This window comes from Gopherus flavomarginatus, chromosome 2 (assembly GCF_025201925.1).
Source record: "Gopherus flavomarginatus isolate rGopFla2 chromosome 2, rGopFla2.mat.asm, whole genome shotgun sequence".
Classification (NCBI taxonomy): domain Eukaryota; kingdom Metazoa; phylum Chordata; order Testudines; family Testudinidae; genus Gopherus; species Gopherus flavomarginatus.
In genome coordinates, this window is record NC_066618.1 from 162,321,773 (window position 1) to 162,609,311 (window position 287,539).

The window sequence follows — 287,539 nt, forward strand, 5'->3', positions numbered from 1 at the left end:
AGCTTAGAAGGGTACATGCAGGTCCCCACTGTTTTGACACTGAAGTTCAAAGTGGGAATAATACCTTGACAGCATCATAGTTCCTTGACTGTGCCAGGACTTCTAGTTCTCCCTGCTTGTTTCCCAGGCTTCTTGCATTTGTGTATAGACACGTAAGATAACTCACTTCTCCCTCCACCCCCTGCACAGGGCTGGCCCCAGGGGACCCCACCATGATGCCGCTCACCCAAGACCCCCCCGAATGTTCTTCCATGTCCCCCTATGGGGGATGCCCAGAACACGGCTTAAAAAGAGGACTGTCCCAGCCAAAAAAGGACATATGGTCATCACTCTGCCTAGGAATAGGGTTTGGTATGGGAATTGCTTGGACAGAACCAGCATAGCTTTGTATAGTGTGATTACAGAGAAAGCATAGGAATTATGACATGATTTTTGTAGGTCCCACAAAAACAATGGCTGTTGGGCAGTGCTTAATTTGTAATGAAAGAGCTGCTGGGGCTCAAGCAAGTTTTTTTTACTTTCATAACTGACGCAGCAAGCCAAGGTCCCGGGGCTCCAAACTGCCAAGCTTTAGAGGTGCCAGGGCTGCGGACTGCCAAGCGTTAGAGGTGCCGGGGCTACGGACTGCCAAAATTTAGCAGGGCGGCCCAGAGGATTCACAGGGCCTGGGGTCTTTGGTGGCTGGGGGCCCCCACTTTGGCGGTAATTCGGCAGGGGGGTCCTTCCGCTCTGGGACCCGCTGCCGAAGTGCCCTGAAGACCCGCAGCGGGGCCCCCCCTGCCGCCGAATTACTGCCGAAGTGGGGTCCCCTGCCACTGAAGTGCCGGGTCTTCGGCCGTAATTTGGCGGTGGGGGGGTCCTTCCGCCCCGGGGCAGGAGGACCCTCTGCCGCCGAAGACCCAGAGCAGAAGATGCTTCGGGGGCCTGGGCCCTGCGAGAGTTTTCCGTGGCTCCTGGAGTGAGTGAAGGACCCCACTCCAGGGATCCCGAAAAACTCTCGTGGGGGCCCCTGCGGGGCTCGGGGCCTGGAGCAAATTGCCCCACTTGCCCCTCCCCCCCGGTGGCCCTGAGCTTTAGAGGTGCCAGGGCTGCGGACTGCCAAGCTTTAGAGGTGCCGGGGCTTGGCATGTCCTGGCACAAATTAAGCACTGTTGTTGGGAGCCTTTGCTATGCTTCCTTTTGGTTAGTTCTCAGCAGCAGAGGGGAACACAAGGGAATATTTTTTGCCCATAAAAATTTGAGAAGATTGTGGAATTTGAGCCTTAATTTTGACAGCATATGGCTCTGTAATTCGCAAAACGCCCAGCCACATTAGGGAAGAAATACTGGCTTTGTAGTTTACCGGTATCTCTGTATGAGAGAGCCCTGCCCGCGGGTGCATGATCTCCTTCTGCAATTCAAAGGAAGTCATTGCAATTAATACAGCTGCAGGTACGGAGAGTCAGATGTAGCCCGCCTGGTACAGGCCAGCATTTGGGGATCAGAAGTATTGGGATAGAAAACAAAGTAGGTTTGAAGAGGTGCTGTGGCTAGTGCACTGGCTTAGGATTTAAGAGAGTCAAGTTCTTGACCAGTCTCTGCGGCTGGGTAACTTTGGGCAAGTCAATTTTCAGCCCTTTGTCTCAGTTTCCCCATCTGTAAAATGGGGATAATGGGACAGCCTCCTTTGTGCTGAGTGCTCTCAGTGTGACTGCTGAAAAATGCTACCCCCAGCTGGGTGCTATTATTCTATTAAGGTGGCAGAGGGACCTTGATGTCCTAGGGACAGCGTGGAGAGGGTCAGGCTGTGATCCTGGGCAGCTGCCGCCAGGGGGCGCCGCCATACTGCGCCGCCATTGGCCCAGCAAGAAGCTCATCAGGCACCTCCCCTCGTGCGCATGCGCCATTTCCCGTAACGGTTCGAGTCCTGCGAGCGCGGCTGTGCGCATGCGCAGTGACCACACTGGCTGGGCAGCTTCCGCTGCGGGCGGAAGGGGAACGGTGGAGGGTTAGAGGTCACAGGCAGCATGGCCGCTGCTGGGGGCGGCCTGGGAGCGCTGGTAAGGAAAAGTGGGTCCTAGAGCTCCGGGTCGGGGGGGGAGGTTTGATGGGGGGGTCGAGCCCCGGGCAGGGGGAGGTTGGGGGGGAGGTTTGATGGGGGGGGTCGAGCCCCGGGCAGGGGGAGGTTGGGGGGGGAGGTTTGATGAGGGGGGGTCGAGCCCCGGGCACGGGGGGAGGTTTGATGGGGAGGGTCGAGCTCCGGGCACGGGGGCGTGTTGGGGGGTAGGTTTCGGGGGGTGTCAGGTTTGGGGGGTTATGTTGGGGGAAGTTTAAAGTGTGTGTGTGTGGGGCGGAGTTAGCAGATGCCAAGTCAGGGAGAAGCCCTGGGGATGGATTTACAGTCCTGGTGATTCTGTAGCCCTTGAAAGGAGGGGGACATAGTCCTGGTTTTGGGGGTGCATGGGGCTGATCTGCAGGGACTGCAGAGCCCTTGGAAGTAGGGATCATGGCGAAACAAAGTATGGGGGGATAGAACCCTTGGAAGGGCAGAACGGAGGGTGTGATGCCTCACAGGAGCACCTAGAGGGGAGTTGTGTCCTAGGACGCTGTCCTTACGTCACATCCCTGTTTGCTGCCTTCCAAAGGCAGAAATTTTCTCTGTAGGTGAATTTTCATTGTGTCTAACTGGGGCTGAGCCCCACAGTGTCCTGTAACCCCTCAGGCACTAGAAGAGAGAGCATAATGTGTACTTCCAGCTGCCCCCCTCCCTCTGTGATGTCAGCCAGCCATAGACTAGCCTTGCATGTATGTGGCGGTCTTGGGGAGCTGCTCTTTGTAGTGAGGAGTAAAAGGGTCTCTGCACATTCAGGAGTGCATGTCCTGTACAATTGCTCTTTGCTGTTACGTTACAACCCTTTGTGAATTATACACTCTTTGGAGTAAGGATTCTGTACAGTCTTCTGCACCCTGATATGCTTGTTTGACTCCTTTGGGGTATAAATTTGACATTTGGTTGTGCCGATTTGTTTCAATACAACTCAAACCCGCCCCACATTCTATTTATTTCTCTGTGTGGTTCCAGTTGTGGCTCTAATAGCAGCCATCTCTCTTTGTTTCATGTGCAGGGAGCCGGTGAAGCCGTGGCAGCAGCCCATGCGTTGTCTCTGCCGGCTGAAGCCTATGGCAATGATGTGAGTATCCCCAGAAGGGCCAGAGAGGGCACTGGTGAGGGACTAATAGGGCCGTCTTTCTGCGGGTCCAAGAAAGGTGTTGAATAGGAGCAGCACTTAGTTGTTACATCATGAAACTGAGACCTCAGGGGTATTTGACCTCAAGAGTTGTTCCGAGCTGTTGCCTGAAAGTGCATACTCCAGGTTTTTTAAACTTCCCAGTCCTTGTTTTGGTACTATCTCAAAAACAAAGAATACAAAGAATCGCAGAGCTTGACAGTGTGTTTGGTGGGTAGTCAGGGGAACTCTTGCACTGTCAATGCCCGTTTGGATATACACAGTATTTCAGTCTCCAAAGCTGTCAAATGGACACTTCTCACCAGTGCTGCATTCATGAGACCCCATCCCCGTCCTATTTGTTAGTTTAGTGTCCCATCTAAATTCCAACATGAATAACTAAAGTCTACCTCTACTACAAATTTAACCATGTTGAAATATGGTTGTGAAACACAGAGGTGGCTAAAACCTAGTATAAAGTAGCTTATTCTTGCCTAGGTGGACAAGAAAAAACTGCTACCCATGTTAGGGAAATATGTTCTAGCCTAGAGGTGTCTGCTTATAACATTGTTCTCTAACCCAGTTATAATGTAGTCCCTGTAGGCAAGGGGGTGGGGGTGGGGGTGGGGAACACATTCAGACATGATTTGGGCTGAAACATGTAAACGTTCCATTTTTGTAATGTAGATGGGGCTTAGGTTTCCCTATGGTTTCATTTGTCTGTATTCTTTTCCCCTTCCTGTCTGACAATACTGTACAACTACCATACTTCCATGTTCCACCCAGAGGTGGTTGCATTTCAGTGGTGAGAAAATGTAAGTAAGTGATGTGTAGTTTGAATTGCACCTTAAATTGATAAGGCACTTTAGCATGAAAGCAGCTCTAGAATGTCAGTGAATTGTATCTTCTCAGACTGATGCTACTCTTGCAGCTTTCTTCATATGCTCACAAGCCTTTTCCTGTTTTAGATCAGAAGTAGAAAAGAACATAGACATGAAAGGGTAGTGGAAACCTAAGCCCTATCAATGTTACAAAAACAGCTACAAATGCTTAGGTAATGGACACAGAGCCAAGTCAGCATTTAAGGTGATGTCACAGCTTTTTCTCTCTTTCTCTGCAGCCCAATATTGAAATGATCTGGGCCATGAAAGCATATCAGCACGCTGAAGTCTATTTTAATGTAAGTCCCTGGAGAATTGCTTCTCAAGCTTTTCATTGTATTTTAATAAAAATAACCCACTGATATTATCCTTGTAATAAGTCACTACCCAACTGGTGTATTTCAGTCTCTCTGGAGAGGCGCCTCAGACTAAAATAGCAGAAGGGGGCTCAAGGTCAGGATTGAGGGGCTTTAGCACAGCTGTGTGTGGGGAGCCCAGGGCTGGAATAGCAAGGAGTGCTGTAGACACCGGAAGCAAGTTGGTTTCTAGTCACTGAGTTCTCATTTCCATGGACACTGGAAATGAAGACTGAGATGTGGTAACTTTGTGAATGTGACTTGGTTGGTGAGGGGAAGGGATTGTGTATTGGCTTGTAAGATTTTTCCCTTATGAATGTATTGGTCTAATGAGGGGGCTGTGGGGAAAGCAACACTATGTATAGATAAGCAATCTCTTAATAAACACTGCGTATGGGGAATTACAGGACTCACTCCAAACTGAAGTTGGGCAGTGCTGAGCACTGAAAAGGGAAGGGCTGTAAATGATTAAAGTGATGGGTTCTTTAAAAAAGGGAGTGATCAAAGGACTGGGTAAGATTAGTGACAGAGCCTAAAGCAGGGGAGAGTGGTCGGTCGCTCTAACATGGACAGGTCCAGGTCAGATGAAACTTGCCTTCCCCAGCATCAGGCTGCACATGCATATAGACTGCTGATTGTTTTAAAATCACTTGAACCATTTGCAGTCCTTCCCATTTTAGCTCCCAGCAGTTTGCTCTGAAATGCTTCTGTGCTAAAAAAAATACTTTGCTTGAAGAAGGCTGCTTGGTTACTGGACATCACTGTTACTGCTCCTGGAGGGTATGGACCTAAATCAGGCCTGCTGAGGTAATCGTGGTTGACATGTGGGGGACTGCAGCCTAGGGCCCACTGAGAAAGTGAACCACTACGAGGTGACAGCATGGGACAGAGAGCTGTAACTGACAGACAGTCGAGGCCAGATTGTCAGGTGAAGGGCTTTTGTTAAGAGCTGATAACACCTGCTTTGAGAGAGGTGTTACTGTCTGGTGGTGGTTCATGATGGGGAGGGAGTGGTAACTCAGTTACCACTGTGTTTAAAAGCCCTATATATTTTTCCTCTCATTCAACATGAATGCTGTGGTGACCTACCCCTCTGCTGCTTGCCTTGTCTCATTTAATCTGATTCTCATGTTTCCTTTATAGCTTATTTCTTCTGTTGACCCCAAGTTCCTGAAACTTACAAAAGTTGATGACCAGATCTATGCTGAGTTTAGGAAAAGCTTTGGTGACCTCAGGATTGATGTGCTTGACCCAGAGGAGCTCAAATCGGAACCAGCCAAAGCGGTCAGTGTTTTGTGTATCATCACCCTTTGGGTCTCAAACTGCCCATGAGATACTGGTGAGCTTCTGGATCTGAGTGGTTGTGAGAGGGAAGGTCCCCCTCTCAGTGGAGAGCATTTGTCTGGCCAGAGGGTGACCGGATAGGGTATTGTGGTATTTAACTCAAGAGTAAAACAAAAGGTAAGGTGCTTTCCATAGCTGCCAAATGTTTCAAGTCCAGTCTCCTATTGGGTGTTGCTTTTTGGCTGCTGTGTAGTGCAAGCAACAAGCTTGCTAATCTCTTGCCCAAGTGCTCTCTGTTACCCATCCTTTTGAGGCCCCTTGGTTAGTCTGCCTGTACGCTACTGTGTCTTAGATTTGTACCTATAGATCTCTTGCTCCCAGCTGGGCTTGCACTATTCAGAGACACTTTCCCAAACTGAAGCCCCCTGCAATCCACCCCTAGTCATTGAGGAAGCATGGAGATCATCCCTTGGGCAGGATGCCTCTGTTCTCTCTAGCTGAGTTGAGTGGCTTTGCCCCTACAGGGGAGCTCCCCAGGCCATTGTAGGGAGACTAGAGGACACAGTTTATCTGCCTCCCAGGAAGAAGGCTGAAAGCTCTTTGCTCTCTCCAGAAATGGCGCCCCTTCTGTATGCAGTTTGATGGGGTAGTTGAAGATTTCAACTATGGCACCTTGCTCCGTCTGGACTGTACTAAGGACTACACGGAAGAGAACACAATATTTGGTGAGTAGGCACCTGCGTACACCCTCTTCTCAGACCTGGGCAGTATAGACATTGAGGTTTGCTTGGTGCTGAAACTGCTCTGTGCCAAGGAGTCTGCCCACCCCCAGAGCTTTTGGCTGGATCAGTATCTCTGGCTGCATCCACAGTCTCTGCTATAGTGCTGGGAAATCCTAGCTTCCAGACTTCTGGGTCAGAAGCCTGGTGTCTTGAATAAAGCTTATATTTGAGTAAGTCTCTGCTTCTTTGTGGATGCTGGGGTCTGTTAGGTAAACATTTTTTCCCCCCCCTTTCAGTCACCAGGATCCAGTTCTTTGCTATTGAAACAGCTCGTAACAGAGAGGGGTATAACAATGCTGTTTACAGCCATGCCATGGAAACAAAGTCTGTTGCTGCAGAGAGAGGAATATCTGCATGAGGACAGGGATGGAAATACTTTGTCACTTTACTAGCCACATATGGAGATGGACAGGAAAGGTGAGGAGGAAGAGTCCCTGGTGCTAGGAGCATTCCTATAACCTTTTTAAAGTGGACTTTTACCCAGGGATGTGTGGTGGAGGGATAAAGAACAAAGGAAGACTCCAGGCCTGCACAACTTGGCGTCAATGTGAGAATTTGTTTGTGGTGCTCTTAACGGCAGCATTTTTGCCATGTTTACTACCAAGCACCCTGTAAATAAATGTGTGTGTGCTGTAATGGCTTGATTTGGCGTGAGTTCATGAAAGCAGTGTGGGAATCTAGCCAAGCGAGACTATCTTCTATAGGTAAGTTCTAGATGAAACTGTAAGCTATTTTACAGGATAAAATACTGACAAGCTTTTATCCAGCTATAATGGCAAAACCAAATGAATGAGCTCTTACCTTCATCTCTATTACATAGCTGTCATTAGCTTTAACAAGTGAGTTTAGGGCACAAAGGGCAGGTTTCACAGATTGAAGACCAGATACTAGCCCACAGTTGACTTGATATGGAACACTCCTCCCCTGGGAGTGGCAGCATGAAGTACAACAGAAGATTGTACAATGGCTACTAGTCTCACCTTGGCTGTGGCAGCCCTGCTCTAACAGGCTAAAAATCATATGTTTTATTTAAAAAGTGGAACTAAACCAATGGCTGCAAAGCTGTTAAAATACCTCAGTCCCTGGCAGGCAGATCAGATTGAGGGACACAATCACTCTCTAATAGCAGCTCCCTTCAGGGGAGAGTAGAGGTGGTGATCTATACACAGCAGTCAAGATCCAAAAAGACACTGCTCAGTAGAAACCATTGAAGTTTATTTGCAGTCACAATGCTTACACTGTATGCAGCAAACACCCTTACAAGTCAACCAGCAATCTGCTCACACAAAAAAGGACCCAACACACAGTCGCCAGAGGAAAGAACAAAAAAAAAAAAATTGAGTGGGTGTCAGGGAAGAGAAATTGAAATAAAACCTAAGGACAGTGTCGGTGGGTTAGAGCTGAGCTAGAGATGCACACAACTAGCAGCAACAATAGTGGAAAAGTACAAGGCAAACAAGTTGTCCCCTCCCCCCCTTAACTTTCTTCGGTAAGTAAATTTTATATCCAAAACATTTAATATGGTGGTTTAGAAAAATGTATTTGTTTTAAGGGGGATGTTAGGTACTTCATGCTATGCAGACCTTGTTATTAAGAACCCCCCATGGTGGTAGATTGAACACAAAAATCCTATGTTCTTGGCTGTGCCATACATTCAGGAGTGCACTACCTCGAGGGAAGACACTGCAGTTCTTTTGCTCAGTGGGAGCGCACTTGTGTCCTTTAACAAAGGGCTGTGATTTTTTACAAGTACTATGGACAAGCTCAACCTTTAGAGGGCTCTTGTTCCACCTGCACTTCCAGCTTTACAGAAGAGGAAACAAAGGGACAATTTACAATTAAAAGGAAAACATGTTATGGGGCTTCTGGGGACAGGCAGGGGGAGAAGCATCCCAACCCCCACATTGAGTGGCAAGGGCCCTAAGCTGAATGACAACCGGACAGCATCTACTGTTACAGGGTAGAGGGGAAGACACCCATGGGCTAGCACAGCTGGATAATCATACAGCATGGCTTAGAGTTCCTAATAACAAGGGGGAAACGGTAACAGGAAGTTGTGATTTAAAGGGGCTTATAAGAAAAAATATACATTTGGAATTTTACATTTTTTTTTGCTTCTCTCTACACTTGTCACTAAATATATCTCTGCACTTTCACACCCCCTTGCCCAGGAAAGCTTCAGGCCAGCATGAGACACACCTTCCTCACTCACATACACAACCCTCACTTCAGCATTGGTGCACTAGACTCTGTAAAAATTTCAATCATACTTTTTTAAACTGAGTCAATATAAACCTTGTTCAAAATGTTATGAAAAAATGTACATGTTTATACAAGGCAGGCTGCAGCAGAGTGCTAGGGTTCCACCCAGACATTCTGGTAGGGAGATGTTGGATTCTCACCCCTGGGCTATGCCCCTCCACCCCCTCCCAAGGAAACAGAAGCACCCTGCCCTGGTGAGTTAACACTGCTCCCGTTCCCTCCTCCCTTGGACATGGAGTGCGGCCAAACAGCACCGCAGTCCAACCCTAGGGAAGAGCAGGGATCAGAAACGCCCTCTTATCTTTCCATCGGAAATGTTAACCCCTCTGGTCCAGGCCAAAGAGGAGATGCTCTGTACAGGCGGAGTCAGGGGAAGGTGTCAGCTCATCATGTCATTGCTGTTCACGCCGTAGGTGGAGTTCTTCATAGAGTCATTAACCTCTCGTCGGAACGCAGACAGGTTCTGAGTGAACCTGCAGGGAACACAGACCAGCATGCTAGAGCAGGAGGCCTTGTGGGCAGCTTGGCAGCACTTACAAGGGCTAGCTGACCCTTGCTCTCCCCTTTAAAACTTTGCTATAGTCTCCAACTCCCAGCCTATAATGCTAATTCTGGGACAAAGATGGAGCAGTGCATGCTGGGATCCGTAGTGTCTGATCATGCATGAAGCAGGAGAGTAGCTACAGGCTACTGCAGAAGGCCTTGGGCTATAGGACTGCATTTTGGCCACTCAGATGCATCAGGCTCAGCATTTCCACTGAAGGGTATCTGGTCAGGGACCTTTCAGGTCAGGCAGTGTTGGCCCTGCAGGTTTCAGTGAATAGTGAGAAGGCAGCAGAGGAGCAGTGGACGCATCAGCCAGTGTGACTACTCAGCCATTCCCTCCACAACAGGGCACACACAGAGGGGCCTGCCAGTTGGAACCACGTACAAGATAAGATGCTACAGAGGTGGTTTTCGGTGAGGGAAAGGGAAGGGTCAGCAGCTCTTTGCCCCTGCTCCATTCCACTGAGCAGCTGCACAGGTTAAGATCCTGCACCCCTGCTTTCTGCATGTGAGATGCAGGGGGACACTGCAGCTTGTAGGAAGCTGTCATGCCTGAGTGCAAGAGTGAAAGGGGAGCCAGGGACAGCTCCATTATTCCTGCACATCAGCACTATGAAGCCAGTTTGCCTTTGGAACAATTCTAACGGATACACAGTGTGTCAGACCCACCTTAGTGCCATATAGCTCCTGGGCAGGTGCTCAGCCTTTTAGGCCCTGGGAGCTGGTGTTACACCAAGGAATTTAAGAGTTACTCCCCAGAGATGCAGCACTTGGCCCCCTGTGCACAAATGCCTGATATGTCCATGGTGCCTAGCCCTTTCCTGTGATGTTGTGGGGGCCTTGCCACATGGAGCAGGTTGACTAACCATGCAATGCCACCCCTTGAGGGGAGCTGTCAGCCGCACTGCTTGGTCATGAACCAGGTTCTTTGGCCAAGGGATTTTTCCATACTGACCTGTCTCTATTCTTGGTTAGCAGGTTGCGTTCAATGCCTTCCATGAGGTTCTCGAAGCAGAGGTGCATTGCCTGTTGCTTCTCAGGGGGCTGGCTGTTCACTATACTGTTCCGTAAGTCAGAGAAATACTGGGAGGAGACAAGAGAAGGAAGATCAGCCTTCAGAGAGTGCTGAATGGCACCAGCTCATCTTGTCTGGGCAGGGCAGAGAGTGCATTGTATATTTTGGATAGATTCTAGGACTTGGGAAAATGAGCAGGCCACAGGACTTCGAATTAATCATGGTGCAGGCAAGTGCCATGCAAGCTTCCTCATGCAATCCACAGCCGTGCCAGGCCTGGGTCCCCACACCCCAGCTCTGCCTGAGTACCCCTTGTTCATTTGTAGGATATGAGACTTGGCTCAAGTTCTTGGGTCACTCCTGATTAAAGTCAGCTTAACCCAGCCAGAGGGGTTGGGCCTGCCTACCTTTTCATTGAGCAATATCAAGCCCAGCAGAGGTCGAGACATGGACCACTGATTCCTGCAGTCCTCAAAGATGATGATATTCAACACAGTTGACAGCATCTGAAAGAAAGATAGAGGGAGGTCCGCAGAGTTAGGCAGTTCCTTCAAACCCACCTCTTGCCCTGGGAGCATGTCAGTATTTACCATCCCATCCCATCCCCCTTCTGTGCCATTAGAGCTGACTGTGTGTTACCAATAGCATACTCTCTTCTCAGGTGACCCTTATTTGAAACTCAGGTTTGCCTGTGTCTTCCACTAGTCCTGGGTGGTCTCACTTTCATTACTTAACTGGAGGTCAGAAGCTGACCCTAGATGTTGAGGCTATAGAGATTAACTCCACTCTGCGCAGAGCTTCCTGGACTATTGACATGTCCCCTATTTGAGCCTCAGCAGGTTGCCTCTTAATCCTGCAGTAGGCAGTAGTATCAGGAGAGACCATGGATGCTCCCAACAGATTACAACAAACACTTATGTAGGCATGTGTGCAGCAGCTAAAAGCCAGTTGGGGCTCCATGGCAGAAACTCCCTCTATTGTCCCAAAGGAATCCCTGTCTAGGAACCACCTCAAACTAGATACATGCAAGACTCGAAGTGGAGTGCATGCAAGTAAGCATGCCCTTCAGTCCATTGGAAAGCCTCTTCTCCACACTCTGTCTTCCCCTCCATGGTCTTCCAGGCCAAGTCAGAACTAGACTCAAAGGTAAGCCCAAGGTCTTAACATTGTTGGTTTACACAAGCACTTTCCAGTCTTTTCCTGTGTCAGACTAAGGCTCCAGTTCATGCTGTAGCAACTTCCTCTAACCAAACACAAACCCTGCTCCTTTTTTCAAACAGATCTGCCAGGAGGGGGCAGCATGAGAGCAGAACAAGTGTTTCACCAAAAGGGGTGAACGAACAGATCCCAGTAATGGAACTTTGGTGAAAAAGGGGCAGCCCCAGCAGATATGCTGCAATACACCTGGCAGATTAACTGAATGACAGAGAGAGGAAGTCAGTCTACAAGTGAGCTGGGATTGATTCAGGCAAGGAAAAGGACTATTGGACTGGTTTTACAACTCCTGTTACAGATCTTACACTCTATATTCACGACCAGCAAAGGAAACTGGCCAGTTCTGTGTTCACCATGGGTTCTGGGAAGAGCGGTAAGAGGAAGACGACAGAAGTGCTAACATGACTGCAGGAACAAAACCAAATTAAATTTATCCTGCAGAGGTGATTATGAACTGCAGCAGAATGGCACCAAGGTATTGTTTGCTGTACAAGGTAATAAACACAGCTTAAGTAGATAAAGCAAAAGGCTCAAGGCAGAGTGTTGATCCCCCCGGGGAGAACCTGGTCATTGTCTCATTAAGCAGCAGGATTGTGCTGTTTCTGTTCTGTTGTGAACAGTTCTATAACCTCCTGATGCTTTCTAGCCTCTTTTGAATTGGCTCTTGCGTTAAAATAGAGTAAGGAGATTACATGCTTGCTGCTGGCAGATATTTTCTGGTTTCAGCTTTACTAGCTACCAGTAAGTCCCACAACATATGCTATACCTATTGGGGTATTTTTAAAATTATATTTAAAAAGTTTAGAAGGTTTTGGCTATTTTTTTTTCAAATTTAAGTTTAAAAAACAGTGCATCCAACGCATGGTGGGAAGGCACAACCTGCTGATTCCTAAGATTACGCCAACCCCAGCTGGCTTCTGGTAAGTCCCGTAGCCCCTCTGGACTTCAGCTATTGAGTCAGGGAAGCAGTGCTGGGGACTGAGAATTAGCGACAGAGAGAAGATGAAAAGCACAGATAAGAGTCCAGCATAATCCTGTCTTTGACCACCAGATGGGACAGCACACTGCAACAAGCAGCATATCTCCCTTACTGATCTCCTTCCCTCTTTACCTGTTGAATCATCTCTGGGTGCTGCTGCATGATGTGCAGGAACCGATCACTCTCTTGGGTCAGGGGAGTGGTCCTCTTCTTGGTACTGCGGGACAGCTGCTTGAAGAGATACGTGACAATGTGGTCCAAACAGGAACAGCAGCCCGTGCAAACCATGGTGTCTATGAGGATAAGGAAAAGGGAAAAAAGAGTGGGACAATACGAGCATTTCCCTCCATGAGAGACAGCTGGGAAAGACTCACCCTAACAAGCCCATCGCCACCTGGCCAGCCCTTCTCCCCTCTGAGGCCTACCAAAATTTATCCTAAACCAGCCAGCAGCAGCCAGGTTGACACTCTAATGATTCTCCAGCGTGCAAGCCCACAGTAACTGGAGGTGAAACAACATAGTACCCTGCATTAGCTCACTGTGCCCTGTTCATGTGTGCAGGATACAGGAAGGCATAAGTGTTCACTTGTGTTTGCATGTAGCTAGGGTAACTCAGTACAGCTTCCCAGTTTGTCATGTAACCAGCAGATGTCAGGCATGTGATGCTCTCAGCTGCCTGCGGTCACAGTTTGGGTTGTGGGAACTGCAGTGCCTTTTTAGGAAGGCTAAGCACATTAAAACTTCCTCTGTGGTATATAAGCAGCTATTTCCCTTTAACACGCTCCTTTGGAGGGAGCAGACACCATTGATGCAGGGGTCATTTTTGTTGGGCCCACAACACAGGAGTTTAAAAATGTTGTTATGAAGGTAAATCTTAGTACCACACATCCATGTGGGTACAGTTACCATTAGCAATATAAAACTAGACACACCAAGACAGGCATCTAACTTCCCAAAGTAACCACATGATCTTACTGATGTCCTCCCTGTCCATCATCACCACATGTCATGTTAGGTGTGACCATAGGGCTGGTAATGGGAAACTCATTGCAGTAAGTGCTATTCCTGCCTAGGTGTGTTGGCTGGGAAGAGTCCTGAGGTCACAAGTTATTTGGGACTATCTTGTGTGTAGAGCACCAAGAATACTCACTGAGCTAAAACAACACTCAGCCTGTTCATCTATAGAGCTCCATTTTCCACAGTTAGATTTTTCTATTACTTTACCCACTGCTCTATTGCAAATTTAAGGGATTAAACAGAATTCCCCTTCCATTAATTTAGGGATGATTGCCATGCACAGTAGAGTTCAGAGTTGTCGTCCTCATTTGGTCCTCCATGGACTCATTTCAGCCATCTTTACAGACCACGGGTCTCTTCTTCCCTGGTCTGGGACACTGGATGCAATTCCTGGCTCTACCTTCTTAGGTAAGTCACTTAACCTCTCTGTGCTTCAGTTCCCCAGCTCTAAAATGGGGACAAAACAAGCTCTATAATCTCGTCTGTTTAAATTGTTAGTTCCTTAGGGGTGTGTGTACATACACGTGTGTATGTACATACAGTGCCAGGCTGGGGGCAGCCATCTCTGGTGGCCTCTAGGTACTACCATAGACAAAAAAAGGTGTGCCATGAAAATTCAACAAACTCCCCCCAATCTACATCCTAAATAGTTCTCAACTCTAGTTTGTTAATGGTTTAAATTTATACTAAATCCTTAATGTTCTCCTCATTCCCAAAAGAGCCCATTGCATGTACCCCCAAAAGAATATAGATGGTTACCTAGTGCAGTCAGACCTTCTGAAATGGAAGAAAGAATATACATGATTACATGGGGCTCTAGACTGGCTATAAAGTTCATGTGGTCCTGCGTAAGAACTTCCAGTAAGGAATAGTATGACTGGCTGAGTTTGGGGTAATCCTGCAGAGAGAGAAAGAGAGAGAGAGAAAGAAGGAAGAGATTTTAGGGTCTAACGGTTAATTTAGAATCAAGCACAGGATTTTCTGCAGAGCAGAGCAAGTCTAGTCACTTCCCTTTCAACCCACTTTTCAACCAATTAGAAGTTGCTCATTGAGAGGGTCTACTTGACTAATGCTTATGAAAACATTCCCCACGGACATCTTATGTGTGCTACATTTACATTTTTTAGCTCATCACTTTTATGTGCTCAGTGTCACAAAACATTATCCAGCCACCTTTCCTTCATTAGTGTAATACTGGAATATCTTTTCCATCCAGAGTTCGGCTTGGTGGCTTAGTCAGCTAACTCCAGTGCTGGACGTGCAGCTTTCTACTTTGATGGGTGAGTGGCAACCTATCAGACAAAGAACCTCGTGTGTGAGCCCTTAGGGCACTAGGGTCAGGTTCTGCCATGGTAGGAAGTCTAGTGAGATAATGATGTAAACTCTCACCAACCCTGCAGAGATTCTGGCCAAGCATGTCAGCACAGGCCGGCAGTGGGCAGAGAATATTGTACTACAGGCTTGTATAGAAGACAGATGTCAGGCTGGCCTCTAACAAGACTGCATTGATTGCTGATGTGCTGAGAGCTCTGCCCACAGCCTCACAAGGTAAGGAAAAGTCTCTATTTGCATGAAGTGTTTTTCAGAGAAGGAAGGGATTATTTGGGTCTATGAGAGAAGGGAAGAGGAGCTGCAGCGTAATGCATAAGCCTTAGGTAAATGGGGTTGTGAGGAGGAATGGGGCTGTTTTCAGACAGGACTCTGGGCACGTGGCAGACTGTGCTGAATATGCAGTAGTTCTGTCTCGCCCAGAATCCCAGGTAGGAAACGCACAAGCTCTTTCATCTGTACGGTTCTCCTATTCCTTGAAAAGCCACTGTTTAATTTCCCACCCTGCACTCTTCACCTTTTTAATAGTGCTTCCCTTCGAGGCAGATCTTACTGCAACTTGGAGTCTGAGCAGCTCTACTATAGAACAGAGACAGATGATGTGCAATAGATACCAGCCCGTCAGAATCCCCTGCGTTTGTCCCAGCTCATACGAGGCTGCACTGCCTGCTTTTCAGGAGCAGAGGGAGATCGTGGTGTGTACTAGGACCTGGCAGGATTGGCTGGAGCTGGGGCAGATGGGAGGGAAATTAGACACATTTGGAAAAGGGGAAGACTCCCTAGAAGGCTGTAGCTGCCCTGTTGTTGAATTAACTCTTTAAAGCTCAGCAACTCGGGCCCAGTATTAGTGCTAATGGCACTTGGCATTAGGAAATCCCTTCAATGAACACCAAAGGCCAACGTCTCCGTTACTACAGTCCAGCTTGGTTTGTAACTCTGGTCTCCAAATACGTTATTGCAAGCAGCAGCATACGGGAAGGGGACAGGACAAGTACAACTCCTGTTTGTCACACTGAGGAGTAGCCTTCTAAGCAGCAAGATATGAAGAATTACTTCATAGGAACACACACACTGGCACTATATCGAAGTCATGGCATTTTCATTGTAGAGTCTGGCATATCTAATTGTGTGGGCCTGTGGGCATGAAGCACCGAACACGACCTGCAATTGCCCTTTGGAGAGAGAAAAGCAGATGTTCCAGCAGAAGTGCATATATCAACGTCCTAGCTAAGTCTGCGACTCAGGTATGGGTGTCAGTCGGAATCAGCCCACAGGGAATGGGTGCTCTGCAGCTGGCACATAGCTTGTGATTAGATGAGAGCTAGTGGTTAATCACAGGTGTTTTGGCTTACCAGAAGATCGCTGTGCGGGATGGAGAGCAAAAGCTTAATAAAGGTTTGCAAGGCATTGTCGAGTGCATCGTCCCCGTACAGACGGAAGACACCGAAGTTGACGTAGCTGCCGCTTAGCGCAGCCTTCAGCATAGAGAAGCAGATGGAAATCCCCTTGAGCTTCAAGGCATAGACTTGATCCTTTGGAACTTCCCCTAGTGTTAGGATACGATTTCCTGCACAAGCACAGAAGGAGACTCAGTATCGCAGCACTGCTTCCAGCCCCCATCTCAGCGTGCTGCTCAGTGTGGGGAAAAAAGCAGCAAAGCTGTCTGAGTGACCATGGAAAAAACGGACACTTGGTGCTGAATCTCTGGGCCGGTTTCATGAACAAAGCTGACAGCAACCACTTGTCCTGTTCTACGATGTGATACATCCCAACAGGAACTGGTTAGTAGCAGGGCTCGTCACCTACACACCACGCTGTTAGAGCCCATGAGAGAATTGGTCTGCCTGGCTGAACGCAAGCATGTGGCTTTGCTGATGGAACAGGGCAGTGTTAATGGCTTCCCTTAGTGGTAGGATCCAGTCCCCAAGTAACCCCCAACTCCATACAGAAAGGCATTTGCTCATGTGGAGCTCAGCACAGCTGCTGCTTGGCCTCCACCAGAACAGCCATGAGCTACCCTGTCCTTTTCTCAATCCCATGCAAAATCCCAAAGCTCTCACTCCGTCTGTCTGGCATCAGGTCTCGGAGAGAATCCTTCCCCTTTATACAAGCAAGGCCAGTAAGAACTTGGCAAGTTACTTCACCTTGCATCCCACCCCAGTCTCCTCCTCAAAACCCCAGGCAGCACTGACCAGGGCACCAGCCCCTGCTCAGCAAGAGACCAGCAGTCAGGAGCTAAGTCAGGGCAGATGCTGTGGACTCACCATATGTAGTTATCATTTTACTAGTTTCTCGGAAGAGCAGGATGCCATTTGGTGAGGACACATCAAACTGCAGCCTTTGGGACCTAGAAGGGAGAACAGAACCAAGTAAATACACAGCTGCTTACACAGGCGTGCGAAGGAGAAAAGAGTGATCATCGGCCTTGCTGATTTACACTGTGGCATCCTTGATCTTAAGAGCCATTTGTGGGAGGTCAGACGCAGTTGCCCCAGTCTGGTGGCAATAATGGCACTATCTAAGCCAGACAGCTCAGAGAAGGACACAAGAGAGCTGCTGTCTCCAAAGACAAGGCCTGTGTTTCACATGGTTTAAGAATATTAAAATTCACATATGCCAGAAATCCCACTTCAGCAATAACTGCTATGTTACTGTCACCGAAACCCAAGAAACATCTTGGTAGGCAGCCTTCCAGCAAGGTCTGGCAGTGCTGAGACTAACGCCTAGCCATACTGCGATGTAGGCACTTGGCAATTAGGTAGTTTGCTTCCCTACAGATGAAAACATTTTCAAGTTTAAGTGTAGTAAGGGAATCTTTTTTCTAGCCTACACCTCAACAAATAAGGGAGAGATTCAGTAGCTTTGAGGACTTCAGTAACTCAGCCAGAGGTTATGGGCCTACTACACGAGTGGGTGGGCCGGGTTCTGTAGCCTGCAATGTGCAGATGATCATGATGGTTCCTTCTGGCTTTAGTCCATGAGGGTTTGTACTTTCACAAATATATCTTGTCTCTTTGGTCAACAGCACAACACTATGGATCCTCAAGAGCAATAAAGCCCCATGTCTGTTCAAGTCTAGTTTCCTTCTTGCATGGCGATAACAACGCTTAGCAGTGCTCTCGCATACAGAGTTCTGTTCACCTGGCAGTACTCCAGAGCTAAAGGTTGGGCAATCTTTCACTCACATGTTAGGCAGCTTCCCAATTATCTGAACAGTGGCAGAGATATATCTATCTGCTAGCAAAAAGAACCACTAGTCATCTGACCACCAGATGGAGCAGCACTCATTTTAACTGCATGTTTTTAAATTAATGTAAATTTCTCAGCTGTTATGGCAATGGGCCCAGAAACAGGTACTCCAATAAACACACACTGGTTTCTGATCTAGTGTCTCCACACATTCTCTCCCATTAAGAGCTTACAGAAGGACAGCACTTTGGTTTAACTGGGTCATGACGCAGGATTAATATGTGAACTATTATATTTGCTTCCCTACTGAAAAAGTGGCTGCTTTTTTCGCTGGCAACTTGCAAAGCATAAACAGAGGCAAATGGAAGAGACATGGCTTGGCAGCAGAGAACATCATCAAGCCCCAAACTAATGGGTGACAGAGTGAAAAGACAGGAATTACCATCTGCTTTTGGATGTTGAGTCTCATACCTGTTATGCACCAACTCTGCCATCAGTTTGAGCACAGGTGTAGTGCAGGCTGGGTCGTGGTACCACAATTCAATCGCCCGCTGTAGAATTGGCATGTAGGATGGATAGCTGCAACTCAGAAGCTAAGGAACTTCGTTGTTTCAATTATGAAGAAAAGGTCAGCAATTTAAACTTAAGTCAAAGGTCTTGCCCTGCCTTTGGAGAGAGCTTCTCTTCCTCCTGGCCTCTCCCTGGGCACTAAACACAATCATTGGTGCTGCCCGGGGCTTACTCTCCTGGAGAAGCGTCATGTGTTTCCATTTAAACCATCATTTGGCTGGTAATATTTATCTACACAGTACAATAACTGCAATCCATGGCTCAAAAATCTCAGGGCAAAGGGAGATAAGGGCAAAGGGGTATCTCTACGCCCGCATCCACTGCTGCCAAAGCCAGCCATGATCGTTTTCCAAGCAGCCTGCCCCATGTTATGGGCATGTGGCCTCCACCAAGCAGAAGACTACAGACAACACCTGAAGACCACAGGTGTTGCTCCTTAATCAGCCTTATTTGGGGGGTGAACAGGCTACTTCCCAACTACTGCCAGCCCTAGGGAGCAAGAGATGTAGGGTGGCATTTTCAGAGGAGCCTAAAGGAGTTGGGTGTCTAACTCCCATTAAAACCCAGGGGAATTTGGGTGCCTAAATCCTTTACGCCCATTTGGAATTCAACCTTAAACCTTAGAACTAATTTCTAGTCTCCTTTGTGGCAGAATGTAATACGAAACCACAAGCAGGGCTCCCAAAAGGAGTTTTTTCTTAAAGCTTCAGAGAGGTGCACCAGGAGCTGCAAATTCTCTTGACTGTAAAGAGGAGAACTACAAAAGAAGAGTTAACTGAATACAAAATTAACTGGGTGCTCACGGGGTTCAAATCCTGCATCTTGGCAGGGGACTAGACTAGATGACCCTTATCGTCCCTTTTTGCCTTATTATTCTGGGAGCAACATCCCTGAACCACAGATCCCTCAATTCTAATGTATAGGCAGCTAATGCCTTTAGTCTTCAGTTGTGTTGTGGCCAGTGGGATTTTAGGGTGAGGATACATCCACTCAAAGAGCATCATAAAGCTGGTCTTGGCATTGAAGGCAAAGGCTATTCCCCTCAGGTCTCTCACAAGGCCGACCAAGGTCCTCTGAAGTGGGAAGGGAGAGACACATTACATGTTGAGTGACATACTTCCTGATATTTCCCTCTCCCGGCCTCACTAGCCCGCCATCCTTTCAACCAAGAGCAATGGAGTGTTTCTTTGGTGGCCTTCAGTCTCAAAAACTGGACACTCCTTCTCCTTAAGCAATAGGAATGCATCTAAGTTAAGCCAAGGCAGAAAGGGTACTGAGAGAGGTCACTGGTTAAAGCCGCGCACTGTGTCTGAGCTACCCTGGGTGAATGAAACACCTCCCTTCCCCAAATGCCTGGACCCCTTCTAGCAATCATTTGCCCTGTCTCTAAGAGATCAGGATCTCCCTGACCTTGGCTACCACTTCCCAAACATTGGGAGTAAAGCACTAAAAAGGAAGTTTTGATTAAGTCATGGACGACAAGGCCCCTGTTGGAATAAGAATGGATGCAAAGTCCCCAGGCACCGATTAACTAGAAAGTTTGTCTTGCACAATTCAGACTTACTTTCGCCTCTTGTTCATTGAAAGTGTTTGTGCTGAACATCTGTGCCACAGCCTCGAATGCAGCAGTGAGGGGCAGCATGAACTGTTCATATTGATCCTCATCTTCCCCTGAAAGAGAAGCAAGGGGAATTGACACCTTCCAGCCAGACTCCACTTCCCACAGCAGTGTGTGCGCAGGTGAGAGACAGGCACTGAGTGTGCTAATTTTAGGGAGCCTGTGTTCCTCTGAATAAAGATGGTGCCTTTATCAATCCTTAACAGGGAGAAAAGACTAGGGATGCAGAGAGAACTTTGTGGAATCAAGACTGCATATGGGTTTGTCTGTAAGATTCAGTTTGTGAAGGAAAACTTAGCCCTAAATATTAGTGGCATGCATCTCTCTTCTGCTAGTACAGACTATCGCAGCAATCCCTCCCCCCTCAAGAGTTCTCTCCCTTCCTGGTGGGGCTTCTGCTGTTTCCAATAGCTTTTACTGGCTAAGCCATCACCTTCCACAGCCAAGGGGACTAGAACATTTAAGAGCCCTGTGTACAAATTAGCAACCCAATTTCCCCATTCCTCTCAGGTCTGTAAGAATGGGTTGCAGTACCTAGGTCCACCATGAGGAGGCGCCCAAGTGCAGTGTAGAAAGTAGTCCGACATCTCATGTCAGTCAGGTTGGACTGATTGTTAATACCCAGGAATGAAAAGTGCTCACTCTGTCAATGAAAAAGCAAAGTTAACAGTGAGTGACAGGTTTAGACAAGGCTTATAATATTAGAGGTTCATGGGCATTTAGGGGCCTCTGACAGTTTTGACTCATACTCTCTTCTTTCAAGGGCCTTGGCAGGACTGAACCACTCTGTTTACTTTGCTAACCACTTTACTTCTGCAGCTAACCTCAAAGAATAAATCATTAGAGGGCCATTCTCCCCAGTGCTGCCTGTATTACAGAGATAACATTAACACATGTTCTTTGGCAAGGATACTTAGCCCTTTACCTTTAGTCTGAGGATTTTTAAGTGCTATATAAACAATTAAGTCTTGCTACACCTCCAATGAGGGCAATGAATTTCCCCATGTGTAAGATAGGGATGGTAAGAGGTTAGGAGAATTGCCCAAGGTCACACAGCAAGTAGGTGACAGACCCAGGAGTTCGGATTTCCAGGCCATTGATCCAATCATTAGATTTGTCTATCATATAGGTATCTCTAGGAGTCATCACCATATCCAAGCACCTGTGGTTGATATTTCCTCCTAGTGAAAGCCAGGAAAACAATTTAATGCAATGTTATTTATTAATTTCTAGTAGCTCTGCAAACAGTAGAAGACCAGATCCAGGGCCTACACAAGTACAGGAAACCTCCAAGGAAAACCCTTGAGTGCTGTTGTAACAGGTGTTGATTCTGAAAATTATCTTTTGAGTCAACACCCCAGAACAGTATGAGAACATACTGCATTGCTGGAGAACTACCTATTGGCAGACCTGTATGTCCGAGGCCCTGGCCTCTGCAGCAGTTAAACATCCTTTGGCCCTTTCCCCCCCAAAGGTAGGACTGTCTATTAGATAGGAATGTGACTAGGATGCTAGAATGCTATTCCATTTCATCTCCCTGAATTCCCGAAGTAGTTCCAACTGGACACAGCATTCTTCACTTTCTGCCTTTAGGCTGTAGCAGTGCATCACAATGCCATACATTCCTCCCCAGAGTTGGCTGCATTTCAGTGAGGGAAGTGACAGAGTGAGAGTCCTGTATTACGTTTGTAAAGAAGCAGGAATCATTTGGATGAGAGGGACTATATAAATCTAAGACGTCAGAATTAAGTGTAGGCTTTGGAAAGAGGCAAAGAGAACAGAGATCATAAAACAGTCTCTCTTATGAAGCAAGTATTCAGGAGACTTGCAGTTACACTGCAGAAGTGTGTCTGTGTGTGAAAACACACAGGACTGGTTCTTGCTTTAGCCTGCATGCAGACACCTGCATGTGAGGGTTTGTTACATGAGAGAGGCTGGAAGGGAATGAAAGACTTACCGTGTGATTGTTCAGCATGAACTGTACTGCGCTCAGTTTCACCAATTTCCTAACACTACTGTATGTAGAAAGGGTGTTAAGGAAACAGCAAGCAGAACCAGTCAGTCACTGGACGGTTCCAAGTGCCTGCAAAGCACATACAAAGGAATACATTCCAGAGTACGTACAAGTTTTACATAATGCTTTCTGGCCTTCTGAATTGTTTCTTTTCTCAGCCACTTTTTTTTGGGACCAAATCCTGTTACCAAAGACTTGTCTATATGAACAGTTGGTGCGCAGCAAGCTGGAGTGTAAAATCTACAGTGCACAAGCTTTCCACGCAATAAGTGTCTGTGTGGACCCTGCTATTGTGCATTATAAGTTCTGAAATGCGCTGGGATCTATTCTGCTTTGAAAGAGGAAGCTGCACATTTTATCCTATTGCAGAATCCATTTTCATCTTATTTTGGAAGGAAGACGTAACTCCAACCTGTACTATGCTCTTCAACACCTCAGCAGCACACAAATGAAGGCTGTGGGCAATAAGCTAGGAAGTAGCCATGACCCCCAGTTACAAAGCCTACAATACTATAGCCATCTACTGGGATTCTTTGCAACCAGGTGAAATGGATACCAAGTGTCTATGCTCTCTTGGCTACTCAGATGTTTGGGAGATATGGGAAATTGCAAATTGGTGGGTGAGTGGTGGGAGGGGTGTTTTTTTCCTTTTAGATAAGCCAAGTTCACATGGAGAGATAGCGAAGAACTGGGAGAGTGGATGATGATAAAATCAGGCTCAATATTATGTGGTTGGAATTTGTGGTTGGAGATGCCTCTCTCCAGCTCTAGGAAGTTCCTGGTGAACTGACAGACCTACCGGAGCATCCATTAAAGATGCATTGAGATGAGCTCAGTGGATGGCAATAACTAATGAACTTGTGCAAAATGCTCCCATTTCATCTGAACACACTGGTGTAGTGCTCCCCAAATTCCACCGTGTAAGTGTGTTCTACACACCCAGGGCTCTCTACAGAAAAGGATATCCAATGGAGAGGTCATTGAGAAGCTGCAGTGTCTTGGAGGTGATAGGTTCGCATCGACCCCAGTACTTCAAGTTGGTGATGCTAGAGGAGAGGAGAATAAGAACAGGTCAGAGGGACAGCTTAGATTTCTTTTGTTACAAGGTGAAATCTTCCATCAAACGTCACCCAATACCATCTCCACCCTCCAAAAAGTCACAGACATCACAAGCCACAAAATATTGGTATAAAATTACTGTACTTACATTTGGTTGACTAGAAAATTATCCTTCAGATAATCTTCACTACTTGGGTCTCAAGCTACACTGGCCCATACCCAGGCCCTTGGAATTCTGTGGCACTCCAGGGCTGATTTCTGCAGCAAGGGTAAGAGAATTCTGCGGCAGTGACAACATGCAGACGTATGCAATTCTGCACCTGCACCATCCACTGTCAGCTGCAGAATTCTAGTAGCCCTTGCTTCTTCCAGGAGAGCCATTTAACCCCTTGTGGATGTGCAGCTCAGGTGCGCAAGAGTGGACAGGCACCATGCACACCAAGGCAAAAATGGTGTGTGGAAAGCCGGTGGCCATGTGCATCCAGGCGCACGGCACTGGGCTTCAGCCTTGGAGCTACTGAAGTGGTTAAAATTCTAATGGTGACTGCCAAAAAGACATGACAAAACCCAATTGATGTGTTCAATCTGGAGGCAGCTGCCAAGCAACTGGCCAAGTAGGGAGCAGCCTACTAAAGTGGAAGAGTTTTAAGAATGGTACTGGCATTACTTTTGTATTGATTTCTGCTATTTGAAAAGAAATCCTTTGAGAGAGCAGTCCTCTCCCCACAGTGCTTTCTTGGCTTGTGATTGGCAATAATGGTGTGGCAGTGCACGATAGCGGAGACTGCTCCTTGTAACAATGATGTCAGACAGTGGATTAAGTGGGCACTAGAATAAGAATCCATCATTCTGGTGTAGCTAGCAGGGGATTACATTGGTGTGTCTCCATGGCGCAAGCTAGATTCCATGGTGGATAAATAATCCTGGATGCTGCACAGGACCTAAACCCCTGGCCACAGCCTATAATTCTCTCAAATAGCCAGAGGTTACTTTCTCAGTCTGAACAACACTGTCTTATATTGAGGTTGTCCCAGTTACACTTTCAAGTGAACCCTGATGACTGCAAGCAGAAATACTTACATTTTCCCTATGAAGACGCTCAGGACCATGGTCTCGTCATTCAATCCCAGGACCTCAGAGAGACGGCGGTACAGCTGGAAGGAAAAGAGAGCAACACAAGTTAAAAAGAAGCCAATGGAATTAGTGATACTTTTGTGGTAAGAGGGTGGGATTCTACTGGGGATGCAGCCTGAGTTTAAAAATAGCTATTTCGTTTCCCTGAGCACTAGGGCTCCAAGCCATTAAACATGGAGAGCGTTTGATCCATGACCCACATTTATGAAGTGGCATGATAGCTCTTTCATTTTCTTCCCCGCTCCATGCAGCACTGACCCAGGGATCTATCTAGTCCATGCTTTTCAAGACCACCAAGAGAAGGTTCCTGCCCTGAGGCACTCACATTCTAACTCAGACTGATACGCTACGTGGGGTAACAGGTCAAACGAAAAGAAATGTTGTTGACCTGTACGATTTTCCCATCCTCCTTTTCATTCTAGCGAAGTTCATCCCCAGCCAGGCTCACAGCAGCTGCAGATGCTGTATACAAAGTGTGGGCATTCACTTTCTTTCTGAGAAGGGGAATTCCCATAACTCAATAGTAATGTGGCTCTTCTACTGACAGCTATGAGTACAACGAAGCAGTGAACTCTGCACTCATATCCCTGTGATCTAGCCCCATTCTCAAACACTCTTAAGCCCTCTGCACCTTCAGAAGCAAGAGTGTCACCCTGGTGCTTCAATCTGTGTCCCTGGGCGATCGTCGGATGCATAATTAACTAAGTGGGTATTCACCCACGAAAGCTCATGCTCCAATACATCTGTTAGTCTATAAGGTGCCGCAGGACTCTTTGTCACTTTTTACAAATCCAGACTAACATGGCTACCCCTCTGATAGTTAATTATGGGTTATCAGAAAGGCTGAGAGTCAGTTTTTGGAATAAAGATGGCATAGTTTCGCTCAGTTCCCTTTTCCTGGGCTACTTTAAGCTCCAAGTACACCAGTGTTAACGTCCAGTGTATCTTGCGAGAGAAAAGTGAGAAAGGCCCGCTTCCACAAACCCTTTCTTGTCTGCACGAACTGCCCTTTTAGGCAGCCAATGTGTCATGTTTCACCTCAGCGCAAAGGCCACGGGGGTTTTCAGAATGTCTGGAAAAATTCCAGTAGGTTTTAACGAAATATCCCAGTGGTCCCCAATGCGGTGCCCATGGGCGCCATGGCGCCCCCCCGGGGCATTTATGTGCGCCCGCCTAGTGCCCAGCAGGAGAGAGAAGCTGCAGCCCCATGCCTGGGGACAGAGAAATCCGGGGCCTGCAGGGTGCGGGTGCTGGTGTTCTCTGTCCCTGGCAGGCACAGGGCTTCGGCTTCTCTCCGGCTTCTCCGGGGCTGCAGGCTGTAGGCACTGGTGTTCTCTGTGCCCAGCAGGCGCCGGGCTGCGGCTTCTCTCCAGCTTCTCTGGGGCTGCAGGCGTTCTTGGTCCCCAGCAGGCGCCGGGCTGCAGCTTCTCTCCAGCTTCGAAGCCTCGGCCCTGGCCCTGCTGGGGACAGAGAACTCCAGGGCTGTGGGTGCCGGTGTTCTCAGTCCCTGGCAGGCAAGGGCCCGTGGCTTAAGCTGGAGAGAAGCCGTGGCCCCGCGCTTGCCGAGGACAAAGAACTCCAGGGCTGTAGGCTTCATTCTATGTTAAAGTAAGAATAATAAATATATTTGGACGAGCAATTCAACAATGTTTTACTTTTGAAAAATACATAAGATGAAAACTGTTTATGATATTTATTTTGTAAAAACTCCTTAATTTTTCTTACAGGTAGATAAAAAAGAGCAAATTCATATGGTAAGGTGAAAGAGTAATTGCCAAATAATTTAATTAATACCTTTTACATGTAAAATCACCCTTATCTTATAGAGTCATATATTATGTAATATTAAATATGATGTTTTCCATATTATTTAATGTACAAAATAAGCCTTGCAAAATTTTTGGCGCCTGCCACGCTCTTCTGAAAACATGAATGTGTTACTGGCCACAAAAAGGTTGGGGACCACTGAAGTATCTGAACTCCACCCCAGACCTAACACCTCTTTTGGGAACTTATATGGCTCCCCATTACCCTAAACACTGAGAGGCACTCAGATCCCAATGCATTTCCCCCCTCACGTCATCCCTCAGAAGTAGGGCAGGGCTATTAACTCCCATTATATAGATGGGGCACTGAGGCACTGAGAAGCTAAGTGACTTGCCCAAGGTCACACAAGAAGCCTGCAGTGGATCAGGGATATGAACCCAGGTTTCCTAAGTTCTAGGTTAGTGCCCTAATCAGACATTATCTTACTGAAAAGCAGTGCCAAAGCTGCACTGCTGAAGCTATAATTGTCAGACTGGGTATGAAGCAGGAAGGATGGGGGCTTCTAATAAGCTTTTTCTTATAAGACAAGCGCAGATTAAGATCGAGCAGCTCATATACCAAAAGATGTGAAGATATTATGGTAGCCAGCAATGCCTCAAGGCTGCACAGTGGAGGGAATTACCTTGGAGGATTTCTGCACCTGGTCTCCAATGTAGATCTTTCGGAACTGCTCAAAGAAGCTCAGCATGGCAAGCTCCAGTTTCTCGTTCCCAGCCTGTGCCAGGCGAGAGTCCGTCAGGTTCATCAACTGCAATACCCTAAAGGGAGGGAAAGAAGCAGCAACAGATCTACCAACCACCCCAGGAGAACAAGAAATACCAGCCTGCCTGAACACTGGCAAGGGTGAGCAGAAAAGTCACTTCAGGCAGTTGGTATCATTTCGAAGCTGTGTACGGCTGAGAACCCTTTTTGCTCTCTAGGAGGTGGCGTGGTGGGCCAAGAGTGATTGAAACACAGGAATGACATTATGTTAAGCTAAAGAAGATGACCAAGAGTCAAGTCCCCCACCCTCCCATGCAGAGGAGCCAGCAGAAGGCCTATGTACCACTTAAGTCCAACTTAAGATATGGGCAGGGGGTGGGAAGGGCAAAGGGAAGGGGAGAGGCCTTGGTGTCTGCCCTCCACACAGAGGGGAATTTTCACCCCCTACAGAGCCTATCAAATGCCAAGGTTCAGTACATTCTCTGAGCTATCCCCTGAGCAGAAGCCTCTAGCTCTCATTACAAGACTGAAGAGGCATTTAAGGGGGCACCTCCCCCACTGATTTTTGTTATGGCCACGTGGGGCTTGTGGAGAATGCCCATGAATGATCTATTGGGGTAAGAAATGGTTTTGCTGACTGAGGTTATAAACACGTGGTGAGGGGCAAAGCAAAGGTCAACTCTTTTTTGCGAGGTGGCCCAAAACTAATAGGGAGAGAAAAGATCAAAGTAAACAGACTAATATGAGAAAGTCTCTTGTGTATAATATAAACGGAGGGCCGCTCAAAATGTTTTAGGTCTTATATCTTCCCTCCAGTAATGCTCCAGCTGCAGGAGGAGCTAGTGCCTGATTTACAGTTCCTCATTAACAACAGTTATCACATGGCCACCTTCCATAAATTCTCAGATTCAGTCCTCTTGATCCCGGAGAAGCAGAATTAGCTTATGTTCTACACAGAATTTTGCTCAGCTTAGGGTTATTTAAGAGCCATAAACTGCGTATTAATTACCTGTACCAAATAAATCAGTAACTGTGCTAATAGAAGGCGTAAACAGTTCTGAAACAAACTATAAAAATGTACCAGTGCCACCCTGTATAAGAATTCCATCCGCTGTAGGGTACTGCGATATTCATGATATTTACTGTCAAAGCCAGTTTGGGTGATATCAGAAAAAACATCTTTTCCCAAAAAGAACCAGCATGCACTGGATTCTACTCTGCAGTGGGCATTAAATATAGGAAAAATTCCACCCATACATACTGTTCCCCGTGTTTATTTAGATCTCTTGCCAAACACCTATGCAGACATCCAGGTTTAGACAAATCCCAACAGAAGTTTGCTCAGTGGGTCTAGCCAGCGCTATCAATGTCTTTGTTCGAGGGCCAATTCCATCCAGTTATTTTTAGCGAGAAGAGAAGAGGGAAGGGAGAACACTTAAAGCCCCAAAGAGAATTACTACCAGGCAGCCACAAGAACGGAACATAGCGCAGCTAGAAAGCATTCAACATTCCTACCGACAAACCAACTCGCCGTCCATCGCATCCTGCTCATCTGTGCTGGCGAACGAAACCCTGCCACCAATCACTGCCCCGATGATATAAACGAGCCATGTCAGGCGCCCTGAAGCCAACAGATGACATCAGAAACAAACACTCACAGGCCCCATGATAGAGAGAAAGGGATTCTTCGGGTTTTTCCTCTGGCAAAGCCAGGGTTCACGAAGAAAGATTTCTTAAGAGCATGTTTTATTCCTCTGGATCAAGAAGCTAATGTTACGCCAGTGTTACTTGTTTTTCCACTTAGTGGAAATTATGTACAATTTCCAGGATCAGAACTGTAGTCTGTTTGCTTCAGAGCATCATTTCAAACTATAGTGTGCTCACAACTTAAGATCACCTTCACCCCAGGAAATTTCTTTAATACAAGACCAGATTCTGTAGACTTTTGGAAACATTATTGCATGTGCAAAGAGGAGCACTCATTTTCTGAAAGCACACAAGGCTGATATGACAGATACTCAAGCCCCAACCATCTGAAGTTGTACTGATTTAATTACAGCAGTATAGTAAAGCAGCCCAGTAAAGCAGCCCAAGGCCCGCCCAGTGTGGATACATTTATATTGGGACGAGGGGTTACACCTGTATAACTATAATAGGTAAAAACCCCACCCCTCTAACTGAAATAGTTATACCTGTACAAAAGCTGCACACAGACCAGGCTGAATGTCCATTTTCCCAAGGGAATACTTGTAGGACTGGATCTCTCCTGATATGATACTATCAGGGCTTCTGGAGCTGTAGTTTTTGGAAGGGGCAAACTGGTCAAGGCTCCCTGGCCACTGTTCTTGGAGTGCACTCACCTTCCTGCACTGCGATGTCCATGGGGCTGGCAGTGGCACTCTGTAGTAGCTCCTGATAAGTCTGGGCTGACTGGTCAAAGAGCTGTACGAGGAGAGCACAGGTCTTTTCATACTCACACCGGCCAATGGTGGACAGCTGATCTAGCTGCTGTTGCACAAGGCCAGTGTCGTCTAGTGGATCTTCCAACCCGTCTCTGCATGGGGAGGAAGCAGCATTATAAAGGAACTTTAATACCAGTGCTAGCCTAACCCATAACACAAGCTTATTTCCAGCATGGAAGACACCTCTCCTAGGCACATGGCTATTCTTTAAATCTGATCATCATCTGATCCTTTGCCTCTAGTAGCCGTCATGGTGGAGTATTGCAGAGACTGATGTAATATAACCAAGCAGTCATCACTAGTGTCCTCTTGTTTTATGGGCACAGAAATAACTAACAGAACTGGCAGGGCCATTACAACCTGCAATGAGTAAGTTCTTATTGCAGGCTTAAGACAATATTTGTCCAGGCCTTTAGATAGAACACAGCACTTTACCTGTTTAAGAAGTGCCAAGTATTAAGGCATCTGGTTGTCGTTGTGCTTTAGTGTTTTCCATCTTTCATATTTTGGTTTTCTTCCATCTAATAAATTAACTTTAATTAAAATATACAAGGATGGCACATCTGATTCTGACATCCCTACCAAGATACTCCATTGACAACCAAAGCAAAAACATCCTGGGGCCAGAGTCAATACTCTATTTGCCTATACATCTAACGCCAAAGACCCTTGCAAGATTTTCCCTTATGTGCTGCAGGCACTGTGGTAGAAGTGTTCATGCATTTCTAGGCTTCCCTTACCTCAGTATGATGTGCACAGACTCCAGCCTGGATGTGATGTAAGCTTTTGTGACCTCTGGAGTGTATGTTTCTAGCATATGAGGCTCTGTGGCTTTAACATATGGCACTGATGCTGCCAGCCGCTGCCACAGGCTTAGCAGATAATGTACGCTGTTCGGTGCAAACTCCCAATGCTACAGGTACCAAGATAGAGAAAGGAAAGGAAGCCAGTGAATTTAGGATCTTGCAGAATGTCACGTTTGTCTTGAATGGTTTGCCGTAGGAGAGCAGACATTCAGAGGCTTTACACAGGATGCCTTGATGCTTCATTTTCCTATATAGCATTGAATTTAAGTCAGCATCCAAATTCCAGGAGTGCCTAAGGAAGAGAACTGTTCAGCAAAAGAGCCAGGGATACTCCAAAATAACTTTCATGAGATGTAGCTGAGCTGAAGCCTTCAGCTCCCAGTGCAGGTCTGAAAATACAAGCTTGCAGGATTAGATAGAGAACCTTGGTGCCCTCCCTCAATCCTAACAGTCTTGCTGCTTTCTCTCCTCATTCATCTTAGTGTTGTAGCATAGTGACGAAAACATGCACTGATATTGCAAGGATACAGGCAGTACAAGAATCATCATCTGCTGAGCTCCATCTCTATCATGACTCACTATGAATAGTTTCTCTAATGCAGCCCCTTCAGTGGTATACACCTTCCACAGCTCAGGGAAAGCCCCAAGAGAAGGACTGTCAAACTCTGCTGCACTAGACTTCCAATTCTGGAGACCTAGGTTAAAACAGGTTTTTCTTGACGTCATTTGGGTGGCCTGGTCCAGCCACTCCTGCTGGACTCCTACATAAGAAAACCAATTCTGTCCTAAAGGGGAGTTACACAGCTGCACAGTAATATGCACAATTACTGACATTTACATTACATAAAGGCAATACAGCAACACACAGTTCTGGTTTGATGAAGCACCAGTAATACAATTTAGTCCCTCACCTGGGGCCATGCACACACAGCTTTCCTGCTTTTTAATATCCTAAACTGTTTTATTCAGAGCTCTTAGAAATCTCTATTGTTCTATTAAACACGCCCAATCCTAACTTAAGCTGTAAAATTCCAATGCTCCTGTTTGCCTCCCACTAAACCCCTGAATTCACAAGTCATCTGAACAACACTTGATATTTCTAAAAGCTACATACACCCCAACTGTCTACAGATCACGCCTGCCAGTTTGCAGTAGCTATCATGGAAGAATTTTTAAAATACCATTTTATTTTGTACAGAGATGTAGTTGTATGCTGCACAGCAGCAGCAAATACAGAGGCAATCTCTGCATGATATTGATGGTATTAGCAGTAGAACCACCCTCTAAAATACATTTTAATAATGGGTTGATGCATTACATAAAAATAATCTTGAATCAGCAGTTGTTACTGATGGGACATGGGAAAAACTTCAGAGCTGTAACTACAATGCTCCCCTCATGTTTTTCAGCCAGAGTTCATAATATGATCAATATTGCACTGTCAGATTCTCCTGTTACAAAGCCTGTGTGGATGCTGCAGTCTTCTTGCCATTGGGCCTCACAAACTGGCATAGCCACTACAAAGTAAATGCAAGGAGGGGAACTGCTCCATTTTCAGAGGCACCAACAAGGCCAAATGCAATGAGTTCCCACCTGTAGGCTGGTCACGGTGAAGTTGGCAATGAGTCGGATGACCTCAGGGTAGTTTTCCACCTTCACCAGCTCTCCCAGTTGATAGTTGCTTTTTAATCGAGCCAGCAATCTGCAGAACTCATGGTAATTGTTTGGGTCTGACAAACTCTGGGGAGGAAGAGAACAAACAGTCTGTCAAATCATGAGACAAGTAGCACTGTCTAGTGTTTTAGAGCATACGAATGGGAGTTGGAGACCTGGTTTTTATTCCCAGCTCTGCCACTGACTTACTGCTTGATTTGGCAAGTTATTTTATCACTCCGTGCCTCAGCTCCCCCATTTCTAAAAAAGAGGTACTGTTTGCCCACCTCTAAATTGCACGGAGATCTTTACATGCAAGTGCAAAGTATGATCTCTCAAAGCCATGTAGTACAGATCACTAGCTAAAATGAAACTCTACCATTTATGGCAGACCTTGGAACACGTTTAGTGTCTGGCATTCAAAACACCAGCCTGCAACACACTTAATTCCCAGTAGCAAATTACACAAGGTTTAAACCACAAGACTCAAGTTTTGTTCTTGATAAAAGGAAAAGTAATCTTCCAACACAGAGAAGTGTTATTTAAGTGACTGGAGCAGGAAACTAGAGGAAAGAAGTTAAAGACGACAGACATTAAAATTATCTAGTCTTTCTTCCTTGGCCAGTGCAAGATTGTTCCCCTAAGCATATTTTCAGCAGTTTTGTCCAGTGAAAGTCTCACCTCTCTGTTCTATAGTGGGGTAAACCCCACCATTAGTCTCCCAAGCCTTATTGATCTCAGTGCTGTTAAGTTTACCATATATTTAGCCTAAATTTCATCCCACTTTGTCTGGTTCTAGTCCTACATACCATACCAAACAATTCTCTTCCATCCCCCTGGGGTTTACACTTTTTAAACCTTCACCTCTGACCGTTCTCTCCTCTACCTTTTAGTCTCCCACTTAAATGAACTATACATATTTAGTTCATTAAACATTTTAGTTGCTCTTCTCTGATCTCCCATCATCTTCTTCTACATTTTTCTTGTAGCAGGGATGAGAGAGGTTCCCCCCGGGGTGCCACCTGGAACTGGGGTACATACAATCCAACGAAATAAATATGTCTAGCAGATCAAGACATTTAGAATGAAAGTTCACAAGGCAGCCTTTGTACAAAACATATTCTAATTACATGACAGTGGTGAATACTGGAGTGCCAGGGTGCGTCAGAGAGTTCCCTAACAGAAGAGTAGTTTATGGAAGCAAATGCAGTAAATTGGACAAGGAGTACTCTAAGAAATACCTGGCTTCCGATATGCTCACCTGGGGGTTTTCCAGTATTCGTTTAACGCCATCAACAAGATGAGACAGGAACTTTGCTCTCTCTGCATTGTTAAAAAGGGATCTGCGGACAGAAGCTATCTGAACTAAGCAGGACAAGACCTAAAGGAAGCAAAAGGAATAAAGTGGAAAGACGTTATTCAAACTGAAGGGAATGGTCTGAGTTGTTTCCCTTTCCCGAGAGAGTAGTTCATTCAAGTGTTCACCATACTCCTTAGCAATCAAACTCAGCTGCTATAGTTCAAAGGATGATTTTAAAACGAAACAACCACCTCCAAACATTCTCTCTATGAAAAAGAGAAAAACAGGAGAAATCCAGTGGAAACATGCAGCCGGGATTGAGAGACTACATTATACAGGGATCATCTCTCCAGCTTCAGGGCTCAATGAACACCCAGCTTTAGGAAGGCCCTTCAAGCCTTAAACTCCATTACTATGTTACAGTCTTCACTGTGTTGTCATGTGGTGACAGAGAAAAAAAGATGTCCCCAAACAGTGAAAGCAAAAATGCAGGTTGTGCCCTCTCATCTGACTCGTGTCATCTGTCATTGTGTGTAACCATGACTTGATTTGACTTGAAAAATACTGGCAGTGGGAGGAAAGCCTGCCAGCCTCTCCATACTAGAGCTTACCATGGTCTAGGGAAAATATGAGAGAAGGCAGAATGGCAAGATGCACATTTGTTTAAGTTAAAGTGCTCCCATCTCAGCCTCTATTACATTTAAGCTGAAGGTAGATTCCAGGGATGCAGTTATGCAAGTGAATCCATTACCACACTGCTGAATGGGATTATGAACATTCTAAGCAAATTAATTATAGACTCTTCGCACTGAGGCGAGCCTCGATTCCCCCAACCAGTCTAAGAGCTACCGACTCTGCTGTTAAAGCCCCTCTGATTCTTGCTAGCTCACACTTTTAATGATCAAAGCTCAGAGCAATTACTGGCTTGTTTTAAATTTCTGCTTAACAGTGTGTTTCTTTTTAAACTCTCTTGAATAACTGAAGCTTAAATCTCAGACTTGGCTAGCACTATATAATGAAGTGACCAGCTCTGTCCTACCTCTCCTAGAAACATCCTTTTGAAGAAAGATCCTCCCTTCTCCAGCCTGAGTTAAGAAGTGTTTCCATTGCAGCATGCATCTACATTAACTAGGAGAAATATTTAGCCCACAATATTTAAGTGCCTATATAAGCAACTGGTCCAGTTCTACCCCATGCTGAAATATTTAGAAATATATTAAGGGAAACAATCTACCAATAGGGCAATTATGTAAGTTTCTCCTCTCCCTTTCCTTTCTTTGCCTGTAGTGACCGGCCTTGTTGATAACTAATTTTTAAGGTTTCTGAAGCAAAGATGTTTAATGCTTTGCTGGGCTTCTTCCTGAACAGCACCTGACGGGCATTTGCAGATTCTGCTTCCTACCATATCACAGACGCACACAGATCAGAGCAACTTCCAACTGAGAAACATCTTAGCGTGTGATTCTTGCTGACTGAGCCAGCGTGAGAGACGTTTCCTGGATTTGAATGCTTTACGCACACAGAGTCCAGCCAGAGTGAACAACTCCATGCACTGACAGAGTTATTGGATCACCTGGTTGCTGGTAGGCAGACACTATTTTAAAAGAAAACATCCAGTCACGTGAATCCTTTCCTTGGGCTGATGCTATTGGCCTTTTCACCATGTGGGAACACAATCTTCTCCAATGGATAGAGATTGGGACTAGGGGTCAGGCTCTTGGATTGTACTCTCAGATTTGCCATGGACTTGCAGTGTGATTTTGGGCAAGTCATTTCAACTCTCTGCTTAGCTTTCCCAGATTACAAAATGGGCATACCATTGCAGAGCTCCCTCACGGGCAGTTGGGAGGCTTCATTCACTTAGAGCACTTTGAGATTCTCAAACGAAAGGGGCAAAAAAAGGGCAGAGTAGCAATATTTCAAACAAACGGGGACTGCTCCGTAATCCATTCCAAAAACACTGGAGGTACCAAAACTATCAACACTAAGGAGCTTGGCACAGCCTCCCTTTGGTCTTTATGGGATAATACTATATTATCAAAATAAGCAACTGTTCGGAACGTATTCTACATCATTTTAATCAAAAGGCCAGTATCTCAGGCCCATATACCAATGAAGTCCTTACATATGGCTCTCCCGGTGCTGTAAATGATTTCTGATATTAGATGTCATAAGAACCATGAACTCTGAACTCACCAGAGGTGAAAACGATGGAGGGATGGAATGATACAGGTCAAAAAACAACTGTAGGGTCGAGGAATCCAAGAATGCTGAAACAGACAGAAAGGAGCACCTTACTGTGGACATCTGCATTATTGCATTCTGTGGAGTACTTTGTTTACAAAAAGACACTTCTATGCTTGTCTGCCCAAAACTACAAGGGCATGCATACTCTTTCTGCTAGAAAAGATTACATGATGCAAATGTTTTCAAAGAATTATAGTGCTATACTCCAGAGCCTCCTCTTCCAGAATACACATATTAAGCTAAAGAAATATAGCAGGGCATTCAGATGAAGCAATCTGTGACTGCAGAATGACTGCTATGGGCCATGAGGATGTCAAGGATGGACGCTGTGCTCCAGGTGTCCCTAATCACCTCCGCCAGAAGCTGGGACTGGATGACAGCGCACGTTATCACCCAAAGTAGCCCTGTTCTTTTAATTCCTTCTGAAGCATCTGGCACTGGCCACTATCAGAGACAGGATGCTAGGCTAGATAGACCATTGGTCTGACACAGTACAACCGTTATATCCTTAAGTGACAAGTGCAGAAGTACTGCCAAATACTGCAATGTTGTCTTAACAATTGCCTAGTTAGGGAATCCCATTCTGAAGGTGAGTAGCATGAGAGAAGCTCTGGATTTCAGAACTGATTGGGCTCCTTTCTGGCTTATTTTCTTCCCTTCTACAAGAAGTGTACTAAAAAAAAAATTGAGCTGTTCACGTAAGCCAAATTTGTGATTTCTGAAGTTCACATAGTGTAGGATTGAAGGGCCAGGAGGAACAGTGCTTGTGTGGTTTCAGGCCAGCGATCACATCTGTAATCAGGTTAGGGGACAACAGGGCTATACACCTGGTTCCCTGACACAAAGGTCTATTTATATACTGTGGACAGAGCCTTGGCCGGCCAGCCAGCGTATTTTCATCTGGTACACTGAAGAAGATAAGCCTGCTTCCCTCTCCCCCCTGGAGCATTACCTGATCTCCAACTGGTTGGAATCTGCACTGTGCAGAGATCATCTGAGGACTCATCTGTTGATGTGCCAATGAAATCAAAGTTCAGGCAGTTGTGTGTGAGCTTGAGTAGCTGCATGAGCAGGCCGTGCTGGCTTTCATCATTCAAGTTCAGGTTCTTCCCCGAAGCCTACAGAACACAGTGGATAACAAGAACAATGCAGTGACTGAGGCAGGAGCAGAATTCCATTTCAACAGGAGGTGACATTTGTAGCTATCACATGCCACCTTCATGTCAAGGCTGAGACAACACCTTTAATATCCCTGGTGCCTCACGCTTTTACAACAAATAACCTGTATTTGGCATTTTAGTCCTTACATAAAGAGGGTGGACAGTGCTTCCTTTTCACTCAGTTCTCCTTGTGCCATAGGACAGCAGCAATGATTTCCACCCAGTAATTATTCTGGAAGATCCATCAGATTAGGAAATTCTCAGTTGGGTAGAACACAGGAAAATACTATCTGCTTGACATGCATTTAGCAGCAGAGTCTCCTGTTACTCCACCATGCCCTCCAGTAGGGAAACAAGTGCATTCACTTTATTGCGCAAACGATCTGGATAAACCCTACTCCAGAGTCAAAGCTCAGGGACTAGACAGAAGGATTCTGATTCTGAAGCAACACAAGGTGATTAGTGGGTTTGTGATGCTAGATCAGCTCATAACTGTGTTATAGCAGCACATGGATCTGCGCTTTGCACAGTCGCTCTATGCTTTTCATAGAGAAACTAAACTTCTTCTACCCTAAATCTGCCACAGACTGATCTGGGCAGTTGCAATGGGACCCTGTATACTGTTTCACTGATTGTTGGAACTGTCTGCCACAACCACTCCAGAATGTCTACCAGACGGCATTGTTCTTAAATGACTGCCTAATTGCACTGTTTTATGACAGTGATATAGACAATCATTAGTTCCTAGCAGCCCAATCCCTTGCTCCCTCCAAGGGAAAACAACTAGAGTCATTGGAGGATCACCTTGGAAACATCTGGTTTTATACACAGAAGCTTGTGCAAGCTGCCAAACTGATAAAGGAATAACTGGGGTAGTGGGCGTTAGTGACAGGAAAATAAGGACACTAAATGGGACAACAGAAAACATCACAAGTTGTCCTTAAAATTGGGGAATCCTGGGAAACAAAAGCAGGATGATGGAGAGATAAAGACACAAAACTGGAGGCTATCCCCCCAATGAGTCACGTCATTTAAGCCTCCAAATTTCATTTCACCTTGAGGGCCAAATCACAAATAAATCACGCAGGCATATGGCACATGCAAGAAAGTTCTAGGAAACATTTTAGTTTTAGTTATGAGTCCATGGTAACAGAGAGGACAACGGCAAGAGAAACAAATCTTGTCAAACCCAAACTCTTTACTTGTATGACTAGCACAACCAGAGATTATACAGTCTGAATGGTTTTTCCAAGTGAAACTTGCTTTTCACTCTTTATGCAATTTGTTTACTTTAATACTTCACTCAATTTGAAGAGTAAAACTAAACTGGTGAATTTCATGCTGTTTCTATTCAGTGTCATTTCTCGATTTTCACACACTGGCATAACACTAGCTGTGATGACAGTCCAATGTGTTGTTGCCACTTTGAGTGGATCTGGGGATCCTGTAGATCCATTTCTTGTTTGGAACAGAAACCAGGTGTGGAGTCAGGATTTTATCAGTGTAATTTCCTTTCTTACAAAAACATACACAATTGCTGTGCTCTTGAACTGAGATGGTAAACTGCATAAGGCAACTTTCTCTTGCAGAAAAACCTTTGGGAAGGCACTGGTGCCCTGTTGCAAAAAGCACTCACCTTGGGCCTCCGCCTCTAGAATTCACACCAAACTGCACACACCTGTGCACCTTTTCTTTCCTCACTTTAAACCTGGGAAATCACTAATTCAAGGCTTCCTTCAGACTGCATGGACTGGGAAAGGTGGCAGGGCCATTAACCTTCCTTTTGTGCAGCTGCTCAGCAGCACCAAGGAATTTTGGCAATACCCAACAATCCAAAGGCCTTGTCTATATTAGAATGTTGTACCTGCTTTAATTATACCGGTATAGTAAAAGTGGTAAAATTCCCCTAGTGGGAACGCAATTAGATCACTATAACACTGCTTTATATAGGAATAGTTCTCCTGATACGGAATGGGTGAAATAAGCTATCCGAGGTGTTTTCATTTGAAATTTTTAAAAAGGTCATGACACTTCTATCTTGAGTTTGTATTAAACAAAGTGAATACACAAAACCTAAATCAGGGCCTGACTTACCTATAGGAAAATCAGGCTGTTCTATAACCTTGCCTGTAAATGAACAACTAAGCACTTTTGCAGTACTGAGCTGTTATGAAGTGAAAGGTAGGAATCTAATCTGAAAATCCCCTTAAAGGCAGATGTGCGGAAAAGCTGCCAAATCTGGAAAGAAAGGACTAGTTTCAATGGAGTTACAGCAGGAAGGAGTTTACGCCTAAGTTTGATAAAGGCATTTGACAAGAACTGCAGTCTCCCTACCTGTTTCAGTAAGTTACACGAAAGCGTGAAGATATCAAATAAAGACGAGTCTCGGAATGAAGAGGCTATTTTCCTGTGCTTGGTCAGGGGATGGGTGGTGTCCGCCTGGATAGAGAAACAAGCAACTTTTAGAACTAGTTTATAGGAAGGAAACAAGGCAAGTAGAATTCACAGGAATGTTGCTAATAAAACATTAGTGGCACGCCAGGGCATTCCTCCCCCATAATTGCATTGCATCAGTTGATTAAACTGAAGGGACGTTCTCCATTGTATTACATTCTATTAACATAAAATAATGGTTCCTGTACTGCCATTAAGTTTTTATTGAGCTGCTGATAAAACTATATTACCTGTCTAGGGTACTACGTAAGAACAATGTTCCTAAACTGCTTAAACACACAGTTTCATCTCAAGCAAAAAAACCAAGTTTACTTGAGCTGGTTTTAAAGCAGGATTAAGGGTAACATTTTCAACAGCACTCAGGTGATTTAGGAGGCTAAAGCCCATTTTCAAAAACAATTTAAGCTGTTAACGTCTAAATCATTTCTGAAAATGGAATGTAGGTAAAATTTTCAAAAGTCCCCAATATCTAGTTTGGGTAACAATTCTTGATTTACTTAAACTAGATCCACTAAATCATTCCTGATAGCTCATTACTCTTTCCACTCCCATATATGAAAGTGCTGGCCAGATACAGAGTCCTCTACCACCAGTGAATCGCAGTCACGGTGAGAGCCAAGTGACAAGATACATGGATGAACAGAAAATTACAAGAAGCCCTAAGCATTGGTGTGCATCACTTTGGATCTGGCCACGTTTGTTTTTAAACTCATGTACGTGACCTGTGGCTGTATGACAATTAAGTATGCCACGTGTGTTAGGAGGAGAAGTAAGTGGATGCTGCTCAATACAGGATACCACAACCACACATTAATTTGAGAAATGTGCAATAAACTCTGAATATAATACAGGTGATGTTGACAGCATGCTATATATCATCTTGTAACCTAGTGTATTGTCACTAGAGATTTTTTAAAATTCTGAATATTGCAAGGCTAGATTAAAATAAATGATTTATTCCCCTGGTGGCGTATGGTGAATTACTTTTTGGTGTGCAAATAAAATGTTCTTACCCCCACCCTCACCATCACTCATGGTACACAGGTAAAGACAGCTTAAATGCCTACCACAGAAACATAATTAACCTGAAACTGCCTCTCCATTCAGAGTTTTATTCCTAGAATGCTGCTTCTTACCCTCGTTTATATACACTACTTAGTACCATCCATCTTATATGGCCCCTGTTACTGTAGGATCCAAGCATCTCACAACCTTTGCTGTATTTATCCTCAACACCCTTGTGAGGCAGGGTAGTGCCATTATCCCCATTGTGCAGATGGGGAACAGAGGCAGAGAGAGAGTCAGTCACCCACCCAAGGGCACAAAGTTTGTGGAAGAGGAGAGACTTGAACCTAGCTCTTCCCTGTCCCAGGGTAGTGTCCTAACCACTAAACGGATATTCCTCTCATCTCTCCCCTATCAGTTACCTATTAGATAAAGTCTGGAAAACAGGCATCCTGTAGTCTCTACATGTCCATTGCTGATCTCATGCATTTTTTGCAAGAGTCAGGATTTGCTTCACTGTTGCTGGAAAGTTTCCCAGCTCTCCAGCATTGTGCCACATGCTACAAGCCAGTTGGCTGCTACTCTCCCCATACTAGAGAAGGCAGTATTTCAGTATGTCTATTGTTTGTACAGCTCTTTGGGACAAAACATGCTACATTAGTATAGATACTTTTATATACAAAAGTGACCAAAAATTCACTTTAAGAAAAAAGACCCATACAAATTACATGGTAATGAATCTGAAATTCACAGAGTTATGAAACCCCCAAGTAAATCACCATCCACTGTATTTGTCACATACCAACACAGTGACTGCTAGCAAGCGAGAGTGCTTTTAGCAATACAAGTGGTGGCAATTTTAGGAGGGGGGCTTTAAACCAAAATGTATTTAGATACACCTCTACCCCAATATAACGCTGTCCTCGGGAGCCAAAAAATCTTACCATGTTATAGGTGAAACCACGTTATATTGAATTTGCTTTGATCCGCGGGGGCGCGCAGCCCCACCTCCTCGGAGCGCTGTTTTACCGCTTTATATCCGAATTTGTGTTATATCAGGTCGCGTTATATCGGGGTAGAGGCGTAATATTTTGTGGTAGAATTATTCTTTCACGTATTTAAACAAGAGATTCATGAATCATGGACAAAATTTTCTAACTTTGTTGCTTACAGCTAGGCACTTAAATATGGATTTAGGAAACAACTGGTGACAGAACTTTTCTGTTTATCTCATCTCCTGTTAGGTATTCAAACCCTGCAGGGAGATGCTGATCAGTACAAACTGATTAACTGTGCCTTGCTGGAATGTTAGTTTTGCCCTTGATATTAGGGAGGTGGGAGTGGTTCTCTGGGCACAGGGAACTAAGGTCTGGGACAGAGAGGTCTCCTGCAGGGAAACTACAGAAGCATCCAAGGCTGAGGAGAAAGTCCAGCCACAGGTTTACAGTTACTTTGTTGTCTGAGTAACCACTGAAGCCAAATCCCAAGAAGTGAGGTAAGTCTGGATTAACACAATGGGTGGGAATAGATTCTCTGTTCAGAGCAAGGTGGGAGCTTGCAGGCTCCTAAACAAAAAGTGTCCCAATTTTTAGAGAAGCTGAACTTCACTTACTTCAGAGTGAGCTGTGGGTGCTTTGCACAGCTTTAGACACCAAAATGGGAAAAAGTGTCCCTGTACCTAACAGACTGCAAGCAATCATTTTTAATTAAGTTATTCACTGCCATGGTAGAGTTTCAAAGCCTGGGTTATTTTCAAGTGTTTGCACATGTATTAGCAAAAGCAAAGTTAGTTTCCATATTAATGAAAACTTAAAAGGCTAAAACAAAACTAATTAGTATTGGTCCTTTCAGCAAAAATCTAGATAATTTATCATCTAAACTAGAAGGGTCCTCAAGGAAAATTGTTCCTTGGGGTGACTGGTGGCAGTCTGAAATACACTATTAAAATCTGTATGAAGGAGTCATAGCTAGAAAATAAATTGGGCTTTAGGAGCATATGATTATTTCCTTCATGCTTAGATGTGACCAGTTAATGTCTCTAGTCTCTGTTTTTCAAAAAACAGAGAGGAAGCAAGAGCTAGCAGAAATCAGATCATGGGACTGAAAGACAAGAAATCCTGAGTCCTAGTCCTGCTTATGCCATTGACTCAAATGTAGGCTTGGTCAAGTTACTTAACCTGTGTCCCTTTTTGCCCTGCCAGCGCCTCCCACAAAACCCAAAACAAAACCAAAAGTGCACAAAATAGGATCAGTCAGTATCTGTAAGGAGTACTGAACATGTAACATGCTATGTATTCGGAAAAGAAATTCAAAATATTTACCAGATTTGCTATGATTATACCTTATGTTTACATCCCCATGAAGAAGTTATTGTAATGACTGACAATGCAAAAAAGTTATGACATTTTTTTAAAAATGAAACTGCATAAAGTTAGAAGTATGTATAGGAATGGAGGACAAAAGATGCTAATGATGCTTTGCTAATTCATGCTGTGGGGCTTTATCTTCACAGGCAAGATAGTACTGGGCATGAACCCATTTGCTATATTAGTGTTGCTTCATTTTTATCATGGAACATTACATCCAGGTACTGGAGAAGATGAAAGATGCTAAAAGAGCAGGAGATGGCAAAGAAATCCTTAGATCAGAGGAAATATCAATATCTTACCGCAAAAGCGCATGATAGCATGAAAAAATAGAAATCAGCGCACAAACACACACAACAGAACAATACAAATGAGAAAATTGGACACTTACTTCACTGAAGAAGGCTGTAGCACTTACTTGATTAATTTCATTCGTTAGCTGAGACAGGATTGTTACTCCTATGATGCAGTGTTCTACGCTATCCTGATGAGAGAGATTGGAGGGGAGAAGAGGAGAAATTACTCGTGTCAAGTTGTCCCTGCCAGTTTTCACTGTAATTCCAAAATCCTTCTGCCATGCAGAAGGAAGTACTTGCACATCGTAAATCAGATATATTTGGCTAGATATACCATGTCCTCGTAGAACAGTGATTGGAAAATGTTTAAGCACAATGTTTTTTAAAAAAACAGAAGTTCTATATTTAGATGCATAAAAAAAACTACACTATTCATATTATTTACTATTTGATACGTTTGCCAGACTTCTCAGCAGCTAACAATTTCTATGGAACGGTCAAACAAAAATACATATGTTATTTAATGGCTCATCTGTCTATTCTAAATCACATTTTTGGTGCCTACTTACCCCATATTCTTCAAAGATTTACATATGTGCTTAATTTTAAGTACTTAGTTCCACTGAAATCAATGGTAAACTTAAGTAAGTGCATAAATCTTTGCAGGACTGGGACCTTAGTGTTCATGAAAGCTGTCAATTGACAGCTCTGAAAATTGAAGTCTTAGAGCCACAGAACTTGTGCAGCATGAGAAGTGGCAGTTAAATTTTCCCCAACTACCACCCAATCAATATCTCACTCCTGACAATGAGGCCCCACCTCTAGCAGTCAAAAAAGTTCATTCTCTGTGGCCCTTACTGTGGCTTCTCTTTTATAGACTGACACATTGTTGACAGTCTTGATACAAAATACCTGCTCACTGGTAATGAGACTTTTCATACCAACTAACTTCACACAGGAGCTACCCTGGTCTCCTCTTTTGCCACAAGGAGTTTCCTTCCTGTAACTTGATGGGATTCCCTTCTCCGGCTCCACTTTGGTTTGCACCCGCCTGCACTGACTGTCCCAATTTCTTCTCTGATCCGAGTCTAAGTTCATCCCCTTTGCAGGAATCAAAACACACTGCAGTCTTAGTGGGGAAGAGGCTATGATCACAGGCCTCTGTTTCAAACCATGGTCTCAAGCATTAACATGATACTATGTGCCTATAGCCAGGATCTTTGCTGAACCTATGACCTAAAACCAAATACAGCCTTCAACAGGTCTCAGGAGACTGAGTTGAGAATTAAGTGAAAAGCAACAGGATTGTCTCAAAAAGCTAGAAATCATTTGAGCTGTTTATGGAAAGGTGTAATCCTCCAGCAGTGTAATATTTTCTAGATACCACTTCTTGAATTTTACTGTTCTGCAGCCGTTTAAGTGCAGAGATCCCCACGCTCATCATACTATTCAACTGCCTATCCAAATAAATAAATCCCACCATCACAATACAAAAGTCCCACTTTAGTTCCTTTCCTCTTCTCCCACTGCAGTCATGGACTCTGGGATTATTCACTACTACTCTTCCATCCTCCTCTAACTTGTGGAAGTTAAGTTGTTAAAAACGTTAAATTAAAAAAAAAAAAAAGGAAGTTGAGTGTTTTGAGAACAGTGCAATTTTATGTCATGCTAGCCTCCTCGGGAAAAGAGTCCCACAATTTGAGGACATCTGCTGAAAAAGTTCAATCTTCTGCCTGTAAAGCTACGCTCTTGTGGGCAGGGACTGTCTTTTGACTGTGTTTATACAGCTTCTAGCCCAACGGGTCTCTGATTCTGACTGCAATAGCACCCTGAGAACCTAGTGTAAATATCTGCTAATAATCATCATGTTATGGGACGAGATGGGATGTTTCTACAGATATGTCTAGCCACGATGTCCCACACAATATCTATGATGATTTTCGACAACCAACCCCCCCTGGTCACATACACACTTTAAAAACCTTCCTCTGGCACACCCCCAACTCAAATCTTGCACTCTGCAGCCAATGAGTTGTAGCCAGTCTTTTTTCACTTTTCCACTGAAGCTATGTTGGCCAGCCAGAGCAATGAGAGGTTCCCCCATGCTTAGTCTCTTTTCTTAGCAGTACTACTCTGATGGCTGCCCAGGCAACCCCCTCTCCCCTCTGGCACTGCATGCTAGAATTTTAAAGGCTCTCGAGGTCGGTACAGCCAAAATTAATGACCTAAAAAAAGATGCACCCAAACTGATTGATAGTTTTCCCTTACTAAAGTGTCCAAATTCAAAATTGAAAGCCCTGATGGTTCTGGCTTAATACTAAAAGATCGGTATTTAAACAAACCAAGCAATTTGTCACAAAGCTGCAAGTGAGGTGAGGTGCATGTCTCCTCAGTTTAATGGGAAGTCATCCTGCTTTTCATTTTGGATGGATCATTTGGATTTGGGGCTTTGAGAAAGGAATTACATACTTGGAATCCTAAAGTTCTGCCATATTGTTAACAACTTATAGCATACCATGAGTTCCAGGCACTCTACAGAAATCAAAATGAGTGTCCTTATCCTGAAGGGCTTACAATCTCATATGGGAGAGTTATCAAGACAGGTCAATTTTTAGATTTATCAACTTTGACAGGCCATAAATACCAGAGCTCTTGAGTAGCAATAGCTAATGCAGTGGAAGTGGAAGAATAGCTGCACACTTCCCCTCAGAACATTATATGGCAACTGTGCGCAACAAGAACACTCCAATCATACCAGGTTTTGGTTCTCCACCCTCCTTCCCGTTTTTTAAAGGTGTCCCTGACCTGTAAAAACCTTGTGACATCTGTGATCACATTTCTGAAGACATATTCATCCTTCTGACAGTCAAACCAGCCCAACTTTGTGATCCTGGCATATAACTGAATTAGTGCTTGCGTTACAAAAGTTGCCAACTTTGGCCTGGTGGCAAGGTAGTTGAGCACATAGTTCCCTGCAAGACAAAAAATAAAAATAAAAATCACGAAATTCCTAGACAAAGAGACCGCTAAGCTGGACATAAGGTTGTGGATCTGCATTAGGAAAAATCTCTTTACAAAGCTTACACCGAAACACAGGGAACAATCACCATGTTGGAAAGTTTGGAAATGCAGTTATGGTATCCAGACAACCATAACTGATCTTTTATTCATGTCTTTTTTGACAGACTAGTCATAATATAATATAATACAACACAATACACCGAGGGTTTGGAGGTTCTAGAGATATGACACTGTGGGTGGGTATTCATGTAGAACTGTTTCTTCCCACACAAAAGTGTGTTATTTTGTATTAGAAGAGGGGTTCAGTCCTTTGAAAGAACATGTCTGGCAAGAACTGCTGAAAGGTTTAAGGACCATTCCTCAGGACAGGCCCCCCCAACATCAGGGCATTCCCTTGTCCAGTGAGAAAGGAGAAGCTGATTAACTCTGGCTTGTTAAAGCACCGATGACATGCTCTCTCAGGGACCCCAGACTGCAAGTCATCTTGCTATCTCCCTCCTACAGCCAGCGTGACAGAGTTTTGTGCATAGTAGCTGGATGTCATCCTTCAGCCACACAAACACTCTTCTCAGGGCTCTGCAAGCCCTTACTCAGCCTTGCAGGTTAACAACAGGTGCAGTCCAGCCCATGAACCACCCTGAAAGCACCCCTCTTTAGTGTCCAGCCCCTGTCACCAGACACATTCAGTAATTACTACTCCCAAGGGAACAGTATATACACACCAGCTTGTTTGATTCAGCTGAGTATCAGCTCTAATATAATACAGCACTGTAATCTATGTATAGTAAAAACAAATGCAAGTTTAGTTACGAAGGGAAAGATTTAAGGCACAGTGAGCACAGATAAGAACAACGGGTTACAAGTAAAACAAAAGTATGAAATGCTTGTACTAGACTAAGACTGAACTTTAACAGGCTAACCTTGTCTAAAGCAATTTCTCACCTACGCCCTTTCTTGCAGCATTTCAACCAAGGTTGGTTGAGATCCTGTTTTCATTGATACAACTGCACTGCAGGGTCACTCGCTCAAGTGCAGGATAAAAGAGTGATCCTTGTACTCTCTTTCTTATTCCCTAGAGTCAGAAAGACTGCCTAGGATTTCCTTCCTGGTGTGCTGGCACCAAAGTGTCTCCCCACACACGTTTATTTCGCATCCTCCCCTTGACCTGTTTTTCCTGTTGATTCTCACATGTAAATGGGGCCTCCTTTGTGCTAGGCTTTACAAAGTTTGATTTACATATAAACAAACGAGATAGGTGATTCCACATCCCTTGTCTGGCAAAACCCACTTGCCACCCCTGCCTGGGACACAGATTCTAAGACATTTTCAGTATGTACACACAACTTCTTAAATATCACCTGTATATACATCACACAACCATTAAGAGGATCCGTCTGATGCAAGCTTCCATTTGACACCTCACACATTATGAAAGCAGTGTGTTAGGATAGAGAGATTTTCAGGCCTGATAAGAGTTGCTGTTATAGAACAGTAAACGCTTTGGCAGTTGGCACTGAAGGGTTCCTAGGGTCACAGCCACACAAAGAAAAGGAAATATCATAGTTACTCTCCCAACAAGACACTAGTCAGAGACAGCCTTCTACTCTATCCCATCAGAATGACTTTCCCACAGGAACTACTGCAAGTGACAAGTGGAGTCCCACAAAGCATTCTCAATTCTGAAACCATATCTGCCATTTGCTGCCTGGTGGGTCTTGCGCACATGCTCAAGGTCCGATTGCTATATTTGGTGTTGGGAATGAATTTTCCCCCAGAACAGATTGGCAGAGACCCTTTGTGTCTTTTGCCTTCTCCAGCATGGAGCACGGGTCACTTGTAGGTTTAAACTACGGTAAATGGTGAATTCTCTCTAATTGGAAGTCTTTAAACCATGATCTGAGGATTTCAGTAACTCAGCCAGAGATTATGGGTCTATTACAGGAGTGGATGGGTGATGTTCTGTGGCCTTCATTGTGCGGGTGGTCAGACTACATCATCACTATAGTCTCTTCTGTCGTTGAATGTTTATGAGTCTATATCCTTGGAAGAGACTGCCCAAGTGTCCTATTCATTCTCCCTTCCTTCCCTAAAAAGTGCATCAGTGCAATCAGACCTGCTCTTACTCTATCACCCTTAAGTGTGTAGATCACTGTTTGGAAACAGAACATACAGTAATCTGCAGTCACAATCAGGGTTTAGTTTCAGTCTTGGATTACTAGAATCCTAGGTTTTTCACCGTGGCCCACTCTTTAGAGGAGGCTTGGATCAGAGCTATGGCTGAGATCCTTTGTGCCTTTGATAGTAGCAGAACTGTGAAACTCAGCAGTCTCAGTTCAAAGCAATTTTGTATAGCCAATAAAACATGAAAAGTTATCCCTGCACTGGGTCACAGGCAAAAAGCAGATTTTAACCAGTATCTGTCTTCAATGACTTGGGAGATAATGAACAGAAAGAAAGCCCTCCTTTCTCTCCCCACCTGGCAAAGTAGAACAAAGAAGGGCAAATACAAAATAATCACCTTTCCTAATAGCTGGATTCATTAAGACATCCCTTGCTATTAAGGAAAAAGTAGGGAAGGGAAAGGAATTAGGGGATGAATAGCCTAATTCATAAAGAATTGAGTTACTATCTTAAAATTTGTCCATTCATAAGGCCACAAATTTGTGATTACTTTGGACCTGGATAACTCCTATCTATCTGGCATTCAAACCCAGTAGTCTCTGGGCTAGGAAAAGATATTGTCCGACAGCAAAATTGCCTTTTCACTATATGTTTTAGGCTACCAACGTCCATACATCTTAGTAGCTTGCAGAAAGACTTCCTGTCACAATGTAGCACTATTAGTCATCATCCATAGTATTTGCTGGCTATGCCAGTGGCTTGGCTAGAGAAAAGAAAGCTTTCTACTTACGAATGTCTATTCGCTGTTCCAATGGCAGAGGGTTGTTTGTGCGTGACACAAGTTTTGTAAGGCATGTAGCTGCCAATAATTGGGAGTAGGATGACTGTAAAGAAAAAACACAACAAGCAGTGGTTTAATCAAGTTTCAGTACAAAAGAGGCCACAGCTGAAGACAAGGTGGTTGTGCACTACGTTAACCCAATAACTTTCAGGTCTCTGGAAACTTAGGCTTCAATATTAGCTTAGTTCACAAGTCTAAATGCTCTGGACCGTCTTAGTTCCTTGTTTCTGTATACACCAAGTTTATCCAAAATATTTTAAAAAGAGCATCTAGATGCAAAAGGTAACAGGATGACAACAGCAGAAGCATAACATACCCTCTACCTGTGTGCCCCCACGTAGGGGCGGAGAGAATTATGACAAGCAGGAAGAAACAAGTGCCAATAGCAATATGCTACATGCTAGTGTTCCTGCACGCTCAGTCCTAGATTTTATACAAACGCTTCTTCCACTTAACTACAAAACAGGTTAGTTTTCCCTCCTCCTTCATATTTTATTTATATATCATACAGAATAGCACTTGGACCAATGGACATTACTAACTAATTTAATCCAGGGAATAGGATACAGATAATGTGAGTGAACCATCAGAAATCCTAGGCAGTATGAGATTCTATGAATTGTAGGCAGTATAACTGCAAGTGTTTCTTGTGTTAAATAATACCCAGTACTATAAAAAGGATTTGCCTCTATAACTTAGCCCAAGAATCCAAGAGACCAGAAACCCATTTATAGTAATATGCCCAAAGAAAGTTTAATGTAAGTGAGTCAGACCATCCAATTTGTGCATCAGCTTTGCAAAATGGCAATCTGACACAGACTACACATACATAATGGGTTATATTCAAAGTAATAAAACTGTGCATTAGAGACTTACCATTAAAACTGACCCATCCCTTTTGCCCTGTGCTAGTTGCTGGTTCCTCCACGGTAGACACAAATGCAATTTGAAACCCAGAGGCTAATTTATTTTTTATTCCAAAGAAATTAAGGAGTACACACACACACACACACACACCAACTTACAACACCAAGAGATCAAAAATTCAGCTCATGTGTTCAGCTGGAACAGCACTGTACAGTGCCCAATCTCAGTCTGGTTCCTTGATCCTTTGAGATGTGGTGGCTAATGTTTCCTGATTTTTGTGAGCAAGGCACTGATCTAATAGACTCAAAGGTCCTGTGACCAAGCAATTTTAAGCATGATTTATCTTGCCACAAAGTGAATCAAGTGACCACTTGGGGAAAAAAAAAGTACTGTAAAGATAAAAAATTTTCTTATTTCCCATGGTTGAAATTGTTGCTAGATTGCTTTGAGGACATTATTGGAGAGGCTAACCTTTGCTTTAAGAGATTCTTAGTAGTAAGCTAAAATGGCCCAAAGCAAACTCCGTTTTAATCCCATCTGAGTCTCAGATCTCACGCTGGGATTTTAATCTTTGATCATGTCTTCCAAGCTATTTTAGAACTCCTAAAAAGCAGTGGAAATAAGAGAATTTGTCTTTCAGAATGAACGTCGTATTCTTAGATCAGGCTGCATAATGGATTGACCCATAAGATTAATCAAGAACCAATCAAAGGACAGGTTCTTTTCATGTGATTCACACTACTGGCATAAACAGACACATGGACAAAACCAGAATGATTGTGCAACAGTAACTCTCCTGCTAGAAGTGTTAGTGACACTTTAGCCCAAATTCACACACGGTTTCCTAGCATGGTTATAGAGCCATACTCTGTGTTCCTAATCACAATAACCCCTTCCACACCTCTTCTCCCCCCACTCCTCCCCAAAACTAACAACTATGCTATATCAAGTCTGGACCACACTTCATAACTGTGTCTAAGTGTACTTATCTTTGTAGATTAGATGTGCTTTATGATCTAAGCAGAATTCCTCAAAAAGGGAAACCTCTTAGTGGGTACACTCCAATTTTTTCTAAACCAACAGAAAATGCAGAACCAACTGCAGGTTTAATTCTGGTATGCAGAAGACATTAATGAATGAGACACATTCCAGCTTACTGGGTATGCAGTACCTAATGTGCTTCCCTCTTTCATTCAGAGCATTCACCCAAAATGCCAAATTTGAATGCCAGTTTGTTTGAATCTATTATTATTGTCTACGTACACTTCCTCTTTCAAGGAGGAGCTGGCACTTGTTCAGACAGTCTGCGCTGTTGGTAAACTCGACCAAGGCTTTTTCTGCCTGGAGCCGTGTCGCGGTGTCTGTAGTTTCATACAGCTGCTTGCACAGGTTCTCTAGCTGGGCTAGGCTCTGTAATGGAATGACCACAGGGGAAAAAAAAAAAAAAAATCAGTTAAAACAATTTTTTACAGTTTTGTCAGGTAGTGACTCAGCCATGCAACCCAGCACATCTTTAAGGAATGAGTATGTTGAAATTATACCTGGCTTTTCAGCCTATGCTACTTTTTTAGATGTTTCATGGCCATCTTCACCTGAATTAGGCACAAAACAATTGCTGCTTGATGGGCACATGAGAAATCCCCCTCACACCACCAGTTTGGCCAAGAGTAACAGACAGCTTGCCAGACCCCGTGTCATGGTATAATTCCCCACTCTGAACCTTAGCATCCAAAAGATGGGGTACCAGCATGAATTCCTCTGAGCTCAATTACCAGCCTAGTACTTGTAGCGCTGCCATCAACCAGGAATTCCAGTGCCTGGTACACTCTGGTCCCCCCAAAACCTTGCCCAGGGACCCCCAAGACTCAGTCCCTCTGGATCTTAACACAAGGAAAGTAAATCCTTTCCCTCACCATTGCCTCTTCCAGGCTTCCCCTCCCTGGGTTACTCTGGAAGATCACTGTGATTCAAACTCCTTGAATCTTAAAACAGAGAGGAAAATTCACCTTCCTCCCTCCTTCTCTCGCCCCCTCCCAGACTCTCCCTGACAGAGAAAGTAATCCTAACACAGAGAAATTAAACTCTCTCCCCCCCTTCTCTCCTTTCTCCCCACCAATTCCCTGGTGGATCCAGACCCAGTCCCCTGGGGTCTCACCAGAATAAAAAAACAATCAGGTTCTTAAACAATAAAAGCTTTTAATTAAAGAAAGAAAAAACAGTTAAAATTATCTTTGTAAATTTAAAATAGAATAGGTACAGGGTCTTTCAGCTGTAGACACTGGGAATACCCTCCAAGCCTAAGTATACAAGTACAAATTAAAATCCTTTCAGCAAAATACAAACTGGAACTCCTTCCAGCCAAATACACCTTTGCAAATAAAGAAAACAAACATAAGCCTAACTCGCCTTATCACCTAGTACTTATTATTTTGAATCTATAAGAACCTGTACCAGGGAGATTGGAGAGAAACCTGGTTGCACATCTGGTCACTCTCAGAACCCAGAGAGAACCACCACCAAAAACTAACAGCACACACAAAAGCTTCCCTCCCTCAAGATTTGCAAGTACCCTGTCCCCTGATTGGTCCTCTGGTCAGGTGACAGCCAGGCTCACTGAACTTGTTAACCCTTTACAGCCAAAAGAGACATGAAGTACTCCTGTTCTATTAACTCTTACTTATCTGTTTATGACACCCCCTACCTAAGAATGTCTCTTGCACTATCTTCCTACCCCTCCCTAGCATATTGAAAGAGAGCAAATGCCACTCACTCCCATGAGTTCAACTTTTACCCAGAGTGTGGCCTTTTTCGTAATGTATTGAGGATGGTCAGGAGCCTGGGTTCTATTTCCAACTCTACCACATGCTTCTTGAGTGAATTTTAATAAGTCACACCTTTGTATCTCTGGCCCCAATCCCGCAATAAGCTCCATGCAGATGAGGTCATATGCCTGCATGGAACCCCTCTGACTTCAATGGGGTCTGCTCACCTAGCAATGACAGGATCAGAGTCGTAGTTTCCTCACCTGTAAAATGGGGATACAACACTTACCTATGATGCAGGGTTACCAGGAGGCTAAAGCCATTAGCTTGTAAGTCATAGATCTTTTTATAGAAGGAGTTATACCGTCACTATGCACACCTATGGTTCTCTGTTATAATAATAAAAGTAGGATACGGATTTGAGGGTGAGGGGAGAAAGAGGGGCAAGTTGAACCAATTCTGCGATATTCTATCTTGAAAAGTAAAGAAGCCTGTATCACCATGGGATGCTAATTGCTCTTCTGTGGCCAACATACCTTTTCCTTTCCACTCCAAAAACCCCACCAATTCCTTCAGTTACTGATATTCCCATCACATCAGCCCTTCAAGATATAACAAGTTACAGAGCTTCCTCCAGGAGAATCACTAACATAGTTCTAAATACCAACTATCCCAGGGGCATTTTCACAATCATTTTTGCTGCTGCTTTTGCTTTCAGACTACACACAACAAGCTTTCCATTATTATACCCAATCCACTACTGGCCAGGGAGCAGGAGTAACCAAGTGTCTGCTTGAACAGCTGGCTACCGTGTAATAGCATCATGTATTGCTGCCAAGACAGCTTGCCAGCCTGAACATAGCCATGAATGTACCTTTTGAGCTGGTGCCCTTCCTATCCCCCAACTCTTTACTGTCATTCTTGCCTCTAAACTTCAGTCTTTGCTCTCAGAATAAACTACTCTCTGCACGCACACTAAAACCTCTACTAAGAAGGTCCTTAGAATTATGCTGAAGTTATTTAAAAGTACAGATTATTAGCACAGCTTCCCCTCCACTATACATGTCGTCCTCCTCAGAGTGGGACTGGAAGTATTCTGTGCTTCGTAAACATTTTAAATTTATTTGCTACCAAAGGATTTCTAATATTAAATTTTCAACTTGTTTTCCTCCCTTAAGTTCCAAGTGTTTGTGCCTGGGACTGAAGGATCAGGAACACAGAACACTGCATTACAAAGACGTTTTATCAGGGGAGGAACTCAATAGGATAGAGGAAGAGAGAAAGAACTTCTTGGAGGGACTAGAGATGAGATGGGATCAGTAAAAAAGGCTGAATGCTTAAGAACGAAAACCCAGTGCATTATTCCAAGTATATTTATATAGCCTTAGGTAGTGTCTCTTAACACCTCTCCATCCCAGATGACTCCTAGTAAGCAATGAATCTCTGAGCTGCATGATTAGTTTAAGGTCTTGATTTTGACCTATGACAGCCCTATTGGGCTTGAGACCTGCTTGCTGGAGAGACCCTCCCTTCTCAATCAGTACAGACAGACTGAGGTTAGCAGAAGCACTTCAACTAGAGTACCCCCTCCTCTGTTTAAGAAACAGTTGCCAGCAAGATAATTCTCTATGAAAGGCCTTCAAATACTCTAATTTCAGAATTTATTCCTCTTCCCTCCATCCCATAATCCAAAATGGATTATATCTGTGCAAGTCCCATCCATTTACTCAGGTTCCTGTGGAACGAAAGACAGCTGACATTTGGGGGTGAAATAGGGTGTTTCGAGTTTGATTTTCTCTCCGGTTCTAGAGGAGATTATTTATCAATTCTTAGACTATTTTAACTGAAGTAAGTGCTATCTAGAGCTGATATGGGATTATATATTTCAATACAGTTTCCTTGTGAAGGTGGCCTCTGACTATTTATATTATTTTTTTCAAATTTCTGGAGAATATAATTTCTCTTCCACCCCAACTATGTTTATCGCTGTTACCCTCCATTGTTATGCAAAGGTGGGGACATACTTGTTTGTTGGAGGATTGTGTCTCAGATCAGCTACATTCTTGAGAATGTAAATCTATCATCTAGTCTACTGTAGAAAAGTTGCACTGGTGTGACTAAATCAATTTTTAAAAATTTTCAATGCATACCCCTAACATTTAAGTACTTAAATGGGTTTAAACCTTACTTAAATTGATTTAGCTTAATTCACTAAATTTACCAATTTATACTGATTTATCTTAAGGAAGGTTTAAACTGGTTTATGTGCATCTAGAGAGGTTTGCATAGGGGAATTACATTAATTTTAAATCCATTTAATTCTCCGGGTGCAACTTGTCTAATATACACATCTACAGTGACTTCAGTTTGTATTTATAAGTAGTGACCTTTTGTTTTTAAAATAAATCTATTACCTGTAGTTGAGCAAAAGATTGTTGTTTCATTTAACAGTCTAAATTAAGGCTACGTCTACACTAGAAACTTCAAACTGCTCCCACGGCAGCACTTCGAAGTGTGACTGTGGTCACGCGTGAGCGCTGGGACTCCTGGTAATCCACCTCCACGAGGTGAAGGTAGTGAAATATGTCAAAGAGGTGCACTGGAGAGGATCTAAAAGGGATCTAAAGTGCAGCTTGCCTCGTGTCTAGACAGCCCCAAAACCTTGCTTCTCCCCAGATTTTGAAGAGATAGCCTTCTGGCCTATTGTATATACACATCAAAGCAACCATTTTTTCCTGCTTTGTAGATCACCTGTAACATATCCATGTATTGGATTAGATATTATACATTAATGTGCACCAAAATAACCAGTGCAGAATAGGCAAGTGAAGGATGAAGGAGATGCTTTTATTCGGCATTTCCTTCCATTTGTTGGTTAGAAGCAATGCCCGAATAGTAGTTTTACTGTTAATAGGCTCAAATACCCAGAAAACATCCACAGAACGCAGTACTCCAATCAGATCATTCTCTTTGATGAAAATCTTATTGATTCTAATTTTAGAAGTATCACTGATGGATATTTATGCCCTCACACTGGTAAAGTAATTACATGAATAAATGGACTCTCTCAACAGCCCTTATGCTGCATTCTAGGTTTGCAGTGGTGAATTGTAAGTGAACCTCAATCTTTGTACCTTAATGTCCTCATTTGGAAAATGAGCATCATATTTCTCTCCAAAACAAGTTAGGTGAGTATAGATTGCAAGACCAAATTAACCCTGTTAGCTAGTTCAGCCATCACAATAGAGTACAGGTGGACATGTTCTCTTGCACAAATAGAGCAATGCCATACAACAGTCATAACAGAAATTTCTGATGCTCTGCTGTTGAAATGGGTGAAACCATTAGGATGTCACTACCAGCAACAAATAAGGAGGAACTTTGTGCAAGTTGTTCTTCCCTGTCCCACATTATGTTCATTGGAACTTTTTGCTGCACTGAAGATTTTGTCTCCTCAATTCAGCTTCTTCAGAAACTGACAAAACAATCATAGCACAAAAGAAACTTTATACAAAAGTAGGAAGACTTCAAAACAAAGCCCTGTGACTCCATCTTTGCGCTAATTCCAAAGGAATGGGAATGTGCAAGTGGCTGAAAGGGACTGAGCTGGCGTACACTTAATCTTCTTGCTCTCATCATAGCAAGGTGCACCTTGCTATATGGAATGCAAAACAAATCAGTTAAGGGCAGCATACAGCTGCTACATTCAGTTGTCGAATGCCCTCATGCCAGCAGATAGAATGCTCGCTAACAGGAGCTTGCCCTCTGATTTCCAAGCATGTATTACACATGTTCTCTGCAGTGGAAGGACTCACCTCTCAAACCAGGCCTCGTACCTTGTTTTGGAAAGCTACAGTCCAGCAGATAAATTTCCATTATAAAATCCACTAGCTCAGCTATAATCCAGGCAAACTGCCTGGAGATCAGGAAAAGGAGCACACAATGCTGGAGTTGGTTGTGAAGTTCTAGCCAGAGCCCTAGCCAGAGCCCTGAATCCAGAGATCTCTTACTCTAGATCCAGTAGCATATTGGATCACTAGTGAGTTTTAGACAATTACCTGTAAACTTTTTGCCAACTAATAGGTTATACAGAAGACTGCTTTATCAGTCCGGGATACATTGATAAAAATAAAACAAACAATCTGAAAACCCCAAGGCTTGAGCTCCTCAAACAAGGCTCAAGTTAGAATGTAAAAAGTTAGCATTTACACTTCAGCTCCATAAACAAATAATTTTAATCCCTCAGATTTGAGGCACTTTTGTGCTGATATCACACTTTCCTCCCTTACTAAGTCTGAAAGCAGAGCAGTTTAAAGATATAACTAAATTAATAACAGGGAAGTCAGAGGACATAATCATGGATTCCTCTTTGGCCTAAAATGCAAGACATCCTTCTCTGAATCCAGTGCCAGAAAGTGGAATCAACAAGACATTCTAAAGAGACAAATTCCTGAAACAACCATGCTATTTAAGGTGCAACAAGTTATCCATACACCCTTCCTTAATACCTCATCCGTCAGTTCCACTAGTTTTTCAAATGAGCTTCTCTGCTAATGTTTAAGGCTATGTTTTAGTCATGAGTATTTTTAGTAAAAGTCACGGACAGTAAACAAAAATTCATGGCCCATGACCTGTCCATGACTTTATTATATACTGTATTCCAGTAACACTGTTCACATGACCAAGATGTTAAACATTTGTATCTGTCATTTTTCCACCACAAGCCTATTTTCAGTCTTTTGTAACTGGCCTGGCAAAACTGACTTTGTAGAGAAGTCTGACCATGTAAGTTCAGTCCAGAAGCAAATATACTGTTTATAAATGATCAAGTTGATTGTAAAATAGCAAGAGGTACTATGAAGTGGTAGTTCTGTTCTGCTGTATTACTCTGTTCCCGAGGAGCCAGTCTTCTGTGCATATCTCTTCTAGCACGCCGCTGAGGCAAGCAAATCCACAATAATTCTGCTTTGCCCTCCCCAGAACATCATATAGCCCATTAGAAATGCCAACACCAGCAACATGGAGCCAAGGGCACACAGGGATGAAAAAGTCTGTAAGTCTTTTCTAAGCAACGGACACACTTCTAGGACAATTTAGAATAGTCATTCTTCTGAACAGCCTTAGTCATTAGGCATCTTTTTCAGTCTAAGCAATACCGTGGTGCGTATTCAATATTCATATTCTTTATTTGCTATGTTTTTAGGTTCTTAATGAATGAATATGCAAGATAAGCACCTACAAAGACTGGAGAAATCACAAAAGCAATTCCATTACCCATTAAGCAAGATCTTAATAATGTAGTTGCCTGTTAAAATCTACCACCTGTACACAGAATCCCAGAAATGTAGACCTGGAAAGGACCTTGAGAAGTCATCCAGTTCAGTCCCCTGTGCTGTGCCAGGATCAAGTAAACCTAGACTATCCCTCACAGTTGTTTGTCCAACCTGTGTTCTAAAAACCTCAACTGATGGGGATTCTACAACTTCCCTTGAAAGCCTATTCCAGAGCTTAAACTATCCTTATAGTTAAGAAAGTTTTTCTTAATATAGAACCTCAAATCTCCCTTGCTGCAGATTAAGCCCATTACTTCTTGTCCTACCTTCAGAAGACACAGAACAATTGATCTCAGTGCTCTTTATAACCGTTCTTAACATATCTGTAGACTGTTACCAGGTCTCTCCTCAGTCTTAGCTTCTCAAGACTACACATGCCCCCTCTGCCCCAATCCTCCTAGGTCAGGTTTTCTAAACCTTCTATCATTTTTTTTATTCTCCTCTAGACTCTCTCCATTTTGTCAACATCTTTCCTGAAGTATGGTGCCCAGAATTGGATACATTAGTCCAGCTGCGGTCTCTCCAGTGCCAAGTAGAGAGGGACAATTACTTGCTGTGTCTTACATACAGCTCTCCTGTTAATACATCCCAGAACGATATTTGCTTTTTTCGCAGCTGCATCATGTAGACAACTCATATTCAATCTGTGATTCACTATAAACCTTGGATCTTTTTCACCAGTACTACCACATAAGCCCATTATTCCCCATTTTGTAGTTGTGTATTTGATTTTTGCTTCCTAAGTGAAGTACTTTGCCCTTGTCTATTGAATTTAATTTTTGGGTATGTCTACACTATGGGATTATTCCAATTTTACATAAACCGGTTTTGTAAAACAGATTGTACAAAGTCGAGTCCACACGGCCACACTCAGCACATTAATTCGGCAGCGTGCGTCAATGTACCAAGGCTAGCGTCGATTTCCAGAGCGTAGCACTGTGGGTAGCTATCCCGTAGCTATCTCATAGTTCCCGCAGTCTCCCCCGCCCATTGGAATTCTGGGTTGAGATCCCAATGCAAAAACAGTGTCGCGGGTGATTCTGGGTAAATGTTGTCACTCAATCCTTCCTCCGTGAAAGCAATGGCAGACAATCATTTTGCGCCCTTTTTCCCTGGATTGCTCTGGCAGATGCCATAGCATGGCAAACATGGAGCCCATTTTGCCTTTTGTCACTGTCACTGTATGTGTACTGGATGCTGCTGACAGATGCGGTACTGCAGTGCTACACAGCAGCATTCATTTGCCTTTGCAAGGTAGCAGAGACGGTTACCATCCCTATTGCACCGTCTGCCATGCCATTGTAAATTGGCGATGAGATGACGGTTATCAGTCGTTCTATATCGTCTGCTGCTGTCATGGATGCTCCTGCTGGCCTCACTGAGGTCGGTCGGGGGCGCATGGACAAAAATGGGAATGACTCCCCAGGTCATTCCCTTCTTTATGTTTTGTCTAAAAATAGAGTCAGTCCTGCCTAGAACATGGGGCAAGTGTACTAGAGAACCAGAGAGCACAGCCGCTCCGTGTCAGAGCCCCAGATATCCCGCAGAAATGATGAGCTGCATGCCATTCTAGGGGGTGCCCCTGCAACAACCCCACGCATTGCTTCCCTCCTCCCCCAACCCTCATGGGCTACCGTGGCAGTGTCCTCCCATGCGTGTGATGAACTAATAAAGAATGCAGGAATAAAAAACACTGACTTTTTAGTGAGATAAAATGAGGGGGAGGAACCCTCCAACTGCCATGATAGTCCAGGCAGGACATTAAAGGGTGGCGAGGGAGAGGAGCCCAGCCTCCCGCTGCTATGATAGTCCAGGCAGTACAGAATCTTCTTTAGACATGAAGCGGGGGTGGGGAGCCTGACAGAGCTCAGCCTCCAGTTGCTATGATGAAGATGGTTACCAGCCGTTCTGTACCATCTGCCGGGGATGACCAGGAGTCATTCCCATTTTTACCCAGGTGACCCCGGCCGACCTCACCGAGGCCAGCCATAAGCACTCACGGGCTGATGAGGACGATGGATAGCAGTCATATTGTACCGTCTGCCATCGGGAAGGGGATGCTGGTGTTCAGTGCTGCAGCACCCCGTCTACCAGCAGCATGCAGTAGACATAGGGTGACAATGAAAAAAGGCGAGAAACGTTTTTTTTCTCTTTTCTTTCGGGGGGGGGAGGGAGGAGGGGTAAATTGACGACATATTCCCTGAACTACTGGCGACAATATTTTTGACCCTTCAGGCATTGGGAGCTCAGCCAAGAATGCAAATGCTTTTCAGAGACTGCAGAGACTGTGGGATAGCTGGAATCCTCAGTACACCCTCCCTCCCTCCATGAGCGTCCATTTGATTCTTTGGCTTTCCGTTACACTTGTCACACAGCACTGTGCTGAGTCCCTGCTGTGGCCTCTGTCTATCATAGCCTGGAGATTTTTTCAAATGCTTTGGCATTTCGTCTTCTGTAACAGAGCTCTGATAGAACAGATTTGTCTCCCCATACAGCCATCAGATCCAGTATCTCCCGAACGGTCCACGCTGGAGCTCTTTTTGGATTTGGGACTGCATCGCCACCTGTGCTGATCAGAGCTCCACGCTGGGCAAACAGGAAACAAAATTCAAAAGTTCGCGGGGCTATTCCTGTTTACCTGGCCAGTGCATCCGAGTTCAGATTGCTTTACAGAGCGTTCACAATGGTGCACTGTGGGATACCGCCCAGAGGCCAATACCGTCGATTTGCGGCCACACTAACCCTAATCCGACATGGCAATACCGATTTCAGCGCTACTCCTCTCGTTGGGGAGGAGTATAGACACCGGTTTAAAGAGCCCTTTATATCCATATAAAGGGCCTTGTTGTGTGGATGGGTGCAGGGTTAAATAGGTTTAACACTGCTAAATTCGGTTTAAACGCGTAGTGTAGACCAGGCCTTTGTGATTTCAGACTAATTCTCCAGTTTCTCAAGGTTGTTTTGAATTTGAATCCAAACCTCCAAAGTGCTTGCCTCTCCCACCTTGGTGTCATCTGCAAATTTTATAAGCATACTCTCTACTCCATTACCGAAGTTATTAATGAAAATATTGACGAGTCCTGGATCCTGGATTGACCCCCACAGGTCCCACTAGATACATCTTCCCTATTTGATAGTGAACCATTAATAACTACTCTGAGTATGGTCTTTCAACCAGTTCTGAACCCATCTTATAATAAATTTCATCTAGACCACATTTCCCTAACTTGCTTATGACACCGTCATGTGGAACTGTGCCAAAAGTCTTACTAAAAATATCAAGATGTGATATATCTACTACTTTCCTGCCAAAGAAGAAAATTAGGTTGGTTTGGCATGATTTGTTCTTAACAAAGCCGTACTAACTGTTCCTTTTAGTCCTAGTATCTGCCAGGTGCTTACAAACTGATTGTTAAGTAATTTTGTTCCAGTATTTTTTCAGGTATCCAAGTTAGGCTGACTGGTCTATAATTCCGAGGTCCTCTTTGTTCCCCTTTTTAAAGTTAAGTAGTATGCTTGCTCTTCTTCAGTTTCTGGGACCTCAACCAACCTCCAGGAGTTCTCAAAGATAATCGCTAACAGTTCTGAGTTAGATTCAGCTAGCTCTCAAGTACCCGAGGATGAATTTCATCAGGCCCGGCTCCTTTGAATACATCTAACTTATATAAGTATTGTTTAACTGGTTCTTTCCCTATTTTGGCTTGTGTTCCTTCCCCCTGAGTTGTTAATATTAACTGTGTTGAGCATCTAATCACCACTCATCTTTTTAGCGAAGACTGAAGCAAAGTAGGCATTAAACACCCCAGTGTTCTTGATATCACCAGTTATTAGATCTTCTTTGCCGCTAAGTAGAGGGCCTACACTTTCCTCCATCTTTCTCTTGCTTCTAATGTATTTAAAGAACATTTTCTTATCGCCTTTTATGTCCCTAGCTAGGTTTAACTCATTTTTGTGCCTTAGCTTTTCTGCAAGATCTTAATAAAATACCAGTTATTTTCACAAATGACAATGGACCAGATTCTCAGCTGCTGTAAGTCAGCATAGCTCCACTGGCTTCAATAGAGCTATGACAATGTACACAATCAGCAGGACAGGCCCTATATATGAATTACTAAACAATGATCTAATATTATACTTCCAAAGTTAAAAACAAAAAGGATACACACACAAAAAAAGATTTACAACCAACTGTACATAGTTTCACACTACTTTCCATTCTTTAATATTTTGTTAGAGGCTTGGCTATAACATTTTCCTCCTAATGAACGGCCTCTCTGCCTTCTGGCAAACACTGATTCTTCTCCACCAGTGTTCTGAACTTTGTTGAAATAAACACAGCTCCTTTTGTTTAACATCATTTTCCACTTGTCATGACAAATCATCCTTGTTTGTACACAAAACATGATCAGTGTCAGCCTAGCACTCAGAATAAGGTTTGTTAGTTAACTGCTTCAGAACCATAACATACATACATGAGAGGATGAGAAAAAAAAATCAGTTATTCCATCTGCTTTCATTCTTTAAAACGTTTCTCAGCAATGAAATAGAAGAAAATGATATAGAATGAGGACCTCCAAGATCTTGAACTTTTAAGGAAAGTTTCACGTTGGACTGCCGATGTCCTTTTAATTTAAGATACACTAAACCACAACAACAGCCTGCCAAGCTATTACTAGCACCAGTGTTGCAAGCAGCAGCACTGAAATGCCTGTTTTTAGTGATTGTTCACTGCTTAGCAGGTAGAAATGTAGGCCAGCTGGAGCTGAGGGGGAAAAGATTTTGGGTAGGTCTACAATGGAGCTGGAAGGTGTGAGCGCCAGCTAAAGCAGACAGGCTTGCTTTTGCTCTGATCCAGCTAGTGCACTAAAAACAGAATGGTTGCTGTATGGCACAAGGGGCTAGCTGCCTGAGTATGATCCCATCTGTGACCCTAGGACTATTCAGGGTAGCTACACTTCAGAGCTACCACACTAACCAGAGATTGAGCTTGTGTGAGTATATCTACTTGAGCTGGAAATTACACCTTCCAGCTTTAGTGGAGACATACACACAATCTACAATTCCTGAGCATATGCTGTGATGTATAACAAATGTACAAGCAGAGGTGAACAGAGCAAAGAAAGATGAAGATTTGATTAATTTAAAACTAAATCAACAGGCAGAAATATTACTGCTATCCAACCCCAGAAGAGTCTGCAAAAAACTGTCCTCTTTGGGGATGAAGGTTAACACACTGTCATGCCATTTAACATACAAGCCTTCCTTTCCACTTTGGAAGCCTAGGTTCCAACTGCAGCATAAGCCACAAGGTGAAGTTGTTTTAGCCTCTGAAGGGCAATAGGTCCATATCTATAAATTCACAGTGCAGTTGGGAACAATGCAGAGGAATTAGCAATCTACTCAGGAGAAACAGGAGGTATATGAGAAAGCGTGCAGAGCCCTGGTAAAGTTGTGGAGAGGATGGGGATCTTGCATAGCCCCTATTCTCAATGGCCCCCATTCAGAAAAGCATACAAGCATGTGCTTGAAGTTCCTATGCCTATGATCTCAGAAGCATCATCAGTTCACTACTTTCACAAGCACCAAATTCAAACACTGGAACTATTCCAGCCCATTCCTCTGGAGAGCTTTATTTTAATTTTGAGTCACAATGATGTTGCTGTTGAGGTTCATCATCATATACAGTATACAACATTAGAAGATACTGCCATTAAGTCTCAGGACTTGTCTAACTTTCCTGAGTGTGTCTGTGCAAAGTGATTTAACTAACTGATAATTTAATCCAATTTAACCAATGTGCATTAAACTAAACCAGACTAAGGCCACTTTACTTCCAAACGACAACCTCCACATGGGGGTTTAGTGCACAGGAGCTTCACATCTTTAGTTAATTCATCTTAACTTTGAGCCTCATGTGAAAATTAGCCTGACATTCCCTTAGCTTGCCCAAAGTATCGAGGCGCAGAAGGGACATCACGTAAAGGAATCTTTTATGGCACATATACAGAAATACCAAAGCACAACAGGGCAAGTGAAGGATGGAGTGGATGGCTGAACTTGGAATGTCCTTGTATTTGTCAGATTCAGTCCATGAATGGCAATATCATGTTTTAATTGAATGTGCTCAACAGCAAGAAAACATTTGCACTACACACTGTAATCCAATCAGATGACAGTCTCTGATGAAAATCTTTTTAGGTGCTATTTTAGGGAGATCTTCACTGATGGATATTTCTCTCCTTGTGTGCCTTAACTAGATCACCTATTCCATTAATAGGCAGAACACTTCAACTGTCCCAATGCTGTAAACCAAATTTGCAATGCTAAGCCTTCAGCATACTCTACCAAAGTTACTGTGGAAGAACACAGGAGTTTCTTCTCCCTCCTCTAGCAGAGAGCAAGAGAAAAATCAGACTAGCTTTCCTCTAGCAATGACTAATTTTCTGAATGTCACATGATCTGCTGTTAGGAGTAACAAATAGGTGGGGATTATTTAACTTCAGAGACTAGGCAATATCTACTGTTTTTACCAAGATTAAAATACCATGAAGTATAGTGATTATGTAGAGCAGGAACCCTGTATATACTAGATAAGGGTTAAAGCATGAGACAGCAAAGTATTCAAATGTTAAAATGCTAGTTGAGTTCTACAATTTAAACACAAACACTACTAAAATGAGTGGAAGGCACCTAAGTAGAAAAGGACCCAAAGGAAAGAGGATGTCAAAAAGTTACAAAAGCACACTTATGTCCATAACAGCTTTCATTCAATAAATGCTCTTTGTAAAACACTAAACCTCACAACACACTTGAGACTGGAAACAATCCATTTAACATGTATGGAAACAGAAACAGAGCAGTTAACTGACAGTGTCAAATGGACGAGCATCCAGCAATCCTGGCTGCGGATGACACTAGGCAACACTTCTACTTAGGCCTTGGCTACACTGGCGCTTTACAGCGCTGCAACTTTTGCGCTCAGGGGTGTGAAGAAACACCCCCCTGAGCACTGCGAGATACAGTGCTGTAAAGCCTCAGTGTAATCAGTGCCGCAGCGCTGGGAGCATGGCTGCAAGCTGCAAGCTACACCCGTAGAGGATGTGGTTTACGTGCAGCGCTGGCGCAGCTCTCCCCCAGCGCTGGCGCTCCGACCATACTCACACTTCAAAGCGCTGCCGCGGCAGCGCTTTGACATTTCAAGTGTAGCCATACCCTTAGTAACACTACTTTGCAACAGTGTCACAGCAACTTAGGTTGCCAATTTGGACACAAGGAAGAAAGAAACTGAGTCACTCAAAGTAGTGAGGAGGTCATCAACTCTCTCCCCTGCCAATGCAGCATTGTTCCCAAAAAGTTATTTTGCACTCCTAGCATGTTAATATTGAAATTCTAATACAGTAGTGTAAAATACTCTGTTGTAAACACTCTACTTAGAGGCCTAAAGTATCCTATGTAAAAGTGGTAAAATGTCAAGTTTCTCTTATATTTCACACTGTGAAAAGTAAGGCCATAAGATAGCCTGAAACTTCAGTCATTTCTCAGATGAAGTATTTGTTATAACCTCATGTTTAAACGTATCTGATCTAGGAATGAATTTTTCATATAGCCACACATAGTGACAACATGGGACACTAGATGAAAAAGCAAACCACTATCACATACACACTTGCTAACAGTTCTGCACGCTTAGTTTCTCTGATTAAATACTTAACTCATTTAGCATTTCCATTTTTCAGTAAATTATGTTTAAGTTTTCCTCCCCTAGCCTTCTTTTTATCTTTGCCGCACACAAATGATCAGGATTACAATTTATTTGTAAACAAACATTTTATAACACACATTGGATGCATGCTGAAGCCTTGCCATGTTACATGGATGATATTTTCTAAATGTGGGGTGAAACTGATTATTCTAAGACTCACAAGTAAAATTTAACAATAGTGTATTGAGTCAGTAGCTATTCACACTCCTCAGGCCTGACCTACATCTAAAGAGGAATAGACTCAGAGCAGAAACAGCTGAAAAGAAAATTGACTATAGCTCCTTCCCCCATTTGACAGTATCTATTCCTTACTAGCTCATCACCTGGATATAAACAGAAGCCATGTGGGATTCTGTACGAGTCATACAATTTTAACAGGTTTGTTTATACACCTAAAAACCTTACAAATATGCAGAGATAAAAGAACAAACATTTTTCTCCTCTACCCTCCTATGCTCCCATTAAGCTAAATAAAATTTAAGTGTTGAATTTTAACTGTCAGGATCCCCCATCATGGCTGCAAAGTGCTTTGAGATCCTCTGATGAAAGGTATTACACAAGTGCAGCACGCTATGCCACTGTTTGAAATCGCAAGTTTCTTGATTCAAAGACAACATACATAAGAACATAAGAACTGCCGTACTGGATGAGACCAAAGGTCCATCTAGCCCAGTATCCTGTCTACCAACAGTGGCCAATGCCAGGTGCCCCAGAGGGAGTGAACCTAACAGGTAATGATCAAGTCATCTTTTTCCTGCTATCCATCTCCAAAACCTGACAAACAGAGGCTAGGGACACCATTCCTTATCCATCGTGGCTAATAGCCATTAATGGACTTAACCTCCATGAATTTATCCAGTTCTCTTTTAAACCTTGTTATAGTCCTCGCCTTTGCAACCTTCTCAGGTAAAGAGTTCCATAAGTTGACTGTGCGCTGTGTGAAGAAGAACTTCCTTTTATTTGTTTTAAACCTGCTGCCTATTAAAAGACATCATTCCATCTGTTGTATAAATCTTCTCATTAAGGAAGAACAACGCATGAAACCAACAAACTTGAGAAACAAATGAGCAGATACATTTCCCTCCCCAAAAATGGGTATAGAAGTTCTCTCTTGGGCCAAGACCATTGTAACATGCTCTTAGTGTTTTGAAACACCTCATCATGTTAGCAGGCCAGGGGAAGGAGGGGGGGCAAATGTCTTGTTGGGTAATAGCTAAGGGGATACTGTTGACTGACTGAGGCAGGTAGTTCATCATCTTAACAAGATTAAGGGAGGAGTTCTACAGGTGATCTAGAGCACGGGTCGGCAACCTTTCAGAAGCGGTGTGCCAAGTCTTCATTTATTCACTGTAGTTTAAGATTTCGCGTGTCAGTAAAAATATTAATGTTTTTAGAAGGTCTCTTTCTATAAGTCTATAATATATAACTAAACTATTGTTATATGTAAAGTAAATAAGGCTTTAAAAATGTTTAAGCAGCTTCATTTAAAATTAAATTAAAATGCGGAGCCCCCCAGACTGGTAGCCAGGACCTAGGCAGTGTGAGTGCCACTGAAAATCAGCTTGCGTGCTGCCTTCAGCACCCGTGCCACAGGTTGCCTACTCCTGATCTAGAGTGTGGGCTGAGCATTCCTCAGCTAGGAAACACCAAACCTTTGAAGGCCTGGGATGAACTTTGTGTGCATCTGAAGAAGTGGGTTTTTCACCAACAAAAGCTTATGCCTGAATAAATTTGTTAGTCTTTAAGGTGCCACCGGACTCCTTATTGTTTTTATGTTCTTTGTTTCCTTCTTTGTTAACACGCCAAACTCCAGGAAAGGAATGAGCTTTTTTATCCTACAGTGTGTGAACTTTGTTTGAGAATGGTTAGGGAAAGGCATCTGCTTACAACCGCATACAGTTTTAGCCCTAAGCAAATTATAGGTAGATATAGTTTCCAGGTTTTTTCCACCCAGGTCATCCATTTCTGAAGAGTATGATGGGGTTTGTGTGTCTTTTTTTTTTTTTGTTTTTAATAGAGCTGCTGACATTCGTGAGAATTGCCTCAGTACTGATGAAAAGCCAAAAGTTTTAGGCCAAGATTTAAAAAAAAAAAAAAAAAAAAAAGCCCAAACAAAACAAAACGAAACGCCCACCATATTATTCAGGGGTCTCACGTTAGGACCCAAATCTGATCTTCAAAAATTCTGAGTATCCAGTAGCCTCTGTTGACTTCAGTGGGAGCTGCTGGTTCTCAGCACTTTTGAAATATCAGCCACTGACTTGGAGGCCTTACTCTGGTACCCGTTCTTTAAAATGTCTCGGCTTTGGTGCTTTCCCAGTGAGAATGAATATCTGTGGAGCTGACAGAGTAATAAAGCATAAACAGGAGACTGAAAAAAAAGTTAAGACAGAAAGCATAAAAGTAAAATTGTCACCAGTGTTTTCCACACATCAAATATAAACAGTGTGTGATCATCTTCAAATGATAAATACCCCCAAAAACACAGCTACTGAAAAAGGAGTCTTCAGGAAATGGCTGTGGAATTGATCTTATATTACACGGTTGCTTAAGAAACACTCTTTGCATACAAGGGTTGCAATAAGCTTTAAGCAGGTTTAGTTCAATAGATTCTGACTTAGCCACGCTGACAGTTCCCGTTTGAGATAATTGAGGAAACGTATGCTGCATTTGGCACTTCTGGAATGGTGGTTGAAGCATGAAGGGGCATATGAATCTTCAGCGCAACTGGTATGTAACTATCTTGTGATGCCAGCTAGAACAGTGCCATGCGAACTCCTGTTCTCAGCTGACATTGTAAACAAGAAGCGGGCAACATTATCGCCTGCAAATTGTAACCAAACTTGTTTGTCTGAGCGATGGCTGAAGGAGGACTGAGTGAACTTGTAGGCGCTAAAGTTTTACATTGTTTTATTTTTTAATGCAGTTTTTTTGGTAAATAATTCTACATTTGTAAGCTCAACTGTCATGATAAAGAGATTGCAGTATAGTACTTTTATTAGATGAGTTGAAAAATACTATTTCTTTTGTTTTTTACTGTGAAAATATTTGTAATAAAAAAATATAAAATGAGCACTGTACACTTTGTATTGTGTTGTAATTTAAATCAATATATTTGAAAATGTAGAAAACATCCAAAAATATTTAAGTAAATGGTATTCTATTATTGTTTAAGCGCGAGATTGTGATTAATTTTTTAAAATCACCTGCCAGCCCTACTATTTATGCACTTCCAGCACATCACAATTATTTATTGCAGTAGTATCCATAGGCATCTCCTTGCATCTGTCAGGGAATCAATAAAAAATTCCCCATTTTCTCCCCTAAAGCAAACATTCTTCTAACCAAGGTGAGCTGGATGGGATTTCTTTTAGAGAGTCTAGCAATGCCACTCCTACTCAGGTACTGTAGAACAACTCGAGGCACCTGTTACAAGGTGATGAACATAATTCCTATACAAAATTCTCAGCACTTGCCGACCCAGAGAAGCAAATACCAGACTTGGGAATCCAACAATGATTTGTGGCATCATTTCTGATTTAGCATGGGATTGTGCTGTGCACAGATTTTCCTGAGATGCAAACTCAGCGGATGAGTTTCCTTATGAGTGGTAAAATGTGTAGTGTTTCCAGGGCAGATCACTCATAAAAACTGACAAAAAGGTACATATATAGTTTTTAACATGCTGCAAGACCGGTCCTCCTTCACCCACACCTACCATAAATGAGCTACCACAGTTTATCACTTCTTTAGGACCAAAAAGGCACTCAACACTCTACACTGCTCATAAACAGAGGCAATCCCTGCACCAGGGAGCTTATAATCTAAGAACAAGAATGAAAGAGTGTGAGTAGGAGGTGAAACTGCTGACATGCAACAGCAGAACTATTTAATAAACTACTCAGAAGGAAACAAACATCGCAGCATAATTTCACTGAGGCTCAGCTCCGTTTCTCCAACAAGGACGACAGTTGGTTACAGGGTATTAAAAGAAGGAATGATAAGCATGTGCCTAGTTTAGTAATATAAAAGTGTGCCTTCAGTGAGTATGTGATGCTTATGCTAGTGGCACTTACATATGTAGCAATTTGCATCCCAATTTGCAAGTGTAAAAAATAATGAAAAATAATTAAAAAAAAGAGGCATTGCAAAGGCCAATTTAGTCCCACAGAATGAAATGGATAAAGAAACCCTCCTATGAAGGAGCAGATCAACTGACTTCCGGTTCTGTCTGATCAGCTGGAAACAACATGTATTTCAACCAGTTGTGTTCTGGGTTTGCAGTTTTGTGACACACTTAGAAATAGCAAGATCCAAATAAACACAGCAGAGACTTTGCAAGCTCGACTCAAATCACAGTGCTTTAATGGAGCAGTAACCTGATCCATTGCATAAGTAGAGCCCTGCTGTCATAAACAGATAGTTAAGGGTTAATGCCTCTTTTGCCTGTAAAGGGTTAAGAAGCTCAGTAAACCTGGCTGACAACTGACCAGAGGACCAATAAGGGGACAAGATACTTTCAAATCTTGGTGGGGGGAAGTCCTTTGTTTGTGCTCTTTGTTTTGGGGGTTGTTCGCTCTTGGGACTAAGAGGGACCAGACCTCAATCCAGGCTCTCCAAATCTTTCTGAACCAGTCTCTCATGTTTCAAACTTGTAAGTAACAGCCAGGCAAGGCATGTTAGTCTTATTTTTGTTTTCTCAACTTGTAAATGTTCCTTTTTGCTGAGAGGATTTTACCTCTGTTTGCTGTAACTTTGCACCTAAGGCTAAAAGGGGTTCCTCTGGGCTATATAAATCTGATTACTTTGTAAAGTATTTTCCATCCTGATTTTACAGAGATGATTTTTACCTCTTTCTTTCTTTAATTAAAAGCCTTTTTTTTCTTAATACCTGATTGATTTTTCTTTGTTTTTAGATCCAAGGGGATTGGATCTGGACTCAACAGGGATTGGTGGGGGGAAAAGAAGGGGGATGGTTAATTTCTCCTTGTTTTAAGATCCAAGGGGTTTGGATCTGTGTTCACCAGGGAATTGGTGAAGTCCCTCAAGGCTACCCAGGGAGGGGAAAGTTTTGGGGGGACAGGGAGTGATCCAGACACTGAAATTCTGGATGGTGGCCACGATACCAGATCTAAGCTAGTAATTAAGCATGGAAGTGTCCATGCAGGTCCCCACATCTGTACCCTAAAGTTCAGAGTGGGGAAGGAACCTTGACACCTGCTTTATATCCACATTTGCAGATCTCTGTGGACCATGTTTGCACATCGCAGACCGTATGCGGATACAAATTTTGTATCCATGAAAGACTCTATGCATAAGTACTGTAAGAACTTATAAGACGAAAAGAAGCCTTTGCAACTTACCCTGTTTTAGAACCTTATGAAGCAAGAACTATGTATAATGAGAACAATTCTTAGTTGCACTTACATAGACTAGGAGCTTAATCTAGCTAAAAGTTTTACATGAAGCAAGTCTGAAAGTCCTGACTCAACTAAAATTTAGATTATCAATCCACATAATTCGTATTAAAAATATACCTCACTGCAAGGCACTTAGATGTTCATACAGTAGTATCAGAGGGGTAGCCATGTTAGTCTGGCTCTGTAAAAAGCAATAAAAGAGTTCTGTGGCACTTTATAGACTAACAGATGTATTGGAGCATAAGCTTTCATGGGTGAATATCCACTTTGTCAGATGCATGTAATAGAAATTTCCAGAGGCAGGTATAAATATGCAGGCCAGAATCAGTCTGGAGAGAACGAGGTTAGTTCAATCAGGGAGGATGAGGCCCTCTTCTTGCAGTTGAGATGTGAACACCAAGGGAGGAGAAACTGCTTTTGTAGTTGGCAAGCCATTCACAGTCTTTGTTTAATCCTGAGCTGATGGTGTCAAACTTGCAAATGAACTGAAAATCAGCAGTTTCTCTTTGAAGTCTGGTCCTGAAGTTTTTTTTTTTGCTGCAGGATGGCTACCTTTAAATCTGCTATTGTGTGGCCAGGAAGGTTGAAGTGTTCTCCTACAGGTTTTTGTATATTGCCATTCCTAATAACTGACTTGTGTCCATTTATCCTTTTACGTAGGGACTGTCCAGTTTGGCCGATGTACATAGCAGAGGGGCACTGCTGGCACATGATAGCATATATAACATTGGTGGACGTGCAGGTGAATGAACCGGTGATAGCGTAGCTGATCTGGTTAGGCCCTGTGATGGTGTTGCTGGCGTAGATATGTGGACAGAGTTGGCATTGAGGTTTGTTGCATGGATTGGTTCCTGAGCTAGAGGTGCTATGGTGCGGTGCGTGGTTGCTGGTGAGAATATGCTTAAGGTTGGCGGGTTGTCTGTGGGTGAGGACTGGCCTGCCTCCCAAGGTCTGTGAAAGCGAGGGATCATTGTCCAGGATGGGTTGTAGATCACTGATGATGCATTGGAGAGGTTTAAGCTGAAGACTGTAGGTGATGGCCAGTGGAGTTCTGTTGGTTTCTTTCTTGTAGTAAGCTCCTTCACAAGAATGATGTTTGTCCAGGGTCTCTAGTTATTTTCCCCACTTTAAGAAACCTTTTGGTGCCTCTCATTACATGAAAGTGAGACACTACCTTATTTAATAAAATTGATTTTAACTAAATTAATTCCTGTAGAAGTTAGCACTTCCCCTGTATTCCTGCCCACTACATTTGATGAAGGTCAACCACCATTTCCAACTGAACTGGAACAAGGCAAGTAGTGAAGCCATTGTGAGCATCACTTGTTTATGCAGGAGTGAAATCACTTTGCCGGATATACAGTATAGGGTGATCAGATGAAAGATGCCATCATCTGGACAAGTCAAGCTCCTTTTTTTAAGTCTCTGGAGTCTTTTTAACCACAGGTTAATAACTCCATAGTATTTTATGAAAACAGGGAATATAATCCTATGTAATCCAAGTAAACGTTCCCCATTTCAGTAAATCAGGTGCTAAGATCCAGGCTACTCATGAGTAGGGCCCTATCAAATTCAGAGTTCAGTTCACAGTCAGAGAATTTTATAAATAGTAAATTTCATGATTTCAGCTACACCTCTACCCCAATATAATGTGACCCGACATAACACAAATTCGAATATAATGCAGTAAAGCACTGCTCCAGGGAAGCGAGGAGAAGCGGCGCAGGGCTGCGCACTCCAGCGGATCAAAGCAAGTTCGATATAGTGTGGTTTCATCTATAACGTGGTAAGATTTTTTGGCTCCCGAGGAAAGCGTTATATCGGGGAAGAGCTGTATTTAAATCTGAAATTTCAAGATGCTGTAATTGTAGGGTCCTGACCCAAAAGGGAGTTGTGTGGAGGGGTGCTGCAAGGTTATTGTAGGGGGGCTGTGGTATTGCTACACTTACTTCTGCGCTGCTACAGGCAACAGTGCTGCCTTCAGAGCTGGGCATCTGGAGTATGGCAGCTGCTGGACGGGATACAAAGCCTCTGCCAGCAGCAGCGTGGAAGTAAGAATGGCATGGCATGGTATTGCCACCCTTATTTCTGCGCTACTGCCTTCAGAGCTGAGCAGCTGGAGAGTGACTGCTGTTGGTTGGGCGCCCAGCTCTGAAGGCAGTGCAGATGTAAAGGTGGCAATATCGCAACTCCCCTAAAATAACCTGGTGACCCCCCCCCGCAACTCCCTTTTGGGTCAGGACCCCCAATTTGAGAAATGCTGGTCTCCCCTGTGAAATCTGTATAGTATAGGGTAAAAACACACAAGAGACCAGATTTTCGGGAAGGGGAGGTGCGGGGAGAGAACACACCTTTCACAGTCCAGGACGTGTTTTTCATGGCTGTGAATCTGGTAGGGCTCTACTCATGAGACATTCCTAAGCACAGAGGCTACTTCTACAGTTACTACCAATATTTAACTACACACATTTGTAAAGTAGTCGGAAATACTTTTCAGATTTTCCTATTACAAAAATCTATTCCTGAGACATCTAGCTGTTAAAAGCATTTTAGAAAAGAAGTTTGATTTTTAGAAAAATCCAAATACATATTGCTTTTTAGACACATTGAGTGGCAGGGCTGGAAGATGTGCAACCTTTGTTTTCATAACTCAAAATTGGACAAATACAGCAAACGCTCATTGTGGTTCTTCACTTCTGGTGAAGAACCACAGAACCATTAACACATCACAGCTTGGACAGAATCATCACCATTCATTTGCAAGCACAAGGAGCAGCTGTGAAACAATGGGTTATCTTGGTTGACATGGATTGAAACCACACACACAGTGCCCTAAACAAATCAAGAGTTAGGGAAGATAATACTCTGATTGGTAAATTGGCAAAATAATCCCTGGAGTGCATCATCTGAGAATACTGCAGTTCCAAAAAACTTAGTTTTTAACTAAATAAGATGTCTTTTGTAAACTTAACAAGTAGTCTTATAAGAGGGGGAGGGATAGCTCAGTGGTTTGAGCATTGGCCTGCTAAACCCAGGGTTGTGAGTTCAATCCTTAAGGGGGCCACTTTGGGATCTGGGGCAAAAATTGGTTCTGCTAGTGAAGGCAGGGGGCTGGACTCAATGACTTTTCAAGGTCCCTTTCAGTTCTAGGAGATAGGTAATAATTGGAGATGTACCAATTACCTTACCTTAAGAGTGAACTGCTTCTAAAGTCACAGATCAATTTTCCCATACAAACTTGCATTTTGTTATAAAGAGGGGGAAAAATATTTTGTAATCTCTTCCACTGTGTTTGGGACACAGACAGGAATGGAAGATAAGGAATTTCATTGGGCTTTGGTATTTGCAATGGGAAAATAAGATGAGTCAACTACAGTACTTGTAAAGCTTGCTGCCATGAAGAAACAAGCTGGCTTTCAAATCCCTGGATCATATTTCCCCCTCAACTAACACGAGCTACAGACAACATTTGGGGCTTTAGCTGTGCAAACAAAAGCCAGCCTTCAGGTGCAACAATCAAAAGCGCAGAGTCTCCCCCTGCTACACATTTCACAGTCACACTGGTGAATGACAGTATGTTCCAGATACCGCAGAAGTAATATTTTACCTAAATAGGAACACATTACAAAGAAGCCAACATTTAAATCAAGCACTCTGCATTGACAAGCCGAAGCCATGCACTATGCAGATTCCTTAGGGGTCCAGAGCTCCTTTCTCATCCAGATTTAAAAAAAACAAAAACAAAAAACAAAAAGAGCCACCCCTGAGATGTGTGCTGAGTTCCATAACCAGTGAACACCCTGGAGGTGAAAAGCCTCTATGAACTGCTGTACCTCTTCATCCATAAAACTGCAGAAGCTCAGCAAAGCTTGCAAACTTATCTTTAACTTACTGATTTAACTAAAGGCACTTTAGAACATTATCCTCTACTGATATTTCTTCTTTAGCAGTGTTCTCAAGTACAACATCCAAGGACTATAACTCCTGCAATCACCAAGTTCACAAACACACCCAGCTATTGATACAAAAGCACAGAGCATTCAAATAGGAAGTTAAGCAAAAACACTTGGATGATATAGAAACAAACACTTCACTTCTACCTAATGTGAACACAGAAAACAATACTATTAATTCAAAGTGACAGGTTACTGGATAGACCAGTAAAGAGATATATTTGAGAACCATGCAGAAAATACCACTGCAGGAGAAAAATTAATCCTTCACATATCTGAAAGCACAGTGTAGAAGGTATACCAATGAAGAGTTCATTTTACTGGCAAGAGATGAATAGGATGGAGGGATTAAGAGATGGCTCTGAAGTGGCTGCATTTCACTAATAGGAAAATGGTGTCTGCTGTTTTTATAGTGACCTTATTAAGAGGTGAAAGTGTGTGGTCCACTGATAACTACAATAAGTTATTAAAAGGATACATTTATCTTCTTGAATAAGATATTTTTATGAACTTATCTACTCATAGGATAGATTTGCTGGGCACTGGTGTACAGTAACTGCTCACTTAAAGTCATCCCAGTTAACATTGTTTCATTGCTGATCAATCAGAGAACATGCTCATTTAAAGTTGTGCAGTGTTCCCTTATAACATCATTTGGCAGCCATCTGCTTTGTTCACTGCTTGCAGAAAGAACAGCCTGGCGCAGCTAGCTGGTAGGGGGTTTGGACAGGGTGGACTGGCAACCCCTGCCATCAGCTCCCTGTTCCCCTAAATTCCCCGTGCGGTAGCTACCCAGCAGGCTATCAATTGCCATCAGTTCAGCTGTCCCTCCCCCCACGGCCATATGCTGCTCCTGTTCTCTGCCTTGGAGCGGCTCTCCACAGCCTCTTGCTTGCTGTGCAAGGGAGTGGAGGGGCTAAAGTCAGGGTGACCCCTTCCCCCCTGCTCCTGCACCCCGCTTACTTCATTTCCATAGAGCAGAGGGGACACACCATAGGGCTCAGGATGGAGGGAGCTTGCTGGCAGGAGCTGCTGTCTCAACTTGCTGATCTATTTAAAAAGGCAGGGTACTTAGAGTGGGGTCAGCATACTTAAAGGGGCAATGCACATCTCTCTCTCATATACATCGTGTGTCTCTCTGTCTCTGCCATGCTGTCTCCACTCCCTCCATTCCTGCTACCTTGTAGAGTGTGAGGCTACATTAACAACATGTTAACCCTTGAGGGCTCGGCAGATTGCTAGTTCCTCATTTAGCAGTAAGTCATTCCCTGGGAAATATCCCACCCTCTGACTTCACCAGCTCAACCAAGCTTCACAATCATCATCACTGTGTACCAGTATTAAATTGTTTAAAACTTATACTGTGTGTGTGTGTGTGTGTGTGTGTGTGTGTGTGTGTGTGTACGTATGTATGGTGAAAAAAAAAATTCCCTGGAACCTACCCTCCCCCCCACACCCATTTATATTAATCCTTATGGGGAAATTGGATTTACTTAACATCCTTTTGCTTAAAGTCGCATTTTTTTTCCAGGAACATAACTACAACATTAAGCAAGGAGTTACTGTAGTTACGACCCCATACATGGGTGGCTTTGGTAGGTTTGGCAATTTCCCAGGAAAAACTAGTTTAGAACAGAGCACTGGTAAATACCTGTTTAAACATGAAAACTGGGGAAAATAATCACATCAGTGTCTAGCAAGTTCAGCAAGCATAAAATGAATCTTTTCAAACTTCAGATACTTCCATTCAAAACTGAGGAATAGGCTTGGTCTCTCTGCTACATCAAAGTTGGTCTTCTCCTACAGAATGCTGCGTGGCCAAATGGACCTGGCCTGGAAGTCTGCAACTCTGCATGATCCCGATTGCTTAGTGCTTCAAAGCCTACAACTCCGTATTATGTTGTTTTCATATAAACAAATGTCAGGTTTTTTTTGGATTATATCAGAGGTTCTCAAACAAGGGGTCGGGACCCCCAGGGGGTCGTGAAGTTATTACATGGGGGGGACGAGCTGTCAGCCTATACCCCAAACCCCACTTTACATCCAGCATTTATAATGGTGTTATAAATTAAAAAAAACTTTATATATTTGGGGTGGGGAAGAGGGTATCACACTCAGAGGCTTGCTATGTGAAAGGTCACCAGTACAAAAGTTTGAGAACCACTGGTTTATATAATACTGAAAGATGAAATGAGTCATGACATGTATAACTTCCTTGAGAAAATAGTGAACCAAAACATAGACATTCTGATGCTCTGTATTTATAGTTACATATATTAGTATAACATCCACTCCAATTTTACTTTTTACTTGTATATTAAATCTGCACATCTACAGCCTTATGTAACCACAATTTGAATACAGTAGCTATAGATAAACGTAAAGTGGAGTGCATTAACAAAGTTTTTAAAACATGGGACTAACTACTTTTTCCTGGGGCAGTAAGAAAGCCCCATGATTTTACCTGGTAAAAATCACCACTGGTAAATACTATCCCATCCTGGGCTTTGGAAAAGGTTTTAAAAAGTTATGGAAAACAATATGGGTCACTTCCTGCTTAATGGAGAGGCTGACCTAGAAAAATTCTAGCCCTCCCTTCCATCCAATGATTTACTGGATAGCAGATAAGGGGAGCATTACAATTTATGCTGAGAAATCATCTTATAAATGGAAAATCAGAGTCAATATTGTATTTTGAAGAAATCTGAAGAATGCATTTTACCTGTTACCCAATATTTACCTCCACCTGGGGAAAATTATTTTGATAAGACTTAAAAATATATAGGAATACAGTTTGAATATAGGAGATTAAAGTTCTCTCCTCTAATAAGTGTTGAGAATTACAAGGTCAATATACATTTTCTGGCATTTGTGAATTAAAAGAGATTTCACATTAGTGAGCACCATAGAAATGATCATAAAATATTTCAAGAGCTTTACATTTTTCATCAATTTTCAAGAATTTAACAAAGAATTGCACAGAAAGCTTTGATTGCAAATGCCTTCCAGTCCAGTCACAATGGATTATTCAGATTTGATTATTATTATTTTTTTTTTTTTGTTAAACAAAGAGGACACCTGGCTGCGAACTGGACTTAATAGTTCAATTTATAAGGCAACCTTGCACCTTTATAAAGCATGTCACAGGCCAGCCAGTGGCTGCTTGAATGATCAGCCAATTAAACCCAAGACTGTACAAGCGATTAAAGATGTTAGCGAGTACATTCTCAACATGCATATACCTGACTTCATAAGGAGGCACAAAAGGAAATGTGGCTCAAAGGACTCAGGAGAGGGGTTGCAGCTCCTTGTTTTCACCCCAGGTTTTACACTAAATCATTGCGGAGTCTTGGACTAGTCCATTGGCCACTCTCAGTTTTTCTCTTCTGTAAGACGGAGATTGTAACATCTCCCTCCCTCTTTGTAAAGAACCTGGAATATGTACAGCACTTTGAGTGCACGAAGTATTACGAGGAGAAAAGAAAAGAGAACAGAGGAATTCCATGATGACACAAGGTGTGATGAAGGGAGCAGGAAGATTTTTAATCTAAGAAAAGCTTTTTTAAAAAAAGGACAACCTTGGGGAATGGGAGTGGCTATAGAAAGTCAATGGCTTACCTTGTGAAAGTGCATGACTATTCCATGTATTTAGAAAAACAAACTGATAATTAGAGATTTGTACTTGGGCAGTTGAAGCATGAAATGGAGTAGGGAATAGTGTCATTGTTACTGACCACGTTGTCATTATCTTCCTGCCTGTCTAGCTAAACACATGTACATTGTCTTATCGATGCCTCGAACTTGACAAGATGGGATTTTCAAAGATACCCAACTCCCATTTGAAAAGTCTCCCCTTATACAGATGTGCTACTAGTGACCGGTTCTCCATCACTAGAAATCAAATGAAGATCAACTTGCATTCAAACAACTTCAGTCTACCTGATTTAGATAGCTAGCCAATTACACATTCTGCCTGTCCTGCTCTTGCATACAACTTCTTGTTTGATTTATGTTGTTCCTGGGTTTTTAATAAAATATATATTAAAAAAAAACTTCTTTAGCAATATGGGGCAGGGAGAGAAGAGGGGCTAGATGCTAATTTTAAGAGGTCTTGGTTTGGAGTAACAATTAATCTTTAAATAAAAAAAGTTAAAAGGGAGACAAGGTAAAATGCTCTACACATGAGCAGCCCAAGTCACCTCAGAAACAAGGGCATGGGAAGGGAGTTCAGAGCCACACTTCTCATCCGCAGAAATTACAGTACTGAAATGCAATTTTATGGCTTTTATTACTACAAGCCGGCTGTTGGTTTAGGTGTATGCCACACACAGGGTAAGTTTTCAGTTCTCTGGAATTCTGCAGCCAGAGTATTATGCGGGCACACAATATAACCCTAATTAAAATGGCACAGTGTCAACAGAAAGCTGTGATGTAAAACAAGTGTTGCATTCCGGATACAAAAAGCGATGTAAAGCAGTGTACTTCATTCCATGCCCAGCTGTAATTAGCCAAGTTTGCAGCTGATGTGATGCAACCCAGACCAGTGACAAATAACAAGATACCCTGTTAGACACAGTGAGTATGCCTACACTGCAACGAAAAACCCACAGCTGGCCCAGATCAGCTGAGCCAGGCTCACAGGGCTTAGGCTGCATGGCCTAAAACTGCAGTACAGATGCTCTGCCCCATGAGGGTTAGAGCTATGGGTCCTTCCCTCCTTGCGGACGTCTCAGCGCCTGGGCTCCAGATCGAGCATCTACACTGCCACTTTATAGCCCCCAGACCAAGTCAGCTGACCTGGGCCAGCCGTGGGTGTTTTATTGCAGTGCAGACATACTTACCCCCAGCTTTGTCACTGACAAGTGCACCCTAAAATGCTGAAACTGTCAATTAGTTGCTAAAGCATATTTTCTGTTTTGTGGTGCCTGTATAATCGATTGGAATCTGTTAGCTCTGCTATGTGAATGACCCTCAAGCCCACTTTTTACTCTGTGACATCAACTCATTTTTCTAAAATGCAATAACTGATTATCTTCTTTCTAAGAAACTGAGCAGGTACAATCGCTATACACATTCACAGCACAGTGAAGGGGCTGAGTGCCTTAAAGAGCAGATGCAGAACCCTACCTTTACTTCCCAAAACGCTTTACCATGGGGGGGAGGGGGAGGGAGGAGAGAAAGGTTCTTGGGCCCAATCCTGAAAGGTACTGAATGCCTCCAGCAAGGTGCTAATGAGCTTCAGTTCCCACTGGGGACAATCAGACTTAAGGATGCCCAACTTAACCCAAAAATCAAGTCCACTGTCAAATCACGTGAAAGATTCATGTTTTGAAACAGACTATTTAAATGTGAGGCTGATGCCCTGGTTCTGATAACGAAGGGACAAACACAGCCCCACAATATTTCACAAAATTACCACATTAGTTATAGGGAGCATGGAACAGACTTCAGATATAATGTTTGCTTCCATATCAAGCTGCAGTCCTGACATTGGCAGAGATGCTTTCTAAGTGAGTGGTTACTAACTACGTTTCACCAAAAGTTCTAGGGACCAGTGTGCACTTGAGGAGGAGGGGCGGGGCAGAGAAAAGCAACAACCAGAAATCTTATCACCTATCTTCATGCAAATCTGAGGATCTCTTACCACATTACTCCTGGGGGAATTCTGCACCAAAAAATTAAAAATTCTGGAAAATTCTGCATATTTTGTCAAAATAAAGCAATATAATCACACTGGTTTCAATTTATTTTGGTAACATATTTGAACTACAATACAATGGATGGAGAATGGGAGTGGGGAGCATTGGAGGACTGCCCCCCCATCTAAAAGTAATGTAGCTAGTATTGACCCTTTACTTCTAGTTTAGTCAACAAATATATGCAGCCATACATTTCGTGTTACATCATACACAACTGAAGAGCAAACGAGGCTTGGGGACTCAAACTCACAATTTATATTGGCTCCTGACCATCTCCAAAAAGGTCAGTAGCAAACAGTTCATGGAGCACATTTTGATAGGAAATTTTCTCAGTTCAAAAATGTAGACCAGTTCTAATCACTAAAGCACCATAAGCATTTATAAGGCCACACTGTCCTTTACAACTATCCACTCGCAATGTAAAGGAGCCTTAACATTTTTACACCCATTTTATACTCCTGGGGGGAATTCTCTAAGAACAATAGGAACAATTCACTAAGCAGGCAGAGTGCTACACACTGCTCTGCCTGAGGGGACAGAGCTTGCCCCGCGCCCTCCTCAGAAACACCCCAAAGTCCTGCCCCTCCATGCCAAATGTGCTGCAATAGTGAGCAAGAGGGACAGCATCTCTCTCTCTCTCTCACACACACACACACAACTACCCAGCTCCCCCTCCATACCCTCTGGTGGTGATTTACGTCTCTACTGGCTGCTCTGGACACCCAAACCAACCTTCCTGCATTGCCGGGGAGGGGCGCATGACCACTCTTGTGGCTTACCTTTGCTTCCCCAACAGAAGTCATTTTTCTGTGGGGAAGCAAAGAAATCTGCGGGGCCCATGAATTCTGCGCATGTGCAGAGATGCAGAGTTCCCCCAGGAGTACCACATGCACTCAGAATAATGCAAGCCAAAAGACACAGGTGGAGTTATCCTTGAACTATATTCCAACTCCCTGAGTAATATTTTCTTCATAACAAGCTTGCTTAAGCCCTGTAGGCAATCATGAACACGGTGAGCATTAACAAATAAAAACATAGCCAGCAAGCACCTGTAACTGCATACTAAATATCCATTCAACACAACCAAACCTCAGAATGTACTACCATAACCATTTATGCGGCACCACTATATGGGTTCACTTTGCATGTTTCAGTGAAGGTCAGTACAGGGAGCACATATGTATGGTTGCACTGTACAGCCACATTTGCTGGATTAACTTAGTACTTTATACAATGGCCCTACTACACTGCCTCTAAAGATCTTATTCAAGTCTGATTGGGGTCACAATTATGCAATTCTTCAAGAATTATTTCCCTCAAAGCACAAAACCACCATTTAATTTAGACAAAAAAAAAAAAAAATCTAACAGTGCCACAGTTAGATGGCATAGGGAAACGCAGAGAGCCTGTTGGAGGTCAAGCATGAGGTACAGTGAGAACTGTATAGATCCTCCAGATCTGTACTGACTAAGCTGTGTTTGGAGAATTGCATAGCCCCTGTCCACAGCATACATGGCTAAATTCAAAGTCTAAGGTTAAGTATTCCCTTCTGTTGACTTGAAAAGGAAATGCAGGCAACTAAGACAAACAAACGATTTAGTCTCAAAGAGCATCACAAATGATTTACAAGTGTCTCCTTGAATTACACAGCTGAATCAAAACAGCAAACAACATTTTACCTCTTAAGTCTGGACTTTTTTGTACTTTGCTATAGTTGGTCTGAGCATCAGACCAACTGCAGTTCATAGCAAGACACTGCCCAAAACCAAGGGCAACAGGACAATATGAACAGTAAAGGAAGTGATTTGCTGTATTACAGAGGGTTCAGCGTTCTCTTAATACTTCTCTAATGGTGTTAGTATTGGAGGGAACACAGTCTGTTAGAACGGGGGCTAGGAGTCCCAGATTCCTGAGTTCTAGGGTATGTTTATACTGCCCACATTACAGCGCAGTCATGCTGTGACATGGGCAGTGTAGACAAGCTTTATCGCTGGGGGAGAGCTCTCCCAGTGATTTAAAAAGAGACCCCTAATGAGCAGTGGTAGCTGTATCGTCGGGAGCCATCGTTGTCTATACTGGCGCTTTTCAGCACTAAAACTTCTGTCACTCAGGGGGGTGTTTTTTCACACCCCTGAACGACTAAAGTTTTAGCACTGAAAATGGCAGCGTAGATGCAGGATTGGCCTTATTAGCCACCTGAGGACCCATAACTCTCATGGAAGATGAGCATACTCGGTAACGAGTGATCGCCCATCACATCACAGACATAGCTAAGGGCTGGTCCACACTATGGGGGGAAATCGATCTTAGATATGCAACTTCAGCTACGTGAATAACGTAGCTGAAGTCGAATATCTAAGATCGGATTACTCACCCGTCCTCACCGCGCGGGATCGATATGCGCAGCTCTCCCTGTCAATTCTGCAACTCCACTGGGGTTGATGGAGTTCCGGAATCGATATAAGCGCACTCGGGGATCGATATATTGCGTCTAGATGAGACGCGATATATCGATCCCCGAGCAATCGATTTTAACCCGCCGATACGGCGGGTAGTCTGGACGTAGCCCTAGTCTCAACTCTGACACTTATTGTATGACCTTGTCATTTCACTACACTGTGCCTTTTTTCTCTGTAATATGGGCCTCAATGTCATGGGGGGGAAGGGAGGCAAGACTTAATCTTGTAAAGTGCTTTGAAATCTTTAGATGAACTACAGAAGGTATTCCTACCTAGAAACTGAGGGCAAGATTCTGAACCCATTGAAATCAGTGGTAAAACCTCCCACTAATTTTGATGGAGGATAGGATTTCACTGAAATCCTTTTTGTCTCAACAAGTTACTAATGAGTGTGAAAAACTTTGAAGATGTCAACACATTTTCCTCCACTCTCCTCTCAGACATAACTGTTTCATGACACAATCATCTCTGAATAGAGGACAGAGGGAGTACATGCCTTTATATGTGGTGCCTCTGAGATCAGCAGTCTCTTACAAAAGGTGTTTTACCTGCTTCCTAGGAGAGTAGCACATTCTATAAGACAAGCCACCGGGACAGGCTAAGAGGAAGAATGGAAACAGCTAACCAACTGCAGTGATTTCGTCCCCCAAGCTGAAAAGGAGCTGGAGCTTGAGCTTCCCCTTGTTTTACTTTCAGACTTTTGACATTGAAATGACGATAATCACAGTACCAAAAATTTATGTATCTAAATCCATGTATTCCTGGGTTCCATTTAAAATGTCATTCTGATCCACTTGCCACAAGTTATTCAGTAATTCTGCTGCTCTGTGGCTGGACAGTAAAATAAAAATCTAGTTTGTGAAAGAAAAGCTGGTAATACTATTTTAAGTTGCACTGTGTATTTTTCCCCTGGTTCTTGAGCAGATAGACTATTCTGGGAAAAGTCCTTCACAAGAGCTGTCAGACAGCCCAATGACATGCCGAAGGTAAAAGCATGGACTAAAAACAAAGACAAACAATGTAGTATTCTACGCAAAATTGTAGTTGGGCAGTGGGCTAAATTGTGATTCTTTTACCAACCAAACATGAGGCTACAGAGATAGCAAATAGGAAATACACATCTAGTCTTCAGGGTTTCCCTTGGGGCAAAATGTGCTACTTGTTCCCAGAGCCAAATGATTTTGTGTTTGATCCAAGACAATGTCCTTTTGGAATACAGAAATAGCTCCTGAATTTTGTTGATGTACTAGGGTTTGGGAGTGGCAGGGCATTGGCCCTGCAGGACATTCATTAAAAAAACCCAAACAAACAGTACCCTAAGAATCACACATAAGAGGCTATTAGCATGCATGCACACAGGTATTTTTTGTTTTTATTTAAACAAATATTTCAATTTCATGCTTCAGGTTATATGCACTACATGCCAATATATTTATGGGAAAAACTGTCATTTCTCTTGATTTCAGTCTCAAGTTTTCCATTCTTAACTCTGCTTCTCCATTCATCCAAGGACAGATGTTATTAGAATGTCTCCAACCACATTTTTCCACTGTTTCCAATACAATAGCTCCGAGGTGAGAGGGCTTTAATTTACAATGAAAGAAAATATTTCATCCTGCCTCTTCATTTGCTTCCCACCAAAGAACTTCAAGGACCTGGCTCCACATCTGAATCGATCTTACGGCACAAATATAGGCTTCTTCTGAGTTGGAAGTTTGCTGATTTGAATTAACTGCTGCCAGTTTAATTAGAAGTTACAATCAAATGGCTAACATCCCTTTACTTTTGCCATATCACTTGAACCTAGGTTTTTCATATGCAAGCAGTCACTTAAGTTCTCTCAGACCACCTACTGTACCTATGAAGTTACCCCTACAGCACCTGACCTGTTACATTTCAAAAGCTCTTGCAGGATAAACCTACAAGTCAGGTTACTCAGAACAGGTAAAAATAACATGATCACCGATAAAAGTGAGGCAACAATTTTTAATTGACGTAATTAGATCTTATATTCAGGTCCAGGGGAATCTTCAGGTATAACTCAGCACACAAAGCCACAGAAGCACGTTGTTACCCTTGCCCTACATCAACAGTTTCCCTAAAAGCATATTCCAACTTGTCAGGTATCTCCCAATAAGTTTACCCATTTTAGGTTACAGTATGACATCAAATCCTAGATCTAAGAAAGAGAAATACTGTATAACAAATCTGTTTCCAAGGAGAAGAAAAAACTTATCACTACTTTCCCCACAAAATTTTTTCTAATGATATCTCCTTCATCTCCTGTTTCCATCGCAGATGTTGGAGTTGGAATGACATTCACAGACTGAAAAAAGCAGGTAGAAACATTAACTTAATCAAAGACAGGAAGGGAAGAGCATCTATACCAGTCGTCTTAAGACCGCACAGCTGTCCAGAGCCACACACAATGATACAGAATTCTCTGTTACAGTCCTTTTCATTCCTAGACCCTGCACAGTAATTCTGAAGAGCTGTCCAGCAGAAAACTATCCCAACTGGCTTTGACTACGCGGATTGCACTCAGAAAAGAAGTGGGATTTTCTACATTCACAGAGTTCCATCTTTTAAAAAGCTACATAACATGATGCTACAGTCCTTCAGCTGTGGTCTCGAAGAACTCAACTCTGCTTCCACTTTCATCAACTTGCATCATATTGTAAACTCCATAACTCATAATAATTATAAATAAATCTACACTTTTGCACTTTGTTAAGTATAACATGCAAGTTCTAATGACAGTAACTCTGTGGAGTCAATATTTAATAACTGGACTGGAAGTTTGACAAAATATGGCCACTCTGCTGCTAGTCTTATATACTATATCATCCAGATATCAGTTATCTGAAACACCCTATTATCCAAAACAGAATCAAGTCTCAAGTTATATGCTCACTCATCCAAACTTATATTCAATGTCTCCCTGTATCAGGGGTGTTCCAGTTTTTTTTAAACAAGCATAGTTTATAACAGAGCCCCAGACAGCCTACTCACAAAATATCCAAACAACTGGATCAGCATTAGAAATAGTGTGTTGGTTTGTTTTGTTTAAAAAACAAAAACAAAAAACCCCACTATAACAAACAGGAATTGAATCCACTCATCTAATCAGTGATTTTCCCCTAGCCATAAAAATCCAGAAATCCTGAGGCAGCTTTGAAGGAAGCTAGAAGAGCCTTTTCAGAGGTAGTGCTATACTTTTTTGTCTCAAAGCAAAATAAAAAGACAAAAATAAAATAAAAAACTCCATTACAGATACGTAACTTGTTCATTAGCACTAGCTGTAAAGATTGCACTGATGCCTTCTGATAAGTCTCCTGTAGCTTAGTAACAGGTTAACAGTACTTGCAATAAATCTCCATTGGAGTGGAACATCTTCAAGCTTCTTATGTTAAAGTTTAACTAGTGCACCCAAAGCTAGCAATATGAATTATGTTCTTGAGGCCCCAAATTCCATTTGCTTGACCCAATATTTAAAAAAGAAAAAGCCTGTTTTAAAAACGACAAGGATAGCAAGAGACACTGTGTCACCGGATTCTGTGAGTCTATCCGTAAAGTCACGTTAAGTTGTGAAGCTGATGTGTCACTAATGACAAAGCAAAGAATACAGCCATTCTCCAGTGTTTTTATGGCACATAAATTGTTTAGTAACACAGCAATCCCCAACAGATTATCTTGGCTGCATTTGATAAGATTATTTCAACCCCACAAGATTATACTCAACCCGAGAATTACACGGGCTATATTCTGAGTTAATAAACTACTCACCCTTGTGGTTCACAGAGGTACCAGATGCAGAATATATTTAACAGTTACCTGAATAATAAGTAACTATAAAAACTTTTTTTTGTATTCTGATATCATACATATAATCACAAATTAAATCATCACTATATTGGGAAAACATTATTTCCTCTATACTATCATTCTGCTGCAATATTTCTAATTCCAGGATGAGTCCTTTACAATGTTCTTCATGAAAGTGTGGCTGTATAAACTGTTAACAGGGACACTATCAACTTAGATTTGGCTCAAGGTTTACATTTAGAGATCTTACAAAATTTATCTCCACAAGCTGTTATTTTGAATCCAACTGAAACAGTTGTTTTTAAATAAATAGTTCCCATTTAGTGTTTCAAATGTAAACACTGCAAAAGTAAGACCCTGAAAAAGAAACTGACTCTTACATAAAAGTGAAACCGACTACATTGATTTTAGATGTCCAAGCAAAGAGAAATAAAAAAACTGAAGGACACACATATCATGTGAAATGGAATTTTGAAGCTTTCATTTTTAATACCTTATGATGTTATTAGTGATAGACAATAGCTTTACATACAATTTTTAATTTGACAATGTCTCTTAATAAAATGTTTAATAATAGCCACTTTAAAGCTTGCTTTTAAAGCCTTCAGAAAAAGATCACCAATACCATCTAGTTCAGGGGTCCCCAATGTGGTGCGCCTGCGTCCTGGCCGGCGGTCGAGCATCCGCCAAAATGCCGCCGAAATTTGGTGGCATTGTCTCTGGATGATGCCTCTTGCAACTGACAAGCAGAATCATCGAGAGGCGTCACTGCCGAAATTTCGCCACCGAATTTCAGCAGCATTTCAGCAGATGCTAGACCTCTGCCATGGTCCTTCATCTGGTGCCTGCCAGACGAAAAAGGTTGAGGACCACTGATCCAGTTAAAAAAACCTTGATGTTAGTTAACACTACCACTACCAACCACTGCTATGCCCTTCAATAAAGTATCACTGAAGTTCAAGATGGAAAGTTAACTATCAGGTCAGCTCCTCCAATCCCTGGCCATTGTTCTCGACTGCTGACACATCTCAGAGACTCGTGCAATCCGTACAACATACAAATAAAGGTATTTTCACTGCTTCCCTTGCAAGACCATACCACCATATGGCATATATCAAAGGCAGAAAGTTTCTTTCTGATATTCTAGCTGCATTTTCCCTTTCTTAATTTCACCCCACGGATCCTGGCAATAGGGCCCAGAATCCGACTGTCTCAAACCATATGAACGTCACATCAGCAGATATTTTATTTACCTGGTTATGGGAGACAAATAATCCAGGCCATGGTGTCAGACCCAAAGCCAAGACTTCTGCCATGTCAATTTTGAAGCTCCCTCAGTTCTTCTCACTTTGGGGTTGGCAGCCCCTTACTATGCTTAACGCGAAAGGGGGTGAACACCAGAAGAGCTTAGCAGAGTACAGGCAAAAGTTTCCAATCGTCTCTGCCTATAAAATAACCCAGGAAGATCTTCAAAGCCCTCTGATACAGAGGCCACGTCCAGACTAGGTATTAAAATCGATTTTAGATACGCAACTTCAGCTACGGGAATAACATAGCTGAAGTCGAATTTCTAAAATCAAGGTACTCACCAGTCTGGACGGCGCGGCATCGATGTCCGCGGCTCTCCGTGTCGATTCCGGAACTCCGTTCGGATTGATGGAGTTCCGGAATCGATGTAAGCGCGCTCGGGGATCGATACACCGCGTCCAGACTAGACGCGATATATCAATCCCCGAGCAATCGATTTTAACCCGCCGATGCCGCGGGTTAGTCTGGACGTGGGCTAAGAGTGACCAGGTACTCTAGGTAACGCTGACTCTGCAGTGCTTTCAGGCATTATTTCCTGGAGTAAAGTGCCCAGCTGTAGTAGCTGATGGCAGATTGAGGGCTCCAATCCTGGACAACTGTGCCTCAAATTCCCCTTCTCGCCACCAGCTTTGCAGTGATAGGCTCCCTCCAATGCTGCTGCCCACCCTAGCCTGTTTCCCACCACTCTTGGGCTGCTGCTAATTGCTGGCACCTGGGAAACTCAAGTGAGCAAAAGCTGCATGCAGGTAACATAATGCAGCCCATGCTCTCCCCACCAGCTGCTGCCTTGTGTGCAGTCTGTGCTCAGGCACCCCTTGCTCCTGAAGGGCCCAGCACCCAGCTGCCCCTTGGTCTGCAAGGCCTCTCCCCTGGTTCCCACCAGTCTGCACAGTGCACATGTGCGTGTGCGTAGGGGGTAGTAATACACAAGCACCACTCAGTCGGAGGGGGGGGTCTATGCCCCCCTTGACTTCCAGGTGGCCCAGACTGGGGGGGGGGAAGCCCCCCCCTTTATCAGAGGAGAGCTGCCCTAGCAGGAGGCGGCCCGGGCCTAGGGGGAGGTGCTCAGCCTCCTGGGCTGCCCGTAACCCGCCCCACACAGAGCGCTGGCACCGCCGCCCCATGCTGGGGGCGCCACGCCTGACGGGGCGCGGGGGGGCTCCGCAACCCCAGATCCGAGCCACACCCCCGGAGGTGCCCGCTGCCCCCCGGAGGGAGCCGGGCCCCTCAGCCCCAGCAGCTCCCGCGGGCCGGTCTCCCCCGCCTCCGGCCCGGAGCCGAGCTGCCCGGCTGTCCCCTCCCCCGCGCGCTCCCTCCTCACCTGCACATGATCCGCCATTTTGCTCCATTCATGCTCCTCTCTCCTCCCCCCGGCCGGGCCGCCGCGCCTGCGCGCTGCACCTTCCAGCTCCCGCACTTTACGTAAAGGGCCCCGCCGCCAGCCCTGGGGCGGCGGGGTTTAGAGAATGGCGCAGTCCGCTACGGCGGCGTAAGCGACGCAGTAACGTCGGCGGCTAAGAGAGGCGCGGGGGGAGGGACGGGGACTAGGCTTTGTTTACATGGCTCTTAAAGGGGCCACGCACTGGAAAGGCAGCGCCGGAGCAACAGGCCGGGACCTGGCTGTGAGCCAAAGGGGCAGCCTGCCCTGCACCCTCCGCTTGCCCTGTGCCGGGAACACTGTCCTAGCACTGCATCGGACCGGGCACTGCATCTGGGGACAATGCCCTGCCGCTGCATCTGGCCTTGTCCACCGCCACCCCAGCTGTGTGCCAGGGTCACTGCTCTGCCACTGCATCTGGACCTGCCCTGCACCCTCCCCCTGCCCCATGCCAGGGGCATTGCTCTGCTACTGCATCTGGTCCTGCACTGTGCTGCCCACCTGCCTCGTGCCAGGAGGACTGCCCTCCCACTGCATCTGGCCTTGTCCTGCACCCCCCCCAGCCATGTGCCAGTGTCACTGCTCTGCTACTGCATCTGACTGTGCACAGCATCCTCAACTGCATCTGACCATGCATTGCATCCCCAGCTAGCTCCGTGCTGGGGGCACTGCCCTGACACTGCATCTGGACCTGCCCTGGACCCTCCCCCTGCCCCGTGCCAGGGGCACTGCCCTGCTACTGCGTCTGGCTCTGTCCTGCACTCCCCACCCGGTGTGTGCCTGGGGTACTGCTGTACCACTGTATCTGAACATGCACTGCACTGCCTACCCCAGCCCAGAGCTGAGACACCCTCCTCACATACATGGCTCTTGAATGTACCTCAGTCCTCACTATGTACTATCCTATTCCCTTGCTTCTTCACTCAGCAACATTGAAAGATTTGCACCCTGATCTGTACCTTCTACACGCACTATTCCAATCCTTCATACCCCAATTTGTTTAATGCACTTTACCAAGCTATACAGTACAATTCCTTTTCCCCCTGCTATTCAGACCTACACTGCTCCTCTGTCCTGACTTGCAGGACCCACCTTAATTGTGACTGGCAATTTCCAGTCCAAACTACATATTCATTTATACAGAAACATCTCTAGTATTATTGTTGTTTTATTGGTTGCTGTTTATTTATATAGTACCATGCATCTACACCCCTAAGAACGGTTCCTCTACCTAAAATCAGATGTGATCAGCGGGCTGTTTTGTTTATGAAGTCATTATAAATCCAAGAGACATTACCTCTGCCATTCTGGTTGTGAGCCTAGCCTGGCTGACATCATCTCTCTGTCTATTCATTTAAGCACATGGCATCACCATGCCAAGCATTTCAGGATCTTTATCAGCACCAGAGACTGCATGTATGGAAGGAAAGGGGATTTTTACTTTTTAATTTGCCTTATTCTCCTCCCCATTTCCCCCTTGCCCAACACACACACATTTGCTAGTTTCAAGCAAATCATGACTCCACAGACAGGGATGATGTAAACTTTGGTGCCCCCTCATGGTTCCAGCTTGAATATCGGCTATGACGCAAGATGTTTGTATTGTTCAGTCAACATTCTCTCTAGGGAAGGAATAGATGGCAGCGGTGGATGGAAATACTTCCCTGATGGATTGTATTTTCTAACGGACAACATATCCTAAATTCTCAATTACTGTGAAACAATCTTCACTCATTCATATATTTGCTTTCCAGAACCAACTCCCTGTATAATATTCCATGAGTGATGTAACCAAATGCTTGGCTGCTAATATCTAAATTGTATTGTTAAATGTATTAATCATATTTGGGTTATTGCTGATTATATACTATATATATTGTATTACTTTTAAACCAACCTTTGTACTTTTGAATAGAGGCACTGTCTCATGCAGTGACCAAGATGCAACAATATGTAGAAAATTATATGGCTCCTGATAAATGAATTAACATCGGGAAATTCCAGGCGACCATGTTCAAGAGTGCAGAAGCCCATGGTGCCAGCACAGGACTCGCTGGGGAAAGTAGCTCAGGGAAGATGTTGGGGAGTGGCTGCTTGCAGCCAAATTTTCACACACAGCCTCTAAGTTTAGGTGACTAATTTTGGGTGCCTAACCTGAGACATCTTGGGCCTGAGCTGCAGAGGGACTGAATCTTTACAACCCACAATCATTTGAGTCAGAGCTGTGGGTACTCATCAAAACTGGAGTCCAGGAGGTATTTCACATCGGCATTCCAGATCAGAGGCCATTGCTGAAAATGTCGGCTTTACCCTATAGTATGTATGGCCCTGTAGCCCCCAACTCTGAGCTGCATGCAGCTTTAGCTAAGTCTTACATTTTTAAAGCAAAAGGCAAACAAAACAAATCCTAGCCTCATGTCCTAGGAACAGATTATCTATCTATCTATCTATCCCATCAACACAATATCCAGATGCCATATACACAACTCAGAGGTACAGCAAAGGATCAGAATTTCACCCCTTCCCCTCTTTCTACTGAGTTGAGAGTCAGTCCTTTTGTTGCTGGGTTGTGGCATGATTTTGCTATATAGCCATGTGCTTTATTTGTCTGGCTGGTTTTTTAGGTTTGAAATGCTTTCTATTTGCTCTTCATTGCATGGCATTTATAGACCCATCACGGCAGGCACCCTGCAAATAGACAGCAGTAGTTGCATCTCTATTTTAACTTCCTTCCTGGTATCTCTTTTCTATCTCATGTCAGTTTACAAGGCATGCGTGGGCAGAATAGGAGCTTGGAAGCAGTGAGTATAGGTATATGATGTATATGGGCAAAGGTGAGATGAAGACTTTGATCATCAGAGTTTGTAGATCTGACATATGGTCTGTGGTACCCCCCCAACAATAAGCTCTGACCTTTTGCATTCTTGCCAGCCCCAGAAATCTTCCTAGCTCTGAACATAGCCCACCAACAATGAAAGATCTCAACACCTTTAACTTCTATACCACCCAGCATGCCTGTGCCTACAATCCTTGCCTCAACTGACACAGAGAGTAGTTCCCTTCCACCAATTTTTTTATTTCCTTTCCCTACACTTTCTTCCTGGAAAATTCTCCAAAGAACAGAACAGCCCCACATCCAGCTGTCTTTCCTTCTTGAAAGAGCTCTATGATCACTCAAACTGCCCAAATGACCTTGATCTGGGGCCAGCAGGAACTTGAAAAGGAATCTGGGAAAGTCAAAGCAAAGTGAAGGGCAAGTAAATTTCCCCTCTGATCTGAGCAGCTCAGCAGGAAGGAGTCTGGCCTCAATTATCAAGTCTCATTCCAAACAAAAGCTAGAATGGAGGCCAGGGGCAGAACACACAGTGCTGCCCCCAGGAAAGGAAGAACAGCTGCTTGCTAGTGTCCATCAAGCAAGCTGTCACAATCACACCTGCTGTCTCTGAGGGTGCCACCTGCACAACTTATCAGCAGAGACAAATATAAGCGGAGGGAGGATTTTTCTCCCTTCCCTGCAGGGACTGTGCTGGGCTGTGTTTGAAGGTGGAAGGTCCAGGATCGCTCTGTGACTGCATGCAGCAATGCATCAACCTTGGGCTTAGCATCTGCAAAGACAAGATGGGCTATGGAGACTCCTGGGGCTTGGGGAGATCTCAGCAAAATAGGGACAGCTGAGAAAGAAAGAATCAGTGAGGAAGGAGATTGGAGAAAAGAAAGGAAACAGGTTGCCTTTATGCACAAGGAATACCTTGAGCCAGGAATAGCCCCTATGGAGCCAGTGACACTGCTTGTGGAGTAAGGTACTAATCAGTGTGGTAGTGAATCACAATCAGGCCATAGGAGTGTGAGGGAGAGGGAAGAGATCAGAAGGAAAGAGAGGAGGGTGAGAGGAGAAACATAAAGGGTGGAGACAGAAAGAGAAAACCCCACTGCTTTTTTAAAATACTCCAGTGTTTCACCAGCAACATTCTGTCACTAATGCAAGAGCTGATGCCTAGTCCTGATCTCCCTTACACCAGTGTAACTCCCTTGATCCCAGTGGCACTGCTCCTGATTTATACTAGAATGAGACAGGTAGGAGACTTACAGGATTTGGGAGCTTACAGGAGAATGCGGCAATACTTTTAGGGTCTGGCCTCACTTGGAGCTGGGAGACACACTTGTGTGAGCTCTCATACGGCTAGAACGCTAAAAACAGAGTGTAGCCATGGCAGCAGGGGTGGCAGGATGGATTAGCTGCCCCGAGTACATCCCCAGCCCAGCCCCTAGGCGCGTACTTGGGGCAGCTAGCCTGTCCAGCCGCTCATCCACGTTGGCTACACTCTCTTTTCAGAGCTAGCGTGAGCATGTCTCCTTAGGGTGGGAATTCCGCCCCCAGCTCCAAGGGTAGGCATACCCTTACAGAGAACCCTTAGGGGAAAGCCCCATAGAACTGAATAGATCACCTTTCTATAGGTGCTGTGAATCCCTCCGCTAGGACTGAATAGCTAATTCTGTCCCTGCTAGAGAAGTCTATAGGATGGCTGAAAAACCCAGACAAAGTCTACAAGGAGCTTTATCTATATATAAGGCTTATTGCCATAAATATAGATAAAGAGGACGACAGGATACGAGTGAGGGTGAAAGAGCAAAAAGCTAAACGGAGAGAACTGGAGAGGAGGAGAGACTGAGAAGAAAGCAGGCCTTTCCATGCGCTTCCTCCTCACAAACCCACCCAGCCAACGACAAAGACAAGGCAAGATCCTTTTGCATTTATCTTCCTTTGCAATGCAACTCTTAATGGGAAGCATCTGTGGGACACAGATGGTTTCTGGAGGAGCCCAGCCAGGGCTGGATTGGATCCCTCCAAAGACATCCTCTTTCCTCTTGCTCTGTCCTGTCTGTTGATCGAAACCAGAGCCTGCCTGCCATGGGGGTGTGAGAAGAGGGTGGGGAGAGGAGGGCAGCTCATGCTGCTGGAGTTATTAGTGTTCGGCTTTGAGTGGAAACTAGAGGATCGGGACATGGGGCTCCATCTGAACCCAGCTCACGCTTCCCAGTGGGTCAGAAGAGACTTGGTGCCCTGTTCCTTGCAGGGAAGAAGAGGCACCCAGAGATAATCTGCAGGATGTTGCTACTGCTGGTGATGGGTCTGGTTTGGTCCTTCCATGGAGCCTCCTGCTTGCCACATCCCACCAGACTCACATGGGCAGAAGAGAGTGCAGAAGGACAGTGTCAGTGTGTGCCACAGCTGTGCCCTAGAGCCACAACCTGCTCAGCAGGCTTGGTGTGTGACCACTGTGGCTGCTGCTTGGAGTGCGGGAATGCTGAGGGGCAGCTCTGCGACCTGGATGGCAGTGGCACCTTCTATGGGCGGTGCGGAGAGAATCTAGAGTGCCAGCTGGACATCCAGGAGCTAGGCTGTGGGGGGATCCCCGAGCCACAATGTGTGTGCAGGTCCCAGGTGGCTGTGTGTGGCTCCGATCACATCACCTACCAGAACATCTGCAAGTTCCAGGAGGCCATGCGTGAGAGAGAGGGGCGGAACCTCAGCATCACCAGCAATAGGCCCTGCCTAGCAGGTAATGGCCCACCTCCTTGTTTGCCCTCTGCTGCTTGGAGAGAGACTGGGAAGGAGAAGTGGCCCAGGTATATAAGAGAGATCCAGCCACTTTTCCAGCATACCTGGGGTGAGGTGAAGAATGGCACAGGAGGTATCTAATCCTCCAAGCCATGGGCAGATTTCATTGGCCAGGCGTCTATCATCGGACAGCTTGGATGGCTGGGAGGGCCCTTCAGGGAAGTGTTTAGCATTCTGGGCCTCTCAGCAAGGCTGTTATTGAGCAGGTGGAGCCTCTCAATCTCTTTCTGCCAGCAAACCCTTTCACTTCCTTCCTTGATCAATCCATACAAGAGATCAGGGGACTTGAATGCCCTAAAGGGCTTTCAGAGCTGTCCTGCAAATCGGGTTTCCTTGTGCACTGGGCTCCCCTGTAAGCTAGCTCCCCAGCCCCCTCCCAGGCGTACCTTAAAAGCCAGAGCCGGATTCCTTCAGGTGCTGATTTATAATGAAAGGAAGTTGGGCAGAGAGAATATTCAGGTGCATGTGTACATTAAAAACAAACACATCCATTCATCATCCCATCCACAGGCAGCTGCATTGCAGTTATGATTTATGTATGTACCGTGCATGTGTACCATATATATGGTCTATATTTATTCTTTGTATATATGCATATTGTATGCAAGTACCATATGGATATATGTACACAGTGTCTTATGTACCATGTTATTGTATATGTGTATGTACCATAGGTATATTGTATTAGTACTATATGTATGTACCATATGTGAATGTATGTATTGGGTATATCTGTATGTACCATAAGTACATAACATACATATGTACTGTACATAAGTATATGGGGCCAGATCCTCATCTGAGATAAGTCAATGCAGCAGTGCTGCTTTACCCCACCTGGAGATATGGCACTTTAAAATGTGGTTATGTATGTGCTACATGTGTATTTGCTCCATATGTATCATATGTGGGGATTAGAGATAGAAGGCCCAATTCTGCAACCCTTACTCACACCAGCAGTAGCCCTTACTCATGCAAGTTTTCCCACTGGCTTCCCTGGGGCTTCTTCTGTGTGTAAGAGTTGCCTATAGCACAGGGCTCCTTTGGGATGAAAGGCTCTAGAGAAATGCAAGCTAATGGTAATGATTATTATTAATGGCTAGAGATGGGCCAAAAGCCAAATCGCAGATCTGATCGCTCCTAGATTTCAGGGAAATTCCAACCTGGATCCGAATCCGAACTCTGTGGCTCAGACCCATCAGTGACACCTAAAATCAACATGAATTCAGTGTATTTCTCACATTGTTTCCTCTGATACGGTGGACTGGGATCAGGCAGAAGGTGTGGTTCATTGCCGCACTAGTTACAATATAAGGTGACTTGTGTTGTCTCCTAGCCGTGTAGGCTGACCAGACAGAGTGGGTGGCTAGACAGGATAGGAGTAGCTGCTGCTTAATAAGATGCTTTGATTGTTTAAATCTCTGCCATGCTTCCTGCAGCGGCCTGTATGATTCTTGTTAAGGGAGGTTCATTTCTGTCTGGTGATGGAGGAGGATTAGGTTCTGACTTCCTGAGCTTCTAAAATCCTTGGCCTTTTGTCTGGATTCTGCGCAGTTCCCCAGATCAAGCACCATCCCCAGGACCACGTGAATGTGTCGGGCCATGATGTGATCTTCATGTGTGAGGTCTTTGCCTACCCCATGGCCCTCGTGGAATGGAGGAAGGATGAAGAAGAATTTGCTCTACCTGGAGATGATCCTCACATCTCCGTCCAGGTGAGTGACACCGTCACAGCCCCGCCTAGGCAAAGGGTCTCCCAGCTCAGCTCCACCCAGGTGAGGATCCTTGAGGCAGCTCCATGCAGGTGAATGACCCTGACTTAGCCCCACTCAGGTGAATGAACCCAACTCAGCTCGGCCCTCATGAGTGACCCTTACATGCACCTCTCTCCAGGTGCATCACACGCTTATTTCCATCTCGGTGAGTCTCCTCCATGCTCAGTGAGATCTTGGAGGCCCTCTGGGTGTGTGCATTTTTCTGACCGGCCCAGTTTGGCGATCGACTGTGGAACTCATTTGCCCTAACTCTCTTCCTGCTCAGTCCAGAGGTGGCCCTTTGAGATATGAGCTGTCCAGCTGGCTGCAGATTGAAGGGGTGAGGAAGGCGGACGGAGGCACCTACTTCTGCATTGCACACAACAAGCTGGGCAATGCCACTGCCAAAGCTACTCTTCTTGTCGCCAGTGCAGGTACCTGTGTCCCTGCCTGCTTTGTGTGCATGCAAGGAAACAAGAGACAAAAGAAACAGTCTCACACTCTCAGTATGAGGCCTCCTGAAGGGCCCAAGCTCCATCCTTGACCCAGAGAATCAAAGGCAGGCCTGGCTGCAATGAAATGTTGGTTATCATGGCTTCGTATGCCAGGGCAGGTTTAAGCTGCCCTCGGTTATACCTGGGCAGCTTTGCTGACTTCAACTGAGTTGCATCCATGTAACCATCAAGTGGGATTCAGTCTGGAGATTTGATGTATTCACTGGAAAACACCGTGTTACGCCAGCAGAGTTGCTGGAGAGGGTAGAGGTAGACACAAGGAGAAAGGAGGAGGGGGGAGGGAGATGAAGGCAATCGGGGATGAAGGGAAGGGGGACAGAAAGAGGGAGAAAGGGAGATTGGGAGGGAGGGAAGGCCTTTTGCAATGAAATCCTTGGCTCTGTCCCCATTTTTAGGGGAAACTGGAGGGGAAATTATAAGATCTGAGGCTGGGCCCCTGTCCCACTCATTCCAGAGGAAGAGAGGTGGGGCGGGGAGAGAGATTCAGGATTTGCCAGCCGATGTGCAGATAGTCTGCAGAGCTCCCCTGTGAGCCAGAGGCAGGGGCCAGTCTCAGGTCTGCTGCATGGCATTCAGTGGGGAAAGGCCTAGGTCAGAAACACCCTCCCAAGATGCTACACTATGAGCAGAGGCAGAAACTGGAACAATTGCTACAGAGCCCACCTGGGCTTCTCTTATCCCTCTCACTGATCCTGCCTCTCCCTTTCCTTTATCCCTCTCTCCTGCCCTCTGTGTTCTGCTACAGAAGCTGCTCCTCCTGCCATGTTTAGCTCCCCAGTGAACCCAGGAGAAGAGGCTCCCACAGCAGTGAGGAAGAGGAGGATTACTCTGATTATTACTAACGTAGTGCCATCCCTGCCCCCGGCTGACTGACTCTGCTGCAGAAATCAGAATGGCCCGTGACAGGACAGGGGAAGCAGATGAGCCTGGAGGGCAGGGCTTTTCCAGCTTCCTCTGGCTGGTGCTGAGATGCCCCAGATCCTGGATGCCAACAGCCATGGGTCAGGTCTCTCATGAAGGACATTAGGATATGGGCAAGAAGCTCTGAAGCTGACTGTCCTGCCACTGGCTTGCCTGGGGAATGGGTAAACGGACTCTTGAGGGTTAGGAAGTGCCCCATCCTAGCATGCCCTAACCCCGTACCCTTCACTGAGGCAGTGGTGTTCAAAGAGATCAAAGGGGCCGTTCAACTGAAGGAGCCAAATGGACATTGACTAGATGCCCTTACTGCTACCGAATGCTGCAGTAACACAGCTGTCCTCTAAAGAGCTCTGGAGAGCTACTGTGCAATGTGGTGCTCTCGCAGTAAGGGAGGATCGGTGTTTGCACTCGTAACCCTTCCACAGAGGAGTGAAATTGCACTCTGTGTAGCGGGGTCAATACAAAACCTGCTCATCGCTTCAGTCCCACTTGGTCCCTGCTGTGCAAAGGTCCAGCATGAGGGCTATGCTTAAGAGAAGCACAGGCTTTCTCTCACCTTCTGTACACAGGTGAATGTCACTCAGGGCCTTCATTTTAATGCTCCACATTCTGCTGGGGAACAGGGGAGTGCTGCTGAGGTTACAGTTGTAAAGGTGTTCCAGGGATGGTAAGGGCTGAGTTGTAGGGGAACAAAAAATGATGTGCGTGCAGTGCTGGGGAGTACAGTTGGCATAATTTCCCTCTAACCTAACCAGGGGGAAACGAGGGAGAAGATTGGAGCTGGATGCATTTCAGGGGAACCTTAGGCAGATGCACAGGTTCTCTGCACCCCCCTGCAGTGCATCGGAAGCAGGACTGTACGCAAGCCTGTCCCAGCAGCTGCAGAATCCTAATGCAGCCTGGGCTCTCCTCTTGCCAGAGGATGCAGAGGGTGGAAGGGATGGGGGTGGGAGTGAGGGAACAGAACAGACTGGAGAGTGGAGCACCTAGTTGAAAGGAGGCTGCATCTGGTTTGCAAGCACTCAAGGAAAGAAAATGATTAGCTGTGAAAGATGCTTCCTATGAGACCTGTAATGGTTTATATGCTATCTGCAGTGAGGGTTTAAATAACAGCCTGTTTCTGGTTAGAGAAGAGCCTGGGTCTCATGTATATTTTAAATGATTCCAAACGATTTCATTCCTAGTTATGTCCAGCTGGTGAGGGAACGTGATCTCCTGTGGTTTCTTGCAGTGATAACACTTTGCCTGGCTCCGGTGCCTTCCATCAGGGCCCATTGCAAACATTTGCTGATTCAGCTTCACAGGAGCATATCATTGTCTTCATTTTACAGATGGGGAAACTGAGTTACAGGGAGGGCAAGTAAGTGACTTGCCCAAGGTCATACAGTCATAAGCAGAGAGACATTAGTCCCTCTCTGTGGGCCAGGTTTCATTGTCAGAAAAACTTGCCCTTTAATTAGGTGCTTAAGCAGGTGCTGAAGCTCTTCTGAAAACTTGGACCCAGCTGTGGATGCTGAGGATGCTGAGGCATGCTGCAAATTCTGGCATCTGATGTCTCTGGGGTAACCACATCTGGAATATCGTGTTCAGTCCTGGGTAGCACATTCCCAGATGCACATCGACAGACTGGAAGGAGTTCAGAGAATAATGACAAGGATGATCAAGGAGATGAGGAAAGATTAAAAGAGCTAAATCCGTCTGGTTTAGCTAAGCAATGACTGAAAGGGGATGTGCTAACAGCCTGACAATATCGGAAGGCTGTGAACTCCCAGAAAGGAGGATCCTTATTTATAGTGACACAGAGGATTAACTAGGAGGAATGGAATTCTAGTTATTTATTTTGCAGTAGCCTGAGACCCCGCAGTCCCATTGTATATAGCAAAGAGAGTCCCTGCCCCAAAGAACTTGGAATGCAAGTAATGGTACTAGGAAAGGGAATATCAGGACAGCCTTCCCGATGGTGAGATCTATAAGGTGGTCTGGGAGCTCCATCGCTTGGGACATTTAGGACTAAACTCTAGAAATCAGGCAATAGGGAAGAATCCTGCATAGGTCTCTTCTATGAACCCAGGAGTCCTGGGTCCCAGTTCCTTGCTCTAACGGCGAGAGTATGTGAATGCTCGCTTGCCAAAGGTCTTTGCAGTAAATCCCCTGTACAATATTAGGATGAGCACAAGGTGCTCCCACACAAGTACTTCTTGGGCAATCACGGCCCCTTCCACGTTCTTGGGGAAGAGGGCGTGATGGTGTGAGTTACAGCCTGGTGCCCCCCGAAAACCCCAGATATGAAATGTCCCTTGCAAAGACCCTTGCACTGGTCTGAACTCATTGGAAACTCTGGATAACACTTCCCTATCTCAGGCACCATCTCCTCTTTCCCCAGCCCTTCATCCCAACTCAGGACCCCCCAGGCAGGACAGGAGCAGGTGTGCTGCCTCTGGTGTGCCTCATGGAGGAAGCTCTGGAAGGATGGCAACAAATCAAGATTATGGCCTTTGTGTGACCCACAACTGGGCTTAAAGGGACAGTGGTCTGGGATGGTCATTCACTTTCCCTCTCCCACTTGTGATTGCTCCCCAAAACCCTTTTCCTCTTGCCCAATGACTACTTCTGTTATTCCAAACACCTAGAACAGAGTAACTAGCCTTTTACAGGACCTTCAAGTGTTAGTGCCCCATTTCAGCAGGGATTATATTTTTCTGTAGACTGAGCACATTGTGGTCTCTACCATCATGCAAAAATTATTGTAATTATTATTAGAAATAAAGTGATTGAAACAATAAAATATGATTGGTTTAATTTTGTTTAGGTTACCTAGAAATGGGCTCAAACAGCTACCCTGGAGTCAAACCTACCCAAACGTTAGAGATGTTTGCCTATGGATCTGGATCTGAAGGCTGCAATGGACCCAACGGGGACACTGGATTCACACATCCTCAAATTTTGGGAAAGCTAAGATTCGGATCTGTAACCAAGCTTTGGGATTCAGGCCTGATGGTGATGGTCTCTCGTCCCTCGGCTCGATCTATGTTTCAAGTTAAAATGAAATATGCCAAAGAAGCATCAGGTCTGTAGTGCAAGTCCTTTCCTTCACCCCAGCAGATAGAAAATTGGAATGTTCAGTATTCAGGCTGCCCTGTGTCCCAGTAAAGGGAGTATAGATCAGATATCCTTGGGATTTAGCAATATACTGATGAAGCGGTTCTGGTCTGATAGTCCCTGGGTAGCCATCCGGATGTTGAGAGAATGTGGACCACATACTTCCCAGTTTCCCATGCTCCCAGAGAATCAGTGTGGCTCAGAAATATTACAGATGCCCCCAGTGTGGTTGAAGCAACAAGGAACCAGATATATTCACCAGATGCCTAATGTGTCAATCCAGTGGCATGGGATGAGTTTACCTCAGCTGCCCAATCTGCCAGCAAAAGCATACAGCTCAGATAGCATCTGGCTGTGCAATCTGCTAACAAAATGGTACAAATCTTTGGTCCCCCAGGTGCCCAGCATGGGGAAGAGATTCCACTCGGATATTCTGAGGATGCTCAATATGCCAGGGAAGGGACGCAGGTTGGATAGTCCACAGACATCTGGAATGTCATGTCTCTGATATCTCTGGCTGAGCCATCTGGTGAAATATGGATCCTATTCACAGGGTGCTCGGTTTACCAGTGAAACCATGGAAAGAGAAACAGCATCTCTGAGCCTCTCTCTAAATAAACCAAAGTGCCTTCAGCGTGCTGTCTCCAAGTGGGGTGATTTCAGTGTCAGTTTTCTTGTCCCTGTAAAATACAGCGCCTCTGGAATTTGTTTGCAGAAACAAAGCTGTGTGTATAGGGGCTGTATGGAATAATCATTGGGGCATCTTCAGATGGAAGTTCTGAGCAGTTAGGGCTGTTAAAGATCCCATGGCACTTTCCCTAAGAGTCATGGAGCCAGACTTTGATCTCAGTTACACCAGGGCAAATACAGAATAGCTCCACTGAACTTGATGGAGCCATTCCAGATTTACACTGATGTAACTGAAATCAGAATAAGGCCTTTTGCATTAACCCTGGTGTCCTGACCAAATCTGTTATTCTATTCTGCTTCTTTAAATCCCCCTGGCTGTTTCAACTGGGTTTGAATTCTTCTTCACTTGCTGTCCTAAAATTTCTGTGTAATGATGCCATATTACATAGCTGCTGCCTCCTGCCTCAGAGGTGGCTGTGTTTCAGTGGGAGGGGAATGGGCGAAGTGATTCTTGGACATCTTGTTTGCAATGTATTATAGGTTTCTTACAGGTGAAAAACGCTATATAACATTATGCAACATTATTGTCAGTCTCGTTAGAGACCTGTCCCCTTGATTGGTGCCATATCCAAAAACTTAACTGCCTGCCACGACACCACCTATGCAGCATAATGGGAATCAAATGACCTGGGAAAATCACCAACAATGAAATACTACGGCTGGCAATAATGCCAGCACGGAGGAAAATGACTTGGGTTGGAACAATCGACTGCCTAAGAGAGTTCTGTACAGTGCATTTCAAAAAGGCAGTAAGAAGATTGGCCATCTCAAACTCTGCTACAAGGGTTGCATCAAGCAGCACATACTTAGTGACCCGGGAGGATACAGGCCATGACAGGTGAGCTTGGTACTCTGCTATGAAGGAAGGAGAACGTGCAACAGAATGTCATCGCTCCATCTTGCCTGACAGTAGGAGGGAATGTAGATACCAACTTGCCTTGACGCATTTCCTGAACCCAACACATGGAAACCGATTTCCAGTCGCAGTTGTATTCAAATACAAGTGACAGTCATTATTATTATTATGATGATTATTGTCAGACACAAAGAGAACACGGGAGGGGTGAATTGGCCACTAGAGGGTGCTCCGACAGATGTAGACCTACACTTGCAGGTAGGAAGGGTGCTTAGTTCATGCAAAGCGCATGCCAGCTGCTTCTGCTCAGATCCTCCCTTACTTCTCCAGAGGGGCCAAGCCAGTCCCACAGGGCCGTCCTTAGCCATAGGCAGAACAGGCAGCCACCTAGGGCACCACTAGGTCTGGGGGCACCACTCTGCCGGGAGCCCCAACGGATGGGAAGCAGTGGAGCATGTAAGAGCAGGGCTGCTGGGTCCTTGAGAGAGCCGAATGCAGCATAGTCTGAGGGAGGGAATTGGCTGCTGGGGTCTCTGGGAAGGGGTGGGGGAAGGAACTCACCTGTAGGGTGACCAGATGTCCCGATTTTATAGGGACAGTCCCGATTTTTGGGTCTTTTTCTTATATAGGCTACTATTCCCCCCCACCCCATCACGATTTTTCACATTTTCTATCTAGTCACCCTAGGTGGGAGTAACTGGTACCTATATAAGACAAAGCCATGGTCTCTTGGGCTGGCGGTGGTGCCCAATGGTGTGTGATTGGACCTGAGGATTTGCTGCTGCTGTTGCCACTCTGCACCTCAAGAGGTGGATTTTGGGGTTCTGCAGTTTTCCACCTATCTCCTCCTCTACTGCAGCTGTTGGACCAGCAGGCTGTGGGTGAGCCAAGCATGAAAGCACTACTGCGTTGCCATTTAGATTGTCATTTAACAAATTTGTTTGCCAAAAATGCTTGCTAACAATCCTGAATTCAATTTCAATATTTTTTTTTAAAAATCAGTATCTTAGCCAAAAAAAAAGAAAATTAAGTTGTTGACAATTATTTGTAACTAGTTTGGTATGGGGAAGGGAGTGGGCCAGTTTTCATCAGAGAAACAAAAAATATTGACTGGCTTTCCTATAGCCCTGTTACTGCTAAATAGAGCCCTCCAACAACTGTAATATGCTCATCTCCTTACTAGTATATAGAGCAGGGGTCAGCAACCCATGGCACATGTGCCAAAGGTGGCGAGCGAGCTGATTTTTGATGGCACACAGTGGTGGGCTGAGCGGCTCAGCCCGCTGCTGCCCTGGGGTTCCGGTTGCTGCCCCATTGCCACCCGGATTCCCGGCCACCAGCCCCACTCAGCACCCGCTGCTGGCCTGGGGACCCCCAAGGAACCCCAGGCTGGCAGCGGGCTGAGCAAGCTGGCGGCTGAGACCCTGACTGAGCCACTCATCCTGCTGTCGGCCTGGAGTTCCATTCACTCAGCTGGTAGCGGGCTGAGCAGGACTAAATTCAATGAAATAGGAAAACAAGAGCAACTAATGACAAAGTGCAAGAACCTAGAGCAGTGGTCCCCAACCTTTTTTGTCTGGCGGGTGCCAGCCGAAGGACTGTGGCAGTGAACGAGCATCCGCCGAAATGTCACCGAAATTCGGTGCCATTTCGGCAGATGCTTGTCTCCTGGCCAGTACGCAGGTGCACTGAGAGCCTCCTGAAGCACAGCGATCATTTTGATTTAAATGAACTTGAACTGTATGGAGAATTGAGGACACTGTCATCAATGCTGCCACATGCAAAGTCGATGATGGACATTGTACAGTTTACTCATACCAGCAAACTTGTTGACATATATTCTAATGTGTACATTGCTACTCGTATTCTGCTGACAATTCCTGTAAGAGTGGCATCAGGAGAACGGAGTTTCTGAAAACTAAAGCTCATTAAAAACTATCTCCGCTCTACAAGGGGTCAGGAACACTTGACTGGTCTTGCTATTCTTGCAATCAAACAAGACATCACTTTGTCTTTGTCATACGATGACATTATTACTGATTTTGCAGCCAAAAAAGCCAGAAAGATTGCTTTTAATTAAAAACAAATCCTTGTTTCAATACCTCTTCACAGAAATTTCCAATAAAATGTTGACAAATTAGAAAAATTATATTATTTGCATCATTCTGTCAAATCAGAATTTTTTCTATAGTGCTACTTCTTCAGTGCTAGTCCATCAGCATTACAATGTGCTTAACTAAGTTAAACTGGTTTTAATAACATGCATGTGGCAAGTTTTCCACTAGTGTAAGCTTATGTTTGTGTTGCTCAGAGCAAGACAGGCACAGGGGCACCAGTTTAATAATCCTGCCTAGGGCACCATAAATCCTAAGGACGGCCCTGCAGCCCCATTTGCCAATAGGGTGCAGGGAAGCCCATGCAGTTAGCTAATGTGTGCACTTTCTCCCCTAGGGTCTCTCTTGTAACTAATGTGTTCCAGCCCCATTCTCTGAGGGTGCAGAATCCCCTCACACACACTGTTTGAGCCCGGGATTCCCAGAGCAGCAGCACACAGCACCAAGTTAAATCTTGTTCCATTGCATCAAATGTAAGTGACTTGTTTCCACTGTCCCTCAATATCAAAGACTGGCTACACTGCCTGCAGGCTCAGGAGCTTAGCCTGCCACTGCTTGACTGGCTCTGCTCTGTGGTTAAAGACAGTCATCTAGCCTCTAGGAAGTGAAGTCAGTGTCTCTCAGCACCAGGACATTTGCTATCTCCTGCTTTGCATGACTGCCTGTTGCCCCATTTCCCTGGAACCACCTCATTTACCTGCTCTGAGGAGCGGGCATCAAGGACAAGATGGCTGTTTCTTTAAAGCTCATAAGTAAAGCATGAGGCAGGTGCAGTGTGTCAGTGTCTGTGTGTCAGTGCATACAGTCTCAGCATGTCAGTGTCTGTGTGCTTCTGTGTGCCAGTGCGTACACCCTCTGTGTGTCTCTGTGCGTCAGTGCATACAACCTCAGTGTGTCAGTGTCTGTGTGTCTCTGTGTGTCAGTGCGTACAGCCTCAGTGTGTCAGTGTCTGTGTGTCTCTGTGTGTCAGTGCGTACAGCCTCAGTGTGTCAGTGTCTGTGTGTCTCTGTGTGTCAGTGCGTACAGCCTCTGTGTGTCAGTGTCTGTGTGTCTCTGTGTGCCAGTGCGTACACCCTCTGTGTGTCTCTGTGCGTCAGTGCGTACAGCCTCAGTGTGTCAGTGTCTGTGTGTCTCTGTGCGTCAGTGCGTACAGCCTCAGTGTGTCAGTGTCTGTGTGTCTCTGTGTGTCAGTGCGTACAGCCTCAGTGTGTCAGTGTCTGTGTGTCTCTGTGTGTCAGTGCGTACACCCTCTGTGTGTCAGTGTCTGTGTGTCTCTGTGTGCCAGTGCGTACACCCTCTGTGTGTCTCTGTGCGTCAGTGCATACAACCTCAGTGTGTCAGTGTCTGTGTGTCTCTGTGTGTCACTGTGTACAGCCTCAGTGTGTGTGTCTGTGTGTCTCTGTGTGTCAGTGCGTACAGCCTCAGTGTGTCAGTGTCTGTGTGTCTCTGTGTGTCAGTGCGTACAGCCTCAGTGTGTCAGTGTCTGTGTGTCTCTGTGTGTCAGTGCGTACACCCTCTGTGTGTCAGTGTCTGTGTGTCTCTGTGTGCCAGTGCGTACACCCTCTGTGTGTCTCTGTGCGTCAGTGCATACAACCTCAGTGTGTCAGTGTCTGTGTGTCTCTGTGTGCCAGTGCGTACAGCCTCAGTGTGTCAGTGTCTGTGTGTCTCTGTGTGTCAGTGCGTACAGCCTCAGTGTGTCAGTGTCTGTGTGTCTCTGTGTGTCAGTGCATACAGCCTCAGTGTGTGTGTCTGTGTGTCTCTGTGTGTCAGTGCGTACAGGCTCAGTGTGTCAGTGTCTGTGTGTATCTGTGTGCCAGTGCGTACAGCCTCAGTGTGCCAGTGTCTGTGTGTCTCTGTGTGTCAGTGCGTACAGCCTCAGTGTGTGTGTCTGTGTGTCTCTGTGTGTCAGTGCGTACAGCCTCAGTGTGTGTGTCTGTGTGTCTCTGTGTGTCAGTGCGTACAGCCTCAGTGTGCCAGTGTCTGTGTGTCTCTGTGTGTCAGTGCGTACAGCCTCAGTGTGTCAGTGTCTGTGTGTCTCTGTGTGCCAGTGCGTACAGCCTCAGTGTGTGTGTCTGTGTGTCTCTGTGTGTCAGTGCGTACAGCCTCAGTGTGTGTGTCTGTGTGTCTCTGTGTGTCAGTGTGTACAGCCTCAGTGTGTGTGTCTGTGTGTCTCTGTGTGTCAGTGCGTACAGGCTCAGTGTGTCAGTGTCTGTGTGTATCTGTGTGCCAGTGCGTACAGCCTCAGTGTGCCAGTGTCTGTGTGTCTCTGTGTGCCAGTGCGTACAGCCTCAGTGTGTGTGTCTGTGTGTCTCTGTGTGTCAGTGCGTACAGGCTCAGTGTGTCAGTGTCTGTGTGTATCTGTGTGCCAGTGCGTACAGCCTCAGTGTGTCAGTGTGTGTCTCTGTGTGTCAGTGCATACAGCCTGAGTGTGTCAGTGTCTGTGTGTCTCTGTGTGTCAGTGCATACAGTCTCAGTGTGTTAGTGTCTGTGTGCCAGTGTGTACAGCCTCAGTGTGTCAGTGTCTATGTGTCTCTGTGTGTCAGTGCGTACAGCCTCAGTGTGTCTGTGTGTCAGTGCATACAGTCTCAGTGTGTCAGTGTCTATGTGTCTCTGTGTGTCAGTGCGTACAGCCTCAGTGTGTCTGTGTGTCAGTGCATACAGTCTCAGTGTGTCAGTGTCTATGTGTCTCTGTGTGTCAGTGCATACAGTCTCAGTGTGTCAGTGTCTGTGTGTCTCTGTGTCAGTGCATACAGTCTCAGTGTGTCAGTGTCTTTGTGTCTCTGTGTGCCAGTGCTTACAGCCTCAGTGTGTCAGTGTCTGTGTTTCTCTGTGTCAGTGCATACAGTCTCAGTGTGTCAGTGTCTGTGTGTCTCTGTGTGTCAGTGCGTACAGCCTCAGTGTGTCAGTGTCTGTGTGTCTCTGTGTGTCAGTGCATACAGCCTCAGTGTGTCTGTGTGTCAGTGCATACAGTCTCAGTGTGTCAGTGTCTGTGTGCTTCTGTGTGCCAGTGCGTACAGCCTCAGTGTGTCAGTGTCTGTGTGTCTCTGTGTTAGTGCATACAGCCTCAGTGTGTCAGTGTCTTGTGTCTCTGTGTATCAGTGCGAAAAGCCTCAGTTTGTCAGTGTCTGTGTGTCTCTGTCAGTGCATACAGTCTCTCTGAGTCAGTGTGTGTATCTCTGTGTTTGCATGTACAATCTGACGGTATGTCAGTGTGTTAGTATGCAGTCTGTCTGTGGACATAGCAGCGCTCAACAACAGCGTCTTTAGCTGCCCTTTTTGGTAAGATCGCAAATACAGGAAGTTGAAGTGTGAAACGTATATGTTTAGGAAAAAAAACAACAACCCGGCCACACGTCACATGCTCATGAAGTGAGATCGGGAACAAACCCAGCCCTGAAGGCAGAAGCAGGAAGGTGTCTGGGGAGGGAATGAGTTAAACTGAAGGGTAGGGAGCCGAAGCTAGAAGTGGGGTGGACTGGGTGAGGAAGAGGTGCTAAGCATGGGTCAGAGGTGGGATGTATGAAAAATCGAGAGAGATAGAGGAGAGGGCTGGGAGAGGAAAGTGCGTGTGACAGAGCAAGAGGATGCTCCTTGATAGAAGATGGATGAGATGGTTGTAAAACAGGGGTTATTGTACCTCCAGCAGCAGCAAACCTTCGGGAAGGTAAGGACCGACTTGGGCATCTCTGCCGGGGCTGGAGGCTGGTTCCTGAAGCCTCTAGCTGCTCTTGAGTGGGGCCTCCCACGCCCTGCCTGGGGCCTGGGCTTCCTCCATCCTGGACTCAGACAGCGCCTGCCTCTGTGCCCCTAGTTCGCCATCTTGCCTTATTGCAAAGCAGGACAGTTTGCGGGGTTGGCCCCTCATTCCTGGCGGGGCCTCGTTGCTATGCTGTACCCGGGCTGGGAATGGCAGTAGGGTTAGAGATCCAGACTGGTTTCCTAGGGGTTTAAATGCCCTATGTATGGGCCTCTCTGGGGAGATGAGTCCCTGCTTCACACTCTCCACCCCGTTAAGAACCCCCTGGATGTTCTGCCTAAACAGTCCCTTGCCCAGTTTCACTCCACTGATCCTACTGCGATGTGCCCCCTCCAGCATCCCCCCTTCTGCTACCCATCTGCTGCCTTGGTGACTCAACTGGGCACAAGCTACAGCTCACCAGATCTTCCTCCCTCTTGTAGAAATCCCTCATTATGCCCGGTGACTCCCAGGAATGAGTCACGCCCCTCCAGATGAGAGCCCTGGGGCAGACAGAAGCTGAGGTCTCTGGCTTTCGTTGTCCTTTGGATCAAGGCATATAGGGCCTGAGACTCACAGTACAGAGACGGGGACAATCTACGCTGGGGAAGGGGAAGAGGAGGGCAGCAAGGATTTGTCTTCATGGTACTGACACAGGCAACTTGTCAGGGACCTGACAGTGATTGGCATTAACATGGGCTGGGCTTTAAAAAAACCAGCACCGCTGTTTTGCAACTGCAGCAGGAGCTCCCCCACCCAGACTCACTGCACTCCCTGCTTGCTCCTACGTTGCAGGAGACCCCTGCTTCCTCAACTCAGTTCTGATCTACGGTGTCACAGGACCTCCCCTGTGCTCAGCATCCCTGCTCACACCCACCTGCTCTGCTGCAGGGGCGCCCCTAGCTCTCCCCCCACTCTGGCTCTGTTCCCCTGCTTCTTTGCAGCATTTTAGGAGCTTTCGTACTTCCTGCCCAATTTCTGGGCAGATCTCAAGATGATCCGGTTGCAAGGATCCGAGCTGGGCTCAGGTTGCAAAGAGCTCCCCTGAAAGCAGAAGTCTGCACAGTTAGTTTTCACCTGCTTGCAGCACATGCTAGTTCTCGGGAAGGTTCCTCTGGAAATGCTGCAGCCAGACCAAAATGGGAGTTCAAACCCCAGAGCACTGCCTGCCATATCCTGTGGGAACTGAGCTGTCAGGGGAAACTCACAATGAGACCCCCAAAGATATGTCCACACTGCCGTAAAACCCCGCACTGCACTGAGTCTCAGAGCTGGGGTCAGCTGACTTGGACATGTGGGGCTAAAAGCAGTGTATATGCTTGGGCTGGAGGTCTCATGGAACATCTATACTGCAATTTTGTAGTTCCGAAGTCTGAGCCCTGCAACCTGAGTCTGCTGACCCGGGCCAGCTGCAGCCGTGCCACAGTCTTTTATTGCAGGGTAGACGTACTCTTAGATACCTGGGCATGAGCCCTGGCATGCAGGAGATGCACTGTTAATAGAGATGGGCCCTAAATGGACTCCTGGGTCCAACATCCCCCTAGACTCTGGGAAGTTCAGAACCAGGTGCAGGTGTTGGCTCCTAGGCCCAGGCCTAGCTTTCAAAGAAAGACTTAGGGCCAGATCATCAGTGGGTGTCAGCTGGCCTAATCTCCCCAGGCTTCACTGATTAACACCAGCTGAGTATTTAGCCTACAATGAACAGTGAGAGGTGATTGTTTCCCCTAGACCTTTTCTTTGGAAATGCTCCTTTGCACCATGGTTAGAAACCTCAGATTCCCCTTTCTCTTGCACTGGTGTAACTGTGGAGTGACCCCTGATTTACTCCAGCATGAAGGAGAAGGGAGTTAGGCCCCTGTACCACATTTAGAGATGGGAGGACTCACGGGGTTGTTCACAGAAACAGGTTCTTTCTCCTGTTGGTCAGCTGATCAACGTAGCCAATGCTGGTGGTAACCGAAAGGCATTTCAGTGTGCTGCCTGCGGGCACCAGAGAGAAAGGATCTCAGTCCAGATCCCTGCCCTCAAGAGTCTGTATTGCACAAAACAATCATGGTACTGACTAGCCCTCTGGGGGTGGGCAGCCTAAAGGGGGGCTGGAGTTCCTCTACTATTTCCAAGTTGCTCCCTAGGGTTGCCAACCCTCCAGGATTGTCTCCAGGAATTAAATATGAATCTTTAATTAAAGATTAGCTCATGTGATGAAACCTTCAGGAATATGTTGAGCCAAAATTGGCAACAGCTCTAGGCCAGGGTCCGGAAGGTTGCCTGGCTTTGACTTCAGTTTCGTGGCTAAGCAGCAGATTCCAATCACCAGTGCTAGATGTACACGTGAAATTGAATAGTAACTCCTCCGTCTGCAAATGTCAGTGCTGCGTGTGTGATCTGTGTGTGAGAGCCTAGCTAACAGGCCACGAACACAGATGGAGCATATCTTCTTAGCAGATAACCAAATGAATGTTTGCAACCCTTGCTATTTCTGTCACTGTCAATAGCTCTCCGCCTACTCAGTGAAACACTCCTCCACCACCAAGGCTGGGCTAGACAGAGCATCCTGGCCTCCTCTCCCCTCCCAAGGAAGATGAGTGTGATGTTGTAACACATTAGAGCAGAGCAGGCAGAATACCAGCTAACCATCGTCTTTGACCTGTGGCAGCTGTCCCCCCATGAAAGTTTAACCCAAGCAAATAGCCTGTGGCAACACTGTGGAGTTGGGGAAGCTGTTTGGTGCACCATATATGCATGTTGCAGATTGTCCTTGGCATCACTCTAGAGCCATGTACACAGAAAGGTCAGGTTCTCCTCAGTTAAAATGAGGGCTTTGATTCAGCTGGTGCACAGTGGGGAGGTAAATTGGACCCTATTTCCTTCTGCCTACTTATTCTCCAGAATCTAAACATTCATTTTGTAACAAAAAGGAAGTCTTCAGCTGTTCTGGTTTTTGAGCTAGCTTCAAAATCGTGACGCAAACGTCCCTGATGCAGTGACGTCTGCCTGTTTTTACAGAATCGGAAACAATCTAGGACCTGATCCAAAGCCCATGATAGTCAATGGCAAGAGTCCATTTCACTTCAGGATCCTTTAGGTCATGCACTTAGGCATCAATTGGGCCCTAAGCAAAGAAGCTGCTTTCCAGAAACCCTCACTTCTAGACCAAGACTAAATATAGGAAATATGAGCCCAAACATCATGTCAAAAATAGAAATTCACTGAAATTTAAACTTTTCAGAAACAGACCTTTTAATACAGCTTTTGTCAAGTTCAGAAGGGAATTTCTGATAAAAAAAAATGAGAGAGAGAGACATCATGGGCACTCTGCCTGATTCAGACTACAGTCACTTTTCTGTTGGGACAGTTTTACTTTGTATAGCTAAATATTCATTGGACCAAACCAAGAGCAAGACTGACACTATAGGCTGGTAGTTAGGAAAGCCTCCTAGGATGTGAAAAATTCAGGTTCAAGTCCCTGCTTAGCATTATTTAGAGTAGTCAGTTGAACCTGGATATCCCACAGCTCAGGTGAGTGCCCTCACTGCTGGCTGTTCTGGGGTGGGTTTCTCTCTAGCTCATACTTTGTCCCAAGAAATTTCAAAAGGTCTAATTTTTATTTCTCTTCAGCATGAAAACAGATTTCAAAACCTAGAAAATTTTTGTAAAACAGAATTTGTTTTCTGGGTAGTTATATTGTCTAGAGAGGATAATCTTTCATAATAAAAACTATGAGATGAGGACACTTCCGAAAGAATAGCAATTTCTTATCAACACTGGATATTTAAATTGCAGAACCTAAAAGTAAGGCAGCTGAGAGGAGGCTGTTTATGAATGAACACACATACCCTATTCCCTTCCTAATATCTCAGAATGGAGGTAATTACTTAAAAACAGTTAATCCATTAACTCTTACAGTTTGGGTCAGAAATCCTGCTGGGGCAAGTTTGTTGCCATTGAACTCAACTACAGCTCTGTCATCATTCACTTCAGTAGACTCAGGTCTTGGCCCTTAGCAAGGACATTGGCAAATGGCAGGGATCTGGGGCAAAAATCTGTCTGGGGATTGGTCCTGCTTTGAGCAGGGGTTGGACTAGATGACCTCCTGAGGTCCCTTCCAGCCCTGATATTCTATGATTCTATGATAGTCTATGATTTGCAGGGCGAAATTGCTGTCTTGGCAGCAGTTCAGCGGGTCAATTTGGCAATAGTATTTCTGACAGAGCCATTTCAGGGCATGTACATATAGCTATCTGTATAGCCATTCTGAGTCCAGGTTAAGAGTATCTATCTATCTATCTATTTATCTATCTCCATACACCCCCTCTATCTAATCTAATCTGTCTATCTATCAAAGGATTTTATCCTGCTGCACATCACTACAGTATCTGAGCTCCTTCCACATAAAATCAAGAGCGCTAGTGAAGTCTCTAGCAGACTTTGTGGAGTCTCTGGCCCTTCAAGCTAATGTAACCTGCACCAACACAACAAAAGGTTTGAATGAAAACCAGTGTTGGTGTTTTTTGTCTAGCATATGTGTGTTTAGACCAGCCCTTTGAGGGTACCGCTACACAGCCAACAACCAACAAAGAAGCGAGCTCCTAAGCCTGGGTCAGCAGACTCAGGCTCACAGGGTTTGTGCTTCAGTGCTAAGAATAGCTGTGAAGACAGGAGACAGTAGTTTGAAGTTGCAGCTGGGGCTGGAGCTTGGGCTCTGCTACCAACCCCCCTCCCTAGGTTTCAGACCTCTGCAGCCTCAACCTAGGTATTTTTAATGTGATAGTGTGAGATGCACAAGCCCAAATCTGTCACCCGGGGCTGGGAGGCTCGCTTCCGCGGGTAGTGTAGATGCACCCTGAGTCTCAGTGTCTTTGTGGGTTGTCTGGGATGTTTACAGGAGCCAATCAAAAGTAAAGACTCAAGGAAAATTTTCAGAAGCCTCTAAGTCACAGAATGGGAGTTAAGAGTCTAAATGCCTTTGAGGATCTGGATCTAAGTGACTTAGGAGCCCAAATCCTGTTGACTTGTTGCAGTGGAACTTGGCCTCCTAAGGCACAGGTGCTTTTGAAATTGTTACCCTCATGGCCCTTTTTAAAACAGCACCCCAGGGCGGAGACACGGACCATGTCATCCCTGCAATAAGAGATGTGTTTGCTTTGATAAACCCTAGTGGAGAGAAGGCACTGCAGTTTTTACTGTGATGGAGCTTAAACCAAGGTATGCTGATATACGGTTAAACTCCACTAGTTACACCAAGGTAAAAACTGCGGGTGGCTTGTCTACCCTAGAGTTTGCATCGAGCTAGCTATCAGCGCAAACACACCTCTGATTGCAGTGAAAATAGTCCATGGCTCTAGGTGTGTCTTGGTGTAAAAACACAACTGTTTTTTTGCCATGAAGACATGGGAATGGCTTTCGTTTTCCATGTAAAACAAACCAGCTGTCCGCGGGAGACCATTTACAGCCCAGACATTGCAGCCTTGGGCTAGTGCATGAGAGTCAGGAAGCAAAACTTCCTAGGAACCCAAAGGCAGAGCTGACTAACACCCGCATGTTTCTGTTCCTTTTGCTTCCTTCCCCCCGGTCAGAAATGGAGGAAGTTCTGGGCAGTGCTGCACCGGGAGAGTGCCTGCTCCTGTGCCCATCTGGAGCTCTTTGAGGGCTCCAGCCCTCCCACTTCTGAGAAGCCCAAGAAGACTGAGAGTGGCAAGAAACTCATCAAGTTGAGTAACTGTGTGCATGTGGCTGAGGCTAATGGGGACACCAGCAGCCCCAAGGAGACTGTCCCCTTCATCCTGGAGACCATGGACAAGCGCTACCTGCTGGCAGCTGAAAGCACCGAGGTGGCCAACTGGGTCCTCACCCTCTGCAATCTGGCCTTCGCGGTGAGAGAGCTGGCATGCTCCCTGTGGTGGTGGAAAGCAATGGGGGCATATGGAGGGGTCCTTAGGAGTGCGGGGATGGAAACGATCTGGAGGGGGCTGTTCAGGGGGTGGGGGACTTGGAAAGATATGGCACCAAGGATCTAGGGGGAAGGGGGCCCTGGAGAGATCAGGGACTCCAAGAGCTGGGGTTTCCATGGAGGTGCGTGTTGGAGGGTACCATGGAGAATGGATGGCCCAGATTTGCCCATTAGTACTGAGGTCTGGCATATGTTGAAGTGTTTCTCAGAGTCCTCAGGGTGCTCTCTCAGGCCAGCTCTGGTATCCCCTGTGTCCTTCACAGGGTCTCCAAACCCCTGTTGGTCTAGGGAGCGAGAGGAGCCTTGGCAGTTCAACAAAGAGCCTCAGGCACTGGGAGATGAGGTTGCAGGAAGGGGGACACCCTCTCTATCAGCTCTGGCATCTGGATCTCAGCACTGGGGAGGAGACACCACATGGGCACAGATCAGCATAGCTGGACTTGGGCTGCCCCACACTCATCCTTTTCTCTTCCCTGCGGGTTCCAGAGGAGCAGGGATGAACGGAAGGCAGCAGTGGGGAAGGACAGCCACTCAGTTTCGCTATCCATGGAGGAGAACTCCCTGTACAGCTCCAGGGCCAAAGGTAGGGTGGGAATGAGAGAGCCTGGCTCTGCTTGTGCATGCGTGCATGTGTGTTTGAAGTGCATCTAGTTCTGGTGGAAGGCGCTGGGTCAGCAGGCACTGGAGACTGGACCTGTCTGTTCACTTCCATAGAACTCATAGGCTAGAAGATGAGATACCTAGAGATATGGATGGAGCCGCTATGAACAGGCAGGTAAATAGATACAGTTTTGTGTGTGTGAGAGAGAGAGAGAGAGAGAGAGAGAGAGAGAGAGAGAGAGAGAGAGAGAGAGAGAGAGAGAGAGAGAGAGAGAGAGAGAGAGAGAGAGAGAGAGAGAGAGAGAGAGAGAGAGAGAGAGAGAGAGAGAGAGAGAGAGAGAGAGAGAGAGAGAGAGAGAGAGAGAGAGAAATCGGATAGACTGATAGTTGAATGTGCATGGTGTGGGTATAAGGATGAATATGTTGTCTGTAGAGAGACAGGTGATGTGTGGCGAAAGCCAACCAGCCAGCCAGATGGGTGGAGTGGGCGCAGCAGGGGCAGAGGCATGGCACAGCAGAGATGAAGCCCCCAGCAAAGTGATTCAAGTGGATTTGCTTGCTTCTTTCTGAGGGGAAGCAAGGAAGAGGGCGGGCGCAGCAGGAGGGTGATGGAGTAATAACTCCTTGCCTTGGTGGAACCCGAAACCACAGTCAAGTGTGACTCAGCCACGATCCCTGAGCCTGCTGGGTGCTTACAGAAGAGCAGAGCTCTCTGATAGCTCTTGCTGGGGCTGCTGGGAAATGTAGGATCATGCTTCCTCTTTCCAAAAAGGGACATGCCCTCTCCTTTGCCTGCCAGCCCCATACTTACTTTGGGGGACAGTCACATGCACAGGTGGGAGCTTAATATCCCAGAGCCCTAGGGCCCTGAGTCAAAACTCATTGAAATCAATAGAAAGATTCTCATTGATTTCTGTGAGCTTTGGATCAGCCCCTTATCTCTCACCACCAGCCCCAGCTTGGCTGCCACATGCCCCTTTGTTCCTTGCTCTCCCCTGCATACTGGCAGACTCAGTGGCATTGCCCCACATTAACCCCACAGTTTCCAGGCTATCAGCAACCAGACCTGCCCCCTAGTGCATATGTTGGCACATTTTGCCTTTTAAACCCACCAGGTCCCATTTCTAAATAGACTCCACTACTGACCAGCTCTCATGGAGTAACAACTTCCTGCTACTTGGGTAGCTGACCTAACTGGGGCTAAAACCAGCAGCCTAGAGATCTAGGGACCATCAGCGTCACCTCATTCACATTACCACCACCATGCCACTGACTCATAACCAAGCAGCAAATTGACATAATGATGAGGCTGAATATAGCAATGCTCCCCAAGTCTCACACCCTGTGACATGTTTGGTCTTTTGGGGGACCCTTATCCTCTGGGGTCTCCTAACCTGTTTCTGCCACCTACTTCACCCCCTTCCCTTGGGCATCAAGCTTTTGCTTGTGACACTCTTCACATGGGGGAACGTGACTTCATTAGACACCAGAAGCCTGCAGCCAGCCTCTGGGTCCAAGTGCCCATCAGCGAACTGGGAGCACACCCGAAACTGTTGCAGAACTAGTTGCAGAGAATCAGGGTTGTGTCCACATTTGAAGCCACAATTACAGCCATGTTCAGAGAATCTGTAGCATGGTTCTCAGAGCACAGTCCTGGGATTTGCCCAGGCCAGGGAGACTGTGTCTGAATTGCTTTAGCAGCAATGGTGCTGGAGACTCATTCACACATGTCGTTCTTCCTGATCACTGTTTCTGAACACAGTTCTTGCAGGCGCGTCTCAGGCCATGGCAACAGAACCTCATATAGTTTAAGTCAGCACAGTCCCCTTGACTTCCTCTTCTCTGCCAGCTGGAGGTCTGGTCCTACCCAGTCATAGTAGCAGATGCTCACACCCACTTTGCACTCGTGTACCAGATTGCATGCAGGGTGGTGGGTCCCAGCCACTCTGAGCCATGAGCCGCCAGGAGTGGGAGAGAAAAGGGAGTTTTCCCAGGCCACAAAATTGCACTAGTTTAACTAAAGGGGTGATGCTGAACTTGTGTGCAAAGCTGCACCCTGACAGATAGAGGGAAGGCAGCTACAGACATCGGGAAGGAGAAATTCCCTGGCCCACCATCCCGGTCTCGCTAGAGCACTGCACTGTACCCAAGTAGGAAGGAAGGGAATATAATGGTGAGCTCAGAGGAGACATTTGTCGGTATCACTTGGCAATTATTATTTGTGTTGCCTAGGAGCCCTAGTCACAGACCAGGAGCCCATTGTGCTAAGTTAAAGATTAAACCTGGAGCCTTAGCCCAAGAGCCAGATAAGCGATGCTGCTAATTTTGAAAAGGAACATGGCTGCAACAATAGCTCAGCCCTGCTCTTTGCAAGAAGTGTAATGGAAAATCAGCTTCATAAATAGCCCTCCTGCGCTTCCTGCTTTGTGGTTTGGTAGAACTGTGCCTCATGCTGATAACCGGCCGTTCGCAACTGTCCAGAGCTCTTAGAACCCTTGTCAGTCTTGCACCATTTCCCATGAGAGCCCCTCAACCCTGTACTCCTGGTCTGAGGAGTGACTGAAGGCACAGAGTCCATGCATCCACTCCCAGGATGCCACTGGAACAGGCTATCAACCCTGCATGCCAAGTAGCGCAGCTGGGCTGGGTGATCTGAGTGAAGGGAGAGGAGCGTGGGGTGGGGGAATGAGACAGCTCGCAGCCACGTGGAAAGGGAAATTGAGGCTCTGGCTATGCTGCTGACTTGCAGGATGACCGCGGATCAGTCACTTCTCTGTGCCTCACTTTCCCCATTTGTGCAATGAGGGTAATGTGACTGAGTCAGCACTGCACAGAGCTTGTGGATCCTCAGAGGAAAGGGCCTGTCTGAGGGCCAAGTGTTCTGATTGGGAATATTTATATAGGGAAAGGGTTGAAATGCAGGGGCCAGAAGGGGCACTTTCTCCCTCTGCCTTCATCTCTGTGTCTCACTGCCTTCTGAGTGCTGCTAGGAAGGCATGTGGGGAGCTAACAAAGCTGGTGTCACACATACTTGGCTTGGGCTTAGTTTACCAACTGACCTGCGGATGTAGGCCTGTTGCAAACATCCTGCTCGATCATCAACATAGCAACCTCTTCAGGTCACAGGCAACCTGAGTAATGGATCTGGGACCTTTTCAGGGAAGTGGAAGGCGCCACGGGCTGCTGGGAAAGGAGCAGAGACTAATCCTCCCAGAGCACAGTCCTTGTCTTACAGGAACCCATAGGGTGGCTGGCAAAGGAAAATCACCCCCACTCCAGGGCATTGCTCCTGTCTGGAGGACAGGCATGCCAAGCACATTGGCTAACTCACATGCTCATGCGTATGCACACAGTTGCACATTTGCACACCTTCCCACCTGGAAATATATACCTGGGGATGCTCACATGCAAACGCACACACAAACTCACTTGCATGGGCACACTCACATGCATATACATACGTGTGAGCAGGCGCAGTCTCTCTCTGTCTCTTTCTCTCTCTCTCTCTCTCTCTCTCTCTCACACACACACACACACACACACACACACACATGGAAGCCTTTTGTCTGCAGTATTAAACAACAGCATTGGCAGAGAATTGAGAGCAAAGGGCCAAATTCATGACTGATGTAAATCCAGGGGTGAGTCTGGCCCAGTGTCTTGATCCAGCCTGCATCTTTCCCTTGGTCCCATCTCCAGCCTGTGTCTGTCTCAGGCTTCTTCAGATGGTGAGTCACTTTTTTTTAATCTATCCTCTAAAGGAGAATGGGATAGCCTGTCCCTGCCGTTGGAGGGTGCTGATCTGCTCTCCTATCAGCCAGTGAGAAGGCAGCACACTCACCTCCCTCTCTCAAAGAGGGCCAAGGGGCGTGTTGCAGGGAGCAGATAAGCCACAGGGAGATTGTGCTGAGCTGCATCGCACTTGGCAAACTACTGCAGGAGACAGGCCTGCCTTGAGCTGAACTTGGGGCAAGTGAGGTGCTAGGGAAGTGGGAATGGTCTTGCTGGTTTGGAAGGGCGGCAGGGGAGATCTGCTGGCTGGACTGTGCCCTGGCTACAGAGGGCTGTTTTACATGGAGTGGGGGTGCAAGTAGTGTCCCAAGACTGCTGGCATTTGGCATGGCCTGGGGAGAGGCTGACCTGCATTCTCAGTGGGGAGCTGGCCTCGTAATAAGAATAAATACCATACCTAGGATTTTCCCTCACAAAGCTCTTTTCAAACCGATCACCTAAGAACCGCTGAAATGCTGCTGCCTCCAGGGTGGAACCTGGCAGCTGGTAAATAGAGGCCCAGGAACCCTACCCGGCAGCTTAGGACAGGAAGAGGAGAAGAAGCAGGATCCAGCTGAAACTGCAGGGAGCATGTAGGGAGATGGATGATGTAATTGGCCAAACTGGAATTTGGACAGGACACTGGGTTAGAATATCCCTGTCCTTGGGGGAAGTGCCCTGGGCTCAGGACCTGGGGTTTGTGCACCTCTGAAAGATGGAGGATAGGTCTGCTTCTCCTCTGTCTTTCACCTGGTGGAGTCATTTATACTTGGGCAAAGTGAGTGCCAAACGTGAGCTCTAGTGTGAGTGGAGAATTCCAGACTGGCACCCACTGTGCCCAGCTGTGAACGATGGCACAAAGCGCCAGGGGGATGCAAGAATCAGCCCTCTCCTCTCTAACAGATCCCATGCTCAGGTGGTGAGTGTGGTCCAGACAGATTGGACAGCTCCCCCACTCCTCCTCCAATCCTTCTGGGGTAATGGAGTCAGCACTGACTCCAAGGGGAGAGTGCCCCCTGCTGAGTCACTGACGTTATTCTCTGCCGCATCACCTCCGTCATCACACGAGAGCATAGGGCACTGACCCCGAGAGAGCATCCTTTCCTGAGTCACCCACACCCCTTATCACAGCACTGCGGGCTTTTTGGAAGTCTGCCATCCATGTGCCTATGTCGCGCAGCTGAAAGCACAGTGTGAATCTCAGGTGCATTTGGATCAGAGTTTGGCTCCCACGGTGGCTGCTGGAAGATCTCGGTGAGTGCAGGGCTGGGCACAGCCCTTGCAGATCCCAGCTCTGTGGACCTTTCAGGAGGCTGAAGTGACATGCTCCATGTTTTGCTTCCGGCAGAGCTGGGGGACACAAGGGCCCCGGTGAGGCCTCGTGGTTGTTACAGCACCTGCGCTGAGCAGGAGGGGGATGCGGCTTGGCAGCGGAAGCTTTTGCATCTCTTGGCCCCACTTGCTAAGCTGAGGGAGCCCTGGCAGGAACAGGAAGGATGTGGTGGGCTCATCTCGAGGAAAGTTCACCTTGCATTGTGCCAGCTGTGTCACACCGTGGGGCTGGGGTGAGGAGGGTGCAGTAGGGGGAAGAGAGGAGAATTTACATCCATGGGCGTGCTGCATGGAGGAGTTCAGAGATAGCAGGCCTGGTTCTCCAACTAGGGGCACATCCCCTCACTGATGCACTGTTGATCTCTTAACAAAGGGCTCTTGGAAAGCCCTTTACCAACATCCCAAGATCCTGGGTGCTACAGGAGATGAGGAATCGAGTCAGCTGATCACCCACTGAAATGCCAGTGCTGTCTCCAATCCACAGCCACGGGACAGAGCTGTGATGCCAAGCAAGCAAACTGCAGGGAGCTGATAGGCGAGCACACTGTAGCGTTCAGCTTGGGCGGTTCGAAATGGGGGAAGTGGGTTTGTGTGTGAAAGAGGCTGTCTGCATATGCATGTCTGTCTGTGCATGACTATGAGTCTGCGTCTGGGACGGGGAGCGCATGTGTGACTCTGCGTGTGAAGATCTTGCAGGGGAATCCAGGGGTTGTGGGGGTTCTCCGCCCCTCCTCCCGGGGAGAGGGGAAGTTTCTGGGACATTTCTGAAAAAAGAACAGGAGTACTTGTGGCACCTTAGAGACTAACAAATTTATTTGAGCATAAGCTTTCGTGTGCTGTGCATCCCAAGGGAAAAGCATTTGCCTTTTAGGAGGGTTTTGAGGAGCCCCAGGGATGAGACAGAGGCAGATAAATTGGTCCCAAAGCCTCCTTGAGTCTGAGGGAAACTCCTGGCAGCACCTCACTAATACCCATCAGCTCTCAAGAAGGCTGGAGATTCCCTGATCTTTAGCCTCTCACCTGTTCCTCACCCCCTGTGGGGTAAGCCACCTACCATGCCACATACCATCATCCCCAGTCTAACCATTGTATGATGGTGCCACTGGCCCATATGGACTTGGGCTGTACTGGATCCCTCTCAGGCTGAGCGCTCAGCTGCATTGTCCGTGGCATGTCCTACTCCACGCTGGTTATGTAAGACACAGCCAGGCCTGATGGTAACTGCACTCCCCCCACCTCTGCGTTGCTACATTAGCAGATGACAGGCTTGCTGGGGTACGTGCTGTTGAGCCGCAGGCTCCCAGCAGCAGGGCTGACAGTGTGAGGGAGACCTGGGGAGCTCATGTATTCATGAAAAATTCACGAGGTGCCATGTGGAAGGGCTGTGAGCTGCAGTGTGGCCAGCAGGATCACCTCTAGCATGTGTTCCTTTGCAGCCGCGGCCACTAAGGAGTTCCAAGTGACTGTGAGGGCCACGGAGGCCACCGAGCGCTGCCGCCTCTGGGGCAGCTTCATCCTCCGAGCTGAGGAGGAGGCCCTGGAGCTTCAGGACTTGCAGACGGGGGGCGTGCTCTATACCTGGCCGTATAAGTTCCTGCGGAGATTTGGACGGGATAAGGTAAATGCAGACCCAGAGGGAGGGAACAGCTCCTCTGATGTGAAGGGTGGAGATGGGGGCTATCAGAGCAGGAAGTCTGTTAAAAGTCAAGCGTCCTCCTGTCAGAAGGACTGGGCCAAGAGTAGCTGTCAGCTGGCACTCACATGCCATTTGCTGCAGCCCCTTCTGCCAGTACCTGGAAGGTGAGTGCTTCCCACAGCCAGCGCTCCTGCCCTGCTCATTAAAGCCTCACCTACTGGGAGCTGGAAGCTCTCCCCACAGCCAGCAACGTGCTAAAACTGGGGTAGTTTATGAGCTTCTCCAAGATAATACATGTGCACTGTCCTGCTGGGGGAGGCAGGGACTGGAGTAGCTGTGACATCCCCCTTGCACAAGCCAGAGCTCCTGCAGGGAGACTGAGCCCCCTTTTGTGTCAGGACATCCTTGTCCCTCTTGCATAGGTCACATCAAGGCAGGCAAGGAGAGTTTTCTTGGGTTAGCTAGATGAGAAAATTATCCATGGGGCACAAATACTGCCATGTGGGGAGTGGGTATAACAGCCCTCAGTATGAGTCATCAGCTGGGTTTGATTCTAGAGCCTTCAATCGCTAGCACAGGCCTTTCGCACTTGAGAGCAAGGAGGGTTAGTTAGCAGCTGTAGTATGTTGTTATCCTCAGTGTGGCAGGGGCTGCTGTACCCACACAGTGCTGGGGATATGACCCTGCTGGGCTTTGCACCCCTGCTAGGTGACCTTCTCCTTTGAAGCTGGTCGAAGATGCACTTCTGGAGAAGGCAACTTTGAGTTTGAGACCACGCAGGGCAACGAGATCTTCCAGGTCATTGAGTCAGCCATCAACGTGCAGAGGGGCCTTGGAGCAGAAGAGCCGCGGTGGGTCGGCCCTGCTGACGATGCCCTCAGGGTTCCCGTTCCTGTGAGGACCGTGAGCCGAGCCAGGGATGGTGAGGAGAGGGTCTCAGCTGGGGGATCCCTGCTGCACCACATGGCCAGCACCAAATGCCTCTCTCTGGAGTCTAGCTTGGAGGGGAAGCCAGCCAAAGGCAAATCAGTGAAGCCCACCAACAGCTTCCCCCTATCTGGGGAGCCCACAAGCAGTTTCATCTCCCCTGCTGACTCCGAGTTGCCCTACGCGGAGCCACGTGACTCCCTAAGGCTGCCCCTGCAGGGCAGAGCCAAGACCCTGCAGCAGGCGAGGAAGGTGGTGGCTCAGGCAAAAGAGGCAAAAGAGGCACCTGAGTCTGAATATGCCGTGCCCTTCGACACCATCACCAAGTCCCTGATGGCCACAGAGTTTGGCAGCTTTCTCTGGGGCTTTGAGGAGCCAGAGGTCCCGTACCCACTGTATGACAGCATAGATGAAGCAGGTGTGAGGAAGCGGAGCCAGCCACCCACTCAGACCAAGCCAGAGCACATTTATGATGACCCTGAGGGTCTGTCTGCCCACACCGTGTACGATGAGCCTGAGGAGGTCAAAGGGGAGGCCTGGAAGCTGCAGGCCACTGCAGAGGACCCAGTGGGTCACGAGTACCCCTACAACCCCCAGCGGGATGACTACTCTGTGCCCAAGATGGCCGTGCCCGCCCTGCACCCGCTTGCCAGGCAAGGGGGAGACTGGATTGGGGAAACTGAATACGACAATGTGGCCCTGAGGTTCATGAACAAGAAGAAGAATGTGCAGTAAAAGGGAGGAGAGGGAAGAGGAGAGAGAACAAGAGAAAGGACTTTCTGTGTTGGCCCCCGGTTGTGCCAGCTCTCTAGCCCTGGAGATGGCTGGAGTGGACATTTCCAAGAGCCTTTGCTCTTCAGCTGTCCCTTAGGGTGAAAGCTGAGTCTGTCAAACTCATATCACTAGTGACTGAAAGCCTGTTCGGGCCTGGCTGTCCAGGATGGGGGGACGATAGAATTCAAGTGCCCTCTCCCTTAGCCTAGGCTGTATAGATTTAGGGTAGGGGTCATGCGTTGCTGTGTATTGTGTGACAGCACTCAGCACTTTGATGGCAGTTAATATAGAGAGTACTAATAATGCTGTCCCAAAGGGTCTGTGTTACTCTCCCGTCCCCAGAAGAGATTCCTGGGCATCTCTATTAAAAACAGCATTTAAATCAGCTGCTGAAGTGACCTGTGGCTTCTTTCCCCATTACATCAGTTTCTCTGGCCCAGCATTATCGGTAGTGGATCCTTTGTTTCTTCATGTCGTCAAATCCAGATGGGATGCCATTCTGGAAGTTATGCTCTAGTCCAACACGAGTTACGGGGATCAATACAGGTATAACTGGGTGAAATGTAACCGCCTGTGGTATCGCAGAGCTCAGAGATGATCTAAGGTGAATCTATGAACCTTCCTTCCCCAGCACACCTGATCCCATCTTCCTGTGACATATGCAGTGTCCTTATGAGCTCAAGGGAGGAGATGAAAGCTTAGGGCCAAGCAGGAGATTCAGGTGTGACATTGGCTGAAGAAGTGGGACATCAAGCTGAGACAATGGTTCAGGCAGGATAGCCCATGGGTGACACTGGCCACGCTGCAGAGGGGCAGGTGTGATATTGGTCTCTGTAGAGCAATTTCAATGGCACATCTCACGCGTGCCATTGACACAGGCATGGCAGCTTGGCTGGGACACTGACTCAGATGGAGCGGGCCATCCGGGCCAACTCTACTTGTTCACTGACAGCTGGGGAGGGGGCAGATGCGGTGGCAGCAATAGGGATGCTCTGGCGAGTCACTGGCCCAGGTGGTGCCAGGCATAATTCATCTATGACATTACAACTGCGGACCGGATTGCCAGCTGCCCCAGGGGGTACATCCCCATTGCTCCACTCCCTGGAGGGTTCATCCCCAAAGTAGACTGTCTCACTGCCTCTGAAAGGGGAGAGCCAGGCAAAGCAAACCTGCCCGGGCTTCGGCACTAATCCCACCGTCTTCAACCCACCTCAGCCCAGGAGCATCTAAGCTGTAGGTTTATTTCTCAGCTGATAGCATATGGGCAGCCAGCCTGCCTCTCTCCCACTGGAGGGCAGTGTTGGCCCGTGGTACGATGCTCAGCCAGGTCTCTAGCGCCATTGGGAAGGGGAACAGAGCAGAAACTGCCTTTGCAGCAGGGTTTCAGATAACATGATTAAACATGAGGTTCTGAAAAAGAACATACAGGAGAAAAGAAAGGAGGGAAGGGGAAAAAAATCCATGAAACCTGATTGGAATGGATATTTCTGTTCCCTTTAAAAGGGCAGCATGGGTCAAAGGTGCTGGGTCCATGGGTGAGGAGCATCAGTGGTTAGCAGCCAGTGCAGCTCAGTACAGGTGTGACACAAGGCCCTGGATGTGGGCCAGCGGGGATGGCCCTCTGCAGACTGGAGCTTTGAGTCTGATCCCGTCTCCATAATGGGCTGATCAGTAGGGGGAAACGGTGATAGAGACAGAGGTAGGATTGAGGGTGAAAACCTCATCTAATGCAGGGCTCTATGGGAGGGGGACCAGAAGAGAGCAAGGGAATGGGAGCTTGCCAGGAAACAAACAGAAAGGGAGCAGGAACATGCCCAGACACTGCTGTTTTCCCCCCCAAATCTCCACCTGAGAAGCAGCATCTCTCCCCAACTCCCCTGGCAATGCCAAGCAGCCAGACAGAGACCTCACGCCCTGGCTAAGGTCAGATGTACCCATTTCCAGGGTTTGGCTTTCTCAAACTGCAATCCAACATAAACCCTGCACAGAGATGTCCCCTCAAGCCCAGCTAGTCTTATGGGTCCCTGCATCTACCTCTGGTTTGCTCTGAGCAGAAGGTCTCACCCACTCTCTTATATACTGGTGGAGGTAAAAAGATGCCCCTGGCACCGTGACCCAGCAGGATTGTGCAGGTTTCTAACACCTGCGAACAGAGTGTGTCAACAGAAAAGCTCCCTAGCCTTATTAGAGCCTTCCACCCACATCTCCCTCACACTGGAGCATGTGGTCTATCTGTACAGTACTCACATGCCCATTTTTATTGGGAGTTGGGTGTGTACCAGCAACCACAGAGTTAAAGAAACATTGCTGATGAGTGATGTTTCATAACTGACTTGGGAGCTCTGACTCCATGATAACACTTTGCTCTCAGAGCTGTGAATGGAACCTAGAAGTTCTAACTCCCAGATACTCCCTGCTCTAACCACTAGACATCAATCTCTCCTCCCCAAAGTGGAAATAGAACCCAGGAGTCCTGACCCCTGGACCCCTCTCCAGCCCACTTCTTTAAGCTCCCATCTGCACCCCTTCTGAGCTAAGCACAGTTGCTGCCTCCACTTCCCCCAAATAAATTAATGACACAATGGTTTTGAAGTCAGCAGTGCTCAGAGCTTATTGCATTGTGTGCTCCCGGGGGACACCTGCCTTCCTATTTACACTCCATTGTTTGTGTTTTTAACTCAGCTTCCTCCACCGCCCCCAGTTTGTTCTCTAATCCTCTGCAATTTTCTTTGTGTTTTTTCCTTCTAAAGTTTTGGTTTCTTTGTCTGTTTTGATCCATTATTCAGCCAAACCTTCTCTTTCCAAGGATCTGTGATGTGCTTTAGCCTGGCTGGCTGCAGGCCAGAGGGAACAGGCATCTGGGGAGCCCAGCTCTTGTGTAGTTTACAGATCCTGTTAGAAAAATGGTATTTGGCATGTGTGTAACACTTTACATTGCATACACCTTAACTAATTCATCCTCAACCATCTGGAGCTAGGTCAGTTTTATGAGCTCCCTTCTACTGATGGGGAAACTGAGGCACAGAGCCGAGCCGTGGCTTGCCGATGATTAGACACTGACTCAGGGGCAGAGCCTTCAAAGGCAGGAGTTACCGCCTCTCAGTCCACAGGGTTACTCTTTCTCTTGGGTTAAAGTGGGGCTTGTGTAACTCCAGTGGTCTATGGGAAGAAACCCAACTATTACCTTAGTGAGGTCAGATCCTCAGCTGGTGTAAACCAGTTCAGCGCCATTGACATCAACAGTGCTCATTGTTTCACTTCAGGGTTAGCAAACGGAGAGACCATTATGACCTGCCTATCCAAGTGGCATTTAGAGGCCTTTAGAAATACCTATAGAAATACCTAGCATAGGCTAGATAGAATGATCACCCAATCCATCTCCCTGTGACCACTACAGTATGTTCTAGCTTTAAGTGCCTTCCTTGGGAAGAAGACCCCACAGCCTGAGAGATCTGTTATCTTAATTTTGGGTGGAATATATGGGCTCAAGGAGCCAAAGGTGTTAATATAACCCAGTCCCTGCCCAACATTAACCAGTTTCAAACAAGGTTCAGAGTTCAGTATAGAGACCTCAGCCTGCTTAGCACCCTGGCAAATACACAGTTAACTATCACATCAATCTTTTATTAAGGATGTAGAAAAGAAGGAAAAAGAGCAAAAGCATTTGAAATGAATCAGGCTTTCATTTTAACAACAGCCCTTGTTCCCTTCACCTGTAGCTGGAGAGAGTTTTTAGAAAGAAACCCCCTCACCCCCATCGTTTGACAATCTTTTAGTTGGTATTGAAGGCGATAATAAGTGTCCAGTCCTCCCAAGTGGTGCTCAGGTTTTAGCTGGAGCTAGTGGAGGGGGAGATGTCATCTGGCTCCCTCTCTCTGGCCTGGTCTGGTCAGGACATCTCAGGATTAAGATGAAGAAGGTGCTGGGTCCCAGGAGACAGTGAGAGCAGCAGCCATGATGGTGAAGCTTGCTCCTTCCTCTTCATCCAGTGTAGCAGTAGCCCCAGTCTGCTGTTCTGTATCCCCCCCAAAGTTTAATAACCCCAGAAGCGAATGGTGAGTGGAACAGCCCATCCACTCATTATTTTGTCCACCACCAATAGGTCTCATTTCCAACACACAGATTTTGGTTAACTGATTTTAGGTCTCCCGCGGGTTTTGTTTACCAGGGACGATCTGAGCAACACTGTTCTTGAATTATATATAGCAAGAGGCCTTTTGGTTTGGATTAATTCACTCTGTCTCACTTTGCAACTTTCCCCACCAACATTTGTCACTCGAGGTTGTTATGACATTCCATGAACTTTCACTCACTTCTCACCCGCTGAGCTCACAATTAGTGCAGTTTTGTAGGATCAAGTATCACAACTGATCTCACGGGCATGAGGTTTTCCCAAATAGTCAGTCTAATTTTTTCCTCTCCCATGGCCCCTAATAACATCCTCCTCCCTCCGTCCCCCGGCCCTAAATAACTCCTTTCCCTCTGAGGTATTTCTACCCTACAGCTCTTCCTCATCTCCTTACCATAGTCAATGTTTAGCCCAGCCCAGAAAGACTTAGAACATAAGAACGGCCATACTGGGTCAGACCAAAGGTCCATCTAGTCCAGTATCCTGTCTTCCGACAGTGGTCAATGCCAGGGGCCCAGAGGGAATGAACAGAACAGGTCATCATAAAGTGATCCATCCGTTGCCACCCATTCCCAACTTCTGGCAAACAGAGGCTAGGGACACCAAAAGCTTGTATGAAAGAGACAAGGTGGGGGAGGTAATATCTTTTATTGGACCAATTTCTGCTGGTGGAAGGGACAAACTTTTGAGCTTACCTAGAGCTCTTCTGCAGGTCTGGAGAAGATATTACTTCACCTACCTTGTCCCTCTCATTTCCTGGGACCAATATGGCTACAACACCACTGCAAACAACATTAGCTTTTTATATTATTTGACTAAGGGCCTGTTTGAGACAAAGTCTATTGAAAGTCTCACACTGTTATTCTTTCTATTCCACTCACACCCAGAGGCCCCAGCTGGGATCAGGGCTCCATTGCGCTAGATGCTGTACATACACATAGCAAGAACCAGTCCATGAAGAGCTTGCAATCTAAACAGACAAAAGAGTAATAAAGGAGGAGGAAATAAAAGGAGAGAGACAGGATGGCCCAGACGCACAGAGGTATTTAGGCAGCTAACTCCCACTGAAACCAGCAGGAGTTAAGTGTCTAAATGCCTTTGAGGATCTTGGTTCAAGTGACTGGCCCAAGGTCATGCAGCAGGTCAGTGACAAAGTGAGGGATATGAGCCAGGCTTTCTGAATTACCAGTCCTAGCCATTGAGCCACACTACCTCTGCATTAGAGGCTCCATCCTCAGTCGGTGTAAATCAGCATTGCTTCATTGACTTTGTCTTTTTTCCCCTTTTGGCTTCAAAGGCTGTTGAGTCAGGCTCCGAGAGATCACAGCAGAGTATTTTTAACATGCTGGTTGGAAATGGGTCTGTTCTCATGAGCAGAGGCCTCTAGCGGGGCCCGTGATGGTGGCTGGGGATAGCTCGTTCTGCTGAAGGTCACACTCGTTACATGGAGACCTCTTGTTGCAAGCGCATTCGCATAAAGAGACACAATTTTTACTGTCTCAGCCAGTTTTTTTTAAACCACTTTCCAGCTGCCTCTGAATTATAAATGAAACCCTCTGCTTTATTGTCATGGTTATTTTAGTGGCTTGCTTCACAGGTGTATGAGCAGCGCAGCAGGAGACCCTGCTTCTGTCCAAGTGCCACAACTTCAAGGGGCTTTAGGGAAAACAATTTTTTTTCTTTAAATTCAAGTTGAAAAACATTTTTTTTGGGGTGGCTTTTGTTTTTAACCAATTAAAGGAGCAGTAATATGCTTGGGTTTGCTTCACAGTCTGTCTCTAATCTCATCTCAGACTAGAGTCGTAGCCAGAAGCCATTCGTGTCAGGGAAAATAATCTGAACAGGGATTGCCCTGGAGCTGGCAAAGGGGATTCAGCCTTCATCACTGGTTGTGTGGCAGCAGCACCTGGAAGCCTCATCTGAGATTCGGGTCCCATTCTGCTGGGGCTGAACATGAAGATCGTAAGAGATAGCCCCTTCCCGGGGAGCTCAGGCCCAGATCCTCAGAGGTATTTAGGTGCCTTGTTCCCACTGAAATCAATGGGAGCTAGACATCTAAATACCTTTGAGGATGTGGCACTTACAGTTTAAGTAGACAAGACAGACAAAGAGAAGAACAAAGGAAAGATTATTATCTCCATTGACAGATGTGGAAGCGAGGCACAGAAAGATTAAGACCTGGTCTACACTTGAAAATTATACCAGTATAACTATGTTAGGTAGAGCTGATATATATATATAGCTCTACTGATATAGCTAATGCAATATAAGCAATGAGAAATCCTTGTGGCACCTTAGAGACTAACAATTTTATTTGGGCATAAGCTTTCGTGGGCTAAAACCCACTTCATCAGATGCAGAGAGTGGAAAATACAGTAGCAGGTATAAATATATGGCACATGAAAATATGGGAGTTGCCTTACTGAGTGGGGGGGGTCAGTGCTAACGAGGCCAATTCAGTTAGGGTGGATGTGGCCTATTCCCAACAGTTGACAAGAAGGTGTGAGTATCAAAAGAGGGAAAATTATTTTTGTAGTGATTAACTTGGTAAGGCAACTCCCATCTTTTCATGTGCTATGTATTTATACCTGCCTACTGTATTTTCCACTCCATGCATCTGATGAAGTGGGTTTTAGCCCATGAAAGCTTATTCCCAAAAACATTTATTAGTCTATATCAGGGGTCGGCAATCTTTCAGAAGTGGTATGCCGAGTCTTAATTTATTCACTCTAATTTAAGGTTTTGTGTGCCAGTAATACCTTCTAAAAATGTTAAAATGTCTTTCTACAAGTCTATAATGTATAACTAAACTATTGTTGTATGTAAAGTAAATAAGATTTTTTAAGTGTTTAAGAGGTTTCATTAAAAATTAAATGAAAATGCAGAGACCCCCGGACCAGTGGTCAGGACCCGGGCAGTGTGAGTGCCACTGAAAATCAGCTCGCGTGCCGCCTTCGGCATACATGCCATAGGTTGCCTATCCCTGGTCTATATGGTGCCACAAGGACTCCTTGTTGTTTTTGCTGATACAGACTAACATGGCTACCCATATGAAACCTTGATGCAGTATGACTCTCTAGTGTAGGCCAGGCCTAAGCAAGGTGCCTGAAGCAACACAGGCAGGGAATTGCAAAGGAGGGAATTGAATCCAAATTTTCTGAGTCCCACTCCAGGGATTTAGCTAGTCACAACCCCCTCTGCCTCTATTTTGATAATGAGAAGCCACCCACCCAGATCCTTCTGGTGGTGTCCATCACTCCAGAATTTAAGCACTTACAATAATTGGGTCTCGCTGCAAATTGAACTCATGACTCTTGGCTTACAAAACCAGAGCGCTAAGTTCCAAGCTATCAAGCACATAAAGCCAGCGCAAGCTAATAGCAGACAGGGAGAAGAACATCAGCTTTCCGATCATTCCCATCAGCTAAAGAGAAGAATAGGCACTGGAGTTCGATGCCCCCCTGGAATGGGCTGCAGGTACACTCAGCAGAAATGCTGTTGTACGATGCTCCATATTTCACTCTTTCAGTGCTCTTGTAAAAATTAAAAGGGGATTATTTCTAACTACCAGGTAACCTGGATTCTGAAAATCTAATACGGTTCCTTCTGCCTCTCACATCCTCACTGGTAATAAAGATTCCAAAGTTTGGCCTGAGTGGACAGTGCTTGCAGTGAGAGAGGCAGGGGAGAGTCTGGCTTGCCCAGCACGCTGCTTGGCTGAGAATGTGCAGGCATCTGAGAAAGATCATCTAAAGAGGCCACTGGTACAGGCTCTTTTCTGGCCATACCCAGACTTTAACCCATGGTGTTCGCAGCAGCCTTGCTGCCGGATTTCATTGCTGTTCCTCCCTCAAGGTCTCCAAAGCTCTGTCCTCAGTCCCTTCCCTCTTTACTCGAGACCTTGGCCCCAGCTCCTTACGCTGCCTGATGCACCTCACAGCAGCACGGCCATTTACCACCACTTACCTCCCTCAAAGGTTCTTTTGTTTATTTGGTAAAATTATAGAAATCAGCAGGTCCCCAACTTTCCATTCTGTTCCTTGGGCTCCGAGAGCTCGCATTCACTCTCCACACCTTTGTTACACATTTTCTTATCTCTCCTCACCAGTTCCAGATTCAATTTCTCATCATAATAGAAACAGGATCCCACATGTAGGGCCTGAAGTTCTTGCTAACGGACTCTAGGGGGCAGTCTCCCCCTTTCAGCCTCTGATGGCCACCTTGGCTTTCTAAAGGGATTCTTGGCCCATGCCTAGCAGGATCGCTCCTGTACAGTGCTATGACTGGATGAAAGAGTGAGAGGCTCAGCTGGCTTGGAGAAGTTCAACTATCAGCTTATAGCAACCAAGACTATTCTCTATAAGGACAGGACATGGAGGAGCCAAGACCTGGCATAGGGCTGGTAGGTGAGTAATAATTCATTACATTCCAACAGCTCCTTCCACCTGAGGATCACAAAGGCTTTCCAGACACTAATGAGTGATTCATCTTGACCCCCACCACACAAGGAAATTCCGGCCTGGTCTACACTACGCGTTTAAACCAATTTTAGCAGCGTTAAACCGATTTAACGCTGTACCCGTCCACACTATGAGGCCCTTTATATCGATATAAAGGGCTCTTTATATCGGTTTCTGTACTCCTCCCCAATGAGAGGAATAGCGCTAAAATCGGTATTACCATATCGGATTAGGGTTAGTGTGGCCGAAAATCGACGGTATTGGCCTCTGGGCGATATCCCACAGTGCACCACTGTGACCACTCTGGACAGCAATCTCAGCTTGGATGCAGTGGCCAGGTAAACAGGAAAAGCCCCGTGAAATTTTGATTTTCATTTCCTGTTTGCCCAGCGTGGAGCTCTGATCAGAACAGGTGGCAATGCAGTCCCAAATCCAAAAAGAGCTCCAGCATGGACCGTACGGGAGATACTGAATCTGATTGCTATATGGGGAAACAAATCTGTTCTATCAGAGCTCCATTACAGAAGACAAAATGCCAAAGCGTTTGAAAAAAAAATCTACAGGCTACACAGTGCTGCATGACAAGCGTAACGGGAAGCCAGAGACTCAAACGGATGCTCATGGATGGAGGGAGGGGGTAGTGAGGACTCCAGCTATCCCACAGTCCACAGCAGTCTCCGAAAAGTATTTGCATTCTTGGCTGAGCTCCCAATGCCTGTAGGGTCAAACACATTGTCCAGCGTGGTTCAGGGAATAGCTCGTCAATTTACTCCCTCCCCCCCCCCACGTGAAAGAAAAGGGAAAGAAATCGTTTCTTGACTTTTTTCAGTGTCACCCTATGTCTACTGAATGCTGCTGGTAGACGCGATGCTGCAGCAGCGAAGAGCAGTATCTGCTCCTCTCCCCTCCCCAGTGGCAGATGGTGCAGTAGGACTGGTAACTGTCCTTATCAACCTGTGAGTGCTCCTGGCTGGTTTCAGGTGAGGCTGGTTGGGAGTGCCTGGGTGAAAATAGGAATGACTCCTGGTTATTCCTAGTAGTTGGTACAGAATGGCTGGTAACTATCTTCATCATAGCAACTGGGGGCTGAGCTTCAATCAGTCCCCTCCCTTTCATGTGAAAAGAAAAGATTCTGTACTGCCTGGACTATCATAGCAGTGGGATGCTGGGCTCCTCTCCCCCACACTGCTTAATGTCCTGCCTGGACTATCATAGCACCAGGAGGCTGCCTCCCCCTCATTTTATGTCACTAAAAACTCAGTGTTTCTTATTCCTGCATTCTTTATTACTTCATGACACAAATAGGGGGGACACTGCCACGGTAGCCCAGGCAGGTTGGGGGAGGAGGGAAGCAACGGGTGGGGTTGTTGCAGGGGCACCCCCCGTGAATGGCATGTAGCTCATCATTTCTGCAGGATCTGACACAGAGCAGCTGTACTCTCTGATACACTGCTTCTCTAGTACATTTGCCCCATATTCTAGGCAGGACTGACTCTATTTTTAGATACCATAAAGGAGGGGTTGACTTGGGGAGTCATTCCCAGTTTTGCTTTTGTGCCCCCAGCCGATCTCAGCCAGGGGCACCTATGATAGCAGCAGACAGCACAGAAGGACAGATAACCATCATCTCATTGCCAAATTACACTGACAGCAGATGGTACAGAACAACTGGTAACCATCTCTGCTATCATGCAAAAGCAAATGAATGCTGCTGTGTAGCGCTGGAGTATTGCCTCTGTCCGCGGCATCCAGTACACATACGGTGACTGTAAAAAAAAAAGCTGAACGGGCTCCATGGTTGCTGTGCTATGGCGTCTGCCAGGGCAATCCAGGGAAAAAGGGCGCGAAATGATTGTCTGCCGTTGCTTTCCCGGAGGAAGGAATGACTGACGACATTTACCCAGAACCACCCGCGACAATGATTTTTGCCCCATCAGCCACTGGGCTCTCAACCTAGAATTCTAAGGGGCGGGGGAGACTACGGGAACTATGGGATAGCTACGGAATAGCTACCCACAGTGCAACGCTCCGGAAATCGACGCTAGCCTCGGACCATGGACGCACATCGCCGAATTAATGTGCTTAGTGTGGCTGCGTGAACTCGACTTAATACAATCTGTTTTATAAAAACGGTTTATATAAAATCGGAATAATCCCGTAGTGTAGACGTACCCTCAGTGTCATCATCCTCAGGTAGAGGCTGCAGCATCTGTGAGCTGTGGTGCTGAATGCTGATAACTCAATGCTTTGTCCAGCCCTAGGGAGTCAATTTCCTTGGCCTACACTGTTTCAGGGACCCAGTGAGTCAGGCTGGCTGAGTTGTAGCATTTTTACTGTTGTGGCCGGTTGGGTTGAAAAACCCAAAGTGGAAAGAGCAGATGAGGAAGGACAGCAGCCATGGAGTTTGGAGGACGGTAGGAACCAGTATCTTCCGAGTCAAGAAGATCTGAAATTGAGCCTCTGAGCAGCTGGTGCCTTGTCCCAGAGGGGAGGGAGTAATTAATCATGCTTGGCACTCAGTGGTGGATCTCAAAATACTTCACAAAGGAGGCTGAGGAATATTATCCCCATTTTACTTGTGGGAAAGCTGAGGCAAGGAGAAGAGAAACATTTTTTTAATTATTTGTTTTCCATTAGCACTTAGAGGCCTCAGTGGAGATCAGGGCCCCATTGTGCTAGGTGCACTACAGATGCAGAGTGAGAGACAGCCCTGCCCCTGAGAGCTCACACTGTAAAGATGACAGAGGGTGGATTATCACCCCTGCTTTACAGATGGGGAAACAGAGGCCCAGTGAGATGCAGTGGCTTGCCCCCGGTGATGCCGGAAGTCTGTAGCAGAATAGGAAATGGAACCCCAGTCTCCTGAATCCTGATCTGGTGACCGCAAGACTAACCTAAGGCACAGAGACAGACAAGGGATGTGCCCATGGCGTGTTGGTGTCAGAGCCTTCAATCGCTTTTGGGGCCCATCATTCCATTCCGACTGCTAGACCATGCGGCCTCATAAGCAAGTAGGCCCCGTCAACAATAATTAAAGGGAGCACAGCCAATGAATCACAGGAATTCGCCAACGTTGATATCAGCCAGTGGGTAGTAATGAAACCGAAATGCATATCCTCCCCCATGCCCTAGCCAGGACTTTAAAAAAGGCTTGAATTATTTATAATCTCTTCCAATCAAATAAACTTTGAGGTGCTCAAGTTAATTTCCTAGATCCTGAGAATCCAGAGTGCAGAGTTTTAATAAGGCAAATTACGTGATTTATATATTACACTGATTAAAGCTTCGTATCAATCTATCCAAAGCTGGATCAAATGGGCTGGAAAACAAATATAGCCCCAACAATCATGGTCTCATGGAGGAGAAACTTGGGTGGTGGCGGGCAGGAAACAACCCAGATCAGAACAGGGAAATGCACCTTTTATTAAGCACCAGAGTTTCAAGGGAGCCTGGCTCCTGTTTAGGTATCTAAACAAAGGCCAGATTTCCCAACCTGCACCCAGCAGCTCCCATTGTGACACTTTGGATCAAATTTTCAAAGAGGTTAGTGCTCAACCTGCATCCAATATCCTGGACTCATGTGAAAATCTGGCCTTCCATTTGGTGCCTAAGTAGGAGCTGAGCTCTTGCAAATCTGGCCTCAAGAATGTGTGCCGGGGGACTGTGGAAGAGTAATAAGTTGCCTGAGGTCAGGCTTTCTCTGCAGGCAACAGGATCCTGTTGTCTGGAAGTCCTCTCCGACCCCTGCAGGTTGACCTGGTTTCCTTCTGCAGAAGAGGGCCCCTTTCTTGGTCTTTTATAGGAATATGGAGAATATCTGTCATAAACAGATAGCTAAGGGTTAATGTCTCGTTCACCTGAAGCACCTGACCAGAGGACCAATCAGGAAACCGGATTTTTTCAACTCTGGGTGGAGGGAAGTGTGTGTCTGAGTCTTTGTTTTCTGCCTGCCTGCTTTCTCTGAGCTTTGGAGAAGTAGTTCTACTTTCTAGTCTTCTGTTTCTAAGTGTAAGGACAAAGAGATCAGATAGTAAGTTATATGGTTTCTTTTCTTTGGTATTTGCATGAATATAAGTGCTGGAGTGCTTTGATTTGTATTCTTTTTGGAATAAGGCTGTTTATTCAATATTCTTTTAAGCAATTGACCCTGTGTTGTATCATCTTAATACAGAGAGAACATTTGTACTTATTTTTCTTTCTTTTTATATAAAGCTTTCTTTTAAGACCTGTTGGAGTTTTTCTTTACTTCAGGGAAATTGAGTCTGTACTCACCAGGGAATTGGTGGGAGGAAGAAATCAAGGGGAGATTTGTGTGTTGGATCGCTAGCCTGATTTTGCATTCCCTCTGGGGAAATAGGAAAGTACTTTTGTTTCCAGGATTGGGAACGGAGAGGGGGAGTCCCTCTGTGTAGTTTCACAGAGCTCGTGTCTGTGTATCTCTCCAGGAGCACCTGGAGGGGGGAAGGGAAAAAGGATTATTTCCCTTGGTTGTGAGACTCAAGGGATTTGGGTCTTGGGGTCCCCAGGGAAGGTTTTTCAGAGGGACCAGAGTGCCCCAAAACACTCTAATTTTTTGGGTGGTGGCAGCAGGTACCAGGTCCAAGCTGGTAGCTAAGCTTGGAGGTTTTCATGCTAACCCCCATATTTTGGACGCTAAGGTCCAAATCTGGGACTAAGGTTATTACATGAGTGGCAGCTGGTGGGAGATAGACAGAATCCAGAAGCCAGTAGAAATATTATATTTTTCTTTTCTCTGCTAAGGGCTTTTTAGCAGAGAGAAGCAGTTGGTTTTAAAAGGGAACCAGAGAGAATTTTTTTTTCTGCTCTCTCTCGCAGTTTGTGGCTTGCATGTTAAGGGTCTTTTGTCATGCAATAGCCCTCCCATTAGGAGGCAAGTACCAGCACTTATAGGCATGCAAATAAAGTGGTTTTTCTGGTTTCCCTTCATTGAACATTAGCTAGAGAGAGAAAAGGAAAATTAGCTAAAGGCACTGTTGCTAGGCAGACTTCAGGAGGCAACAGAGAACCTGCAGTTCAGAAGATAAACACCGGAGGGCACCCCAACACAAGAAAACAGGAACCATGACTTCTAAGGCAAAAATTGACGCCGAAGAACAAATCAAAGAAGCTGAACACAGGCGACAACTGGAAATAAAACAAAAAGAGATGGAGATGAAAGAAAGAGAAGAACAGATCAAAGAGGCAGCTTACCAAAGAGAACAGGCAGCCAAAGAGGCAGCCTACCAAAGAGAACAGGCAGCCAAAGAGGCAGCCAAAGAGGCAGCACACAAAAGAAAACTAGAAGAAGAAGAGATGGCCTACCGAAGGAAACAAGCAGAAGATGAGTTGGCCCACAGAAGGAAGCAAGAAGAAGAGGAGGCGGCCCACCGCCGAGACATGGAAAAACACCAAAAAGAAATGGAAAAACAACAAAAAGAAATGGAAAAACAACAAAAAGAGAATGAAGAGAAGGAAAAACAGAGAAAACATGAACTGGAGATGGCAAAAGCTGGGCTGCCTGTGCCAGCCAACCCTAACAACCCGGCGCCAAATATTGCTCCACAGCACAGAAAATTTCCCACCTACAAGGCAGGTGATGACACCGAGGCCTTCTTGGAAAACTTTGAAAGAGCCTGTCTTGGGTACAACATCCCCGAAGACCAGTACATGGTAGAATTGAGGTCACAGCTCAGTGGACCTTTAGCAGAGGTGGCAGCTGAAATGCCTAAGCACCAAATGAATGACTATAAACTTTTTCAAACCAAGGCCAGATACAGGATGGGGATAACCCCAGATCATGCCCGTCGGCGCTTCAGAACCCAAAAGTGGAAACCCGAGGTGTCATTTCCCAAACACGCCTACTACATTGCAAAAAACTATGAGGCCTGGCTAACAGGAAACAACATTCAAACCTTGGAAGAATTAAACCTCCTCATACAAATGGAGCAGTTCTTGGATGGTGTTCCTGAAGACATCACACGGTACATACAAGATGGAAATCCCAAAGATATCGCTGAGGCGGGGGAGATTGGAGCCAAATGGATGGAACTGGCAGAAAGCAAGAAAGCTACTGTCAAGGGGAACGATTACCCCAGGGGGCACACAGACCATAAACCCTACAACCGAGGACAGCCAAAGACCCCACATACCACCCAAGTAAAGCCACAGATACCCTACCCTTCAACCTCACCAGTCTCCAGTAACTCACCTCGGCCCAGTGACCCATCAGATGGAAGATGCTTTAAGTGTAATGAACTGGGACATATCAAGGCCAAGTGTCCCAAGAACACCATGCGAGTGCAATTCATTACGCCACCATCACACCAAAGATCCCCAGGCCCGGATGCCTCTCAAATACCCTTGGAGCGAAGGGAAAATTTGAGAGTGGGCGGAAAGAAGGTTACTGCGTGGAGAGACACGGGGGCACAAGTGTCAGCTATCCACCAATCCTTCGTTGACCCCAAATTCATCAACCCAAAGGCCAAAGTTACAATTTACCCCTTCATGTCACAAGCTGTAGACTTGCCTACAGCTCAACTGCCTGTCCAGTACAAAGGCTGGTCAGGAATGTGGACTTTTGCAGTCTATGACAATTATCCTATCCCCATGCTACTGGGGGAAGACTTGGCCAACCAGGTGAGGCGGGCCAAGAGAGTGGGAATGGTTACACGTAGCCAAACCAGGCAAGCTTCCAGACCCATTCCTGTTCCTGAGCCGTCCACAGAGGCCCCGTCTGTGTTACCAGAGACCCAGACAGAGGTAGTGGACCCGGATTCCATGCCAACCACTGAAACAGCCACAGCACCTCCAGTCCCAGGCCCGGAACTGGAACAGCAACCAGCACCAGCAAGTGCAACCCCATCTTCAAACTCAACGCCAGAGGGCGCCAGCGAGCCAAAACTGGCAGAAGCAACAGACAGCCATACCCAAAAGGCTCAGCCAGAGCCTGAAATACCCTCAGGTGCACCAGCGGAAAGCGGTTCACCAGCAACGGAAACAACCCCATCACCTACATCGCTTCCAGAGGGACCAAGCCCAAGTCCACAGTCTGAGGAAGAACTGGTGACCCCAGCCTCAAGGGAACAGTTCCAGACTGAGCAGGAAGCAGATGACAGCCTTCAGAAAGCTTGGGCGGCGGCACGGAGCACCCCACCGCCTCTCAGCTCTTCTAATCGATCCCGGTTTGTTATAGACCAAGGACTTTTATACAAGGAAATTCTTTCTGGTGGACACCGGGAAGAATGGCAGCCGCAAAAACAGTTGGTGGTTCCAACTAAGTACCGGGGGAAGCTCTTAAGCTTAGCCCATGATCATCCCAGTGGCCATGCTGGGGTGAACAGAACCAAAGACCGGTTGGGGAAGTCCTTCCACTGGGAGGGGATGGGCAAGGACGTTGCCAAGTATGTCCGGTCTTGTGAGGTATGCCAAAGAGTGGGAAAGCCTCAAGACCAGGTCAAGGCCCCTCTCCAGCCACTCCCCATAATTGAGGTCCCATTTCAGCGAGTAGCTGTGGATATTCTGGGCCCTTTCCCAAAAAAGACGCCCAGAGGAAAGCAGTACGTACTGACTTTAGTGGACTTTGCTACCCGATGGCCGGAAGCAGTAGCTCTAGGCAACACCAGGGCTAACACTGTGTGCCTGGCCCTAACAGACATCTTTGCCAGGGTAGGTTGGCCCTCTGACATCCTTACAGATTCAGGGTCTAATTTCCTGGCAGGGACCATGGAAAAACTGTGGGAAACTCATGGGGTGAATCACTTGGTTGCCACCCCATACCACCATCAAACCAATGGCCTGGTGGAAAGGTTCAATGGAACTTTGGGGGCCATGATACGAAAATTCATCAACGAATTCTCCAATAATTGGGACCTAGTGTTGCAGCAGTTGCTGTTTGCCTACAGGGCTGTACCACATCCCAGTTTAGGGTTTTCACCATTTGAACTTGTGTATGGTCACGAGGTTAAGGGGCCATTACAGTTGGTGAAACAGCAATGGGAGGGGTTTACGCCTTCTCCAGGAACTAACATTCTGGACTTTGTAAGCAACCTACAAAGCACCCTCCGACACTCTTTAGCCCTTGCTAGAGAGAATCTAAAGGATGCTCAGAAAGAGCAAAAGGCCTGGTATGACAGACATGCCAGAGAACGTTCCTTCAAGGTAGGAGACCAGGTTATGGTCTTGAAGGCGCAACAGGCCCATAAGATGGAAGCATCATGGGAAGGGCCATTCACGGTCCAAGAGCGCCTGGGAGCTGTAAACTACCTCATAGCATTTCCCAATTCCTCACTAAAGCCTAAAGTGTACCATGTTAATTCTCTCAAGCCTTTCTATTCCAGAGACTTACAGGTTTGTCAGTTTACAGTCCAGGGAGAGGATGCTGAGTGGCCTGACGGTGTCTACTACGACGGGAAAAAAAGACGGTGGCGTGGAAGAGGTGAATCTCTCAACCACCCTGGAACGTCTGCAGCGGCAACAAATCAAGGAGCTGTGCACTAGCTTCGCCCCATTGTTCTCAGCCACCCCAGGACGGACTGAACGGGCATACCACTCCATTGATACAGGTAATGCTCACCCAATCAGAACCCCACCCTACCGAGTGTCTCCTCATGCCCAAGCTGCTATAGAACGGGAGATCCAGAACATGCTACAGATGGGTATAATCCGCTCATCTACCAGTGCATGGGCATCTCCAGTGGTTCTGGTACCCAAACCAGATGGGGAAATACGCTTTTGTGTGGACTACCGTAAGCTAAATGCTGTAACTCGTCCGGACAACTATCCAATGCCACGTACCGATGAGCTATTGGAAAAGTTGGGACGTGCCCAGTTCATCTCTACAATAGACTTAACCAAGGGGTACTGGCAAGTACCGCTAAATGAACCTGCCAAGGAGAGGTCAGCATTCGTCACCCATGCGGGGGTGTATGAATTCAATGTCCTTCCTTTCGGCCTTCGAAATGCACCCGCCACCTTCCAGAGGCTGGTAGATGGTCTACTAGCTGGACTGGGAGAATTTGCAGTTGCCTACCTCGATGATGTGGCCATTTTTTCAGACTCCTGGCCCGAACACCTACTACACCTGGAAAAGGTCTTTGAGCGCATCAGGCAGGCAGGACTAACTGTTAAGGCCAAAAAGTGTCAAATAGGCCAAAACAGAGTAACTTACCTGGGGCACCAGGTGGGTCGAGGAACCATAAACCCCCTACAGGCCAAGGTAGATGCTATCCAAAAGTGGCCTGTCCCACGGTCCAAGAAGCAGGTCCAATCCTTCTTAGGCTTGGCCGGATACTACAGGCGATTTGTACCCCACTACAGCCAAATCGCTGCCCCACTGACCGACCTGACCAAAAAGACCCAGCCAAATGCAGTTAAGTGGACTGATGAGTGTCAAAAGGCCTTTACCCAACTTAAGGCAACGCTCATGTCTGACCCTGTGCTCAGGGCCCCGGACTTTGACAAGCCATTCCTAGTAACCACGGATGCATCTGAGCGTGGTATAGGAGCAGTGCTCATGCAGGAAGCAACAGATCACAACTTCCATCCTGTCGTCTTTCTCAGCAAGAAACTGTCTGAGAGGGAAAGTCACTGGTCAGTCAGTGAAAAGGAATGCTATGCCATTGTGTACGCCCTGGAAAAGCTACGCCCATATGTTTGGGGACGGCGGTTCCAACTACAAACTGACCATGCTGCACTAAAGTGGCTTCATATTGCCAAGGGGAACAACAAGAAACTTCTTCGTTGGAGTTTAGCTCTCCAAGATTTTGATTTTGAAATTCAACACATCACAGGAGCTTCTAACAAAGTAGCTGATGCACTCTCCCGTGAGAGTTTCCCAGAATTCAGTAGTTAAAAAGTGTTCTTAAAATGTAGAAGTCTGTTAGTTATATACTTAGGAGTATAGGTAAAGGTGTATGTGTTGTATTAATCTGTTTATTTTCAAGTTCTAGAAGGAAATCGCCGCCAGTGAGCTTCCCCACTGTCTGCAATTTGGGGGGCGTGTCATAAACAGATAGCTAAGGGTTAATGTCTCGTTCACCTGAAGCACCTGACCAGAGGACCAATCAGGAAACTGGATTTTTTCAACTCTGGGTGGAGGGAAGTGTGTGTCTGAGTCTTTGTTTTCTGCCTGCCTGCTTTCTCTGAGCTTTGGAGAAGTAGTTCTACTTTCTAGTCTTCTGTTTCTAAGTGTAAGGACAAAGAGATCAGATAGTAAGTTATATGGTTTCTTTTCTTTGGTATTTGCATGAATATAAGTGCTGGAGTGCTTTGATTTGTATTCTTTTTGGAATAAGGCTGTTTATTCAATATTCTTTTAAGCAATTGACCCTGTGTTGTATCATCTTAATACAGAGAGAACATTTGTACTTATTTTTCTTTCTTTTTATATAAAGCTTTCTTTTAAGACCTGTTGGAGTTTTTCTTTACTTCAGGGAAATTGAGTCTGTACTCACCAGGGAATTGGTGGGAGGAAGAAATCAAGGGGAGATTTGTGTGTTGGATCGCTAGCCTGATTTTGCATTCCCTCTGGGGAAATAGGAAAGTACTTTTGTTTCCAGGATTGGGAACGGAGAGGGGGAGTCCCTCTGTGTAGTTTCACAGAGCTCGTGTCTGTGTATCTCTCCAGGAGCACCTGGAGGGGGGAAGGGAAAAAGGATTATTTCCCTTTGTTGTGAGACTCAAGGGATTTGGGTCTTGGGGTCCCCAGGGAAGGTTTTTCAGAGGGACCAGAGTGCCCCAAAACACTCTAATTTTTTGGGTGGTGGCAGCAGGTACCAGGTCCAAGCTGGTAGCTAAGCTTGGAGGTTTTCATGCTAACCCCCATATTTTGGACGCTAAGGTCCAAATCTGGGACTAAGGTTATTACAATCCAGTTATATTAGTAAATACTCAAAAATAATGATGGGTTATGGAAGGGATTGGAGAGCAGCCAGGGCTTCCTCCCGCACATGCAGCAGGCACTGAAGGATCCGTGAGGCATTAAAGGTCTCCACAGAGATAGGAGGAGCAGAGATCAGCCTGGGATTGCTATGATTAGGTCCTTCCCCTATATCCAGTCGATAGAGAAGACCCTGGGGACCCCCACCACACACACAGACAGGAGCAGCACAGAGCATGGAGAAGGTACCGTGTTTTGTCCAACAGGCATGCTCACTTCTCTGTGATAATTCTTCCACTGCTTCTCCTCCATGCAGCTCAGTACATTCCCATGGCAAGAGCTTGCGTCCCATCCACCATCCCATATGCATATCCCCGAGAACTCATCCCCAGCACAGGTCAGTGCCCAGCACTTGCCACCTCAAGTTCTCTTGCCAGCTGCAGGGCAAAGCCAGCGAGTGCCAGGCTCTCCAGCCACAAGGAGGCTAGCCCTTGATCCGAGTACGCTGGGAGAATGCGATCAAGCCCTTTCCCCCTTTGTGCTACATGCGAGTTACGCAGAGAACGACATCCAGTTGAGACCAGCTCCTCCTCCCCTTTCTGACTCAGCCAGTGGAGCAGCTGCCTATGGATTGCCAGGGACTCAGAGTGAGTTTTAGCTGCAGTAGAATGAAAGGCATATTTCACTCTCTCGCTCTGCATGGGGACACTGCTCATTAATTATGATACTGCCACACAGGTCGAGAAGCAGCTGGGCCTGGGGGAATATGCCCAGGAGCTTCAGTTCTACTCTCTGCCACCCATTTGCTGTGGTACCTTAGGCAAATCCCCAAACCCCGACTGGTGCCTCTGTTTCCTCACCTGCCAAATATCTGCTTATATGGCCCTCTTCACAGTAGCACCTCGGTTTGCCCAGACTGGAGTCTGTGGTGCTGTTGTCACTCCAGTTAATTGGTGGCTAGCTGGCATTCGCTGCGTGATGTAAATGCTAGTCCAGACGCTCTGTGAACTCCTGCATGCAGGAACGAATCTTTGTGAATGTCTAGACCAGCATTTACAAAGGTCTTTTGTAACTACAGTTCACTGGAAATCAGACAAAACACAGTCACAATTCTAGAGTAGACAGAGCAATGAATATTCACTGGGTTAATGTCTGAATGTGTACAGGGCTGTAGAAGTATGTTTAGTTCAGACCCCAGTTTTATTTTATTTAAAGGAAACGTTGTATGAAGGCTAATAATCAGAGACATGTTTGGGTGGAGGGCTGTAAAGGGGGCAATGAAAACAGAACTTTTGTAGAGGATTTAGAAGCCTTCCCCTGCTGTGTGGGAAACTCCAACAATCCTAACAGGCCAGTGTCAGAGAACTGGGAAACGAAACTGACACATCCAGCTGCATTGGCCCAGCTGAACAAACCACAGAGTCACACATGAAGAGTAAATTTAGACTCATTGGCCAGATTTTGCTTCCACTTAACCCTGGTTTACACCGGTGTAACTCCACTGAAATAAATGGGCCTAATTCTCCACTGCCTTGCATACAGTGCAGTAATTTACACCAGCGTGCCATGGATGTGAAATGCCACCATTGATAGATCAGGACTTTACAGTCATTGTGCGCTGTAAAGGCGTAAAGGACTCTGAGAGGTGCAAGGTGAAAATCTGCTGAGAGCAAGAGGAAAATCAAACTCTTTCTGCTAGGGTTAGATGCCCAGCTGTTGTTAGTGATCAGAGCGCAGGGAAGGGAATTTAAAACTGATGTAGAATGTCGCTTTAGTTCCACTCTGTGCGTGAAAATCCTTGCTCCATAGAGTCAAAGGCAAATCTCCCGCCAATTTCGATGGGGTCAGGATTTCACCCCAGATGTGGACCTCACTGAAGTGATGCAGCATGTGCTGGATGGACTAATTCACCTTGTAGATTAGTGCACTAACAAACTCACAGACAATGACAATAAGGCTCCTTAACTCAAACGTTGGCAACAGAATAAACAGATGCTATCTCTAATTTCTCCTGCCTAGCATCCCCTATGGGCCTGTTAAATGCTTGACATATACCAGGGAGCCTTAGCAGAGGCAGAGAGTGATCATACGTTGTCCTTCTCTAGTACTGTGCATTGGGGGCTCTCAAAGCACCTTGCTGTGAACTGGGTCTCTTACAGTTGCCTCCACTGTACAGATGGAGAAACTGAGGCATTTTCAAACCAGCCTGTTAGTGGCTGATTTATTATTTGCATTGCAATAGCACCTAGACACCCCTGTTGAGACCAGGACATGGGTTTGCACAGCACCTAGCACAATGAACTAGACAATTCCTTACCCAGAGCTTACAACCTAAGTAAAAGAAATCTGAGCCAAGTTTATGCATGGAATCAGCCTCTGTGCTAGGGTAGAACCCAGAAGCCCTACCTCTCAGTCCTCAGCTCTAAGCAACTTATATATCTCCCTGCCATCTATCCTCTATTGATTAGGCCATCTATCCGTCTAAGATATCTCCAAGGTACCCTATCATGGTGGTATCTAAGCACTGCAGAATAACACAGACGCTCGATGCAGCCTTCATATTCTGCTAGTCACTCGGCAACATGAGACAGGGTGACCGGGCTCTCCTCAGGTTGGGAAGTCACTGGGGGTGCTTGTGTCAAGGCTGAGGAGGGGCCAGACTGAATTTTGGAAATGCTCTTTCCTCTGACGCACCCTCCCCCGCCATGGTCCTGTTTCTATGGCGACAAGGAATAATCTGTGTTAATTACCACATTGGTTCTGCCTGCGGAGTCCTGGCCAGAGGACATATTATTTGGGTTATAAAGCAAGAGCTCTGCTCTCTCACCCAGGGACAGCAGGTGGTGGGAAGCGAAGCAAGGGGAGATCCTGGCTCTAGCAAGCCATAGGAAAAAAACAGCATGGTGGTGTAGAGGGTCTGGGGAAGGGCAGTCACGTGTTCAAATCCAGCAGTAGGCTGGGAGCAAAAACTGAGAGCAGGTGACCTGTGTAGACTGAGTGGCTAGGCTCGGTCTGTTTCCTAATAGAGATACGGCTCAATTGTGACGTCTGTCTGCTGTCACCCTCATAACCAACCTCCTTGTGAGCAGCTTTATTGGAAAAGCAAGACAATGGTTAGGCAACTGGGGTGCTGTGGCCCCTGCTTTCCATGTGGAAAAGTGCCTCCCCAGTCCGCTGGTTGTCTCATCTTGTAGTGTAAACTCCTTGGGGCAGGGACTGTCTTTGTTCTGTGTTGGTGAGGCACCCAGGACAACAGCATCTGGGGTCCTTGTAATACAAATTAATAACAGGAATGATCCTCAGTTTGTAAGACTAGGCAACAGGGACAGTGATGGTGTTCTGCTATTAACCATTAATCAGTAATTAATTAATCTCCCGAGCATATTCTATTATCACTTCACATTAATTATGATGGCTATTTATTATTAATTGCTATTAACGCAGGCCTCTCTTTGCCCATCTCACAGGCTCGTCTTCTCTCCCCAGCGTATTCCTGGAAGGTGTAATGTACAAACTGTGCTTCTCCTCTGAGAGTTTCCGCTGTTGTTTTTCTTCATTAACAGAAGAAATGGAAACGCCTTCCGGACTGTGCTTGGTCCAAAGCCATAAAGATCCTGTGGGCCTAATGAGATTTGTACAATGCCAGCTAAGCTATTAACAGAGCCAGTGGGAATCCACTAATCAAACAGAGCAGAGATAACTACATGGAGCTGGATGGCATCTTGGCTTTTACTTGCTTAGACAATTTTGCTCACCTACTCACACCTTGCACACTAAGTCCCACACCTTCTCCAAGCGCTCGCACACTTGCCATATCCTGTAATACCCATAATTGCCACACACAGACCTTTTCACACTCACACACTCATTTGTTCCACTTACATGGACATGCTCACAGGCCCTTCCACCCTGCTGTTTGTCACAAATCCATAGGGAGAGCTCGTGGTGTGTGTATATGTGGGTACTGGGTGTGGAATAAGAGGGCAGGAGCAAGCAAGGTTTGATGTTAATCATCAGAGTTGTGTGGGGGCAAAGGGGTGGGGTAGGAGGGCTGTGCCTCCCCAAATAGCCCGCCCCCACACCCTATCCGATCCCCCCTGCTTCTTGCCTCCTGACAGCCCCCCTGGGACTCCTGCCCCATCCACCCCCCTGTTCCCTGTCCCCTGACTGGCCCCAGAACTCCCACCGCTGACTGCCCCCCCATCACCCCATCCATCCCCTCCTCTCTTGACTGCCACCCCGGGGCCCCTACCCCCATTCAACCCCCCTGTTCCCCCTGACCACCATCCACATCCCTGCTCTCTGACCACCACCCTGAATTCCTCTGCCCTCTATCCAACTCCCCTACTCCCTTCACCCTTTCCATGCTGCCCAGAGCACCAGGACAGGCACCCGCACCGTCCGCTGGGAACCAGCCACACCACTGCACAACTCAGAGCACCAGGTCAGGCCAGGCTCTGCAGCTGCGCTGCCCCAGGAGCTCGCAGCTCCACTGCCCAGAGCATTGCGCTGGCAGCGGAGCAAGCTGAGGCTGTGGGGGAGGGGCCAGGGGCGAGCCTCCCAGGCCAGGAGCTCAGGGGCTGGGCAGGAAGGTCCCGCGGGCCATACTTTCCCCACCTCTGTGCTAGACGCTGCACACACACAGAAGAATACAGACAGTCCCTGTTGCAGAGAGCTTACTGTTACATGCAGCAGGAAAGCTACAATGCTCTTATCTCGCCTGTTGCCTGAGGCCATCTCCTATGGCTAGAGGACACAGTTGGGGGTGCCCTGGTGGCCCTGCAGCAGGGAAATGCGTTCGACCCTGAAGCATATTCTGAGACAAGCCTACATGTTCAGCTACCAGTCTGAATGTAGGAAGGAAACTACAGTTGTGGTCTCATCAGCTGTGCTGGCTACAGTCTCACCACAGAGCAGAGCAGGTCAGAGTGCCCTTGCAGGAACTGGCCGAGTGCCTCAGAGAGAGAAGGCCCATTGACTGTCCTCTGCCAGAAGCATTAGCCATGCAGGAGAAAGGGGGCAGTCTCCAGCCCTCTGAGCCATGTCATCTTCCCCGTGCACATCTCCCCAGATGGTCACCTCATGTCCTCCAACGCCCTCTATGCCAGCAAAGTCAGGTGTCCCCTTGGCCATGTTCAGGGTGGAAAGAGCAGAGTGGACAAACCAACAATTTAAAAAAACCTGATTTAAACTCTTTGTACAGAACCTGATGTGGCAGGAGTCCAGCTGCTTTAGGTCAACACAGGTGACGTTTTACCAAGGCCTGTGATTTCCTACAGGAATGCAACTTAGAGTCTCCTGGATCCAGTGCCTCTACTGTCCCAAAATAGGAACCAGGGACTCACTCCTGGATCCAATCCTCTCTCGTGAAGTGATAGGCAGAGATGGAACTTTCCTGACTCACTTGTGCTCTTATTGCAAGACAGATGGGATGCTGACAATTTTTGAGGTGGAAATAGGGGCCGGGGGAGAGGCTGCTAATTAGACCTGTCAATTGTGTCCTTAGCTTTTCAATTCCTAAATATGTCACTGTTTTATAGTCTTATCTTGAGTCATCCCAGGGCTAGAAGCTGGACCACCCAGGAGCTGGGAATCTTTTTTTTCCATTGGGATAGGACTCCTGGCTTTAGCCTTGATATCTCAAGGGTCAGATCCTCTGTTGGTGCAAACTGACTTCAGGGTTTGCCCCTAAGATGTTAAAGCCAGGACATCTTTGTGTCGAAGAAAACTGTCACTGGTCTGTGATGGAAGCTTAAGGAGATGGGGTGGGGGTCCAAGTGAGGGGATGCTAAGGTTAAAAATCCTTTTCTTATCTGCTCTGAGGCTCAGGTCAAGGTAACGTTCTTTTGGGAAAATTCAGCAACTTGAAGGAGGAGGAAAAAGTTTGCTCTGGTAGGTGGGAAAAAGAAGGAAAAAAAGACAGGAGTCTGAGCTGCTTCAGGGTTTGGCCTGTTAGAAGAAGGGAAATGGATTTGTGGACCGAATCCATGTGAAGGGCTAGAAAGGTTTAGCACCTGGCAAATTGTCACTGGGGTTAGGGTGACCAGATGTTAAGGGGAAAATATTGGGACCGCTGCAGGGGGCTTTTTTTTTTTTTTTTTTTTTTTTTTTTACACTCACCTGTTCGGGAGTTCAGCAGCAATTCGTTGGAGAGCCCTTCAGTCACGGCCGGTCTTCGGCAGTATTTCAGGAGTGGGTAATAAACCTTGCTGCCAAAGACAGAAGCAGCCACCACCAAAATACCACCGAAGACCGTCCGCGACTGAAGGACTCTCCGCCAAATTGTTGCCGAAGACCAGGAAACAAACTATTGGGACAAATGGCGTCCTGACCGTACTCTGGTCGGGACGCTGGACAAACTCCTCAAAATTGGGACAGTCCCGATTTTATCGGGATGTCTGGTCACCCTGCATATGGCCTGATCCTGCAGTGAGCTCTACTAACTTGTGGCCACAGCTATCACCTTTCTTCTTATGTTATGGGGATACCTTGAGAGCCCAGGCAAGTCAATGGTCTGCTATGGTGGGTGCTGTAAGGGGCAGCTCCTGCTCCAAAGAGCTTATAAATTACGTAGACAAGACAGAGGGGTTGGCGGGGAAAAGAGACGCCCAAGGTTACACAGTAGCTTAGTAGCAGAGCTGGGAGTAGAACTCAGCTCTCTGGAGTGGGAATCCAGAGACTGGGGTGCTAAGCTCCATGTTTGTACAAGCAACATATGAGTGAGCATATGTGGATAGCATATCTGTATACAATACAGATTAAACAGTGCTGTGATTCCATTTCCCGCAGCCTTCACCCCACCTGTGTGATTGATTCGTAAGTTGTTCTCTTCCCACCCCACTCCCCCAAAGAAAGTTAGCAAAATATTGTCTGCAAGTGTAGCTCCTGTGTAATCCGCCTAAGAAAAGTCCCAACTTAAAACCAGCTGCACGGCTTCTTTGTTATAAAAAAGTATTTCATGCTTAATTCACAACTCCTTGGCTTAATTATTTAAGAGCATGACTGAGCCAGAGTGAAAGCCGTATATTTATGCCACAAAGAGATAGCTGTCAGCGCTAGGTCCCTGGGCGATGGGCCCAGCTCACTGTTTCTATAGTTGCTCAGAGGGATTTGTCAACAGCTGATTGCATTTATACTCCCTGTCCAATTCCCTCTTTGGGAGTGGTCCTAGAATAGATAAGAAATGAAGAGTCTGATTCCTAGTGATTCTGTGCCTCTGCTTGGGACAGGGATGGAGGATAAAGGGGTGGGAAGGGGAGGCAGAGCTGTAAGTTACCTTTGCCTTCTCCACATTCTGCCACTTGCTGGGATCTCATTGATGCAACTTCAGGGCTCTACAATGGCTGGAGGGACCCTCAAGGCACCATTTCTACCCGAGAGCCTTAGTGTCACTGGAAGTCAGGCCCAAGTGTAGGCCCTGATGCAGGATTCAGGGTCCTTAGTTCAGGGGGAAGGGCAAATTTTCCCTGTCACCCAAGAGCATCTGAGTAAATGGTGGAGAACAAGATCTCCAGCTATTTGTTTGAATTGAAACCTTCCTCTTTGGAAAAGCTTTCCACCATAGCAATTCATCCCATTGACACCCCATCTACTCCCTACCCTCACTCTCAAATAAATACATTTAATAAACCCAGTGAAATTAATAATAAACCATTCAATCAAACTACAAAAATACCCCAAGCAGAGATATTTCTACCCCCCCAAGAGGGAGAAGTGCTAAAAGCTCAACAAACTTGACTAGGCACATTGCTGTTACTCTCGATTTTCTATGGAAGGCACTCAGATACCACCGTGACGGGCGGCAGGATAAAACTGTAGAATAGATAGCAACTATATAGAATCATACATATGTAGGGTGGAAGGGACCTCAAAATGTCACCAAATGTGCAAGTCCTTGGGCATTCGTGGGTAGAATCCTCATGAACAGTACATTTTAAGCCCTCAATATTCACCCAAAGCAAATTTTGAATTCACCCAAAGCAAATTTGTTCATTCGGTTGTCCTATTCAAAATTCACCATTTGCATGCTGTTGCTTAGCTACCTAAATCCTCCAGTCGGGGGACAGAAAAAAAGATGCCATGTGACATGCAACTCACCAACACGGCAGTCCAAATTTTAAATATTCACAGCAAGCTGATTGCGATAAATTCCCAGATGGTGAGATTCCCTAGCCTCACCCCGCCTGTGTGGAGGAACCAGTGCAGGACCTATGAACTGCTTAGATTCTGGAAGAGGGTATAAGTAGGATGCTAGTTCCTTGTCTTAGGGTAAATTTCTCCAAGAGGGAGAGGGTGTGGTAATTTTCTGAATAAATTTGCATATGTTTTGAATAATAAATTAGCTACACGTGCAGATGCAGACCCTGACTAATATTGTCTCTTTGTTTGCTTGGACTCCCCTGTCTGTCTGTATCCACCCAATTTCTCATCTGAGCTTGCAAGCTCCTTGGGACAGAGACCATCTGTTTGTTCAGTGCTTAACTCAGTGATGCCCTGGACCCTACAATAGCACAAATAAATAAATAATAATAATGCTAACAGGCCAGCAAGATGTGCACATGCCGGAAAAGAGACCTTGTGCCACAACTGAGCTGTGGACAGTCAGGTCTAATGGTCAGAGCAGTGTCAGCCAGGAACAGCTCTGAAGGGCAGACCTGAAGTCAGGAACAAGGAGTCAGAGTCAATGGTCAGAGGTCATAGACATTTTCTGGAACTCTTCCTGGGCTTAAATAGGGCTCCGGGACCAATCAGGGGCCACAAGGGAAGCTGTCAGTCCAGGCTTCCAAGGTGATACCTCCAGTGGTGCTTATCTGTGCGATAATGCAGACAGCTCCATCATGGCTGCCATGTAGCAGCATGAAAGAGCTGGCCAGCCTGTCGACCAGGGTTCTAGTGCCAGCAGAACCTCACCCCTTGTTGCTATGACTTTACATGGGGTACCTAGAAAGAAGGGCAGGGGATGCTGCGGTGGCTGTGGGGAGCCCAGGTCTGGATAGTAGTGAGGCTGTGGGTCGGGATTACAATGCACTGGTGGAGTAGGGGGGAGGCAGGGGCTAGGATAGGATAGTGGGGGACTGGAAATCAGGGCAAGTTCCCTTCCAACCCCTCAGTTAGAGGTTGCCTTACGATCTGAAGCAATTTATATTTTAGTCCATTGCTGCTTCATCTATTGGGAAGCAACTGGAGCCACCTTCACCACTGAATTAAACTCTGCATTAGCATCTGGCCTGCTCCCATGCAGTGTGGTTGATAAAGCCATGTAGAGTATACCTGCTGGATGGAGAGCACTTTAATTGGGGCCTCAGCGAGGGGCTGGGAGGGAATGGGAGCCTGAAAATAAAATCAATGGCAGAGAAGAGGAGGAGATTAAAACCCAAGCCCCAGACGGAGCAGAGAGGCTTAATCTGATTAGGGAGTTCTCTGTTATTGTATTATGCTGATTATAAATCATTTAGGAGGTCAGCTAATCAAAACAGAGATTTGTTCTAAGCTGTAAGGGTCACTTTCTTTGGCAAGGGCCCTCAAGGCAGAGGGCAGTAAACAAACGCGGAGGAATGTCCCTTTGGACGATGAATCCCCAGGGGCCCTGCTGACGTTATTCCTTCATATTGTGTGGTATGGTAGGACAAGGACACAGCACATCCCTATAGCTCAGCACTCCTATAACACGGAAAGCACAGGGCAGGGCTGAGGGGAGCAAAACATAGGGAGAAATGGGGGAGCAGGGGGTCTCCAGTAATGTTGCAGGCCAGGGCTGAGCTGGGAAGCAGGGCATGGGTCTAGAAGGCAGCATGACGTCCCAGGGCCAAGTCATAAGGATGGGGCCTGAGGGAGAAGTGGTTCCTCAGGCATCCTGCCCTGGGCAGGAGGTTTTGAGGAAGCAGGAACACTGAGCTCAGTGGGAGCTGCTGTCTCCCTGTCAGGCACAAGGTGCTAGGTATTAGCATGTTCCCCTTCCCCTCTGGCAGCCCAGCTACCTCATCATGGCAGCCGCTCTTCTCATTACTGTCTCCTTGCATTAGGAATCTCCTCATTTACAGTGTGCGCCCCGCTTGGCGGCCAAATCCCAGGCGCCACGGCACAGCTGCAAACTGCATTAGTGGCCTGCCACAGAGGCCATAACATTGTTACCCAGGAAGCATTAGAGGTGCTAAATGACAAGCCCCTAAAATACCCTGCGATTTATGTCATCGGGGAGGAGAGGAGCACACCATTCAGAAATGTGACCCAAGTGGAAGGGCCTGGATTCTCTCTTCAAGTCCCATTGCAAGCGGTCCAGTGCTGTCTCCGTCAGCCTTCCACTCCCTGTCTCCAGGCCCACTATCCCCGAGGCTGCTCTGGTTTCCAGCCCCGGGACCCTATGATTAGCAACCTAGGTATGCTCGTTCCCAGCTATTTCCCTGGGCTCCTCCCTCTCTGTCCCCTGGTCTGTCTCTGGTTTACCACTGGAAATGCCTCTGCTCCCCATAGCTACTTCACCCTTCTCAGCCTCTTGCCAGACTCCCCAGGGCTTACTCTCTCCCTGGATATCCTCCTTGTTTCTAGCTAACTCCCTTTGCATCTCTGGAGTCATGCAGAGCTCTCTCTACACTTGCTTTCTCATGATAGCCCAGTTCTATCCCACAGCTGGGCTTTATTGGCTATTAGGCCCTCTCTAGTCCTGACTCCCCTCCAGGTGCAGCAGCTAAGGTTAATTGTTCCCTTCTGGCCCACATTAAGCCACTGGGAGGGAGGAACTGGTTGGTGGCTCTGCTGATCAGTAGGGCTACTGGAACCACCCACAGCTTCCTTCTAGATATCAAGCTTCCCCTCCAGTCCAGGTTCTTCTCCTCCTCCCCTGGGCTGCAACCTGAGCCCATTTCAGGTGGGCACAGAAATCCAGTCCAGGTTATCTGGATAGCCCTAGGCTGCCTCAGGGACTGATATCAGACCAGAGGCCATTCAACATTTTCTTCAATGATCTGGAAGTAAACATAAAATTGCTGCTGATAAAATGTGCAGACAACACAAAGCCTGGCAGAGTGGTAAGTAATGATGAGGACAGGGCAGTCATACAAAATGTGTTTTAATACAGACAAATGCAAAGCAGTAGATCTCGGAACAAGAAACCCAGGCTGTGCCTACAGATCTGGGGACTGTATACTGGGAAGCAGCAATTCTGGAAAGGATCCAGGGGTCATAGTGGACAAGTAACTAAATGAGCTCCCAATGTGATGCTACAGCAAAAAGGGCTGATGCAGTTCTTGGACGTATAGGGGAAGAGGGAAGTGATTTTACCTCCGTATACAGCACTGACGAGACTGAGACTGGAATGGTGGTGTCCACATTTTTAAAAGGATGTTGAAAAATTGGAGAGGGTGCAGGAAAGAGCCATGGAATGATTTGAGGGCTGGAGAAAATGCTGTACAGTGAGAGACTCAAAGAGCTTGATCTGTATAGCCTATCCAAAGGAAGATTGACTGGTGACTTGATTACAGTGTGTAAGGAACTTCCTGGGAAGAAAATAGCAGCTATCGTAGACCTCTTTAATCGAGCAGAGTAAGGCAGAACAGAAGTCAATGGCTGCAGGCTAAAGCCAGCCACATTCCAACTGGAAACAAGACACATGTGAGGATGATTAGCCATTGGGACAAGCTACCAAGGGAGCTGATGGATTCTCCAGATCTTGATGTCTTCATATCAAGATTGGGTGCTTTTGTGGAAGAGATGCTATAGCCACACACACGTTATTGGGCTTGGTAGAGGGGTAAATGGGTGAAACTGAATGGTCTGTGATCTACAGGAGATGAGAAAAGCTGGTCCCTTCTGGCCTTAAACTGAGTTTATGACACCTCCTTCCATAGCCTGCACTCTGAGCCCACTGCAGGTCAGCACTGGTCTCCAGAGCTCTCCACTGGGGCTGGAAGTGACAAATGCTGATGCCACCCCCTCCCTGTGCCATTCCCTCAATGGATCATCAAGTGCATCACACACAAGTCAAGTTTCACACCATCCCCATGGGCCACGCAAGTGTTGTAATCCTTTCCTTTTACAGATGGGGAAAGTGAGGCACAGAGCCACAGCTCCAAGTTAGTAGCACAATCTGGAGTAGAACCCAGGGGCCTGTGCTTTGAGTGGTGTCTCCCACTTTTGGAACCTACCGTCACCTCCCTTCGCCACGGGGACTCCGGTGAGAGCAAAGCTGGTTCTGTGGAACAAGGTTTGCTGCTAGGAAGCTTATCCGAGTGTAATGGGGGGATCCACGGGGAAGCCTTTGCAGGTAGGCTCTTTGCATTCTGCCCCATGATCGCGTCCTTTCCACCAGTTTGGCTGGGGGGCAGGGGTGAAGAAGAGAAGCCGACAATAAAAACAAACGCCACCTGTGTGCTTCCCTGCTAAACCCCAGTTTCTGCATCTTGGCTTCCTCCTCTCTGCCCTCCGTAAGGTCTGCATGGGGCAAGCCCAGCTCCTAGCACCAACCCAGCCCAGACTCTGCTAATTGGGGGAAGTGCTGGGAATCTTGCAAGAGGGCTCTAGCCTGGAAAGAATCCCTCCTACTCTCCTGGGGGAAGGGATAGCTGGAAAAGCTCCAAACCCTTTGAGTGGTTCTAATGGCAATCGTTCGTATATCTCTAGCATTGTCCATCAAAGGACATGGAGAGGAAGCACCTTGCGCAGGGTCACACAGAACAAGAGCAGATCCCCCCAATAGAACCCAGGTCTTTTGACTCTCAGGCTGGTACCCCATCTGCTCAACCCCACTGCCGCCTTGGGAGAGAGGGGAAGTAGCTTTGCCTCCCCTACTCAGATACTGTGGTGGTGAGGACAGCTCTGAGCCCACCCCAGAATGTCCTGGACTTGGAGGTGCTGCGGAAACAGCACAGAACCAGCTGTGGATCTGGGCAGAGCCGCCCCGCTGCAGTAGGGGTATCCCTAGCTCAGCTAGTGTGAAGGGAAATCAGGGCTATATTGAAGAGGGCCCGTGTCTGGTGAGCGCAAGGGCCTTTTAATAGCACCTGCTCAGAAAGTATCTAGATCGAAGTTATGGTGGCACAAGCATTTCTTAGACCCCCTTAAGCACCAAATTCACCCCTACTGCAACCGCACCGAACAAGGAAGAGAGAGCACCCCTCTCAGATATTACTCCCTACAAGCTATCTACCTAGGTCACTTGTCTGGCACCCCTCAGGGTAGTCGCACACACTTTGGTCTGGAATAGAACAGGGACTTTATCCCAGAGCTCCTACAGCTCAGACTAGCACCAAACTACCAGAGCAGCCCTACGTCAAACTTACCCCTTAGCAAGTTCCCATAGCCCCACTCGTCTCAGTGTAGGCTTGCTCCCTGATTTCGAACATGCATCCCATATAAGAGGGAAGTAGGCAGCTTCCCAATTCATAAGGAACCAGTCCTAGATGCCAATCAGAAGAAGCTGCATTCGAGAAGCTCCGACATTTGTATCCAAGTGACTTGGTATTGAACTCTCCCAAAGGGTTCCTAGCCATGATGCACTCCAGGGCCTGGGCTCTTCTGCTGCAGGAAACTATTCACCATCATTGGCTTCATCCTGCAGTGGGAACAGGCCCCTAGCAACTCTTCCATCTCGCCGGCCCCTTCCCTCTCCCAGGGGACCATGTTGTCAGCATGAGCCGGGGGAACGGGCAGCCAAGGGCGGAAGATGGAGGAAGAGAGATCTGGGGATGGCTAGGGCGGGAGAAGGAATGAATGAGGGATGGGAGAAGAGAGACAGAAGGGAGGAGGAATGGGAGAAGGGGAGTGGCAGAGTCAATGAATGAGTAGGAGTCGAGGGGGAATGGATCAAAGAGTCTGCGAGACTAGCATGCAGTAGTTCTTGTGATATATAGCAACACCTCCCTACTCCGCAGCCTGTTAAACCCAAGCAAACTCATCTGTGCTCTGACAAACTTTCTGACAGCAACACACGAGCCTGTTAGAGGCGGCTCTTTGGGGCTGGGAAACCTGTGGGGAGGCATTTTCTGCTTGCTGCGTCTTTTAATAGATACGTCTTAATGAGTTCCTGTTGGGATTCAGTGCTGATGATGGCACTCGGGAAGGCGAGGGCAGCAGCTCAATCACAGCCTTGTTAGGGAAGGCACGGCAGCTCCCAATGCTCTGGAGAGGCCTGCATGGGAGACCTGCCAGTCAGCAAATGCCCAGGCTCTGTGTCCAAGCTGTGGCCTGCCACAGGGCTTGGAGCATGGCTCACCTTCTGGATTTGTGGCACTTCTGGCCCATTGGGCCCAGTGCCTCCCATGTGTAGCTGCTGATCGACCTCAGTCATGCAGCACTGTCTGCTACTTCAATTCTGGGCTCCCCACAGACAACTCCTTTGGTTCATACAAATCCTGACCTGCAGCACCCCTTGCTCTTCCAGCCCTGGGCAATCGGTCCCCACACTTCCAGCTCTGCTGAGGCCCCTCTGTCCCAGCCTGCAGACTCTCTCACCCAGCTCTTCTTTCTATCCAGTCTGGTTTTCCTGTGTATTTCTGTACCGTCCATTACCAGGATGTCACGTGGAAACTGCTTATTGTGGCACATTGGGTCCAGGCTTTGTGAAGTGGGACCCCTTGCTGTGGAGAGGTTCACAAAGCCAATCGTGTTTGTCACCAGGCCTCTTTGAAGCGAAAGGCTGGCACCTTGAATTCTCTGAATCTCCCTGGGCCACCAGGTGCTGTTTGCTAGCCCAGTAAAATATGGAGAAGTAACAAAATGGATGGGGAGAGGACGAGAAGACAGGAAAAGGGATGGCGTGGACATGGACTGATGTGGTGGGATGAAGGGTGAGGGCATGTAAGGGAGAGATGTGATGGGATGGAGGAAGATGTGCTGGGATGAGGCAGACTTGAGTCTGTCTAAATAACAATATACCTGATGCCTCTGTGTGGCCTTGGGCTCTTTCTCTGTGGGGTTTCCCTCTCCCCTGGAAATGTATGTGCAGGCGGCTAGACTGGAGTGGGATCTAGGTCCTTCTGAGACTAACCCCAAAAGCAAAACATTGGACGTGCCCACAGGGCATTTCCCCAAGTTCCGGGAGGCTGCAGAACTCTCTCCTGGTGACGTGCCCCTAGTACAAGGCCCATGCACCACGTACGTCCCTCTGAAGCTCTTTGGGGCATGAAATGGAGCATGGTCCTCATGCTGCCCATCTGTATGGGGTGAATTCTGCTTCCTGGGCAAAGCCAGTCTTCAGTCAATAAGACTGGCGGTACCCAGCATAAGCTTGCACAACATGCCAATCCGTGCTCAGCGTCCTACGCAGGTGCTTTCTGATTTCCTGTCCCTGCTTTACATCAGCTTCGCTTAAATTAATTGGCAATTACCAAAAGCTCCATAAAAAACCAGACAAGAGTTTCCTCAGAAAGGAGGCTGCGTCCTCAGCCATATTTCATTCATTTCTCATTGATCCCTCAGCCTCCTCTGGTCATTTAGCAGCCTCTGGGAGGTGTGATTATTCGGTCACTGACAAACACCTATTGATCCAGGGCAGCTGCTGTAAAGACTTAGGGACACAGGGTAATGTAGGCACCTTCCCTAGCATCCACTATTCAGCCTGCAGATGGAACAGGTTCTTCACTCTCTCATCTGCTGTCATCTCTCTCTAGGGGCTTTGCTAGCTCTTTAGATGGGGGCCTGAGGTGAGGAGCTGGCTGGGCTTGGAAATTCACCTGCACTGTTTTTCCAAGGAGTAGCACAGTTTGCATTACAGACATTTCTAGAGGGCAAAACTGAGCGGATAAGACACAGGGGGAGGACTTCTTAGACCTGGATGCTATTCCTAGCTCTACCCTGGACTCTCTGTGTGACCTTAAGCAAGACTCATCTCATCTCTGTTTCCTATCTGTAGAGTGGGGCTAATAATCCTTTGTCTGTCTTGTCTAGTTAGACTGTGAGCTCTTTGGGACAGGACCATATCTTGCTATGTGGCACAGGGGGGTCCTGACCTTGGTTGGGGTAGCTAGATGTTACTGTACAAGAAATGGGGTGGAAGACTCATCTCTTGGATAATTTGAAACTGTTCTGAGCTAACACCTGGAGAACAATCCTGCGCTGGCCCTCCTGGAGGTGGGGCATGGGCTAGATTAGATGGGAACTAATGGCTCTCTTTCCATCTGCAATGTAAAATGAATGGTCCTGGTCACTCTGAGTTATCCCCTGCCCAGATAGCGATGGTGGGTCCTGTCATTAGGTCACTGTATTTTTGCAGCAGGAGACAAGGGAAGGTCCCAGCTTGGGCTGGCTGTATCCCTTTAATAAGCATGTCGGCCCATCCTCTTCCTAGCAACTTGCCAGCAGGGTGACTGGCGATGGCTTCCTGAGACCGGCGGCCTCAGCAGACTCTGGTACATGGCCAAATTGATTCTTCCTGGTGCCGCTTTCCCTCCCGTGTCTCTTCCCTTCGACTGGGTGTTTCTGAGCCACAAGGGCAGACTGTACTGTAGTGATTGGTAAGGGTGTGTCATGGCTCCCCAAGCACAGGGGAGAGGAATGTGAACCGCCTGCATCCTGGAACTTAAGACAAACAGGGAAACTTTACAGCACCTTCTAGAATGCTCTATCCAATTCACATCCTCCTGCTCTTCCCATGAAAGGGAGACATTCCTTTGACAATGTAAAAGGAGCACTCCTATACCTCCTGATTGCTGGAGCCCCAAGGTTACCAATCAGTGGGGCTGAAGTCAGATAAGATCAGGGCCCAGGACTGATGAGAGGACATTAAGTAATGCTCTGATTGATATGTGGATAGCTGGTAATCCAGGCAATCAGCTCTTTGGGAATCAATTAGGGGGAATGAGGTCAGCACTGGAAATAGAAAGGTTGTTAATCAGCGAGGGAGCAGCGAGGCAGTGAGGGGGGGATAACCAGGGGACCCAGACCCACATCCCTCTGCATGAAGGGCACAAGCAGAGGGAATTAGTGGTGTGAGACATCCAGCGGTATTGGGGTTAAAGAAACAAGTCTGGCTGCTGTTGCTAAGATGCTTTTTGCCACATGCTCTGATTCTGGAAGAAGTTAGGAAATCCCTCCGCGCTTGCTACAACCGGGTCAGGTAAAACAAGGAGTTGCACCCAAATGCAGTAATGAGCTCCTCTCCCAAGCCCTGGTTAGAGGTACACAAGCACACGGACGTAGGAGCTGCCAGGCTGGATGAGAGCAGGGCTCCTTCTAACCCAGAATCCTGTCTCTGACACTGTCCAGCCCTAGCTGCTGTAGACAAATAGTGAAGAAACTTCACCTAATAGACAGCTCTGGAATAACCTGGCCAGAGGGGCAATATCTTCCTGACCTCTGCCTGTCAGTGGCTGCCTCTTGCCCTGAAGCAGGAAGGTTTATGCCCGTTATAAATGTGCATCACCAATGGTGCAGTTGCAGGTGATCTTATTAACCTTACAAGCATTTAATCCTTTCTTCAATCCTCCGAAGCTCTTAGCCTCAGTGATATCTTGTGGTTAGCAAGTCTTACCCCCCCATGCTGTCGGAAAATGTGCAGGGAAGTTTTGTTTTTCTAACGTATCGGGTGCTGGGCTGGGTGCAAAGGTTGATACTGCTCTGCCCTTACAATCTAGTTCAGATGCATCTGATCCCTGTAGATGTGCTGCGAATCCTAGCAGTGCCTATTAGCTAAGCAGGGCTAGAACTTAGCAAGGATGTGGCTAGGAACCTATTTAAGATCTGCCCTCTGGGACAGAATCAAATTAGTTCCCCCAGCATGGTGTTTTGGGGGGTGGGTGCGGTGGAATTGTTTCCTTTTCCTGAGAGACATAAACCAGAAGTGGTCTTAGTGCTCTTGTCCTGGCCAGATTCCACCGAGGAGGGTTATACTGTGACTCAGATTTCCCCCCTGAAGTTTTAATGGGATATGGGATTCTTCTTTGCTTCTTCCCCTGCAGCTACCGTGCTCTGTTAAACAGCTGCTGTGTTCCACCTCAGCAGTGGGTGATGTGGTCCCTTCCCATCCTCTCAGGGAGTGTGTGAAATGTAATTAGTTAACGCCTGCAAATTGCTCTGAGATCCTTGGAGGGCGCACAAGCAGTGTAAAGTATTCATTGCTGTCGATGGGGAAATTACCTTCCCAATGACTCTGTGGCCTAATCTTCAACTCCCAAGGACTTGCAAGGACTGAACAACTGGCTGCATCCTGAACCCCCAAGAGCTAAGGCCAAGATTTTCAAGAAGGACTCGTGATTTGGGGTGCCTTGGGGCATTTGCTCCAATGGCGATGCCATAAAGGGGTTTGATATTCAGTAAGTGCTGAGCACCTGCCCTCTGAAAACCAGGCCCCAGAATGTGGCTCGAGTTAGGCAGCCAAAATCACTAGTCATCCTTGAAAATCTCAGCCTGCATATGTATTTCGTATGACAACCGTGCCTAGAAAGGAAGTCGGTGTCTCTAGGGTTCTGGGTATATAGTGGGTCTCTGTCACTAGGGTCTGAGTAGGGTAGGGAGGAAACACAAACTATAGGAGTTCTTTGCCGTGTTTGGCCTAATCCTGTAACCTAGTGGCCTTTTACTCCCTTCACCTATGAGAACTGTCCCCTCGCATCTGCTTCTGCTGTGCCCATTGCTGCAGTATCTCTGGCAGATCATCCCTCTAGGAACCAAACCTTCTCCTGCTGCTAAATAACCTACTTGGCTGGAATCAAGCCGAGGGCGGGGGGAAACCATAGAAATCCTAGCACAGATTCAAAATCCTCCCCCTCCACAAGCAAGGAAGACAGTATGTGTTTCAGCCAGGCAGCCAGCAGCAGTGGCAATCTCAGGTATTCAGAACTGATGCGTTAAAAATAATAAACCTCCATGAGGGCTTCTGGGGTTTAGTTACAGACATGTGCTGGTGGGGCTTGCACTAGCTTGCTAAAGAGAGCTGTGTAGAAGGTGCGACTCAGGATGGAGCTGGGCTCTCCAGTGTATGCTCCCCTAGGTGTGGGCCCCTGAGCTCCAGCCAGAGCCACAATGTCTACACAGCTGTTTAGCATGCTGGCACAAGCGCTGCTGGCCTAAGTCTGTGGACCTAGGGTGGGAGGCTTGCTCCAAGATGCCATGGAGACTGGGACAAAGTTCCTCCTCTACCTTGGTGGGTCCTGCACTTATTGGCAGATTTGCTCACCTCACTGCTCTCCCACACAGTCTGGGTCAACTTCTCCTGTGTCTGATCAGGAGTTGGGAGGTTTGGGGGGAACCCGGGCCTGCCCTCTACTCCAGGTTCCAGCCCAGGGCCCCATGGATTGCAGCTGTCTATAGTGCCTCCTGTAACAGCTGCATGACAGCTACAACTCCCTAGGCTACTTCCCCAAGGCCTCCTCCAACCACCTTCTTTATCCTCACCACAGGACCTTCCTCCTGGTGTCTGATAACGCTTGTACTCCTTAGTCCTCCAGCAGCACAGCATCTCACGCTCAGCTCCTTGCACCTCTTGCTCCCAGCTCCTCACATGCACTTCCTCTTCTCTGGTTCCTCCTTACCTGACTGGAGTGAGCTCCTTTTAAAACCCAGGTGACCTGATTAGCCTGCCTTGATTGGCTGCAGGTGTTCTAATCAGCCTGTCTGCCTTAATTGGTTCTAGCAGGTTCCTGATTATTCTAGTGAAGCCCCTGCTCTGGTCACTCAGGGAGCAGAAGCCTGCTTCTCCTGAGGCCAGTAGTGGCTCTCCCTTTGCCACTCTGCTGTAGAGGAAGGAGGAAGAGGGCTGCTGCTGCTGCTGCTAGGCACTGGGCCCTCGCTGCTGCTGCTGTTTCTGCTGCTGCTCCTGCTCCTGCTCCTGCTGCTCCCCTGGCTGGGCTAGACACCACCACCAGCCCCTCTCTCTGCTGTCTGTTTGCTGGCTGGCTAGTGGTTCCCCCCCACCTCAGTTACTGCTGTTACTCCACCTACAGCCCCTTTGGGGGGCTGCTGGCCTGCTTCCCAGAGGGGGGAGAGTGAGGGACCCCGGCTCTTGTTGCTGAGGACACCACCATCTGAGAGGGGTCCCTCCTGCCTGGACACCAGACCACCACCACCTGGAGCTGCTGGGGCTACTGTGGCTGCTGCTAGGGAGCTGTTGGTGCCCGGAGGAGGAGAAGAAGGAGAAGAGGACCGCCTGCTGCTGGAGACCGTATGAAGACCACTGTGAAGGGGGCATTCCTGGACTGAGTCTTTTTCAAACTGTGCTCTTGTGGTGGGGGTTTGGACTGTGTTTGTTGGGACGCCGGGGGTGTGGTTGGAGCCTGCCCCCGGTCCATCCGTGTCCCCCTTCGCCCCCACCACCATCGTTGCCCCCTCCACCACCGCCGCTGGCTGTTTTCCTGCTGCTTCAGCCTCCTGCCTTTCGGACTGAGCTGCTCGCCTGGCTCACCACACCCACTTCCATCATTGGGGCCTGCAGCAGCAGCAGCCTACCACTGACTTTTTGGCACAAGTGCCTGTGGGCGCACCACCTCCCCCCTCCCACTGGACTGACCCCTTTCCTTTGCCACATTTGTCCGCCCTGCCTATTTCCCTCTGCGGCCCTGATAGTCCTACCCCAGCCCTGCAGCTGTCCCCGTGGTCCCTCTACCGCATTCCCAGCTCGCCCTTTCCCCCAACACCCTGTGCTCCCCCAGCCCTGATTGGTCCCTCCCCTTGTGCACCCACAGGGGAGTCCGGCCCTGCACCCCTCTTCCTGGGACCCACAGTGACTCTTAGCCAGCCAGTAAAACAGAAGGTTTATTGGACAACAGGAACACAGGTTACAGCAGAGCTTGCAGGCACAGTCAGGACCCCTCCACCGAGTCCTTCTGGGCTTTCAGGGTGCTTGGATCCTAGCTAGGATACCCTGAATTCCGCCCACACAGCCCCAAGCCCAAACTCAAACTGCTTCCCTCCTGCCACTCCCTTCCTTTGTCCCCTTCCCGGGCAAAGGTGTTGACCTTTCCCCTCCCTTACCTAGCTCAGGTTACAGGCTCTGGCATCGTCCATCTCCTAAAGTCCTCCCCTGCTCTCCCACTCCCCACACAGACAGTCCCTACTGCATCACATCTCTCCCCCCTTCGAGACTGAACTGAGCGGGGTCACTCTGCCCAGTGACCTGGGGAAGTTCAGGGTCCCCTCTCCGGGACAACGCGTCCGCTGTCAGGTTGGCACTTCCCTTCACATGGACCACGTCCATGTCATAGTCCTGCAGGAGCAGGCTCCACCTCAGGAGCTTGGCGTTGGCTCCTTTCATCTGGTGCAGCCAGGTCAGGGGAGAGTGGTCGGTGTACACGGTGAAGTGTCGCCCAAAGAGATATGGCTCTAGCTTCTTAAGGGCCCACACCATGGCCAGGCATTCCTTCTCGATGGCCGCGTAGCTTTGTTCCCGGGGTAGCAGCTTCTTACTCAGGTACACGATGGGGTGTCTCTCCCCCTTTTCATCCTCCTGCATTAACACCGCCCCCAGTCCCGTGTCTGAGGCATCGGTGAACACCATAAAGGGTTTGTCAAAATCTGGGTTTGCCAGAACTGGGTCGCTAACCAGAGCCTCCTTCAGCGCCCGGAAAGCCTCCTGGCACTGCTCAGTCCAGATCACCTTGTCTGGCTTCCCCTTTTAGCACAGTTCAGTGATGGGTCCGGCTATGGTACTGAAGTGGGGCACGAACCTTCGATAGTACCCCGCCATCCCAATAAAGGCCTGGACCTGCTTTTTGGTTTGGGGAGCAGGCCAGTCTCTGATCACCTCCACCTTGGCTGGTTCCGGCTTCAGGCAGCCGCTCCCCACCCGATGGCCCAGGTAAGACACTTCAGCCATCCCCACCTTGCACTTCTCAGCCTTTACTGTTAACCCAGCCTTTCGGAGTCGGTCCAGGACTTGTTTAACCTGGGACACGTGGTCCTCCCAGGTCTGGCTGAAGACACAGATGTCGTCAATATACGCCACGGCACAACTCTCCATCCCCCTCAGTAGCTGATCCACCAGGCGCTGGAAGGTGGCCGGCGCTCCCTTGAGGCCGAAGGGCAGGGTCAAAAACTCATAGAGCCCCAGAGGGGTGATAAAGGCCGATTTCAGCCTGGCATCTGCGTCCAGCGGCACTTGCCAGTAGCCTTTGGTAAGATCCATAGTGGTGAGGTACCGTGCACCTCCCAGCTTGTCTAAGAGCTCGTCAGGCCTGGGCATAGGGTAGGCATCAGATACGGTAATGGCATTGAGCTTTCGATAGTCCACACAGAACCGGATTGACCCATCCTTCTTGGGAACCAGCACTACTGGCGAGGCCCAAGGGCTGGAAGACGGCTGGATCACCCCCAAAGCCAGCATGTCCCTGACCTCTCTTTCAAGATCCTGGGCAGTTTTACCAGTGACCCGAAAAGGGGAGCATCTTATAGGGGGATGTGACCCGGTCTCCACCCGGTGGACAGTCAAATTAGTGCGTCCAGGCTGGTTGGAAAACAGCTGTCGGTACAGATGCAGCACCCCTCTGATCTCAGCGTGCTGGCCCGGGGTCAGTTGCTCAGAGAGGGGAATCGCCTCCAGGGGGGAACCAGCTTTTGTCCCAGGGAATAGATCCACTAAGGGGTCATCTCCCTGCCCCTCCCAGTGTCCACACACGGCCAACACCACATTCCCCCTGTCATAGTATGGTTTCATCATGTTCACGTGGTACACCCGACGGTGATGTGCCCGGTTTGACAGCTCCACCACATAGTTTACCTCATTCAGTTGCTTGATAACCTTGAAGGGCCCTTCCCAGGCGGCCTGGAGTTTGTTTCTCCTCACGGGGATAAGAACCATCACCTGATCCCCGGTGGCAAAGGTACGGGCTCGTGCTGTGCGGTCATACCAGACCTTCTGCCTCCTCTGGGCTCGGGCCAGATTCTCCCTGGCCAGGCCCATGAGCTCGGCCAGTCTTTCCCGGAAGGTCAGGACATACTCCACCACTGACTCTCCCTCGGGAGCGGCCTTCCCCTCCCATTCGTCCCTCATCAGGTCTAGGGGCCCCCTCACCCGCCTTCCATACAACAGTTCGAAAGGTGAAAACCCAGTAGATTCCTGGGGTACCTCCCTGTACGCAAACAGCAGGTGAGGTAAGTACTTGTCCCAATCTTGTGGATGCTGGTTCATAAATGTTTTTAGCATCATCTTCAGCGTCCCGTTGAACCTTTCTACCAGCCCGTTGGACTGGGGGTGATACGCTGAGGCCCAGTTGTGCTGGACCCCACATTTCTGCCATAAGGACCGGAGCAGGGCCGACATGAAGTTGGACCCCTGGTCCGTTAAGACCTCCTTGGGGAACCCCACCCGGCTGAAAATTGTCAGCAGCGCATCTGCCACTGTGTCTGCTTCGATAGAGGACAAGGCCACCGCCTCGGGGTAGCGAGTGGCAAAATCCACCACCACCAGGATGTATTTCTTCCCTGACCGGGTCGTCTTGCTGAGAGGTCCCACTATGTCCATGGCTACCTTCTGGAAAGGTTCTTCTATGATGGGTAAAGGCCTCAAAGCCGCTTTCCCCTTGTCCCGGGCCTTCCCCACCCTCTGGCAGGGGTCACAGGATTGGCAGTACTGTCGGACATGGGTAAAGACCCCAGGCCAGTAAAAGTTCTGTAGCAGCCTCTGCCTGGTGCGCCGGATTCCCTGGTGCCCTGCGAGAGGGATGTCATGGGCCAGGTACAACAGCTTGTGACGGAACTTCTGGGGAACCACCAGCTGCCTCCTGATCCCCCATGACTCTACTTCCCCTGGGGGAGCCCATTCTCGGTACAGGAACCCCTTCTCCCACAGGAACCTCTCCTTGCAACCTCTCCTCATGGTCTGTACCGCACTAAGGTCAGCCCGGTCCCTGTGCTTCCGCAAGGAGGGATCTTTCTGCAACTCGGCCTGGAACTCAGCAGCTGGGACAGGAATGGGGACCGGCTCTCTCTTGCTGGCTGGGTCTGAGGCCGCAGCCTCTCTGCACCGTGCCCCTGGGCGTTCCCCGCTCCCTGAGTTAGGGTCCTGCACCTCAGGTCGAGTACCTTCCCCGTTTTCGGGCTGCAGTGCCATTTGCCGACTCTGACTACGAGTCACGACCAGGGCACTCTGGGTGTTACTAGGCCAGTCCTCAAGGTCCCCTCCCATTAACACGTCAGTGGGCAAATATTGGTGTACCCCCACATCCTTGGGGCCCTCCTTGGCCCCCCATTTCAGGTGTACCCTTGCCACGGGTACCTTGAATGGGGTCCCGCCCATGCCCATCAGGGTCAGGTAGGTGTCGGGCACCATCCGATCTGAGGCCACCACCTCGGGCCGGGCCAGCGTCACCTCTGCGCCCGTGTCCCAGTACCCAGTGACCTTCCTCCCATCCACTTCCAGGGAAACAATGCACTCTTTCCGGAGGGGCAGCCCCGCGCCCACCCGGTAAACCAAAAACCCGGAACCGGGAGCATCCACAGGTGGTATGTTGCCAACCCCCCTTTCCTGGGAATGTAGCCCCTCCTCCGATTGGGTTTTTACCCAGTCCACCCTCTGCGGGTTGGGTCTGCTTGGTCTGTCCCTGAGCTTGGGGCACTGGGCCCGTATGTGACCTTGTTGGCCACAGCGATAGCAGCCCATATCTCGTGGGTCCCCTTGAGTGGGTCGAAGGGACCTGCCGCTGGATATTCCCCTTTTGGGGGGGTTCTCCATAGGCCCCCTTTGGGAGGTCCCATGATGACTCTCTCTCTGCGTTGAGGCAGGCTTGCTCCTTCGAGACTCCTCCCTGCCATCCCCTGCCCGACTGTCCACAAATTGGTCGGCCAGCTGGCCTGCGTGCTGCGGGTTCTCCGGCTTCTGGTCCATCAACCACAGCCTCAGGTCGGACGGGCACTGCTCGTACAGGTGCTCCAGTATGAATAGGTCAAGCAGGTCCTCTTTAGTTTGGGCCCCAGCTGTCCACTTGCGAGCATACCCCTGCGCCCGGTTGACCAGTTGTAGGTATGTAACCTCACGGGTTTTACGCTGGCTCCGGAACTTTTTCCGGTACATCTCAGGAGTCAGCCCAAACTCGCGGAGCTGGGCCTGTTTGAACCGTTCGTAGTCCCCTGCCTCTGCCCCTTTCAGTCGGCTGTACACCTCCACGGCTGTGGAGTCCAGTAAGGGGGTGAGAACTGCGATCCTGTCTGCAGGGTCAACCCTGTGCAGCTCGCAGGCATTCTCAAAGGCCGTCAGGAAGGTATCTATGTCCTCCCCCTCCTTACGCCGGGGCAGCAAGTGCTTATCAAAGCTCTTTGTAGGCTTGGGTCCCCCCTCACTCACCGCAGCCGGGGCCTCACTTCTCCTCAGCCGGGCCAGGTCCAGCTCATGTTTACGCTGTTTCTCCTTCTCCTCCCGCTCATGTTCACGTTGTTTCGCCTTCTCCTCCAGCTCTCGCCTCTTTAACTCGAGCTCCTCCCGTCTCAGCTCCCTTTCATATTCCAGCCGCATCCGCTCCACGGATGCCGAGCGTTGCCGGGAGGATCCCCTGCTGGGGGGTGAGCTTCGCCGTGAGGCTCCCCTGCTGGCCGGGGGTGTCACGGTGCCCTCGGTATACACTGGGCTCCTCCCCGCCCTTCCTCTACGCCTAGGAAGGGGGGGTCTCGGGAAGCCCTCGTCTGCCGGCTGACCACTCCCAGCAGGGACAGTCACTGGTGCCTGCGCTGCATCTGCTCGGCTGCTTCCCTCAGAGACAGGGCTCCGTTCATTCATGCGGTCTCCCTGCTCCAGCTGGGCAATCAGCTGGTCCTTGCTGAGCCTCCCTGGGTGCAGCCCCCTCTGCTTGCACAGCTCCACCAGGTCACACTTGCGCCGCTTGGCATACATCTTCCTGCTGGCCACTCACAGGCTGGGGTGCTCGCCGCTCCCCACGGTTTCCAGGGGGACCCCTAGTGCACCAGCCCTTCGTGAGGTCACCACCTCTCTGCCAGGGTCGAGCTGCAGACTCCTCCGCCCCTGGGACCACTTGCTGCAATCCCCCGGGGGACCCTGTTACTGCAAAGTCCTTCTCACTGGGCACACACTCCCAGGGGTTAACCACCCCTTCGTTTTACTGCTCCCCAGTCACTTACTGCAGGAAGCGCCGTCCACGGGGTGCAGTATCTCCCGCCGCTGCCACCAGTTGTCACGGAGTGTGGGGGAGTCCGGCCCTGCACCCCTCTTCCTGGGACCCACAGTGACTCTTAGCCAGCCAGTAAAACAGAAGGTTTATTGGACAACAGGAACACAGGTTACAGCAGAGCTTGCAGGCACAGTCAGGACCCCTCCACCGAGTCCTTCTGGGCTTTCAGGGTGCTTGGATCCTAGCTAGGATACCCTGAATTCCGTCCACACAGCCCCAAGCCCAAACTCAAACTGCTTCCCTCCTGCCACCCCCTTCCTTTGTCCCCTTCCTGGGCAAAGGTGTTGACCTTTCCCCTCCCTTACCTAGCTCAGGTTACAGGCTCTGGCATCGTCCATCTCCTAAAGTCCTCCCCTGCTCTCCCACTCCCCACACAGACAGTCCCTACTGCATCACAGTCCGCCCTGCCTATTTCCCTCTGCGGCCCTGATAGTCCTACCCCACCCCTGCAGCTGTCCCCGTGGTCCCTCTACCGCATTCCCAGCTCGCCCTTTCCCCCAACACCCTGTGCTCCCCCAGCCCTGATTGGTCCCTCCCCTTGTGCACCCACACCCCCTCCCATGCGCTTGTGCCCTTCCCCATTTGGTTTCCCCTTGTTCACTGCACCCCCCCTCTGCCCTTGTCCCCCCTGATCCCCTAATGCGACTAGAGGAGCCGGAACTCCCCTCTGCGCTGGTGCCCTGAAGCCCTACCGCCCCTAGGTCCTTGGTTGCTCCCTACGCCCCTTTAGCCTTCCCTTTCTGGCGCCCTCCTCCCCTGCCTGCAGCCTAGCGAGGAGGGGTGGCCGCCTCCTCTTCTTCCCCTCCCCTCGCTGTTTGTCCCCCTCCCCGCTCTCATTATGGCGGGGGACGTGGCGGGGGAGACCCCTCGCGATGCTCCCACTGCCCCTCCTCCACCTGCCCCCGTGTCCCCTGCCCAAGCCTCTACCTCGTCCGCCGCTGCCGATCCACCTACCACCGCCCCTACTGGGGCGCAGGCGGTGGCGAGTACTGGGGAGACCTCCGTTGCTGCCACGTCTCTCGCTCCTTCTGATTCGGGGGGAGCCCCCCCAGCTGGTGGGAAGGGTCGGGGTGGGAAGAAGGGTAAGGGCCCCGCTAAAAAGGCCAGGCCCTCCATGGCAGAGACTGCCCCTACTGCCGCAGCCCCGCTACCGGCTGCGGCATCCCTCCCCGCTGTTCCCTCCACCAGCTCTGCAGGTGTCCCTCCCCCGGCCCCCTGGGTGTACGCCCAGGTGGCGGCGGCCCCCCCGCCTGCCGCTGCTCCTCCGACCTCCGCTTCCGCCAACATCTACAGCGGCCGGGGCCCCTTTCCCACTTTGACCAGGAAGCACGGTGTTCGTTGCCTCCTGGTGCCCACCTCGCCCCACGTGGAGACCTACATGCGGGCGTTGGCGAGGGTGGTGGGGCCCATGGCCATCGTGGCTGCCTCCAAAATGTACGGGAAGGTGGTCTTCTTCCTGGCATTGGAGGCTGCCGCCCAAGAGGCTGTAGAGACAGGCCTGGCTGTGGGGCGCGTGTTCGTCCCCGTGGAGCTGTTGGAAGACCTAGGGGTCCGCTTAATCTTGACCTCCGTCCCTTCCTTCCTGCCCAATGCCGCCCTGCTGCCTGCCTTTTCTGCCCTGGGACGCCCCATATCCGTCATCAGCCCTCTCCCCTTGGGCTGCAAGGACCCTGCCCTCCGTCATGTTCTCTCGTTCCGCCGGCAAGTGCAGCTTCAACTGCCGCCGGCTGCGCGTGGCGGAGAGGCGCTTGAGGGGTCCTTTCTGGTCCCCTACTAGGGAGCCCACTACCGGGTGCATTACTCAACGGGGGAGGCCCGGTGCTACTTCTGCAGAGCGATGGGGTACGTCCGGAGGGACTGCCCCTTGGCCCAGCACGGAAGAGCATCCGGGACCCCCGAGCCCCGGCAAGGCACCGGCCCTGTCATCGCCGGTGCCCCTGGCTGCCCGGCACCCAAAGCTGCCCCTCCTCCTCCTTCTCGGTCCACCTCTGTGGAGGAGGGTGTGGCAGAGCTACCGCCAGACGTGGGAGAGGGCTCGTCCCATGGGGAATCCTCCCCGGTTTCTGCTGTTCCACCACTGCCTCCCTGAGTCCCTGAGCTATTGCCCTTGCCCCCTGACCCGACCCCTGTTAGCCAGCCCCTGGATGATGCCATGGAGGGCTGGTCCTTAGTGCAGGAGAAGCGGGGCAAGCGGAAGGCTTGAATTTCCTTACATCCTTCAGATTCAGAGGCCACCCGGAAGAGTAGGAAGGGGGGCACCGATGACGAGTCTTCCGCCTTGCCCCCTGATGACTCCCGTTTTGTGGTGCCGGCTGGGGACGCCGTGGCAGCACCGGAGGGTGGCACCGTCCCTCCTCCGGGGTCCCTTCCCGTGGAAGCCCCTGAGGGAGCCTCTCTCGCCCCCTTCCCACTCGACGCCTCTGTGAGCGCCGCGGTGGGTATCGCCTCGGGTGCTGGCGGGGAGGGCCCTGGGGTGGTGGACGGTGATCTCCCTCCCATCTACGAGGAGATCGAGGCCCTGGGTTTGACCCCGGTCACACAGGGGGAGGATGACCCTCGATCTGGGCGACCTCACCATGGCCCCCCTGTCCCTGAGTTCCCTTCCCCTAACCGCTGTTTCTGCTCCCACCTTTGAGGGTCCCCTGGAATCTTCTATCGACCTGGCTGCGGGTGGCAATCTGTTGATGGCCGCCGAGCCCCTTGGGGCGACGGCCAGTGCCCTGCTGCCGAGACCCGCTTCCCAGGGGGTGTCCCTCTTGGGTGTGGAGGACCCGCCCTCCTTCCTCAGTGGGGACCCCATTGACCAACATCTATCTCTGGATGCCGAGGCTGCCACCCGTGCCACAGTGGCTGAGCCTGGCATCGTTAGAGGTCCCCTTCCCACTTTCCAGATCCCTGAGCCTGGCCAGGAGGAGCCACCATCCGGCGGCTCAAATATAGAGGCTCCAGATCCTGCCTCTACCTCCTTCCTGACTTCTCTCCCTAATCCCCGCCCTACTCCCGTTAGCCCTGTCCTTGTCCCCCCGTTATAACATTTTTTCCAGATCTGGACCTTAGCGTCCAAAATATGGGTGTTAGCATGAAAACCTCCAAGCTTAGTTACCAGCTTGGACCTGGTAAAGCTGCCACCAGCCAGGAATCTATACAGTGCCTGGCGCACTGTGGTCTCCCCAAAACCTTCCCTGGGGGACCCCCAGACTCAGATTCCTTGAGTCTCACAACAAAGGGGAATAAACCATTTCCCTTCCCCCCTCCGGGTGTTCCCTCCCTGGGTTTCTGGAGAGATATACAGAAGCAAGCTCCGTGAATCTAAACAGAGGGACTCCACCCTCCCTATATCCAGTCCTGGAAAACACAAGTATCGAGAGAGAGCTAATCTCTCCTCTTCCTCCCTCACCCAGAGGGTATGCAAAGTCAGGTTAGTAAATCTAACACAAAGAGATTTTCCCCCCTGACTTCTTCCTCCCACCAATTCCCTGGTGAGCTGCAGACTCAATTCCCTGGAGGCCCCACTAAAGAAAAACTCCAACAGGTCTTAAAAAGAAAGCTTTATATAAAAAAGAAAGAAAAGGACATAAAAATGGTCTCTCTGTATTAAGGTGACAAATACAGGGTCAATTGCTTAAAAGAAAAATAAATAAACAGCCTTATCCAAAAAGAATACAGTTTAACACATTCCAGCAACTACACACATGTAAATACAAAAGAAAACAATATAAATCTATGGTCTTTCTATCTTTGTACTTACAACTTGGAAACAGAAGATTAGAAAGCTGGAGATAGAAAAATCACTCTCATAGCCGAGAGGGTCAGACACAAGACAAAGAACAAAGAACTCACACCCAAAACTTCCCTCCACCCAGATTTTAAAAAGTCTTGTTTCCTGATTGGCCCTCTGGTCAGGTGTTTCAGGTTACTGGTGTTACCCCTTTACAGGTAAAAGAACATTAACCCTTAGCTATCTGTTTATAACACCCCCACCTCCTGTGATGCCAGTGCTGCCCCTGGGAATACCCCCCAGGAAGCAGCTTCACTAGTTCTTTCCTGTCCTGACTCCCCAGGGGCTGCTGTCCTCCTTCCATCGCCCCTTCTTGAATCTGGGAGAGGGGCGGGTCGCGTGGCATCGGCCCATCTGCTGCCACGTTGGGGGTCTGCCCCCTGCCTGCCCGCCTCGGTGGGCCACGGGGCTGTGACGGGGGCCCCACTGGGGGACAGTCATTGATCAGTGACCCTGCCCCCCCATGCACTGAGGGAGGAGCTGCGGGAGTTCCTTGAGGATGTCCGTGGCTCCCGGAACAAAGTCCATCTTGCGCTCCAGCGGTGGGGGGATTTCCATCAGGTCCTCCGGGCTGCGAGGGCCCTCGTGGGGGAGGGTAAGGGGACCGGGAAGCAGGCCGCTGTGGCCTACCGGTGGGTCCGTATCTTCCGTGACTCTTTACTCATCTACGGGGTAGGCCACGGATTGCTGCGCGGCCTGCCGGAGGCCGTGGGCGTGTCTGCCGACGAGGATCTCCCCCAGCCCTCCTCATGGCGCCAATCATCCTTGCCACTTCAAACACCCGAGGCTGTAGGATGGGTCTCCGCAGGAGCCAGGTGCTCTCCTTCCTCCGGGAGGGGGGGTACTCTGTGGTTTTCCTGCAGGAGACCCATACGGATCCGGCCGCTGAAGCTAGCTGGCGGCTGGAGTGGGGCGACGGGGTATACTTTAGCCACTTCTCGGTTTGCGCGGCTGGAGTGGCAACCCTGTTCTCCCCCGACCTACTGCCTGAGGTGCTGGGGGTCGCCGAGGCTGTGCCGGGTCACCTGCTGCACCTCCGGGTCCGCATGGAGGGGCTTGTGGTTAATCTCGTCAACGTTTACGCCCCGACAGCGGGCCCGGAGAGGCTGCGTTTTTATCAGGAGGCATCCGCCTTCCTCAGCTCCCGGGATCCTCGTGAGTGCCTGGTTCTGGGAGGGGACTTTAACACCACCCTCGAGGAACAGGACCGCTCGGGGACCGAGCAGTGCCCGGCCGCCGCTGACGTCCTCCGGGAGATCGTCGAACGCCACTCCCTGGTGGACGTCTGGCGTGACCACCACCCGGACGACGTCTCGATGTTCACCTTCGTCCGGGTGGAGGCCCATCAGTCGTGCCACTCCCGGCTGGACCATTTTTACCTGCCACATTTCCACCTTTCACGGGCTCACTCCTCCAGGGTTCGGCCAGCCCCCTTTTCGGATCAGCACCTTGCCACCGTGACGGCCTCTCTCTGCGCGGAGAGGCCAGGGCCGGCCTATTGGCACTTTAATAACAGTTTGCTGGAGGATGCGGGCTTCTTGGCGTCCTTCCAGGAGTTCTGGCTGGCCTGGCGAGGGAAGAGACGCGCCTTGTCCTCGGCGCAGCAGTGGTGGGATGTGGGGAAGGTGAGCGCCCGGCTCTTCTGCTGTGACTACACCCGGGGCGCCAGCCGATGGAGGGATGCGGCGATAGGGCAGTTGGAGCGGGAGGTCTTGGAGCTGGAAAGGCATCTGGCCGCCAGCCCCGAGGATCCATCCCTCTGCGGAGTGTGCCGGGAGAAGCGGGAGGAGCTCCGGGCCCTCGAAGACCATCGGGCCCGGGGTGCTTTTGTTCGATCCCGCATCCACCTTCTTCGGGAGATGGATCGCGGCTCCCGCTTCTTCTACGCCCTGGAGAAAAGGAAGGGGGCCAAGAAGCACTTCACCTGCCTCCTGGCGGAGGACGGCACCCCCCTCACGGATCCGGCGGAGATGTGCGAGAGGGCCAGGGCCTTCTACGTGACTCTTTTCTCCCCTGATCCAACCGATCCTAACGCTTGCAGAGTGCTCTGGGACGGACTCCCGACGGTCAGCACGGGCGACCGGGACTGGCTAGAGCTGCCTCTCACGAGTTCTCGTAAGCCCTCCGTTGCATGCCCACCAATAAATCTCCAGGCTTGGACGGGCTGACCGTGGAGTTCTACCGCGTGTTCTGGGACGTCCTCGGCCCAGACCTGGTCACCGTCTGGGCCGAGTCTTTGCAGAGCGGGGTCCTCCCTCTCTAGTGCAGGCGAGCCATGCTCGCCTTATTGCCGAAGAGGGGGGACCTCCGCTACTTACGGAATTGGCGTCCCGTCTCGCTCCTCAGCACGGACTACAAAATTGTTGCCAAGGCCATCTCGATGCGACTAGGGTCCGTGCTGGCGGATGTGGTCCATCCAGACCAGACCTACACCGTCCCGGGCCGCACCATCTTTGATAACTTGTATCTGGTCTGGGACTTTCTGGAATTGGGGTGTAGGGATGGTCTGTCGTTCGCCCTCTTGTCCCTGGATCAGGAGAAGGCATTCGACAGGATGGATCACAGGTATCTCCTGGGCACTCTGCGAGTGTTCGGCTTCGGACCCCTGTTTGTGGGTTTTCTCCAGGTGCTGTACGCTTCTGCGGAGTGTCTGGTCAGGCTCAACTGGACCCTGACCGAGCTGGTCAGCTTTGGGCAGGGAGTGCGACAGGGGTGCCCCCTCTCGGGCCAGCTGTACGCTCTGGCGATTGAGCCCTTCCTCTGTCTCCTCCGCAAGAGGTTGATGGGGTTGGTGCTTCGGGAGCTGGGGCTGCGGCCGGTCCTGTCGGCATACGCTGACAATGTGCTTCTCATGGTCCAGGACCTGGGCAACTTGGCGCGGGTGGAGGCTTGCCAGGCTGTGTACTTGGCGGCCTCCTCCGCCCGGGTCAACTGGGTCAAGAGCTCTGGCCTGGTGGTCGGGGATGGGTGGCAGGCGATCTCCCTCCCACCCACGCTTCACGCCATCCGGTGGAGCGCGGGTCCGCTGCTCTATCTCAGCGTTTACCTTTCTGCCACGCATCCGTCTCCGCCGGAGAACTGGCACGGTTTGGAGGGCAGGGTGACGGAGTGGCTCCAGAAATGGACAGGACTACTCCGGTGCCTCTCCCTTCGGGGCAGGGCACTGGTGCTTAATCAACTGGTGCTGTCCATGCTCTGGTACCGGCTCAACACCCTGGTCCCGGCCCCGTATTTCCTGGCCAACCTCCGGATGGCGATTCTAGAGTTCTTTTGGCCAGGGACGCACTGGGTCTCTGCAGGGGTCCTCCACCTGCCCCTGGAGGAGGGGGGGCAGGGCCTGAAATGCCTACGCACTCAGGTCAGTGTCTTCCGCCTCCAGGCCCTGCAGAGGCTCCTGTACGGTGCAGGTAGTCCGGCGTGGAGCGTATTGGCACACGCCTTCCTCCGCCGCTTCTGAGGGCTCCGATACGAACGGCAGCTCTTTTACCTCCATCCGAGGGGTCTTCCACGAGACCTCTCCAGGCTGCCGGTCTTCTACCAAGTCCTCCTCCGGACCTGGAAACTCTTTTCAACGACCAGGTCTGTGGCGGCCACCGTGGGGGCCGGCCTCCTTGCGGAGCCCCTGCTACACAATCCCCAGCTTCATGTGCAGGTGGCAAAGTCCCCTGTGGTGCGCCAGAGGCTGGTCTTGGCGGGAGTCTCCAAGGTCGGAGACCTCCTGGACTACGACCGGGGAGACTGGCTGGATCCCCTGACGCTCGCTCAGCGCATGGGGCTCTCCAGACCTCGTACTCCCCAGCGTGTACTTCAGGAGGTGAAGGCCGCTTTACTGCCTGCTGCTCTGGCTTACCTCGATTGGGTCCTGCGAGAGGGCACGCCCTGCCCACCCTCCATCCCAGGCCCCGTGGACATTTTTTATCGGGCCCTTGCCCCGTGGACCCAATTGGCCCCCTCACCCTTTCACTGCCAGCCGGCTGCATGATCTGCAGCTGGTTCTGTTCCAGACCGCGCCACGGAAACATCTGTACACGCTCGTGCTCCACACCCTTCACTACCTGACCCTCGCGTCCCGCCCCGATACCAAATGGCGGGACCTCCTGCCACCTCTTGAGGGTGAGGAGCCCCGGTGGGCCAGCTTGTACTCTGCCCTGGTCCTGAGGCCCGCCGGGGATATCAGTTGGCGGCTCCTTCACGGGGCCGTGAGCACGGGCTTGTACTTGGCGCGGTTCACCCCTGTCCCTAGCACCTGCCCTTTCTGTGGTGAGAAGGAGACCTTGGCGCACATTTATTTGGAGTGCACCAGGTTGCAGCCCCTGTTCTGGCTCCTCTTGCATATTTTCTTGCGTTTTTGGTTGCACTTTTTCCCTCACCTTTTATCTACATGCTCCCCATCCGTGGCCCCACAAATTCGCGGGATCTCCTTCTCAACCTCCTCTTGGCTCTGGCCAAACTGGCCATCTACAACACCAGGGAGAGGAGGTTGGCCGGTGGGATTTCCTGCGACTGTAGGGCCTATTTCCGTTCCTCCGTCTGTTCACGCATCCGGGCAGAGTTCCTCTGGGCGGCGTCCACTGGCTCCCTTGACGCCTTCGAGGAGCAGTAGGCGTTGTCCAAGATTCTCTGCTCGGTGTCCCCATCAGGTTCCCTTAGTTTAGCCCTATGACCTCACTCCCGATCCTGTTTTTCATTAGTTGTCCCACATAATTACTTGATGTCCCAGACCTATGGGTCCTCCCCTTAGGCTGAGGGGAGGTCCTTTAGAAGTGGACGGGCTTCGCCTGCCCACCCCCGCTGGATGCCAATAGGACCAGACTCCTGTACCCCACTGGTTTGAGTCTGTCACAAGACGTACTGCTTCCATGATCGTGAAGGGCTACAAACTTCCTTGGGGGACAGGAGGAGAAGTGCAATCATGTGACTTTAAGAAAAGTACCAAATATTGTCAGATAAAATTGCAAGAATTGGCAACACTGCCTGATGCAGGCCTCAGCTTCCCTGGCTGCTGGTGTGCTAGTGAATACCCCAGAGTGATTTCATACCCTTCCATTTCCAACCCATCCTCTACTATCCTACTGGCTGCTGCTGCTGCTTCATGCATGTCCTTTTGCTCCTCTTCCCAAGGTTTGTTTCAAGGAAAAGACCCTCCAGCCCTATGTGCAGAGACTGTTGTCCATTTGTTTGACCTCGTCTACTGCAAGTTTCCCCCAGTGCTTTCTCTATTGGATTGTAGTGCCGAAGCAGCTCAGACTGAAAAAATACATTTTTTATTTTTCAACAAGATGAGAAAGGAAGGAAAAATACTAGGAGTCAGCTATTATTTTTTTCCCAGGGAATCTGCTAAATGTTCCCAGTGTGACCCAGTTGGGGGAACACGTCATTTATTACAGCATGTTTCTAGCAGAGTTGCTCCAGGCTGACACCAGTGTAAAAGCAGAATCTGCCCTTGTGTCTTAGGCTAGTCTTCTGCCCCGGCCCCCGAAGCCTGAAGTGGGGATAATGAAAAGCAACAACATACCTGAACAGATCTAAAGTCTTCAAGGTATTTATAGACTTACAGTCTGAAATAGATAAAGAGATTGCTTTACTCACTGCTGAAATGCAACCACTTTTGAGGGTGAAACACACTGGGGGGCCTGCTTCTGCCTTCAAGCACCCCTGTCTTACAGGGGCACCAGCTTTGTAAAAGTTTTGGTGGTGCCCAGAATGGGTCCATGCAGAGCTGTCCCACCCTGAGCCCAGTGCTTTGGAAGGCCCCATGTTCAGGGGGACGTGGGATCCAGGGTGGCCTGGGAGGTTAGCGGGGGGCCTGGCATCTGCAGCAGTGAGTGACTTGGTTGTCCCAGTCTGTCCTATGGACGGGACGGCTCTGAAAATATAAGCTCAAACATTGGTGGAGGCAGGACCATGTTCCTGAATATTGGTGGAGCAGGGGCACCACAGGCCCATATAACTCGCTGCCTATGCTGTCTTACACTGCTGTGGCTCCCTAGGCTTCGCCAAAGCCATGACTTGCAGCCATGTAAGAGATCAGACTCTAACCATGCACAGCATCACTGCAAAGCAATTGAAGGCAGGGGCCAGATTCTGATCTCTGTTGCCCTATTGTATATCTGTGATAGCTCTACTGACTGTAGTCGAGTTACTCCATATGTAACCGAGAGCACAGTCCACCTAGGAATGCAAGAAGCTGGAGGGGGACCTCAACGCAATGCTCAGAATGAGAGGCGCATCTTGCTTGCCTTACTCTCACTGCAGTCAATGAGAATACATGCACGAGGAAGGAAAGCAGAATTTTGGTCTGCGGTATGTTACACCCATTCCAAGAAGCCATGTTCTTCCTGGTTCCGGTCCAGTTCATCTTAAGCGTAACAGGCATGGGAATGGCGACTGACTGCACGGTTGGTGGTCTTGCCCTGATTTAACATCATTTGGGGATAAAGGGAGTTCTCAGCTAATTGGTTCCATATTTCACTGCTCTGTTAGTCTGGAATTTCTTTCGAGTTGTTGTCCTATTGCTGAATATTTGACGAAGGATCAAATAACAATAAGCTGTATTAAAGCAGCGTTGGATGGAGCCCGGGAGAGTATTTCAGCTCTCTGGATATTGCACAAACCTCCTACACTTTCATTATGGAAATACCATTAAAGGTATAATCCTGACCCTAATGATGACTAAGGGGGAAATACAATAACCGCCTACAAGCATTTAGAGTGGTATATACACCAACAAGGAGGGGATTGTACAGGGTTGGCCTCCTGGGTATAACCCAGCGTAATGGGATGGGATTAAGTGGAGGAAAATGTAGGCTTGAATAACAGGAAAGATTTGCAGCGAGGTCTGTTTGACTCTGGACTGGATGAACCCATAGGGAACACACCATGGAGAACAATTCTGCATTGGTTAGATCCCTCCAAGATTTTCTCCATCCTCCTGATTTCTGTGATTCTCTTACTTTGCAGAAGATCCCAGTTTTGGCCAAGATATTTTTATATCATCTGAAGCCGTCCTGCCTCCTGCCCAACCCTGTTCATTCTGGGTAAGGTGTGCAGCTGTTGGCTTAGGAAAGTCCAGGCATTCCTCGTGACTTCACCCATGTCTTTGCAAACCAGCAGTGCCAAAGGCATTGCCATGCTTCTCCTGGAGCAAGTGGCAAAGAAACACTAGGCCCAGTCCTGAAATTCTTATCCAGGACATTAGCCCTCTTGTCTCTCATGGATGTCACTAATTCGTGGCCTCTGTGGGTAAGACACTGGGGTCCCAGAGCCCTCTGCTCCTGGGCTGTATCTGAAGCTCACTCTTCCCCCAGATGGAGTTTTGCTTCCTGTTCTGCTCCCACGATGAAATGCTACCAAGTTATCACCCAGCGTGCGTGAGTGATAAACTCAGAGTGCAATGCTAATGGAAAAGCCAGCCCAAGCCACTGACGTTGACTTATCCCTGGGACTATGAACTGCAGCGAAAAGTGCTGGTGCCAGCAAAGCTACCCTTCGCGGGACACTCCTTCCACAGAAAGTCAAGTATAAGAGGGGTTGCCCTGTTAGTCTGTACCCACAAAAACAACAAGGAGTCCGGTGGCACCTTAAAGACTATTTGGGCATAAGCTTTCATGGGTAAAAAACTTCACTTGCATCTGAAGAAGTGAGGTTTTTTTACCCACGAAAGCTTATGCCCAAATAAATCTGTTAGTCTTTAAGGTGCCACCGGACTCCTTGTTGTTCTACGGAATGGTTCTTCAGTGAGCTCAGCACACCAGACTAGCACAAATGGCTCCAGAGTGCAGAAACTAGGCTCCACAGACACACACAAGTCAGAGAGGGAAGAGGCCCATTAGCCCACCACCCCTGCTAGTCCAGGATGGATCCCTGTGGCACCATTTTATAAGAGGCTGCCCTCACAGACCTCTTGCTTGCATGGCTTGGAAGGCTTATTCTGTAACCTCTGCTAAGCAGGCTCAGGGAAACAATGTCTTACATTTGTTAGAGATGAAGTTCAGGAGTCAGGGTCCCTGGGTTCTGTTTACGATCACTGTCTGGCCTTGGTCAAGTCAGCTCCTCTGTGTCTCAGTTTCTCCATCTGTAAAACAGGAGTGTAAGGGGTTCCATAGGGTGCTGTGAAAATTTTGTACATTAGAGTGTTGTGGAAGCAAGGAGCTATACGAGTGCAATTGTTGTGCAAAATCCCAGTGTACTTCAGAGGTAAGCACCAACTTTCTAAATGTAGGCATCTCTTGGCTGAAAGGCCATGCCACTCATCAGAATCTGGCCAGATTTTCAAAAGGCTTCTGTGCATAGTTAAGAATTGAGGTAAAGAGCTGCCAGAGAAAGCCATTTACCCCCTACTTTTGGTTGGTCCTGCGGAACACAGAAACGACACTACCTATTTTTGAGAGACATCTATTAGCCCCATTACCCAGTAACTATTTACAGCAATACTGGGGTAGAGTGCTGCTGTAACATAATGGTGGGTGCTGAGCCCCCTGGGAAATCTGGCCTTCCTTGAGGTGCCTAAAAGGTAGCCTGAGCTCTTTGGAAAACCTGGCTCGTGTGTGACTCTGTTGTGGCAGATATGCTGGGTATGTTTCCATTTGCTTAATGTGCACTGTTTTTACAAAAATAATATAGCGTATAGTTCCCCTGTGTTCAGAACTTGTCAGCAATGGAATATAAATATCTCTAACAGCCTCCATTTACACCCACCTGCCTAGACCATGATGTGTAAGCCAGAAAAAGTAAAAATATATTCTCAGTGTTCATCTGCTGCTGACAGCAGTAATTACATTGTAAATGAGGCTTCTAAAATGGGTCCATTTCCGACCCCAATCATGGTTCTGTGTTTCCTTTATGGGAGCTAATGATAACGCAAGTAACCAAAGCAATGGAGTGAAATGATGGGTGTGCCCCTAGCTGTGTGTGGGTCTAGCTATCTAGCTAGTTATTTCTAACGCATCCATCGCCGTGATGTCAGCAGGACTGTCAGCCATGGCAGTTGATACCAGGGTGATTTCCAAATCAGTACGAATGAGACTTTGAGTGTCTCATTGTGAGAGGCACGGCAAAATCCTCGCTCCTTAAAGCTTTTCCCTTTGAGGTCAATTACAACTAAAGGAGCTGTCCCTTTAGCAGAGCGAGATGTGGCAGGTCAGCACTGGGGTCATTGTGTGATTCTCCTCTTCTCACTGGATCTACGCCACTGATATTCTCTTCAATGGGGCTAGTCCAGATTTACACCGGCGTGAGGGGAGAATCAGGCTTGTTGATTCTTACAGTATCAACATGGATTTGTGGGCTCAGGACTTGACAGGGGCAGGGAGTGAAAGGAGGAGCTGATTTTTTCCTGTATTCAGTTTGTAACCATACTAAAAGAACAGGATTACTCCTGTTCTTTTTGCAGATACAGTCTACCACAGCTGCAACTCTGAAACCTTGACCCATACTGTGATGGATCAGTGCTCTCAGATGCTGCCAGAATCGTGCCTGGAAAGGCCATGTTTGCATTTGTGAGTGGGCCTTTTCGCACATGCAAAACAGACAACTGTGCATGCAAAAGGGGAATTGCATTTACAAGTGCTGGCAGGGCTAACAAAAGGCAGATCTTGCGCAGGCAGTGGGAATAAAAGTAGCCATTGAGGGTCACCCTTTGCAAAATGGAGCCTCTGAGCCAGCACAAATCGGACCAGACTTGGCTATTCAGCAAGCACAGGCTTATGTCAGGGTTTTCCATGTGCGGAGGGGGAGATTTTGACTGGGATTCAGGTTTTCACTGAACTCCTAGAGAGGTTGCAGAGCAATGCACTTGTCTCCTGAACCACCAGCGGCCCCTGGGCATAGCCCCCCATGCAATGCTACTGATAGTAATGCTTTGCACATAGAGGTTTGGGAGAGAGGTGAGGAGAGTGGTTCCTGGCTAGAATGTCTCTGACAACTAGCAGTCACGGAATCTGCCCTGTGGCCTTTCAAAATCAATTGGGGGTCTTAAACATGTGTTCATGCCATTTATTTTCCCCATCCCTTCTGCTGCTGCTCCCCTCAACTTTCCTCTCTCTAAAGGTGGCAGCCCAGCAGATAAACAGGGTGGTGGAAGCAGCTATACTAATGCCGCATTAAAATTCCCCTGCACACTGCCGGCCTGCATGCTGCTCCTGTCTCCCTGCTCCTCTCGCCCGTCGGAGCGCCGGATGCATGTATACAGTTGTTAAAAACCTATTGCCCTGCCTCTATCACACTCCCCTCTATAGAACGGCCTCCTTCCCAGGGCTGCACACTCATCTCATTAGAAAGGGAGCCAGGAAGAGGCTGAGTTTCCACCCTGCTGCTCTCAGTTATCTGTGTGAAAGGGGAGCCAATTACCAGCAGCTGGTGAGAGCCTAAAATTATTATTAATTTCTAACAAAGCATATGCTTTGTGTTAACAATCCTCTGTGGTGTGGCAGGAGGGCCAATATCAGCCAGATGGCTCAACATGCAATGGGAATGATTAATATATCACGCTGCAGCCTAATCAAGGAGCTCTTGCAGGGGACTGGAGGGCAGGGAGGGGAGAAAGACGGGAGTGGAGATGCAGTGAAACGCGTGAGTGGTGGAAGGGCCCTGCTACGCCTCTGCAAGGGGCGCTGCTCAAACTTGCCTGGGAAGAATCTGTTCCTCTCCTGGTGCAATTTGCTAAGGGCAGGGGAGGCAGCAGGCTGGGCTACTTGCTGGCTTTATGGGATCACTATGAATTCCCCCTCTGTTCCCTTGGCAACATCCCCAGGGCTGGGATGGACTCATGTTGAGCAGGGCTGTGTGGGGAACCTGATGGTAGGGGTCACTGTAGAGCAATGAATGGCTCCCCTATCTTCCAGGGAAAGGACTGTGCCTTAGACATGCTCTCAGGTCTCTCCAGCAGCGAGTGAGAAACCACCTTGGGGAATCAGACCTGGGTCTTTTCCATGGCAGCATGGAACCTCCCAACCAGCGATGGGAATGGGCCCTGGTGTAGCCGTGTGAGCTGTGGGTTCTGGTGACCCCTGAGATCTATTCTGCTTCTGCCACTGACTTGCTGTGGGACCTTGGAGGCAAGGCACTGCTGTGCCTTGTGCCTCAGTTTCCCCACAGGGACATTTAAGTCACAGGAGTATGGTGAGGTTGAACCAGTCCAGTTATTGATCTTAGGTTTTTTCTGTAGGGCTCATCACTCTAGGATCTAAGTGCTGATTGTCGGCTCTTCTCCAGCCCCTTCCATCTGAGGATCTCAAAGCATGTTGCAAACAGTGAATCGAGCCTCATAAATGCCCTGCTGAATGCAGTGGCCCTGTTGTATGGGTGAGGAAGTAGAGACACAGAGAGGATAAGGGCCAGACCCTGCATTGATTTATGCCCTGTGAAACCCCATTGACTTCAGTTTGGCCTTTAGGGCCAGGTTTTCAGAAGTGTGAGGTTCTGGGTGTGGAGCTCTCTGGCTCTTAATGGCTTTCCCAGGACACACAACAGGACTGTGGGAATAGAATCCAGGCCTCCAGACTAAGTCTTGTGCCTTAACCATAAACATCTCTCTGAGATGCTTGCATGGAAGTCCCTAGAGAGATTCCCAAGTATTATTTACAAAGACAAGACAAGGTATTGTGTACCTGACAGGGACTCACCATTTCTTGCTCTTGAAGGAGGTGGGAATCCACTGTCATGTCCTAGAGGAATTGCTACAAGACACAGGTGTCTTTGCCTTTGTTACCTTTCATCCATCCCTCTGTGTCCCCCTCACCCCAACCACTGCTTCCAGATTGAAGGGATGGTCTAGTAAGTGGACTGGGACTCAGGAAACCAGGGTTTGATTATCGTCTCTGCCACTGATTCCCTGTGTGATCTTGGGTAAATCCCTTCGCCTCTCTGTTCCTCAGTTCTCTATCTGTACAATGGGGATAATACAGGAGACATACACTAGAGAGACTATGAGGTGCTCAGATATTACATGGATAAAGGCCATGGAAGATTTTTGATAGGGAAATAGGACCAGTCACTACCTTTCATTAATCTCACTTGGATAACCCAGAAAATCAGACTGCAGGTTGTTTTTTGCTGCTTCACTCAGCATCAGAGGGGATGTGAACTGGGTTTGGAGGAAGTTCAGGCAAACTGGCTAAGCGAACGCGTGTGCTGAAGGATGAGGAGGGAGAATTTGGGGAAGTGTTCGGCTCTGCAGCTGGTATGAAGGGATGGCTCAGAGTCGGGAGTGACATGCAACTCGTAGCATCAAGTTGGTCACCGGTGTTGCTCCAAAGACTTCAGTGCATGTGCACCAGGGATTCATTTGCTTCTTCTTGGTCAGCAGTACATAAAAGGGAAAAGAAATCAGTGTGCAAGGGAACATGTGTGAGTATGCAAAGGAGTGTGCATTTTAACTGCAACCAGGTCAACCATTTCATCAGTGGATTTCTGCCTTGAACTTAGGACCTGGTGGAGGAACTGAATTCGGTGCCCTGGAGGCTTGGCCTTTGAGTGCAGATCCTGGAAAGAAAAGTACCAGAACTGGATTTCTGTGCCCTCTGGAAAGGGTTCTGTGTGCACCACAAGAGAAAGCTCTGAGTTAGAAGCGGGCTACCGGCCAGCTGGCTCAGGAGAATGCTTTAGGTACAGTCAGGAAATGCTGCAATTCTCTGAAGTGTTTGGTTCTTTTCTTCCAGGAAAAAATGATGAGAAATCTTTAATCTCCCTTTTCCTATTAGCTCTTAGCAAGGGAGCAACTGGGGCCAGGGGAGGTTCGAGAACTGATGTTTGATGAGTATCCCAAAGTGCCTCTGTGAGGAGATGCTCTCATATATGGGGTTGTTTCCTGTTGGGGGTCTAACAGGAACACTTCCTTTTGGGCTCGGAAGCATGTGCTTCTCTCCACCTACCCAGGTGGGAGCTGCTGATGGAAATGATGGCTATTGCCTAAATCATTACTACTTTGGTGGTGCCTTTAACTGGGGTTCTCAGAGTTTTACAAACACTAATTATTCCAGTCTCACAAAACCCTCCCCTCCCACAGGGAGGTTGGTGGGCAACACTAACCACCTTTTCCAGATGAGGAAACTGAGGCACAGAGCATGACTTGCCCAAGGTTATATGGCAGAGCCTGAAATAAAAACCAGGCCTTCTGAATCTCAGTCCTGTTTCAGTAACCTCTTAGCATTTTAGCCAATTAATTCTTCCAGTGAGGTAGGTAAAGATCATTTCCATACTCTAGATAGGGAAACTGAGGCAAAGCCACTTGGCAGCAGTGTTAAGAAGCAGGACTAGAACTCAGGAGTCCCTGATACCCTGCGTTGTTCTCAGACTATTAGGCTATGCTGCCTCCTGGACAACACTGCCCAGCACGTACCTTCAGCTTACTGCCAGTCTCTCCTATAGCTCGGCCAGTGGGTAGGGGTGGGGGTCTCAGGGGAGTCTTGGTCTTGGCCTCTCAGTCTCCACCCTATATGGACAGAACAGGGGAAAAGAAGCAGTGGTAGAATCTAGACCCCTCTGCTGACAGTGGGGCCCTACTGTGCACAATGAGAGAGTTCCTGTCCTAAGGAACTCAAAAGATTCACCTCAGATGATCTCATCCTGAGGTGTGGGGGTAACTCAAGCAGGTGCGGGCTGCGTGTGTGAGGCAGGGACTCTTGGCACCAGCAGGCCCAGGAACACCAACAGCAACCTCTTGAATCTCTCCAAAGTGGATATGGCAGCTGCAGTATCAGATGTGGAGTATGTATCTGTGTGGGGAGAGCAGGTCTCTGGTCTTTATCTTGTCTATTTTTGATGTTGCGGGCACTGTCAAAATGTCAGTCTGAATAGATTGGCAATTGGGTATCATCAGAGAAACTGTCTCCAGCCATCAGACGGGAGAGAGATACTTTCCAGAGAGGAGGAGCAATTAGTTGTAATTACTGTGCAGGGTTTTCAGCTCGCTCAGCGTAATAGGCAATGATCGCATATTTATATTAAAAAAAAAAAGTACTTGCACTAATGTTCTTCTCATGCATCAACAAGTGATTGGGGAGATGGGCAGGCGGGAGTCGCTGAAACCAGGTAAAGTGCATTGACTTCCATCAGCTGAGGCATCCAAGCTGCAGCCGGGATGGGAGGGGACTGGCATAGTAAATGGTGACTGCTCCAGACGCTTGCTCATCTCTGGGTTTTTCCAGTCCTGGTAGGGCGACTGGCAACGTGAGTCTGGTCTCTAGCTGGTTCCTGATGGCTCAGCAGTGTTGTGATACACACGGCCTGAGTTGTCCCATAATTTAGGGAGCAGATATCCACTGTGTAGGAGGAGGTTTTATTTTTTGTGGCTGTCTGTGCTAGGGTGGAGCTCTGCATTGGAATGTGGGTGCATGTGTGTCTCTAAGAATCGGAGGTGTATGAGGTAGAAAAGACCCAGAAGATAGGGTGGCCAGACCGCAAGTGTGAAAAATCAGGAAAGGGGTGGGGGGTAATAGGAGGCTATATAAGAAGAAGACCCAAAAATCGGGACTGTCCCTATGAAATTGGGACATTTGGTCCCCCTACCAGACGAACATCCAGTCCCTCTCCCTCAGGCCAATACAGGGTTGCCTCCCAAGGCACATATTCTACTGCTGTGTCCAGGAGCGGCGCCAGAGTTTCTGGTGCCCTAGGCAGAATTCGGGGGGCGGCATTTTGTGCCTTCCCCACGGGGCGCGCGGGAGCTTCCAGTTCCGCTCCCGTTGCACCGCCGAAGGACCCTCCGCTGAAATGCCGCAGGCGACAGCGGCAGTCATTGAGCTGTTCAATTGCCTGCCGCTGTTTTCCGCGGCACGTCGGCAGAAGGTCCTTCTTCGGCGGTGCGACGGAAGCGGAACCGGAAGCTCCCGCGCATGCCGTGGGGAGCCCACAAAATGTCACCCCCCTTAATCCTGGAGCCCTAGGTGACCGCCTAAGGTCGCCTAATGGAAGCGCTGGCCCTGGCTGTGTCCCGTCCAGCTATAAATATCCCCAGCAAGGTGCCAGCTGCACAGTTCCCAAGCTGAGAGGTGGAATGAGATTTGAGCCTGTCTGGGGTGGAGGGAAGTTTGGGGGTTTTCACAATCACCATCACCTCTCTAAATGCCTTGGCTAACTTTAAGCCAGCAAATGTGTGAACAGTTTGATTCCTTCTCCCCAGCCCTGGGTTCAAATCCCCCGGAGAAGCCAGCATCTGACTGCCGCTGCACACAGGTGGCTGCGTGAGAGTTGCAGGGAGGTAGAGTGGCAGCAGCAGCTGTCTCTTCCTATCACACTTCCTGGAAAGGCGAAAGGGTAATCACAGAGGCTGATTAGTGGAGTAGGGGCTCTCCTGATTAGCCCATGATTGCACAATCTGTGAGCATCTTGTTTATGCCTTCTATGTCACTCGCTGCACCATGTGCTGGTGCAAAAGAGCTAGACACATAGTGAATGCTCTTCCTGGGGCGGCTGCTGTCTTTTGTCCATTTGTTCCGTCCACTTGCTGCCTTTGCACATGCCAGCTGCATATATGTGATCTTCCCATGGCTGGTGCAAGAGCCTTCTCTACAGTTCCAGCTGACTGGACCAATCCTCCTCCCCATTCCTCCACCTCCTCAAACTTTTTCCAAATCTCATCTGAGAATGAGAGATGAGCCTGATCCAAACATCCCTGTCTTTTGAGGGGGTTTGAAATCCAGATCTAAGTCCTGAGGCTCCTCCTGGCATCTACAGTTGTTGTTGTTGTTGATTATTTGTACTGCAGTAGAGCCTAGGAGCCTGCAGCATGGACCAGGATCCCATTGTGCTGAGGGCTGTACAAAGAGAACAACGGATGGTCCATACAGAGTAGATAATCTAAGACAAGAGGCAACAGAAGGCTACAGACAGAGGGGGGATAGGAAAGAAATGATGCAAAGGAAGGGTGGTCCGGTGTTCAGATGCTGCATGGGACTCGGGCTACCCGGGTTCAATGCTTGGCTTTACTAGAGGCCTCCGGTGTGAGCTTGGGAAAGTCATTTTGTCTGTCTGTGCCTGTTGAAAGGGGACAGTAGCACAGCCCTACCGCACAGGGAAGATGTGACGGTACCTCCTATAAGGCTTTATGGAAATATGCTTAGAATGTGTTTTATGTTACTGTAGGGGACTGCGGAAGACTGTGTCACGGCCTAGCTAGGGTATTTCCGCTTTCTCGGCGGCCTTGTGGAAAGCCCCTGCTTGCTAAGTGGCTGGTCATTGTAGGACATGGCATGCCAGTTATAACTTACTTTTAACTGGTTGAAACTAGTTTGTATGGCCTTAGACCAGAGGGCCTACACCGCCCATGGACAGTCCCTGGCCTTTGGCCAAGGGGCGGACATAGCCTGTGGGAAGTCCCTTTTTGCATATGTATGAGTTGCTTTTGTATTGTGTCTATATAGCTGTATGCTCCCGGTCCCGCCTTTGGACTTCAACCCAGGCCGAGCTGAGCTTCGGTGCTGGGTTCCCCACCAAAGTGACAGCAATTCTCGGAGTCCCCATTGCGGATGTGTCACTTTACCTTCATTAAAGCCAAATAACTGACAGTGTGTGTGGGCCTCGTTCTTGCAGAGCATCCAAGCACGTTACAGCTACATATGCCATGTAACATATCTCCGGAAAGGTTATGATCTACTGAATGTATTAATCCTATTTGTATGCATGTATCATTTTTGTATTTGAAGTTATGAATGTTATGAATGTTGGCTGTGTACTGGCTTGATTTCTAAATAACCGTAGTAGAGCATTTGGTCTGTTCCTGGAGAAAGGAATGTTGAAATTAAGTACCTAATCAAGAAACTCTTTAAGGACAATGGATCTTGGAGTGCTCCAATCCACATAAGAAGTCTAGCTGAGGATGTTCAAGGTAGCATGTAAACAATGGATGCTACCTGTAAAAACTGTGAGTCATGCATTGACCTGTGACTTGCCCAGGTGACTCCCAAACTCCATCTTGGGGCTGGACTTTGCATAGGAGTGAGGAAGGGGTTTCCACCCACAAGAGAAAGTCTATTTAAACCCCTGGGAGATCCATCCATTTTGTCTTCAGTTGGCTAAAGAGAGAGCTTCTCTACCTCCCAGGATACTTGAAAGAAACTGGAACAAAGGACAGTATGCAAGGGATGTGAGTGATTGCTGGACCCAGGCTAAAAGGAGATTAGCCTGTAAAAGGGAGCATTCTGGAACTGGGGAGGATCTTATCTGTATTCAGTTTGATTAGACATAGATTTGCACATTTTATTTTATTTTGCTTTGTGACTTACTTGGTTCTGTCTGTTCCTACTTGGAACCACTTAAATCGGGGGTTCTCAAACTGGGGGTTGGGACCCCTCAAGAGGTTGCTAGGTTATTACATGGGGGGTCATGAGCTGTCAGCCTTCACCCCAAACCCCGCTTTTCCTCCAACATTTATAATGATGTTAAATATATTAAAGTGTTTTTAATTTATAAGGGGGGGTGTCGCACTTAGAGGCTTGCTATATGCAAGTGGTCACCAGTACAAAAGTTTGAGAACCCCTGACTTAAATACTACTTTCTGTATTTAATAAAATCACTTTTTTACTTATTAGTTAACTCAGAATATGTATTAATACTGGGGGGCGCAAACAACTGTGCATATCTCTCTATCAGTGTTATAGAGGGCGAACAATTTATGAGTTTACCCTGCATAAGCTTTAGACAGGGTAAAATGGATTTATTTGGGGTTTAGACCCCATTAAGAGTTGGGCATCTGAGTGCTAAAGACAGGAACCCTTCTGTTAGCTGCTTTCAGGTAAACCTGCAACTTTGGAGCAGGTAATTCAGACCCTGGGTCTTTGTGGGAGCAGATGGGAGTGTCTGGCTCAGCAAGACAGGGTGCTGGGGTCCTGAGCTGGCAGGGAAGGCAGGGATAGAAGTAGTATTGGCACATCAGGTAGTAGCTCCCAAGAGGGTTTCTGTGATTCAGCCTGTCACAGAGGATACACGCTTTAAAGCTGGTGAGGAGCTCAGATGCTCCAGTGTTGGAGGCCAGATAGTTATCTTAGGGTTAGTCTACACTACGAAATTAGGTCGAATTTATAGAAGTCATTTTTTTAGAAATCATTTTTATACAGTCAATTGTGTGTGTCCCCACACAAAATGCTCTAAGTGCATTAAGTCGGCAGACTGCGTCCACAGTACTGAGGCTCGTGTCGACTTCCAGAGCGGTGAAACCGTGGGTAGCTATCCCACAGTTCCTGCAATCTCCGCTGCCCATTGGAATTCTGGGTTGAGATCCCAATGCCTGATGGGGCAAAAACAGTGTTGTGGGTGGTGCTGGGTACATGTTGTCAGGCCCCCCCTCCCCATGAAAGCAATGGCAGACAATGGTTTAGTGCCTTTTTTTGGGGGGTTACCTGAGCAGATGCCATACCACGGCAAGCGTGGAGCCCGCTCAGCTCACCGTTAACGTATGTCTCCTGGGTGCTGGCAGACATGGGACTGCATTGCTACACAGCAGCAGCTCATTGCCTTTTGACAGCAGACAGTGCATTACGATTGGTAGCCATTGTCATCATACTCCTGAGTGCTCTTTTAGCCGAGCACCCAGGAGATGACAATGGCTAGCAGTCGTACTGTACCGTCTGCTGCCAGCCGAAGATGTAAAAGATAGATGGATTGGATCAAAACAAGAAATTGACCCGATTAGTTTTAGTGGAAATCAATGGCCTGCTAAACCCAAGGTTCTGAGTTCAATCTTTGAGGGGGCCATTCTGTGTGACAGTTGTTTGTGTTTCTCTTTGATGCAAAGCCACCCCTTTTGTTGATTTTAATTCCCTGTAAGCCATGTCATCAGTTGCCCCTCCCTCCGTCAGAGCAATGGCAGACAATTGTTTTGCACCTTTTTTCAGCGCAGAACCAGAAGCTGCAAAAGCAAAACCAGGAGAGGAGGCGACGGCAGCGCGGTGACGAGAGTGATGAGGACATAGACATGGACATAGACTTCTCACAAAGTACGGGCCGGGCAATGTGCCCTGGCAATGTGCACATCATGCTGATGAGCTCTGCATGAGTTCTGTGTGGTCACCTGTGCTGATCAGCTCGCCACACTGCCCAAACAGGAAATAAAATCCAAAAATTCACGGGCCTTCTCCTGTCTACCTGGCCAGTGCATCTGAGTTGAGAGCGCTGACCGGAGCGGTCGCAATGGAGCACTCTGGGATAGCTCCTGGAGGCCAATACTGTCAAACTGCATGCACACTACCCCAAATTCAACCCAGCAAGGCTGATTTCAGCTCTAATTCCCTTTCCCTTGTCTGAGGTGGAGTAAAGAAATTAATTTAAAGAGCTCTTTGAGTTGAAAAAAAGGGCTTAGTCGTGTGGACGGGTCCAGACTTAAATCGAGGTAACGCTGCTAAATTCGACCTAAAATCACAGTGCAGACCAGGCCTTAGATAGAATGAGACCATACAGGTGTCATAACCTATTCCCAGATTTGGACCTTAGCGTCCAAAATATGGAGGTTAGCATGAAAACCTCCAAGCTTAGTTACCAGCTTGGACCTGGTAAAGCTGCCACCACCCAAAAAATTAGAGTGTTTTGGGGCACTCTGGTCCCCCCAAAAACCTTCCCTGGGGACCCCAAGACCCAAATCCCTTGAGTCTCACAACAAAGGGGAATAAACCATTTCCCTTCCCCCCTCCAGGTGTTCCCTCCCTGGGTTCCTGGAGAGATACACAGAAGCAAGCTCCGTGAATCTAAACAGAGGGACTCCACCCTCCCTGTTTCCAGTCCTGGAAACACAAGTACTTCCCTCTTCACCCAGAGGGAATACAAAGTCAGGCTAGTAAATCTAACACACACAGATTTCCCCCTGACTTCTTCCTCCCACCAATTCCCTGGTGAGCTGCAAACTCAATTCCCTGGAGTTCTCCACTAAAGAAAAACTCCAACAGGTCTTAAAAGAAAGCTTTATATAAAAAGAAAGAAAAAATACATAAAAATGGTCTCTCTGTATTAAGGTGACAAATACAGGGTCAATTGCTTAAAAGAAATATGAATAAACAGCCTTATTCAAAAAGAATACAATTCAAAACATTCCAGCAACTACACACATGTAAATACAAAAGAAAACAATATAAACCTTACTGCCTTACTATATTTGTACTTACAACTTGGAAACAGAAGATTAGAAAGCAAGAGACAGAAATCCTCTCATAGCCGAGAGAGAGACAGGCACAAGACCAGAACAAAGGACTCACACACAAACTTCCCTCCCCCCAGATTTGAAAAAGTCTTGTTTCCTGATTGGTCATCTGGTCAGGTGTTTCAGGTTACTCCTTTCCAGGTGAAAGAGACATTAACCCTTAGCTATCTGTTTATGACAACAGGTCAGCAAGATGGGCAGTGGTCACAGCACACCAGCTGCATAACCATTGTCAGGGTTCTTGCAGGCATCCCAGCAAAGGAGTTTTAGGGAGGGATTTGGAGGAGGTCAGTGAGGTGGCGGTGCTGATAGCTCTGAATCTGTCTCTCACTCAGCAATTCCTTTGCCTTTTTCAATCTTTCCATACATTAACTCTGTCAATATTTTGAAGACACCCTTCCTATGAAGGACATGCCACTAACTGAAGCTACAGGATTATGTGCAGAGCACCGTTGCGGCGCACCATAATTCACAGACAAATAAGAAGGGAAGATCTTCTTGACCCAAGAAGCTTATAGCCTGAGGGTAAAATCTTGAGCTCCTCAGTTAGTCACCACTCAGGCAAGGCTCCCAGTGACTCTGGGCCATTGTTTTTCCCAGTGAAGTTGTGTTTGAGCAGAAGCAGGATCATTCCATCTTTGTTCCCTTTTATTTCAGGACTGGGCTGATTGTACAGAGAGAACGCAAGGCATTTTCCTCCTTGCTTTGGCTGTGACCAGGGGGTTTGTGTGTGCCTGAGCCATTTGCAAGCACTTTGGCATGCACAGTTACGGAAAAGCCGGAAGCCCAAAGTGCCTTTCTATTTCTTTAATCATTCCAATTACGTGGATGGGTGTTAATATGGTCTGAAACTGTTTCCTCTGTGAAATGCTGCCATTGCTTCTCAAATGGCTGGTGTGTAGGCAGAAAACTGTATCCATGTCTTTGGGTGATGGGTCCAGCTACCCACAGAGCATCCTTCTTGATGCATTGAGCCATCGCAGATACCAAACTGCTACTGTTTGTAATGTTGATCGCTGATTCTTACTTGCAGCGATGGGCTGCTTTGGGGGAATTCTGATCTGGGCACAAACCTCCCCACTGGTCCAATACTGGTGTTGGAGACCTCGCCGAGGTCAGAGCCCCATGGCACTGGGTGCTGTACGAACACATCACAAGGGATGGTCCCTGGCACTAACATTTAGTCTAGATAGAGGAGGCAGCATTATCCCAGATTGTAATGTCGGTCCCTGACTCTCGCTTGCAGGGATGGGCTGTTTAAATCACGTGGCTCAAATCAGAGCCAATTAATCTTTTGGGGGGTATAACTAGCAGCTGCTCTCTATATCAGTGACTGTAACTGGGAGGCGGAGTAGACTGTAGTTTTACTGAGGGCTAGCTGCAAATACTTGGCTATAAATAAGAGTAATTACTGTAGTGGGGGCATGCTACTTAATAAGGGGTTTCAGTTGACACTGGCATTGTGGTTTCATGATGAGACTTCCCAGCATAGGTGTAAGATCTATTTGTGCATCAAGGCTAGACCCTTATGGGAAAGTCTCAGGGAATGTAGTAAGACTGGAACCAGCTGAGTCCTACGGAAACATGATAGGGTTCTAGATTTATTAGTGTGTATTGTGGTGGCAGCTAGGGCCCCATTCTGCTAGGCATTGCACAAACATTTGGGAAGACCCAGACCCTGTCTCAAAAGCTACGGAAATAACTCCCAGATCCCAGAGAACTCAGGAGAGAATGAGATCCTGTCTACTGGGGTTGTGTTGGAGCAGCCTATAGAAATCTAGAGCAGGGGTAGGATTCTTTATTCGGGTGTCTAGGAAGATCCACAGACCTCTAGAGAGGGACTGGCTCTCTATTAAATTCAATAAGGCTTTTCTACAAGGTGACCGCGGCTGAGGCTTGGGATTCTCTCACAGACTTGCCATTGCTCCCTCGCTCACTGTCCCTGCTAAACGCTCATTGATGCCATCTGCCCCATCTCTCTCTATTTAACCTTTTCCACAGGGATAGCAACCCAGTGCAGATGCATCCAACTCTTTTTAGCCTCAGCTTCATTTCACCGCGATTCCCGTTGTCCAAGCCCTCAGTTGTGCTGGGGTTTCAGAGAAGCAAAAGGCCGAGATTACTACAGCAGGCGCTGGCTTTTAAGCAGCGTGGTTGTTCTTTGACATTCTAGCTGATGTAATGAAGTGGCCTGTTGCTAGCTAAGCCCTGTGTCAGGGTGCCATGTGCATGAGGGTGAAGATACTGAGAGGCAGGCTCATAGACTCATAGACTCATAGACTCTAGGACTGGAAGGGACCTCGAGAGGTCATCGAGTCCAGTCCCCTGCCATCATGGCAGGACCAAATACTGTCTAGACCATCCCTGATAGACATTTATCTAACCTACTCTTAAATATCTCCAGAGATGGAGATTCCACAACTTCCCTAGGCAATCTATTCCAGTGTTTAACTACCCTGACAGTTAGGAACTTTTTCCTAATGTCCAACCTAAATCTCCCTTGATGCAGTTTAAGCCCATTGGTTCTTGTTCTATCATTGGAGGCTAAGGTGAACAAGTTTTCTCCCTCCTCCTGATGACACCCTTTTAGATACCTGAAAACTGCTATCATGTCCCCTCTCAGTCTTCTCTTTTCCAAACTAAACAAACCCAATTCCTTCAGCCTTCCTTCATAGGTCATGTTCTCAAGACCTTTAATCATTCTCGTTGCTCTTCTCTGGCAGTAAGTCATGGGATTGTGCGCTCTGACATTTCCAGGCAGAGAGGAGCTGCCCTGCTTGGAAGAAAGGGAAGAGGCTTCATTGTGGTGTAAAAAGTCACAAGAAGCAAAGCCCGTACCTTTCCAGGCTGACTTGTGGTGCTGACTTGTGGTGCTGTGGGTGCGACTGGGAAATTGGGCTGGCCTCTGTCCAGCAGCAAAGATCCACTGCTGCCCCAAACCATGGAAAGTGGGGAGAGCTGGCCCCCATGCCCAGCTGAATTAATCAGTTAATTAGGCGGTTGGTGGGCTGGCTGGCATAACTGTGATCCCAGCTCCAGTAGGGCCACTCTACTATGGGAGGTATGGTTCAAACAATCCTCTCAACCTGCTGGTGTCTTCAAACATTCCCTTGACTGCTATTCCAGTCCTGTACAACCCCCTCCCCACCAGCCATCCATGCTAACTCCTGACCTGCCGCCCTCGCCATTCTAGCCCTGGGCTCCCCATTTCTGGAGCCCCCTCAACACAGCTCTGGCAATGGTGAGACAGTGCAGGTGGGTTGCCGTACGCTCCAGGAGCTAGGGCAGTGGATTAAGAGTCAGAAGACCTGAGTGATATCTCCCGTTGTGCTGTTGGACAAGTTCCTTGCCTTGTCTGTGAGATGGGTTTGAATGCCCTTGGTTTGATAAGCCCTTAAGGTACCTGCATAGGGGGAGAGGATTCACCTGAGCTATTGAAACCCCCTTAGTGATGCCCTTGAGTTGGAATGACCACAAATGCAGGATTGAAGTAGGTGAAGATACTCTACCAGCATATAGATCCTGCAGGTACTGTATTCCTGCAACAGCTGCCCCATGTGTGTCCCAGAGAGATGCTGGGATCTTGTAAACTTCCACAGGTATCTACTTGGGTTTAGCACATGAACCTGTGCCTGGTATAAGCTTCCCTCGGGCTGTGGGTCCCAGCTGCTCTGGTGTGTGGGCATTAACATTCCACAGAGAACTTTTACTTTCTGCTAGGGCCCAGGTGGGGGCTGCAGGAGGAGGAGTATCCAGTTCTTAATTACAGTCTCTGTCAGCAGAGTTGATTCCTGGTGACTTAATAATTTTGTCCAGGAGTCGCTGGCAACGGTTAATTTTTAATTAAAATCTGTGACCGTGACTGTCTATTTTCTGCACAAAAAATGTCATGTTTTGCCTCAAGTGGGTGAGCGAGGTCTGAGGAGATGGGGCTTCTCCCTGACAAATGCTCAAAGCGTGGGGGCAGGGATAGCTTGGTGTGTGTGTGTGTGTGTGTGTGTGTGTGTGTCAGGAAGTGCAATTGAGATATAGGATCCCTAGCTTCTAGGTTGCTCGCATGAATCCAGCCCAGGTTGATAGTAAGCAGGAGTGGTCACTGTCAAGGCTGTGCTGCAGGGTCTTGACCTGCTGGCTGGGGTGGTAAAGCACTTGTAGTTTTGCTTGGCATGTGGCTGAGATCTGTGGAAGGTGGGGATCTGTGCTAGGATGCAGCCATGTCAGCTGCGATCTGTGCTGGTAGGAGAGCAACTTGCAATGGGACTCAGCCACTATCCTGTAACTGCTTGGCCTGAGTGTGGGGCCGAGTGATGGAGCCTTGTCTGCCGATTGTTGCCTGCCTTGTTTGTGTAGATTGTAAGCTAATCAGCCATATTCATCTCTGTTGTCCGTATGCCGCCCAGCACAATAGGGCCTGGTCTGACGGGCACTAATGCTGGGCAAGGGGACTGCCACACTGGGTCCGAGTAGATGTCCCTCTGGTCATGTCTCCAGCAGGGGCCAGTGCCAGCTGCTTCAGAGGAGGGTACAAGTTGCCCTGCAGAAGCAGTAAGAGAATCTGCCCATTGGGGAAGTTTCTTCCTAGCTCCCCTTAGTGGCTGGATCCCTGAAGAACGAGTGTTATACCCCGTCCACAAGACTTGGACTCGGGTCTTCAGCTGGAGTAAATCAGCCCAGCTCCACTGATATCAGCCAGCTACCTCCTTGGAGTCTCTGTCTCGCAGGTTTTTTAAACTCTTACTGCTGTAACCCTGGATGTTCTTGTTATCCATATAAATGCCCAGTCCTTCGTTTTTAATCCTGTTAAGTCCATCTCAGTCTAGCTCTCTGCAAACAAGAGCCCGTGCCACAAAATCCCCCAGCATGGTTGGCATTAACTGGCCTACATTGCCAGCAGCATCAGCGGAGAGACTGCAGACTGGCTGGGCCATGCGCATTGAACTAACTCCTCTGTCACCCTATGTATCTAAGCCCCTCACTGTCACTCCCGCCACCCCCGGGAGGCAGGGACGCGTTGTTATCCCTGGATGAGGAGTAAGGCACAGGGCAGACAAAGGTCCTGCAGGAGGCTGTGGTGGAGCAGGGACCAGAAACCTAGGACTCAGAGGTCCCCAGGGTGAGTGAGGCACATTGGTGGAGCAGGGAATGGAGGGGAGAACAGGCCCTGGTGCTGCCCTTCACTGAACAAAGGCTTCCCTCTCCAGGGCACTTCTCACTGGCACAGCGTTCCCTTTTCTAAGCCACTCCTGCCCCTCTCAGGTAAGCACCAGATCCTGTAATCCTGGTGCTTTCCCCCAGGATGGGGCTGAGAAGCCATTTGCCAGGGGAGAGAAGAATGCTTCTCTCCTGTGACCTACGACGAGGCGAGTCCCTGACTGATGTTCCGTCACCTCAGACATGCCGCCCTCCATTGATTTCAGATCAAAGGCACTTGTCTCGTTTCAGCTCTGGGAGATGCCTCAGACAAGCGCTCGATTGATGTTTGGTGGGGAGTCGGGGGGGGGGGGAATAAGCTCACTCAATGCTCTCCTTTCCCTCCCCACCATCATATGTGTGCTGACGTGGCCAGAGATGCAGTGCAAAGCACCCCGGCACTAATAGACTCAACTCCTTCCCTGCGTGCTCGCGTGACAGGCAACCGAGCGCCCAGCCAGTACCTGTCTGCAGTCCACTGTGCCAGGCACTTGTGACTGCCGAGTGCGCCCGTAGCAGCCTGGTAAATCTGCGGAGCCATGTGTCTTTATTTAGCCCTTGCTGCTGCGGCTGCTTTTTATCTTCTGTTTCCCTGGTGTGTTTTCTTGTAGCTCCATCATGCTGGCTGCAGAGAGGGAAGGGGAGCGGTCTCCAGAGACAATGGAATCCCCTGCCACTGGCCTCTTTCCTGGCAGACTCCTCTGCCATGATCCGCAGGAGGGGACACAGGTCATGATCATAACCCATTCTCCCCTTCCAGCACCTCTTTCCTTTCCCCTCCAGCTGGATAGAGACCAGGTGAATCAATGTGCCTGAGTCATGGGGGTAAGGGGCAGAAGTGTTTTTTGTCTTGTAAGGGCCCCTCCCGTCTTTCCAGCTAAATATAAGGATGGATAGTGCAGGTTAGAGCCAGGCTGGTGCTGTACAAACTTTCCCTTTACTGCTCTGCTTGTGCTTCACAATCCTGCTTCGGGCCCCGCCCTGCTATCCCAGTCCTGAGCTTCCCACACCACTCTTTTCATGCCCCTCAGTTCCAGCCCGTTATTCCAGTCCTGGCCTCTCCGAAGCAACTGTACAAATGCCCCCTCTGCCCAGCTCTGTCGCTCCACCCCTTCTCCTCCAGCCCTGGGTTCCCACCCACACAGCTCTGCCCATGCACCACCATCCTTCCATATCACACCCCCCGTTATTTCAGTTGCAGCCCCTCAGATGCACGACTCTGCCCAACACACCCATGTCCTACTCCCTGCAGTCCTGTCCTGGCTGCCCCACAAGGCAGTTTTGACCCATAGAACTTCCTGCTCTTCTATAATATCTTCTTCTGTCCTTCAAAGAGATGGACAAGCATCCGCAAGGATGGAAACAACCAAGGGTATTTCTGCGGTGGGAAGTGGGATGGGACTTGTCAGCAGATGCTTGCCCCGGGCCCCACTGTGTCACTAGTGAAAGGCGCTGTGCAGGTGGCTGGCTGTGAGGACCATAGCCCATGTCACGAGGGAAGAGAGACAAGATGGCACTGGCAGCATGCATAGGGCCTCCTGCTCTCCCCTTCAGTTGGGTGGAGTTACATAAGTGCTTGAGAGGGCCAATGGCAGAGAAAAGGAGAAGGGATGAAAGAGTGGGGGAAGAAGGGTCAGAGAGAGAGAGAGAGAGAGTGGGGAACTGAAAAAGAAGAGACAGAGCGTGAATGAGTGAGTGAGAAAGAGAGAGCCAGGGAGAGGGCGGATGGGAAGGAGGGAGTGAGAGAAGGAAAGGCAGAACTTCAGGCTGCGAGGGCAGAATGAGAAGAGAGAGAATGGGACACTGGAGATGAGGGAGAGGCAGAGAGGAGATGATGAAAGAACAAGAGCAGAAAAAAAGAGAAGAGGAATGAATGTGAGAGGAAAAGGAGAAGTTTGAGGCAGACTCTGGTTGGGGTGCCACAGAAGAACCTAGACAGATGTTGGGAGGCGGGGGGCAGCAGAAGGCTTTGGGTCAGCAATGACCCAGAATTGCTTGGCTCCCCCAAGAACTCATGATTCCCCTTCATGGATTTTTGTGGAACGGCTGTTCTGTTGCCTGGTTCCCTTGCCTCCTCTCCCATGTCTTCACACCTCCTTGACAGCCCCTGGATCCCAGCGGCTGTGGACAGAGTCCAGGCTGCCTCCGCACTGTAATGGGAATGACCTGTCTTTGTTGCAGTCCCAAATATGCATTTGAGTGATAATGGGGAAAGCAGTGACTGAGTGTAATCTCAAAGAAATATTGGTGCATTAAAAGACAGCAGAAGCTGTTACAGCTGTTGAAAAGACTGCAGCAGCGGAGCCCTTTCCCCCAACAGCTGGCTCTCCTGCCATAAATTCCCCGCTTCCCCGCCTCACGAAGGTGAACCTCAGAGATGATTGAGGGGATGGCTCAGAGCCGGGAGAGTGGTGTGGGTTTGGGGTAGAGCAGCAGGGGGCTGTCCACAGCCTGGCTTCGTAACTGTCCTTTCCCAGGGCTTCATTGTCCTCAAGAGGGATTCTTTATTCACTGCGGTCCTGTATAGATGGCACTTTCTGCATCTTCCACCATCACTCAGTTTCCCAGGGGTCAAAAGAAGGGAGGAGACCCATGGACTAAGCTGGTAGGAGATGGCAGGTCAGGAAGCCAGTTATGGGGCAGGCTTGGGCCTTGCTTCCGAACTGAGGTGGCATCTAGCATGTAAAGGCAACTGCTATGGGCAGAGGTGTGTGTTCTTCTAGGTCCCTGGCGTCCCTTCTGGTGATCTTAGGGGTTTAGCTGCCAAGGTGAGGAAGGATGGCCCCGTGGTTTGGTGCTTGCCTGGGACTCGGCAAAGCTGGCTTGATTCCCTGCTCTGCCACCACGGGTGAGTCACTGAAGCAAATCAGTGGAAGTTAGGAGCCTTTGCAGATCTGGGCCTCAGTTCTCCATATGTAAAATGGGGAGAATCCCCCTGCCTGGCCTTCTGGGCTGGGGCGAGATAAATACGTCACAGAGTGTGAGGTGCTCAGATAATATGGTGACAGGGGCCAGATAAGCACATAAATAGATTTTTAGGAAGAGCAGAGAATGTGTCTTCTAATTAGGGTGTGTCACACTGTATGGAATAGCTCACAACTGAAAGTGCCAATCTCAGGGCAGGCACCCCAAACTGGTGGTATGTTCTATAATTAGATTTCAGCATGCCGGTAACACATGTGCATCCCTGGATCACTATATTTATTTTACAAACAGTTTCCTTAGGTCAGAGGTGGGCAAACTATGGCCTGCAGGCCACATCCGGCCCGTGGGACCCTCCTGCCTGGCCTCTGAGCTCCTGGCCCAGGAGACTAGCCCCCGACCCACCCTGCTGTTCCCCTTCCCCTGCAGCCTCAGCTCTCTACGCCGCTGGTGCAATGCTCCGGGCGGTGGGGCTTCGAGCTCTTGCCAGGCAGCACAGTTGAAGAGCTGCGGCCTGATCCAGTGCTCTGTGCTGCACAGTGGCGTGGCTGGCTCCAGTTAGGCAGCATGGCTGTCAGTCCTGGTGCTCTGGGTGGCGTGGTTATAGTGCCGCCAGCCACCGGTGCTCCAGGCAGCACGGTAAGGGGGCAGGGGGCGGGGGGTGGGGGTATTGGATAGAAGGCAGGGGAGTTCGGGGTGGTGGTCAGGGGGTGAGGGGATGGATAGGGGTCAGGGCGGTCAGAAGGCAGGGAACAGGGGGGTTGAATGGGGGCAGGGGCCCTGGGGGGGCCAGTCAGGAAGGAGAGGAGGGGTTGGATGGGGCACTGGGAGGGCAGTCAGAGGTTGGGAGTCCAGGGGTGGGCAGGGGACAGGGAGCGGTGGATGGGGCACGGGTTCTAGGGTGGGGCATCAGAGGGCGAGAAGCAGGGGGGGTCAGATAGGGGGCGAGGGCCTCCCCTAACTGGCCCTCCATACAATTTTTGAAACCCGATATGACCCTGAAGGCAAAAAGTTTGCCCATCCCCGCCTTAGGTTCTCCAGCCAACCTTGCCACCCAGACAAACTGGATTTTGTGCTGAAAGGTTATTAAGCCAAAAACATCATCTTGCATTAGGTTACTCCTAGTCCCAAAGGATTGGTCACTTACCCGAGGTAAAACTGGTACTCTAGATCTCACCAAAGATAACGCTGAAGCCAATTTCTCTAGTAAACTGACTAATGGTTTATTAGCTAAGAAAAAGAAATGAGAGTTATTGAGAGGTTAAAGCAGGTAAAATACATTAACAGATTAGTCCAAATTTGTAAATGCAAAGTGTTGAGAGGTGTAGTAATCAGGGTTACCTAGTGTAATTCTGGGGATTTCTGACCATTTATTCAGTATTCCACCCTGTTAGAATCCAAAACAGTTCAGAGATACAGGATCGCTTCCTGGATCCACTCTTGTAGCTGTCTTCCCCAGAAACCAACCTGGCTAGTGTCTCCATCACAGCATGGGTTTTTCCTCTGTTGACTAAACGCAGACTGGGTCTGTGGATTTCCCATCCTTGAACACAATGAAGTTAGAATGTTTCTTCAGTTACAGTTCCAAGGCTCCAATCTCGTTTGATGGGCAATCCAATTTTATATACACACACACACACACACACACAGAGTTACAGCAATCCAAACAATCTTTCATTAGTTTGGCAAGTAACTGTCCTGTTCTGTGCCTCAGTTTCCAGTCCTTTGTCTATTTAGAAGCTCTTTGGGGCAGGGACCATCTCTGGCTCTATATTTGTGCAGTGCTTAGTAGAACGGGACCCTGATCTGGGATGGGTACCCCAGGCGCTGTTGTAATCCAAATAATTATAATGAAACTTGTCTCCATAATTGCAATTCATAACTGCCCTCAGCCCCAGAAGCCACGGTGCTCCAGGAATAGGTAAATCCAGCACGGCTCTGCTCTGTCTGCATGCTGTCTAGTTTTGGACATACACACAGCGTGTCATTGTCAAGAGGGGGAGGGGAGAAGCACTGCTTGGTTTGTGTTTTGAATTTGCACTCATCATTAGCTGCTCATCTCTCTCCCTCGCTATTGTTTCTAGCCTGTGAATCCCTCAGTATTAATGGTCATGGCCCGCCAAGGAGAACAGGAGCCAGAGAGTGCAGCGTGGAGATTCTGGGGGAAATTGACCACTCCATCAATGGAGGCATAAAAAGGGGGAGGAAAAAAAGGTGAAAGAATAATCAATCAGAATGGGCAATGTTCCATACAGTAGAGGTAGCAGGTGACAGAAAGTGTGAATACATCCTGATTCCTAATCAACAGCGGATGGAGGGAGGCAAGGGGCATCCAAACATCAGTGGAATGCAGAGCGATGGGAGCCCAGGACTCAACAACATCCTCTGCAGAGCAGGAGTGGTGGGGAATCCAGGGCTGGCATCACTCAGCACATTCCACTATCAACCAAGTATCCCAAAAAGCTTTTAACAAAGTGGTATCAAATCCTTGCACAGATGGGGAAACTGAGGCACAGGAAGGGGGCTTGTCCAAGGTTATGCAGTGCATCAATGGCAGAGTCATGGATTAGAAGCCAGGTTTCCTGACTCCCTAGGGTATGTCTGCACTGCAGTAAACAAACCCGTGGCACTGAGTCTCAGAGCTTGGGACAGCTGACTTGGGTTCGCAGGGCTGGGTTGAAGAGCTGTAAAAATGCAATGTAAATTTATGGGCTGGGGCTGGAGTCTGGGCTCTGAGATCTCATGAGAGGGATGGATCTCAGAGCCCAGGCTCCAGCCCCAGCCCAAATATTTACACTGCAGTTTTACAGCCCTGCAGCATGAGCCCCATGTGCCTGAGTCAGCTGACCCAGGCCAGCTGCGGTCATGCTGCAGGTCTTTTAATGGAGTGTAGACGTCCCTCCAGCAACCAGTTCTCACAACCCAGTCAAGCTGCAATCACATTAGGCGAGTGAGCGTTCATGTGAACTAACCGATGGACAGAGCTGGTCACCTGGTGGTCTTCCCGCATTGTGACATGGTGCTGGGCAGACTCTGCAGCGGAAGGGCTAGCTCATATGTTTCCAGCTGGCCTTATGTGGGAGTGGCCAAATGCCTGTTCCTTTCCCACCAGACAGGGAAAGATCAATATATTCCTTTCTCTACGCATTTGTCAATGAATTTAGTACTTTGTGCAAGGACCGTTTCAGCTTTCCCTGGCCCCTGGTACTACTAATGCACTTCAATCCTGGTCTAGCACTCTCCCTGCTACTTCAGTGCTTGTACCCTACCTTTGCCAATGCCTCTGATGATGCCTCACCTGCGACACTCTTGCTACTTCACTCCTGGGTCCCCCAATTACTCTAGCAATGCACCTCAGTCTCACCCTGTGGGCCCCCTGAGACTCCACTCAAACAACTCTGCAAAGATCCTTCAATCTCAGCCTGCAGCCCTCCCTGGTATTCCAGTCCTGGGCTGCCCTTTGCACAGCTCTGTTCTGACCCCTCAATTCCCCTCATTCCTGCAACTTCCATCCTGGGACCCCCAGCTCTACCAATGCCCCTGAATTTCAACCTGCTGTACTCTGTGCTGTTCCAGTCCTGGGCTCCTCTGGCACAGCTTTTGAATCTCCCCTTCCTGCTATTTCAGTCCTGGAATCCCCACCACGCTCTGCTGATGCATTTCTGCTCTGGTGTGCATAGGAATGGTGCTGGGGGAGCTTATCCATTGCCTCAGTGCTGTGGTTGAAGAAGGTTTCAAATTCCCTTAGTTTCATCAGGCAATAATTTGCTTTTCCAGCTAATAAAACCCATTGAATCCAAGAGGTCAGGGAGGGGACAAGTGCTAGACACTGCTTTCTGAGCTGCTCCTTCAAGCAGGATGATACCATCTTGGGCAGGGAGCATTGGGAGGGATGGAGAGAGCAGGACAAGCAGGGAATCTGAAAATTCAATGTAGCCATGAAATCTTTCCCTGCAGAGCAGCCTGAAGGGTGCACTGGAATTTGCAGAATGTGGAGGTTCCAATCAGGGTCTGGCTCCACTGACTGAGAATCATTCCCCGTTCCCGGCTTTAATTGGATAATCACTCGTGTCACCTCCTCTTCCCCTCCATTTCCCCCTACTACTCCCTGAACTCACCCCCCGTCCACAGTGCATCGGAGTTGTCCCCCACTGTGTTAGCACTGTGATTGTTTGACCTTTAGTTCTCTGGGCAGTGCACGGAAAGAGGGAGAATGTCAGTGTGACAAGCTAATTGGGGAGGCGACAGTGAGTGAGCTGGGGTTAGCTGGGGAGGCTGAGTTTGTGGCAGCCCTGGTGACCTTTTCCAGCCATGTGCTGTCACCCAGAGGAATCTGACCAGAGAGGATAGCGGGTTTGAATGAGCCCCTGAATGAGGAAAGTCTGAAATGGTAGGGGAAGGTCTCTGCTTCATTGGCACTGGGTAGGGTGATGGACACTGAGAACTGCTCTGACAATGGGCGAAAGGGGGGCGAGGAGGGGACATGTGGGTGAGAAGGTAATGAGGTGGGAGGGGAATGGATGGGAGATGGAGAAATGGATAGAAGGGGGAGTGGGAATAAGGGGTGAAGGGAAAAGGAGTGGGAGGGGGATGGAATTAGGGATATGGAGAGGGGATTGGCTCGTGAGGCAAGAGGGGAAGGGAGAATGGGCTGAGAGAGGGACAAAAAGCCCCTTATAGTCAGAGTGGGACCGCATCAGCCTGTCCCTTTAAGAGCCCATGCCGGAGCACTAGTGCCTGGGCCCCTGCTAAGAATGAGAGCTGACAGCAGTCCCTTTTTCCTGCTGACCCAGCCAGGAAGTTTGATTCATGGCTTTATCAATACAGTGTATTTATGCATAAGGAAGTTATAATGGAGGTGAAGCAAAACTGTCCTCTTAGCAAGCACTCTGCTGGATTTATGGAGTGGAGCAGGGCTGGCTTGACCTTTTGGGCTTAAGGGCTGCATCTTAGCATGGCTAAGTACTAACGTATTAATGGCTTCTGACCGCTTGCAGACTCCAGGGACCCCTTCTGCCTGTGCCGTGTGCAACAGTGTAACTGGAGCGTCCCTGGGGACCGTCTGTCCTTGCTGCCCTGACACCTTACTGCTTCCCTCCTGTCCATCCAAAATGCAACTGCCTGTAGCTCAAACCACACCTCTGCCTCCACCCATATCCCTCCCCTGGTTCTTCTGTTCCTGACATAGGAAATGGAAACTCTCTTTCCCAAGGCAGTGTGTGACTCTACCCCACCTTACCTCTCAGGTCAGGCCCAGATTTCAGTGGAGTGAGGCTAATTTACACCAGCAGTGGCTCTGGCTCATGGTCTGCAGTTCCCTCCCCTTCCCCTGCATGATGTTCCCACCCCTCACATACACAGCATTGTCTCGTGCCTTGCTGGATCATGTCCAACTAGGTTGCTTTTGCTAAGCAATTGCTGGCGAGATTCAGAGACCACCTCACACTCTCCTCTGGCAACGCTATGTGCAATTATTGTTCCAGTGATCTTTGTTCCTAGAAGCCAGTCTCCCTCCCCACTGCCTTTGACCCCGGGGAGATGAATCTGTAGCACTGGTGCTGTTGTTCTTAAGCTGCTCTTTGGATTTACACAGCAATTCCTGAGAGGGAGAGATCCCAAGTGCCTGGGGAACCATGGCAGATACAGCAGCCTGCAGGGCAGGCCAGGGATGATCTAAATGCAGTTCTTACTCTCTCTGCTTTCAGCATCCCATCTCCTCCCTCTATATATAGCAGGGCCTAGGAGATATTAAACAGTTCTTCTGTGTAACAGAGGATACGGGGCTGTGGCTGGGTAAGGACCCGGCGGATTCTGGGTAACAGAGAATGGTGCTGGTGCCAAATAGGGCCCAGTTGGATTCTGGGTACTGTTATTTATTATTATTATTTTTATTACCATAGCACTCAGGAGCTCTAGTCGCTGACCAGGACCTATTGTACTAGGTGCTGTACAAACAGAGAACATGGCTCTGGACTGGGGTAGGACCCTGAGGACTTCTGGGCAACAGAGTGTGCAATGCTGGGGCCGGGCAGGCCTTGGGGGATTCTGGGTAATAGAGAATGATGCTTCCCTAGAGGGACCCTCTGAAACATCAGAAACACGGCCCATCTTTTGCTGAGTCTCTCAGCCCTGGGCAGGGGGTGGCCTCGTTAGAGGGGTGCGGGATTCTGGCTGCATTTGTCTTTCTCCAGAAACATCACAGCTGCCATGAGTTTGGGCCCTGAAGTGCTCGTGTCAGCCTCAGTCTCCACCCACATCTGTAGACTTCGCCACACTCTGCGAGAGGAGAGGTGGGTGTCCTGCGTGCTCCTTCTCCTCCGCAGGGGATCAGCGGAGCCGGGTGTCACTAAGCCTGTTGCTCACACCTGGTGGCTGCTCTCCTCGCCGTCACTTGAATGATCCTCAGTGCATCTGACACACAATCCCTCTGTACACACTGGCAGAGTGGCTGGCGGGCAGGATTAGCATAAACCTGAGCACGTGTCACAGATGGGGAGAGTGGGCTTGAATGAGGTGCAGCAGATTAGGAGGCTGCAGAGTGCATGTACCCCCCTAATCAGCAAGATGGCTGTGATTCTAGCAGCGTGGGGAGGCACCGAACCCCCTCCAGAGCTGCACACCCATCTGCGGCTCCTGGTTACCCCCGGGGGAGACTATGCTGTTGACAAAGGCTGCTGCTGGTGTATGTGAACTTCATGCCTTTGAGCGGAGCTGTATTGACAGCCCTGCAGATTGCAGACCTCTGTCCAGGGAGCACCAGGGCAAGCTTCCCACACACAATGCTGTTCCCACCCTGACCTGGAGTGAACACCTCTAGGGGCGTGAGGGGCAGTCGGTCTCCATTCATTCCTGGGCCTCTGATCGCCAACAAGGGAGGGCTGTAAGGACCATAGGACTTGCCAGACTGGGTTAGACCCAGTGGCCACTTATCCCAGGATCTTGTCTCTGTCAGCGCCCAGCACCAGATGTATCAGAGGAAGGTGTAAGAACCCCGCAGTAGCCAATGTGGGACAATTTGCCCCCACATAATTCTCCTAATCTCTAATAATCGGAGATTAGCTTGGCCTTGAAGCCCCAGTTAATATCCTTTCCAACATGTTCAGTGTCAGTAGTTATGATAACTGGATACCCTTGGTACCCATATAACTATCCAGTCCCTTTCTGAATCTTTAGGATTACAGCCTGTTATGGTGCTGGGTTTTTGATGGGTCTCAGTTCTGTTTAGAATCAGATCTGATCTGATTTCTCTCATTGGAAATAGAGTCTGTGTCCATAGCTGGCTGTATGCTACTATCTGAATACCACTCCATCCCCATACAGGCACACATCCCTTCTATGGCTTAAGAACCTGCCCCTTTTGTCGTTTGTTCGATTGACATCATCTCAAATAAGTCTCCTCTTTAGTCCCCTTGAATTTGCTGCTGGGTAACACTTTCTGCCTCCTTAACCTCCCTTGCTCCTGCAGTTTCAATCAAATTCATCTCCTGCCCCAGAGGCAGGTATTTTCACAGAGGGATGTGTGCTGTGATCCCTGTAGAGATACAGCCAGTAGGATTCAGTGGGCTTATGACAGCTTTATATTGGTCCTTGGTCCATACAGCCTCTTGGGATCCTACGGGATATAAGGGCTATAGAAGGACACGATCATTTCCATGATAAGATTCCTCTGTGACTTCTCTTTCCCAGAAAACCAGATCTGCATCTGACCTCTGGCTAGCATCTCCAGTGGGGTCGCGTTCTCTGGCCTCTCATAAAGGGCTGGCGTCCCTTCTCTCTATTTTCGTATCCATTATGAAGGATTTGATTGTCTGTCCTAGCCACTAAGTGCCTTTCTCCCAGCTCTCCCCTCAAGCCCTGTGGAGCATGCTGTAGCCTATTGAGCATTACTGCAGCCATCATCTATTTTCTGTCCCCCAAAGTCCCATTATCCACTGCCGCTTACCCACCTCCTGTGCTGGCTCTGCTTGAATTTTATGACCCTTTCGCCTTTGTGCTGGCTGCTTCCTCCGTGCTTCCCCCAGCTTATTGTCATCAGCAAATTTCATAGTCAATGCACTCTCTACCTCCTGGGTTATTGATCCCAAACACACCCGCATGCCCACCCTTCAGGGAAGCACTTTCCTTAGTCTCTTCTAACCTCTCCTGTCTTCAGTGGTCTCACCGGCCTCTGCACAGCAGATCCTCCCTACTTGTGGCAAGGGAACCTCTCCATGTGATTTTCTTCCATGGGCCTTTCATTGCTATGGCTTATAGAAATGCCACCACCCGGGGACTGCATCTCATGCCTCCTGAGGGCCAGGCCCAAACCCACCTGCTGCAGCCTGCTCTGAAGTGGCATGAGTGTGTGATGTGCATGGCAGATACCACTCTATGTCCGTTTCTCCAGGGGACTGTATTGTGATGTGTTGAATCACAGAAACCCCTTTGGGGCTGCCAACTGATGTACCGAGACTACTTCTGCCCCTGCTTTCCCTGCCAGCTTGGGACTCCAGAACCCTGCCTGGTTGTGCCAGCCATGCTCGCCGGCCACAAACACAGACACAGGTCTGACCACGTCCCACAAACTGCAAGCTTAACTGAAAGCAGCTTAAGAAGTGTTCCTGTCTTTAACACTCAGATACCCAACTCCCAATGGGGTCTAAACCCCAAATAAATCCATTTTACCCTGTATAAAGGTTATACTGGGTAAACTCATAAATTGTTCGCCCTCTATTACACTGATAGAGAGATATGCACAGCTGTTTGCCCCCCACCCCCAGGTATTAATACATACTCTGGGTTAATTAATAAGTAAAAAGTGATTTTATTAAATACAGAAAGTAGGATTGAAGTGGTTCCAAGTAGTAACAGACAGAACAAAGTGAATTACCATGCAAAATAAATTAGAACATGCAAGTCTATGCCTAATACAGTAAGAAAACTGAATACAGATAAAACCTCACGGTTAGAAGGGCTCCAGTAAGCTTCCTTTTACAGACTAGTCTCCTTCTAGTCTTGGTCCAGCAATCAGTCACACCCCCAGTAGTTACTGTCCTTTGTTCCAGTTTCTTTCAGGTATCTTTGGGGGTAGAGAGGCTATCTCTTGAGCCAGCTGAAGACCAAATGGAGGAGTCTCCCAGGGGTTTAAATAGATTTTCTCTTATGGGCGATACCCCTCCCTCCCCCTGTGTAGAATCCCAGGTACAAGATGGAATTTTGAAGTCAAATGGGCAAGTCACATGTCCATGCATGACTCAGAACTCACAGGTAGCAGCCATGGTTCACATGCTACCTTGAACGTCCTTAAGTAGACTTCTTATGTGGATTGGAGCCTTCCAAGATCCATTGTCCATTAAGTGTTTCTTGACTGGGCACTTAATTTGCACATTCCTTTCTCAAGAAGCTGACCAAATGCTTTACTAAGGTTACTTAAAATCAAGCAAGGACACAGCCAATATTCATAACTTCGAATACAACATCGACACATGCATACAAAGAGGATGAATAGATTCAGTAGATCATAACATTTACAGAGATATGTTACATGGCATATATAGCCTAAAACATATTCCAGTTACGTCATATTTACATTCATAAGCATATTCCCATAAAGCCTTATGGGGTGCAACGTCACGTGTGCTTGGTAATGAAAGCACATTTGGAAGTGCTCCTGTGGGTCCTGCTGGACTGTTCAGTGTCATGTTGGTGCGGGGTGCCTTGGAGCACTGTAGTAATGTCCATGTTCTGCAGGCTGAACCAGGCAGAGTAAGGACTGGCTTCTCTCCTGCTTTTCACTTGCACCTGTGCCAAGCAGGCATCAAGCCCTGCCAGATCAGAATGGCAGCATTTCACAGCCACTCTTCACAGGTGTGAATGAGGACTCAAAGTGCCAGCCACATGAAATCATTTAGCTGAACAGCAGTGGGCAGTGCATAGATTAGAACAAGGGGAGATAGACTGAGCTTTTGGGGGCAGGATCAGTCATTTACTGTATGTTTGCACAGCACTGTCGGCTGTCACCCCATCCCAGGAAGGACTGCAAATCTTCTCCCTCTGACTTGACCCAGAGACCCACAGTAACACTTCTCCAAGTGACACTTCCCTAGGTGTGCCTAAGCTGCAATTAGACACCTGCGGCTGGCCCGTGCCAGCTGACGCATGCTCGAGGGGCTTGGGCTAAGGGGCTATTTAATTGTGATGTAGATGTTCAGGCTTGGGCTGGAGACTGGGCTCTGAAACCGTCCCTCCTTGTGGGGTTACAGAGCCTGGGCAGGGGCTCCAGCCAGAGCCCGAACATCTACCCTGCCATTTTCTAGTCCGGCAGCCTGAATCCCATGAGTCTGAGTAAGCTGGCCCGGGCCAACCAGGGCCATGCTGTAGGTCTTTTATCGCAGTGTAGACTTACCCATGGAGGCCCCACGCCATCTTCCTATTCCCTGCATCTTTCTCCCTATCTGGTCTACTTGCTGGCTGTTAGAATCATCTGATACCTAGCTGATCAGTCTCCGCTGATACATCACAGATGTGGCTGGACCCTGTGCCCCTTAAAGAGCCAGTCACCCAGTGACAAGCACCTAGCACAAGGAGATCCTGGCCTGACTGAGACCTTTCAGCACTATGGGAATGTACGTGTTAATAATAACAGGTTCTCCTCTGTGGCAACATGTCGAGGCCGGAATTGTCATGGCGCTGGGGGTGACTTTCCTATGGAATCCACCTGGGCCAGAAGGGCCAGTGGTTGCGCAGGGGCTGTGAGCCATGCGGGGAGGATGCCTCCTTGAGGAATAAATAAGAAAAACGTGACCTCGAAGTGCTGTTTTTTATCAGAGCAAGTGGTGTTTTCTTTACTCTCTCTCAGCCCCAGCTATCTCCTTCCCCTCCAGGCGATGCAAACCTGCCTCCTGCAGCATCCCACCCCCTACTCTTGTTTGTTTGTTTGTTTGTATCTGTTGGCTTCCCCCTTCCCTAGCGTCCCAGCTGAGAACAGATTGCATGTGAATAAACTCTGGATTGGCAGCCGCTCCCAGAGAAAGGAGCAAGCTGCCTGAATTATAAAGGGAGCTTCAATCCCACACTCGGTCTTTCTTCACAGCCCAAGTCTCCACCAGGCCTTTCCCTGTCTGACCCCAGAGGGAGCCGGCTTCACATCACTGTTCCAAGGCCAGTGTGCTGGGGACTGTGGTTTCCTTGAGTATTGCCTGAGAAGTAGAATGGGGGTGGGTTAGGGGAGGTGAAATGACAGAAATCAAGGACCCAGATAAAAGAGCAGCAGGCAATGAGACCCTCAAAGTCAGGTGTTTGCTTTAATTATTCTGAGGACAGGTTTCCCCTCCTACCCCCATTGGCACTTGACTGGAATTTAGAGCAGCTTTTAGCTGTGTGCGTGTGTGAGAGCAAGAAACCGAGAGAGCTGGGGTGTGTGTGGATGTGTGCATGAGAGTGTAGGGGTGTGTTTGTGTGTGCATCTATCGCTCAGCCTTCACCACCATGCGATGTAGCTGTAAATTCGTGTACAAGGGTAGTTTGAGATGGGGGTTTATGGATTCATGTTCACTAGTGCCTAAGTGCATGGATGGGTGCGTGCATACAGATATGCCCGAGTGAGTGTGGAGGGGCCTTTCTGGGTGGTTATGTATCCATATAGATGTATTAATATGTGTGTGTATAAACATCTATGTATTTGTTATTATTATTGTGTTTATTATAAGTCAGTGGCTGTGTGTGGAAATAGATGTGTTCATGCATGCCTGTGAGAATACATAGTCACATGTACGTATATGGATGTGTTCATGAGCATGTGTGCACATGGATGTGTAAATGTATGCATGTGTTCATCAGTGGATGTGCCTGTGTCTGTGGAGATGCCTATTCATGTGTGTGTATGGGTACAGAAGTCTGTATATATGTGCATGCATATACAAATGGGTCCATGTGTGCAGATGTATCGAGATGTGCCCATGCTCTGGGTACATAGGCATATAGCCTTGTTCATGCACACACATGTGCATGTATGGTGCCAACTACTTCCAAGTCACTGCTGCACAAACAACAAGCCATCTGAAGCCGCTTCTGCTGGGCCTTCCCTACACAGCCCCCAGGATCCTCTACCAAGTGGCAAAGCAAAGATTAGGGCTGTTTCCTTTTTACCAGGAGGAGTGTAATCCCCCCTTTGAAGGGCGCATCTGCTGCTTGATGCTTACTGACATTAATATTATCATCTCAAACCAGCCGCAGAGCCCAGCTGTCGCCTGTGATTAGGGCACCGACACAGATCGGTGCAAGATTTCACAAGCGTCTCATTACTGCTGACTCTGGTTCCGTGCGGCTTATATAACTCATCTTGCACAAACCTGTCATCAGCATGAGCTGTTCCTCCCTCTGAAACTTAGCGCATGCTAAATGTGGGTTGATAGATGGATGCCATGCCTTCCCCTCCTGCTCTCTCTCTGTACCCTGGCCCTTCTGCCTTGCCTGTCCACTCATGTGTCTCCCCCAGCTCCCCTCCCCAGTGTACACACTGCCATACCTGTCCACCCACACATCATTACACTCTCCCCTCCTCTCTTGATTCTGAGCTTGGATGCTATTTCATTTGCAGCAGCAGGTCTCTCTCGGGGTTTATGGGGTTATCAGGGAGGGGTAGCAGTTGTACTCCTAGGAGTAGCTCATCCACTTTGGTCCCCACTTGACACTCAGCTCTCACCTGTGGCTCCAGGTAGCTGTCAGCATGCGACAGCGACCACACCCCGGAAACCGTCTCGACTGGTGGGCTAAACCAGGTGAAGGTAGCTGACGGGTCTGAGACCCTCAGTGAGTTAGGGCCTGTCTACTCATTGCATGTGAAGACTGGATCCAGCTGACTGAGCGGAGGAAACCTTACTGGTTCAATGGGTCAGGAAGGCGGTGACAGCAAGCATTGTGGAACGCTCAGAGCACGACAAGACATGTAGGCGTCCTGGTCATCCACTGCACCCTGCCCTATCTCCAGCCATCTCGACTCCTGTCCTGCCACTGGATACAGATAGGAACTGGGAAGTGAGAGTGAGGCTGACATTGTGCAACTCTCCCTCACTTTAATCCAATTCACGCCCAAGTCTCGACATCATATCAAGTCCTGTGGCGATGGGCAAGCAACAAAGCTGCAGGTGTGAATACACTGGAAGCTGTAGCCGCAGACCTGCACACAGGCGGCTCAGGTATAAAGGTCGTTCCTCACTGACCGAAGAAGCAGTGGAGCTCGGCGTCTTCCTGAGCGACTGAGCAGCCCCATTCAGGATTGCACTGCTCACCTTCGTAGAATGAGGAGGGGGCTAGAAAAAGGTGCCCTAAACATTGTTTGTTTCACCTTGCCCTGGCCAGCATACCGCAGCTGGCGGGGATCTCACAAAAGCGGTCAAACAAAAACAAAACTTAGAGTGACACCGATCACCATTGGCACATGAAATGTGTTCACACTACTGGACAACATCATGGCAGACAGACTGAAGAGAAGAACAGCAGTTGTTGCCAGAGAGCTCGCACGCTAAAACATTGACATTGCAGCCCTTAGCGAAACTCGCCTTGCTAATGAAGGACAGCTGTCCGAGTCTGGCGGAGGCTATACATTCTTCTGGAGTGGCCGCAGCAGTGATGAGCGTCATGAATTTGGAGTTGGCTTTGCCATCAAGAATCATCTTGTTCGGAAACTTGCCAGTCTCCTCAAGGGTGTGAATGACCGACTCATGACAATGCAGCTCCCGCTTCATAAAGGAAAACAAGCTACTTTGATCAGCGCATACGCTTCCACAGTGACCAATCCAGAGGATGTGAAGGATAAATTCTACGAAGAACTAGATGCTTTACTATCATCAGTGTACCACACAGACAAGCTGATCCTGCTTGGTGATTTTAACGCAAGAGTCGGATGCGATGCCGCAGCCTAGGAAGGAGTCATCGGGAAAAATTGAGTGGGAAAGTGTAACAGCAATGGCCTGTTACTGCTGGAAACCTGTGCATCACATGACCTTCTGATCACCAACACGGTCTTCCGCCTCCCTACCCGTAACAGGACTTCATGGATGCATCCCCGTTCCAAGCACTGGCACCTGATTGACTATGTCATCATCAGAAGAAGGGACAGACAAGATGTCAGGGTAACAAAAGCTATGTGCGGTGCTGACTGTTGGATGGATCACAGGCTCATAGTATCCAAAACGAAGCTCCGTATTATGCCGAAGAGACGACCACAAAGCTGTAAGGCCCTTAAAAGGATCAATGTGTTGAAGCTGAAGAACAGCCGCATTACTGAAAATCTAGCGGAAGACCTAGAGAATGAGCTTGCTGATCTTCGTATTGAGGATGATGCTGAGAAAGATTGGGAGTGATTCTGCAACACTGTCCATACAGCTGCATCGAAGGTATTGGGGCCCTCCATACGCCGGCTGCAAGACTGGTTTGACAAAAATGATGCAGAAATCCAGACCTTACTTGCTGAGAAGCACCGCCTGCATTGCGCATATCAGAACAACCCATCCTCAGCAGCAAAGAAGATCGCCTTCATCAATGCTCGCAGAACAGTACAGAATCGACTGTGCAAAATGTGGGACTTGTGCTTGAGTGCCAAAGCAGATGAAATACAGGCGTATGCAGACAGGAACGACAATAATCAGTTCTATGAAGCCATCAACACACTCTATGGTCCACAGTCTTCTGGGAGTTTTCCCCTCCTGAACTCTGATGGCACTGTGCTCCTTACAGAGAAGACACAGATTCTCCAGAGATGGGCTGAACATTTTGAAGCAGTTCTCAACTGCCCCATAGTTATCAATGATGAGGCCATTGACGAGATGCCACAGGTTGCAGTTAATGACTCCATGGATGCTTCACCAGAAGAGGACGAAGTGAAGAAAGTCATCAACCAGCTGTCAAGTGGCAAAACCCCAGGGTCAGATGCCATACCAGCAGAGGTGTACAAAGTCGGTGGACCCGTGCTGCTACAGAAACTCATTGAGCTGTTTCAGTCTTTCTGGAAGCAGGGATCCATTCCACAGGAATTTAGAGACACGTCCATCGTGCACCTCTATAAGAGGAAGGGCAATCGCCAGGTATGCAACAACCACCATGAAATTTCGCTGCTCTCTACAGCGGGGAAAGTTCTTGCACGGGTTCTGTTGAACCGATTGATCACTTACCTGGAGCAGGGCTTACTGCCAGAATCACAGTGCGGCTTTCACAAGGGACATGGGACAATTGACATGATCTTCGCTGCGCATCAGCTACAGGAGAAATGTCAAGAGCAGAATCGTGAACTCTACACCACTTTTGTGGACCTTGCGAAAGCGTTTGACTCTGTCAGTCGCCAGGGCCTGTGGAGGATCATGTCGAAATCTGGCTGTCCAGACAGATTGATACGAATGGTACGTCAATTTCATCACGGTATGATGACTCGTGTCCTGGATGACGGTGAAACATCCGAGGCCTTCCCAGTCACCAACGGCGTCAAGCAAGGGTGTGTTTTAGCACCCACTTTGTTCAGCATGATAGTCTCTGCCACTGTGACTGATACCTTTCAACACTGCACTGATGGAGTAGGCCTGAAGTACAGAACTGACAGGAAACTATTCAATCTGAGGTGACTGCGTGCCATCACCAAGGTGAAGGAAACAGTACTTCGAGACTTCCTCTTTGCTGATGATTGTGCTCTGAATGCTAGTACAGAACCAGAAATGCAAGCCAGTATGGACAAGTTTTCATCTGCATGTAACAACTTCGTTCTCACCATTAACACCAAGAAGACTGAGGTCACGAACCAGCCAGCTTCCCATGCTCCGTACTCAGAACCATTCATCACTGTAAATGGACAGAGACTTCAGGCAGTGGACCACTTCACGTACCTGGGCAGTACCCTTTCCCGAGCAGTGTCAATCGATGATGAAGTAAACGGCAGAATTGCTAAAGCCAGCTCTGCATTTGGCCGATTGCTCTCCAACATCTGGGAACGTCAAGGGATCAGCCTACCAACGAAGCTGAAGGTCTACCGAGCAGTGGTGCTTCCAACTCTGCTGTACGCCTGCTAGACGTGGACTGTCTACCGGAGTCATGCACGAAGGCTCAATCACTTCCACATTTCCTGTCTGTGAAAGCTTCTAAAAATCAGATGGCAGGACCAAGTGCCCGATACTGAAGTCCTTTCCAGAGCCAGTCTGCCGTCAGTTCACACACTGCTGATGAGAGCCCAGACCAGATGGGCTGGACATGTTGTGAGAATGTCAGATGAGCTCATTCCTAAACAGCTCTTTTATGGAGAACTCACCCAGGGAAAGCGCTCCCATGGAGGACAAAAGAAGCGGTTCAAGGGCACGCTGAAGACCTCTCTGAAGTCCCTCGAGATTAACATCACCATATGGGAAACTCTCGCACTGAACTGTCCAGCATGGTGCAGCCTCATTTACACAGGCAGTAATACCTTTGCGGCAAGGTGTACTGCTGAGGTTGAAAAAAAGCGTGAGCTGCGCAAGTCCAGAGCTGCCCGCACATCATCAACAGTGCCATCACATGTCTGCCCGACATGTGACAGGACATTCCACGCCTGAATCGGACTGATCAGTCATCTTCAGGCGCACAGAGCCCAGTTATCGAACAAATGAGACATCGAGGTCTTCATCAACAACGATGGATGAACATCATCAGCAAGTCTCTCTGCTGGTCCCACAGTGGATTAGGGGAGAAGAGCTCTTCATCTGCTGAGCCAGCAGGACTATGCCTTAGCAGTTCATGATTCTGGGGAAACAGCTGTTCTAAAATCTCCCAAGTTTCCCAGTTAGAGATGGGGGTTTGAATTCATGTATTGTTACAACTGTTAAATGTATGACGTGGAATGGGTGACCCAGCACTGTCGGGTATCTTGAAAACAGATTGGAATAGAATCTATGGCTGGAGAGAATTGCATGAAATAAAACCTGGGTCTGTAACAGGGCTTGGCCCAGCTCCATCATTCAGTACCATGGACAGGGCCGGAATGGGGAGGGAGGCTGGATGATGCATGGCAAAAAAGGACAAATGTTGGGCCCACCTCTGCAAGCCTCCCAGTAGCTCCAGCTACCTCCCCTCTCAGAGACCTTCCTGCTGCTCCCGACTCCCTCTCCTTAATCACAGCCAGACTCTTTATAGGTAACACCTGTGCCTCTGTAGCTGCCTCTGTCCCTTAAAGGGGCAGGCCACTCTGTTACTGCCTCTTCCAGCAACTTCCTAAGCCTGCCAGCCCCTCTGGCTTTAAACATATAGTGCACGTTTCCTGTTCTGTGGCTCAGTTGTTGTCCTCGCCAAGGGGAGAACAAGCCAGTGCCCCTGAGGAGCATCCCCTTCCAACTCTGTGCTAGATCCAGCTGCAATTACAGCTCCCTAAATTGCCCAAGTAAAGCGGATGGCATTGCAGGGCTTGCCTTACGCAGGAGGTGCTTCTAGACAGTGGCACTGGTTCCTTCTGGCCTTAGCCATTGACAACTCTTTTAACTCTGTTGAGTCCCTGCCTTTCTGAAATAGAGAGTAAGCCCCATATGGGAAAGCCCCATAGAATGTAACAGGGATGAAAACAAGAGGGTGCAGTAGAAATTCTATGGGTGGAGTATCATGGATGCTAAGGCAGTTCACCCCACACTGGCAGTGTAAAGAGGGACTGAAGGTGAGTGTTGATACACTTCATGCCCATTTGAAGGCCTTTTCACGCAGCTGGAGTGGTGTAAAGTGACCTGCGTATCTGTGAGAATCAGGCTAGATGTATGTCACTCAAGAGGTGAGCCCCTTTATACAGATTGCTTGGACCATCCTGCAGAATTTGATTAGCAGGGAAAGGGATGCTTCATTAAGTTCTGTAGGATGCCTCCAAACCCAGATGGCAGGGAGACTATTTTCTGTGACATTCTATAGGCATTTTCCATGAGGGCATGTGAGACAGAGAGAGAGACAGAGAGAGAAGAGTCAGCATTTCTGTGCTGTCTGGCTTCCATAGCCTCTCTGAACTCAGGTCCCTTCATCCCACTTTGTGGACAAAATGGCAGAGCTGCAAGGAGAAGCGTCAGGCTTTCCACTCTCCTAGGAGCTGCTGCCTGCCCTCAAAGCATATCTTTCAACCCACCTGAGAGAAAGAGAGAGATGTATGGACACCCACCGACCCACACCCACACCCTCTTTTTATGTACTGTTGCTCCATTCGTGTTTCTGAGAGCATCTGTTCCAGATGCTGGAATGTGTTTGCCCTTGAACATGTCCCCTCCTTTCACTTTCTTGTCTCACTCTGTCTCTGGTTATTGAGGAACTTTTAAAGTTCTCCTTCCCTGTTCACTCCTCTCCACCTTCCTTCATCTCCTCTTCCCTTCCCTCGGGACATGGTGTCGGCCACAAGGAGAATTGACTCTGCCATTGCTTTGCATTTCCTTGGCATGCTGTCGCTATGGCGAAAGGTGTGTTAGACATAGGTACGTCGATGGGTAAGTTGGCAAATAAGAAGCTGGGTGAGTTGGGCAAATAGCTGGGCATATAAGATTCTCTTTTCCCTGTGCCAGGCTTCCTCTTCTAATTCGAACTGATGTGACCCTGGGAAATTTTTGCAGTGGAGGCCACTGATTTCCACTGCTGAAACAGGTTTAGTAAAATGCACAAATATGCTACATGGGCCAGCTGGTGTAACTGAAGTCAAGGGAGCTACCCCGATGGACATCCACTGACGATCTGGCCCCCATGTATATGTATGCAATGATACAAATATTGGTTGATCTGAGGGAAATTGCAATAAAACACTTCTGCGTTGTTAAAATGCTTCTTGAGATTGTGCTGGCTCTTTCTCTGTTTCTGGTGACACTATGTAGGCGAAGATCCTGTTTTAACCCAAGAACACTGTTTTTGCTAATTGGCTGGGGCATGAGCCTTCTCCTCTGCAGCCACCACCTCATTGGTTCTCCACTGCTGCTCAGAATGCAGCTTCTTTCTCCCTTTCCCTGAGGTGATTTATTATTTCTCTGTTGCCTTATTGTTCAGCTCAGCCTTGCCCTGACCTTCTGGCTTGGTGTGTTGTGGTGCCTGACTGCATGCTTCAGGATGTGCCTGGCCTGCTCTCAGCTGCTCTGAGTCACATGGAAAGATTATTACAGCCTGGAGTATGTCCAGGGTGCAGGTGTCTCCTCAGCCCCACTGCCGCCTTCTACACTCAGTGCCACGGCAGTGCCTGTTCCCATCTCTCTGCAGTGGGTGCGGGGCGAGGAGGCACAGGCATTGGGCTGGGAAGGCAGACTTGGGGCCAGCAGTTGTACAGATGAGCCGTAACCGTTTGTAATGTGCAAGAGGGCTCTTTGCTCCGACTGCTGGCAGGGTGTCTCCTGCCTGCTGCCAGCCACTCCCGTCCATCACACTAGCCTTTGGGTTCCGTAGTTGAATACGTACAAATAAGTGGAGTTCTGCCTCTGCTTATCAGCTGGTATTAGTCAGTTAAAGGGGCTGGGCTGGAGTTTGCATGTCGTCATTCTCTGGGGAGAGCGGAGCTTATCTGTCTTCAGCTTTCTCACCCCCTCCACTCCACCAGCAGGGCTGGCTTTAGGCTGAGTCCCTCAAATCACGGCCCACGCTCCTCGCTTAAGACAGCCCCTTGCCCAGCCAGAGCGCGACAAGTTCCATGGCCCCATTTCCCCAGCTAGATCATGGCAAGTCCCGTTCCTCCGGCTGGAGCATGGCGAGTCCCGTGGCCCCACTCCCCTGGCCAGAGCGCAGCGAGTCCCGCTGCACCACGGCCCCGGCCAGAGTGCTGCAAGTCCCGTGGCCCCATAACACTGGCTGGAGTGCGTCGAGTCCCGCAGCCCTGCTCCCCTCGCTGGACCATGGCGAGTCCCACAGCCCCACTCCCCCGGCCGGAGTGCGGCGAGTCCCATGGCCCCACGGCCCTGGCCAGAGCATGATGAGTCCTGCAGCCCCACTCCCCCGGCCGGAGCGCGGCCAGTCCTGTGGCCCCACCCCCTTGGCCGCAGACTCGGAGTGCCGCCTGGTGAGTACAAGCTCCACAAGTCGGGCCCCACACTTGCTAAAGCCAGCCCTGCCCACCAGTGTGCTCAGGAAAGTGCTTAGCCTGGGTTCAAATCCAGCTTGCAGGTGTGTGTGTCCGTGTCCTCAGCATCACACAAGCTGACTCCCCACACTCACAGCCCCTCCATCACACATAAGCCTCCGTACGTGTCCACACGGTCACATGAACACCCCACACAAAGGCGTGCCCCTCATTCATGCTTTCACACAGGCTCACACACATGAACCCCCAGCACTCAGTTATACACATCCCCCCCAGCTACACACAAACATTACACCCCTCGCTCGCTTTCCCATACACACTCACTCCTGTTCATGCTCACACTCAGCACTCCCCCCTTGCAGACCCAGACGGCCCCCATGTTTGAATACATGCATGCTCTCCTGGATTCCCCCAGCCCACACTGGCTGTAACACACACACGCTAACGTAGACACCCAGACTCACGGGCACTCACCCACTGATATATGAACGTGTGCATATATTCAGTGAAACACAGATTCATGCACCTGTATTTTCACCCTCAATCCTCTACATGTGCCACCTTCACACACTCACTCTCACGCCCACCGAGCCCCTGTGTTGTGCTAGTGAAAGAACAACCCGAATCAATCTAAAGAGACAGCCTGGGACACCCATCCCCTGGAGAGGAGGGAGTCCATGTTTCCAGTTACAAAGTCAAAAGCTGCCTTAAGGTCTCTGTCCGCCATGCCCAGCCGTTTGCATGGGGATTCTTGTCACTCCTTCATGAACATGTCCTCCAGCAAAAAGATCTGCTCAGATCTGATGTGGGTCTTCCAGGAGCCAGCCCTGATTTCTCTGGACAGCCGGAGTTGCCAATGCTCTGAGAAGGAGCTGCGAGGTTAACCTTTTCCTTACGAGCATGTCACTTGGTGTCACCCCAAGCACAGTGTCCATGTCCTGCTGCTATGAGCCCCCATGCCTATCATTCTAGTCCGGGCTAGCTAAATGGGGAGCATTGTTTGGGGGTGCAGCACGGGGGCTGGGCCTGGAAGGAACTCACATCCCCTTTCAGCTTGTCAAGCGCAAGGTCACGCAGCCAGAAGTGCTGCATTTGATAACTGTGGAGCTGGCTGGCCCCAGGATGGTGGGATCTGAAGAAGAACCCATTACTCTGGGAATCAGGGCTTACCTGATTCACCTGGTTATTCTAGTGCTGAGCTTGCTAGTTTTGATAATAATTCCTCTTCTGTCAAGTCTATTAAAGACCATGGAAGTCCTCATTCTCTTCCATGGGCCAACTATACCAAAAGAGCTCAGGGCCAGAGTTTCAAAGGTTCAGCGCTCACAATCAGGGCCAAATTTTCAAAACTGCTCAGCAGCACTCAACAGCCACCCATTGCCCTGAGCCCTTTTGAAAAGTGGGTCACCTATTGCAGCAGCTAAAACGAAAGGTGAGCTTCTTTGGCTCTGGGGGACCATTGATGGAAGGCATAATATGCAATCAAACTACAGTAGGCCAGCCTCATATATTGTGAACAAAACTCAAAGCAATCACAGGTACATAGATACACCTCCCAAACTCTAGGAAGCATTAACCGACCCTATGGAGTGATGGGAGCAACTCCACAGTTAAGGCTGCAATTCACTTTCCATTATTAGGCCAGTTTCAACCAGCCAGATAGCTGGACCAGTGGAAGCCCTTGTGCAGCCAGGCAGAGCTGCTATTTGCACTGACTGAAGCCAAGGGAAGTTGACCCAGAGCAAATTATGGTTTATAGCAGCTTTGACTGTCTGCTAAAGCCAGTCAAAAAAACGCCAGCTAATTTTTGGTGGGGAATTAATTTTATTTTTCTTTCCCTTGACTTTTTTTTCAACCATAGCAACAACAATTCAAAACCAAACCATACCAATTTTTAAAAAAAAATATTTACAAATTATTTTTGGTAAAAACTTTTGGTGTTCAGTTAAAATAGTAAAAATTTTGAAAACCCAAACCCAAGCCTTTGTACAGAAAACCCTAATTCCACCATCCCATCCCAAAAATAAAATCAATTTTTGGTTTCTTGGGTTTTTGCTGGAAACCAAAATATTTTCAACCGAAATGAACAGTTTTCCATGACAATTTTCATTTTGGCCAAAGAGCCATTTTTCAGCAACTAGTTTTTGACCAGCTCTGCTGTCCACACTAGGGTCATGCTGGTGCAGCTGGCTGGGACCAGGACCTACTTACAGTTTAGTGATGTATTTAGAAATCTAAAGACGTGGAAAGGCACCTAGTGGTATTTACAAACAGATTTAAGCAAATTAGGTGCCTAACTCATGTTGGCTTCAATGGAAATTAGGTATGTACCCAGTTTAGATGCTTTTGTCAATCCCAGTAAGCAGCTATCTGCATCTTTAGGTACCCAAATACCTTTGTAAATCTGGCCTTATATCTCTAGCCTTTTTCCTTGCAGAAATAGAGGTCACAATGTGACCGCACTCTCTACAGGTCTTGCCAATGGGGAAAGGAGAAAATTTCCATCTATGTTGCAATTAGTCAGAGAAGCTATTTGTGAATTAAGACAAGCATCGCTCATCAGTTAGAAAATGTGTCTAACATGCTTTTTGCCAGACACTAGCCGGAGAATGGAAAGTGGCAGACAATTAAAATGAGTTGTCTTGGATTTATCTAGAGGCTGTTTCTTTCTTTCAGACGTTTGAGTTTATTGTGAGTTGATCTCCAAATTTCCTCCCCTTATAGTGGGTATTATTCTTCTAACAGCAGTGTTCTCAGAAGGATTTTTACCTTTAAGTTACTGTTGGTGTGATCAACCTAACAAAGTTTTTCATGTATGAGAATTGCCTAGTGTTAATGTTCATGAATACTGGATAGTGCTGATCAGAGTTGAGCACATCTCGGGCAAGCACTGCTCAAGCTATTCCAGAAGCTCTGTCCATGCACCCCAGTCTTGTCCTGCTATTCCAATCCTGGAGTCTTCTGGCTGTCTCTGCTAATGCACCTCAGTCGTGGCCAGCAGCTGCCAAGGCTATTTCACTTTTGGAACCTCCAGCTGTGGCTCTGCCAACACACCTCAATCCTGGCTTGCCGAACCCTCTGCTACTCCAGCAGTGGCTCCCTACCCCAAGCTGTGCTGATGCACCTCAGTCCTGCCCTAGAGCAACTCCTGTGACTCCAGCCCTGGCTCCCCATTGCACAACTCTACTAGCAATGGGAACTGACAGAGCCCAAAGGCTGGGATGTTCAAAGGCACTTAGGTGCCCACATCACACTGAAGTTCACTGGGATCTGGGCATCAAACTCTCAGGCTCCTTTGAAAATCCCAGCTGGTTTGCAAAGGAATGGGCTGAACTCTCGCAAACTCATACCTGTTGATGACCTTGGCTACATTGCCCAGGATGCCAGAGGTGAAAGCATGTTAATGCGTCACAGTTATACAAAGCTCTGGGTAGTATTTCCATCCTGGGAACTTACCTAACTCTCGCCTTCCAGGTCCCTGTTCTATGCACTTGGAAACAGCCCCATTGGTTTAGGTTAACATACTGAGCAGGGGTTAGCTGTAAGGGTGGATTGAAACAAACCATGGTCCGTGCCAGTGCAGCGAAGCCTACTTGCTGCAAGGATGCTATTTCCTAGAAAATGCCTGGCCTGAGAAGCAGGCAGGAAAGTTCTGTTCACTAACCTAGCCAGAGAACTCAGCTGACCAGTCAGTGGTTCCATCTAGTTTCCCTAGACTCCAGCCAGCTGCATTTCTATTTGCTGGGCATGTCTTTCTCCACCTCCCCTCTCCTGATGGCCCCTGCAGCCATGCTCCCCCCAACACAGGTCTCCGAGGTTCTCTGGAGCAGGGGCCTAGCAGGGGCCATAAATGGTGGAACTAGAAGTGCTGGGGGTGCTGCCGCATGCCCTGGCTTGAAGTGGTTCCCATCACATACAGCTTTTACAGTGTGGGTCAATGGCTCTCAGCACCCCCACTGTACACATTGTTCCCACACACCTGGCAAGGGCTCTTTATTGCCAAGTAACAGCTCAACGTTATTGACCTTAACGGACAGGGATGTGTTAATCCTCCTTGCTGGCATCCTAGCTGGTAAGCATGATTCCCCTGCCACAGCTTCTGGGGATGAGTCTTCAAGGGCACGTAAGGGGCTTGCCAGCGATTTCTGAATGATTTTCCTTCTCCTTCTAAGAAGGCAGCGGCTGTTGAAGAATTTCACCCTCCCTGATCCAGCAGGATCAATTTTTGCTCTATGTGAGCTCTGCTCTCGGAATACCAAGCGTGCTGCTAGCTGCCTTCAAGACTCCAGGGGTGAGGTGAGAACAACTTGTTACATGTGGGAGCAGGTGGCGCCTGAGATCTGGCCACTGACTGGGAAGCTGGGGCAGAGGACGTACCTGTGGGAGGGAAGGGGTGGAGTTGTGCTGGGGAGGGCATCCCATCCTAGGACAATGTCACACACACCAGACTCCAGCAGGTGAATTGCTCGTCACGTTGTGGTACTCCCGTTAGACTTTCCAGTCCTTGATGCTGATGAGGACCACAAAAAGGCCCAAGCATGAATACAGATGATAATTCTTGCGTTTTGTCTAGCCCTCTTCATCCCAGGACCTCAAAGCACTTTATAAACATGAATGAATGAATGGGAGGTGAGGCTCACTAGCCCCAGATTCTAGCTGGGGAAATTGATGCACTGACTGAGAGAGTAACTCGCATGAAGTCAAGCAACAAGTTAAATGGGAATACACCCCAGGTGTCCTGACGTCCGGTCTCCTCCTCTAACCACTAGCTCATATTCCCTTCCAGAGAAGGGAGTAGGATCCAGGCATCCACAGAACTGTCCCTCTGTTCTAACCCTTAAAACTAAACCTTCCCACAGCGGAATATAGAACTCCAGTGTCCTGAGTCCCAGGGCCCAGGTCTAACCACTAGACCATGCTTCCTCCTCAGTTGGTGTAAGGCCATGTGGCAAGTTTGCTGACTGGATTCATATTGGAATAGAAATAAAACATCTCTAGTATGACTGCAATGGGGTGGCTCCAGAGATTAATTCTGGCCCTTTTCAGAAACTTCTGCCTCTGTGGAGACAGAATAGAATTCCCTTTACATCTCCCCTCTTTGATGTTGATTTTGAAGGGGGTAACTCAGAGGTTCAAAGTATGAAACACAGAATATTCCGGAGACCTTTGCCACTCTTACTTCTCCAAGGCCCAGCAGCATGGATGCCCAGCTGTCACTTTTGGTAACCTGTATCATGCCTGCTGGTACCTTTACCCTGAGCTCTTCAAGGCAAGGATTTCGCTTGATGTATCTGCTGCCAAGCCCATGCACAGCTGCAGCTCTGTATAACTAATGATCACTGATAAGGAGTCAGAGCTACAGGCTAAGCTGTGCAAACTTCCATATAATGACAATGAAGCTATCCTGATTTACACCAGCTGAGGATCTGGCCCTCTGCCATCGATCTCCCCCAGTGTCAGCATTGAAACTCCACTTTGCACTGGGTTCTCCGACCCTCTTCCTATCTGTGATATGTATAACCCCCCACTCACTGCCCCATGTTGCCATAGCACAGAGGTCGGCAACCTTTGGCCCATGGTCCCCCAGGGTAAGCACCTTGGCAGGCTGGGCAGGTTTATTTACCTGCTGCGTCCACAGGTTCATCCGATCTCGGCTCCCACTGGCTGCGGTTCGCCACTCCAGGCCAATGGGGGAGGCAGGAAGTGGCATGGGCCAAGGTATGTGGTGGACATGTCTTTCCGCCACCCCCATTGGCCTGGAGTGGTGAACTGCAGCCAGTGGGAGCCACGATTGGATGGCAGGCCACAGGCCAAAGGTTGCTGATCCCTGCCATAGCATTTCAGCACCTCTCAATCTGTAATGCTTCTCTCCTCACAATCCCCCCGAGAGGAAAGGCAGTGGGAACTGAGGAGAGACCCTCAAAGGCATTTAGGCTCCTAACTTACGCTGATTTCTAAGTGACGCGCCCAAGTTCACACAGGTTGCAGAACACGGGACTTGACTCCAGAGCTCCCAAATACCAGGCTAATGCATCAGCCAGAAGCCTGACAGGCTGGGCTGAGCACATTCCTACTGCATGAACGTCAACGGCAAAGGTCTCAAGGTCTCTTCAGTCTCCAGATGAAAGTCAGCCTGTCCCTGCTCCAAGCTGGCCTCCTGGTTCAGGCTCTCTCAGCATCTGTGAGGCTTGATGCAAAGCAAGTGTCTTAAGCATTGCCTGGGGTTTTCTCCCATTAAGAGCAAGGGGGAGCTAAGCTGACTCTCGGGCCCTCAGGGTTTGAAGCCAATTTAGCCGGAACTCCAGAGAGAGCAGAGAAAAGAGGGACAGAAAGAGAGACAGAGACCAAGGGCAGGCAGAGTGGTTGAGCTCCCCTCCCCCACCTACCTCCTTCCCTGCAAACAACCATTAGTGTGTACACTGCGGGCACCATGCAGAATGCTCGCTCACATAAAGCCCAGCTCCTTGACAAGGTCACCGCCGGATAGGGTGTCAGGGTGCATCGCTCAGCATATCCAGCAGCAAGGGCCTGGCTCCTAGCCCTTTAAAGGGAGGGAAAGGGAAACAGCCTGAAAAAGGAGCATGAGGAGAAGGAGCAGGAAGGGAAGGTGAGGAAAGCATGGCTTCACTTACTAACAGGCACACGGCTCTGCTGGTGGTGGGAGCTCTCCTGGCAGGTATGGAAGGGGGTGTTTGTGTGTGCCCAAGAATATGTGTGTACATGTGAGGACGTGTATGTTGATAGGCTTGTGTGTGTGTGAGGAGGGGTGTGTATGCATAGAGGACATGTGTGGTGAAGGGTTCATGTGTATTTGTGTGTATGCATGAGGATTTGTGTAACAGCTGCAGTGTGTGTTTGGGTGGTCTGTGTGTACGTGGGTGAGAGTGTACATGCACATGTCCGTGTCTGTGGAAGAAGGTTTGTGCATGTGTCTGAGGTATCTCTATGACACAGTGCATATGTGCCTGTGTGTGGAAGGATGTGCATATGTGAGTATTGATAGGTGTGTGCACATGGGGGTATTCACCCATGTGTGAAAATGTATGTCTGTGGAGCAGTATGAGCAAATCTGTATCATGTGACTGTGCGTGTGTGGTATCTCCCTGCACGTGGGAGTGTGTGCATGCAAGAGGGTGTTTGTGTAGGGGTGAGTATGCCACTGTGAGGGCATTTGTGTGCATTTGCTGGAGGGCGCTGGTGTGATGCTGCTGTCTGTGCATGTTTCTGGATGACAAGGAGACAGTGTTTGTGTGCATGTGCGTGTTTGCCATATCTATTACTCAGTACATCCGGGATTATGCACTTGGGTGAACAAAAGAGCTTTAGGAAATCTGAGCTCACGTTGTTGCTATGTAATTATTTCAAACACTACCTAAGCATTAGATAGATAATTTCAGTCTGGAGCAATATTCTTATTTTCCCCAGACAACTTGGTGCCAATGAAGCCAGAGCACCTAGTGCACTAATTAATAACAAATAATTAATAACGAGCACTGCCCTGCTGGAAAGACAGCTGGGAGCTCTAGTTCCTCACCTGGAGCAACTGCTCACAGAGCAGCGTTCAGAGCTGGCTCTGCTGGAGATTAAATTGACAATGCATCTCACCTGAATTTGGCCACCTCACCCAAGCCCCTAAGGTACGGGATAATCTGAGCATGTGTGGTGGGATTTGCTGCCTCTTTGCATGTTCTCAGTAGCACACAAAGGAGTTGTTCTCCAAGGACCGGGCCAGAGTTGAGTGAAAGAATTCCAGATGCTGATCCAGTGCGTTGCCTGAGTTGGGGTGAGTAGAGTCGAGTCTTTCTTTTGGCTTTCAAGTCTGTGAGCACCCACTAAAAATTAGTCACTGATCAACTCCTCAGGCCTCTGCTTTTCCATTACCCTGGAGTTTCACTTCTCTTTTCAGAAAATGTCATTAATAGTATTCACCCTATTGGTGAGTCTCCTGCTAGACTCTGTCCTAGTGCAGAAGAGGCTGGGGCCCTATCAGTGCTAGACCTTCTGGACATGACCCTCCAGAGAAAATACACAGCTGACTGGGGTACGGGTATCTGAGTCTGTGTCAGAGAAAAGGTGGCTTTTGGGGCTCTGAGCCAAGATGATCCACTGGTGTTTCATCACCAAAGATGGATTTATTCCTATGTTTGCCAAGGGCAATTACCCAGTAGCCGGACACCCAACAAAGCCAGCTCCTCTGGTGGTGTGACATCAATGTCAATGCAGCTATGTGCATTTCCTTCAGCTGGGGATCTGGCACAGAGTGTGTAGATGACTTACCTGAAGCAGCACATTGTGCAGTAACAGGGCTGAAATGTAGCAGCTCCTGGCTGCCAGTTCCCTAATCTGTCTGTTACCTTTCTGTCCCCACTGTTGGTAAGGAGAAGAGGTGTGAGTGGTGACTCCACTGTCCCTTTGTGTAATGAGTTAGCAGTTACTTGCACAGGGCAGAATCCCGATTGCAATGAGGTTAGGGTCAGTTCTGCCCTGACCACACTGGCATTAGGATTTGCCCCCGAGAACTGGCTTTGTATCTTTGAGAATGGTTGCAACTCAGGAAATGGCTCAGCAAACCAACATTTGTGAATCATCTTCTCCAGGGAAGCAGTAGGAGCCACCTATACTTAGGACACTTGACAAAATGGACTTGGGAAAATGCTAGAAAATGGAGACTAGAAACAAGAAGGCAGGATGATGTTGTGCTTAAAGTACTGGACTGGCATTCAAGAGACCTGGTATTAATTCCTAGCTCTACCCCAGACTCCTTGTGTGACCTTGAGCAAGTCACTTCATCTCTTGTGCCTCAGTTCCCCCTTCTGTAAAATGGGGCAAAATAATCCTTCCATTATCTATTTAGAGCGTAAAGTCTTGGGGGCAGGAACTGTCATTGACTATTCCTGGAGCACAGTGGGGCCCTGAGCCTGTCTGTGCCTCTCCTTGCTACTGTAGCATGGCTAATCATAGCAGTGTGGTACCTAGATGCTATACGCTGACAGGTGCTTTGGAGAGACAAACAGATTAGATGAGACAGAACAAGCTGGCATTGGCCCTCGGGAGATTAACTGAATGGCCTAGCAGGCTGGTGAGTCTATTTGCCTTTAGTGCTCTGGGAGCTGAACTGGAACAGAAGGAGACAGTGCGGCTGAGAATGGCAAATATGTGACGTGAGTCTGTTTTCAGATGCTCACACCTGGCCTTGCATCTCCCTTTCCACGTGGTCTGGATGAGCCTGGTTTCTGGATGCAGAGGGAACTCTGGGACTGTACCCCATCCCGTGCAAGGTCACAGCAGCCCTGAGTGAAGGGCTCCACTGTCAGCTGCCTCTGGCTAATTGTACACAGTGTCTTGACTGAGCCTCTGGGCCCACAGCAAGCAGGGGGCAGAGGGATATGAGCCAGGCCTCCTCCCCGCTTCTGCACTTGTTAATGAAGTTTCACCTGAGTTTCCCACATGGAGGCAATGAGCCGGCAGTGGATAAAGAGCCAGGTGAGCTAGTGGAGATCAATGCAGTGCTCGAAAGCGCTGACCATCTGTTAAGCAAGAGGGATAGCTCTCCCCACGCAGAGAGGATACAGTTCCAGTTGCAGATAGATGGATCCTTGCCTCTCTGCTGGTGTGTTGCTTTGCAGCAAAATCTCGTTTTGGTGCTGTTTGCAGACAGTGCTGTGCAATCCTGCAGGGGAGATTGTCTCCTAGAGGGCAGAGGGCCCTTCCTCTGGCAAGACAGAAGCTAGGTAGGTTAAGGATACCTAGCACTTACATAGGAACTGTTCGTCTATAGTTCCCAATGGGATGATGTATCATTAGCTCCATTTTACAGAGGGGAAAAACTGAGGCACAGGGGAGTTGAACTGAGTCACACAGCAAGATGGTGGCAGAGTTGGGGATGGAACCCCAGGGTCCTGGGAAAAGCCTGTTCACTGAACCATGTTTCCACTCCAAACTGGGCAAGGAGCAGGTTATTCAAGCACATTGAGTCCCAAGAAGCTGTGTTATTCCTTGAGAGGTGTGACTCTGCAGCAAACAACCCCCAGGCCATGCCTGATAGGTCCAGCCATAGGTGGAATTGGCAGCAGATATTATCACCCTACAGCTGGAAAGTAATTCCACGCCAGAAGTGGAATCAGGGTGCAGCAGGAAGGCAAAGAGGTGAAGAGATCTCCAGAAATCCAGCCTCAATCCAAGGTCCATGTGGGGAAAGAGGAGTCTAGTTTGGCTGGGGTATCCCTATCTGAGCCACACAGAGAACCAGCCCCGTGCTCTGCAAAGGGCCAAGCTGCTGGAAGGGAGCAATAGAATAAGCGTTGTAAGGGGGGTTGAGTTTGACTCAGGGCTGCCTTACTGCCAACTGGCAGAAGGCTGAAGGAGTGAGTAGGAATTTACAGGGACCACTGGGTCTGATATTGACATAATAGTGTGACAAAGGGTGGCATGTAATGTCTCTATCAACAGACTGCTGCATGATGGTCACCTCAGCCCTTGTGAAATGTATGTATGGGTAATATTGTATTTATTGTATTGAAATTAGACAAATGTTTTTGAAATTAGACAAAGGTTTCTAACCATCAGAGTAGTGAAGTTCTGGAACAGCCTTCCAAGGAGAGTAGTGGGGGCAAAAGACATATCTGGCTTCAAAACTAAGCTTGATAAGTTTATGGAGGGGATGGTATGATGGGATAGCCTAATTTTGGCACTTAATTGATCTTTGATTATTTGCAGTAAATATGCCCAATGGTCTGTGGTGGGATGGGATCTGAGTTACTACAGAGAATTTTTTCCTGGGTGCTGGCTGGTGAGTCTTGCCCACATGCTCAGGGTTTAACTGATCACTATACTTGGGGTCAGGAAGGAATTTTCCTCCAGGGAAGATTGACAGAGGCCCTGGAGGTTTTTCGCCTTCCTCTGCAGCATGGGGCACGGGTCACTTGCTGGAGGATTCTCTGCACCTTGAGGTCTTTAAACCACGATTTGAGGGCTTCAATAACTTAGACATAGGTTAGCGGTTTGTTCCAGGAGTGCATGGGTGAGATTCTGTGGCCTGCATTGTGCAGGAGGTCAGACTAGATGACCATAATGGTCCCTTCTGACCTTAAGTTTATGAATCTATACTGTAAATTATGTTCTTAAAGCCTCGATGTTCTAAGCAGCTCACCAGGAGGTGATAAGCCTTGGACAGAGTCTGTTGAGACAGGGGATAGGAGACAGTTATCGCCTTTGTATCGTGCATGGTGTGTCTCACCAGGTAAGCCTATTTGCATGTACAGCCAGATGCTAATTTAACAGATTGCAGGGTCAACGAAAGAGGGAGGCCCCAGGGATGAACAATCAGATGAGGGAAGGGGCTTTTATAAATAAAGATCAAAGGACCGAGCTGATATAGGTGGAGTTGCAGAGAGACATGGTGTATCATTCCGCACAGGAGGCAAGAGGACAGCATGGTTTGTCTCATGAATGTCTCATCACAGCTGATCCTGGCTGTGATATGCTGGAAGAAATTTGGGTGAGCTAAGAGCCCGTCTATAAGGAAAGAATTTGGGTGAGCGTTTGCTCTGTGTGACATGACAGTAACTAGTTAAGTAAGTTTAGGCGCTAGGAAATTATTTTATTGTAGCTGTAACTATTCATATCCATGAATTATCTTTGTTCCTTCTCAGATCTCTGTTCTTTGTTAAATAATCTGACTCATTTGAGTGCTGTGTGTAAGTGGAGCAGTGATCCTGAGGTGAAACTGGCAAGCTGGTGCGCTCTATTCGGTGAGGAGCAGTGGATCTGTGAATGCTGTGAGAGTCCAGCGAAGCAAGGGCTGGACACTCCTGGGGGATGCACAGTGGGGCTCAACAGTTGGAGTGTTCCTGTTGCTGACCTGCAGAGGGACAGCAGAGCCTAGCTGGGCTGAGAGGGGAGCACTTGTGTTGCCAGTAGCTGGTGGGGTCAGGGAACTGACCCCTGGCAGACACAGACCAGGAGTCTTCCCACTAAGGGCAGGTGGTGGCGAGGTGCCTCACAGCCTTAGGTACTCTGGGAAGCATCAGAGTGGGATTCCTCCTGCAAGAGGGGGGAAAACTGGGGGTCTCAGTGTCACAGGATCTTTAGGGATCACTCTGACTTCCTCATGACTAACATCTGAATTCTTCTTCCATCACCTGATTGGCCTGATCCTCAGCACAGCTGGTTCTCAGGGCTGGTTTCTCATCCTGCTGCTCTGCTTCCCTGCACTCACTTAGCATCCTCCTGCAGGGGAAGGGAAGAGGTTGCTCAGCAGACACAGCCAGAGAGGCAGAAATCAGTGGAGTGAAGGAGAGGGAACATCCAAGCAGCCAGGAAACTGAGCAGCCACAAAAGGGTGAACTAGGGTGCAAGGGATTCTCAGTCCCTCTGTTCTGTGGCACTGTCTTTTCTCTCCCTTCCTCCCTTTTCTCTCCCTCACTTGCTCTGACCGATACAGGGAGCGGCATTTCTATTAGCGCTCCAGTCGTGTGACATCTATTCAAAACACCCAGCGAGCAGTGCCCTGGCTTTATCATTAAATGCAAATACTCTGGAGTAATTGCCGGCAATAGCAGCGAAGGGAGAAAAATGACAGTGAGCCCAAGAGCAGCTATTAGAGGGGAAAGTGGAAAGTGTAAACAAAATATGGACCATTAGCCAGCAGTAATAATGGCCATTTTTCCCCTCATAATGCCTACCAGAGCTAGCAAGATGGGTGGGCTCTCTGACTTGTGTCTGGCTGAGGTTTCTTCTTTATTGTTTTTGGAAAAGGGAGGAAGAAAGGGATTGTATTGATTTTGTTACAACCTTTTGTTCTGAGATTCCCCAATGGCAGGGTTGTGCACTGGGATCTAGGACCCCCTGGATGAAAGTTGGCACCGACTCCCGTGTTCTTATTGTTGTCAGGGCACTGCCTGGTGAGAGAGGGGAAGGGGCATTGGCTGCACCAGCACTTCCTCCTGGCTGACTGACCTAATGCAAGACATAAACTGCTGGCACTTTGTAGCCCTTCCCTGCTCCTTTGTCTAGTTATCACTTGAATCTGCAAAGTGCCAAGCACCCTCCTCTGTGGGGTTAGTGGGAGCTCAGCAGTGCAGTGGATCAGCCACATAATGCCCTGGGTATTTACCTGTAGAAGCAAAGCTGGGACAGCCCCACCTATGTCAGTTATACCCAAGGATGTCCTAGAAATGCCTAGAGATTAGCTGGATCGGGGGTGCAGTAAGTGTTCTGTGCCCTGTGGCAAAGGGGCAGAGATGGTCTCATGGCTAAGGCCCTGAACTGGAACTTGGATGCTCTGGAGTCAGTTCCTGGCTCTGCCACATGTTCTCTGTGTGACCTTGGGCAAGTCTCTTAATCTTAGGTCTGAGCTGCAAAAAGCTTTTATCTTGGTTTGACTATCTCGGCTAGAGGTGAGATTTCTTCTTTTTAACTAGTATAGTTATACTGGGATAAGCCCTGGTATCATCCTAATTCTATTGGTGTATGGCTTATTCCTCTTCCTGGACAGGAACAGTGTAAGGCCCCTTCTACCAATATAACTGCATCTGCTCTCCAGGCCGTGTACTGGAATAACTAGCCTGGTCTAGTATCAGAGGGTAGCCGTGTTAGTCTGGATCTGTAAAAGCAGCAAAGAATCCTGTGGCACCTTATAGACTAACAGACGCATCTGAGGAAGTGGGTATTCACCCACGAAAGCTCATGCTCCAAAACGTCTGTTAGTCTATAAGGTGCCACAGGATTCTTTGCTGCTTTAGCCTGGTCTAGTCACAGCCATAACGTTTTTGTCTGTAAAGGAGCCACTAATCACCAGTTAATTAGTCCTTGTCTATTTACGCCCCGATCTGGCAAAGACTTATGCACTGTAAGAGTGGTCCCCTTGACTTCAAAGGAAGCAGGTACATATGTTTTTGCAGAATTGGGACCTAAGACTGTGAGCTCCTGGGGCAGGGACCATCTCTCACTGTGTGACTGTGCAGCACCTGACATGGTAGAGGCCTGATCTCATTTGGGGTCTGAAGGTGTTACTATAATGAAGGTGATAAGTTCCAATCAGAGTGCTGCTGCTGGAGTTCTTCTGTGAGCTGGCCTGATTTACGGGTCTCTGATGTAATGCCAAGCAGAGGGGAGTCCTAGCACTGCGCTGAGATGCAAGTCTCCTCCCAGCCAATGCTCTGTATACCAGCTGGGAGGGGACTTGCATGTTCATGAATAAAAACATCCGTGAAATAATCTAGCTGGACACTTCTAGCAACGGAGCTGGTGTGGACCCAGAGCTGTCATGCTGCTCATTAGCCTGATAGGAGGCCTTTCCTGAAATCAGCAAGATGCTTTAGGAAGTGAGGCCATGTGGAAATAACCTTGGAGTTTGAGCGTGTGAGTTCAAAAGGCCTCACGTGATTCCCAAGAGGGGTGGGCAGGTTTCTTGGTGTAAACACACTCCTTAAAACAGTCCATCAGAGCAGACAAGTGAGCACTCTCCACTTATCTCCCAGAGCCTGCGTTCTGCCATCCAGGAAGCTCTGATGGGCAAGTCAGTGCTCCCCACCCTGTGTATCAGGAGGGTATTAACCCTGCAGGGCTGAGCTGGGGGAATGGAACACAGGAGGGAGGTGTGGGAGCGGAGAGCCCCTGTCATGATGCAGGACAAAGGTAAGCTACACTGATGGGGGAGCAGAGCCGGTGCTGAGCTGGGCCTGGGGGATCAGAGCATAGAGGCAGAGGGGGCAGGAAGGGAGTCCCTGTAATATCCCAGGGACTGCTGGGTTTCTGCCTCACTCTCCCCACCCATTGCACCCAGGGAGGAACTGGATGCTGGGCTATGTTTCATGATAGATGGCGGGCACTTTAAATAGCCACTGGGAGGGCACCTTGGAGTGCAGGGAGCAGGGTGCCTCCAGAAAGTGCCCCCATCACAGCCTAGCGGAGCTAATCTTTGCTCGTCAGTGTTGTCAAGGTCCTGTCAGCTGCCGGCGAGAGGCTCTGAAATCTGCCTGCTAAATCCGACAGGATAATTAAAAGCAGGCAGGAGATGCCTATCAGATAATTTTGTGATGCCCCTTTCCCTCCCCTCCCTCCCCCTGCCCATCACTGCATCTTCCTGGTAGTCTCATCCTCCCTGGCCAAGAAAGCAGATGGCTCTAATTAAAATTTCAATGGCTGTAAGTAATAGAACCCCCAAAGTAGTTGCTAGCACAATCCCGCCTGCTTGTGAAGTGGCCTGGGCTGCCTGGCATTTGGCTCTGATGTTCAAAGGGTTCCTGAGATGCACTGGTGCCTCTACCTGCCTCCCAAATGGATCAGAGAGCCTTTGTTGGTTATTTACCTCAGCACCAATGTGCAGCATCTCCCCCTCGACAGCTGTCTGAGGGACAGTGGATGGGGGACACATGGACCTTGAGTTCTTTAAGCACCCGTTGTACCATTGGAAGTTAGGTTTGCATAGGAAGGTGTCAGGAAAGGGGGAGCCTGAAGGAAGCCCTGGGCTCCATATTGTGAGGGTGGGTCAGTTGAGTGGATGAGGTGCTTGCATATGTTGTGTTTGAGGGGAGGCGGAGGGAAAAGGCATCCCTGTGGGGTTTCATGGAGCCCCTTTGTAAATGTGACATAACATACACCACCCCCCTGCACACCTCCCCGCCTCACATGGGTGGACAGCTCCAGCCACACACACACATGCTCTCACACTCAAAGACATGCCAAATACACACACCCATGCCTCCAGTTTTCTCACCCAGATTGTCTGTGCTAGACCACCTCAGGAGCTCTTAGCCAGCAGAAGTTGGGGTTTGAAATAAAGTCTCTAAATGCCCCCATCTCTGCCCTGCCTCCCCATCTGTAGTCCCTACTCTTCTCTGCCTGCACTCAGTTTCGCAAGAGCTGTGCCCCTCCACAAGCAAACATCAATCGTGGCACGTTCCCCTGACTCTGCCGTTGTCTCAGGTTAACTCAGAAGCCTCATCTCAATCTCCTTGAACAAATTCTACCAGGCACGGCGACATTCTAATCAATTAGAGGCCTAAAAGAATAATTTTATCAATAGCAATATCTGAAACAAGGAGGCAGGATTTCTGTCCTGGGTAATGGGAGCATCATGTCTCCAATTAAAGTTTGAGGATTCATCTTCAGACTTAGCCCCTGTCTGAAATTGACATTTATTAGAATGTCAAAGTCAATTTCCTTCAAGAGCTTCTTTCCCAAACATCACGGACTATATTTGATTTATGGTGGGGGTTTTTTTGGGGGGGGGGGAGTGCTCTCTTTTTCTTTAAGGGAAATAAATTCAGTTGCACAAAATGATTTTAGTTTTGGATGGCTATTTGTTATTGTTACGATTGCTGCACATAGGAAGTGCAATCAAGGAGCAGGGCTCCATGGTGCGAGGCAGTGTACAGATACGTAAAAATGTAGGTAGACCCTGTCCCAGAGAGCTTATGACCCACATATCAGACACACAAATGAGGGCGGAGGTGTGTTGGAAGGATTAGATTACAACAAAATGAACCGAGTTTAGTGGAAAAACAGAAGTTGCAGCTCATCACTTGCCTGACCCAAGAGACATGGGAGTGATACATAGACATTGCAGCAGAGGTAGGTTTTAAGCAAGAGTTTAAAGAAGATAAGGTGGCAGTTTTGAGAATTTTGATGTGGAGTTTGCCCCATGTTTTGGGGATGGTGTAGGAAACAGCATGGAGGGGCTTGCAAGCAGAGCAAAGGCTTGAGGCAATGGCTAGTAGATAAGAACAGTTGAAATGTTTTGGTTGAAACTATTTATAGGCAGAAAATTGGGTTTTCGAAGAGAGCTGATCACAAAGTTTTTGACAAAATGTTCTTTGGTCAGCAAATGCTGATTTAACAAAACTGAAATTTCACGGAAAGAGTCAGTTTCAACAAATTTCCATTTTGAAACCTGTTTGGAAAACAAGTTTTAAAATTGTTCCATTTTGATATTTTTGAAATGAAAATTTCACTTTTTTTGATTGAAACAACGTTGTTTTGAAATTTTACGTTAATTTATAGTGAAAAATTAAAAAAAAGGTGAAATCTAAATTAAACATCGTGTTTGAAATTAAATGTTTCAACTGACCCAATCCAAACATATATTTTTTATTTTTAGTTTGCAATTTTTTTTGAGATTTTGACCTTTTGTTCTGATTTGAGATGAGAAAAATGTTCAAAATCTCAAAAATTCTCATGCGACTGGAAAACCTTTTCCTGCCCAGCTCTATTTTTGTCTGTATATAGGGAAGGTTTGGATCCGCAAAAGTCAGGGGAGAAGAGGAGAATCCTGGACTGAAGTTCAGTGCCAGGACAGAAAGCACAGGGACTCTTGGCAGTGGCAAATTAAGGGGATGCACATGTAGAGACATAAACACCCGGATTTCCATGAGCCAGACTTAAGAAATAAAAGCCCTTGGCTGGAATGCCCTTTGCAGAGCACCAGTTTGGAAGTGGATGGCAGCAATTGAACTGAGCTGATTTAAAGGCATTAACTTAAGAGTGGGGTGCTGACAGGCAATATCCAAACATCATCAGCCATCTAATGACATTAGGACACCACTAGGATGCTTTAATTTTCTTCTCCGCCCTCCCCTTCCCTGGTTCCTGCAGTAAACTTGTCCAGTCTTATAATGTTCAGTGCTCCCAAACTTACCAGCTGGGGAGGTAGATGAGCTGAATCCCTCTTGAGTCAGCAACTCCCTAGACCAGTCTAGCTCTGCTAAATGCCCAGGATCCATTTCCCTGGCCTTGATGCTGAAGTTGGATCTGATGTTGAATGGAGAGTCTTGCATGGCATGTCTCTCTTTCTCCCTGTGGTAGACATGGCAATTTCCTGCAATATCTTTGACAGATTTTACTGAATTAAGCTTATGTGTCACTGCGGGCCAGGGACTGTATGTAGTTCCATGGGGGAGACTGACCACAGTCCTCCAGGAACTAAAAACTGTGTGGGATTGTGACAGAATGTACCTCTGTGTCAACACTCCACAAGCTGCTGACTGAGCTACTGATTAGTCTAGACTGTATGCTGGATATGTCACAGGGATGATTAGGCACATTCACTCAAGCTGTAACACCTCCAGAGAGGTCCTAACTCATGGAGGCAGCCCCATATACTGGCTCAAACTGGATTCTCTAGAGACCAGCAGACAAAGAAAAGACTTTTTGATAAATAGCCTGAGTTTAAACTGATTCAGGGCCTTTGTTCTGATCCAGGAAATGGACAGGACCTTTGGTCCAAGGGGGCCGCAATCCTTAAGGAAATGTTGAAAGGACTTTGGCCTACTGAGGCCTGTCATAACATTTTTTCCCAGATCTGGACCTTAGCATCCAAAATATGGGTGTTAGCATGAAAACTTCCAAGTTTAGTTACCAGCTTGGACCTCGTATCGCTGCCACCAGCTAAGAATTATACAGTGCCTAGCTCACTGTGGTCTCCCCAAACCTTCCCTGGGGGACTCCCAGACTCAGATGCCTTGAGTCTTACAACAAAGGGAAATAACCCCCTCCCCTTGTTACCTTGTTACTTCCTCCCAGGCTCCCCTCCCTGGACGACCCTAGGAGATTCCCTGCTTCCAGTCCTGGAAACACAAGTACCGAGAGATCTAATCTCTCCCCCTCACCCAGAGGGTATGCAAAGTCAGGCTTAGTAAATCTAACACAAAGAGATTTTCCCCTTGACTTCTTCCTTCCACCAATTCCCTGGTGAGCTGCAGACTCAATTCTCTGGAGTCCCCACTAAAGAAAAACTCCAACAGGTCTTAAAAAGAAAGCTTTATATAAAAAAAAAGAAAGAAAAAGACATTAAAAATAGTCTCTGTAATAAGATGACAATATACAGGGTCAATTGCTTAAAGGAAAAAAATGAATAAACAGCCTTATCCAAAAAGAATACAATTTAACACATTCCAGCAACTACACACATGTAAATACAAAAGAAAACAATATAAACCTATTGTCTTACTATCCTTGTACTTACAACTTGGAAACAGAAGATTAGAAAGGCAGGAGATAGAAAAATCACTCTCAGAGCCGAGAGGGCACAGACACAAGACAAAGAACAAAGAACACATACCCAAAACTTCCCTCCACCCAGATTTGAAAAAGTCTTGTTTCCTGATTGGTCCTCTGGTCAGGTGTTTCAGGTTACTGGTGTTACCCCTTTACAGGTAAAAGAACATTAACCCTTAGTTCCCTAGAGGGAACACCTGAAAGGAGTTTCATCTGCATGAAGTGTTGTCTGATAGAGCTGCTGGAGGAAAAGGTAAGGGGACTGGAGATGCAAGTGGAAACTCTGGCTGAGTTTAGAAGGGGATTTGAGCAGATGATGGAACACAGACATGATGAGGCACAGGGGACAAGCTCAGGCGAGCGGACAAAAGCAGGACCTAAGGACTCTGAGGAGGGACTGCTGGGTGAGGAAAGTGGACGGTGGAAGCATGTCACTAGGAGAACCAGACAGAGGATAAGACGGGCCAGCGATGGACAAATAGAACTCAGGAATAGGTTTGCTGAGTTGGGAAATGAAGATGGAACACAGCGGGCTGCTGAAGGAGTAACGGCAAGGAAGAAGAGGCAAGTAGCTAGTCCTGCAGATGGAGGGGAGCAGTCAGTGGAGGCAACATCAAGTACGAGCCCTAGGAGGATTGTGAGGTCAAATACAAATCAGGAGGAATCACGGCCAGCTGCTGTGGGGGATAGACCGGAGAATCACATTGCCACCAGGAAAAGGCAAGTCTATGTGATTGGAGACTCTCTACTGAGAAGAGTAGACAGGCCTGTAACTAGACCGGATCAGGAGAACAGAAGAGTGTGCTGTCTGCCGGGGGCTAAGATACAGGATGTGGACTTGAGCCTGAATACGATCTTAGCGGGAGCGGGAAAAAATCCGTTGATTATCCTTCATGTGGGAACGAACGATACAGCTAGTTACTCACTGGACTGTATCAAGGAGGACTATTTCAGACTGGGGAAGAGGCTTAAAGACATCGAGGCTCAGGTGATCTTCAGTGGGATTCTGCCGGTTCCTAGAGCGGGGCGACGAAGGAGGGACAAGATTATGGCAATCAACAGATGGCTCAGGGAGTGGTGTTATAAGGAGGGCTTTGGGATGTACGGTCACTGGGACGCATTTACGGATAGACAACTGTTTGCTCAGGATGGACTTCATCTCAGCAAGGAGGGAAATAGGATTCTAGGATGGAGGCTCGCCGACCTCATCAAGAGGGCTTTAAACTAGAAAGTTGGGGGAGATGGTTGGGAAATGTTCGGGAGATCTCCACGCCAGAACATAACCTGGAGAGGGAAGTAAACAAAGTGAGCGGGGATACCCTTGCGGCCCCAAGATTTGATCCAAGGAGGAATAGTGGAGTAGAAACCAGAATAACGGGTGATGCTGGTGGCAGACAGTTTGTGCACGACGGGGGAAAGAATGTCACTGACGCCAAACGCCGAAAATTAAAAGGTTTGTACACTAATGCGAGGAGCCTAGGTAACAAGATGGAGGAACTGGAGTTACTCGTGCAGGAAGTGAAGCCGGATATTATAGGGATTACCGAAACCTGGTGGAATAGTACTCATGACTGGAGCACGGGTATTGAAGGCTATGTGCTGTTCAGAAAAGACAGGAAGAAAGGCAAAGGTGGGGGAGGAGCCTTGTACATCAATGATGAAATTAAATGTAGCGAAATAAGATGCGATGGAATGGATAAGACGGAGTCCGTCTGGGCAAAAATCACGCTGGGTAAAAAAGCAACTAGAGCTTCCCCTGAGATAGTGCTTGGGGTGTGCTACAGACCGCCGGGATCGGATTGGGATATGGATAGAGACCTCTTTAATGTCTTTAATGAAGTAAACACAAAGGGGAAATGTGTGATTATGGGGGACTTCAACTTCCCGGATATAGACTGGAGGACGAGTACTTGCACGAATAATAGGGGTCAGATTTTTCTGGATGTGATAGCGGATGGATTTCTTCATCAAGTAGTTGAAGCACCTACGAGAGGGGATGCCATTTTAGACTTGGTGTTGGTGAGCAGTGAGGACCTCGTAGAAGAAATGGTGGTAGGGGACAACCTTGGTTCCAGTGATCATGAGCTGATTCAGTTCAAACTAGATGGAAGGATAAACAAATGTAGATCTGCGATTAGGGTTTTCGACTTCTCGAGGGCTAATTTTAAAGAGTTAAGGAAATTAGTTAGGGAAGTGGATTGGACGGAGGAATTAGTGGATTTAAATGTGGAGGAGGCCTGGAATTACTTTAAGTCACAGCTGCGGAGACTGTCGGAAGCCTGCATCCCGAGAAAGGGGAAAAGAACCATGGGCAGGAGTTGCAGGCCAAACTGGATGAGCAAGCAACTCAGAGAGGGGATTAGACAAAAGCAGAAAGCTTACAGGGAGTGGAAGGAAGGCAGGATCAGTAAAGAAAGCTACCTTGCTGAGGTCAGAACATGTAGGGATAAAGTGAGGAAGGCTAAAAGCCGCATTGAACTGGAACTTGCAAAGGGAATCAAAACCAATAGTAAAGGTTCTACAGCCACATAAATAAGAAGAAAACAAAGAAAGAAGAAGTGGGGCCGCTATACACTGAGGATGGAATGGAGGTTAAGGATAACCTAGGCATGGCCCAACATCTAAACAAGTACTTTGCCTCGGTTTTTAATAAGACTAGTGAGGAACCTTGCGATGATGGAGGGATGATAAACGGGAATGTGGATATGGAAGTGGATATTACTGCAACTGAGGTAGAGGCCGTACTTGAACAGCTCGATGGGTCGAAGTCGGAGGGCCCGGACAATCTCCACCCGAGGATATTAAAGGAACTGGCGCGTGAAATTGCGAGCCCGTTAGCGAGAATTTTTAAGCAATCGATAATCTCGGGTGTTGTGCCGTATGACTGGAGGATTGCTAATGTAGTTCCTATTTTTAAGAAAGGGAAAAAGAGTGATCCGGGTAATTATAGGCCTGTTAGCTTGACGTCTGTAGTATGTAAGGTCTTGGAAAAAATTTTAAGGGAGACAGTAGTTAAGGACATAGAGGTCAATGGTAATTGGGACGAATTGCAACACGGATTTACTAAAGGTAGATTGTGCCAAACAAATCTGATCTCCTTCTTTGAGAAGGTGACGGATTACTTAGATAAAGGAAATGCGGTAGATATAATTTACCTAGATTTCAGTAAGGCGTTCGACACGGTTCCGCACACGGAGCTGTTAGTTAAATTGGAAAAGCTGGGAGTGAATATGAAAGTTGTAAGGTGGATAAGGAACTGGTTAAAGGGGAGACTCCAGAGGGTCGTATTGAAAGGTGAACTGTCGGACTGGAAGGAGGTCACCAGTGGAGTCCCTCAAGGATCGGTTTTGGGACCGATCTTATTTAACCTTTTTATTACTGACCTTGGCACAAAGAGCGGGAATGTGCTAATAAAGTTCGCGGATGACACGAAGCTGGGGGGTATTGCTAACACGGAGAAGGACAGGGATACTATTCAAGAAGATCTGAACCACCTTGTAAACTGGAGTAATAGAAATAGGATGAAATACAATAGTGAAAAGTGCAAGGTCATGCATTTAGGAATTAATAATAAGAATTTTGGATATACGTTGGGGGCGCATCAGTTGGAAGCGACGGAGGAAGAGAAGGACCTTGGGGTACTGGTTGATAGCAGGATGACTATGAGTCGCCAATGTGATACGGCTGTTAAAAAAGCAAATGCGATTTTGGGATGCATCAGGCGGGGTATTTCCTGCAAGGATAAGGAGGTGTTAGTACCGTTGTATACGGCGTTGGTGAGACCCCATCTGGAATACTGTGTGCAGTTCTGGTGTCCCATGTTCAAGAAGGATGAATTCAAACTGGAACAGGTTCAGAGACGGGCTACGAGGATGATCCGAGGAATGGAAAAACTGCCTTATGAAAGGAGACTCAAAGAGCTTGGCTTGTTTAGCCTGGCCAAAAGAAGGCTGAGGGGGGATATGCTCGCCCTATATAAATATATCAAGGGGGTTAACGTTAGGGAGGGAGAGGAATTATTTAAGTTTAGTACTAATGTAGCCACGAGGACGAATGGGTATAAACTGGATATTAGGAAGTTTAGACTTGAAATTAGACGAAGGTTTCTGACCATTAGGGGAGTGAAGTTCTGGAATAGCCTTCCGAGGGAAGTAGTAGGGGCAAAAGACTTTCCTGGCTTTAAGACAAAGCTTGATAAGTATATGGAGGGGATGTTATGATAGGATCGTTAATTTGGGCAATTGATCTTGAATTACCACCAGACAGGTCTGCTCAATGGTCTGCGGGGTGATGTTGCATGCGATGGGTACTGAGTTGCTGCGGAGAACTCCTTCTTGGGTGCTGGCTAGTGACTCTTGCCCACATGCTCAGGGTTTAGCTGATCGCCATATTTGGGGTCGGGAAGGAATTTTCCTCCAGGGCGGATTGGCAGGTGCCCTGGAGGTTTTTCGCCTTCCCCTGCAGCGTGGGGCACGGGTCGCTTGCTGGTGGTGTCTCTGCAGCTTGAGGTCTTCAAACCATTTTTGAGGATTTCAATAACTCGGTCCTGGGATAGGGGTTGTACAAAATTGGATGGGTGGGGTTCTGTGGCCTGCCTTGTGCAGGAGGTCAGACTAGATGATCAGATTGGTCCCTTCTGACCTATGAGTCTATGAGCTATCTGTTTATGACAAGGCCCCATAAGACTGAGGGTTCATTTTCTGAGCTAAGGCTCTTACGAACTTGTAACCAGAGGAGAACTCTGGGAGGGGGATGGTGACAGCACTTTGGGGTGCAATCCAGAGCGGCGAGGGATTAGTTATTAGTCTTCAAATGAGACCTCACAAAGCATATTTTGTACGAAGATCATTGTACAATTCTACAATTATTACTATTACAGTAGTGTGTTGGGTGTGAATGCAGGGGTGCTTAGGATCACAGGGTTGAAGAACTGTTCACTGGTCAGATCTCTTGCTGGAGTTGGGGTGATCTCTGGTAAGTGTACGAGCATGTCTACAGATTCTTCTGTTGTTTTTAATATGCTTTTTCTGCAATGCTTGTACTGTAAGAATAAATTCTTGCTTAGAAAGAGCAGTGTGGTAACTTAACTGTGGTGATTACATTGTTTACTATCCCTGAGGAGCGAGGCAAAGCAGACTGTCTTTTGCTGTGAATAACACAGTATAGTCAGGGAACTGTGTAGACTGGAAGTATACCTGCCAGGAGAAAGAGACAGGTGTGTGTCTCCACCCAAGAGAGATGATAGCTCAGGAGCCAGAACTCCAGCATGGTTGTCCTTGCTGGACCATAGAGGGGGAAATACAGATGCAGTTGTCCTGAGTTGTGATGCTGCCTTTCCTCCAACAGTTGCTTTTTGAATGGAACAAGGAGTGCTGCAGTAAAGAACTGCATTTGCAGAGTTGGGTGACTAGGAGCATGACTCAAATAGCAGAGTGTGCTGCTAATTCCTTGTTTTGCTGAGTCAGCCATGGTGGAACACGCAAGCAGTGACTAGAGTAGATGAGAGACCCTGGCTGTAGTTCTGCAAGCAAAGGAATAGCAACACACAGGAGAAGGCAATTTTCCATACTCAAGCAATGGCAAAAGAAAAAGTTGCCTTAATCAAATTGGGCAACAGAAAGGAGACCATGTGACTAGTATGATCAATTGAAATCAGGTAACTCATTTCGAATTGTGAACATCGAGTGCTTGCAGTGCACCCTTTGTGATCAATCCAAATGGTGAAAAACCAAACTCCATTCAATAACACATCCTTTCGAGGCAGCCCTTGATCTGTTCCCAGCCCTGCCATGAGTGGAGAAGGAGGTGAAGCTCATGCAATCATTATTGGAGGTGAGCTGTTTGCATGACTCTGAAAAAAGAAAGAAAATAGCCTCTTGAAGGGACCAAGAGGTGAACAGACCGTGAGAGGGGAATGATTTTTGGCAGGAATGACAGTGAGTGCCTTGGAGGCACCAGAACATGTCTGCTTATTAATAAAATAGAATGAAGAAGAAAGCGAGTCTGGGCTGAAGCACCCAGGAGACAAGGCGTTTCTCTCCAATGCATGAAAGAGAGTGGCTTTTGAGAACTGAAGGCTTCCTCCCACGAACAGCCAGGGGACCTCAGCACGGAATGAGGGATAGCATTAAGAATTCTTTGCTTTTCATTTGTTAGCCAGTGGCAGCATCAGACTCCCCTCCAACATTGTGCCATGGCCAGCATGATGCACTGAAAACTCTACGTTGCTGAGGAATGTCTGCAAGCCTGGTAGAGATGGGGCACTCAGCTGCAGCTGTTCTGCCAAATTCCTGTTGGATTTACCACTTGATACAATCCGAAGGCATGCAAAGAGCCTGCTGTGAGGTGGTGAGCTGGCAGGATGGCCCCACTCCATCACTTACAGGCAGACAAGAAAAGGCAAGAGGCTGTTTCAAGGCCAGACACTGACAACTTACCAACCAAGAAGGGTGAGTGTGGGGATGATAGACACTGTGACAAGCCCAGGGAGATGCAAATAGTGACTCAGCAGGCGGCATGGCTTTATGTTTACATGCAACGTTACTACATGATTGTTACATTCTGACTCAAGGTCTTATAGTTAAGGCACCAGCTCATGATGAGCACACGCAATTAATTCCACTAGGTTCAGTGCAAACGGCGGGAGCACGAGAATCCTAGGAACATAAAAGCAGCCAGACTGGGTCAGACCAATGGTCCATCCAGTCCAGTATCCTGTCTTCTGACAGTGACCAATGCCAGGTGCCCCAGAGCGAATGAACAGAACAGGGCAGTTATTGAGTGATCCATCCCCTGTCATCCACTCCCAGCTTCTGGTAATCAGAGGTTTAGGCAAAAAGAACAGGAGTACTTGTGGCACCTTAGAAACTAACAAATTTATTTCAGCATAAGCTTTCATGAGCTACAGCTCACTTCTTCGGATGCATAGAATGGAACACACAGACAGGAGATATTTATACATACAGAGAACATGAAAAGGTGGAAGTATTTATACATAGAGAGGTTTAGGGACACCCAGAGCACGGGGTTGCATCCCTGACTGTCTTGGCTAATAGTCATTGATGGACCTGACCTCCATGAATTTATTCATTCTGTTTGCACAGAAACCCCTGCAGGGTACCACGTTACAAGTATTACCTCATCAGAGCAGGCTCTTATTGGCTGATCTCACCATGAGGGTGGGACTGTGTTTTGCACTGCACATTAACCCTTTCTTGGGTGTCACATACATTCTAATATCATTTTCCTAGTAGGGGAAAAGGGCGGCAGGCCTGCTGGAGCAGTTCTTGGCGTGGATAGAAGGGGATAGGTGCTGGTCCAGCTGCAGCAAATTTAGATTTCCTTCACTTTCTCTGCTCAGAGAGCAGATGAGGAATAAGGAATAAATTGCCAGGGCCTGGGGTCAGCCTGAGGCCTGAAGTAAAAGCAATGCGAATTCCTCATGCTGTGCAAGCTCTGTGCTCACAGCCTCGGGCCAGGAAGCAGCCTCATTACCCAAAGGCATCCCAGGCGGGGGCAGAGATTAGCGCTGAGTGGGATAGAAGTCTAACAATGTGACCCTGTGATGAGAGAACGGACTCCCCTCACCTGTGCCTGGAAACTACCAGAGGTCTGCGATGAGTCACCCAGAGCTCTGAGTGAAAAGAGGACTGGCTCTGCAAAGCTTGCTGAGGTCAGTAGTGGTGTTAAATTCCCACTGCAGGAGGTAGTGGTCAGTTCCCGACTGCTCCCTGCCACAGCTCCGTTAGCTGGTAGTGCATCAAGGGATGGTGCTGGGATCCACCTTTGAATGCTCCTCTCCTTGCCACACCCTTCTCCGGACGACTCTGAGTTTCAAGGTGCAGGTGGGCTCTGATGCTGCCAGGTCACACCTGCCTGCTGCCTCTGTTTCATTCATTCCCTGCCTCTCTTCCCCCCATCCCCTCTTTAGATCGGACCAACCAGAATGGTATAGGGGTGAATCTATTGAGTCTGCAGATACTGACTGCCCCCTTTTCTTCTTACCCCCCAGCCTCCTTTCTTCTTCTACTCCTCTGCCTCTCCCAGAAAGATGAGTGCTGCCTGCAGCTGTATGAACAATTGCAACCTGGAATCGTCTATGTGCCAGAACGTTGGAGAATGCCATGTGCTTGTGGCTCATCTTTGTAGTGGGAGGGCAGGAGAAAGGACAAGGAGCCACCAGCAAAGGGAAAGAGAGCCCCTGGGCACAGATGAGCAACTTGTTTCTCTTCTCCAATGCTCCTCTTCGATGCCCCCTCCTTGCTCTCGCTGAACGACGTCACACACTCCAGGGTAGTACCCTTTGGGTTGAATTTGGGCAGGCACTAAATACCACCCTCCTTGTGTTTTTTGATAGCAGGTGGGTCACCTGTTGAGACAGATACTGGAAGGGCACCTGTGGCCACCTAGGGTGCTCAGTCATTTCACCCACAGCTTCCAACTAGCTACAGGACTTATCCTCATTTACCATCACCTAGGCCACTATTCCATGTGGCGAGGCAGGTCTGCTCACCCAGCATCCATGGCTTGGGCTGCAGGATGCATCTCTGTGAAGATCATCACTGGCCACTCAAGGGTGGCATGCTGCCCCAGCAGGATAGGCCCAGCTGTTCTTAAATCAGAGCATCCATGATGTGTGTCCTGGCAGTGTGGTTGTTGGGGATAATATGGGCTTATGATTTAAGGGGCTGGAATTCAGGATATCTGGTCAATTTCTGGCTCTGCCACAGACTTCCTGTGTGACCTTGGGCAAGTCATTTAATCTCTCTGTGCCTTGGTGCTCTATCTTTAAAATAATGATAAAATAAATAATGATAATAGGTTTTAAAGCCAGAAAGGACCATTGGGATCATCTAGTCTGACCTCTTGTGTAACCCAGATCATAGGTCGTCCCTGAATTAATTCCGGTTTGAACAAGAGCAGATCTTTTAGGAAAACATCCCAGTCTTGATTTAAAAATTGCCAGGGGGATCCACCACAACCCTTGGTAAGTTGGTACCTGGTTAATTACTCGCACTGTTAAAACATGCACCTTATTCTCGTCTAAATTTATCTAGCAGCTCTTATTATATCTTTCTCTGCTAGACCATTATCAAATATTTGTTCCCCATGTAGGTACTTACAGCCTGTGATCAAGTCACCCCTTAACCTTTTCTCTGTTATGCTAAATAGATTGAGCTCATGGAATCTCTCATGGTAAGGTAGGTTTTCCAGTCCTTTAATCATTCTCATGTAGTGGTGAAACAACTGCCAAATACAGAAGTAAACCTTTAAGATATTTCCCTTTTCTCTCTTGTCTATTCATATTTTAGCTTTTCGGGGGAGGGATTGTATCTTGTGATGTATGTATACTGCACCTAGAACAAGACAGTCCTAATCCAGCTTGAGGCCTTGATACCAGTTACAATAATGATAACACAGGCTGGAGCCACTTTAGATACCAGGTCCTTGCTACATTATGTGTCAGGGAGGAATCTACAGTGGATGGGTGACAGAAAACGTTAGAGCTGGGTAGGATATGGTCATCCTGTCCCGTGAGAATTTTCCTGTTCTGAATCAGGTTGAAAAGTTGAAATCTCGAAAAATTTTTGCAAACTGAAAATCCAAAAAGAAAAAATTCAGATGGGGGTCAGTTGAAATGTGTCATTTAGATAATTTTGAAGCATTTTATTTCAGTTTTGATCTATTAAATTTTTGACACTTTTTAAAACTATAAATGAACTTAAATTTCAAAATGAAAAGTCATTTTGGCTCATATATGTTTATTTTGAACATGCGAAAATAGGGTATCTTGTCAATTTCAAAACTCTTTTTTTGTTTGTTTAGAAATGTTTTTGAAAGCAAAACTTGTCAGATCTGATCTTTTCCCTTTGACAGTTCTGATGTCGACAAATCAGCATTTTTTGATGAAAAATTCTTGACCAGTTCTATGTGTAGTATAACGATTTCCACCCAGAGCTGCTACCACTCCTCTCCACAGCGGCTTGTCCTTCCTCAGCTGTACTGAGCTGCGGGGATAGGGATGGGGTTCGGGAATGAGAGGGTCGTTTTTTCTTGATCTCTTGCAGTGTTTTGAAAATACTCTTTATTTCCACTGGCAATTGCTGGTGTCCCAAAGAGGTTTCCATTCCCTCACCCTGCTAACGTGTTAACGCTGTCAGCCTCCCAGGGGAAATGCAGCCAGAGTGACAGCTCAATTGTGTTTCATTGTTCAATGCCCAGAGAAGAATTATTTTTATCATATCCTTTTCTCTTCCCCTAGGTCCCTGCCCTGTCTGAAGGGACAGGCAGGGTGGAAAAGGATGCATGTGCATTTTAAGCAGACAGCCCTGAGTTCACCCTGGGATTGGGGGCTGGCCTCATTCAAAGTCGACTGAGACTGGTCTTTGGGCTGCTCCCCTCTACATCTATAACAATGTCCCTATGTACAGCCCTGCAGTCTCTCACCACCACCCTCTTCCTTTCCTGGGCTTCCCACCAGACCTCTTCCAAAGCTCCCTCCATTTTGGGCTGCAGCCCCTCCAGTTATTCCAGTCCAGGGTTCCCTAGCGTGCAAAGCTCTGCTGGTGCCTTTCAGTCATGCCTCACAGCTTCCCTGCTATTTGAGGACTGGGCTTCCCTTCCCAGTTTTGTGGACGTACCTCAATCCTGCCCCAGCGTGATCCTTTCTATCCCAATCCTGGGCTCCGACTACCCCCAGAGCTCTGCTGATGCCCCTCAATTCTGACCCACAGCCCCCCCCCCCCCACTCTATCCCGACCCTGGGCTGTCTCAGCTCCTATAGTTCGCTGATGTCCCACTGCATGAACCCTAGGGCTCCCCTCCCCAGCTCTGCCAATGTCTGTCTCCCAGTCCCTCCCAGCTATTGTGTATGTTTTGTGTTTTCTCCTGGCTCTGTAACTGTGCCGTCCCATATCGATCCTGCCTGCCCTTGTCTGAGTCTCTTTGTCCCAGTGATTTATCCGGCTTGTTCAGAGAAGGGAATAAAGTGTCTTATGTCCAGTCAGAGCCTCTTTTGTATGCCCAAGGAGGCTTCCTGGAGACGGCAGGAGCGGGGCAGAGCTAGGAGGCTGCAGAGGAGAAGATGGCAATGAGGGGCAGGGGACAGGACTTTTTATGATGCAGCCAGCCGGCCACAAGCAGTTGTAAGAACAGCATGGCCCCTTGGAGTTAATAGTGACAAATGGAGATGGGGCTGATCACCTGACTGGGGAAAGGTCATTGCAGGGGACATCCCTCTACAAGGAAGGCTCCCAGGGACTTTGATGCTGAGGAAAGATGGGATGAGGCCTGGGGATTTGGCCACTGTCTGAGCCTCTTTGGGAGGATGTGCTGGAGAAGATGGCACTGACCAAATGTGCCAGTTGCCGCACAGCAAGGGGAGGCCGAATGACTTGTCCTCTGGGATGGGGGTGCTTCTCTTCCCGCATATGCAGATTATGCTATCCCCCACCTCCTGCAGAATGTGGGACATTCCCTGGCTCTTAAATGCTCATCCCCAGAGAGAGCTCGTAAAAAGCTTCAGGCTGTATCTCCTGTCAAGGGGACCAGTGCCAGATGGAATAGGTTAAAGCAGCCTGAGGATGCTGGGGCTGCTTGGAAGGAACTAATTAGGGAACCATAGCCAGTTCCCTGATATCTCTTCCTCACTCCCTTCTTTTGTGCTACACTACAGAGTCTCTGCCTGAATGATCGGTACAGATCTATCCAACAGAGTTTGAAAGAAGCAGAGGGACAAAGGAATTAAGAGACAATAAGGAAATTAAAGAGATGCACGATGAGGTGACTGGAAAAGGAGGCTGGTGAGTCACTGAGGTGGAGACACAGTGGAAGGTGGCAGCTGCAGAGGAGAAGGCTCCAGCGCCAGCTCTGGCCATTCTGCCTTTGTATTTAGTGAGCTATATACCTGGTTACAGGTTGAGATGGCCCTTTCCCTGTGGAGTAAGGTGAGGATGCTCAGCTGAGCCCCCTGCGGGGCTGTAAGGACCTGATGGCTGGGGAGTGAGTCTAGAATGTGCACAGGAAACATGGATAAAAAACCATGTGGGAAAAATACAAAGACCGAGGATTGACTGGAGCTACGCCCCAGAATCATCAGGCTCCTCTCCCTCATGTTCTGCTAGGCCTTCCCTCTGGCACTGCTGTGCCTTCCCTCCCTGGGGAGCCGCTCCACCCCTGATTTTTGAAGCCTCTTCTCTATCCTCCTGCAGACCGTTATTCTAATCCAACACCTTGTTACTGGAATCCAGCCTCCGAGCAGTTGCTTGGACAGGGTTATTACAGGATATTATACAGACCATTTGCACGGCTACCTTCAGGTCATTTTGATCAATTTAAGCTACTTATCTGCCCATTTTCTTCCCCATAATATTTGCCTAATTCGATTACTCTGCAGCCTCAGCATGCTGCAGTGAAATAATCAGGAAATATTACCCAGAGCAAGCCAATTGGATCCACATTTACAGCTGCTTCTCCCTGCAGCCTGCTCTCCCAGTAGAGCTCTGCTCAACTCACTCCCTTCCTTGCTGACTGATGACTTTAGTGCATACTTGTGGCACTGGGGTACTGAACCCTCCCTGATGAGTCTTCTAGGCCCCTCCTTGTATAAACAGAGGTTCAGCACTATGGTTAATAGAGTGGATGTGGAATGGCCGCTGGAAGATCCTGGGATTGCCTAACAAATGTAGCTCGATTGATCGATCCATCCATCCATCTTACAGAGTAGCCTCCATGCTCTCTCTATTCTGAAATATAACATAGGAGTGGCCATACTGGGTCAGACCAAAGGTTCATCTAGCCCAGTATCCTGTCTTCCAACAGTGGCCAGTGCCAGGTGCCCCAGAGGGAATGAACAGAACAGGGAATCACCAAGTGATCCATCCCCTGTCATCCATTCCCAGCTTCTGTTTCACCATCCCTGCCATCCTGGCTAATATCCATTAATGGACCTATCCTCCATGAATTTATCTAGTTCTTTTTTGAACCCTGTTACAGTCTTGGCCTTCACAACATCCTCTGGCAAAGAGTTCCACAGACTGACTGGGCATTGTGTGAAGAAATACTTCCTTTTGTTTGGTTTCAAACCTACTGCCTATTCATTTCATTTGGTGACCCCTAGTTCTTGTGTTATGAGGAGCAAATGACATTTCCTTATGTACTTCCTCTGCACCAGTCATACCACTATCAAATATATCTCCCTTGGGGTATCGGTGTCACTGTGTTATCCCAGGTTGAAGGACAAGGCTCGAGTGTCAGCCTCCATGGTCATCTTGACATAATCTGACATGTCACCCACCTGGAGAGCTTGAAGTTGTTATTAATGGGACATATGCTGATCTCCATACCCAGGCAGAGTGCCTGACTTCAGTGAGAGGGCTGCCTGGGAGCCTCTCCACTGAGTGGAAATTGGATCAGGCCCTTTGTTTGTGTTGGCTTTGATTTGCCCAGATTTGGGTGTCTCCAGAGGGAGACTGGAACCAGGAGCTGCTTTCAGTGTATGTGCAGAAGGTCGTCTCTAGCAAAATGAGACCATTTCTTTTCTCCTGACCTTTGCTTTACCTAATATCTTGCGCTAGTTACACATTAAACCTTTATTTTTATTTTATTTCACAACCAGGTCCAGAAACTCTTCAGCCTTGCAGGAGAATTATGTTGGTAATAATCACACAGTGAGGGCCTTCGCGGAGGATGAGAACTGTGCGTAATCTTTGGCAGCAGAAGAGTGTGACAGAGGCAGGCCCATTACCCCTGTGTCCAACCATCTTCTCAGTATTTCATCGAAGGGCGTCACACGTGGTCTCTGCCAAAAGCCAAGAACTAGCTGATGGTCGCAGCTATGGTGAGTTGTTTGTATGAAAAACAATTTTAGAGCTATAGGAGTGAAACCTGTCACCTGAGGAGGGGGAGTCTTACAGGTTACCATTCGACATATGGGACAGATGCAGGCTTCAGCATTTGCAGAGACAAAAGGACCCCAAGAAAAGTCTCTGAACAAGGGACCCTTGGGTTTAAGGATAGTCTGCAACTGTATAAGAGAAGAAGAAAGAGGACAAGGGGGTATGCATTACTGGAGGAGACTTTTAGCGAGGGTGTCTCATGAAAAGTGGGTCCCAGCTCTTTGGACTGGACAAGGGCTGCAAGGACTAACCGTTGGGTACGAAATGCCTTATTAGATAGGAAAATCACTTGTTAGTAAGTATAGGCTGTAGATTGCATCTTAACATTTCCAGATCCTTATACTTGCTTATACTGAACCTTTACCCCAAGCTCTGTTAAATAAACTCCCTTTGGTTTTACTATAAACCTGTCTAAGTGCCTTGTGCTAAGGAGAGTATTGAAGTGAGGTGAAATCAGTTGCCTGAGGTGCACTGCAGGTGCCCAGAAGATAGGGGATTGGGCACTGGTGTGTAACAAAGTGGATTGTATAAACTGCTAGCTTCCACTGGGAAAGAGTGGGGCTCACAGAGCCTGGAGCAGAGCACCTACATTGCCAGCAAATGTTTCCCCAGTGTGAACAGCTGATAGTGATTCACCCCAGATATCTTGGGTAACCGCAAACAGCATCACAAAGAGATGTAATCAAACAACACACTCAGCTTGTGTAACAATTTGTTTCTAGGATCATCAGTGGGGTTTGAACCTTGGACTTTCAGTATTAAAGAGATATTTCAAAAGAGTAACTTCATTACTACTTAACAATAGTAGGTTGTTATCCTCTTTGTGGGTCAGCCACTACAGAGCGGACACTGTGCACTTAGACTGCTACACTGGATCCTACTGTCCAAGGAGCCTTCTGGATCATACCCCGTCCTGTTCCACTGAACTGAAGACATGGTCACGGGAAGAGTGGTTTAGGTAAGAGCTGTGTGGCGAACTAGGAATGTTCTTAATGTTTGCTCTGAATACTGTGTTGGTGTGTCAGTGTCCCCATGGCAGTTCTTAAGTATCTGGCAGAGCAAAGGGCCAGTGCACCTAAATGCCTGACCCTCTGTCTCCTAGCAACTGATGGCCTGGGCCCCTCCTCTGCAAAGGTGCCAGCTGAAAGTGTTGGAGACAAAGGGATCAGGTGACCTCCTGGCCCGGGAAAGGGGCTGAGCAGAGAGGAGGGGCTGGGAGGGGTTGTTAGTCTGGAGCTGGCTGGGGTCAAGGGTGGAGGGCAGACCTGGGGGTCTGGCTCACTGCCCCCCAGAATGGACCCGGCCGAGGGGTCCGGTTCTCTGTACCTACAAGCTCTGTTTTAGACCCTGTTCCTATCATTGAATAAACCTCTGTTTTACTGGCTGGCTAAGAGTCACGTCTGACTGCAAAGTGGGGGTGCAGAACCCAGTGGCTTCCCCAGGACCCCGCTGGGGGTGGACTCGCTGTGGGAAGCGCACGGAGGGGCAGAGGATGCTGAATGCTCCAAGGAGAGACCCAGGAGGTGAAGCTGTGTGAGCTTCTTGCCCTGAACAAGTCTGCTCCAAGGGAGAGGAGGCTCCCCAAAGTCCTGACTGGCTTGGTGGTGAGCAGTTCCAGAGCATCGCCCGGTGACTCCGTGACAAGCTGCAAGAATGGTTGGAGGTCCGGAAAACTGGCCTTACTGTGTGAGACTGGAGAAGCTCAATCGATTCAGTTTATCCAAGAGACTGTTAGGAGGTGACTTGATCACTGTCTAGAAATACCTACATGAAAAGGAGATTTCAGGTAATAGAAGAGCTCCTAAAGGTAGCAGAGGCAGAATGAGCTGAAGCCAGGCTGGAAATAAGGTGTAAATTTTTAACAGTGAGGACAATAAATAATTGGAGCAACTTATACCACAGGCTGTGGATCCATCACTTAGCATCTTTACGTTGAGGGTGTATGCCACTTTCTAAGAGAAATTCTTTAGCTTAGCTAGAAGAGAGGGACTAGATACAGGAATCACTGGCTGAAATTCTTCTCCAGGCCCCTTCCAGCCCTCCATTTCTATGATTCTCTGGCCTGTGCTGTGCAAGAGGTCAGACTAGATGATCAGAATGGTCTCTTCTGGCTTTAAACTCTAAGAGCAAATGAACATGGCATTCTGAGAGCTGCTCAGTCTGAGTTATAGCTGAAGGGTTGTAGATGTGAGCCAAAGGATCCTGTGCACGTGATACCCTCGGGTATGTAGAGAGGAGACCTCGAGGTGTACGTGTGTTCAGTTTAAGGCCCTGAAATGAGAAAAATAACTGGCAGCAGAACAGCATAGAGGGGGTTTAGAAACACACAGTCAATTAAAAATTCTGAATTTCTGCCCTCAGTATCACCTTCTAATGAGCTGGGCTGGCAAATGCAATGGTGTGGGGTGGTGTCCCGAGCAGGCAGCCAGGGTCTGCTTATAATTGTGCCCTTTGGTGTGATGGAAAAGGCAACCAGAGGTGAAAATGGAGAGAGATGAATGGATGCGGTTTTGCTTTCCACCTCTGGTTTCCTTCATACCCTGGTCTCTTCCTGCACCACTGTCTCGAGAATCCCAGCCTCCACTCTCCCGGCTGCCGAGCAGGGAGCAATGGAATTGGATACAGGCCCATGATTGCTGCTCAGGCTCCTGGGGGATAGGCCAATCAATGCCAAGCCTCTAACTAGAGGCCCCGAGTTAATTGGCGTGGGCAGCTGGCTAAATGAAGATTTAGTATGCCTCGAAGGAGCTGGGGGACAGCCTGCCTTCGGAGCTGGGCACTTCCAATTTGTCTCTGCTGGCTCTGGCTTTTCTAATCAAATCCACCATCCTCTTGCGTGCTTGGCTTTAGATAGGAGATGAAGGCAGCACAGGGAGGCAGGGGCGAAGGAGGAGATGACCAGGGCCCTGGAGATAGCAGGGGCTGCTGACTTCTGAAGGCAACACTGAAGCACCGTTGCTGGTACACACCCTGCACCCCCCTGAGAGGGGAGATTAGTGTTTGCTCGGCTGATTTATTCCTTGGTAAACTCCATTCTTTAATGGAACTCTCAGCTCAGCAGCTCCATGGGCTTGTAATTTTTTTTGTCTGCCCTTCTCTCTCTTGCTAGCTGAAGCTTTGTAACTGAATTCTCTCCTCCATTGTCCATGAGAGATATATGGGAGAGGCAGGGTTTGAACCAGGAGCAAGCCAGCCACACGTATAGGAGAGGTCTGGACCTAAGAGTTTCTTCCAGACCCGTACTGACGCACAGACTGACCTTTTTATGCTTGGCTGTACCTCTATGGAGAGAGGGAGTTGTATTGACCTGATTCTGTTCCTCTCCGCTCACCCTTCGATTGCAAGCTCTTTGGGGCGGAGACTGTGGCTTCTTCTGTGTTTCTACAGTCCCCAGCATGAGGTGGCCCTCAATCCTGATTGAGGGCTCTGGCCCAACTGTGACATTAAGAAAAATAGCTATTACTGTCAGCACTGCATCAGGATTCCTCGGTTCTAACTGCGACTGTGGGAGGGGAGTGTGGTTGAATGGTTAGTACAAGGGACTGGGAGTCAGGGATGCTGGGTTCTGTACACAACTGTGGGAGGCTGAATGGAGGGGATGGCAGGGGGTGGGAGGACAAAGGAATCTGGAGTTAGCAGAGTCCCTTGAGGCAGGGCCGGCTCTAGCCATTTTGCCGCCCCAAGCATGGCGGCACGCCATGAGGGGCGCTCTGCCGCTCGCAGGTCCCATGGCTGTGGTGGATCTCCCACAGACGTGGCTGCGGAGGGTCTGCTGGTCCCGCGGCTCCGGTGGATCTCCTGCAGAGGTCCACCGGAGCCACCTGCCGCCCTCCGGGCAACCGGCAGAGTGCCCCACGTGGCATGCCACCCCAAGCACGTGCTTGGTGTGCTGGGGCCTGGAGCCGGCCCTGCTTTGCGGGAATCACTCCAAGCAAGCATTGCACAGTTACAGAAGAGGCCCAGGAACCTGCGAGCTAGGAAGTTTTAGTTGAAGATACTGTATCTTTAAAGAGCTAGTGCCCTGCATTGGCTGATGGGCCTCCCAGGGGATGCTCAGCTCAGGCTGATTGGGTACAGTGGTGGGTGTGTGGATTAGTGGGTGAAGAGAGTAGCGGGAGGGAGATAAAGCCCTAGAGAGGGCAGCTTGCTTTTCATGGTGCATGTCGGCCTGTCATTGGCTAATAGAATGCAGCCTCCCAGGCTGAAAATGACAGTGCCATTAATATTGTCCACAAGACACATTCTGTCTTTCTTAGTTCAGAATAAAACTAAGGAGTCCAGATTTCCAGCCCCTTGGATCTAACTGCTAGTCCATGCTCCCTCCTAGAGTTGGGCATACAGCCCAGGTGTTCTGATGGCTAGTCTTCTGCTCTAACCGCTAGGTATCACTCCATTTGAAAGCTGGCCTTTTTTTTGCATCCATGCACACACGCATGCTCTCTCGCTCTTTCTTTCCTGATGTGTCCTGGGGCTTGAAGCCACTGAAGACAATATGAACATATATGTATTTCTGGTGGTTATTCATTCTTGGTTTGGAAAGTCAAATTCCATGCATTCTGCTCCTCATGCTGCTTGGTGTTGGGAGAAGATGTTGGTTTATGTCTTTAATGCTCTGTTCTTATGGATTTTTTTTCTCCCAGTAAGACCCAAGCAAACAGAGCCCATGCATGAGAGATCTCAGAAACCCAGTGGCACCTAGGCACTGCACAACAGAGCACCAGGAAAGAGCCCTGCTCTGGCTGGTACCGATGGCTCACAGCTCTCACCTGGGGAACCACAGTCTGCACTGACAGGGATCATTCAGCAGTGTGTCTCTGAGCCTTCCCCCACCAGGAGAGGAAATGCCTTGAGGACCCTGTGCTTTTCACAGAGTGTAGGAAAAGGCTGACTGTCTGGGTGGAGAGTGCAGCATCCAACAATAACTCTCATCAGCATTTGCATCAGCAGTCAGATCAGCTTCTTCGTTAGCATGCTCTCCAGATCGTCCTCTACTGGCCCGGTCCCCTGGTGTTTGTTATCCTGACCTGGAAGACTGAAAGCACTTGACCCACATGCCCTTTTGCCCTGACTCCCCCACCAAGCTGGCCCATGAGGTAACGGCTGAGGAGCTTGTTCTGTGGCTTGGAATGGGGGAGATGTCTCACAGTGCAGGGTTGCCATAGCCAGGATGGGCAGCTCCAGCTCGTGGTGATTAGCTTATGGACAGGGGGTGATACAGCTCTGAAACAAAACAACGCATCAAACCCTCTGTAACATCTCTGCAGGGGTTACAGCGGAAGTGTTTAGAGAGCGACTTGCCCAGCCCTAGGTACTAGGGAATGAGCTGATGTGCAAGCCCTGGGCTGGGGTAGCTGGCAGGGCTGTGGAGCAGGATTGAGGGACATTGTCAGAGAGGTCTGTGGGGAGCTCAGAAGTGGAGCAGCAGGGAGGCTGCAGGTCAGCATTGCAAGGCATTGTCAGAGATGAATGTATATTGTCCATAGGGAACTGGAATAACAGAATCCTAGAAATGTAGGACTGGAAGGGACCTCGAGAGGTCACCAGTAGCAGGGGGACGGCAGGTCAGGGCTGAGGTGCATCATCAGAGCTACTTGGGAAAAGCTTTCGCTGCTCTTGTGTCTCCTGGGCCTTACTCTAGCCAATATTATAGCTCCTCGATCTCTCAAGCACTAAATTCAGCTCTGAACTCAGCTGATCCAGGTAAGTGCTGAAATTCGTGGGATCTAATCAGCCATCGTTGGGGGCCGGGGCGGGGAGTCCAGCTATTTGCTTAGCTCAGCAAGTCGGAGATGGAGTGGCTGCCTGGGTGAGCAGGGATCCTGCTGCTGAGAAGAGTGGGTGCCTGTTGATGTGAATTACTTAAGCCTGATACAAAGGAGGCTGCTCGAAGATGCTTTGCATTATTGCCCCTCAAGTGGCAGAGCACATGAAATACTGTCACATCTGGGGAAGCTTGGAAGGAGAGGGAGCTGCCGATGCATGGGACTGTGGCAGGCAGCCTAAGATGAAGCTGCATATTCTCTTCTAGGGATGAGCTTAATGGAGAGAAGATAGATTTACAGCACCAGTTAATAGAGTTTGATCTGATTGGCTGCTGGGCAATATCAATGGCTTCAGGTCATTCAGAGTACTCTGCAATGAAGTGCTCGGTGTATCCATCTTGGAGAGCCATGTCCTGCTTGCCTGAGGCCATCACAGCAGGCAGGGACTAGAATGAAAGACACCTCATTTACCCACATTCTGGAGACTGAACAGTTTTTGCCCATGCACTAGCTATTCTGGGCTTCCCCCTGTGAAGGCAGGGTCCATTCCTTTGGGGTCCCCCAGTGGGTAGGCGCCAAGCTGAGTATATCTGAGGCCTGACTGGCAGAGGTGCTGAGCACCCCCACCTTCAACTGGAGCAATAGTGTCCAATGGGTTCCCAGCCCCTCTGAAATTCAGGCCCAGAGGATCTTAGGCCAGACAATCAAAATTGGGAAACTGAGGCACAGAGATTAAGGGCCAGATTCCCAACTGGTGTAAATCAGTGCTGCTCTATTGGAATCAGGAGGCCTGATCCCCACGTGGTGTGAATAGGTATTGCTCCACTGAATTCAATTGTATCAGCTGAGCACCTAGCCTGTAATTGCTTGGTTCCTCAGTTTCCCCATCTCTAAAATGAGCATAATGATGCTGACTGCCCTCCAAGAGGGGTTGCAGCCAAACCCTTTGAGATCACCAGCTGGAAGGTGGAAGGGAAGTTGCTAAGTACAGTTGTCTTGGGGAATTTCTGGAGTAGCTCCATGTAGGAACAGCCATTGCAGCTCCGCAGACTTTATAGCACATGCTTTCATAGGGATCGCCAAAGCAGTAGCAGCCTCACATTCCCTTGACTGGCCTTTCTGGTACAGCAGAGGCTGGCTGATCGCTTTTAATAGTGTCTTTAATGTGTGTACAACGAGGCCCCAATCCAAACCCATTGGAGTCAATGGAAAGACTCTTATTGATCTCGATGGACTTTGGATGAGTCCCCTGCTTATCATTTTGAGGCACAGCTGTCCCAGTAGGTTTTCTAGGGTGTGGCTCTAAAGTCAGATCCCAGGAACATAAGAATGGACACATTGGGTCAGACCAAAGATCCATCTAGCCCAGTATCCTGTCTTCTGACAGTGGCCAATGCCGGGTGCCCCAAAGCTCTGGGGTTCACCCTTATCACTCCTTTACTTCTTCTAACCTGTGCCCATCTCTTACAGATGTGCCCATGTCCAGACCCATAGGCTTGACTGCTGATTATTCTGCGGGAGTCAGTCGTGCCAGCGTGCCCTATTTATTGAGGAATTTGGAGCATTGCCATTCCGAAGCAACCTAGAAAACATGGGTTAATCCTGCTAGTTCAACATAGGCTGCCAAATCCTTAGCTTTTGCTTTTTTAATATGTGATGATTTTTAACGCTAAGTTTGCATCTGACTTCCCCTGTGTGCACGGTTAGTACACGAGTGTGTGTGGTGTGTGAGAGAGGACATCCGCCTGAGGCTGCAGTGGTTCCATACCTCCAATGCTGCTTATTATTAATATTTGTACTTTAAATAAAAAACGAATGAACTCTTTTTGCATTATGTCTGCGAGACCGTGGGGCTCCTGGAAGACAGAAGTGTTTGTTATGCTTGAAATGTCTTGCCTGGGGGAATCTTGCCTCTGATGTTGCAGCGTCTGTATCCCAGACAGGTTCCTCCCTGTTGTTGTTATTACTGTCGCCCAGTTTTTCAGTCGACTTTCTCAGAGACACCAGGAATGAATGACAATGAAAGACGGGCTTGAGCTGGAGCTCTGTTTCTGTCCCGTGAGTGTGTACATGTGGGTGTAGAAGTGAAGGAGGTTTGGTTCTACTCTGAGCTGCAAAGGACCCTCCCCAAGGTTCTGCAACATTTGGCTCTGGGAGCCTCCTGGTGCTGATTGAAATGGGAGATTTCTGCCTTTTTGTTCTTTCCTGGGGTTAAAAATCTCCATGGACAGAACAGCTCAATCCAAGGCTCCTTTGCTCTCGGTTCTCCTCTCTCTCAGCCTCCTTTTATGCCATTAACTGCAGTGGGGTTACTTCTGTTACCCCAGTGTAACTGAGAGGCTGCCCCAGCCCTCTGTCCAGAGAGAAGTACTAAAGAGGGGCGCACTCTATGTGGATCTGATGGAAAGTAATAAGAGTTAGATGTGCAGATCTCAATTACCCCAAGATTGGGCTGGTGGGAATAGATCCAAGGCTTTGTTTCTGCCCATCAAAGAATGTTTGTGTCAGGCTTCCAGCCATGCCAAAGCAGAAGGTGTTCAGATCTAGGCCTGTCTCTAATGAAAATGGGAAGCTGAACCAAATGAGCTCTCAGAATGGGAGCATTTCTGCTTGCATTCCCCTGCCAAAGAAACTTAAGCATTGCCAGACTGGATCAGACTAGGGGCTGCATTTAGTCAATGATCCTATCTCTGACAGTGGTCAGTACCTGCTATTTATAAAGAAGGTGCAAAGGGCAGTTATGGGATAACCTGTCTATAAGGAAAGATACTTCCCAACCCCTGTCAGTTACAAGTTGGTCTAAGCCCTGAAGCATGACGGTCAAGGGATGGTGCATCTGTCCCTTCCTTCCTACTCCTCTTGCTTGGTGCAGTAGCATTCATTGCTGTGTAGAACAGTATCTTGGATGCTTCCATGGATCACCGATCCACAAAGCAGAGATTCTTACCAGTGCTGCCTCAGGATTGTCCTTTGTCTGCTGGCTGTTATTTATCAGGTACAAATAGAGACTTCTAGAGGAAAGAGATCTAGAGGTCTTAGTGGACCAAAAGCTAAATATGAGTCAACAGTGTGATATTGTTGCAAAAAAAGCAAACGTGATTCTGGGATGCATTAACAAGTGTGTTGTAAACAAGACACGAGAAGTCATTCTTCCTCTCTACTCTGCGCTGGTTACGCCTCAACTGGAGTATTGTGTCCAGTTCTGGGCACTGCATTTCGAGAAAGATGTGGGGAAATTGGAGAGAGTCCAGAGAAGAGCAACAAGAATGATTAAAGTCTTGAGAACATGACCTATAAAGGAAGGCTGAAAGAATTGGGTTTATTTCGTTTGGAAAAGAGAAGACTGAGAGGGGACATAATAGCAGTTTTCAGGTATCTAAAAGGGTGTCATCAGGAGGAGGGAGAAAACTTGTTCACCTTAGCCTCTAATGATAGAACAAGAAGCAATGGGCTTAAACTGCAGCAAGGGAGATTTAGGTTGGACATTAGGAAAAAGTTCCTAACTGTCAGGGTAGTTAAACACTGGAATAAATTGCCTAGGGAGGTTGTAGAATCTCCATCTCTGGAGATATTTAAAAGTAGGTTAGATAAATGTCTATCAGGGATGGTCTAGACAGTATTTGGTCCTGCCATGAGGGCGGGGGACTGGACTCGGTGACCTCGCGAGGTCCCTTCCAGTCCTAGTCTATAAATCTATGAATTTTGTAGGAGAGGAAGCTGGTCCTATGGCTGAAGAACAGGACTGGGAGTCAGGACTTCCGGGTTCTATTGTTGGAGGAGTGCAGTCTAGTGGTTAGAGAAGGGTTGGCAGGGAGGTAGGATTCCTGGTCTGCCCCCATCTCTGTAAAGATGGCATAGTCTACCCTCTGCAGCAGGAGGCTTGGCATCAGGACCCCAGCTCTGACACTGACCGCGAACTTACAGCTTCCTCTCTGTGAAATGGGGATAAGGACACTGTGCTGCTAGAGAGGAGGGTTATGAAGCTGAATTAGTTAATGTGAGTAAAGCTCATTGAAATCCGGAGTTAAAAGAGCAATGTATTAATTAAAACATGGGCCAGATCCTCAGCTGCAGTGGCCCCGTTGGCTCCAGTGGAGCTCTGCCGAATTACACCAGCTGAGGACGTAGCACCACGGCCCCACCTTGGAGCGTGTAGCACACATGGGTTATTGTGTGTCTGTGCTTCTGGATTTATTGCCTTCATTAAATCCCAGCTGCCCCAGTGGATTTGGCACGGTGAGGAGCACTGTAACCCAACCTGCCCCAGTGCACAGAGAATCCAGCACTAACAGGATTGAAATTAAATCCAGACCTTCTGAGAAATACATGGAGCTGCCGGCTCATGTGGCTGGGTTACACCTGCAGGGGGGTGGGGTGGGGGATGATGATGACCCCTCCGATGATGTTTCCTGAGCCAGAGGCAGTCAGGAGGAGGAGAAGGAACACCCCCTGGGTCCCATTACTTAGAGAAGCAAACTCAAGAGTGGGGTAGTAATTTGGGAATGTGGTGGGGACTGGAGATAAGGTAGGGACGGGGTGGGGAGTGCATTTCCTCGTTCCCTAAAAGCAAAGGGGAGGTTCCTGCTCTCCTCTCTGGTTGGGATGAGCAGCACTCCCCCACAGCTACCTGTCCGACTGGGCTGACACAATGGGTGCTCCCCCATCCTGTTTCAATCTACTAGAAGCACTGGCTGGGAGTGCGTGGCACAGCTGGTTGGGCCAGGCCTTGCTGTTGCATAGCAGTGGCCTGCTTCTGTGGTGAGACAGTGAGACTTGACCGCGATCTCCTCTGGATGAGAGCAGAGGGAGATAGGCTCTTGCTACAGGTGTGACACGGAGGACCAGTGCTTTGCTCTGTTCTGGCACTGGATGAAGCTCTCTCTAGGTGATGCTAAAGGAGCTTGTGGGGTTGGAAGGAGTGTCCTTGTGCTGAAGTGAAAGTGCATTCTTCAAGCCACAATCTTGCTCTCAATGCCTGGTTTAATCTCTCCCCCCTTCACAGCGAGCTGCTCCCATTTGTCTGCCTTCTCACCCAGAGGGAGTGCGATCTCCCCTCCCCTCACCATGCACTTCTGGTGTGGAACAAAGACCTGGCCTCGCATCCCTGCATCTGATCCAGTCTCTGGGGCTGCAGAGGAAGTCAAAGCCCCTCTCTCCCCATGACACACCTGAACCATTGTGTGATGCCATGCATGGGGGGCTGGGAAAAAAGAATTCCTCCACAGATGATGAACTTCTACCCTGAAGCACTGGTTCTGATTTCCTTCACCACATTGTCTCAGCTTGTATAACTGCAAGCATTATTAATGCACATAAAAATATCTTTAATTAAGCTCGGCTCCCACTGCCGAAGAAAATGAAAGCGGTAAATCACAGACAAGGGAAAAGCAGATGGCTAGAGCCACTAATCTGGGTCATCATCTCTCTGACTCTGCAGCCTCTCCCTGTCACCTCTGCTGCTGCCCCTTGCCCTTCCAGATGCTCCTGCCAGGCTCCCTGCGGCTGCTCCTGTTGTTGTCTCTGCCCAGCGGCACTGCTGAACAGATACCTGCTGCAGAGGAGCATGAGGTCAGTGCTGGCTGCCCATCTGAGAAAGCACACCTCCGTGCTGGACGTGGCCAGCGGAGGTCATGGCAGCGCGTTGTGTTCAGTGATGCCCCAGCGTTAGTTACTGGGGAGGAAAGAGCACTTCCCAGCAATGGCAGAATTAGTCAGATCTAAGGATTTGTGGCTCCTAAGAACTTGGTCTGTGTGGCAATTGCAGGACTCCAATGCCAAGCAGGCCAGTGCTAGGTGAGGATATACGCCAAGTCTGATCAGGAGATGGTGGAAGGGGCGTCCAAAGGAATGGGAAGAAGAAGGAAGTTTCTAAGTGAAAGAGCAGGGGGGCATGCTGTGGCTGGTCGAGCTTCTGGAATGGCTGTGCCAGATAAGGGAGGCTGGATGGGGGTCATTGTTATCTAGGGGCTAGAGCTGAGGTTCTGCAGGAGAAGTGTGATAGGGTAGAAGTCAGGAGTCCTGGGTTCTGTTCCTAGCTCGGGGAGGGGAGTGGGGTCTGGTTGTTAGAACTGGCTCCTGGGAATCAGGCCACCTGGGTTCTATACCAAGCTCTGCCACTGTCTCACTGTGTGGCCTAGGCCAAGTCACTTCATCTCCCTGAGCCTCATTGTCCCCCTCTCTAACACAGGCATTTACATTACTCAGCTGGTAGGTATAAATAATTGGTCAGAAAGCACTCGGAGAGCCCGACGTGAAAAGCACCACCAAAGGGTCAGCGTATTATGAGGATACCTTCATCTGTCAGAGAGAATATTTCCCTGCTTCACTCAGTGGAGACCAGCCCGGTGCTGTGCTTTGTAACTGCGAGGAGAGGGGGGTGATATTACTGGACTCTTAAATCTAGTTGAAGCAGAAAAAGCGACGGAGATTGGACTTGCCCAGCTAGGCAAAGAAGAGACCAAAATGACAGGTAACACAAAGCCGGGGGAAACTGGCTGCTAATATCGGCCAGGCAGAAAGGGATGATATAAATATTCCTGCTGACACAGCAGAGACGGCTTTAGGAGGAAGCTAGAGGCAATAAAGATAATCAAGGGATTCAGGGATATTGCTGGGGACCGGTGGGGCAGCTCATGGCAGTGGATCAGAAAATGGCTTTAGACATCTAAAAGAGGCCTTTAAAGTCTGATCATAGTCTGAGTGTGGGGAGAAGGTTATTTGCTGAAATGTTGATTGGCACAGCTACATGCAGGCACCACCTGCAACCCCCTTCCCTCTGTTCTCCCCTTCCACTGAACAAGCAAGGCTGGAAATAGCTATTAAGAAAGCAAGAGTCAAGGAACCTGTAGGAGACAGTGAGAGTATAAGGACCCCACCATGACTGCAAGTGTTGAACTAGGGTCTGCTCAACAGATCTCTCTACCACTTGTGCTAAAGGAGTAATTCCATTACTCAGTAACTGTCCTGTTGGTAGCCAGGAAGTGGGCAGGCGGAGCCAGCCACTGCTAAAGGACCTCCTCGCAGCCTAAGGGGAGGATCCACAGGTCCGTGATACCAAATAATTGCTGGGGACAACGATTGAGATAACAGGAACGAGAGTGAGGTCGCAGGGCTAAACGAAGGGAACCGGACAGGGACAAAGAGCAGAGAACCCCGGACAGCGCCCACTGCTCCTCAAAGGTCACGGGAGCCAGCGGACACTGCCCAGAGGAACTCTGCCCTGGTGTGTGAACAGACGGAGGAGCAGAAATAGGCCCCACAGTCGCAGGAAACTCCGCCAGCCAACTTCCTCTCCCTGGTTTTGCAGATGGCCATTTTGGTCAGGGCTAGGAGGAATTTGATAATGTTAGGCCTGAATAAAGATATAGCAGACAAAACCAGGTATGCCAACCTGACCAAAGTCAGGCTAAAAGAGGTTTGTGGGTAATTTTTGAGTGGAAAACATTGAGAAGCAGCAGCATGTTTTACAAGCGCTGGGAAAAAGTGAGATAAGAGAAAAGCTGCATTTTTGGAAGGAGGTCCCGCGACTTTGTGGGGCCATGGATGGAGAGTGCATAGATGAACAGGTGATTTACCTAGCAGCCGTAGAAGGCTGTTATCCTAGAGTGCCAGGCCCACTAGAAGGGGATGGGATATTGTGATGGGGGTGTCCAGTCCACACAAGACAGAGCAGGTTGAGTGAGATAAATTCACCTGATAGGCTGCACCTGTGGGAGAGCCGGGGATTGAAAGGATGATTGAGGATGAAGACCAAGTGGGCAGGAAAAGGCTGACCTTGTATAAAGCCATCACTCTGAGACTAGACGAGGGCTGCAGGGGAAGTAGTCTGCAGTGACTCCCTGGGAGGAGAGTGTTTGGGCTGGTAAACCCAGGTGGCAGAAGATAAAGCAGAAAGGTGGGAATGTAAGCCGGTGGTGTCGGGGCTTGTCCCTCTCAGGCACAGCGGGGAGCCAAGGCACCTCCTTACACACAAAGCAATCCGGTAGGCCTAACCCCTCAGCAAGCGTTGAGGGAATAAAGGGTCTGCAAACAAGGCAGATTCCTGGCCCTCCAGCCGGGGTCGGGTAAGCACAAAGTACATAAGCCCAAGCCCTGGGGCAGGACGGGGCAGTAAGCAGTTCAAGCTCAGACTCTCAGGCAGGGGCTGAGCAAACACAGTATATCAGCCCAGGCCCTTGGGCAGGGCGGGGCAGTAGCAGTTCAGGCTCAGACTCTCAGGCAGGGGCTGAGCAAACACAGAGTCAGCTCAGGCCCTTGGGCAGGGCGGGGCAGTAGCAATTCAGGCTCAGGCCTTCAGCAGGCTGAGCAAACACAGTATATCAGCCCAGGCCCTTGGACAGGGCGGGGCAGTAGCAGTTCAGGCCCAGGCTTTCAGCAGGCTGAGCAAACACAGTAACCCATAAGGCTATACAGAAGGCCTCCTCAGGCCAGGGAGAGGGGGAGTCTGCCAGCCTTGGGGGGTGGCAGGGGGAACGCAGCCCTCCCACTCCACTGCATTCCAGCCCGGGGCCCTAGCAGCGGTCAAGACCCGCTGCTGTCAGTGGGGAGCCTGGCCGCAACACACTGACATGGGTTCAGGCTCTTCAGGAGCCAAACCAGGGTAGGCTACCCCCGGGCCACTTCCAACCTCCCCCTCTCTGGGTACCTGTCTCTCGCCAGCGTCGTCTGGGGGGTCCCAGACCATGGGCTCCTCTGGGTACTAGTTGTAGGGAGGCTCAGGCAGCTCCTCAGGATACCGGTCGTAGGGAAGCTCAGGCCGCTCCTCGGGGTACCGGGCACAAGGCAGGTCAGGCCGACGTTCCTCCAGGTACCGGGTATGAGGCAAGTCGGGCCAGCGTTCCTCCGGGTAGTGAGCGCGAGGCAGGTCAGGCCAGCGCTCCTCCGGGTAGTGAGCACGGGGTAGGCTGGGCCCGGCGGGAGCTCGGGCTCCAGCGTCTGTCCTTTCCGGCAGCCGGCCACCAACTGAGCGCTTGGGCCGGGCTTTTATACGTCCTGTCCCGCCCCTTGACTTCCGGGGGGCGGGGACAGGTGGTGGTGGCTCCGCCCACTGAGGCACCTGCTCTGGCTCGTCCCTCTCAGGCGCGGCGGGGAGCCAGGGCGCCTCCTTACAGGGAAATAGAAACAGGGTCTAGGAGCAAAGAGACCACAGTTGCTTGACATAGTGCCCCTGGACTGGAACTGGATGAAAGGGGCAGGCCTGGGTTTCCCTGCCTGCTGCTAGGAAAGTGGCACAGGACTTAGCAGTGGAGTAAAAGACAGGAGCAGATGAGGACAGCTGATCAGGTGGGACTCTGATACCCCAGAAAGGGAGGACTTTACAATGATCTGGCTGGAGTCACGAAGAGGTAGCACTGAGTCCGGACAGAGAGAGCAAGAGAGGGTGTGGTGTGAGCAACCATCCAGAGGGGGACGTCAGACCTAGATGGAGCTACTCCCAGAGCAGCCAGGAGGAGGCGCTCTGCTGGTGAGTAAACCCTGTTAGAGATACACACATTGCCAGTGTGTTAGGTACAAGCACTGCGGTGCCTTCAGCCCAAATCTTCTGCCACCCATTTATGGGCAAAAGGGCCCAGAAACAGAAATGAAAAGGAGTGAGTCAGCAATGAAAGCAAAGGAATGAGGGACAGTTCTCTTTCTGCTGTGGTGGAGATGTCTTTGGTCTGGTAAAAGTAGGCAGCTCTTTCCCTTTCGTTGTCACAGAAACTGGGGACAAGATCCCCCCCCCCCGTGCCTTGTCTCTTCCCTGCTGTCTTTGCTGTCTGTCTAGCTAGGAGATAAGAGCTGGGCTTCTAACCCGTTGGGAGCTAGGCGTACCCAGCAGCCTTTGGAATGGGCCACATGCTAGTTAGATTTTGGGAATGGGAGAGAACCTTTCCCCCTCCCATCACTTCCTTTCCTGCATGTGCTTGTTGGGGCTGTTTCCTGCACTGGCCATGGTGCTGAATTGCCAGTCCACTGAGCACCAGGTCCAGGATGTTCTATTGTGGGTGGCATACCACACTCATTGAGAGGGAGTGGGTCACTGCTGGTTCAGTGCACTCACTTGCCCGTCTGGGCTTTAGCAGAGAGGGGCCCACTGCTGTAGAGTTCTGGGATGTTGAGATCCAGGCATCTGGTTCAGGTTGATGGGAGCCAGTTGCCACTGGATCCAACCTTCTGTAAAGTTCAGGAGTTTTTGGTCCTCCAGGAGGTCCTTGGTCTGTATTTTTAGCAGTCGACACACTCAGGACCCAACTCTGTGGCAAGATCAGCCATTTCACTTGTTCGACTTTGCCCAAGGTGCACAGAAACTACGGTGATGGGCACAGCATAGGTATGAGAATAGAATACAGTTGAATAGCCCCTTTCAAGAGGTTGCAAATGTATTTGAAACCACCTGGGACAAAATCTGTCCCCTCCAAAGTCTCTGAAATACCACTGCTTAGGTATACAGCTACCACAGCTATTCAGCTTAGCAGCCTGCTTTCCAATCTTATTAAAACCTGTGCCCCCTTTTTGCAATGCTAATGCCTGCACTGTTATAACTAACACCTTGCTTGTGTTTGCCTGTCGGGACACTGTCGTATTTGAGCAGCTGTGACCGAGAGGGTGTTTAATAATCCCAGCTGCATTTCAGAAGGCGCCAGGGAGGGGAGACTGGGGAGGGGGGATGACAGGAAGAGAGCAGGCTTGGGGCGAGTTTCTGGAGATGTTGGTGCCCAAGTTGTGTTTTCTGAAACATGAGTGGGGAGGGGAGCGTTATTTGTTCAGGCATTTTTATGGAAGTCAGAAGAAGACAAATACAATCACCATGAATATTCATGAGCCTCCCTCCCTCCTTGTCAGTAAGAATGTCGAGCTGTATTCAAGCTAGTCATTCTTTATTAATGAGCCTTCAATTACTGGGAAAGCAGGGGGGAAAAGACATTTGTAAACTGTTTATTAAAACTAAGAAACAAACAGAATCACCAGTAAGCATTAATGGGGATTAAAGTGTTTACACACCTGCTATTCTGTGATCTCACTTCTGAAGGGGGATCTTGCTGATAGACTCCTGAGAGAAGCGCCCAGATGGTCAAATTCTAGGCAACAAAAGGCTACTTGGTCATCTACATCTACTTCCACCCCTTTAGGTCTATTTCAGTCCCACTACCTGCTCTATCCTAATGCCCATCAGTCCTCCTCTCTTGGCAACTCTAAACTCCCAGTTGGTTTAGAATGATCTTCTGCTTGCAAGTAAATTCTGCTTTTCTCCTTGCCTCCCACAAGTTGGTCAATGGGGAAAGATCTAGCAAAAGGAACTAGGTGACAGGACTCCAGGGTGCTACTCCTGGATCTGGAAAGGCAGTGGAATCTAGTGGGTTAGAGCAGAGATGAGTGGGAGTCAGGACACCTGGGTTCTATTCCTCTAGCCTGTCTGTGACAGGATACCAGAGGCGGATAAATAATTCCAGACTGGAAGCTGTCTGGAACAGGGACTGTCTTTTACTTGTTTGTACAGTGTCTATCACACTGGGGCCCTGCTCCCTGATGGGGGACTCGAGACTATACCACAATATAAATAATAACAGTAATGGAATGAATTAGTGTAGAATTCCTTTCAGTGGAGACTGTCTGTGGAGCTACTCCAATTTACAGCAGCCAGAGATCCATCCCTTTCATTTTATGATCAATAGTAACATTTTTATCTATCCAAACAGAGATAAGGGGAATCGCATCCCAGGCTTCAGGTTATAAATTGCTCCAGGGGGTTCCAGGCTTTGAGGGGGTTGTGATCCTGGGGGTTGGTTCACTCCCATATCTTGCTCCAACAGTTCCCTGGCCCTGTCTCTTCTGATCTCTTCACGCTCGTCCCTATTCATTCCAGGAGATCATCTTCTCCCTGTTTCAGCCGTATCTCTCTCTCCATCTCCCTGCTCTGTGCAGACAACAGTAAAATAGCTCATTAACAAATCTGCCACTTCCTTATTTCTCCTGTCTCCAATTTACCACAGTCACATTTTTTTATAATGGGCCAATTTCTCCCTGTCTGCTGTGGATATAGCTGAAGAGTTCTGCTGTGCCGAGAGTTTAAAATATTCTGCGCGGCTTCAGGCTTGCTGCGATTTCAGCTCCTTTAAATGCCCTATTCATTTGCTTCTCGGGTTTTCCTAGATCCCCGATCCACCCCTTGATCACATTGTTTATGTTCTTAAAAGCCTTTTGCTTGCTTCTCTGACATCCTTGCATAGCCGGGAGGGCCTTCTCCCTTGATAAGGAGGAACTGGGATATGTTTCACTTGCTGGTTCTCTCTTTCTCCTGCAGACATTAGTTAGAGTCCAATTGTGATCCCTTTGGCTGGGTCTTATTTCATTCCGATCTGGCTTTCTAAGTTTTAAATTATTAGGGTGAGTATTTGTGATAAGCTATTATTTAGTTATGCTTTTCATCCACAGAGTTCCAAGGGCATTAGAAAGGGGAGTGAACAGTAAGGGGCCTGGTGGTAAGAAGCAGAACGTGAGCTCCCAGTGTGATGCTGTGGCTGAGAGGACTAAGGTGAACTTTTGGATGTATAACAAGTAGTATGTTGAGTAGGAGTAAGACGATGATGATATTCCCACTTTGTATGGCAATGGAGAGACTGTTATTGGAATACTGTGTCCTGTTCTGGTCTTTGCCCTTCAAAAAGAATGTGGAAAAAAACAGAAAGAGTTCAGAGAAGAACTACATGAGAGATTTTTGCAGTCTGGAAAACCTGCTGTATACATAGATTTTTTTTTTTGAAGATCCGTCTATTTGGGTTATCCAAGATAAGTTTAGGAGGTAACTCGATCATGGTCTATATGCATCTACATGGGGAGGAGATTTCTGATTAAAGGAGAACAAGGCTTCAATGGCTGGAAGCTGATGCTAGATTAATTGAGGCCAGAAATAAGGTGCATGTTTTTAACAAGTGGTAGAAATTAACCAATTTACCAAGGGCTGTGGTGGATTCTCCATCACTTAGTCTTAAATCAAGGCTGGGTGTCATTCTAAACACCATGCTCTAGCTCAGCCAGAAATTATGGGCCAGATGAAGGAATCCCTAATCCTCTGGCCTAGACTCTGTGGGATGTCAGATTAGAGTATCATCAGGGCTCCTTCTGGTCTTAAAATCTATGAATCTATCCTGGATGACTGGAAAAAGGCTACTGTAGTGCCCATCTTTAAAAAAGGGAAGAAGGAGGATCTGGGGAACTACAGGCCAGTCAGCCTCACCTCAGTCCCTGGAAAAATCATGGAGCAGGTCCTCAAGAAATCAATTCTGAAGCACTTGGAGGAGAGGAAAGTGATCAGGACAGTCAGCATGGATTCACCATGGGCAAGTCATGCCTGACTAACCTAATTGCCTTCTATGAGGAGATAACTGGCTCTGTGGATGAGGGGAAAGCAGTGGACGTGTTATTCCTTGACTTTAGCAAAGCTTTTGACACGATCTCCCACAGTATTCTTTCCAGCAAGCTAAAGACGTATGGGCTGGATGATTGGACTATAAGGTGGATAGAAAGCTGGCTAAATCATTGGGCTCAACGGGTAGTGATCAACGTCTCCATGTCTAGTTGGCAGCTGGTTTCAAGTGGAGTACCCCAAGGGTCGGTCCTGGGGCCGGTTTTGTTCAATATCTTCATTAATGAGCTGGAGGATGGCATGGACTGCACTCTCAGCAAGTTTGCAGATGACACTAAACTAGGAGGAGTGGTGGATATGCTGGAGGGTAAGGATAGGATACAGAGGGACCTAGACAAATTAGAGGTCTGGGCCAAAAGAAACCTGATGAGGTTCAACAAGGACAAGTACAGAGTCCTGCACTTAGGACAGAAGAATCCCATTCACTGTTACAGACTAGGAACCGAATGGCTAGGCAGCAGTTCTGCAGAAAAGGACCTAGGGGTTACAGTGGACGAGAAGCTGGATATGAGTCAACAGTGTGTCCTTGTTGCCAAGAAGGCTAACGGCATTTTGGGCTGTATAAGTAGGGGCATTGCCAGCAGATCGAGGGATGTGATCATTCCCCTCTATTCGACATTGTTGAGGCCTCACCTGGAGTACTGTGTCCAGTTTTGGGCCCCACACTACAAGAAGGATGTGGAAAAATTGGAAAGAGTCCAGCAGAGGGTAACAAAAATGATTAGGCGGCTGGAGCACATGACTTACGAGGAGAGGCTGAGGGAACTGGGATTGTTTAGTCTGCGGAAGAGAAGGATGAGGGGGGATTTGATAGCTGCTTTCAACTACCTGAAAGGGGGTTCTAAAGAGGATGGATCTAGATTGTTCTCAGTGGTACCCAATGACAGAGCAAGGAGTAATGGTCTCAAGTTGCAGTGAGGGAGGTTTAGGTAGGATATTAGGAAAAACTTTTTCACTCAGAGAGTGGTGAAGCACTGAAATGGGTTACCTAGGGAGATGGTGGAATCTCCTTCCTTAGAGGTTTTTAAGGTCAAGCTTGACAAAATCCTGGCTGGAATGATTTAGTTGGGAATTGGTTCTGCTTTGAGCAGGGGATTGGACTAGATGACCTTCTGAGGTTCCTTCCAACTCTGATATTCTATGATTCTATCCTGCAACACTGAGTAGGCAACCTACGGCACGCATGCTGAAGGCAGCACGCAAGCTGATTTTCAGTGGCACTCACACTGCCCAGGTTCTGGCCACCGGTCCGGGGGGCTCTGCATTTTAATTTAATTTTAAATGAAGCTTCCTAAACATTTAAAAAACCTTATTTATTTTACATACAACAATAGTTGAGTTATATATTATAGACTTGTAGAAGGAGACCTTCTAAAAACCTTAAAATGTATTAATGGCATGTGAAACCTTGTATTAGAGTGAATAAATGAAGACTCGGCACACCATTTCTGAAAGGTTGCCGATCCGTGCTATAGAATGGAAAACTGAGGCACATAAATGATAGGAATGTGGTGCTCACAGCTGATGAGTACCTGCAGTTGCCATGAGTTCCGTGAGAACTGAGGGCTCAAGCAGCTCTGGAAATTGGAGACCAAGGGGCAAATTTTCAAATGAGCTAAGCATGTTGGATGAAGAGCTTTTTTTGAAAATGGGGCCGTAGGGTAGCTATAAGCCCACCACTAGGGAGCAGGCCCTGGCAACCACCTCCCCATTTGGCAACTCGGACTCTGTCTGGCTTGCTTAAGGATACAGATGTCACCTGACCCCGAGGCAGGTGTCCTACCCATTGCACCAACCTGCCTAAGTATCCGGTTATTCACTCAGGTTCAATGCACAGATAGCGTTCATGACTTCTTCAGCTCTTCCTCACTTGTGCTGGTGCAGATGGAGAAGCCTTTAATGGGGCTGTGCTGCAAAGAAGTCCCACTGAGCTCTCTATAGGAACACACCATGTCCCTGCATTGCTGCTCTCTGAATCAAGATACTTAATGGGACCCTATGAACAAACTCTAAAGATCTTTGCCTTGTAGTATATGGAAGATAAGAACATAAGAGTGGCCATACTGGGTCAGACCAAAGGTCCATCTAGCGCAGTATCCTGTCTTCTGACAGTGGCCAATGTCAGATGCCCCAGAGGAAATGAACAGAACAGGTTATCAAATGATCCATCCCCTGTCATCCATTCCCAGCTTCGGGCAAACAGAGGCTAGGGACACCATCTCTGCCCATCCTGGCTAATAGCTATTGATAGACCTATCCTCCAAGAACTTATCTAGTTCTTTTTTGGACCCTGTTAAAGCCACTGTCTCACTAATGGCCCTGGAGGTCCCTGAATATCTTGATTGTCCTTACCTTCCATTCCCAACAATCTTTGCCGTGTGAACAGGAATATTTATATCATCCCTCTCGGCAGTTTCACACCCCCTGTTGTTGACATTAACATGCCCCTCCCTCATCCTTTACTTGACGTGTCCCTCCAGTGAGCACTGAATCTTACTGCTTTAAATTCTCTATCACCCTGGTTCAGGTATATCAGTTATTCCATGCCAATACTGGTCTGGGCTGTGGTCTTAGCACACCAGCTGCCTAACCATATGGTAGAGGGTACAGTTCACAATGGATAGCTTGGTCACACTATGAATGAAAGACCCTAATCAGGCTTCTCCTACACCACTTGAGTGTTACTTGGACCCAGAGATGCTGCAGTGCTTGTCTCAGGTTCACTTGATTCAGGATGAAGCTCCTCTGTTAGGTGCAGACCAAGCTGCCAGTGTTACACAGTTCCCCAAATATAGGCTTTCCTCTAATTTGTTTAAACTGCATTAGAAAACCCCCACGTAAACAAACATGTCTTGAATCTGGTGGGAGGACATATCTCATTAAACAACATCTGATCCCGGGATTATGTCAAAACAGGATATGACACAGTGTGACAGGCACATTCTTAAGGTGCATTTGTAGAACTGAGGTGGTGGGAACCTCCAGTGGTTGCATGGCACTTCCTGCAAGAGCCTAGGTGTTAAGTCCTTGTGTCAGGCAAATCCACTGGGGAATTGCATCCCTGCTCCCTAAACTCCATCTGTGGTTTTGATTGCACATAGGATTCTTCCTCACTAGCTGTTCTACTCTGATATGTGATGTTGCTGTGTTTCACCCCTGTGATGGAGTAGGGGCTGTCTGTGTGGGGAATGGGAGAGCAGGGGAGGACTTTAGGGGATGGATGATACCGGAGCCTGTAACCTGAGCTAGGTAAGGGAGGGGAAAGGTCAACACCTTTGCCCAGGAAGCGGGACAAAGGAAGGGAGTGGCAGGAGGGAAGCAGTTGGAGTTTGGGCTTGGGGCTGTGTGAGCGGAATTCAGGGTATCCTAGCTAGAATCCAAGCACCCTGAAAGCCCAGAAGGACTCGATGGAGGGGTCCTGACTTGTGCCTGCAAGCTCTGCTGTAACCTGTGTTCCTGTTGTCCAATAAACCTTCTGTTTTACTGGCTGGCCGAGAGTCACTGTGGGTCCCAGGAAGAGGGGTGCAGGACTGGACTCCTCACACTCCGTGACAACCCCAGAGATGGCTGCACTTCAGTGGTGGATGAAGTGGAAGGTAGAGATAGGAAAGAACTCTTTGATCATCAGCCCATCTCTGCTTCCTATAGATGGTGCTTTGGGATTGTTTGAGAGACCAGGTGGTGCATCAGCTCATTATTTGTTAATAATGATACTTAGCACTTTAGGTTTCCAAATAGTTTTGCAAACATTGCAATCCTTGCAGAATCCCAATAAAATTGGAAAGCATTGTTATCCTCATTTTACTGGTGGGGAAACCCAGCCTTGGAGAGAGGACCTGACTTGTCCAAAGGAAAACAGTAACCTTACCAACACTTGGGATTAAGCATGATTCAGCCATTGTTCCCTGGCAAGTGGGGGAGGGGAATCACCTCTAAATAGAGAAAAGGGAAAGATGGAGTTAACCCTGAAGAGCTCAGTCAAGCAGGGTTTTGCATTGGCCTCATCTATGCTTTAGAGTTCTGCACTGATGCAGCTACCCCTGTGGCTGGCTAACATTAATGGAGTCAGGAGCATTTCCAAGCGTGGCCAAAGATGGTATCCGAGCCTGGATTAGAAATTCAGGCATCCCTGATTCCCGGTCCTGTGCTCAGCCCACAAACCCTCCCTATGTCTCCTAGAGCTCAAAGGTGGATTCTGGCCAATCTCTCCTCTCAGTGAAGACTGTGGTAAAACTCCGACTGGCTCCAATGGGACACTTCTGAAAATCCCAACCTGCATGTTCATCTCTTTTGTGCTGCCACGGGAATGTCCACACTGCAATCTGAAGCGTGATTGCAGAGCAGCTGGATGTACCCATGCTAGCGTGGCTACAAAGGGTAGCATAGTTGTGCACTGACCCTGGCGTGGTCTAGGAACTGGAATGTGGACCCAGGGTTCCGTGCAGGCTCATGCAGGCTGTGCTGAAGCCTGTGCTGCTGCATTTACACAGCCATGCTAAGGTGAGTAAAGCTATTGTATTATATCTCCCTATGCTGCAATCACACCTCTGACTGCAGCACAGACATGTGTTCTCCCAGGGGAATCCGAAGGCCAGTGGTTCCCTTCCTTACCCAGCCTATCCTAAATGAAGGGGCTGCCCTGCACAGCGCTAGCGCCAGCAATTGATAAAATGAGGGCAGTTGCTTTGCCACCCACACACATGCTGGCACTCAGCTCCTTTTTTATTTAAAAGCCCTTTAAAAAAAAAAGGCAGAGTAACAACGCTGGGGCGAGATGTTCTCCCCGCAGCAGCCTCTCTTGAACTGACACATGGTGCTCCTGTTCCCAGACAATCAGAGTTACCCTGACAAAGCTTTTCCTCCCTCTGTTGTCACAAGCGAGCACAGTGTTTCATAAGCACCTCCTTTGTTTGGCATTATTCAGAGTGCCTAGTGCTGAGGTTCGGTGCATCGAAATGAAAATGGGGCATGTAGTATTATAGCCTGCCTCTCGAAACTCTGGGAACATGCTGTCAGACATGGGCTTAGGCAATCGCTCCTGGCTGATTAGCCCTTAATATTTTTTTTGACTTTCTTTCATCTCCCCACAAGGCTCCCCCCGAAAGCCTTTATGAACTATATGCAGGGATCTTTTCACGGGCCCATTGAAATGCAGACACTTTTTGGACAGAATGCCGCAGCTGCTCAACAGCTGTGCAGTGACACCACGAAGAAGAATCCTGTACCTAATTGTGAATACACAGGAGATGCAAGGAGATAGAATGTAATTATCCGAGATATGGGCTGATCAGGACATTGGGGTTAACAGCTCCATTCTTGTAAAAGAACAAGTGTCACTGGTATCTTTCATGACCGCTCAGGGCCGCAGTTGTACATCCCAGCCAAACAGATTCTCAGCTGGCGTAAACCGGCATTGCCCTCCTCCACTTCAACAGTGCTTCACCGATTGACACAGCACTGACTCCGAAGGGAGAGCAAATCACCAGCATGCAATGGCTGTTCTGATAGCACACCAACTTTCCCAAGGCAGTCTCCCACCCAAATCTCAACCCAGCCTCATGCTGCTCCATCTTTTAGCTGGGCCCCAACTGGCATAGGTTAGAGCAACCTCGTGGTTGCTCTCATCTGTCCCTAGGGCCAGGCAGAGAATCAGGAAACCATAACTGGGCTGGAGACAAAATTACAGACTGAAAAAAAAAAAGCTGTTGAATGAACAGCAAGGTTGTTTCTTCCTCCTTCGCAGTACTCCCCACTGCAATAGCTCACTGGTCTGCTGGCTTTATAAACTGATCATAATGCACAGCCAGTTGGCACTCTGCCATCAGGAGGTCAGGTGACTCTGTGTGTCTGACATGTCCCTACACCCATGTTCATAAGCCCCGGCTGTAGCAGAACAAGGCAATCCTCTCTGGGACAAATCGTGCTCTCCTCTGAGTGGCTTTCACCCAGCCGAGCTGCTAGGAGCCCTGGGTGAAAGCAGGGTGGGCAACACTCTTGTCATCCTTTTAAAGGCTTTTAGAGCCTTTTAATTTTGAAATTATCAGGAAGTAGCCATGTTAGTTTGTATCCACAAAAACAACGAGGAGCCTGCTGGCATCTTAAAGACTAACAGATTTATTTGGGCATAATCTTTCGTGGGTAAAAAACCTCACTTCTTCAGATGCAACAGTCTTAAGGTGCCATCGGACTCCTTGTTGTTAATTTTGAAAGTGGCCTGGTGCATGGACAGCCAGAACAGAGTCGTGACTGGGGCTGACAGGATGCTCCAGGATGGTGGGGTTGGGATGCTGCCTGCTGAGCGTGTGGATGTAGCTGCAGAGGCATTCCCCCTCCTCTCCTTCTTTCTGTCTCTCTCTCTGTCCCTGTAACTTTCTCTCCTCATTCCCCTCTTTCTCCACTTATGGGTGTCTCCCTCCCTCTACCCTTCTTTTTCCATCTCTCCCTTTCTCCCTTCTTTCCATCACTCCTCTCTCTTCCCCCCATTTCCTAGTCTCTCACTCTAACCTTCCAGCCTTTTCTTTGCGACTTTCTCCCCTCTCTCGGCCCCTCCCTATTGTCCCCTGGCTGTACATCTCTTCTTTCCCCTTCCTGTGTGCAGCATTCTACCATCAAACCTGCTCAGATAAATTGTGTGCATGCCTGGAAAACCAGCCCTTTTCTTGTCCTATTATGGCTCCTGGCAGCAGTACAAGATCACAGAACCTATTTTTGCAGGCTGGAAATTTACTGGCCATGAAGGTGAACCAGAAATTCCCGAGTCCCTCTAAGCTTTGGCCTAGTAAGAGCTGAAACAAAAAGCATCAGAGGGGCATGCTGCTGGGAGAAGATTATTGTACCTAGGCAGAGCTTTGCTTATGGGGAGTGTGGGGGGAAAGGTTCCCTGTTAGTGGGTGTCTCCTGACTGGGAAGCAGGGGGCACGATGGAGAACAGTGCAGACTGCACCGGCACATGACTGGCTGTGCTCTTACGTGCTTAGCTTGTCCTTCGTGCTTCAGATGACACAGGACCATCTGGCCATCTGGAAGAGCAGCCAAGAGGGTCTGCTGCTGCCAACACGGCGGATGAGGGCGGGGGAAGGGGGTTTGGCATCTCCAATCTGTTAAGTGGGCAAGGTACTGTCATAGAGTGAAACCTATGGGCTCCGTGCTGGCTGGAGGAGCCAGATGGCCACCACTCGGAGGGTGAATCCTTCTGCTATTCAGTGTAGCTGGTCACAGACTTACAGCCAGCAAGAGGGAGAATGCCTTGGTTCCTTATGGCAGAGAAACTGGCAAAGAGCAAAGTGCTGGCACCAATAGGCAACTGCTCACCCAAGCCATGGAGCCTCTGGGTGCCACATTCTCAGTGTGGCATGGCTCAGGGGGACTGGGTCTACACAACAGCACATGGGAAAGGGTGGCTGGGTGCACGCAAGGCTTTATGCTGGGCCCCTTGGGCACTTGGCATCGAAAGAGGAAGCTACATGTCCTCTCCCTTCTGGCAGCAAGCCCTGAGGGAAGAGAGACAGGGAAGATCAGGAGGAAGTAACTCCCTAGGGGAGCTAGTGCTTTAGTTGGTAGAAGACCCAAGTTCAAGTTTCCACACCAAGGTCCTCATTATAATACAGATGTGGTAATTGGCCTGTGGCTGGCAGAGGCGTGGTGTCCCCTGTCAAGCTGGCTCTGCTCCCTCTGTGCTCTGCAAATGCATCTCGATTCTTGCCTTCTCTGCCATTCTTACAAGCCCCTGTCACTCTACATGAGCCTGACCTACCCCCCAACTTTGCAGTGAAGGGCAACACCCAGACTTTCCTGAGCTCCTCAGCCTCGCCGTGCAACATTCCCTCTGGCTGAGCCAGTGCAGGGTGGTGACTGATTCCTAGCTGCTGCAAACAGCTCTGTGACCCCCTCCCGCCTCCCCAATCTCTTTCCAAGGGTGATCTCTGCTCTGTTTCAGTCCCACAGACCCTCATGCTGCTGCTGCTCAGGCCCCTCTGAACCCTCGTTGTCGCCATTTCTAGACAGAGCCCCTGCCCAGAGCACCTCGCCTGCTCTGCCCTTTGCTACGTCTCCTCCTCCCAAGCTGCAGAGGCTTTCAGCACAGGGCAGTAATGTTGATATATAGGAATTTAACGTTGTTTCCTGAGATGAGGCCCAGCTCGGCTAATTCACTTCAACAGCGAGGGCATGAGAACGTTCATTCAATTATGTCATCTCCACTCAAGTGCTCCCTGCCCCGATGCAAACCATCTCAATTACTCTCCTCTAATGTCCACCTAATGGATGGAAATCGCATTCCCTAGGACCAGCCCCGAGTGCTGAGGGGAGCCCAGCCTGGGTTCTGCAGCTTTTAGTGAAACTTGATTTGTTTCGTTGCCTGATTAAGGCTGAGTTGCTGATACTGGAACCTGCCCCTCGCCTCTCTCATTATCTTGTTCCTTTTCCTCCCACCCCCTGAGTCATTCACAAGGCATTTTAAAAGCATCTGTCTTTTCTGACAGCTGGCCCTGTTCCCTGCTCATTCTGACTGCAGGATCCTATGATTTTTTTCCACTTGCCAGGCCTACAGGATGGTGTCCCTAGCCTCTGTTTGGGGCACTCCCTCTGGGACACCTGGCATTGGTCACTGTCAGTAGACAGGATACTGGTCTAGATGGACCTTTGGTCTGACCCAGTATGGCCGTTCTTATGTTCTTATTCCTCAGGTGGGGTGTCTCAGCTGAAGAAGAAGGATGTGCTTGTGCTTGAAGCTGTGAGTAAGGGTTCAGGAGATCCGTTTGATCACAGTTCTGTCATAGACTCCCTGGGGGAGTCACTTGATTTTGTGGCACCACCATTCGAAATCCACCATGCGCTGCCTTCTGGTCAGTGGGGTATATTTCATAGACCTGTGGGACAGGATGGTGGTGGACCAGCAAACCCCACAGTCTTCGCACTTGTGGATTCTAATGTCCCCAAGTTCCCTTTTCTTCTCCTTTTTCACCTACTACCCCAGAAGCCCTGCAGCCAGAAAAACAAGGCCCAGCATGACGGCCGGGCCAATCCCAGCTGATCTCTTCAGTGTTTAGCCCTCTGGGAGCTCTGTCCATGCCAATCTAACCTTCTGGAGCAATTACTGATCTTAAAAGCCACGTTGTCCCATGGCTTGAGCTGATGACTGATCTAAACTTTGGATACAGCACGCTGAATCCTGAATCCTCATTCTGCAAGGTACTGGGAGACTCCCCCATCCCTGTGACTTTGCTTTAGCTCCTTGGCGACCAGATGAGCTGGCAGAACGCTTGGTTTCCCTCTGCAGCAGTTCTGAAAGATGGCTGCCGCTTGTAGACAAGAAGCTGCACTCGGGGAGGGGGGCGGTATCTCTGCATGTTTAGGCAGGCAGCAGTCCAGGGGCATGCCCTGCCCCTGCCCGGATTCATCAGTCCACCTTGGTTACTGTGACTTAACGGTAAAACACCACTTGGGTGATAGAATCCACCTCTGGAAGCCTGTTTGCCTTGCCTGACAGAGGGTGGTTGGACCCCATTCAGCTGATATACAGCAGTGGCAGGGAGCCCTAACAGTCTCGGACCTGGGCTGAGTTCACGTTGGTCACGCGGAGCAGTATCATTAGTGGGCTGGATTCAAATCCTCAGTATTGAGGCAGAAGGGTGTGCAACCCATCCCCGTCCCTAGAAGCCAGCCAGCCAGCCCTTTTATAAGGTTCCTTGCTCACGCACCAGCAGAAAGGGTGGGGAGGTGGCTTTCGCCCCCCCTGCCCTGCATAAAATGTACCACAGGAGCAGCTTTGTGTTTACAAGGAGAGCTGGCTGTGGAGGGCAGGCAGAGGAGCTGCTTGCAGCTTATGCCCTTTCCAATGATCATGCTCTCCCCTTTAAAGCACATGCTGGCAGACTCACTGTGTGCTGGGCCCAGTGCAAGAAGAGAAGGGAAGCAATTTCTCCTCTAATCACTGGCTGTGAGGGCAGCATAGGCCAGGGCAGCCTACAGCCCTGCCTTATGGGGCTTTTCAAAGATGCAGAATTGCTGGGGTACAGCTTTCTGGCCCCACTCCAGTCCACTTCTGTTCTGCATGTAGCTTGATCCACAGCTGGCACCCAGCTGCTGCAGGGATGGCACAGAGCTGGTGGTGTCAGGTCTGTAGCTGGCCTAGGGCCCTCCTGGGCCAGGGGCTGCTCCCTAGTGGTGGGCTTATAGCTGACCTATGGCCACATTTCACCCACCCAGGTGATTGAAAGAAACCATCGCTTCATGTTGAAGCTGGGCCTTGGTCTTCAGACAAACCTCTGTCTCTCCTCTCACATATATACACACACACAACCGCACACACCTTGCCCATTAAATACACCCTCCCAGCACTGCAAACCTCCCAAAGCCACCGGATTCAAGCAAGAGAGGTTGATTAAAATGATGAACAGAGATTAGAGTCAAACAAATCCCTTCCTTAGGAAGAAAATCCCCATCCACCACTCTTTCAACCCATTTTTTTCCACTCAGGTGCTTTGGGGTTTTAATTAAATGTCAAATATAATTTGGGACTGCAGAGGCTGATGTGTGTATGAACATAAAACTTGACAGCTCAGCTCTGTGGGTCTCGCCAGTACTTACCTAATACTGAGCTCTTTGGGCTAATTGACCACTCACTGGCAGAGGGCCATGAGAGAAATCTCCTGGACCCACTCATGTTTTAAGTAAACACTGAAAAATTAATAAATAAAGCTTGTTCCGAGCAAAGCCTGGAAGCTTCAGAAACAGCAATATCTGATTCTGTCTACACAGGAACTGAGGAACAGCCAACCCAGAGTGCCCCATTGGCCGTTTAGTCTGGATTCTTGTCTCCAGCCCAGTTATGGTTTCCTGATTCTCTGTCTGGCCCCAGTGGCAGGTGAGAGCAACCACGAGGTTGATCTAACCTATGCCAGTTGGAAATGGTCCCCAAGGGACTACATGCCATTTGGAGAAGGCTAGTGCACATTGTTATCCTGTCATGCCCCTAGCCTGCCCCTCTCTGCTCCCTGCACTGGGTCAGAGGAGTAGGAGTTCCCAATAGCAGACCACAAGGCATAACTGGAGTGGAGCAGAGCAGAGATCAGCTGTGTCTGGCCCTCTAAATTGTTCCAAATGCTCTGCCTGATGATTCCTCGGGGATCTTACTCAGGTACCTGCTGGTCTCGCTCCAAAAGGCCCTCTGTATGTGGGGAAGCATATGTAGATAATCTGTATATATAGCAGCACACACATTGATCATCTTCTTAAGTGTCTTGGATAAGACCCAGTATCAGAGCGTTCAATTAGCCAGGAGAATCATGTCCTTACAAAACTATCACTTTCTCTCTGGCAGAGCAGATCTGGGAACCCAATCAATAGCTCTGACTCTGCTACTGCCGAGCAGCCCTAGTTAGTTCTCCACACAATGTGAAAGGAACAAGTGTAAAAGAACTAGCTCTCCTGTTTTCCTCTCATCACTGGTGTCGGCAAGGTGCTGGGTACGGAGTCTGAAGCACCTTGTCCTTGCTCCTGATTTCTTATTCCTCGGCCCTTGCCCTGAGTAGCGGGGATGGAGCCCAGGCTTTGCCCTGTCCCATCAATCCCATCTGCTCTGAGGAGGGTGTGAGCGACTGCATGCCCCCATATCATGGGCCAGCATTACTTAAATTGAGCAGGGAACTCAGTAGCGGCAGGAACAAGGGGAGTTCCCCTCCGGGACGAGCTGGAGGTAGTCAGGCTGAATTACCCAATGGGAGCAGAATAGCTTCCTGTGGGGGTAGGGCGAAAGCCCTGAGGTAGGGCCTCAGAGGCAAACTGCTGCAATCCCTGGTAAGGGAAGCAGTGGGAGAAGCCTGGTGGGGAAGAAAGCAAGAAAAGAGAAGCTCTGAAGGGGCCCAGAAGCAGACGATTTCAGGGCTGCCAGAGGGGGCAGAACTATCAGTTTATGCATTTGGTTTGGACTTTAAGTTGGACCTTTTGTTACCTAGGAAGAGGATGGAATTGTTACGTGACTTGCCCGAGGGAACTGAGCTATGGAAAACCCAAAGAATCGGGAGAAGAGGTTGGCTGGGCTTGGCCTTGCGGCCAAGGAAGTGGCCACAGGGGGTGGGGGTGCGAGAGGTGAAGTCCCCTGAAATGCTGCGTTCAGGCTTAAGGGGGTGCCCTTGAGGTGAGGATGCACGCCTACCTCTCACTTATTCCTCCACAGCTAGACCCACTCAGCCTCTGTAAGGGATTCATGCTTCACTATGTGGGTCTATGGTGAAAGTCACACTATAGCCCTCTGGGAGCAATTACTTGTTATGATTATTTGTGTTGTGGTAGTGGCAGGAGCCCCTGTCATAGACCAGCGCCCCGATGTACTAGGTGCTGTACAAACACAGAACAAATAGATGGTCCCTCCCCTAAGGAGCTTCCAATCTCAGCATAAGATAAGAGGCAAAAAGTTGAGACAGAGAGACAGCTGGGGTATGCAAGGAAAGGATGAGACAATAGTGAAGGTTGAACTGATATTGTGTGTTGGGGGGAGACATTGTCCCACTTGTGATTTGGGGGGTTCTTTTTATAAACATTGGGAGACGGTGTGGTCCAGTGGATGAGGCACTGACTTAGGACACCTGGGTTCTATTCCTGGCTCTGCTACTGGCCCCCTTTGTGACTGTGGGGAAGTCCCTTCCTCTCTGCATTTGTCTATTTAGAAAGTAAATTCTTTGGGACAAGGGCCACGTACTACTATGTATCTGTGCAGCGCCTAGTGTAATGGGCCTCTAGCTGCTGTCATAATATAAATAACTGGTTCGTTATGTGCTTGGCTGTAACCAAGTGATCTATTTTTAAAAAGAGCATATATTTGAGAAAGTTTCTGAAGTGAATCATTTTTAACTTAGGAGCCCTTAATATCAGAGGTGGATCTGAGCTGCAAAACTTGGAACCAGATCTGGATTTTGGACACCCTCTGAGTTTTGGGCACCCAGCTCCCATGTGTGGGTTTGGTCCATCGGTAACACTTCTGTGGCTCTTGATGTTCAAAGCACTTCACCGACATTACCTAATCACGTCTCACAAAGTTCCTCAGAGGGAGGCTGGGGTTATAAATGCAATTGTATGGGGACACTGAGGCACAGATATGTGACTTGACAAGGTCAATCAGTTGCTTGGTGGCAGGGCCAGGAATTGAACCCAGTGTTCTGACTCATGCTCTGATTTCTAGACCATGCTGGTCTCATTTCTAAAATTCAGATCCAGCTGTGAGTTTAGATTTCAAACACCTGTGATGCTTAGATTTGATGCCAAGCCCCCGCATCCAAATGCCCCTATTTCTAGAAGAGGTGAGAGGTTGTATCACTTGAGTTTGCATGTGTGTGTGATAAGACAAAGAGCTAGATTGTGCTGAGCTTAACCTCAGTTGAAGTCAATGAGAGCGGCTGGTTGAAAACTAGGTGGGGGTGCTTGGTCAGAAGAGGACACGGGATCTTCTTAGGGCAAGTCTATGGGTGCAGTTGTGCCACTGCTGCACATCTGGTGCAGACACCCCATGCTGATGGATGAGCGCTCTCCCGTTGGCATAATTACTCCACCTCGGTGCAGTGGCTTTTTCACACCCCTGAGCGATGTAAGTTATATCAACTTAGGCTGTAGTGTAGACCTGCCCTAATCCTGCCTCAGTGTGAGGAGATGGACTGGATGACTTCTTGAGGTTCCTTCCAGCCCCATGTTTCTATGATTCTGACATAATTGCTTCAAGTTTTCTGGTGCTTTATCCCCTGGGGAGGGGGAGTGCATAGGAGGTTTGGAAAGGAAAGCCAGAGAAGGGAAAACAAAGGAGAACAACAGGAGTGACCTTGGAAGAATCTCGTCTCATAGACAGCGAGGGAATGACAGGCTCACGAGCAGCATCAGAGCTGAATTACTTTGCCTTAATTACTATCATTCTGAGAGAATACAAAACTGCCGGCTTTCTTAATAGAAACTTGTCCTGGTCAGATGTCTCTCTCTGAGCAAACTCTCCAGCCAAGGACATTACCAAGCTGGCAGACACTGTTCCATCAACTTCATATGCAAGAGGTTTAATGTTTGACAAATAGAGAAGTGTTTACTCAGAGGGGTCAGACCAAGCAGGAGATTCTATATTTGCCTGGCTCCTCTGCTTGCTTTTTTTTTTTTTTAAAGCTGCTGCTATTACCGAGCATCTTTTTCCGCACTAACAATTACG

General features: G+C 48.2%; 4 protein-coding genes across 4 annotated transcripts; 3 read left to right on the forward strand and 1 right to left on the reverse strand.

The window, feature by feature from the left end:
- The first annotated feature begins 1,934 nt into the window (after positions 1-1,934).
- On the forward strand, positions 1,935-7,145 carry PBDC1 (polysaccharide biosynthesis domain containing 1). The gene is made up of 6 exons (XM_050940335.1): positions 1,935-2,039; positions 3,105-3,170; positions 4,327-4,386; positions 5,587-5,727; positions 6,341-6,452; positions 6,746-7,145. The coding sequence occupies exons 1-6, from the start codon at positions 2,007-2,009 to the stop codon at positions 6,865-6,867; spliced, it is 534 nt and encodes a 177-aa protein (XP_050796292.1). The 5' UTR covers positions 1,935-2,006; the 3' UTR covers positions 6,868-7,145.
- Positions 7,146-7,703: 558 nt separating this feature from the next.
- Positions 7,704-89,616, reverse strand: XPO7 (exportin 7). The gene is made up of 29 exons (XM_050940374.1): positions 89,427-89,616; positions 88,051-88,242; positions 50,848-50,994; positions 48,667-48,760; positions 45,540-45,706; positions 42,830-42,922; positions 38,948-39,052; positions 36,406-36,571; positions 35,403-35,476; positions 33,168-33,287; positions 31,847-31,993; positions 30,188-30,360; positions 29,346-29,539; positions 28,501-28,606; positions 26,906-27,041; positions 24,403-24,476; positions 23,229-23,309; positions 22,207-22,270; positions 20,784-20,892; positions 20,196-20,302; positions 19,616-19,704; positions 18,533-18,640; positions 17,137-17,219; positions 16,225-16,439; positions 14,303-14,441; positions 12,659-12,819; positions 10,740-10,838; positions 10,273-10,400; positions 7,704-9,244 (listed from the first exon to the last, which is right to left on the reverse strand). Exons 2-29 carry the CDS (start codon positions 88,111-88,113, stop codon positions 9,151-9,153), a joined length of 3,336 nt encoding a protein of 1,111 aa, XP_050796331.1. The 5' UTR covers positions 88,114-88,242; positions 89,427-89,616; the 3' UTR covers positions 7,704-9,150.
- Positions 89,617-94,145: 4,529 nt separating this feature from the next.
- LOC127044958 (kazal-type serine protease inhibitor domain-containing protein 1-like) lies at positions 94,146-97,144 on the forward strand. The gene is made up of 2 exons (XM_050940292.1): positions 94,146-95,044; positions 96,658-97,144. Exons 1-2 carry the CDS (start codon positions 94,591-94,593, stop codon positions 96,909-96,911), a joined length of 708 nt encoding a protein of 235 aa, XP_050796249.1. The 5' UTR covers positions 94,146-94,590; the 3' UTR covers positions 96,912-97,144.
- An 11,271-nt stretch (positions 97,145-108,415) lies between these two features.
- Positions 108,416-124,163, forward strand: DOK2 (docking protein 2). Its single transcript, XM_050940052.1, has 5 exons — positions 108,416-108,716; positions 114,365-114,661; positions 115,225-115,321; positions 121,878-122,059; positions 122,786-124,163. The coding sequence occupies exons 1-5, from the start codon at positions 108,654-108,656 to the stop codon at positions 123,737-123,739; spliced, it is 1,593 nt and encodes a 530-aa protein (XP_050796009.1). The 5' UTR covers positions 108,416-108,653; the 3' UTR covers positions 123,740-124,163.
- Positions 124,164-287,539: the final 163,376 nt, after the last annotated feature.

What these genes read in the sequence shown, in the direction of transcription:
- PBDC1 (XM_050940335.1), top strand. Translation starts at nt 2,007, where the DNA reads ATGGCCGCTGCTGGGGGCGGCCTGGGAGCGCTG. An exon ending in GGGGCGGCCTGGGAGCGCTG is followed by an intron (nt 2,040 to 3,104) that starts GTAAGGAAAAGT and finishes TTTCATGTGCAG; the next exon opens with GGAGCCGGTGAAGCCGTGGC. An exon ending in CTGAAGCCTATGGCAATGAT is followed by an intron (nt 3,171 to 4,326) that starts GTGAGTATCCCC and finishes CTTTCTCTGCAG; the next exon opens with CCCAATATTGAAATGATCTG.
- XPO7 (XM_050940374.1), bottom strand. Translation starts at nt 88,113, where the DNA reads ATGGCAGAAGTCTTGGCTTTGGGTCTGACACCATGGCCTGGATTATTT. An exon ending in CCTCCTCATGGTGGACCTAG is followed by an intron (nt 20,303 to 20,783) that starts GTACTGCAACCC and finishes CTTCTCTTTCAG; the next exon opens with GGGAAGATGAGGATCAATAT. An exon ending in CTAACCAAGAATAGAGACAG is followed by an intron (nt 9,245 to 10,272) that starts GTCAGTATGGAA and finishes TGTTCCCTGCAG; the next exon opens with GTTCACTCAGAACCTGTCTG.
- LOC127044958 (XM_050940292.1), top strand. Translation starts at nt 94,591, where the DNA reads ATGTTGCTACTGCTGGTGATGGGTCTGGTTTGGTCCTTCCATGGAGCC. An exon ending in CAATAGGCCCTGCCTAGCAG is followed by an intron (nt 95,045 to 96,657) that starts GTAATGGCCCAC and finishes GATTCTGCGCAG; the next exon opens with TTCCCCAGATCAAGCACCAT.
- DOK2 (XM_050940052.1), top strand. Translation starts at nt 108,654, where the DNA reads ATGGATGAGATGGTTGTAAAACAGGGGTTATTGTACCTCCAGCAGCAG. An exon ending in GTACAGCTCCAGGGCCAAAG is followed by an intron (nt 115,322 to 121,877) that starts GTAGGGTGGGAA and finishes GTTCCTTTGCAG; the next exon opens with CCGCGGCCACTAAGGAGTTC. An exon ending in GGAGATTTGGACGGGATAAG is followed by an intron (nt 122,060 to 122,785) that starts GTAAATGCAGAC and finishes CACCCCTGCTAG; the next exon opens with GTGACCTTCTCCTTTGAAGC.